A 241844-nucleotide genomic window follows, 5' to 3' on the forward strand; every position below is an offset into this window, starting at 1 on the left:
AGCGTCTTTAGTGGGGCAAATTGAAACTCCGCTCACCATTTTGGCAGTGCTATCTGGCATTTCATGATCCACATTTTCATTCCTTGGTTCTTGCTCAGTAGTTGTTATCGCTTTTGAAAGCTTAGGTTTGAAAAAATTACATATATCCATCTTGCCTCTTTGGTCCTCGGGTGGTTTTGGCTAAGCAAAACAAATGATCATCTAAGGTGCTAGTCCCATGATCTGTTCAAAAAATAATTTCAACCCATTATAAAAATCTTTTTGTTTTTGTTCATTTCATTAATTTTTGTTGTTTGTTTTATTGCTTTACAGCTTCTATGGACAATATTTTACCAGAAAACTCTTAATTTTAAAATTATAAAGGAAAGTCAATTACATGTAATGACACTTTTCGGCCACTGGGGAGGGGGGTCAGCGACAGCGTATACCATTGACAGTTACAGTATAGATTTTCAATCCATTTGAAGTAGGAGGTCTGCTCCCAGTTCAAGTGGTTTGGACGACTACTAGTGATAAACCCATTGAATTTTTCAGCAGAAGGATGAAAAGCGCTACATGATTGGATACTGGTTGTCACTGCCAGTGAAAGAGTTAATGTACCGTTTTTTCATTGATACCCACAGTGATCATTTGTTAAATTTTTATGTGAAAGCCTGTTTGCGGCATTTAAAAAAATATATTTTTAGACAATTTTTCTTTATCAATTCAAATTTTTTGAGTGGGTATGAAAGCATTCTTATGACCTCTAAAAAGGATTCCCCCCCCCAGTTTTTTCATTCTTTGTACAAACTTGTTTGTGCTCTTTCAAAATGATTACAAACCTTAAAAAAATTGAATGCATGTAAAAGCTTGCTTATGGCCTTTCAATAAATAAAGTTTAAAACATGTATTTGTTACTTCCTGTGAAAATTTGTGTATGACCTTTCAGAAATAGATTTAGATTATACAGTGGGGCAAATAAGTATTTAGTCAACCAGTAATTGTGCAAGTTCTCCCACTTGAAAATATTAGAGAGGCCTGTAATTGTCAACATGGGTAAACCTCAACCATGAGCGACAGAATGTGGAGAAAAAACCCAGAAAACCACATTGTTTGATTTTTAAAGAATTTATTTGCAAATAATGTTGGAAAATAAATATTTGGTCAATACCAAAAGTTCATCTCAATACCTTTATGTACCCTTTGTTGGCAATAACGGAGGCCAAACATTTTCTGTAACTCTTCACAAGCTTTTCACACACTGTTTCTGGTATTTTGGCCCATTCCTCCATGCAGATCTCCTCTTGAGCAGTGATGTTTTTGGGCTGTCGTTGGGCAACACGGACTTTCAACTCCCTCGACAGATTTTCTATGGGGTTGAAATCTGGAAACTGGCTAGGCCACTCCAGGACCTTGAAATGCTTCTTACGAAGCCACTCCTTTGTTGCCCTGGCTGTGTGTTTGGAATCATTGTCATGCTGAAAGACCCAGCCACGTCTCATCTTCAATGCCCTTTCTGATGGAAGGAGACTTTCACTCAAAATCTCTTGATACATCCTTTGCACAGATCAGTTGTCCCGATCCCTTTGCAGAAAAACAGCCCCAAAGCATGATGTTTCCACTCCCATGCTTCACAGTGGGTATGATGTTCTTCGGATGCAATTCAGTATTCTTTCTCCTCCAAACACGAAAACCTGTGTTTCTACCAAAAAGTTCTATTTTGGTTTCATCTGACCATGACACATTCTCCCAGTCCTCTTCTGGATCATCCAAATGCTCTCTAGCGAACCGCAGACGGGCCTGGATGTGTACTGGCTTCAGCAGGGGGACACGTCTGGCAGGGCAGGATTTGTGTCCCTGGCGGCGCATTGTGTTACTGATAGTAGCCTTTGTTACTGTGGTCCCAGCTGTCTGTAGGTCATTCACTAGGTCCCCCCGTGTGGTTCTGGGATTTTTGTTCACCGTTCTTGTTATCATTTTGACGCCACGGGGTGAGATCTTGCATGGAACCCCAGATCGAGGGAGATTATCAGTGATCTTGTATGTCTTCCATTTTCTAATAATTGCTCCCACAGTTGATTTCTTTACACCAAGCGAAGAGTGAAGAGTTACAGAAAACATTTGGCCTCCGTTATTGCCAACAAAGGGTACATAACAAAGTATTGAGATGAACTTTTGGTATTGACCAAATACTTATTTTCCACCATGATTTGCAAATAAATTATTTAAAAATCAAACAATGTGATTTTCAGTTTTTTTCCCACATTCTGTCTCTCATGATTGAGGTTTACCCATGTTGAAAATTACAGGCCTCTCTAATCTTTTCAAGTAGGAGAACTTGCACAGTTGGTGGTTGACTAAATACTTATTTGCCCCACTGTATTTGATATTTTGGAAACAAGCACCAGTGTGCTCCAGCACACCATAGGTTGAAGGCTGTGTGCACATGCCCTCTACTGGCTAATGCAAAACTTATAGGCGACACAGGCACCAGTAAGTCCGCAATTAATTAACCCTTTCATTTTTCATAATCTTTATGAATTATTTGTTTAACCGTTATTTTACGTTCGTTCATTGTGATGAGCAATCACAGTCATCCCAGTTTAAATGAATTTGACGAGCTACCAAGTTTTAAGACGATTGATTCATGAATGACGGAGGAGTAACAAATACAACAGCTACTTCAATCGCGCCTTGACAAGCCTTAAGCCTGTAAAAAATCTTTAATCACAACAACTATTTCAAACTTGGTATATTTGGCATTGAGCAATGGGGTATCCCCAAATGGGAAAAGGAATCCCCCGAAGTGTTTTAAAGCCTTGCAGTGCCAGAACTTACCACAGAACAATCTTCCATTAAACCCGATCTGTTTGATTTCACCATCAAAATAAACCTGTTGAAAGTGTGGTACAAACTTGAATTTGGACTGTTTGGCAACACCATCGCTTCATGACATTGGATAGGAACTTGGGAAGTGGATTTTTTTGTACTACAGTCATTAAATCGTATGACTTCCTGGGCCACGCACCGACTGTCGTTGGTGTCCCGCTTTCTCCCCATGATTTAAAAAAAAAATTTTTTTTATTTGACAATTGACAGTCTTTTAGAATTATTTTCTTTTATCTGATTGGAAGTAGGCGGCACGGTGGCTGAGTGGTTAGCACGTCTGCCTCACAGTTCTGAGATCAAGGGTTCAATCCTGGGCTTCGGCCTTCCTGTGTGGAGTTTGCACGTTCTCCCCGTGCCTGCGTGGGTTTCCTCCGGGAACTCCGGTTTCCTCCCACATCCCAAAAACATGCATGGTAGGCTGATTGAACACTCTAAATTGTCCATAGGTGTGAGTGTGTGCGTGAATGGTTGTGTGTCTCCTTGTGCCCTGCGATTGGCTGGCAACCAATTCAGGGTGTCCCCTGCCTACTGCCCGAAGTTAGCTGGGATAGGCTCCAGCACCTCCGCGACCCTCGTGAGGAATAAGCGGCATGGAAAATGAATGAATGAATGAATGATTGGAAGTAGATAACAGGTTTTTACTTTTTATATTAAAACTTGGACATACAGTACAGGTGAACCTTCAACACAGTGTAGCTTTGTGAGGAAATGATGAATGTGATGTACTCGCCCAAATACCCGCTATATGGGCTTCGTCAAAGCAGAAGGGAAACATGGCAGCTGCCATGGTGGCACTCTGAAAAGTAAGAAGTGAGGAGCAAACACAAATGCGTAGGTTTGCATAGTGATGGTAGGGACATAACACTACCAACTTGTGTAGGTGGGGAACACACCACTAATTTTGCTACTTAAAGTCCGACCTGCATCACAGTTAGCATTACATTAATAGGTGTGAATTTCTCAAACTCAAGGAGGAAGCTGCTTTGAGAGAAATATCCTCCTGGAGGTTTTCTACTTTTAACGTTAATTAAACTGTAAAAAATGTAGCGAACGAAGTTTAACCCCTTCTCCCCAGTTTTCATTTTTATTTGATTTATTTAGTCTTAAAGCAGCCTAAGGAGCTTTCATTTTTGTTGAGTTTGGCTGTGCTTTTGGACAAAAGCAGTAGTGTTTTACCTGAAGGAGGGCTCCATTTTTATTTATTTATTTTTTATTCCCTGACTTAAAAGTTTTTTTTTGTTATATTTAATTTATTTAGACAAGTGTGTGGTATTAAGACAAATGTTTATTTATTCATGTATTTTGCATTCCTGGATACATAAGAGGTGATTAACAAGTTTGTATTTCTTATGTATGTTAATATAATTTGTCTTCACATAATGCAATTTAAATTTGCTAATAAAATCCCGACATTTATTCTGGAAGTTTTCAAAATATTTCTTTAGTAGTTTTTGAAAACAAAGGTTTGAATCGAACTAGGGCGGTCAAAATTATCGTGTTAACGGGCAGTAATTATTTTTTTAAAATTAATCACGTTAAAATATTTGACACATTTAACGCACATGCGTTAAAATGACAGTGTAATGTTCACTTGTTACTTGTGTTTTTTGGTGTTTTGTCGCCCTGTGCTGGCGCTAGGGTGCGACTGATTTTATGGGTTTCAGCACCATGAGCATTGTGTAATTATTGACATCAACAATGGCGAACTACTAGATTTTTTTTTTGATTGAAAATTTTACAAATTTTCTTAAAACGAAAACATTAAGAGGGGTTTTAATATAAAATTTCTATAACTTGTACTAACATTTATCTTTTAAGAACTACAAGTCTTTCTGTCCATGGATCGCTTTAACAGAATGTTAATAATGTTAATGCCATCTTGTTGAGTTATAATAAATAAATACAGTACTTATGTACCGTATGTTGAATGTGTATATTCATCTTGTGTCTTATCTTTCCATTCCAACAATAATTTACAGAAAAATATGGCATATTTTATAGATGGTTTGAATTGCGATTAATTACAATTAATTAATTTTTAAGCTGTACTTAGCTCGATTAAAAATTTTAATCGTTTGACAGCCCTAAATTGAACGGTATATTACCAGCACTGATACATATGCATTGCAAAAACCCACCTCCTTAAAACTGGAAAAATAAATAAATAAATAAATAAATTCCCTTGTTTTCAGTGTATATCTACTAGAAAAAGGTGAAATTATCTGTCAGTGCTTCATGTAAAATAGTTAACTGAAAATAAGCTTAATAGACTTATTTTAAGCAAAATGTTTGTACATTTAATCTTAAAAAACATGTTTGTCAGAAACGTTCTTAATTCAAGAATAGATATTGTTTAAAACAATATTTGAAAGCATTTTTTTCTTGATTTACGTGAAAAATAACCAACTTTTAGATGTATGCGCTTAATAAGAACAAATAATAATATTTACCAAAAGTAAGGGAATATTCTGATGCATTTATCTGTCAGCCTTTAACACTCAAAAAAAGATGAAGAAAATTTTTCGACTAGATTTAACAAAAATGATCAGATTGAGAAGTTATACTGTAAATTTTCAGTGTGAAAGTTAGTATCAGTCAATACAGATTTATTTTGCATTAATCATTTGGCCTTTCAATTAGATAGGTTCTTATTGGCGAGAAATGTACCCCTGACCGCCGTTCACCCAATCTGATTGGTCTTATTAATGTCCTGTCCCCAACAAAAAAGTTTACATGGAAGTTAAGCTGTTATATCGTCCCTACCAATATTGAGACCAAACCTTGAGCAAATGGATAGCTGCCAATATTATGGGTTCGTCCAGTTCTGTTTTACAGTCGATGGTATTGAGAAACAGCCCTTGACTCCGTCCTGATCTGGACTGCAGTCAACCATTTGAAACTATTTGTATTACTGATTGTGCAAGTGAAAATAATGATGTGTCCTGTGAGTACGCTCTATGAGGACTTTGAGAAAATCGAACTTTTCTTTTATTTCAATGTATACACTTCCATCATTTAGGGGGGTATTTATGATTTCAAGGTTGCCATGTGTTTCCCTCGCCCTCAACAGGAACATGCTGCATCATCTCCCTCTGCACTTGCGTGGCGGGAATCAACTTTGAACTGTCACGTTACCCTCGTTACATGTTCGGAATACCGGAAGACATCAGTCACGGCTACGGGTGGTCCATGTTCTGCGCGTGGGGCGGGCTAGGACTGACTCTGCTGGCCGGGTTCCTGTGCACGTTGGCCCCCTCCCTCTACCCGCCGCACACACCTGTGGCCCACAAGCCACGACAGGAGAACGGTTGCGTGTGAAAGGCCCGCTTTAACCTGAGACGGACTACGCCGTCGCCTACATGCGGGACAGAATTCTGCACCATGTTGCAAAGAAAGCACAACAACACAATGGGTTGATATTGGACTAAAAATGATCCAGTTGCTTGAACTGATCAGTGTTGAAGGGACAGAACTGTTGTTCAGCACATTTGTAAACAAACACTCCCTCCCATCTGACTAGACCAAAGGTGTCAAACTCACGGCCTTGGGCCAGATCCACTCCACCACATACTTTTGTGTGGCCTGTGAAAGCAAATCATTTTGCATCGACTTTATATTTCGTGCCTAAATGCCAAAACCAGTGTTCCTTCAGGAACCCTAGAATGAAAATTAATATTTTTAAAGAACAAAATTTATCAGATAGAATTTCATGCAATTAGAGAAATTTAAAAGAAACTTTATCAAGATTAAAATCTTTTAAGAATTTTTCACTCTTGGGCTGCCTTTGACAGTGCTAGACATCCAATCTGTTTTGACTGGGAGGTTTGACAGCGATCATTCAGACCAAATCCTCACAGTCAGCCTTCCCAGTCAAAATGGATTGGATGTCTAGCACCATCAATTTTACTAACTACCACAATACATATTCTGTGAATACCATACATACAGTATACTACCTGGGCTGGCAGTGAATGGGCTAAGGCCCCACAGGAACTCAGAAAACTACATATTGTCACTATTAAAAACATTGAGATATCTCAAGATTTTTTTTTTTTTAATAGCTGCCTTCTGATTTCAAAAGCAGATATCACTCATTTTTTTGCGTATGTAATAATTTGAGGCAGTTATACAGTACATACAGTATATATAGGTTATGGGCCCCTTTACAAAAATGAGTCTGACACCTCTGGACTACACAAAGAGAATAGCACAACCTTGAAACTGTATTAAATATGAACTCATATGGATGTGTACTGTCACATTTGAAAGGGCAACTGTGTACCATTCTGTATCATTCAGCATAAGTTATGTACATGTATCTTTTGAACTGTATGTATGCAGATGCATTTGTGTTTATTCAAGGGAAAAATATGGAACGTGAAGTCCAAAGTGTTCTGTTGTTCTTGAGGTCGTCTAACCTGTCGGAATATTTTCTAAAAATAAAACAGCCATGCAAAACATTCTGTATTTGGCACATATTGACGCACAAACACAGCCACAGGTATATTATTATGAACTGAGCATTTTTATTTATTTATTTTTTTAACCCCAAATGGCTCCTCTTCACAACTTTGTTGCTTGAAGATTTCAAATCTTTTGCAGCTGTGACCATAAAACAAACTCCTCATGTACATTGAAACCATATTATCATTAAGTATGCAGTCATGTTGTGGGAGGCCAATATAAATTGCATGTTCAAATGATTTACTCTGATATATGATGTTTTTGGATTACGGCTGTTGCCAGCAGATTTTCTTGTTTGCAGTAGTAAATCCTAAAAATTATGAGGACCCTCAAACAGCCTCTGGGGTTTTAGTATTTTTTGCGGGATTGTGGAATTCCTGAATATTTACATTTCTCGAGCAACTTAATCATATTACTTTACAGTCATATTCTAATTAATGTTACTATAAAACAATATTTGAGCAACACTATTTTTGTTGAGTTAAATATGACAGCTTTTTTAACCCTAGGATACATAAGTGGGTCAAAAATCACCCGGTGTGGTTGTTTTCTTGAAATATCTTCAGTATAAATTTTTTTTTAAATCAATTCATATTCCAGGTACTCCTCAAAAAACATGTTTTTGATATAATGCCATTCAAATTTTTGATTAACTTTTTATACATTTGAAGAAATTGTCATTTTTGTATTATTACCCTAAACTTCCACAAGTGGGTCAAAAATGACCCTCATGCATTTTCTATGTAATTCAATGGGAATCTTTCATTCTTATCAACTTTGGCTGTCAGGAATAAATTTACCGTGGACCACACAGACTAGGTATGTATAAAGATACATCCCTTAAGATTATTTTACACAGCAATGTCCATATAGTGTTTTGTGTGTGTGTCTTTCATGACTCTTTATTATTATTTATCAACAAATTAACCTACTTCATAACTAGCTAGCTAACTATGGCTAGGTTCATACCGCAGGTTCTAATGCACAATACCGATTTTTTTTCATATCTGTTTTTTAGGCGTACCCATACAGACCACCTTTGTCCATTGAGTCTGTTCAAGTATCACACATGCGCTCTAATTCGCAGTCAGAGATGCGCTGAGCAAACTGGCCCGCATGCGCAGGAGCATTGGAGCAGAGAGAAAACCGAGCATTGTAGGGCTTATCCTCAACTCATTTTATTTTTTTATGACTATTGTCAAGCCTGTTCCTTCCCCAAAAGCCGCATTCAAGCTAGGCGCTAATGCTAATGCACAGCTGCACTGCTACAGTAGCACCCTGTCTCTCTCGCTCTTTGCTGATGTTAATTGCTGCATGAATTCCAATTTGGGGGACTTGACAGTTCGGACCGCAGCCACATTCTGGAAAAATGCAACCCGGATAAAAGGAAGGATAAAGTCTATTGCTGTTCCGTTTCCCCCCCCCCCCCAAAAAATGTTAATTGAATCATAAAGATATTTCAAGCATGAAATCATTCCTGTGTGGCCCTAAATCTCATACTAATTAATATACAAGTGATTATTCTTGGCATAAAAACACATTGGTTCTAATATGGGCCATTTTTGACCCACCTATGGAAGAGTGTAGGGTCCAGTAACTTGTTCATCTAAGGGTTAAAGTAATTTTTGGGGCATTTTCTTAGAAGGTATGGGAAACACTCACCATTTGAGCTGGGCAATATCATCGATATGGTGGTATGTACCGATTTGAAGTGATTTATTGCTATATGATGTTCAATTTCCAATATAGTGTGTAGATTTCAGTTTGACAAATACATAATTATACATTTATTTTCTTTGTTATTTTTATTCACAGAAGCTATCTTAACATGTGACATCAGAGATTAAGGCAGTAATTCTTAAATAGTGCGGCGCAGAGTGACGCCAGGAGTGGTGCATGTGACCTCGCCTCGGGGAACATACTTTTTTTGTCGTACTAGAATGAAGTGTAATTGCTCATCCACTCAGTGGGTGGCAGTAGCGTTTCCATTTTCAGAGTGTGCGGTGTATTTTTGAACCAAACAAGAGCACACAGCAAAGAGCACTGGAAATATGAAGAGCTAAGACGAGGAAATATGACGAAGTGTATGTAGTGTTTGGCTTTGACTTTTAATACAGTGGGAGACGAGGAAAGACCAGTCTGTTTACTGTGTCTAAAAATGTTTGCAGCGGACAGCAGGGAGCCAATTCAACTAAAGTCTGAGTTATGCTCCCGCGTAGCGGTGACGGCGCAGCGACTACGGCGTCATTCGACATTCGATGGTTCTCCGGCCAGGTGACGCGTTGCTCTGTAATTCACTGCCAAGCCACTAGATAGGTGTTGTGTTATGTTTGTACGGTTTTGGGGCATGCTTGTTGACTTCCTCTTGTCTAGTTTAACGGAGAAAAAATATACAATGCAAGAAGGATCGCTTGAATGTGGATCTTCAGCTCATCAACATTGAATAAATGTTGATCATACAAATGTTGAGGCGCAGGCGACACAGAAGACGATTTTGAGGCGGTCTTTCCAACTTTTGATACCGCATAGAGTTATTCTAGCCTCGAGTGAAAACCAGCTAGCTGTGGCGGCTAGCTTCAAACTGGCGTCGAGCACTGCGTCCAGTGTTTTGTCCGAGGTCTGCAAAGCCCTCCAGCCCGATTTGTTTGCTGTGTCCTACAACCAGTCAGTGGGAAGCCATAGCAGATTTCTGGCGTCTATGGAACTTCCCAAACTGCATTGGAAGCCTTGATGTTAACGTTATCATAAAAAGCACCGAGGCACTCTTAATCAGTGATGATGTATTGCGTGTGAACTGTCTGTTATTGAAAATTAAAGCTCAAAACAACTCTTTTGACACCAAACCTGTGCTTTATTCTTCATATACTTGAAGTGTGACAAGTAAATAAGTCACAGACTCACAGCAAACATATGTACAAAATAAATGATGAAAAACCAAACCAAAAATATGACATAAAGTGATAAAAAGCTGGTAGTTTTTGGTGGACTGGGTCACCGCTTCGTGTGGCCACTTGATTCCGAACACACACGTCTCGGTGGTTCTTCCATTTTTTTTATTCAATCGCTGACCTTGCCATTTGGCAAAATTTATGATGTCTTGACGAGACTTGCTCTTCGATGATACTCCCTTCGGGTTGGTCCATTTTTGTGTCTAGAAAAATAATGTTTTACAATGGCGGTGATTTAGCGCTGAACCGGAAGCAACAGTCTGAGCGAACCAATCACACTCCAATTCCACGACGTCATATGAGTTGACGTGACGCTAGGGTTTGAAAAATCAATAGGATCGCGTTAGTCTACGGCGCAGGGTCGTAAATCGGGTCTTCCTTGACGGCGTAGGTCTGACGTGGAAGTATAACTCGGCCTTAAGACGCCACTTAAAAACATTAGATCCCAATCACATTGATAAGCCGCTTGATTGTTTTTCAGCAAAACGTGCCGAATATTGCCAGCAATTAGTGGTGTCAACAATAATCGATGGGGCGATGCATCCCGATGCGGGGCATGGACGATTCGATTCGATGCGGGCAACAAGCCGAATCGATTCAGCGCATTTTAAAATATGTAAGTACGTTCAAAAATCTTCCCTGCGCAATTCCGGTAATGCAATGGATTTGGTTTCCCCATTTGTATTATTATTGTCATGTTTCATTTTTTACACACTGCGTAACTCTGGTCAAGTTTCCCACCAACCTCATAGAAGCCAAAATGTCTCCAGATGTCAGCTTTCACTGTCTTAGGTGCATCAAGAATCTTTCTTGCTCTCTCTTTCTCCGCTTCAGCCATTGTTATGTTATGTCCTATCTCTTAGAGGTTAGATCTTGTGCCCGAACCCGAATGGGTCGGGCCCAAAATATCAAGCATTCACTAATTATAAAAAAAATTTTTTTTAAAAAATGGGATAAAACCGAGAGCAGGCTCTCTGTATTGTTCATTTGCTTGTGCACTCACATGAAGCAGTGGCGCCGCCCGTTTTTTCTTCTTCTCCTCCGCTGTGGCACTTGTGATTCGTTACGAAAGACACTTTTATTTATGCACACAAAGGCAACACAAATGTAATCCTTTTAAATCTTCTCCTCTGCGTGTCTGCAAACTCGTTTTTTTTTTTTTTTTATATTAAACTTTCCCAACGTTATTTCGTTGTGAAAATGATTTTATAATTATCACAAAAATATGTAGACTATTTAAACATTAAGAAAACTTGCGTTTTTTTTCTGCCAACTGAGAATCCGTTAAGAAAGACTTTTATTTATGCACACAAAGGCAACACAAATGTGATCCTTTTGAATCCTCTCCTCTGTGTGTCTGCAAACTCGTTTTTTTTTTATTTTTTATTTTATATTAAACTTTCCCAACGTTATTTCGTTGTGTAAATGATTTTATAATTATCACAAAAATATGTAGACTATTTAAACATTAAGAAAACTTGCGTTTTTTTTTCTGCCAACTGAGAATTCGTTACGAAAGACACTTTTTTTATGCACACAAAGGCAACACAAATGTGATCCTTTTGAATCCTCTCCTCTGTGTGTTTGCAAAATCGGATGTTTTTTTTTTAAATATTAAACTTTCCCAGCGTTATTTCGTTAATGCGTTGCTTCTATAATGATCACAAAAATATGTAGACTATTTAAACATTAAGAAACATGCGTTTTTTCTGCCATCTCGAAGAAATGAAAATAAATTGCTGCTGCTGCGTTTTTTTTTTCTTTTTCGCGTCACTCCAAGCCGGGTCGGGCTTCAATACCAGCGGGCCGTGTCGGGTCGGGCTGGATTTTTTAGGCCCCATCTCACCTCTACTATCTCTCTGCTCTCTCAATTGCAAAAAAAATGATATTTCCTCATGTTGAAACAGATTGTTATGGCTGCTAAAATGCTGCTGCACTTCATTTTAATTCATTATTTTTTATTGTTATGTGGTACTTACTAATTGCATTTCTAAGTTGATAGCACATATATAGTGGGCTAGGCCTACATTTTACTTTTGTTCTACATTGCAATTTAGTTGGATGTTTTGTTTGCAACTGAACTGATCCCTGGATCGATATTGCGATAAAGATGCTGCTGCACTACAATATTTTCTTTGTCGCTTTTTTAAATATTTACTGGAACATTTTTATCGATGGGTTGTTGTGACTAAAATACAGTGACTGTTATTACTGATTTTGCACAGGAGTTCAGATGTTGCGCTGTGTGAAAGGCTGCTACTGTGTGTAAAAAAAAGAGAAAGCCCTGGTCTCATTCAAAGCACCAATTAAATGCTATGATCTGTTTTTTGTTTTTTTTAAAAGAAATATATATCTAAAAGTATTTTCATTTGACTTCAACCAGGAGTGACACAAGAGCCAATAAAAAGTTGTTTAATGTCTGACCGCTTGTGTTGCCTCATGATTCACGAAAAATATGCTTTGCTTTAGAATTTTAATGCATCCCAGGCTTTAAGACATCGCAATGCATTGCCGAATCGAACCGAATCGAATCGTGACCCTCTTAATCGAATCGAATCGAATTGAATCGAATCATGGCCCTCCGAATCGTAATCGAATCGAATCGTGAGGGCAGTACCGATGCACACCTCTACCAGCAATCGTCCCGCTTTGTCAGTGTTACATCAGTAAACCAGCGAGCACTTAGCGTCATTTAAGGTGGCATACCAAGTTGCTCAGTGCAAAATAGCTACACGTCATTTGCCTGGCACAGCCAGACTATTCCCCCTGTGTTTTTCAAATACTGTGTGAAATAGTCTGGGACCCAGCCCATTAACGGCCTCTCGAGCAAGGTACAAAATCAACCGTCCAATCAGATTCGTTTATTTGCGTGACGTGTTCTCAACCAGTAGCGTCACTCTTGCGAGCCGAAAGTCGTCACTACAACAACACCGATGGCGAACGGGAGAGCCGAGAATATGTTCCAATCCGCGGTAAAACCAGTTTTAAATGACCAAAACCACATTGAAAAAAGTCATTGACAACAGTCAACATGGCTCGCGCTAGCCATGTTGAATAAACTTCCCCATTCTCCGCTCACGCTAATTACATGTTGCTTTAATAACGTCACATTTGTCCCTTGGCTGATTGGTCCACTCCGCTGTCTGTTTGCTGTGGCTTGCTCCGCCCTCGGAATTTGATACGGCGGACGGTCGCCAGACTCAATCGCTGGAACAGCGGTGAGTCTGGTATACCAGGCAAACATGTCATAGCAAAGGACCTGATACTGCCTGCAGCAAAAATTAAAAGTGTCCCTCCAATGACACTGTCGTTTTGGTTCTATTAGATTTTGTTTTTTTTTGTCAAATTGTTTGGAATATTGTCCTTATTACCGTAATTTTCGCACTATAAGGCGCACCTGACTATAAACCGCCACCCACAAAATTTGACACAAAAACGACATTTGTTCATAGATAAGCCGCACTGGACTGTAAGCCTTAGCTATCCTCACTGTATTATAGGATATTTACACCAAAAGATATCAACCAGTAACACTTTATTTGACAGCGGCATCAGAAGACTAACATAGCTCCAAAACTTCATTGCTTCAAGAAGCTTCATTTGGCCATCATTGTTCTCTTGGGGGAGACAGTAAACCTCTGCTGCCAGCTGCTGTCAACACTGTTGTCATCCAACATGTCTCCTAGCATGCATTGTAGCGCTACAGATGTAAATAACAAAACAAAATTCATGTTCTGTACTAATTATTTCTTTAGTTACTATTCTAGTTGTTTCATTAATTGCTAATTATGGAATTTATTAACACTTTATTTGAAGGTGCCGCCATCAGACTGTCATAAGACCATCATAATTATGACATGACACCCCCATGAGCATTAAATAATGCGCTAATTATCCCCCTTTTGGATGGTTATAAAAGATCCGAGCTGGACACAAATGGAGTTGGTGACATAATTTGCCGGATGACACTTAATGACACCTGTCACAAGCATTCATTAATGCCCATAATAATGTCATGTCTAGGGATGGGAATTGATACGATTTTTACGATTCCGATTCCATTATCGATATTGCTTAACGATTCGATTCTTTATCGATTCTCTTATCGATTCTAATTTCGGGAAAAAGAAGAACAAACATTTTGATTGGCATCAAGTTTGTTTAATCAGAAGTCACAACCTTACAAACTCACAACGAGGTCAAAAGAGGCCCAAAGCCTCAATGTTAACTGTGGCAATAAGTGGCAAATGCACAAGAATGTGTAACATTTTACTGAAACATTTTTCTAATAGAAATAAAAAATATTGGTATATTTTGGCATATAGGTCGTTGTTCTGCCTTTGGCAATGTCCCCAAACTTTTTCCTGTGAGGGCCAAATAACTTTTCCCTTCTCTGATGAGAGGCCGGGATCAGTTTGTAACAGAAAAAGTGTGATGATTGCAGGAGTGCGAAATGTAAAAAAATGATTGTTTTTCAGAAAGCCACAATCAAATAACCCTCTGTGGATTCTTCACGGAACAAAAGTAAATAAAATAAAAATAATAATATAATATAATAATAATAAATAATAATAGCACTATTAATTAAATAGATAATAACCAAATAACCCTCTCTGAGTTATTCACTGAAAAAGGCCAGGAAATAAATAACACTACTGAGGGAGAAAAAAACAAAAAAAAATTCAAAATGCTCTCTGGAATTGTTCAGGGGGCCGGACCAAATATGGAGCCGCGGGCCGTAGATTGGGGACCCCTGTTTTTATTTACCAGTACATTGAAATGCATGCCTTTTAGTTTTTATGGCGCTTTCACGCTCAAGTGGTGGCGCCCTTGCGCTTCCTCACGCGAAGAAGAGCGCGAAGAAGAAGAAATACCGCATCCAAGCCAGTGAGCGAGTTAGTGAGAAAGGGAAACACTGCCACGAGCCTACGTTCTTTGTTAATGTTTGTAAAATATCCACAGAGCCAACGCCTGTATGTATCATCTTCTGTGTTGTTGTTGTGTGTTTCCACTCGCGATCGGAAACTTAAATCCAGTTGTGTAGTTGTTTAAACGATGTGCTAATGCTAGCGAACGCATGCTAACTGTTTGTTATGACTGTGTTAGCAGCTAATCATCGCTGATTTACGTTGATGCGAACCTGTTTGTTATTGGGGACGAAATTGATTTGTTTCATTTCTATTTTTAGTTTCAAGTGATGGTTGAATAAAGTCAGCAAATTATACCAACGTCTTCTGCATCGTCATTTGGGAGTTTAGCTAGCTGTATAGCCAGGACTGAGCCTTAGCGTCTCGGTGAGGACAGTGCAGTCTATTCCCTCCCGATGCAGTTATTTCCATCTCGCAATGACTGCAAGTCGCTTTGTTGTAATTTTTCCTCGTGAAGTGAAGACACACTTTCGAGCGTTCGAACCTACGTCATTGTTATGTTTACGGCGGCAACGCTCGTGCTAAACTATCGTAACCTTTCATTTTCACCCTTTTTCCTGGTGAAGTGTAGCCAAACTTTGGAGCGAGTGGTTCTTGGCGCCATGCTAGTTTGATGCATCTGGACAACAAGACACGTCACGACGCAATATGCGTCTTTAGGGATCGTTAAAGGGATCGTTAAGGCTTTTTCATTGTGATGTCGAGGCCTCGAAACACTCAGAACCGGTTCTGAATTGGAATCAGATTTCGATTCCCATCCCTAGTCATGTCATATTTATGACGTTCTCATGGCAGTCTTATGACGCCGCTGTCAAAAAACTGTTACCTATTAACCCAAATAAATCAACAAATAAGCCGCACTGGACTATAAGCCGCAGGATTCAAAATGAGGGAAAAAAGTAGCGGCTTATAGTCCGAAAATTATGGTAGTTAGTGTTGCTAATCAATTTGAATTTATTATTATTCATGTTATTAATTTTCATTTTTTTACTATCAAATGGTCAAAAAATGTACCTTGAGTGTATTTTTAAAGTTTGTATGTGAATTGTTTTATTTATTTATTTTTAACTCAGGCAAATTGATGCGCTTCAAGTCTTTTCTGTTACAAGCAAACAAATTTGAATAAAGGTATTCTTTATTGTAAGTTGATCGATATTACTTTTTTTTATACTAAAAAGGACACAATGTTATGCAGAGGTGTACTTATAATTTTATAGACAATTGATACTATTTATATTGGCGACAGAGATTTGGGGTGTGTGTGAAACCTTTATGTCTTCCTTTGGGGGGGGCGTAACAGATAATAACTGAGAAGCAAATACGCCAGTCTAGCTATATATGTAGCTTTAACGCCTGAAAATAGTTTGAAATAATATGTAGTAGACAGAATTAGTCAAACACTGTGTTCTGTTTTTCATTCATCTGTAAACATGAAAAACATCTTTGACAAGCAATTAAACATTGCGCAATATATTGCTATGCATATTGCAAAATGCCTTTGTCGAATTGGATGTCCGCAATCTGTTTCAAGCCGCAGTACACAGCCCTACTTATCATAGTAAGTGTTTGTTTCATTAAAAATTCTAATATTGACATAAAATTAGATATGAAAGAATAACTGCAATGTTTATTTAACACTGTTATGTGCTTTAAAAGGATATTACTAATTATGTGCTAGCAGTAACAACATAGGGAGAATGTAAGCTATAGAAAAAACATGACATTGTGGGGAAAAAACACCTGATGCGACTTTCTGAATCAGCAAGCCAGTTTTAATTTTGATTGACATAAAAATCGAATCCCAGTGTTATTGTCGCATGAAACCGAACTGTTCTTAGTTACAAATCCTCAGTAGACTGATCATTATCACGTCGTAAATACCGTCTGCTGTCTAATCACTTCATTTACAGCTCGCTAGTCAGAATTACTAATTTTATTGGCTCACAGCTTATTAAAAAAAAGCCTGTTGTGCAAAACTGCAGTTAGCAGGCAGATAAAGGTGCTAGTGTAAAAATCACCATTCAAAATAGTAGCGTTGAAGCACTTTTTGTTAGGTCCTCTTCCCCTTCCTTCTGAGACATGCCCACCTCCAGCAGGTGTGCATGTTTTTAATGATTACAGGTCAGACGAGTGGAGCGGCCACACCTGAGGGCAATTAACATCAGCCAGCTTTAAAAGCCAAGCAGACGCTCCACCTCGTCGCCCGATCAACTTGTCTGGTTTCGCCGTCAGTTGCTTCTCGCATTCTTTATATGATATCATTGATTCCCGGCTCACGATTACTTTGCTCTCGCCCCAGGTCCTGTCTTCTGCGCGCTCCTTGTCGGATTCTACGCCTGCCTCCTTCCGAGCTTCCACGCCTGCCTCCTTCCGAGCTCCCACGCCTGTCTCCTCCCAAGCTCCCACGTCTCACGCCGGCTCACGAAGCAACCCCCATCCGCCACGTTATCTCTGGTGTCTGTAAATAAATATTACTCACCGCAACCACCGTGTGTCTGCACTTAGATCCCTCCTCGTCGCACACCCTAACAGTTTGATCGGGCCATAATGGATCTCGCAGACAAACCCACCGGCTCACCCACGTCACTCCGAGACCACCACCAAGCCATTGACTTCCTCTTCCATAAGGTAACGGACATTTCCCACTCACTCCAGGCCATACAAGCACAACTCTCCCCGCCTCCCCTTCGCCGCGCCGCCGCCTCGCCAAGCCACGTTCCCGTAACTAACCTGGTGTCATCAGCTGCAGACCGGGAGCCGCACGTTCCCGCACCGGCACCTTACGATGGAAACCTCGGTACGTGTCGGGCTTTTTTGGTCCAATGCAGCCTTGTTTTCGAACTACAGCCGTCCATGTATCAAGGGGACCGTACAAAGATTGCTTACCTCATCGGCTGCCTTCGCGGAGCGGCTTTGGAATGGGCCTCTTCAATATGGGAGCAGAGTTCTTCCGTGTGTGTGTCGTACTCCCGCTTCACGAAGGAAATGCGCAAGATCTTCGATCATCCAGTCCGTGGCAAAGAGGCAGCCAAGCGGCTAATGTCCATTCGCCAGGGGCCTCGGAGCGTCGCCGAATTCTCGGTTGAGTTCCGGACGTTGGCCGCGGAAAGCCGGTTTAATGACGCGGCTCTCCAGGAAGTGTTCACCCGCGCCTTGAACGAATCCCTCAAGGATGAATTGGCCACACGGGACGAGCCCAGTTCCTTGGAAAACCTGGTTCTTTTGGCAATAAATATTGACAATCGCTTACGCGAGCGAGAAAGGCAACGCAGAGAAGAGCTGGACGCCACACGCAAAATCTTCCCTGCCCTTCCACTACTACCGCCACTTCCTGCCCAGGCAGCTGACACTGTGCAGGCGAAGTCGCCCCCTTCTGACAAGACTGAGCCAATGCAGTTGGGCCGCACAAGGCTGTCCCTGGAGGAGCGCACACGCAGGTATAAGGCTCAGTTATGCATTTACTGCGGTGAGGGAGGGCACTTTATTCGTGGCTGTCCGGTGCGTCCGGGAAATGGCTCGCCAATAGAGGAAGGACTATTGGTGAGCCACATGTCTCACAATTCTTCACGCAGACTCCAGCTCACAGCCACCCTCTCCAGGAAGGGCCAGTCTCACACAGTCACCGCCCTAGTCGATTGTGGTTCGGACGAAAATTTTATTGATGAAGGCCTGGCAAACCAGTTGGGGCTGTGCACGCACCCACTTCCTGCCCCGTTAAGGACCACAGCACTGGACGGACAGCCCCTGTTTAACGTGAACCGACGGACTGAGGCCGTCGACGTCATCCTGTCAGGCAACCACCGAGAGGTGAGCTCCTTTTTGGTTTTTAGTAGTCCTCGAACACCGCTCGTCCTTGGTCTCCCATGGCTTAAAACTCATAACCCCTCCATAGACTGGACACACCCTAAGGTAACTGCATGGAGTGACTACTGCCATACTCACTGTCTTAAATCTGCTCTAGTGCTGTCTGGTCCGGTCCGGGAATTGGGGCCGCCCGACCTGTCTGCGGTGCCGGAGTGCTACCATGACCTTGGGCAGGTATTTAGTAAGGATCACGCGCTGTCGCTTCCTCCCCACCGTCCTTACGACTGCGCCATCAACCTTCTTCCTGGAGCGACTCTCCCCAAGGGTCGTCTTTATAACATCTCGCTTCCAGAGAGGGAGGCGATGAAGTCGTACATCACCGAGTCCTTAGCCTCGGGTATTATTCGCCCGTCCTCCTCCCCCGTTGGTGCGGGGTTCTTTTTTGTGGGTAAAAAAGATGGAGGCCTAAGACCCTGCATAGACTTCCGTGGCCTGAATGAGATCACCGTTAAAAACAAATACCCTCTTCCGCTGATGGATTCTGCGTTCACCCCCCTCCAGGGCGCTACGATTTTCACGAAGCTAGACCTACGTAGTGCCTACCACCTCGTCCGTGTTAAGGAGGGCGATGAGTGGAAGACTGCCTTCAACACACCCATCGGTCATTATGAATATTTGGTTATGCCATTTGGGCTCACAAATGCCCCTGCTGTCTTCCAGAATTTGGTTAATGATGTACTCGGTGACATGATTAATAAGTTTGTGGTGGTCTACTTGGACGATATTCTGGTGTTCTCTCCCACACCACACGAGCATGAGAACCATGTTCGTCTAGTGCTCCAGCGGCTCCTCGAGAACAGACTGTATGTAAAGGCTGAAAAATGTGAGTTTCATGTTCCAGAAACTGCCTTCCTTGGCTACATTGTGGGGCGTGGGAAGCTGCGGATGGACCCGGCAAAAGTGACTGCTGTTCTGGACTGGCCTCGCCCCTCTGACAGGAAGCAACTACAACGCTTTCTCGGTTTCGCCAACTTTTATAGGAGATTCATTCGCAATTACAGCCGGATCGCAGCACCCCTCACGGCCCTCACCTCCACCGCAAAACCGTTCCTCTGGTCCGACGTTGCAGACGCCGCTTTCAGCGAACTCAAGAGTCGTTTCACCTCAGACCCCGTGCTGGTCCACCCCGACCCGTCACTCCAGTTCATTGTGGAGGTTGATGCCTCGGAGTCGGGCGTGGGTGCGGTGCTCTCCCAACGCCAGCCCACTGATGGCAAAATCCACCCATGTGCCTTTTTCTCCCGCAGGCTCTCACCCGCTGAACGCAATTACAGTATCGGGGACAGAGAGCTCCTAGCAGTAAAATTGGCTCTGGAAGAATGGCGTCACCACCTGGAAGGCACACCACAGCCATTCCTCGTGCTCACGGACCATAAGAACCTAGAGTACCTCAAGGCGGCTAGGAGACTGAATCCACGACAGGCCAGGTGGGCTTTGTTTTTCTGCCGTTTTGACTTTGCTCTTTCTTACATCCCAGGCTCCAAAAACACAAAGCCCGACGCCCTGTCTCGTCAGTTCCAAAGCATTGAACCTAAGGAGGAACCCGCGCCGATTATTCCTCAAACCCGCTTCCTGGCCTCCGTGGAATGGGAGATCGAACGCAAAGTAAAGGATTCCCATGGTGAGCACCCAGATCCTCGAGCCGGTCCCCAGTCTAGCCTGTTTGTGCCCCAGGGTCTCCGTTCCCAGGTCTTGGAGTGGGCTCACTCATCCCGGCTGTTCTGCCACCCCGGCATCCGTAGGACATTGGCTGTACTACGCCAGCGGTTCTGGTGGCCCTCCATGCCAGAAGATACTAGATCCTATGTCCTAGCCTGTACGGTATGTGCGCGCAGCAAAACATCAACCAAGCCCAGCTCTGGACTCCTTCGCCCACTACCTGTCCCAAGCCGACCCTGGTCCCACATAGCCCTGGATTTCGTCACTGGTTTGCCCCCTTCCAAAGGAAACACTGTAATCCTCACTATAGTGGATAGATTCTCCAAAGCCGCTCATTTCATTCCCCTTCGTAAACTTCCGTCAGCCACGGAAACTACAACCCTGCTCACTAACCATGTCTTCCGTTTGCATGGCATCCCGACAGATATAGTCTCCGACAGGGGACCCCAGTTTACTTCCCAGGTCTGGAGGGCTTTCTGTGCGGCCCTGGGCGTTGGCGTGAGCCTCTCCTCCGGTTACCACCCCCAGACGAATGGACAGTGTGAGCGTACCAACCAACAGCTCGAAGCAGCCCTCCGCTGCACCACTCAAGCTCACCCCAACACCTGGAGCGATCAACTGCCCTGGATTGAATATGCGCACAACTCCCTGCCGAATGCCTCTTCAGGTATGTCACCATTCCTGTGCTCCTTGGGGTACCAGCCCCCATTATTCCCATCCCAGGAAAGTGACATCGCCGTCCCGTCTGTCCAAGACCATATCGACCGTTGCTCCGGAATCTGGGAACAGGCACGCGCAGCGCTCCTCCGTGCCTCCGGGAGATCCCGTGCCCAGTCTGACCGTCACCGTTCGCCCGCGCCGGCTTACACTGTCGGCCAAAAGGTATGGCTCTCGTCAAAGTCCTTGCCTTTGAAGACTGAGTCGGTGAAGCTTTCCCCGCGGTTCGTTGGGCCCTTCGAAATCACGAAGATAGTGAACCCCGCCGCTGTGCGTCTCCGGCTCCCGGCGCATTACAGGGTCCACCCCACGTTCCACGTCTCCCTCATCAAACCGGTGTCCTCTAGTCCTTTGGCCCCCCCTGTTCCGCCCCCTCCGCCGCCTCTGTCGGTCGACGGGGATCCGGCCTACCGGGTGGAGCGGCTTCTGGATGTCCGCCGCCGTGGCCGTGGGCTCCAGTACCTTGTTGACTGGGAGGGCTATGGCCCGGAGGAGCGGTCCTGGATCCCTGCCCGGTGGGTGCTGTCGCGGGCGCTCATCCGGGACTTCCACCGCACCCATCCGGGGCGTCTCCGTCGGGCGCCTGGTGGCGCCCGTAGGGGGGGAGGTCCTGTTAGGTCCTCTTCCCCTTCCTTCTGAGACATGCCCACCTCCAGCAGGTGTGCATGTTTTTAATGATTACAGGTCAGACGAGTGGAGCGGCCACACCTGAGGGCAATTAACATCAGCCAGCTTTAAAAGCCAAGCAGACGCTCCACCTCGTCGCCCGATCAACTTGTCTGGTTTCGCCGTCAGTTGCTTCTCGCATTCTTTATATGATATCATTGATTCCCGGCTCACGATTACTTTGCTCTCGCCCCAGGTCCTGTCTTCTGCGCGCTCCTTGTCGGATTCTACGCCTGCCTCCTTCCGAGCTTCCACGCCTGCCTCCTTCCGAGCTCCCACGCCTGTCTCCTCCCAAGCTCCCACGTCTCACGCCGGCTCACGAAGCAACCCCCATCCGCCACGTTATCTCTGGTGTCTGTAAATAAATATTACTCACCGCAACCACCGTGTGTCTGCACTTAGATCCCTCCTCGTCGCACACCCTAACACTTTTATATGTTGTAGTCAGAGCAAGTCATCAGATTTGTCTAATCTATGCGTTCCATGCACATCCTAGTTAAGTGCTTAGCAGAGACATTTTAACAGTTATATAGACTAGCAGAGCTCCACACATCATCATACGTTATTTTGAGAACCTACCCTCGCCCACTCTGGCCTCCTTTATGAGCAAAAACCTTGGCCTGACAGGTCCTCCCTAAATTCAACCCCCGTTTCTGCAACTCCTTAATCTGCAGCTGAAGCAGCATCTTACTTAACACTGGTGATAATACAGTGGTACCTCGACATACGATCGTTTCAGTGTAGATCTTTTTCGAGCTCTGATGTAAAATTTGACCCGCCATTTGTTTCTACATCCGAAGACAATGCTCGAAATACGATGATTTATGACAGTGCGGCAGTGTCTTTGTTTTCCTGCTAGAGGTTGGATTTTCTTGTGAGAGAAATCAACATGGATTCCAAGAATGTTAGTGCAGGTGGTGAATAAAAGGAAAAAGTGACGCTTACCATTGAAATGAAGCTGAAACTGATTGAAAAATATGAGCGTGGTGTGCACATCCATGAACTGGCTCGACAGTAAGGCCGTAGAATTCTACGATCTCGACAGTCCTCCTCCGACCTCCGTTCGCCAGTCTTTATAAGTTAAGGGGACAATTATTATGATTGTGGTAACATCACCCAAAAAATCGCCAGATTCGTTTTTTATCATTTATTTCAGAACTTGTGCAACACAACATGCTTACTGTGCGCCGCAGTTGAACATGAAAAGTGAAAGTAAAAAGTAGGGCTGTCAAAATTATCGCGTTAACGGGCGTTAATTAGTTAATTAATCACGTTAAAATATTTGACGCAATTAACGCAGATGCCCCGCTCAGATAGATTTAAATGACGGTACAGTGAAACGCTCACTTGTTAATTGTGTTTTATGGAGTTTTGCCGCCCTCTGCCGGCGCTTGGGTGCGACTGATTTTATAGGCTTCAGCACCCATGAGCATTGCGTAAGTAATTATTGACATCAACAACGGCGGGCCACTAGTTTATTTTTCGATTGAAAATTTCACAAATTTTATTAAAACGAAAACATTAAGAGGTGTTTTAATATAAAATGTCTTTAACTTGTACTAACATTTTTCTTTTAAGAACTACAAGTCTTTCCATCCATGGATCGCTTTAACAGAATGTTAATAATGCTAATGCCATCTTGTTGATTTAGTGTTATACAGTAATAAACAAATACAGTCCTTATGTACCGTATGTTGAATGTATATATCCATCTTGTGTCTTATCTTTCCATTCTAACAATAATTTACAGAAAAATATGGCATATTTTATAGATGGTTTGAATTGCGATTAACTGCGATTAATTACAATTAATTAATTTTTAAGCTGTAATTAACTCGATTAAAAATTTTAATCTGTCATATCTGTATGCCTTCTCAGTTCTTTTTTCATTCCAGCATCTGATTGAGCTGGATGGGCGGGGCCGTTGCAACACACCTGTGGCGCATTTGGAGCGCTCATTATTTAAGGACTCCGGCCACAGTCTGCGAGTGTCGGACTATTGCTTGTTTGCTTGCTACTTGCCTTGCTTACCGCCTGTGTGTTCATCGTCAGCCTTCGAGTTTCCCGACGTTCTACGGTCGTATTTTGGTTTGGTCATCTTTACACTAGTGCTCTTTTGGGCTTGGTAGTTAGATTCTTGTACTGTTATATTCATGCATTTTTCGCGTGCTCCCTTTGTTGTACTGTATTATTATACTCGCGTTTATTGGCGTGCTCTCTCAGTTTGTTATATCCGCATTTTTCGCGTGCTCCCTTTGTTGTACTTTATTATTACACTCGCGTTTATTGGCGTGCTCTCTCAGTTTGTTAAACCCGCATTTTTGGCGTGCTCCTTTTGTTGTACTTATTAAATACAAACGTTCTCTATTTCTGTTTCTTGGTCTGTGATTTGGATCCGCCTCAACGGCTTGCCGTTCACAACATAATCGTTTGACAGCCCTAGTAAAAAGTCCTCTCTCACTCTGTCAAGTCAGCCATGCGGTGCATTCAGGTACACCACGCAAAACACATCCGCCACATTAGAACCCGATTCGTTACATTTTTACAGGTATCATCATTATTATTATTACCGTATTGGCCCGAATATAAGATGGCCCTGATTATAAGACGACCCCCTCTTTTTCAGGACTCAAGTTTGACAAAAGAGTTTTTGAACACTAAATTAATTTTTATACAGAAAATAATTACAGTACATCCGGAAAAAATGATTATAACAATATATTTGAGAGAAAAAGCATGTTATTTTGCCTCATTCAAATCTTAATATCTGAACATTTAAATATGTAAACTAAAGTGCAATCACATTTGTAAATGAATGGCTTCTGGTTTTTGAAATGTAAATAAACCAATCTATTGTGATAAAACAACAAAATTGCAATAACTGCATTAACCATTAAAGTGAAGTCTAACTGTAACTGTAGTCTTGAAACAAATCTGAGTAAGGAAAAACATTGCAATAAAATAATGCAAACTGGTTAAACTTCAGAGTAGCTGAGATCTGTCATGACAGAACATCGCTTCAATGATATCTGGCGCCATCTAGCGTCGTGAATGGAGAGAGTAGCTGAGATCTGTCATGACAGAACATCGCTTCAATGATATCTGGCGTCATCTAGCGTTGTAAATGGGTATAATGTCTAGACCGGGAATATAAAATGACCCCCTCTTTTTCAGTGTTATTTCAATGCAAAAAAACACTGTCTTATATTCGGGCCAATACAGTACGATTATTATATTATTACTCCGATTTCTATTCATAATTTATTTGTTTCGCCCTGTCTAAATGCTATTTGCAATAGTACCAGCAGCATTTATTAAGGATTTAGTGTAGGTATTCTTACGGGAAAATTCCGCTCGACATACGACCATTTCGACTTACAAACAAGGTCCTAGAACGAATTAACTTTGTATTTAGAGGTACCATTGTATTAACAAATTGCCTGGAACTCCTGACCTAACGCTGTTCCAGCAATAGAGTGTCAACCGTGACAACCGTTCCGTGAAACAAATTTCCAGGGCTGGACAAGCCACAGCAAACGGAGAGCGGAGTGGACCAATCAGCGACAGGCGGACGTTACGTTAGTAAAGCAACAAGAAACTCTAGCGCTAGGAAGTAAACATATGAGGAGAGCGAAGAACGGAGCAGTTTATTCAACATGGCTAGCGTGAGACAATTGCTGGGGTTTTAGCGACTTGATGTGTTTATGGTCATTTAAAACTGAATTTGCTACAGATTTGAACATATTCTCGGCTCTCCCGTTCGCCATCTGTGTTGTTGTGGAGATGACTTCCGACGCGCAAGAGTGACGTTGCTCATTAAGAACACGTCACGCAAATAAACAAATCTGGTTGCACTCATTATTTCGTTCTGGCTCGAGAGGCCAATGGGGTCGTCAGACTCTGGAACAGCGGTGAGCCTGGAGTTCCAGGCAAAATTCACAAGTGCTACAATTTCAAACCTTTGTGGTAACACTAGGGTTGTTCCGATCATGTTTTTTTGATCCCGATCCGATCCCGATCGTTTTAGTTTGAGTATCTGCCGATCCCGATATTTCCCAATCCGATTGCTTTTTTTTGCTCCCGATTCAATTCCAATCATTCCCGATAATTTTCCCCGATCATATACATTTTGGCAATGCATTAAGAAAAAAATGAATAAAACTCGGACGAATATATACATTCAACATACAGTACATAAGTACTGTATTTGTTTATTATGACAATAAATCCTCAAGATGGCATTTACATTATTAACATTCTTTCTGTGAGAGGGATCCACGGATAGAAAGACTTGTGATTTTGTCTATTGTGACTAAATATTGCCATCTAGTGTATTTGTTGAACTTTCAGTAAATGATACTGCAGCCCTGCCCCAATGCATGATGGGAAATGCAACCATGATGGGAAGTAAAACCATGACTGTGCGTCGTGCTACCAATGGATATATCTTCTCTGCTTTGGGAAACAATTAAGGTGTTAAGACAAAGATCAATTGCCACCTTGCTTCCCCACATTGCTTCCCATGATATTTCTAATCATAGGGAGGGAGATTGCAAGGTTATTGCCAATTGAAGGAAGGCTCCAAAGGCTGCCAAAATTCTCTCTAATCATGTAGCGCTGCCTTTTATCTCTCTATATCGGTAGAACAGCATTATTGCAGATTGAGCGCGACAATGAGTGAGAGGGTCGTGTAGCGCACATATTTATAGCATTAAATATTTTACTGTGACACATTTTTTAATAAATTGCCGCCATTATCGGGATATTTTTGATAACCTTACCTTAAGCCTAATTTAAAGACTCTGGATGAGTGTAACATATTATGTCTGTAACGTTAAATACAACCAGAAAACGGTTTAATTAAACTATATATATATTTTAAAAAGGCATGGCCGATATTGTTTTGCCGATTCCGATACTTTGAAAATGACGTGATCGGACCCGATCAGCATCCCGATTCAATCGGGACATCTCTAGGTAACACACTTGAAAAATTTAGCAAATCTCCTTCAGCGTTATGTCATCTTGCAGCGTTAAATGTTTCCTACTACAAAATATCGGATAAAGCCTTGTCGACCATTTGTTCCGTTCATTTTTGACACACATAAACAAAAAAAAGAAGTAGGCTCATTTTCCGTTTTTCTTTTTCCAAAATCAGGAGGAAAAAAACGGATGGCCGAAAGGTTCACGGACCCACAATGTCTTCTTTGTAAGAACTCCTATTATCATTGAAGTTTCGATAAAACATGTAAAGACAACTTTGGTTTCGACTGGACAATCCATTGTTCATGAAAATTGCAAAAACAGCCCTTCCCCGTTCAAATGGTTTGGACGTCGATCGCTGTCAATTACACTGAAACATGATCATTTGTCACTGAGAGAAAGTTGAGTGTTTCACGTCAGATCCGAATCACATTCCTGGCCAGTCTTTATTTGCGCTTTAAATACGGCGATGAGGCCAACGCATTCTTCTAACAGCAGGCCACCTCTCTTCAAACCGCGACACAAAAATGTATGCTTCTGTCGGAAGAATTAATGACGGGGGCCTGAAAAAGAGTCGTGCTGAGAGCTTTGGTGAGCATCTATAGGTTTAACATACACAGTGGATTTTTTCCTGCCATTTTTCAGTCAAAAGTGCTCCTCTTGAATTTCCAAAGCCTTGAAACATATAAGGTTTCTGCGCTCCCGCCTTTTCGGACTGCTGTTTTAAACAGAGCTGTTTTGAAAAAGGGGTCCCAGAGGGGAAGCTGGAGTGTGAGGGAAACCAGACAGAGGAAATCACACCCAGTTGAGCCCACTGCAGGCCGCACATGTGGCCCCCCCAAAACATTCACAGGCAGTAAGGGTGCATGAATCCCACATTAGTTTGATACTTTTAACTATTCATATTTTTTCCCCTGAATGTGAAATGTCATGTTGTGTTAGCAGTCTCAATAAAAATATACCGACTCGACTCCGTAACACCACAAAGGAAATGGATGGAGCTTTTGGAATTGTTTTCATGTATTTTCAGTCTAGTATGAACCAAATATACATACAAATCATCATTAGGCATTTCAAGCAAAGCCCAAATTGTTACAAATTGAGTCCATAGAGTAGCGATTCATTGGATAAACATATTTTATAGTTAAAGTAAAATGCTTTCAGATGGTGGGCAGTGACACTACCCAGATGCCAGTTAAGAAAGGACACTCATGTCTGCCACTTCTTTCCACAAAGAAACAACAGAAAATAAACTTTTAGAGCTTTGCGGGTTCATGCAAAAGAAGAGAAACGATCGAGTATATATATATATATATATTAACTCACTGGCTGCCATCGACTGTGATAGATGTCCAATCCATTTGCAGTGGGACGGCTGGCAACAATGAGCAAACTCTCACTGGCAATCACTTCAAATGGATCGGACGTCTTCTAGTGATTAACTGATGGAATGATCGCTGCCATCCCTCCCACTTCAAATTGATTGGACGTCTATCGCTATCAATGGCACAAAAAGTGTCATCATTTACCAAAAGATCTACAGACTTAAGTCTAGAATCCCGGATTGAGATATTGCGTTTTTAGGCGACTTAGTCTGCTCCCGTGGCTGCGAACGATGAGAGACAGTAGCTCTTGTTTGTCCCTCAGCCCCAGAGAGATGTCCTTGGTGGCCCTCAGGCTGTCTCTGACGTCTCCAACTTGTTTGAGCACGAAGCCGCTAAGCTGTTGCTCCTCTCTCAGCTCACTCTCCTGGCTCTGTTTGAACTTGACCTCCAGCTCCTCCAGTGACTTGTCCACGCCGGAGAAAGCCTCAGCGATCTGAGATATCTCCCTTAGGAGGAAGCGGCCGTACGTGTCCTCCCCGTCCAGGTCATTGGCCACGGCCCGCCCGATACTCTCCAGAAGACGTGCCGAGTCCTCCGCCTGAAGTCGCGTGAGGATCAGATCCTCCCGCACCAGCGCGTCGCTCTCCTCCTCAGCCAGTGAGCAAGGGGAACCATCGGAGAATCGGAAGACCATCTGGCACTTTTCCGGGTCTTCCGTATCTTCGTAGTCACCGTCAGGGACATAGAAGTGATGGAAAGTGCCGTTGGAGATCTCAGCTTGCAGGGGGCCGCTGTAGACAGCCGAGACGATGGGTAGACACGCCAGCGCAATGAGCACCAGAGGATCCATCGTGCGCCTACTCACTGCGAGCCAGCATGTGTGCTGTGAATCGGACCAGGCGCACACTTTTCATCCAGAGTCATGTTACAAAGCCTCCCCCTGCTCCCCCCTTGCTTGAAGGCAAAACGGAGCTGGGGCCCCTCTCGTGGGCTCTGGCCATCATGCTGACCAAACAAAGCTGCTACTCACTGACATGACCAAGAAAGAATTGTTGATTCAGTTCTCGTTGCAGTGGCGCCACCAGAGGGTGGCCAGGGGTGGCCACGGCCCCCCTATAAATTTGTTGACCAACCCACTGACCAACCCGCTTTTGTTAACTGTTCACTTTATGCTTAATATATACATAATAAAAAAAAAAAAAGTCTTGTGGAACTCCAAAATGTTGACTGGACTGTTATGGACTATGCACATGAAATCATTAGTAACATTAAATTAGGGCTGCAGTTATCGATTATTTTGCTAGTCGATTAATCGATGAACTAGTAAGTTCGAATAATCGAGTAATCGGATAAGGAACATAAAAAATTAAAATAACTGAAACGGTTTGAAAAAAATAAATAAATGAGGATCTAAGTACAACAAAAGAACAACTAGCTAACTTACATAGCAAAAGTCTGCTAGCTTCAATGCTATAAAAGGCTCACTTTTTTTTTTTTTTTTACAGTGCTCTTAACAAATGGTTCAAACACGTATTCCCACAAAAATGGTTAAATATACCTATTAACTAAATTATGAATGGATTAAAAAAACATTAGCTCAAACAAAAACTTAGCTCATGTTGGTCTTAACAGGGAGCAGCTGGATTCAGCCATGTGAAATGAGTTATGTCATATTCACTGTTGCCACTAGAGGGTAATGTATCCACCCAAATCAATAAAACTAAATGCAAACACTTTACTCACGAATACTCGAAGCAGCAAAATTTAATTTGAATCGATCAATTAATCAATTAACTCGAGTAATTGTTGCAGCACTACATTAAATATAACACAATACACCAAAGTATATCAGTAGGCGTGTCCTTAAGTCTTTCTGATAATTTTCTTCCGGCCTTTTTACTGCAACAACATAATAAAAACCTGAAATTATGGCTTTTAGTTTTGGTGTGCCACCCCAAGATTTTAAGTGGCACTATCTGGCCACCCCTATGAAACATTTCTGGAGGTGCCATTGTCTTGTTGAAAATCACTAAATTGGAGCTAAAGGGGGCTTGAATGAGCATGGATCACTAATGAACCCTGTCAGGACTGTGGTCTCCACACTGGACGGCTATTCAAAAGTTGACACTTAGGACTTATAACCCGTTATAGAGCAAGTGACTATTTTGGGTCATTTAACTCGCAACCTGAATCACTTGTTAGCAATTATTATTATATATATTCTTAATTATTAATGGTTATTGCATTTTTTAATATAATATTGAATATTTTTTAATATGTATGACTGGCGTAAACATTTTCTGGCAAAAATTATTGTGAATAAATGCTTAAAACCCCGAAATCTTCATAGATATGTACATAAAACAATCTCAATTCTTTGTTAAAAGCAAAGAAACTGTGCAGTTACCATTTATTTTACGTATATTGTCGAAGTACAATGCTACTCTGTTAGCGAATGACGCTAGCGGCTGCCTGGCGTAAACAGAATTTTTCTGGTGAAAATTTTTGTGAATAAATGCTTAAATCCCTGAATTTTTTACATATATATGGACATAAAACGGTCTCAATTCTTGGTTAAAAGCAAAAGAAACCGTGCGGGTAGCATGTATTTTACACAAATATGGCGAATGTGCGGCTCGTCTTTAAGCCGCTTCCATGAGTAAACAAAGAAGAAAATTATTTAGAATAAACGCTTCAATCACTGAATTCTTTATAGATATGGACGTAAAACTGTCTCGATTCTTTGTTGAAAGAGCTAAAAATCAGGCAGTTACGCATCTATTTTACGTATTTATGTCGAAGAATGACGGCAATGCCGTAGTGGTTCTCATTCTCCCATTGTTTTTTTTCACAACATTTCAAAATACATGCATGGTACGAAAAATATAATAGCTTAAACCCGGCTTTGACATGACCGTGTGCAGCCTTCGACTGACTATTACTAAATGAAGATTCAAGCTCGGCCACGTACGGTAAGGCGTCGCGCAAAGAAATGTCAAGTCAATAGTAATGAAGCCTATGATAAATGCATTAATATATTTATGGATTAATACAATAAGTAGCCTATGGTGTAGTGGGACATTCGCCTGATTTTGGTGCAGGCAGCGGTGGATCAATTCCCACTCAGTGGTGATGTGAATGTGAGTACGAATAGTTGTCTTTGTCTGTGCGTGCCCTATGACTGGTATAGGATGTAGTCCGCCTTTCCCCTGAAGTCAGCTGGGATAGGCTCCAGCACCCTACAACCCTGACAAGGATAAGAGGTGTTGAAAATGGATGGAAAAACTAAATGAAAGTAAAATAAATAAAAACTAGTGTTGAACCGATACCAATACTAGTACTGATACAGCACTAAAATTATGTAATCGATAGAGGGGAGTACCAAGAAATAACATGTCAGTGGTGCACAATTTATGTTGTACGAGATCTAATTTCCAACAGCTGGTCACCCTACCCAAGAATAATGTTTATTCGCTGCCACCTTTCCACTTAAATGGATTGGACGTCTACTAGTGATAAATTTATTTAAAGCAGAAGGATGATTGGACGCCACGGGATTAGACGTATATCATCATCTTGGGAAGGGCGACAAGTGCACTTTTTTTTAATGGTGGTGTGCGTAGATGGCACCCATATTGGGTAGGGAGACCAGCGGTTGAAAACTAGATCTTAAAAAAAAAATCGATTTTGCGCTGCATTGACACATGATTTCTTGGTACTCTCCGATAACGATTGAATTGAATGCTTTTATTGTCATCATACACAATGCACAATGAGATTTGAAGACAACTCCGGTGGTGCAAAAGTCAAAAGAAAGAAAGCAAAAGTAACAAGTGCAGAGTAAAATTTAGATCAGAAAAAGTAGATTATAAAATATATTTTAAAATAATATTTAAAAGTGAGTCCCTTAATGTATGCATGTGTAGAGGGCAACAAAGCAACAATTGAGTATAACATATATAATGATATAACAATTTTATTATTTTAGTGCTGTATTGTTTCCAGTACTATCAGTATCAGTGCAACACTAATGTTGATGTAAAAAATTGCTCACACACAAACTCATTGGAGTTGTTATAAAACAAATAAATATGATTTTAATATTGCCAGATTAGAAATGATTTATTTGTAATTGCTATGCTTGCTGTAGTCTAAATGGCGTACCGCAACCAACACGTCACTTCCATTCATTAAGATTCATGACGTTAGCTACTGTTGCTAAGGGAGGACATTACACCGTTTGTCCCCAATAGGAAATGAATGGAAATCGTGTACGAAGGAGATGTTTACAGAGCTAAACCTACCAATTCAGACGGAAAATGATGTCCCTGGTGCCAAATTCACTTGCAAAGAAGAACATAAAATGTTCAGTAAAACAGATGGCTTGAGTGTCGAAGGCAGAAAAAGACGAAAAAAATGAACCAACCTTAGCATAGCCTTAGCTTTTTTATCGACACCTTTTTCTTACGCGACTGACAATGACATTCTCCTGTTTCAACAAGCTATCCTTTACCACCAGCCCTGTCTTTCTTATATATTATATCCTCTGGTTGTCCTATGTCTCTGACCGTTCGAGGGGGTAATTTATATTGCTAGTTTTGTGTAGCGATCGTAAACGCTACTCAATGACAGCCAACGAACACTTAAAATTTTTTCATTAATAAAAAAATCTTAATTCTATAATTTATTTACACTTCCCCCTTACTAAAGTATTTTTTACAACAGAAAAGGTAACAGGGACAGTCAGAAACCATTTTAATTCATTTCGGGTCATTCATTGTCAGACAAGCAGCACGGCACAACGTCACGTTAAAAAATAAGTTAAAAATATCAAAATGGCTTACCTCTTTGTCCTGTGAAAGACCACGCCAGCCAACAAAATGTTTACTGCATATGAAATGTGAATGGATTCACCGAGCTGTCGTTAAAAGTCCGCACAAGTTGATTCATTCTTCACATTCTTCACGAGTTTTTGATTTCGGGAAACGTATGACGAAAACATCCTTCATACGTCGTAATGTCTAGAGTCGTTTCTACAAGATCCAAAAAAGCAATGTGTAATCGGCATGTTCGTTTTTGAAAGATTACCGGAGAAAAGAATTAACATTGTTTCAATGCGAGGGCGGGTCTATAATGTCCCACTGCTGCTTTACTTCCGCTTTACAATGCGACGTCACGGTCTAAAAATACCATGCGTGCGGTACGCCATTCGCGTAGAAGGAAAAAACGATATCCAGCATGAAGTTTTCTGTCATTGCCTTGTCTCCATTAAGCTAATGCACCCAGCTTTACTTTTACTTTCAAAGTTTCGTCTGGAATTGTAAAATTACTACATGCTCTAACGGTAGAATGAAAAAAAAAAAGACTCAAGGACTTTCATCCTCTTCTGACCCAGTTTCAACTTCGTATTTCAACTCGTCGCACGATGATATCAACGAGTCTCGATTGTAATTCGCAACCCAAAACTCAATCTTAAGTCATATGGATGTATCTTGCCGGCCGGGGTCCGCCTTACATGTGAAATCATCTCTGCTGAAGCAAAACGATAATAAATTGATTTAAAATCACGATTCCAATAGTTATGAATCTTTGTGGGTCTTTAAAATTGCTTTTTGAATACCTCTTAACCAGATTCAATTGTTTAATTAGTATTAAAAAATAATGACTTTGGGAATTTAAGAGTTGCGCCCTGGCCCTCATATTATGCACACATCCCAGGGCGACGATCCAATCTGGTGCATATCCTGGCCTGGATAATTACATCATCACAGGGTGGTCTCTATACATGTCAGCAGCAAACTGGAAACATATGGTCAGCTGTAAACACAAGGCTGGAAATAATCGTCGGTGTTGTCGGCTTTAAGCTGCTATCAGTCTTGCGTGCAGCGTTTGACTGGTGAAGCAGGAAAGTCCAACAGCATTCCATTGCAGGATTTAGTCGTGCTGTAACTGAAGATTGGTTTTCTTTTGGTCTCAGACTGGCAAATGATCCCTGCTAATCTTCCCAGTTCAAATGCCATGGATGTCTATCACCATCAATGTTCATTCACTGCCACCCCTACGGGCTCAAACGGATTGGGCGTCTATAGCTGTCAATGGCAGTGAAAACCTTGTGAAGTCAGCGTCTTAACACAAAACAAAATCTTCAAAATTTGATTCAGTCTAAACATTTCATACAGTTCAAACGGTTTCAAAGTTCGATTTCAAAGCTATGACAAGCAAAAGACTTATTGGCCCCAAAAGTACCTCTCTGCTCTACTAAACTTTATTTTTTCAAGCTTATTGCTTTTGAACTCTGGCCGACCAAGTTGCTATTTTTTGCTGCTCACTTGGGTGCTTTTACCGGTGCTTGTTTTCAGACCCCCCCAAAAAACAAGCCGAGCAGACAAAACTATCTGTTTAAAGACTATAGTAAACGGAGGATTGTTGTCACTCCCTAGCTTTTTACAACCTGCCTTTACGCAGAGTGACTAAAAGGGCAAAAAAACATGGCTCTATTCCATGACGTAATTGAACACATGTGAAGGAATGACTCGGCCTACTGACACGCTGACATGAAACACTCTCACTCTTCACTTCCTGCCAAGTTCAAATGCGGTGAAAACCAACTATCGACAAGTTCATCAGCTGCTTTATGTCAAGTAATTGCCTGTTTAGCCTTTGTTTCCTGACCGGCTTGCTCTTTTCATCCACTTCCTGTTTGAGTCTTTAATCCTTCGCTTTTTTCCAACTGCTTGGACAAATGAAATCATTGCCGTTCTCAAGGGTTATTTAGTCATCCTTTTGATTTTTGACCTATTTATTTGGTATCGTCACACACGGAAAACACAAAAGTAAGTGAAGTTTCCGCCCTCTCTGGCTTCTCAGTAATGGGGGGAAAAAAGTTGAAACTTTTTGTCGGTGAGAAATATGTTTGACATTTTGGAGGCCCAGGAGGAAGTACATCAAAGAAAACATTTCATTGAGGAAAGTCAGATTTTTCTCAGAAGCAGTGTGAATTTTGTTGTAAATGGATGTTTCATTTAGGGCTGTCAAAATTATCGCGTTAACGGGCGGTAATTAATTTTTTAAATTAATCACGTTAAAATATTTGACGCGATTAACACACATGCTCGCTCAAACAGATTAAAATGACAGCACAGTGTCATGTGCACTTGTATAGTGTTAAATCAAGGCCAAAAGTTTTGTAATCTGAAAAAAGGAAACAATTGAAAAATGTTTTTTTTAAACTGAATGTTAAAGTTTTATTCTTGAAACTTTCAAAAGCGAAAAAAAAAAACATTTTATTTTACCAGTTACAAAGTTAGTATTTTCAGGTTAAAAGATTTTTTTTTCACTTTCAGATCTTATTTTTTCTGTTTCAATTTTTTTTTTCACTTTCAGATCGATTTTTTTCAGTTTCAATTTTTTTTTTCACATTCAAATCTTTTTTTCGCTTTCAAATCTTTTTTTCGCTTTCAGATCTTTTTTTTTTCAGTTTCAAAACTTTTGGCCGTGTATTAGCGCGGAGGGGCGCGGCCTCCACGAGAGGCGTGTTGACTTGTGAGAGACAGCCTATCAAAGCAACCCCGAATGATGATGCCTTCAGGTAACGTGGGTACTTTGATGAATTATGACTCCCCACTCTCCCCACTTAATTTTCTTGATACCTGTAGCTAAAGTAATGCTAAGGGCGGGAGGGAACTTTTGTAAGTCATTCTAGACAACTCTTGATCAGTTTTGATTAATGAAAATTGGAAAATATGCCAGGTTGTTGACCTTTACCTAAAGAAACGATGTGTCCGAAATCCGAGCGAGAACGCAAACGCAGCGCAGCAGCGCTATTGTGAGGATTCAAGTTCTCAAACTGGCGTTGCAAAAAGATTTGAAAGCGAAAAAAAGATTTGAATTTTTTAAAAAAAAATTGTAACCCAAAAAATAAGATCTGAAAGTGAAAAGAAAATCTTTGAACCTGAAAATACCAACTTTGTAACTGGAAAAAAATAAAACGTTTTTTTTTTTCGCTTTTGAAAGTTTCAAGAATAACACTTTAACATTCAGTTTCAAAAAAAATTTTTTTCAGTCGTTTCCTTTTTTCAGATTACAAAACTTTTGGCCTTGATTTAACACCATACACTTGTTACTTGTGTTTTTTGGAGTTTTGTCGCCCTCTGCTGGCGCTTGGGTGCGACTGATTTTACCACATGAGCATTGTGTAATTATTGACATCAACAATGGCGAGCTACTAGTTTATTTTTTGATTGAAAATTTTACAAATTTTATTAAAACGAAAACATTAAGAGGGGGTTTAATACAAAATTTCTATAACTTGTACTAACATTTATCCTTTAAGTCTTTCTATCCATGGATGGCTTTAACAGAATGTTAATAATGTTAATGCCATCTTGTTGATTTATTGTTATGATAAACAAATACAGTACTTATGTCCCGTATGTTGAATGTATATATCCGTCATGTGTCTTATCTTTCCATTCTAACAATTATTTACAGAAAAATATGGCATATTTTATTTATGGTTTGAATTGTGATTAATTACGATTCATTAATTTTTAAGCTGTTATTAACTTGATTAAAAATTTTAATCGTTTGACAGCCCTAGTTTCATTACATTACTTGTAAACAGTTGTTGTAGTAAACCTCATTGGGTGCCATTGATGACAATACACATCTGATCCATTTGTACAAATGGATTGGAGGTCCATTTCCGTCAATGGCAATAATTTATTCATAATATTTCCATCATGATATCATCTTTTTTCCCCCTCAAGAATCAATACTTCTACTTATCTAGTTTTACCTCTTCTTGGATTTGCTGTCTTAATGTTACATTCTTAAAACTTTCTTTTTTTTTTTTCATTAACGTCTCTAAATTTTCCATAGTGTAAATGTGAGTTGTGTTCTGTTGTTTTTATGGTTAGAGAGGCAGTACAGTTGTTGAGTAGTTAGCTCGTTTGCCTCACAGTACTAAGATCAGCGGTTCAATCCCGAACGCCTTTCTGTATCGACTTTGCATGTTCTCCCTATGGCTGTGGGGCTTTTGTACAGGTTTTCTGCCCCCCCCCCGAAATCCCAAAATCATGCATAGTAGGCTGATTGTCCACTTCAAAATTGTCGATCGGTATGAGTGGGCCTGGAGGTGGGGCTCGAAGGCAAGCTTCTGGTGGCCGGGCCTGTTCCCATGGGGCCCGGCTAGGCACAGCCCGAAAAGGCAACGTGGGTTCCCCTTCCCATGAGACACTTAGAGTGTTTGTTGCCAAAAAGCTCAATCTTGGTCTCACACAAAAATACACACGGTCCCAGGCATCAACTGGGACCGTGTGTATTTTTGGTCAGATGAGACCAAGATTGAGCTTTTTGGCAACAAACACTCTAAGTGGGTCTTGCGTGCCACAAAAGATGCGCATGCTGAAAAGCACCTCATACCCACTGTGAAGTATGGGGGTGGGTCAGTGATGCTATGGGGCTGTTTCGCTTCCAAAGGCCCTGGGAACCTTGTTAGAGTGCATGGCATCATGAATGCTTTGAAATACCAGGACATTTTAAATCAAAATCTGTTGCCCTCTGCCCGAAAGCTGAAGATGAGTCGTCACTGGGTCTTTCAGCAAGACAATGACCCTAAACATATGGCCAAATCTACACAGAAATGGTTCACCAGACACAAAATCAAGCACCTCCCATGGCCATCTCGGTCCCCAGACCTTGTTTTTTTTGGCAAAAGGGGGTTGTACAAAGTATTAACACCAGGGGTGCTAATAATTGTGACACACATTATTTGATGTCAAATATTTTTTTCCTTTATGTGGGATTTTTTCCCCACTGAATGAATGCACTTGTATTGAAGGTTGGATTTTTCTCTTTTTTTCCATTAAGGTCCCATATTATTTGAAAAAAAAAAAAAAAAAAAATTAGAGGCTAAAAAACACATCTTTTTCAGGGGTGCCAATAATTATGGAGGGCACTGTACTTGATATCATTTTAAAGTAATGCTACTCATACTTGAGTAAAATTTCTAGCTACTCTACCCACCTCTGGTCCTCAGGTGGTTTTGGCAAAGCAAAGCAAATGAACGTCTCTAAGGTGCTAGTCACATGATCCGTTCGAAAAATAATTTTGACCCATTATCAATTCTTTTTTTCATTTCATTCATTTTTGTTGTGTGTTTCATTGCTTTACGGCTTTTATAGACAACATTTTACCCGGAAAGTTTTAATTTCAACTTCACAAATAGCAAAGTCAATTCCATGGAATGACATTTTTGGCCACTAGGTGAGGGGGCTATGCCCCCCAGGTCCCCCTAAATCTCTGCGTATGGTTCGGTACCTTTAGCAAGGTTAATAACCACTGTTCTAAGCCAAGCACTGACAATATATACAGTACATATGTGTGAAATTTTTATATTTCTGCAGAGTTGGTACAAATTAGTGTTGAATGTGTGAAAATTTTTTATTTCTGCAGAGTTGGTGTCATATCTGTATGCCTTCTCAGTTGTTTTCTCTTTCCAGCATCTGATTCAGCTGGATGGGCGGGGCCGTGGCCGCACACCTGTGGCGCATTAGGAGCGCTCATTATTTAAGGACTCCTGTCACCGTCTGCGAGTGTCGGACTATTGCATTTGCTTGTTACGGCTTTGCTTACTTCTGTGTGCTCATCGTCACCCTTGGTGCTTCCCGACATTCTTCGATCGTGTTCTGGTTTGATCTCATTTACTTTTGTGTTTTATTGGGATTTTGTAATTGTAATTTTGTACTGTTGTATTCACGCCGTTTTAGCGTGCTCTCTCAGTCGTATTTTCTTACCCGCGTTACTTAGCGTGCTCTCTCAGTTGTATTTTCTTACTCGCGTTTTAGCGTGCTCTCTCAGTTGTATTTTCTTACCCGCGTTACTTAGCGTGCTCTCTCAGTTGTATTTTCTTACCCGCGTTACTTAGCGTGCTCTCTCAGTTGTATTTTCTTACTCGCGTTACTTAGCGTGCTCCCTTTGTTGTACTCATTAAATACTAAATTCGCTCTCTGATCTCCTGGTCTGTGTTTTGGATCCACATTAACGGCTTGCCGTTCGTAACAGAATAGTCCGACCATGGATCCCACAGACTCCGAGGCTATTCGCCATGCGCTTGCCGGTCATGGCCATATGATCAGCAAGCATGAACAATCATTAAATGAATTACTGACCGTGATCACCGCGCTAACCACTAGAATCGAAAATATGGTCCCACCTGCTCAGTCCGGTGGTGTTGATAACGCAGCCGCGGCGCCCGATCACTCCGCCCCGCCTCCGGTTGTTCCACCGTCTTCTTTTCGGGAGCCGGTGTTGCCACACCCAGATCGTTATGAGGGAGAACCCGGCGCTTGCCAACAATTTTTGCACAAGTGTTCCCTTGTATTTGACCAACAGCCGTATACATTCGCGAGTGACAGGTCCCGTGTAGCGTATACTATGAGTCTCCTCGCCGGTAAAGCGGCAACTTGGGCAATGGCGGTAAGCAACGCTAATCCCGCAATCCGTCAGTCATTCGAGACTTTTAAAACAGAGTTTGTGAGGGTTTTTGATCACCCGGTTAGAGGCAAGGAGGCAGGCAGCCGCCTGCTGGATTTTTTTCAAGGCGATCTTAGCGTGGCGGACTACTCCATTCGTTTTCGAATTTTGGCCGCGGAGTGCGGTTACGACGAGGCTGCGCTGTGTGGAATTTTTCGACGGGGGCTGTCGTCTGCGGTGAAAGACGAGCTGGCGGCCCGGGAGGATTCTTCGGGCTTGGAAGAACTGATTTCTTTGTCCGTGAAATTGGACAATCGACTGAAGGAGCGCGAGCGGGAACGAGCCTTGGAGCAGCGGGGTCGTCGTGGGTCGTCGTTGCGGAACGGCCCAGCAGCGCTGCGTGCGGACGGCTTCGTCGGATCACCATCTGCCTCTACGCCGACGTGGAGCCCGGTCCTGACGGCGGAGGAGCCAATGCAACTCTGTGGCGGTCGTCTTTCTGCGGAGGAGCGACGGAGACGGATGAAGGCAGGCTTATGTCTTTACTGCGGCTTGCCGGGGCACCACGTCGCCACCTGTGACGCGATCCCTTCACGTCGTCCTGGATCTTCGGCTCCTGGGGTTCCCCTCGCCCGAGGGGGGACCAGGTTCGTACATAATGGCAATCAGTCGAATGAATTGCCTCGCAGCGAGTTGAATGAACTAAAACAAACTCGAGCTGAAATGAGACTGCAATTGCCGGGAGAAGTTTCGCATGGTGGGGTTCAAGTTAAGTTTACTGCTCTAATTGATTCGGGGGCAGATGACTGTTTTATGGACCAGAGTGTTGTTGACGCTCTTAAATGTCCATTAATAAGACTTGCTAGACCTAAAAGGGTTTTAGATCTCGATGGGCGACCCCTGGCGGACGTGAAATTTATTACGCCCCCGCTCAAAATAAAGTTGTCCGGGAATCATTTTGAGGCCCGTAGCTTTTTGGTTATGCTGTGCAAATCTGCTCCCGTCGTGCTGGGGATCTCTTGGTTAAAAGTGCATAATCCTAATATCGATTGGGCAAAGACTCAAATAATTGCTTGGAGTACGTTTTGTTATGCACATTGTTTACGTTCGGCGTGTGTACTTCCCGGTGAAGCAAAAATGGCTACCGAGCCAGTTAATTTGAAGAATGTTCCCGTCGAGTATCATGACCTCCAGCGTGTATTTAGTAAAGAGCATGCTAGTACCCTGCCACCGCACCGACCTTACGACTGTGCCATTGAATTGCTGCCCAATGCCCCACTACCCAGCTCGCGCTTATACCAAGTCTCTAAACCGGAGCAGGAAGCTATGAGGGAATACATCTCCTCTTCCTTGGCTTCAGGCCTCATTCGCCCTTCGTCTTCTCCTTTGGGGGCGGGGTTTTTCTTCATTGGCAAGAAGGATGGGGGTCTTAGACCGTGCATCGACTATCGGGGTCTCAACGATATTACTGTTAAAAATAAATACCCGCTACCGTTGTTGGATTCGGCTTTCGCGCCGTTAAAGTCAGCCACCATTTTCACCAAATTAGACTTGCGTAGCGCTTACCACTTGGTCAGGATTCGTGAAGGAGACGAGTGGAAAACCGCTTTTAAAACCCCGCTTGGGCATTTTGAATACTTGGTCATGCCTTTCGGTCTAACAAATTCACCTGCAGTGTTCCAAAGCCTCATCAATGATGTATTGCGTGACATGCTAAATGTGTTCTGTTTTGTTTATTTGGACGACATCTTAATTTTCTCCAGAAGCTTGCAGGAACATTGCCAACATGTCCGCATAGTTCTGCAAAGACTTTTGGAAAACCGGTTGTTCGTTAAGGCCGAGAAATGTGAGTTTCACTGTGAGTCAATGCAGTTTCTTGGCTTTATCGTGGAGAAAGGGCAGCTAAGGCCTGATCCGGCAAAAATTCAGGCGGTGGCAGAGTGGCCCACCCCCACTTCACGTAAGCACTTACAACGTTTCCTCGGGTTTGCTAACTTTTACAGACGTTTTATCCGCAATTATAGTATGAGGGCCGAGCCCCTCACCAGGTTAACCTCTAACAAGCGGCCATTTGTTTGGTCCTCGGCGGCAGAGGCCGCATTTTTAAGCCTTAAACGAGCGTTTACGAGCTCACCTGTCCTTGTTCATGCCGACTCCGATCTTCCTTTTGTTGTCGAGGTAGATGCGTCGAGTTCCGGAGTGGGGGCCATCCTGTCCCAGAGGTCTACAGTCGACCAGAGGCTGCACCCCTGTGCTTTCTACTCCCGCCGCCTCAGCCCTGCCGAGGCAAATTATGATGTCGGCAACCGGGAGCTGCTCGCTATAGTCCAGGCATTGCAGGAATGGAGGCACTGGTTGGAGGGCACCGAGGTACCGTTCCAGATACTAACAGACCATAAGAACTTGGAATACCTTCGTGCTGCCAAGCGCCTCAACTCACGCCAGGCCCGCTGGGCATTGTTCCTGACCCGTTTCAACTTCCTGATTACTTACCGTCCAGGGTCAAGGAACGGGAAGCCCGATGCGCTGTCAAGGATCCATGAGCCGGTTGAGGAGGGGCCATCAGAGGAGTCTGTTGTTCCTGGGAATCTGATCGTTGGCGCCCTACTATGGGAAGTTGAACGTCTTGTGGAGGAAGCCCTACGAGGTGTTAGGGTGCCTGGGGGCTGCCCTGCCAGCAAGTTATTCGTCCCAGTTGCTCAACGTGCAGGAGTGCTGAAGTGGGGCCACTCCTCAAAGTTTGCCTGCCACCCGGGGGTGTCCCGCACATTCTTCCTCGTGTCCCAGAGGTTTTGGTGGCCAGGCATGCGCAAGGACGTCATGGACTATGTCTCCGCTTGTTCCATCTGCGCTCGGGGCAAGCCAGTCCATCGTGCTCCAGCGGGCTTACTCCATCCATTGCCTGTTCCAGCTCGCCCCTGGTCACATGTGGCGCTCGATTTTGTCACTGGTCTTCCACGATCCAGGGGTTATTCGGTCATCTTGACGGTGGTGGACCGGTTCTCCAAGATGGCACATTTCATCGCACTCCCCAAGTTGCCTTCAGCCCTGGAAACCGCCGACCTGCTGGTAACCCATGTATTTCGTGCTCATGGCATCCCGTGTGACCTTGTCTCAGATAGAGGGCCCCAGTTTGTCTCACGAGTCTGGGGAGCGTTCTGCAAAGCTTTGGGGGCCACGTCAAGCAAGTCTTCAGGTTACCACCCACAATCCAATGGACAGACGGAACGGGCCAACCAGGAGCTGGAGGCCGCCCTCCGTTGTGTTTGTGAACTGCATCCGGCTTCCTGGTCGTCACACCTCCCTTGGGTGGAGTATGCACATAACACCCTCGTTTGCTCTGCCACTGGGAGGTCACCATTCATGACTGCATACGGGTTCCAGCCTCCACTGTTTCCTTCCCAAGAAGCCGAGGTCGTCGTGCCGTCTGTACAGGTGCACCTGCGGAGGGCGCATAGGGTCTGGAGAGACGCAAGGGCTGCACTAGTCCGAACGGCGGCCCGCAACCGGCGGATAGCTGATCGCCACCGACGGCCCGCTCCAGTCTATCGCCCAGGCCAGATGGTCTGGCTTTCGACGCGGGATTTGCACCTGGCTGGGACTTCAAGAAAACTGGGCCCTCGGTTCGTGGGTCCTTTTGCGGTTGACGCGGTGGTGAACCCTGTGACTGTCAGGCTGAAGCTTCCCGGCTCGATGAAGGTTCATCCAGTTTTCCACGTCTCTCTGCTCAAGCCGGTCTCCACCTGTCCCCTGAACCCTCCATCAGTGCCTCCTCCTGCTCCTCGCGTGATCGACGGTGGGCCGGTGTACACGGTGCGTGCCATTCTTGATTCTAGGAGGAGGGGTAGGGGGGTGCAGTACCTGGTAGACTGGGAAGGTTATGGCCCTGAGGAGCGCCAATGGGTCCCCCGCTCCTGGATCCTCGATCCGTCGCTTCTGCGGGATTTCCACTCCCTTCATCCCTCGAAACCAGGTGGTCCGCCAGGGGGCGTCCGTTGAGGGGGGGGTTCTGTCATATCTGTATGCCTTCTCAGTTGTTTTCTTTCCAGCATCTGATTCAGCTGGATGGGCGGGGCCGTGGCCGCACACCTGTGGCGCATTAGGAGCGCTCATTATTTAAGGACTCCTGTCACCGTCTGCGAGTGTCGGACTATTGCATTTGCTTGTTACGGCTTTGCTTACTTCTGTGTGCTCATCGTCACCCTTGGTGCTTCCCGACATTCTTCGATCGTGTTCTGGTTTGATCTCATTTACTTTTGTGTTTTATTGGGATTTTGTAATTGTAATTTTGTACTGTTGTATTCACGCCGTTTTAGCGTGCTCTCTCAGTCGTATTTTCTTACCCGCGTTACTTAGCGTGCTCTCTCAGTTGTATTTTCTTACTCGCGTTACTTAGCGTGCTCTCTCAGTTGTATTTTCTTACCCGCGTTACTTAGCGTGCTCTCTCAGTTGTATTTTCTTACCCGCGTTACTTAGCGTGCTCTCTCAGTTGTATTTTCTTACTCGCGTTACTTAGCGTGCTCCCTTTGTTGTACTCATTAAATACTAAATTCGCTCTCTGATCTCCTGGTCTGTGTTTTGGATCCACATTAACGGCTTGCCGTTCGTAACAGTTGGTACAAATTAGTGTTGATAGGTCAGATGCTAAATCTGACTATTTGCACTTGCCAATCACATAAGCGAGCAATTAGCTACGGCGGGGGAGTACTAAGAATAAATAAGAACAGCCGGGAATGTATTGTTGTATCTACTCTACAATGGGAATGGAAGTATTAACAGTGCAAATTTCATGGGGGTGTTTTTGCCGACTATCTAATGTCTGATCTTGTGGGTGTGTTTACAGTTCAGTTGAAAAAATACCTTTTAGCTGGCAGCGGAGGGTTTTCCTATTGTGTGGATCCTCGGGAGGTGAAGGCCTGTGAATCTGCAGGCTGCGTGGGAGTCACACTGCTGACTCACAGTGATGACCTAACGCTTATTACATGTCAACAAAGATTTTATTTGGACGGAATACACAATATCTCACCACACAGTCTGCTTACTGTCTATTCCGTCTTTTCGCAGAGCACTTGACTGTCTTACCTGTGCAATGTATTTCAGAAAATACTTAGTGCTTGCTGATACAAATCTGATATTAGTCTGCATAGGCGGAGTTTGACTTTTGGGGCAGGGGGGCACAACATGTTGATGACCCCAAAACGCAGTGTCAGCAATAAAATTTACTTAAAGAATATTTAAAATAATAAGTTGACAAAGGGCGTTTTTTGTTGTTGTTTCCCATCATTTTTTAGGGGAATTCTAAATCAGGCAGCTTAGGTAATACTTTTCGCCACGATCGTCATCAATTGAATTTGGTCCGCCCGCCGGTGTCGTAGTTACCCGAGTCAAAAATTGTATCCCCTGGACGGAGCCATATGGAGGTAGATTTGCGTCTTTATTATTCAATCAAAAAAAGTTGCTTCCATAAAAAAAGTTGCTTCAATCAAAATATATATTTTCAACCCAAAAAAAAGTCGCTTCAATCAAAAAAATGAATGCAAAAATAAATTTGAAACTCAAAAATTTCCAAAAAAAAAAAAAAATATATATATATTTTTTTGGATTGACTTCAAGTTCTTTTTTTGATTGAAGCAACTTTTTGATTGAAGTAATGTTGATTTTTCTTTGGACCACATTTTGGCTAGGACATTTTTCACTATTATTCATTCAAAAAATAAGTTGCTTCAAAAAAAATATATAGATTAAGTTGCTTCAAAAAAATATAGATTCTCAAAAAGAAAAATTTCAATCATAAAACAGTTTTTGAATGCGAAAAAATATTATAGATTGAAAAATTTGCATATGAACACTTAATTTTTCATTGAAAAAGTTTTCTTTGATTGAAGAAAATCTTTTTGTGTTTGGGCCATATTATGATTAGGACCTTTGTATCTAAATCATTCAATCCCCCAAAAAGTTGCTTCAATCAAAAAAAAAAAAAAATTCAATCAAAGAAAAAATCATTTGAAAAAATATTTTTTCTCTATTTTATATATATATATATATATATATATATACATATATTGTAATTGATACACTGCCAATGGGAAAACCCAATGGCAGTGTATCAAATACTTGTTATCCCCACTGTGTATATATATATATATATATATATATATATATATATATATACACATACATATATATATTAGGGCTGTCAAACGATTAACATTTTTAATCGAGTTAATTACAGCTTAAAAATTAATTAATTGTAATTAATCGCAATTCAAACCATCTATGAAATATGCCATATTTTTCTGTAAATTATTGTTGGAATGGAAATATAAGACACAAGATGGATATATACATTCAACATACGGTACATAAGGACTATTTGTTTATTATAACAATAAATCAACAAGATGGCATTAACATTATTAACATTCTGTTAAAGCGATCCATGGATAGAAAGACTTGTAGTTCTTAAAAGAAAAATGTTAGTACAAGTACAAGCGCCAGCAGAGTGCGGCAAAACTCCATAAAACACAACAAGTGAGCGTTTCACTGTGTACTGTCATTTAAATTTCTCTGAGCGGGGCATCTGTGTTAATTGCGTCAAATATTTTAACGTGATTAATTTAAAAAATTAATTAACGCCCGTTAACGCGATAATTTTGACAGCCCTAATATATATATATATATATATATATATATATACATATACATATACATATAAAATATATATAAATATATATACGTTTCGGAAAGTCATTTACATGCAATGACACTTTTCGACCACCAGGGGTGCCGCCCCCCCCTTAAAATCCGCTTATGTTATTCTGCATAAATAACTGCGCACCTGAAATAATCTTTATCTCAGACCTTTTGCTGAGGTTTTGATTTAACGTGCACTCTAAAAACAGCTGTCTTATTGCATAGGGTCTGCATAGGGACTGACTATATAACATTCGATAAATTCTTTGCTCACACGCACCAAATGACCTTTCTATATCCTTCATGTTCCTCAAAGCAAGGAACAACTCGTCCATTGACGCAGGTTTTCACTTCTTTTTTACTTAGCACAGCATTTTTCCATCAAGACTAAACCACAGAGCTGCTGCGCAAAAATATTCATGCGAAAAATGTACAGTGTACGGAATAATTTATTGGTGCTGGTTGGGGTGTCTGGTCGGTGTGAAAATAATGTGCTTCCAAAATTGGTCTGGGAAAGGCCGATTAGAAACTCTTTGGAGAAAGAGCACTTCAAAATAAAGTCAACAGAGGCCATTCAGAAAATAAGGGAAGAGATGGTGCCTTTTTTGTCCTCTGTGCTTCAGCTGGATTTATAGTTACGATCACAGTAGGCTTCATGATTACCTGGCTAAACTGCACTTTATTTCCGTGCTGTGTGAGCGACATCAATCCTGCGAGGCTGCTCGAGGAGACCATGACCTAATAAGTGCTCTGTGCATCGTCCCCATCAAGAAAAGCCCGCAGTGTTGCTCTTTGCTTGACTTTTAATGAAGAAATATTGGCCGGCCCCAGTTTCTGGTCTTTCAGTGCAAACTTCTCAACAATCTTTCACCACATTTATATAGACACCCTAAGTAACATATAAAATTGCAATCTAAATGAAAACTACATCTTCTGGAAATGTTTAAAATCAAGAGGTGTCAAATACGGGCAATATTTTTTTGTCTGTTGACAATATCAGCATATCAAATTTTAAAAGTATTCCCGGGAGGGATTTTTTTTTTTTTTTTTCTAAACTTAATTAAATTTCACTCATGTTCAGTTGTTGATCAACACACTGAACGTCAATAGCAGCCAATACCAAATCTTCTCAAATATTGTACATAGGGTTGTTATTCCTCAATAAATTAATATAAAAATCTTTAAGTAAAAAAGTAAGATTACCAACACTGGTCATTGGCAGCCAACGAGTTCTAAAGCACTCCATGGAACATCAACTGCTGATGATCTATAACTGTGACTCTCTTGCCACCCCATATAGGTTATTCCTACCATCTTATCCTGTTCACATGTGTTTAACTGGATTTATAGCCGTGCCCACTCCATAATTTCTCCACTAAGCCGCTCTCCTTATGTGTTCTTAGTGCGTACAGTAGCATCAATCATGTCACTTCCCTTTACAGTGTCCGTGACCTAATAACTTTGCGATGCATGAAAGGAAAGTGGTGTGTGACACTGCGGTTACCGCCTAAGAAAAATGAGAAAAATTCAGACAATTTACAGTTCTGTTGGTGGGGAAAACATGTGTTTCACATATAAAGTACATTTTTAGCAGTGCAGTAAATTACAAGCTGGTGGAAAATGAACTCAACGCTCACTTCAAAAGGTAAAATGCAATACGTAGCTGTTTGAAAACCTGTGCTTTGAGAGAAAATACAGCATTTGGGTAATATACACTGTTTCTTTTCATGGTGTGACCCTGGACGCATTTCAGCTTTGCAGTTCCTAGTGCAAAGAGGCATCAAACACACTTAAAGACATCACGCATCATTTTCCGATTGAGCAGTCAAGCCCTAAATTTTGTTCGAGTCTAATGGACATGTAGGAGATTATTTGGGATTTTGTAGTAAGACAGCGGGCTTAAATTCTTCATATCTGTCTTTACTATTCTGCTTTTTAAAATTCAAGTTGTCATTTTCAAATGGAAAAGGGTTTAACGTATTAAAGTTTTCCCGTGCCACACAACTTTTACCGCATTGGAGGAGTGAGAGGATAACATTTCATTAACTCATTAGCTGCCACTGACAGCAATAAACGTCTTTTAGATCTTTACCGTTTCTGATGTGTCCTTTTTGTGCCAGCTTAGCACTTCTCAAAAGCTGAAAAGAAATAACAGCAGATTTCCCCTTGAGGACGTTCAAACAAAGCAGAGAGTGTTGATGCCAAGTGCAGGAAAGCTGTTATTCCTCCACTAGATAGAAAAACATTATTTCAGCATAGGCATGCATCGGGAGAAAAATGGAATCTTGGTTTGTAATTGCAGAGGGAGCAAAGAAATAAATCAGTTTGCTCCATAAACAGAATCCACCAAACTTTTGTGCAGACGTAGCACTTACTCGAATGTCCCCCAGTTGAGCGTAGAACTCAGCTGAGGTCGAATTGCCATTATTTTGATCGACAACGCTTTGTACATCTCCATGAAAGCGCACCTTTTTCATATGCAACAGCTTTGTGATTGGAATTCAGGCATTGAATGGCCTTGTGAGAAAATAGCGAGAAATAAACAGGGAAGAATTAAATTGAAAAGTACAATCCATGGTTTATTACAGAAAAGTGTGATATCCAAATTATCTTATGTTACATTGTTTTATACATTTCTTTTTTAATTTTTTTTTTTTATACATGTAAACAAAGAACGAAGTAAACCATGTTGCATACTGTCGCTCATTCAATTGCATGACCTAAGACTTCCATGTATGTGCATCAACTTGCTCATCAAGTAAATTCCACTTCATATTTTTACCGAGTGCAATGACATGCTGTTGTTACTTGTTTTAATGATACCCAAATTGTGCTATTGCCAAAAGCAGTATGAGATGTTAGGAACACTTTCACTACATAGATTCAATGTGTGATATTTTCACACTTTCAATTTTTCTCTAGACTTGTTGAGTTCTCATAGTATTTTCATTCTTTTTTTTTTTTTTTTTTTTCAAATCTTGAAACTATATTGATGCTGTATAAAATTCAGTTCCTTCACCAAACATACAGTAAATCTTTTCTGAGTTTCCTAAAAAAGATGTGTTTTTGATATGTTTAAGACAAACTTATTGACGTCGGCGCTGCTCAAAGGAGGCACTAAACTCATGCAAACTGGACTGTACAAGGATTACAGCATGCATAGATTTTCAATTTTCACATAGCAGGGAACCCGGACTGCTTCCTAATGACTGCTAGAGTCTCTTCCCACTGAATAAAAAAAAAAAAAAATCAATAAATGGAACTGATAGAAGGATAGCATGAAAGCTATGTTAGTTGTTGTTGTTGTTTTTTTCCCCCCCAGAGTAGACATTAAATGTCCAAAGGAATCTGAACCAAAAAAAACCCCAAAAAAAAACAAACATGCATTTTATGGGTGCATCATTTGATTGAACAAAATGTGATTGAAAATGTTTGATCACCAGCAAACATTCAGAGGACACCTGAGAAATGCAGACGGGACATCTGAATGTGAGTAAAAGCAGCAAAAACTCAATAACAAAACAAATATACTGTAGTCAGTCTACTTTACGATTATTCATACATAAAATGGCAACATGATTTGAATTAACACTAAAAAAGGAAGATTAAAAAAAAAAAAAATTCCCAACGGTATTGATAAAGCATCAATGATTTACTTTGTATTCCTAGTTAGGTTTGTTTTAATGTGACATTTATACATTTTTTTCTTCTAAATATCTAGAATCATCTGTTCTTAACACTATAGGGCAAGTCACTATTTTTGGTAATTAAAAGCAAATAAACCAACAAACAAACAACAAATAAAAAAAACTGACCTCATAAAGACCCAGTATTCACAAATGTAGACATCACATTTTAGCCCTTTTCACACACGCCGAAACACTGGGAAAATCGCGGAATTTAAACGTGCAGCCCTTGTATGTGAACACAATTCCGGGGTCGACTGAAACGGAGATGACGCGGAGATTTCACTGGTCGCGTCTTAGTATAATTTAAGGGACTTTCCCGGGAAGAGATATGCGTGAAAGCTGGCGTTAAATTCCCGGGTCACAGCACGATGGCTGATGACATAAATATCATGGCTGGGCGATCGTCACTTTCCCTTTCTTTACAGTAAGACAAAAAGCAGTAAACAAACATCGCAATTATCAACATAGCAAGATGGAAATAGCTAAATTAAACTGAAAACATAACAATATTAAATGCTACGGGATAGCAGTGCCGAGGAAGTGAGTCCGTCGTCTATCTTTGGAAATGTGTGGTTTATTTTGTTGCCAGTGTAAGGGTCCGCTACTGCAGAAACAAGGTTTTACCCCATAGCAGAAAACAACGGAGGGATGCGTTAAGGGGTGTATTAAATACAAACATAAATACACGCGATCGAAGTAAAAGGGGGAATAACACAATGGGTCCGTAACAGTAGGTTGACGGGGATTCATGTGGGCCGCACTTTTACTCTCCCAAATGTTAATATTGTACCATAGACTTCACAAATTATGAAGTCTATGATTGTACTATTGCACACTTGTACAACAAAGTATACCAAATGTTAATAATGTGGCCTACATGACACATAATGTGATGCCGACATATGTAAACGCTAGGTCTCAATAATCTAATTTACAAAAAAAAATATTTTTTTTAAAATATTTTTTTTCCAGAATAAATTCTAAATTAATCATCTTAAAACAAAATTATGAGAAAACAGAAAGACACTAATCATAGCCTGGAATGACATTCTGATGAGAAATAATAAATACCATTATTAATAAATAACATTTTTTAAAATTCCTTTTTGTTTTTAAAATAAACAAAATCAATTTTAAAAAACACCTATTCTATTTAACCTATTAATTTAAAAAATACAACAAGAGAACAGGTTTTTCCCTATTTTAGATTTTTTTAATTTGAAAAAAAAAAAAAAAAGTTGCTAAAAAAAAAAAAAAAAGAATTCACAAGAAAATAATTACTACAGTGATCCCTCGTTTTTCGCGGTTAATGGAGACGAGGACCCGCCGTGATAAGTAAACAACCGCAAAGTAGTGCAGCCCCCCAAAAGTATTTTCAAGTATATTTATTTTGCTTGTGTTCAATGTATGTATCCAGATTTAGCATAGAAAAGGGAGTCGTATAAGACATGTTTTTTTTCACTTTTTCCCCAAAGTATAATTAAAAATAAGTATATATACATTTTAATCACTGGTTTTTAAGCTTTCAAATGTAATAATTATGATAAGTTTCAAACATGTTACTGTGCCACCGAATTATTTTTAAACAAGAATAAAGTATTAGAAGAATGCTTGGCTTTGTTAAATGCTTTATTAAACGAGTCCACTCAAATCCGCTCAAGCGTCTCACTTACTTACAATGAGTTGCCACAGCAACTGTTTAACAAACGATGATTGATGCATGCGGTGCTTTGGCTTACAACCATCAGTGGCAAGATCAAACCCAAACATCCGTCAACATCGTTAACTTTGATATGCAAATCCAGTGCACGGCCTGATGAACAAAGAGAAGGGAGAGCAAGAGAGGAAGCGAGAGTGAGTCTACGCTATTGGCTCAGGACAGCTCATCTGTATTTTTTTTTTTTTTTTTTAATTGAAAGAAAAAAAGAATCCGCGATGGACGCAGGGTGCTAAGTTTGAAGCGCGAATTAGCGAGGGATCACTGTATCAACTCATTGCCTGCCAATGACAACGCTAGATTACTTGTCCAATTCATTTAAACTGGGAGGATGGCTGTGAATGCTAATGTTTTAGCGCTAGTGATGGCGTTTTGACTGGAAGGGGCGAGTAAACATTCGTTCATTGGCCCCCTCCCAGTCAAAACAGATTGGACATTTTGCGATCTCAATGACAGCCAAAGAGTTAAAAAGTCTTACATGTGCTAATCTTGATCAAGTATATTTAAAGGTGAATAATCGCTGTCAGCCCTCAGTCAAAATGAATTGGACATCTAACACCTTCAGTGGTAACCAGTAAGTTACTTACTAAAAATGAACACCGTATAACGGATTAACTGTTTCAACATAGCTGTCATTAAACACTGTGAAGTAAAAAAAAAAAAAAAACAAACAAAAAAAAAAACTAATCTATTCCTGTCTCTTGGCCAGTCAAAATGGAAATATTTTACCCATAACACCAGAAATAACAAAACAGAAAAGTCTTTAAAGTAGCAAAAATATTGTTTGACTGGCCGGGTGATCGTGATTGAATCTTTGATAATATTACGAGTGTATCTTTTGTTATGCTTCACTGCTTTAAATGGAACAAGGCCATCGACGTTCAGTTTTACTGAGATAGAATATATTAACAATTAAAAGTTTTGGAGTGGAATAGAGACTAAGTTCTTTGTAAGGTAGTAGTTAACATAATTGTACAATCAGAGGCCGCCAGATCTTAGCTCTCTCGAGATCATATCCCATATCAGTCACGGCCAATCAAAGCAACTCCTCTCATTCCCTTTAAGTAATGATTTCCGGCAATGACAACCTACTCATGAGAGATATTGTTATGTCCATATTTTCCAAATCAGAAATGGGGCGTCAAAGCGCCCACAATTGGTTTGTACTTCCAGCGGACTTTCACAACTTGATTGTAAACTTGGCTTGGGAGGAGAATCAATCTTAGACAATCCCCGCCCAACCTTGAAAACCTGACATACTATAGTTACTGAGTTATTTCTTACTCTTTTGACTGTCTTGTATTTTGACTCATGAGCATATTAACATATTCTGACTGGAAATTGGACGGTATATTCTTGTTTGTAACGAGCACTTGTGGTTTTGCCTCCAAATGTGTCAGTCCATGACCAACAGCTTTCCTTTGAAGCGCTTGAATTTCGAAACTTTAAAACAATTACGAACACAGCGGAGCTCAAACCGCAGCTGGCTGATGTTCTTTACTGGAGAATGAATGTGTAAGTGCTTTTTTTTTGTGAGTGAGCAAGAGCGAATCGGCGTTCTCTGCGCAGTGAACATCCAAGCCACAGGTATGTCCAAACGATCCAACTTTTAACCATACTTCAGCCCTTCCAATAACAAATGAAAAACAGGCCATGAGCGTAGAAAGGGGGAAAAGCAGCTAAACGTCGATCATAATGGGAGTTACATTACAACAAACGCTGTTGTTTTAGAGCCATTAGACCACAGTGGGTACCTAAGTGTGTCTGACTAAAGTCCAAAACAAACCCACTCAGGAGAGTCTACAAAGTTCTTGGGCAGAAGAGTTAAGAGAGAGAGGACTCGTTGCACTTGAAAGCACACGTGCAGCACAAACAGGCACACGTGATGTCGGCGCACAACTGTAGGCACAATCATATCGCGAAAAAGTTCACATCGCACCAACTCGAGGCAGTCCAGCTTAGCAGTAACACAAGAAACACACAGGCAGCTCACGCTGACACGCAAACCAGGCACCAAGAAGGGACGTGACAACTACACCATGCACTTTCTGGGCTGCCTTTGCTAAATCTTCATGATAAGTGCTGTTGTTTTACAAAGTACTGTACATTTTGCAACAAAAAGGATTCAGCATGCTCCAAGGGCGAGGTAGGCTACGTTTACACGGCAGGGGATGTTGCTCAACTCATTGACTGCCATTCACGGTAATAGATGTCCAATCCATTTTAAGTGGTGGAAGTAAATAATCTGTTATTATTAGATATTCACAGAGTTTGTGTTGTGGCATTTAGTAAAAAAATCATATTATAAACACCTATGATAGACATCCAATCCATTTTGACTGGGAGGGGCTGGCTGCGAATTAGCCAACCAGCCCCCCCCAGTCAAAATGGATTGGACTTCCATTGCCATCAATTGCAGCCAATGCGTTATTTTGGATTTTTTTTTGGTTTCTGCTAAAAATGATTTTCATAATTTGCGGCACAACAAAAACAAATGCGATTCATAACATGCACAAAATTGTGTCCAGCTAAATGATACAATTTATAGAAACTGGGAGGACTGGCTGGCAGCGAATGATCACCGCGAGCACTCCCAGTCAAAATGGATTGGACCTCTAGCGCCATCAATGGCAGCCGATTAGTATGCGGCTCGGAAAATGAATGAATGAATTAATCTTTTCTCCATTGCCAAATTTGGATCGATGGTCCACTTTTGCTTTTGGTGTGTTTTGTCGAACAATTGGAAAATATGTTGCTTTCTGATGATTTATCGGTCGAATGTGCGCAAGGCTAGCATCCACACGGACCTCTCAGCTAATAAATACCCAAATTACATCCACACACGAACAAAAAACATGAATACATTGTAATTGTACATTTTAAAAAAATTCAGATGTGCCACATTTTGAAACAGAACAAAACAAAGAAATCATAATCCAGTGTGAACGTAGCCCATAGTTACTTTGCAAAAACGTCTTCCGTTCAACTTGTGATCACGATCACAAAATGAGCGGGAACCAGCATGGTTCTGAAAACTGAACACATGCAGATAGAGCAGGGGTCCCCAACCTTTTTTGCACCACGGACCAGTGTGATTTGGGTCTTTTTTTCACGGACGGGTGTTCTGTCAAATTTTGCAAAATAAATGAATAAAATTTTGCTCCCAAAGCTTTTGTGGCGGTCAAAAAAGCCCTCTTTTATATTCAGTTGGACTCTGTGTTATCCAACGCTGCAAAAAAACTATTTACATCATAGACATACATGTGCAACACAAAAATGGCGTGAATTAATGCTTAACGACACGATGAAGTCCTTATGTGACAGAGCTGCGTGCAGTTGTTGTCTGCAGCTAACATGGCAAACTTAAGTAAATATTCCTTTCTTTAAAGAAAGTTTGTAGTGTGTACTTTTGAATCGCTGCATTCGCGGTCATTTTTAACATTACGCGCATACCAAATTTGTCAGAACACTGGCAATGTGCGGCAGAAAATACAGCAAATATAAAATAACATTTGTTTTCAGACCTGTCGTGTTAAGTGCAGGGAAAATACAACTCACCCGCTGAATCAGTGGGAGGCTTGAGCTTGTTTCGTTTGTTTCAGTGCTCTCCTAGCGATGTCAGGATATTCCGAAATGACTTTAATCCAGAACCTCGGTAGAGTTGTTGTCTCATATGTACGGTTAAGGTCGCCGTGATTTGCAATCTCTACAAGCTGATGCACAGACATGCACGAATCACTCGGTTTATTCACATACGGGTCACAAATCCACTGCTTCGCAGTTCGTGGGTCTTTAGTGATTGGGAAGTAGCATAGATTTTGTTTTCTTCGAGGTTCTAGGCTAATCTTCTGGCTCGTGAGGTTCCCTTTTCCCCGTAAAAAAATCTCTCCAAAGATGTCTGTTTTTCAGTCATTCTAGTGTGGGGGCTAATTATTACCGGGAACAAATGTGATGCGCGACGACCTACGTCATACGTTATTATCGAGGCCAAGCGCACATAGATATACAAAACAAGATGTACTGCTAACATTCCAATCAATGCATTTCTATGACGACCTCCCCTTCTGTAGTTGTATATCTAGAGTAGACAAGGATATTGGTGTGTTAAGCGGCACAGGCCAAAGTCAATCGGCCAGAACGCAGTTGTTAATAAATTATTTATTATTTCTGCGCGGCCCGGTACCAAATGCGCCACGGACCAGTACCGGTCCGCAGCCCGGTCGTTGGGGACCCCTGAGATAGAGTGCTAGCTGCCACACAGAAGGAGAGAGAGAGTGCAAGATGGCTGACCAAGTGAAACCGCTGCAGCCCTTCATCTGCATAGTAAACATTACAGTGAGGCCATGACACACAGCAGGGATGGGGGGCAGACGGCGGATCGCGGAGGGAATCGGAACACAAGAGCGGCGCCAATTCTGCAACAGATGGCGAGGGAGGGAGTGTTCACGGTGAAGCAGCTTTTGTATGTGTGTGTATAAGGGGCGGGGGGTTGTCGTATGTGAAGTCTTTGGTGAATCTGCTAAATGTTAAACCCCAGAAAAAAGCAGGCAAGCGGTAGTGGAGGGCTGCACGGCATTTGGCGGAAACATGAAGGGTAAAAAGTTTAAGGCCACTCGTGGTGATACCGCAGTCCGTTCTTCTTGCGCTCCTTCTGAAGGTGCTCCAGCTCCGCCTCGTACATCATCTCCTGCATGAGGTACTTCTCCCTGCGCATTCGGTCACACAGGTCCTTGGGCATGTCCGGAATGAGGTACGCGATGAAGGATTTGATGCCAAACACCAGGTGCTGAGGAAAGCAGTCATTGATTTAAAAGCATCGGAAAGGTTGTCAGATTTGGAAGAGGAGTCAACATACCTCAAAGACGATAATGAAGGCCAGTCTGGCAGCCAGAACGTGCCAGAACTGCAGAGTGAACTCGTAGGGTACCGTGCTCCAAGGTGGCGCTCTGTAGTCCCGGTACCTGCAGTACTCTGGCTCGCTGCTGTTCTTTAGTACGCTCATGTCAAACACAGACAGGCTGCTGTTCATGTAGCCTCGCAAACACCTGCAGGGTGAATTCAAACGTTTAGCACAACTCAAGCAGAGTCTGTGCACGCAAGACTCACACTTGAATTTTTTTTAACTCTTACTCATCATCGTGACGGTACGCTCTGTCCATGCAGGGCCCGTATTTGAAGGCATACACGAAGCGAGGGATGTAGTCCGAGGTGATAGCAATAACGAAGGCGTTGGTGATGACGGCGAGGACCCCAATGCCTTCAAGGATTCCGTGCCAGATACCTGTCAAGCACGCCAGCAATATTTTAAATGCCTTGGAAAAACCGGGACGACTTTTGCCCTATCCTTTTGTTCGGACTAAAATGACACATTTTACAATGTTTAAAAGTTTCCGAAAAGTACTAACATCTTCCGTATTTACAAATATTCCAGAGTAACAGTGTCAGTGCAAACACATTCAACTCTTTCATTTGCTCCAATGTGGAACACTATCAAATACGATCAGTAAATGAGAGGAATTTCAGAAAGGTTTTAAGATGTGCTTGCGCTTTAATGATTGCAATTCAAATAAAGTGATGGTAAAACAACAGATAGTGGAGCTGGCTGCATATTGAGTTATACTGTAGTTAGATGAATGCTAATAAATGTCACTGGCTACCTTCACATGCAGCCAATAACCCTTTCATAACAGTTATTGGCCGAAACCCAGTCATGCAAGGCCTTGTAAACACGTCCCATCCAAAATAAATAAATAAAAAATAGATAAAAACCTGAATATGGTCATATTTGGGTGTTTTAAATCTTGATCACAACCTTTTTCAAACCTGAATATCTGGCCAATGTGAAATACTTTTGGTGTGAGAAGAAAAATCATGACTTCATTGTGACTTCAACATTATGATTCTTATTGGCGGTGGAATGTTTGCGGTGTCCGGTTATTTGCATGATGATGTTGCAGTACAACAGGAATATGACAGTGGCCAAAAAGGGTCAGGCGAAATGCCAAGTCCAAACACTTTGCAAAAAGAAAAAGTAAAAATTATTGTGTTAACGGGCGGTAATTAATTTTTTAAAAATTAATCACGTTAAAATATTTAACGCATTTAATGCATGCGCAGAAAGTCCCACTCACACACTGCCACGAACAGACTACAATGGCGCCGTTTATTGTATATTGAGAGCTAAGAGGCAGCGTCAAGGGAGTGGAGTGGATACAGGCTTTCATTGGAGCCGCTCTATTTATTGTTATAAGCTTTGGCATCTCTTGGCAAGCGATGTCGGGAAGAATGACGGGAGATGGTCTTTTTCTTCACACCCTGTGTTGAACACAACTCAGAGAAGATGTACCATTTGCAGCCACCACTGACAGTCATGGTTGTCCAACTTCCCATCATACATTTGGGCAGTTAAAAACAATTAAGTCGCTACAGAATCATTAAGTGAAAGCACAACAAAAAACAATATTCCCATCTCTCTCAAAGAAAAAAGTTCTCAAAAAGAAAAGCGCTCAATGCAAAGACAACTGGCATTCCCAATCAAAATACAGTAGCTATGCAAAATAATACTTGGTCAAACTCTATTCAAACATTTCGTTTAGCTGAACAAATACACTAAATGGCAATATTTAGTCACAATATACAAACTATCAAAATTACTATAATTGTACTCACATTTATCTTTTAAGAATTACAAGTCTTTCTATCTGTGGATCCCTTTCACAGAAAGAATGTTTATAATGTTAATGCCATCTTGTGGATTTATTGTTATGATAAACAAATACAGTACTTGTATACAATAGTATGTTGAATGTATACATCCGTCTTGTCAGGAATGCGGGCAGGCAGGTGGTGTGTGGACCCAAGTGCAGGGAAAGGGAAGCATGGCAAAAAGGCGGTGTAAAAGTGATTTAATTAAAGCCAAGAGAAAAACAAAGTACAAACCAAAACTGAGGTGATCCCAAAAAACACAGTAGCAAACAAAACTCAGGTTACTAACAAAAGGCTGGGTATCAAAGACTTACTGAGGCAGAGGAACACGAGGGCTGTGAGTAGGAACGGGCAAGAATTGATGCTGGCATGAATGAAGACATTGGCATAGACTTTGACGCTGACAATGACACAACAAGGAGTGAAAAGAAACTGGGAGCCTATATACACACAGAGACAAGGGGTAACAAGACAACGAGGAACAGATGGGTGACACAGAAGGATGCAGGTTGGCGGATACACTAGGAGCAGGCAAAACAGGTGAAATCAATGGGTAATCACAGGAACACACTAGGAGGGAACCAAGTCAAAACCTAATTATTTTTTAAGCTGTGATTAACTCGATTAAAAATGTTAATCGTTTGACAGCCCTAAGAAAAAATCATGAATGCAAATTGCCACAACACAAACACCAATTGCAAATGCTTTGCAAAAGAAAAAAAAAAGCACAAATGCCATAACATGATCTCCAATTACCAAAGCATGACTGCAAAATTGCCTAAAGCAAAAACCCCAATTGCCACAACACGAATTAAAGTGGCACGCAACACAAATGCAAAAGAAAAACGCTCAAATACGATCCCCAATTGCCAAAGCTTGTTTGAAAACTGGCAATAGCACAAACCCCATTTGCCACAAGCCACGGCAAAGATGCAAGAGGACGACGGAAGTTGACTAAATTTCACGGAGGTAGACACGAGGACTACCACTCCTGCTGCAGCGTAACCAGAAATTTTCATGTCACATCTCCACATGTGCAGAGCTTGAAAATGGAAGTTACAGAAATTCACTCGCAAACTTTGGAATATTATTGCTTTGTGACCATTTCTATGGTGGCAGCAGCATTTCTGTGAAATTTAGTCTACTTCTGGGTCATCCTTTTACAGTTGTGTTGTGGCTTTTTCCAGTCGTGTTGTGAGCCATTTGAATTTGTGTTGCGAATCATTTGCATTCGTGTTGCAGGCAATTGGGTTTCGTGCATTTGTGCTTTGGTCAAGACGCATTCGTGCTTTTTTCTTTTGCAAAGCGTTTGCAATTGGCGTTTGTGTTGTTCCAATTTGCATTTGTGCTTTTTTCTTTTTGGAAAGTGTTTGGACTTCGTAGTTCTTCTGACACTTCAAATATCACTATTGAATTAGAACCTTGTATCATCCATTTTGACTCCGAGTCAAAATGAATTGGACATCGAGCTATATCAATGGCAGCCAATGAGTGCCTTAGAAAGGGTTAAAACACGGTTAAAAGAAGAATATCTAACTTAACCCGAATATTTGCCGCATGTCAACATTGCCTCTGCGGCGAAATTGAAAGAGCGAGAAAGGAGCTCGGGCTCACCAATGTCTGTGGCCCTGGCAGGCATGGGTCTTCGCCACTGGGTGACAAACTTGTACGCATCCAGACGGATCTCGATGATGTTGTTGAGCAGAGCCAAAAGCGGAGCCAGTGGGAACGCGGCTACGAAGATAGTGGTAAAGCCAAACTGGAGGACTGAGAGGAGACAAGATTTTGTTTCATGATGTTTACAGACTCTCTCAAGTTACATATTTGTGCAAGTACAAAACCCAAAATGATTCACCCATTTCAAGGTACTCATCTACTAGCCCGTGTGCGTTCATGGGCTGCAGATTCCAGTCTTTATCCCACTGAGGTAGCTGACTTTTAGTCTCCACATTGGGCCCTCCAGCACTGCCTCCTTTCTTCATCTTCCTACGAGACCACCAGTTCTGCAGCAACCTAAGATAACAACAAGTACACTAGCCTACTCACCTCAACAATAATTAAATCAGCAAACGCTGACAAAAGCAAAAGAATAATGAAATATGACTTACGGATAACCGAGCTCCATGAAGTTATTCCAGATTTGTTTGAAAAACATGATGACACCCATTTGCAGGCACAGATCGATCAAGCAGCCACTTGGGTGACACTTAAACCAGAAATTCACATTTTTACGCTAATATTTCACGCACTGTGTTGAAAATCGATTCAATTATTCAGGAAAAGGCCCTTTGATTTCAATAATAGCTTGTTGAAAGATGAATGATCCTATTAGTCAACGCAAATTAAAGTCATTGCAATGATATGTTAAGAAAAAAAGGGTCTGAGTCACAGCTGAAATGATCGCCCACTTAGGCTGATGCACGCTTGCACTTACCTCCTCCAGTCGCCACCGATTAAACAGTTTATTGTATTTTCCAGGTCTGCCAGCAAACCTAAAAAAATTGACAACAATGAGCTATCATAATCAATTGGAGGAACTCTGGGTTTACATTAAATACATTTGTACAGTGGGGAGAACAAGTATTTTGGCAGTGTATCAAATACTTGTTCTCCCCACTCTAGGCACATCCTAGAATTGGAGGACATTTTGGCTTCTCTATTTTTGAAAAAATATAGGCCTCAACTTCTCTGGTTTTCGGTCACGTATTCATTAATAATAGGTGACTATCAAAGGTTTTTATCAAAGGTCATTTTACCGATCCATGGTTACATTTTATTACATGAGTTATTTTATATTTACAATTCTTGGCATAATCACAGTAACAGAGTGGCAGATAAACGAGTTAAAAATCCACATGAATGTTATTTTTTTCTCAGGAGTAGACGCTAACCTAGCTTTCTAACTGGCTTGTCGGCACCAAGAGGACAAAGTTACTTAAAAAAAAAAAATCATGTCATTGTTCGAGGTATTGTCGCTTGCCATGATGATAACGGAAGACAACATACAGTGGGGCAAATAAGTATTTAGTCAACCACTAATTGTGCAAGTTCTCCCACTTGAAAATATTACAGAGGCCTGTACTTGTCAACATGGGTAAACCTCAACCATGAGAGATAGAATGTGGGAAAAAAAACAGTCACATTGTTTGATTTTTAAAGAATTTATTTGCAAATCATGGTGGAAAATAATTATTTGGTCAATACCAAAAGTTCATCTCAATACTTTGTTATGTACCCTTTGTTGGTAATAACGGAGGCCAAACATTTTCTGTAACTCTTCACAAGCTTTTCACACACTGTTGCTGGTATTTTGGCCCATTCCTCCATGCAGATCTCCTCTAGAGCAGTAATGTTTTGGGGCTGTCGTTGGGCAACACGGACTTTCAACCCCTTCCACAGATTTTCTATTGGGTTGAGATCTGGAGACTGGCTAGACCACTCCAGGACCTTCAAATGCTTCTTACTTTGTTGCCCTGGCTGTGTGTTTGGTATCATTGTCATGCTGAAAGACCCAGCCACGTCTCATCTTCAATGACCTTGCCGATGAAAGGAAATTTTCACTCAAAATCTCTTGATACATGGCTCCATTCATCCTTTCCTTTACACAGATCAGTCGTCCTGGTCCCTTAGCAGCAAAAAAGACCCAAAGCATGATGTTTCCACCCCCATGCTTCACAGTGGGTATGGTGTTCTTCGGATGCAATTCAGTATTCTTTATCCTCCAAACACGAGAACCTGTGTTTCTACCAAACAGTTTGATTTTGGTTTCATCTGACCATAACACATTCTCCCAGTCCTCTTCTGGATCATCCAAATGCTCTCTAGCGAACCGCACACGGGCCTGGACGTGTACTGGCGTTAGCAGGGGGACACGTCTGGCAGTGCAGAATTTGAGTCCCTGACAGCGCATTGTGTTACTGATAGTAGCCTTTGTTACTGTGGTCCCAGCTCTCTGTAGGTCATTCAATAGGTCCCCCCGTGTGGTTCTGGGATTTTTCCTCACCGTTCTTGTTATCATTTTGACGACATGGAGTGAGATCTTGGATGGAGTCTCAGATCGAGGGAGATTATCAGTGGTCTTGCATGTCTTCCATTTTCTAATAATTGCTCCCACAGTTGATTTCTTTACACCAAGCATTTTACCTATTGCAGATTCAGTCTTCCCAGCCTGGTGCAGGTAGACAATTTTGTCTCTGGTGTCCTTCGACAGCTCTTTGGTCTTGGCCAGAGTGGAGTTTGGAGTGTGACTGACTGAGGTTGTGGACAGGTGTCTTTTATACTGATAATGAGTTAAAACAGGTGCCATTAATACAGGTAATGAGTGGAGCCTCGTTAGACCTCGTTAGAAGAAGTTAGACCTCTTTGACAGCCAGAAATCTTGCTTGTTTGTAGGTGACCAAATATTTATTTTCCACTCTAATTTGGAAATAAATTCTTTAAAAATCAAACAATGTGATTTCTGTTTCCCCCCCCCCACATTCTGTCTCTCATGGTTGAGGTTTACCCATGTTGACAATTACAGGCCTCCGTAATCTTTTCAAGTAGGAGAACTTGCACAATTGGTTGTTGACTAAATACTTATTTGCCCCACTATAAGAATGTGGGAGATAAAAGGTTTGAGTGAAGCTTGAGTAAAAAGGATTTCAAAATGATGATCATTTGTTTTTTTGTTGTTCTTTTCTGTGTACTTTATTTTCACTTAGTGTATTACATGGAGATAGAATAGTGCCAAAAAAAGTAAAGTTGTAAAATGGAAAAAAAATCCTGTAAAATGACAAATTTAAACTTGTAATAAATTGTTCTACTGGTTCTACAAGTGAGTGGTTAGAATTTTGGCACCCAGGCGTTTTGTTATGACCCTGTGGGTCAATTGTTCTTTTTTAACTGCTTTTTTGTTTTTTTCCACTGTGTGTGTGTGTGTGTGTGTGCATGAGTTGGGTGGCTGATTGTTGAATTAGGTGCAGGTGTTGCTGATTCAGCCACTCCTGATTGGTGCCCCCTGACTGGCCAAGGTTTGGACTTCCTGGCCTACTTAACAAGCTTGCCACAAGCACTCTGCCTCCTCGCCAGCCAGACCAGCATTCAGAAACGCCAGTTCGTGTGTTCGGTTTCCAGCAGTGATTCCTGTTTAATATAACCTTTGTATATAGTGTAAATAGTTGAGCAGTAATGTAGGAGGGAGATGCCTTTGTGTTTTGCAGTTTTCTCCTGTTTTTTGTTGATAGGAGTTGGGTAAAAGAAATGTCTTTAATTTGACCTTTTTTCTTTTTGTTAGGGAAGACCGGGTTTTCATAGATTGTTTTGTTTGTTATTTTGGCGACTGTCTCCCTCTGAGCCAAATAAAGAAACTGCTCTGGACTTTTTTTGTTTTCACTGGCTTTTCTGGATGAGGATTTGACGGGAGGAGCACACCCCATGTTGCGTCCTGAAACCCCTAGACTGGGGCGTAACAGTTTCAACCAGAAATCCATTTGCACGTGCTTAAACACTTGTAGATAACTTAAAAAAACACCCAAAGAACTATTCATTTTGTTTTTAATGTCTGTTTTTTTCAACCAAGACTTGTATTTTTGTGATTGTGTTTTACAACAGATTATTTGGATTCGAAATCAGATTCCAATTCCGAACCGGTTCCGAGTGTTTCGAGGCCTCAACATCACAATGAAAAAGCCTTAACGATCCCTTTAACGATTCCTAAAGACGCATATTGCGTCGTGACGTGTCTTGTTGTCCAGACGCATCAAACTAGCATGGCGCCAAGAACCACTCGCTCCAAAGTTTGGCTACACTTCACCAGGAAAGAGGGTGAAAATGAAAGGTTACGACGGGTAAGCACGAGCATTGCAGCCATAAACATAACAATGACAGCACGTAGGTTCAAACGCTCGAAAGTGTGTCTTCACTTCACGAGGAAAAATTACAACAAAGCGACTTGCAGTCATTGCAAGGTGGAGATAACTGCATCGGGAGGGCATAGACTGCACTGTCCTCATAGAGACGCTTAGGCTCAGTCCTGGCTATACAGCTAGCTAAACTCCCAAATGAAGATGCAGAAGACGTTGGTATAATTTGCTGACTTTATTCAACCATCACTTGAAGAGTGAAACTAAAAATAGAAATGAAACAAATCAATTTCGTCTCCAATAACAAACAGGTTTGCATCAACGTAAATCAGCGATGATTAGCTGCTAATACATTAATAACATACAGTTAGCATGCGTTCGCTAGCATTAGCACATCGTTAAACCACTACACAACCGGATTTAAGTGTCCGATCGCGAGTGGAAACACACAACAACAACACAAAAGATGATACATACAGGCGTTGCCTCTGTAGATATTTTACAAACATTAACAAAGAACGTAGGCTCGTGGCAGTGTTTACCTTTCTCACTAATTTGCTCACTCGCTTGGATGCGGGACTTCTTCTTAGCGTGAGAAAGCGCAAGGGCGCCCCCACTTGAGCGTGAAAGCGCCATAAAAACTAAAAGGCATGCATTTCAATATAATGGTAAATAATAAACTTTAACACAGGGGTCCCCAAACTACGGCCCACGGCTCCACATTTGGTCCGGCCCCCTGAACAATACCAGAGAGCATTTTGATTTTTTTTTTTTTTTCTCTCTCAGTAGTGTTATTTATTTCCTGGCCTTTTTCTGTGAATAACTCAGAGAGGGTTATTTGGTTGTTATCTATTTAATTAATAGTGCAGTTATTATTTATTATTATTATTATTATATTATTATTTTTATTTTATTTACTTTTGTTCAGTGAAGAATCCACAGAGGGTTATTTAATTGTGGCTTTCAGAAAAACAATACTTTTTTTACATTTACGAACTCCTGCAATCGTCACACTTTTTCTGTTACAAACTGACCCCGGCCTCTCATCAGAGAAGGGAAAAGTTATGTGGCCCTCACAGGAAAAAGTTTGGGGACCCCTGCTTGAACACCTATTGCCAAAGGCAGAACAGCCACCTATATGCCAATATATACCAATATTTTTTATTTCTATTAGAAAAATGTTTCAGTAAAATGTTACACATTCTTGTGCATTTGCCACTTATTGCCACAGTTAACATTGAGCCTTGGACCTCTTTTGACCTCGTTGTGAGTTTGTAAGGTTGTGACTTCTGATTAAACAAACTCGATGCCAATCAAAATGTTTGTTCTTCTTTTTCACGAAATTAGAATCGATAAGAGAATCAATAAAGAATCGAATCGTTAAGCAATATCAATAATGGAATTGGAATCGTAAAAATCGTATCAATTCCCATCCCTAGATGCACCATGTTTCATCAGTGGTAACAAGTCTATTGTCTCTAAAAATGCGACAAGATGGAGACAAAACTCGTGCATTTGTTTGGTCATTTTTAACCCGCAGGATAGAAAAAACACCTGTAGAACAAAAAAACCCCCCACGCAAACAGGAAAAAAAACAACTTGCAGAACAATTTACTAAATTGTGTTCTTTTCATGCTTATATCATAAAGCAATATTTGGGAATTGAAGTTTTTGCTTTACAAGTTAAAATTTGTCATTTTACAGGGATTTTTTTTTTTTAAAATTTTACAACTAGGTTACAAGTAACTTTTTGGCAAGAATGTGACAAAACTTGCGAAAATGTTATTGCTCAGGGGACTTTAAATGCACCTAAGTTGTTAAAAAAGTTTACCTCAAAGCTGATGTTTGCACTTAAGAAAACAACAACAAAAAACGCCAAAAATACACACACAAAAAAGGTAGGACCTTATGGGTTAAATTATACAGTTTTTAAATTTAAGCAGGACAAATGTCAATTATATTCCAGTATTTTTGTTTGAAAATAAATTGCTGATCATTATTGTTTTTCCGTGTGCTTATATCACTCAAAAATGTATTTCAAAATTACTTTTCATGTACAAAAAAAAATTAAGGGTGATGGATATCAGGTCGGTCGGCTCTATCAATTAATTGTCCCTTTTTTTTTTCAGGGAGGGCAACCCTAATGTCAAATCCACCGTATTAAGTGATTCACTGTATTAACCTTCTTCTACAGTGATAAAAGGTTGTGGTAACAGGGTCGTGTGCATGTTGTGCCACACAAGATACACAAATAATATCTCTATCTATCCATCTATCGTGGTATGAAAAAGTATCGGAACCTTTTGGAGTTTCTCACATTCCTGCATAAAATCATTATCAAATGTGATCTGATCTTTGTCAAAATCAAACAGATGAACATACAGCGTCTGCTTTAACTAAAACCACCCAAACATTTATAGGTTTTCATATTTTAATGAGGATAGCATGCAAAAAATTATAGAAAGGGGAAAAATAAGTGAACCCTTTGCCTAAGGAGACTTAAAGAGCAATTGAAACCAATTTTGACCAAACATTTAAGTCATGTGTGTGTTAAGTGTGTGCCCAATCACTGATGAGTGATTTTAAGCTGCCCTGCCCACTATAAAACGCGCACCTGGTAAGAAATGTCTTGAAGAGAAGCATTGTCTAATGTGCAACATGGCTCGGTCAAAAGAGCTCTCTGAAGACATGCGATCAAGGATTGTTGATTTGTATAAAGCTGGAAGGATACAAAACCATCTCTAAAAGTCTGGATGTTTATCACTCGACAGTCAGGGAAGTTGTCTACAAATGGAGAGAGTTTGGCACTGTTGCTTCTCTCCCAAGGAATGGCCGTCCACCAAAGATGGTGCCAAGAGTTCAGCGCAGAATACTTAGAATGGTAAAAAAGAACCCTAGAGTGTCTGCTTAAGACCTACAGAAATCACTGGCACAGTCCAATATCTCTGTGCACACATCAACTATATGTAAAACTATGGCCAAGAATGGTGTCCATGGGAGGACTCCACAGAGGAAGCCTCTGCTGTCTAAAAAAACATTGTACCTCGTTAAAAGTCCGCAAAAAAGGCAATTGGACTTTGTCGACTGATGAAACCAAAGTTAAATTGTTTGGGAGCAACACACAAAGTCATATGTGGAGGAAATATAAAACAAAATATCAACACCTCTTCCCCACCGTGAACCACGGTGGAGGGAGCATCATTATTTGGGGCTGTTTTGCTGCCTTAGGGCCTGGACAGCTTTAATAATTAGTGGAAGAATGAATTCAAATGTTTATCAGGATGTTTTGCAGGAAAACCTGAGACCGTCTGTCAGACAGTTGAAGCTCAAGAGTATGGATGCTGCAGCAAGACAATGATCCAAAACACAGAAGTAAATCAACTTCAGAATGGTTTTAGAAGACCAGAATACACATTCTGGAGTGGCAAAGTCAAAGTCCAGACTTGAACCCCATTGAGATGCTGTGGCAAGACAGTGATTCATGCTAGACATCCCAGGAATCTGACTGAACTACATCAGTTTTTTTTTAAGAGAAGAATGGGCCAAGATTAGTCCTGATTGATTTGCCAGACTGATCTGCAGCTACAGGAAGCATCTGGTTGAAGTTATTGCTGCCAAAGGGGGGCCACAAAATATTAAATGTGATGGTTCACTTACTTATTTTTCGCCCTTCCGTCATTTTTTGCATACTGTCCTCATTAAAATATGAAAACCTATAAATGTTTGGGTGGTTTTTGTTAAAGCATGCACTGTTTTTACATCTGTGTGATTTTGACAAAGATCAGATCACGATTGATGGTGATTTTATGCAGAAATGTGAGAAATTCCAAAAGGTTCAGATACTTTTTCATACCACTCTGTATAAAATAATAATGAAATATTTTACAGTATTTTAAATAATACAAATCATTTGTCTGTCTGTCCTGTCCTGTCCTGGTCTGTCTCTCTGTCTCCCTCTGGAATGACCGGTATGCATGATATTGTATTAACTTGAATGATCATGTATTGCTGTTATTATTTATTGTTTTTTTCCCCCCTCACATGGCTATACATTGAGCGGGGAAAGGAAGGGTGTTTCAGTAGATTTACTGACAAGGCATTTGGAAAGTAAACACTTTGCACCAGCCAACATTTTTTCACTGTAAAAACACGAAATGTGATTCATGACAACTGGCCTACCTTCCCAGGAAGAATGCAATGTAGAAGGTGGAGCTGTTCAAGTTTACAAACTGGAAGAGGAACATCTTGAGAGCAAAACTATTCTCCCACTCAGACTCTGTCCTTGGGTGCTCTGTAGGGGTAGGAAAAGGCTTTTCAACAATCTGGGACAAAAACTAAAACAATGTGGAAGAGTGTGTCGCGCTCACCAAGATTTGTTAACAGATAGGCCACCTTTTCATACACCTGACAAGAAACAGCAAGGAGAGAATCAGTGACCCAAAAAATGGCTGGCCATGAAAATTACATTTCCTGGAATAAACCTGTAAAATAAACATTTGTCGGAACATTGGCTGGCCTTTATTATGCTAACATAGCAGATGATGGCTTGGGTCCAGACACCTACCACGTTGAGAGACATGATGATCATGAAATTGATGCAGACGCCTGTGCCAGAGGTGGCAAATTGCCAGTTCTTTTTCACAAAATGCCAGTTGAACGACGCAAACTTCTCCATGGCGATGAGACGGAAAACCACCACGGCAAACACGGCGGTCAGGACCAGGGAAATCTAAGTGGGGAGCATTTGATTAGGCTGTGTGAAAAGAGAATACTATTAGAACACTATTATGATTTTTAAAAATGGTTTTATTTTTTATTAAGCTGGGGCATGGGGTCAGACAAGACTCTACAGAAGGGGTGGGCAAACCGGTCCTCGAGGGCCACAGTGGGTCCTGGTCTTTGTTCAAACTGACCCAGCACAGACAGTTTAACCAATGCGGTTTCACCAGAAATGCGAAGCACCTTAAAGCAATCAACTGATTGCAACAAAAACCCGTACACAATGCGGCCCTTTGTGGAATAGTTTGCCCACCCCTGCTCTACAGTTTTGTGCTCGTCTGTCATGTCCAGTGTTGTTAATCTTACTTTAAAAAAAGTAATTAATTACAGTTACAAATTATTTCTCCCAAAAAAGTAATTTAGTTGGTATGTAAGAGTAATTAGTTACTTGGCAAAGTAACTGGTGTTACTTTTCATGTCCCCTGCCCCCCCCCCATTCATTCAATTAAAAAAAAAAAAAAAAAAAAAAAAAAAAACATTGGTCACACTATTTGAAGTTCAAAGAGTTTTTGGGACAATTGACCCTGCCCAATTCTTTACCCTAAACTTGACTAGACACAGGGGTATTGCGGATATTGCGATAACGAGATAGTAACCTTTGTGAATCAACCGTTAGAGTTGTTAAAATTGCTCCCGTTACTCCATTAGTTCCCTTCTGTCTACTTTTGACATGTGAAAGTTTTAAAACTGTTTCATCATTTAAAAATAGATTCAAGTCAAAATTTTGCTGATTTAAGAGTATTTTAGATAAAAAGTTACTCAGGTTCGCTAGGATGTTTCTGTTTACTAACGCCGCTGAGTCTGTCATTTCTCATCTAGTTCTATATACATGTGATATTTACCATAGCATCATGTAGACGTAGTTTGGAGGCTATCGGCTACAGTCAGGTATTATTGGAGCCACCTAGCATCGCGTTTGCAACGGCGTCACAACTCCCTTCCCGACGAGAGAGCTCTCGTCCCTGTGAGTCTGTGTCTCTCGGACCTTTCTCGCATCATTCAACCAACGTAGTAACGCACGCCTTTACATCCACAGTAACGGTAATGGCGTTACCAAGCTGAGAAAAGTAATTAGTAAGTAGATTGCTCACTACTGAAAAAAATAACGCTGTTAGGAACGCCATTATACTCTAACGCCGTTATTAACAAAACTGGTCTTGACTCATGTCCATTAGAAATTGTTGGAAACCTTTTATTTATTTATTCATGGACTAAAACTTTTGAAGTTTATAGACGAAAACATTTGGAGAATTGTCGACTAAAACTAGACGAAATTTGTCTGAGTTTTCGTTGACTAAAACCAGACGAAGACGAACACATTTTGAAATGACTAAAATATGGCTAAGACAAGTAAGTATTTTCGTCCAAATGACTAAGACGAAATTAAAATGGCTGCCAAGAACAACACTGGCGAGTGGCAATTAAAAACAAAGAAGAAGAAAAGTTTTAAATAAAATTAATTAATTAATTAAGTATAGGATACATTTTGAAAAACATATGGTGGAAAACACAGACAAGATCGAAAAAGCAGTTTCTGCTCTTGCACGCCTCTTTAAAAGAAATTGCTGTATTTCAAGCCAAAATAACTGTTGTGTTTCATAGAACAATATGTCTATACGCTGCCATAGCAGATGGATGGCACATTAAGCCCCCGAACTATTTTTAATTTCTCCGTTTTACCCTGGAAACCCCCGTTTACAGACGTCGCGCAACCGCTTTGGTTTAAACCCAGTCATAAAACGAAGGTAATTAATTATATTTATTATTCAAAACGTCTGTCATTTTTAGCTTATAATCATTAATTGATGTCTAATATTTAGTTAAAAAAAAAAAACACTTTAAAAAATTCTTCTCTCGCATATTTTAAACTTTTAAACAAATTACGTCACAATGAAAAAAAAGGCGTCTGTAAAAAAGTCCCAGACATCTACCTCATAACTATCGCTAAATTGTTTTTTTTTTTTTTTTTTTGTTACTGTCGGATTTTCTCCGATACTTTAGATGATAAATAATCGATCCAAACAAAGAAAAATTGAAAAGAAACGTTTAAAAGGATAAATATATGAAAAAGAAAATCTCGACCACTCCTTGATGTCCGAGATTTCTGCATCGAGACCCTTGTTGTATGACCATGTTTCACCCATAAAATGCCCCAAAAATCAAGCTTTGGCCATTCACAGTTGTGTCTTGACACTCAGTGATACACGCTACATGGAGTTTTCGAAAAGAGGTAAGTACGCGTTAATATCTCGTTTAAGTCATGGTGTCTGTAATTCTGCTCTCGTGTGCTCTCACCACCAGATTGTAAGGGTGTAACGGTACATGTATTTGTATTGAACCGTTTCGGTACGTGGTCCTCGGTTGGAAACGGAGGCGTACCGAATGAGTTTCTGACGTAATGTAAACCTTACTTTTCGAGGCTGTGAGTCAATCAGGTTAGTTTCTTTGTGTAGATTATATTTACTCAGTCTTCTCTACTATAATGAGGACCAACACGATACGACAGTATATCCCAGAAACGTCAACGGCGCGACAACGTGGCCGCTGCGAGAACGCAGTGAAACGTGGGCGTTAAAGTCAACCAGCCAATGCACGCCAGTCGCAGTGCGGCCGCATGTTAGACACGTCCCAGAAGCGGCTCAACACGACGCACGCGAAAAGAACGGCATAGTTTATTATTTGATGCGAGACGCGACCCTCCTGCGTCAATACTACTACCGGTAGCTAGAATCGGGCAGACCGGAAGTCACACGTGTGAAAAATACGGTGGATCTGGTCGATTTTCAAACTAATACGCAATCGTAACCCACTTTTTGAGTCCACACAGTTGACTTGTATTTGTTGATTTACTGTTGTCTTCTCTGCTATAATAATAACCAACCCGGCCCCGTGTTCAATACAAAACCCTCCTACCACAACAAAACAAGTAGGAACTACTATTCACATAGGAACTAAAGTCATACAACATAAAATATACAATATAAATGAATACTACATCACATTTGTAAAATATAGACACATAATAAAATAAATAATAGCCCATTTAAATAAAATAAATTCAAATGAGCTAAAACACCTGTAATTAAATAATAAGAATAATACAAAGATCCTGCCTACACAATTGAATTTATTGATTTCTGTGTGGCGCTTTAACTTGAGAAAATCCACCAATAGAGCTTTTGAAAACTGTTCATAAGAAAAACAAAAGATTCAAAGTATAACAAAGTATAACCTTATTAACATTGTTTTGTTTGTAACAGAGAAGACTTGACACGCATCAATTAGCCTGAATTTTAAAAAAAGTCACATCCAAACTAAAAAATACACTCAAGGTACATTTTTGACCATTTGATACAGAAAAATAAAATGTAATAAAATCAGTAAATAATAAAAAATTAAAATTGATTAGAAACATTCACTCATGAGGACAATATGCCAAAAAATTTGACCGAAAAACCAAAACTGAATAAAAGAAAAAAAGAGTGTCCTTGGACAGAAGGACAGTTTTTATTTTTGCTGCTCACAGTATTTACCTTCTTTGAAATGGTGTGGAGTTATTTTGTAATGAGCATGCTAACAATGCTCACTGGTTTACTGATATAACACTGACAAAGCAGGACGATTGTTGGCAATATTCGGCACGTTCTAAAAGGCAAACGGCACGAAAAAAGCGCATTCTCGGCGGCCGAGGTAGAACCGTAGGTGAGGGCGGTTGTCGTGACGATCCCAAGCCGAAAATGGCACTTCTTGGGCGGCGACGTGAGAACCGGACAAGACAGTGGGTCGCTGCGTGAGTGAGTCCGGACGGAAAACGGCTTTCGAAAACGGCGGCGGGACACTGCTCTTCATACCTGTTTTCTGTGTGTGCTTAGTGCTCTTCCTTAGTTCAAAAATACTGCGTGCACTCTGAAAATGAGAGCGCCACTGCCACCCACTGAGTGGATGTGCAAGTACACTTTATTCCAGTACGGCAAAAAAAAAAAAAAAAAGCATGTTCCCCGAGGTCACATGCGCCCCCCCTGGCATCGCTCTGCGCCCCCCCAGGGGGGCGCGCCCCACTATTTGAGAAGTACTGGTATAGGCTAATGTTCCTATTGTTGAAAGCACAAAGGTGTGTAATAAACAACTAGCACATTTATATTTTGCATTTTGTTTTCTTACTGTACCGAAAATAAACCGAACCATGACCTCAAAACCGAGGTATGTACCGAATCGAGATTTTTGTGTACCGTTACACCCCTACCGGATAGGGTTTTGCTGTTTAATTTTTTAAAAAATACCCTCCTGTTCAAAATTTTTCTTCCCCCAGAAAAATGAGATCTTAAGGTTTCCAATGATGTATCACACATGCATATCGGACAGTTTTGAAATTTGGCCAAATTTGGGGTCTCAGAGCGGAACCTCAAGTCACCTGAGTGTTTTCTGCCATATACAAATACATTAAAAATAACGAAGACAAATTAAAAAAAAAAAAAAAAAACATAAGTAACAAAAATATAAATCATTTTAAATAAAATAAATTTTTAAAATTTAAAATACCCCCCCCCCAAAAATGACAACAAATTGTAATAAATTGAAAAAAAGAAGAAAGTTATAAATTCAAATAAGTGTGGCCCGTGTGTTTGCCTGTGAATTATTTTTTTGTTTCGTTTTAAAAATCTCTTGTGACCTCACATAGCTTAATTCTTTGGCTGCCATTGACGACGCAACATACTATTTTCTCGCGTTATTTAGTTTGAGAGTGCTGGCAGTGTACTACATAAATCTAGATACATGGTATGGTATAATGTGTTTTAAAAAATAATAATTTGTATCAACTAATTGCACATACTTACATACAGTATAAGAATTTGCTAATATTTTGGACAGAAATAAAACCAGTATTATGACAATGAGTGTGTACTGTAAATGTTGATCTTACGCAAATTGGTGGAAACCTTTATTTATTGTTTTTTAGACTAAAACTTTGGAATTTTTACTGACTAAAAACCTTTGAGTATTCGTCGACTAAGACTAACATATTTAAAAATGACTAAAGTAAAAGATGACAAATAATAATTATTTTCATCCCCCCAAAAATTAAGACTAATAAAATTAAAAGGAATTTACAAAACCATATTCTAATGTGTCATGCAATTTTGACCAGCAGATGGTGATGTAATGCAACAACTGGCACATCAGATCACTCCAGTCATATTCTCGCTGTTAGAGGGGGAAAAAACCCCTGGGCAGATTATTTAGTGATCAAAAGGTTTACCATGAAGAATATTCCGGACACAGACACCATGAGCCGGCTGAGTTTGTCTGAGAAGGGCTGGAAAGGCTCAGGCTTGCCAGATATGGGATTGACTCTCTCCTTTCTAGAATATTTGGCTTCAAACTGCGGCCGCAGCTCTTCCTGAAGAAAAGCACACATTCTGGTTATGAACTATTGAACTGCAGATGCTTTGAGCAGAACACAATAGAAGAGTTGTATTTAAAAGACGCGCAGCACGAAATGAAGGGTCTCGCTGACCGACCTCCTCCTCCTCCCAGTCGATGAGATCCCAGTCGTAGGTCAATTCTGCCCTCCTTCTCTTCCAGAACTCCAGGAAGACAGTGGCTGTGTAGATTCAACACAATATTGATCAGTCTTAAAGAGCAACAAATGCCAATATGCTAATTGGGGGTTGGGGTGGGGGGATCAAATGCAGCATCTAATTCTTTACATGTATATTAGGGCTGTTCGATTAAAAATTTTAATCGAGTTAATCACAGCTTAAAAATCCATTATTCGTAATTAATTGCAATTCAAACCATCTCTAAAATATGCCAAATATTTGCCTAACTTATTGTTGGAATGGAAAGATAAAACACAAGACGGATATATACATTCAACATACTGTACATAAGTACTGTATTTGTTTATAACAATAAATCCACAAGATGGCATTAACATTATTAACATTCTTTCTGTTAAACGGATCCACGGATAGAAATACTTCTAGTTCTTAAAAGATAAACGTTAGTACAAGTTATAGTACCGTATTGGTGTGAATATAAGACGGCCCTGATTATAAGACGACCCACTGTTTTTCAAGACTCAATTTTGAAAAAAGACTTGTTGAACACCATATTAATTTTTATACAGAAAATGATTACAGTACATCCGAAACAAATGATTATAACAATATATTTGAGAGAAAAAGCATGTTATTTTGCCTCATTCAAATCTTAATATCTGAATATTTAAATATATAAACTAAAGTGCAATCACATTTGTAAATGAATGGCTTCTGGTTTTTGAAATGTAAATAAACCAATCTATTGTGATAAAACCATAAAATTGCAATAACTGCATTAACCATCAAAGTGAAGTCTAACTGTAACTGTAGTCTTCAAACAAATCTGTATAAGGAAAACATTGCAATAAAGTAATGCAAACTGGTTAAACTAAAAAGAGTAGCTGAGATCTGTCATGACATAACATTGCTTCAATGATATCTGGCGCCATCTTGCGTCGTGAATGGGTTTAATGTCTAGACCGCGAATATAAGACGACCCCCTCTATTTCAGTTTTATTTCAAAGCAAAAATCACCGTCTTATATTCGGGCCAATACGGTAATTTCATATTAAAACCCCTCTTAACGTTTTCGTTTGATTAAAATTTGTAAAATTTTCAATCAAAAAAATAAACTAGTAGCTCGCCATTGTTGACGTGGCCGAGTGGTGACGTCACATGGGCTCCCTGCCGTTCTACAACAGTGTCTTTAACTACGTAAGGTAGTGATTGAAGTACACCACAAGGTGGCAATGGCAAGTTTTAAATTACTTAGAAATCAAGCCAATGATTGTGTTTTGTCCCTCGACAGACGCCTTAGTTCCCTGTTTACTGGTACTTCACGGTCATTTGAGTGCTGGCTGCACAACGTATGAGATCTCTGATAGTTTGTATATTGTGACTAAATATTGCTATCGAGTGTATTTGTCGAGCTAAACGAAATGTTTGAATAGTTTGAACAAAGTCGGAGTAATTTCTATGTGTATTTTACATAGCTTATTTCTTCTATATATATATATATATATATATGTATATACTGTATATATATATATACAGTGGGGCAAATAAGTATTTAGTTAACCACTAATTGTGCAAGTTCTCCCACTTGAAAATATTAGAGAGGTCTGTAATTGTCAACATGGGTAAACCACAACCATGAGAGACAGAATGTGGAAAACCCCCAGAAAATCACATTGTTTGATTTTTAAAGAATTTATTTGCAAATCATGGTGGAAAATAAGTATTTGGTCAATACCAAAAGTTCATCTCAATACTTTTTTATGTACCCTTTGTTGGCAACAACGGAGGCCAAACGTTTTCTGTAACTCTTCACAAGCTTTTCACACACTGTTGCTGGTATTTTGGCTCATTCCTCCATGCAGATCTCCAATAGAGCAGTGATGTTTTGGAACTGTCGTTTGGCAACACGGACTTTCAACTCCCTCCACAGATTTTCTATGGGGTTGAGACCTGGAGACTGGCTAGGCGACTCCAGGACCTTGAAATGCTTCTTGCGAAGCCACTCCTTTGTTGCCCTGGCTGTGTGTTTGGGATCATTGTCATGCTGAAAGATCCAGCCACGTCTCATCTTCAATGCCCTTGCTGATGGAAAGAGATTTTCACTCAAAATCTCTCGATACATGGCCCCATTAATTCTTGCCTTTACACAGATCAGTCGTCCTGGTCCCTTTGCAGAAAAACAGCCCCAAAGTATGATGTTTCGACCCCCATGCTTCAAAGTGGGTATGGTGTTCTTTGGATGCAATTCAGTATTCTTTCTCCTCCAAACACAAGAACCTGTGTTTCTACCAAAAAGTTCTATTTTGGTTTCATCTGACCATAACACATTCTCCCAGTCCTCTTCTGGATCATCCAAATGCTCTCTAGCGAACCGCAGACTGGCCTGGATGTGTACTGACTTCAGCAGGGGGACACGTCTGGCAGTGCAGGATTTGAGTCCCTGGCGGCGCATTGCGTTACTGATAGTAGCCTTTGTTACTGTGGTCCAAGCTCTCTGTAGGTCATTCACTAGGTCCCCCGTGTGGTTCTGAGATTTTTGCTCATCGTTCTTGTTATCATTTTGACGCCACGGGGTGAGATCTTGCATGGAGCCCCAGATCAAGGGAGATTATCAGTGGTCTTGTATGTCTTCCATTTTCTAATAATTGCTCCCACAGTTGATTTCTTTACACCAAGCGTTTTACCTATTGCAGATTCAGTCTTCCCAGCCTGGTGCAGATCTACAATTTTGTCTCTGGTGTCCTTCGACAGCTCTTTAGTCTTGGCCATAGTGGAGTTTGGAGTGTGAATGACTGAGATTGTGGACGGGTGTCTTTTATACCGATAATGAGTTAAAACAGGTGCCATTAGCACAGGTAACGGGCGGAGCCTCGTTAGACCTCGTTAGACCACGTTAGAAGAAGTTAGACCTCTTTGACAGCCAGAAACCTTGCTTGTTTGTAGGTGACCAAGTACTTATTTTCCACACTAATTTGGAAATACATTCTTTACAAATCAAACAATGTCATTTTCTGTTTTTTTTCCCACATTCTGTCTCTCATGGTTGAGGTTTACCCATGTTGACAATTACAGGCCTCTCTAATCTTTTCAAGTAGGAGAACTTGCACAATTGGTGGTTGACTAAATACTTATTTGCCCCACTGTATATATATATATATATATATATATATATATATATATATATATATATATATATATATATATATATACAATCAGCTCATTACAGCTTCAATCTCTTCTGTTTGTGGCCTAAGAAAGCATCCAATGCGCTTGTTTCATCGTAAAACTCCTTTGATGGAATAAAACCCATTTTTATGTTCACACCTTCTATGAGTACAATTCTGTCTGGAGGCATTGTTGTTTTTGTTGCCAGGCTCTATTGTGATATGAGGAGCTCACTACAACAGTGATGATATCTATTTCTCTGTCAGGAACGTTTGTGTATTGTGGATTAGTCAAGATACATCAAACGCTTTATCATCATCAAATTTGACAGTGAAGGAGAATGAACAAATCGAAAATGAAGATGTCCCTGACCCAATCACGTGATTGGGCCTGAGTTCTAATCACGAGATCACATTTTCAGAGGATTGGAATCGGGTAAAAAAGATTGAGTTTTATTTATTTTCTTTTTTAAAGGAGAGTTAAGCACTTCTATATTACTTGATTTCTTTATTGTTTCTGTAATTAGTGGAATTTCATTTTTTTTTTTAAATTCAAGACAGACTATTAAAATTTTTGAAAAAATTGCTCCAATGACAATGTGGAAAAAAAAAAAAAAAAAAAAAATAGTATACATATATTTTTTTCTTGGTTTAAACGACAACTGCACAAACCTTTTTATATGTTTATCATGTTAGTGCAAACAAATCAGTTGCCTATTAATTGGCAACAGCAGTCTGTGAGTAAATATGACCCACTTTTAAAAAGACAACAAATCAAAACCGTTTCCCCTGTGAAAACAATGTTTAAAACACATATACATCGGGCATCGAGTGCACTCAGTGATGAAGTACTGCCTGGGTTGGTCTACTCTGCCAAAAGCCTAATGCGGAATTCTGAGCTACAGACCACAGTCAGCAAGCCTGAACCTCTCTAGGCTCTCCAGCTCTCCATCGCCTTCATTTAGTCCAAACATAGAACACTTTGTGCCGAGTGTTCCCTCAGGGCACGAGTTATTATTTTCTACTTTGGCACAAAGATGGATGAGAGCTAGAAGCAGCAGTAAAAATGAGGATATAACTATTAAAGCATCAGTATACTATCATTATACATATACAGTATATGCATTAGATTTGAAGTCCAAAAAGTCAAAGCATGGGCTTACCCCAAATAGCCATGAAGATAGCGAAGAAAACGGTCCCACCGTTGTCAAAAAGATGGGTCACCTTGACACACAACAGATGTTTACATGAAATCAATGTTTTTTTCATCTTTTGTTCATCAGTGTATATTATATGATGGCATATGTCATCGTATAAAAATTACCAGTTAAAAAAAGAATGATAACAACAACAAAACAAACAACCACGTTAAATAAATAATAATAATAATGAATAGGCTCGAGATTGTTTAGTACGACAATTTTTTTTTTGCTTTTTTTGTCTTTTTCTTGGCCAGATCGCCTGTCCCTACTGTAGCATAACACAACGTGGGGAGAGCGGTGTCCAGAGGCGGACTGTAATCTGTAGCTTCTGGAGGATCACAGAACGGCCGGTGCTCTGGACGGCGGTGTTGTGCCGAAAAATAGCCGCCCCGCGTGAAATGTCCCCCCTGACGGGAGCGCCCACAAGTCACTCATACAAACAGCTTTTTCTTACCAATCGATGGACACGGAAACGACTTTCTTGTACCGTGAATATGTATTATTTTACTCTGCTTGAACTAATAAATCTTGCACTGTAAATATATATTATTTTCCTCTGCTTGAACTAATGAATCTTGTACTGTGAATATGTATTATTTTACTCTGCTTGAACTAATAAATGTCATACCTGTGTGATTGTCATCGGGATATGGTCGTGAAAACCTGTAGACTAATACCGTATTGGCCCGAATATAAGACGGCCCTGATTATACGACCCCCTCTTTTTCAAGACTCAAGTTTGAAAAAAGACTTTTTGAACACCAAATTAATTTTTATACAGAAAATAATTACATTACATCCGAAACAAATGATTATAACAATATATTTGAGAGAAAAAGCATGTTATTTTGCCTAATTCAAATCTTAATATCTGAACATTTAAATATGTAAACTAAAGTGTAATCACATTCGTATATGAATGGCTTCTGGTTTTTGAAATGTAAATAAACCAATCTATTGTGATAAAACAACAAAATTGCAATAACTGCATTAACCATCAAAGTGAAGTCTAACTGTAACTGTAGTCTTGAAACAAATCTGAACAAGGAAAAACATTGCAAGAAAGTAACGCAAACTGGTTAAACTTGATAGTAGCTGAGATCTGTCATGACAGAAAATCGCTTCAATGATATCTGACGCCATCTAGCGTCGTGAATGGGGAGAGTAGCTGAGATCTGTCATGACCGAACATCGCTTCAATTATATCTGGCGCCATCTAGCGCCGCGAATGGGGAGAGTAGCTGAGATCTGTCATGACAGAACATCGCTTCAATGATATCTGGCGCCATCTAGCGCCGTGAAAGGGCAAATGTCTAGACCGCTAATAAAGGACGACCCTCTCTTTTTCATTCTTATTGCAATGCAAAAAACACCATCTTGTATTCGGGCCAATACGGTACATTTCTGTTCAAAGATGGTTATGTGGCCCAGTCCACGATTTGTTACTAAAATACAGTACCAGTATTTTGTGTAATTTATTTATTTATTTAAAACGGATTTTACAGCTGTAAATCCATTACTGAAATGCGTCCATGAAAACATTTGATGTTTTCACCTCAATAAAGCGTTATAAATAAGCGCTCCCGTCAGGGGGGACATTTCACGCGGGGCGGCTATTTTTCGGCACAACACCGGCAGCCGCCATACATACATAACTGTTTTTATCCCCCCTATCCTCTATGTTTATCTAGAGTTCGCATCCAATCCAACAGGTGGCAGCAATGCGCCTGGTTGTTAACTGGAAGTTCCCCAGACCAGCGCAGGGCAAGTAAGTAGGGATGAAGAGGGTTACTTGCTAGGTATATCGGCAATTGTTATTAACCAAGTATCTACATTTTAAATGAAATAAATGGCAATTAAAGGGTTAGTGCCAGCTAGTCCATGTCCCCGTTTGCAATCGTGTCAAGTTACATTATGCTAGTCTTATTATAGAGGCAGTCGGAGATCCGAGCATTAATTACGTCACCAGCCACAACAAAGCGTCGCCATATTGAAAACGGGGAAAAGACGAATCACAAGCAGTTGCTCTGTCATGCATTGTAATACAAACGCGTTGAACTTTCATCTTATTCGCGGTCTTTTTTCGGTCAGTATGACTAAAAGTTGCTGTGTGGCGGGTTGTCACACAAGGAAGAGTTCGGAGCCGCATTTGAAGTTCTTCATTCTTCCTCGTGAGAAGAAAAGGAAAAACAAATGGCTGATGGCAATTAATCGAGGAACAGTAAAAGAAGACGGTTCCGTGGACTATTCTCGCCTGTGGGAACCTAAATCCAAGCACACTTACGTTTGCAGCCGACATTTTATTACTTAACTGTATAACTTTAATCGATTTTTTTTTTTGCCCCAACTAGCTGCTAGGATTCAATAGACTAGGCAGTGGTTATAATTACCGTAACCGGCAACTCGTTATGAACAACACTGGTTGTAGATATTTCCGAACTCCACTGCAGGCCATTCCTTTGGATTGTTCATCTAGCTATCAGCTGTGACTTTGTATGGGCAGAATTGCAAGCCAATACACGGTAATTTTATATCGCCTCCTCGCGTCTGTCGGCAGTGACTCGTGATAATAGTAAGCCATAAGACGTTTTTATGAAAAAAGACGCAAAACACACCTGAAATATATGAATTTCAGATGTTTGTCTATGGAACGTTTAGCTGTGCGTACCCCCTTCACAAAATGGCGACACATTGCTAAGCGAGGTGACGTCATCGTGACAATTCAGAAGAAATATAGTCTCCTGCCTTTTTCTGGTTCTACATAAAGATCCTGTGAGTGTTCTGTTTATTTCTCAGTGAGTATTCAAGTTAAAATGTATAATTACAGCCTCTTTTCATTGTGATTTATCATAAATCATACCATGTTTTCTTTGTGCTTCAGGCAGTCTCCTGCTTTTTCTGGTTCTACATTAAGACCTGGACTGTGCTGTTAATTTCTCAGTGAGTATTCAAGTTAAAATGTATAATAATGCAATGTGTAGTTCTTCATAGCCGCTTCAAAGTGCACGAAATTGATGAATTTAACAATAAAATGTAAAAAAAAAATTCTGACTTCCGGTCGGGACACCGAAGTGATGGCAGCGTGTTAAGAGAAGCGCCCATTTGAACCGGAGAAATTTGGATCAAACCCCGAAATAAGATGAGTGAACATACCGATGAGAACATCTATAAAGACGGGGTAAGAAGACTGCACACTTACCAAAATTAAAAGAGTTGTGCGAAACAGCGGTTGAGGGGTAGACGCCACGCAAGAACACGGAAATTGACAACTTAGGCGGGCAGACGACTACTTCCCTCTCAATGGCAAATACAAGCAAAGGAAAGACCGACATGGATCCTATCCTCCGGGAGATAAGGGAATTCCGTCTCGAAAACAGAAAACAATTTGACGTGCTCAAAGAAGATATCTTGAAAGTAAACGTGAGGCTAGATGAAGCAGAAAATAGAATTGAAAGGACAGAGGAACGAGTTGGCAACGCCGAAACCGCTATAGCCGAGATGCTAAAGCTAAACACTGAACTGCTGAATAAATTGCTAGACCTGGATTGCCGATCTCGACGTGAGAACATCAGAATTTATGGCGTTCCGGAGGGCGCCGAAAATGATTCGCCTTCGATGAAGCAGTTCGTGGAACAAGTACTTCATAGCGGTCTCGGTTTGGCTGATAAGGAACTTGATTTGAACATCGAAAGGGCACATAGATCGCTGGGTCCGACACCACCGAAAGGAGTGCCCCCACGTTCAATCCTAGTCAAGTTTAAGAATTTCCTTACAAAAGAGACATTACTGCGCAGGGCTTGGCAAGGGAAGGGCTTTGTATGGAACAAAAATCACATCAACGTGGACCACGATTACCCACCAATGATTTTGAAGAAACGAAAAGAATATGCCGAGGTGCGCAAAGTTCTGAAGGAAGATCGCATCCCCTTTCAAACACTTTTTCCTGCGAGATTACGGGTGAGATTCAAGGAGGAGACCAAGATCTACGACACCATTGAAGAAGCGACTGACGACATGGCGAAGAGAGGTTACAATATCACAACAATCAGACCGCCGGGGACTACGTTGGAGCAGATTCAGCGGTTGCAGTGGACAAAAGCAGAGAGATTGACGACGAGGGATAACATCAATACAGGACGGGCGACGAGCTACAAGGAAAGACTTAGAGCATTTAGGAGAACACCATCGCCTTCATCTGAGAAATAACTCGTCGGAGGATTCTGTTTCGTTGGAACGGTCAAGATGGAAGGCGGGGAGGAGGAAAGAGCAAGTAGACATTAAAGAACTTCAAACCATGACACGATGGAACCCTCCCACCATACGCACGGGATCACATGCACACGTTCTTCAGGTACGCACGGGCACGCGACAGTATGGATGCACGCAAACGCCTAATATATAACCAGGGTGTGGGTGTAAAATTTAAAAATTAAAAAAAAAAAAAAAAAAAAAAAAAATTAAAAAATTAAATAAAACGTGTGTGTGTGGGTGTGTGATGTAACCGTCTTTATATGCATTTATGTATGTGAGTATATGTATGCACATATATATGTGTGTACGTATATATGCATGTATGTGTGTGTATGTATTTATATGAATATGCATGTAGTGGGGAGGGCAGGTATTTGACACGCTGCCAATGGGTTTTCCCATTGGCGGTGTGTCCGGTGCTTGTTCTCCCCACTGTAAGTGTGTGTGATTGTGTATATGTATGTATAGATATATTAGAATAGTAGTGGTATTAAATAATTAAGGTTCACCGTGGGATACTACTTAAGGGACACGTTGCCGTTGCAAGAAAGGGCTTCTCCCTCCAGTCAAGGAGGTGAGACCGTTCCCTTCGAGCCTATGGTAGAGGCTCATCAGGGTCAAGTTCAAAGACCCCTACATAGGAAGCCACAAAACTTGATTTGGGTTAAATTGTTAGATAGTTTGAGTTTGTTTACTGTTATGTTTGTTTGTTTTTCTCTCCCCTATGTTTTCAAGGGGAAATGGGAGCACACCAGGATGTTGAAGTGGTTTAGAGAAACAATTATAGATGCAAGGTAATCTAATGAAAATTGCGTCATTTAATATAAACGGAGTACTCAACCCTATTAAAAGAGGGAAAATTTTGACAAAACTTAGAAAAGACAAAATACAAATAGCCTTTTTACAAGAAACACATCTTAGTGATCTAGAACATACTAAATTGAAAAAATCAGGCTATAAATATGTCTACTTTTCTTCTCATGAGTCAGGAAGGCGAAGGGGAGTAGCAATTCTTATTTCGGGAGCAATAAACTATGAACATGTGTCAGAAATAAAAGATAAAGAAGGGAGATATATTATGATAACAGGAAAAATAGAGGGTAAATTAACAAGTCTCTTTAATGTATATGTTCCCCCTGGCAGTGATTGGTCATTATACAAACATGTATTTGAATTGATGATAACAAAAAGTCAAGGGTCTATGATATGTGGAGGGGATTTCAACATAAGATTAAATCCAAAATTAGACACCTCAAATGGTAAATCGGACACAAAACATATTACAAAAAAACTTACAATCTACATGACAGAAATGGGAATAATGGATGTATGGAGAGAACTGAATCCGGCAGGCAGAGACTATTCACACTATTCGTCAGCACATAGGGTTTACTCTCGGATTGACTATTTTTTCGTGTTTAAAGAAGATCTACAGAGAGTAAAAGATTGTATAATTGGCCCATGCACAATATCAGATCACGGGCATATCTACATGTCGATCCAGTTAAGTAACAGGTTTAAAACAACATCATGGAGACTAAATTCTAACATTTTGAATAACATAAATATTAAACAAAAATTGAAAAATGAAATCGAACGATATATCGAACAAAATGATAACGGCGAGGTAACACCACCCATAATGTGGGACGCGTTAAAGGCTGTCATTCGGGGTCAGATAATAGCCATCTCTACCTATGAGGAAAAACTCAGACAACAAAAACTTAAAACCTTGGAGGAAAAGTTGAAAGATCTCCAAAAAGCACATTCAAGAACAATAAAAGATGAAACTGCATCAGAAATCAAAACCGTAAACAAAGAACTAGATGAATTGAACACACAAGAAACTCAGAAAAAAATCCTCTTTACAAAGCAACAGCATTATGTGGTGGGAGGGAAGTCAACGAAACTCTTATCATACCTACTTAGAAAACAGCAAGCTGAGAGAACTATTTATAAAATAAAAAACCCCAAAACCAACGAAATAGAAAGTAACCTGGGAAAAATACAAAGATGTTTTCGGAAATACTATGAAGAACTATATTCTCAACCACAATTAAATAATAATACACAGATCAAAGAACTTCTAGCTCACCTTCAACTACCACAACTAACAGAGGAACAAAATGACAAAATAATAGCTAAAATAACAAAAGATGAATTAAGACTAGCGATCGGGAAACTAAAGACAGCTAAATCACCAGGGGCTGATGGTTTCAGTTCAGAGTGGTATAAAACAATGCAGGAACAATTAATTCCACCATTACTGAAAACATATAATTGGGTTCTAGAAAGGAAAATAGCCCCACCCTCCTGGAAAGATGCAATAATCACAATAATACCAAAAGAGGGAAAAGATAGCCTCGAATGTGGTAATTACCGACCGATTAGCCTCCTAAATGTTGATTATAAATTATTCACCTCCATAATCTCTAACAGATTAAAATCAGTACTACCAGATCTGATACACATGGATCAAACGGGCTTCATAAGACAAAGACAAACACAGGATAACATTAGGAAGATAATACACGTGATAAAACAAGTAATGGGAGAAAAAGAGGAGATGTTGATGTTAAGCCTAGACGCTGAAAAGGCATTTGATTCGGTGAGATGGACATTCCTCTATGAAGTACTCGGAAAATTTGGCTTCCACCCATCAGTGATAGAAATTTTGGCAGCGTTGTATAAAAACCCACTAGCAAGAATTAAACTTAATGGGGAACTGAGTGAGCCTTTTAAACTGGAAAGGGGAACAAGACAGGGCTGCTGCCTGTCACCACTCCTTTTCGCCATATTCATAGAACCCTTGGGCCAATTGATCAGACAAAGGCTAGACATAAAGGGTATAATCATGAGACCAGGGGAACAAAAATTGGCATTATTTGCAGATGACCTATTGCTGACCATAGCACAACCAACACAGACATTACCCAAATTAATGAATATGTTAGAGGAATATGGCAGGCTATCGGGATATAAAATTAACATACATAAAACACAAGCCCTGACATTCAACTATGATCCTCCACCACAGATCAGGACAACGTACGAATGGAACTGGGAGGCGGGTTCAATTAAGTATCTTGGGGTTCAGATACCTAAAGATTTGACAAAGTTATTCGAATTTAACTATAATCCTTTAAATTTAAAATTAAAAGCAGATCTGCAAAGATGGAATGTTATACCCTCCCTTAGTCTGAGTTCTAAGATTGAATCAATTAAGATGAACATACTTCCACGACTGCTTTACCTCTTCCAATGTCTACCTGTTAAGATACCATCGAAACAATTTTTGGAATGGGAGAGATTAATTTTGAGATATATCTGGCAAGGAAAACGGGCTAGAATTAAATTCAAAACACTGCAACTGAGCAAAAACAAGGGTGGAATGGGACTTCCAAACCTACAAGAATATTACTACGCAGCCCAGCTAAGACCTTTGATTTGTTTATGTTCCTCAACATACAGTGCGGGTTGGAAAAAAATTGAATGTTCTAATCTCCAGGGAATGCCAATGTCTGCTTTGATGGCTGATAATGTACTGTGGCATCGTTTGAACATTGCAGATGGCAACATAACTCATCACTTGTTGCAGGTCTGGCAGGAGGTATGCAAAAAACTTAAAATTGAGAACTCACTCAAAAGGTTGAGATGGTGTGCCCTCGACACAGAATTCACACCAAACAAAACAGATAATAGGTTTAAAAAGTGGATTTCAAAAGGCCTGACCTCATATCAATCATTCACACAAGACAGTAAATTTCAGGACTTTGAAACCCTGATATCTAAAAATGGCCTAGAAAAAGACGATTTTTATAGATACCTGCAAGTTAGACACTATTTTCACCATAACATATTAAAAAATATAAATAGACATGAAAATTTGGTCCTACAAGAAATTGTAAACCTTCTTGAGTCCGAAACCTGCAATAAAATTATTTCCAAATTGCATAAAATTATTAGACTAACCAAGATGGAGAACACTCAGTATATAAAACAAAAATGGGAAGGGGAGGGAAATATGCGACTAGACGAAAAAAGCTGGGAGAACATGTGCCAACTGCAATGGACTATAACGAGCTCAAATATATGGCGTGAATTCTGCTGGAAAAACATCATGAGGTACTTTATAACCCCGATCCAAAAACGACACCTGGGTAAAGGAGATGCCTGCTGGAGAGACTGTGGAACAAATGGAGCGGACCATTCACACATATTTTGGAAATGCAATGTTATTAAACCATACTGGACTGAGATTCACACACACTTGGAGAATATTTTCGGGCAACATATCCCTTTTAAATGTGAATATCTGTATTTGGGTGATTTGAAACTGAATAAGCTGAAAGTCAATGATAAAAAACTGTTCAATATTTTATTAGCAGCCACCAAGAAATATATTACCAGGAAATGGCTCAAGAAACAATCACCAACCATTGAGGAATGGATAGATATTATACATGAAATTTACATTATGGAGAAGCTGTCATTTTCACTTACATTGCAGATGGATAGATTTTACTTGATATGGTCCAAATGGACTGAGTACGTGAAACCAGTTAGAATGGATTTCAATTGACGCTCAAACAAAAAAGTACATCCCTATCTTGCTGGGTAAGAAAACAATTCCTGATGTGCTCCCAAATTCTTTATTTATTAATTAATTAATTTTTTTCTGTTTTTTTTTTTTTTTTTTTTTTTTTGTTGTTGTTGTTTTTTTTTCAAGTTATTGTGTTATTTTTTTCTCGTTTCCTTTAAGAGGAAAAGCAATGAATCGAGAAATGGACGATCTTTATTCACTATTGTAAGTACAAAGTACTGTGTATTATTTGTGAGTCGGAAAAAAAATAAAAACTTAAATTATAAAAAAAAAAAAAATTCTCCCAGGGGGGCATGCCCCCGGACCCCTCCAGAGGGTCTGTGTTTCCTTTCGTACAGCGATTCTTGTGGGCTGGGCTGAGTCAAAGTCCAGGGCTGCTTTTTAGTCCCAGTCCACCCCTGGCGGCGTCAATACTTTTCATATTAACTGTCAGTGCCAGTTCACCATTACTGTAATGTAGTTGTGTAGGCATTATTTTGCTATTGTCACTGAACGACAGACAAAGACAAAAATGGCCCACCTTTGCATAGACACAGCTGTCACTCAGCTTCCACGGCTTGCACGTCTCCTCACACATTGGACACATTGTTGTGTTTGCTTCACAAATTTCTTTGCTGAAGGAACAAGCAGACTTTAGAAACTGAATTAATTCTGTTGCCATTGAAAATGAATGATCTATTTCAGTGCCATTGACAGCAATAGATGTCCTATGCATTTGGACAGGAACAACCTGGCAGCAATCATCTGCTTTTACATTTATCATTTGCTATCAACTCTACCAGTCAAAATACAGGGTGACCCAAAAAAAAGTTTACACTGCCATAATACAACTTAAATACCATGTTTATTCATCTTAGAATTAGAATTTAATCACAAATTATACATTATTGTAAAGAACATGTACAGTACACTCTATTTTTCAATGTGTCCTCCCTTAAGTGTCACAACAGCCTCCAGGCGCCTGCGGATCGCTCGACAGGTCTTCTTTATGTAGGATGCTGTCATCTTTTCCCAAGATCTAACAATGGACCTCTCCAAGGCTGCCACAGAAGTTTGTGGCTTCTTACAGGCACTGTCCTCCACAGTTGCACATATGCTATAATCCAGGGGATTGAGATCTGGACTCTGGGGTGGCCACATATCACCTTGTCAATCAACTTTTTGGTCCGCACAGATCGGCACTTCCAGACCCAGGTTTTCGTGAGGCTGTTCCAGTATCTTTCAGCTTCTTTTTAACTTTGTAGACTGCACATTTGGATATTCTCAGATTTGCTGCAATCTCAGTAGGTGTCAGACCGGCACGCAGCAATTCAGGTACAGCTAAAGTTTTCTTCATTTTCAGCAGAAGCACAAGAATTGTAGAGACGAGAGATTACCAGCTGCATTGAGTGACCTTAATGAATCACTTAAGCATGACAACCTATTTAGATATGTTTCAATGGCTTTTAAACAAGCAGTCAACTGAGTGTAAACTTTTTTTTGGATCACCCTGTAGACTGGACGTCTTTTTCTATCAATGGCAGTCAGTGAGTTTATGTCTGACCTGACTTGGCTGGAGTCCATGGTGAAGAGTCCATAGAGGAAGACAAAGACGCCGACCAGAGCAGCGGGGATCAACATGCCAGTATACCAACCCAACCATGCAAAGTAAAGACCGATTTTCTCTCCAAAGTAGCGCCTGACAGTGACATAAAGACAAGCACATTCATTTGAGTGAACTTTTGGCTAATTTTAGAAATGTGAACAAGTGACTGACATTTTGAGTGGTTAATGAAAACATTTTGAGTTCACTCTCATCTCACTTTACAGGAGTTTACTCTAGGGCTTTTCACATAACTGATTAAGCTCTACAAGACAAACTAGGTTACTCTTTGTCTCTTGCTTCTTCTTGTACTTACAGCCAAGCCCATAATTAGGCCACACTAGCACATCTTCTTTTACTTTTGGGTCGCTAGCTAGCTCGAATATTCTGCATCCACTCACTCCCCTCATGAATGGTGGCCATTTCCACAACACCAAAAAGGAGGACACTTTGTGGTATTTAGTGAGAAAAGAAAAACCGCAAAATCCAATTTATGTGTATGTATTCAATATAATAAAACAGTTTTCTGTATGTTAACAATATTATCATAATACAATGATTCTAAAACTAAGGCACATTTAAAAAAAAAAAAAATTATTGCGAGACAATTTATCAATGATATATCTTAACATGACAGGCCTATGTGTAACAAAATAGGAACAAATAGGTTTTGGAGAAGCCAGATTATTTGTTCACAGAATCTTTATTTTGTCGTCTATGCATCAATCTTGCAAAGAGCAGCAGTACCATAAAGCGCATTAATGGATTAAATGCGCAAACTAAATTTCCATGCAAATACATAAATGCAAAAATACAAATAACAGTTCTTCATAGAACTTTTATAGGCAAACAACAGTTAGGGAAAGAAACATGTTCAAGAGAAAAATGTAAAAAATACAGAATGGCAATGCATGGCTCTGATGTGGCAAAAGTTTTTTTTTTTTTTAATTTAATATTGCACATTAAAATATTTTAAGGTATTTACAATAGTTCCAAAAGAGTCCATCATCAACAACTACTGCCCAATCTAATGGTAAGCGGTTAACTGTCTGCACGCTAACACAAAGATTTCTTTATTAATTTTTTAATCTAATATTGCGCATTAAAATATTTTAAGGTATTTACAATAGTTCCAAAAGAGTCCATCATCAACAACTACTGCCCAATCTAATGGTAAGCGGCTAACTGTCTGCATGCTACCACAAAAAACTAGAGCTGTCCCGACTAGTCGACGTTGTCGACGTCATCGATGACGTAAATGTGTCGACGGGCAAAACATACTGTCGACGGGTAATGACGGGTTAAAAAAAAAAAAATTACATGCGGATAAAGTTAAGAATGGCGGGCGCTCGCGATGCAAGCGGTTGTTACTGGCACCCCCAAGGGGGCCGCTGTTATTTCAATGTGACCGGCATTGTCAGATTGAGCAAAGAGGAAGAAAGTGGGCGAGCGAGAGAGAGGGAGCGAGATTGGTGAGTTGGGAAAGTGCGCGGGTAGCGCGGAGTTCAGTGGCTGCATCCCCCACGTTTTTGTTTTGGTCAATAAAAGTATCCATACAGAGCCATCCGACGCCTCTCGGTGTTTTTATGCATGCCGCCGCCTTCCTGCGGAGGAAATCGGACGAACCGACGACAACGAGGTAAGTGAATCGCTGGTTCACTTGAAAACACCGCCAATTACCAAAAAGGGCAGAATTGGTGACACGTGAAAGTGGCATAAAGCCAAAAAAGCGGACCAAAATAGCCAGAGCCTGGAATTATTTCTAGGAAAATATGGAGGGTGCCACTGTGTGTACTCTTTACTAAGCGGAGCTCGCATACCACGGTAGCACGTCGGCTATGAACGAACACTTGAAGCGCCGTCACCAAAGTATAATTTTCGAAGACAACAAGAAACAACAAGCTAGCGGATTGTAAGTACATACAACTTTCTGACGATTTTTAAAAAATGGAAGTTACCTTTATGTGCGTCGTATCAATGTGCATTTTTATTTAATAAAATAATGAATATATATACAGTATATATACATTTTTAAAAAATTATTATTAAATTTATTAGGATCATGTAAGCTCCTACTTAGGGAAAATCTATACATACTGTATATCCTGTATATACATAATATAATAAAAATATATATGGAAACAGCACTGGCCTGCTTACTGTAATCCATGACTGCACTAATGTTAGTTACTTTATATTATAAAGTATCATTGTGTACAGTATATACATATAGTAGTATACTATCAAATTAATACTATATATTTATTTTTTGTTACTGTGAGTATGTGGGCCTCTCATTCAAAATAATTGTGGTAATATTTCAATGTGCCCTCTACTTTATCTATTTTCAGGTTAAAACAAACAAAAGTTGAACAGTTTTTCCCCTCCCCCAAAAATGCGGAATGCACACCAAAAAAAACATCTGAACGCACACAAAGTATTCTGAAAATGGTTGTCCGGGACATTGCAATTCATTTTAACATTTAGAACAAGATAGACAATGACATACCACAAAAAGAGTAAGAATTGTTTTGACTCCTTGTTAAAGAGATGACGTCTCAGTGTTTCCGTTTACATTTTTTTTGCACTAGTTGATGCCAGCAGCATTTGACCTCATTGTTTGTTATTTATTATTGATATTTATGTTATTTATTTATACGTTAATAAAGAATTTAGGTGTTCCAAAATGTTTTTTTGTGAATTAATAAGCTTCAACAAAAATGTCATTATTAAAGTAGTAAAAAAAAAAAAAAAAAAAATTAGATTAGTCGACTAATCGTAAAATTAGTCAGCTGACTAATCGGGAGGAAATTAGTCGTTTGGGACAGCCCTACAAAAAACAATTACATACCAATTCCCTCTTTTTTTTAAAGTAAAAACTGACTCATTTGTGGCAGTGCCATCTGCAAGTTTAGTTAAAGGCATATCAGAATTTGAGGTAAAATAGCACTTTCATAAATGTTTAACACTGCCTATCTGTAGCTGCTTTTAATACAATGAGCAATTTTGAGTGTGTTAGCATGCAAGAACAACTCCAAAACAGCGAACAAATAAGCAGTGTTGTGCATGAAAACATTAAATGAGTGATCGTTCATGAACACGTTCATATTTCGGCAAACGTGAATTGAACGGATCATATTTCTGTCTCATGAATGTTACTGTGAACGCGTTCATTATGGCGGTTGTGAGCAGTGTTCAGAATTAGAGCTTGTCCAACAAAACTGCAGATAGGGCCAAAGGCTAAAAACACACAACAAAAAACAAACCTTCATAACGAAAACCTATCCAACCTGGCAACCCAAGCTGCGTGTCACGGCTGTGTTGTTTTAGCAAATACGGCAGCTTTTGGTCCCGAAGTTTTTATGGCAGCAAATAAGCATTCTTTTACATTCAGGTGGACCCTCAATATTAACTAAAGGTGCTAAATAAACAAGTTACATCACAAACATACAGTACATGTACAACATGAATTTGGTTTAAATAAATGCTTAACGGTGAGAGAGCGGTGTGTAGTTGAGTTGAACACAGCCACATAGTATCCCTCGTGTGCGTCCATGACCAAACGTAAGTACATACTATTCCTTTCTTCACACAAAGATTTTGGGGTTTGCTTTGAAATCGCTGCATTCGCAGCCGTTTGTAATGTGACGCGCATGCGCAGAACCGCAAAGTTGCAATTTCTAACGGGTGCAAAATCTCACAGAACACCGGCCCAGTACCAACATTTAAGCGAGTTTTACGACGAACAGGTCAGTACCAACGCGGATATTACAGGGTTTCCCCTAGGATTTTTTAAGCCTCTCCATGTCGTGCCACAGCAAGATTGCGTCATACAGTAGCATGACAAATTAGATTTTTTTTCCCACATTTTTTTCCCAAGAAGAACCATAACAAAGATCTATTTGAAATATTTCATTGGCCAGGATAATGTCTTAGCTCTCAGCCACGGTACATGTACGTAAAATGCGTAGCTGATTACAGCTACAGTGCCCTCCATAATTATTGGCACCCCTGGTTAAGATGTGTTTTTTAGCTTCTAATATTTTTTTTTAATTCAAATAATATGGGACCTTAATGGAAAAAAAGAGAAAAATCCAACCTTCAATACTAGTGCATTTATTCAGTGGGGGAAAAATCCCACATAAAGAAAAAATTGTTTGACATCAAATATTGTGTGTCACAATTATTAGCACCCCTGGTGTTAATACTTTGTACAACCCCCTTTTGCCAACAAAACAAGGTCTGGGGACTGAGTTGGCCATAGGAGGAGCTTGATTTTGTGTCTGGTGAACCATTTCTGTGTAGATTTGGCCATATGTTTAGGGTCATTGTCTTGCTGAAAGACCCAGTGACGACCCATCTTCAACTTTCGGGCAGAGGGCAACAGATTTTGATTAAAGCCCTACAGCATCACTGACCCACCCCCATACTTCACAGTGGGTATGAGGTGCTTTTCAGCATGCGCATCTTTTGTGGTACGCCAGACCCACTTAGAGTGTTTGTTGCCAAAAAGCTCAATCTTGGTCTCATCCGACCAAAGCACACGGTCCCAGTCTTCAACTTCAACCTTCTTGCTTCCTTCTACGTCACAGCTCGTCTCTTAAAGACAATCCCAGGCTTCAACTGGGACCGTGTGATTTGGTCAGATGAGACCAAGGTTGAGCTTTTTGGAACCAAACACTCTAAGTGGGTCTGGCGTGCCACGAAAGATGCGCATGCTGAAAAGCACCTCATACCCACTGTGAAGTATGGAGGTGGGTCAGTGATGCTGTGGGGCTGTTTCGCTTCCAAAGGCCCTGGGAACACCTCTCCTCTTCAGGTGTCCATAGCTACACCTGAAAGCTATGGACAAATGAAATCAGGTTTTGCTAAGAAATTGCTGCTGAAAGCAGATGCGGCGCCCCCATACACGCCAAGCCACCTAAATGTCCCGAGATATCAAGAAAGAGGACGATGACTGGCACTAATGTGACCACCCCACCACCCCAGGCAAAGCAAAGGAGGGGAGCAGCCAAGCTCAAAATGGCCAGAGTGAGTACTCTTTTATAATAAAAAACATATCATGCATTAGATATAGGACTGGACAAATGTATATATTATCGCTCGTAAAATATATACAACAAATCCTTTAATTCCATTCATGTTTGTGTCCTATTATAACACAATAAATGATAATTATTCTATATATTACTTTATTTTGCAGTCACGGTGTATCAGCTTCACAAAAAGAAATGCAAAACAAACCATTCGGTGTTTCCCACACGATCTGTTGCCGGTGTTTCATCAGTGTCATTGCTCCCCTCAATGATCATTGAATTAGGCTGCATTGGCTTTCGTTTGGGCTCAAATTGATAACCCAAAACACCAAAGAAAGGTTCATAACTCTCCTCGTCACTATAAGAAGAACGTTCGTTACGTCGGATTCGTCGCTGCAACTAGAAACAAAATTGTCCAGCATCATCGCCGCCATTCAGTGCTTTGTCAGGACCCAAGCACTGAGCCGGGTGTTTCCTAGTTGTGACGTCACGCACACAATATGCTAGTTTCGGGGATCTCGGGCGCCAGTCGTTTTAGCTTGACAATCGATCCAAATTTCTATCATTTTCTTGGTGTTGCGATGTGTGTAATTACACAAAGTGGCATGATATGAATCCAAAAGGCATGCGTTTATGGATAAATGATGGAATATTACCATTTCCCCAGGTGTTGTAATACTCTTTAAAGGGCCGCACATAGTTATGGACATTAAAATACACAATGAATTGGTTGCCGCTGAACCCTCCACACTGGGTTGCTACTAGTTTTAAATGGCCTTAAAATTTTTTTAAAAACATCTCTTTTGCAAGGCGTGGCGGCTTTTATTTTGGTGTGGCGGTGCGCCACAATATTTTATATGTAGAGGCAACCCTGGAATATAAAGATAACTCTTACACAGTTTCAGTGTTAACGTGGATAAAATAATTGTTGTCTGTGGTTCTATATCGACCGTCAATAATAGCTTGCAGCAATTTTTGGGGAGAAGAAAGAACAGAATTACAAAAGTTTTTTTTTTTTGTTTTTTTTTAACCATGAACTTTAGTTCAATATTTTGAATTATGAACTGAACATTTCATTTTTAAAATTTGTGAACTGCAATTTGAACTAGTTCATGTTGAAAATGACCTTTCCCAATACTGCAAATTAGTGTCCTGCTCGATGCTGCGCAGGATGGGGTGAGGCGTTTAAATAAAGGAAGGTCCTGTATAAATCAAAACCTATGGCACTGGCCGCCCAACTTGTTAGCACGTCATCCTATGCATCCACTTACTGCCCTCTTCTCTCCCCTTACGCCATCTATCAAGCATCTCTTCCTCAATCTCGCTTGCCAGCAACTCCATCATCATTATCCTTCTGCCAATGCATTCACTATCTCCAAAAGCAGAGTACCTGATGAGGTCCAGAGGCTGGTACTTGTACCACATCCCCCAACGGGCCCACCGCTCATAAAGCAGGTGCCTGTGGTTCTGGGCACCATGCGTCTTAATAGGATGCCTGCTCTTGTATCCTCCCTAATGAAAAAACAGAAGGAAGCAAAATAGATTAGCTGCAGTTTCTAACAGTTTCCGCACACATTCTAAACTTCTTACCTCATGTGGAGGAAAGGCCGCCTCGTACGTGTTGTTGCCCAGTAACCGGTTGATACCTGCAGTGTAATAAAGTGTGCCTTTTAGTTTTAAATCAGTCAAGAACTGCGCCTCTGCAGTGAAGGGCCCATTCCAATAAAGCTACCCTACCGTAACAATTATCAGCATATGCGAGCCTTAGACAAATGAGAAGCGTTAAAACATTATGATTTTAAATAGCTGCGTCCACTAGAAAAAAAAAAAAAACCTGCTTACCAACGGTTTTATTTGAACTGGCACAATTATTTATGCTCCTTGTAAAATCCAGCAATGAACACCATGTTACCAACAGTAAGACAGAGTACAGCACTGCATGAATCACAATAAAGATCTACGGTAGGTTTTGTTTAGTATTTTCATTGGTGCTTGGTCATTGTTTTCCTGACACAATTTGCGCAAAGACAGTCACTTCACTCTTAGAAAATGTATATCGCATAGTTACTGCGTTAAATCTCATTGGCAAGCCATCATATATTTTTTTTACCGATTTTGCTTATTTTAAGCTATTTGTTTCTGTAGCAATCACTCATCCAAAATTTAAAGTTACTTTAATTAACCGGGACCGGTTGGTAATGGAGAGGGAAACAATTATTTGTGTCTGACATATATATTTTCTATTGATTTTTAGGACATTTTTGACAAAATTGCTTGAAATGTATAAGAATGTTCTTCCTCGCCTCAAGTTTGTCGACCGTCCAATTGAGTCTCCAAATGAAGTCGCACAGATGGATGGACGGACAGACAGGCAAATAGACAGACGGACTAATTCTGGGGGATTAGAGTATGATCGTTAATTCTTTGGCTGCCATCAACAGTGATAGATGATCCATTTTGATTGGGACTGTCAGTCCCTTCTAGTTCAAATGGATTGGACTTCTATAAGCATCAATGGCAACCAGTGAATTAATTACACATCTAAACAAAGTGGACGTCAAGGCAGAATATTACTGGCACACTCTAATGTGTCCAATGAGTGCACAACTAATAAGTTCAGAGCGGAAAAACTACCAGAAGGCACTTGATGTTGATTGGTCTTGAATAGGTTCATAAAACTGACACTACTATCTTTTTTCATTTATTTATTTATTTAACCTGCCCTGCTCAGCTGCTTAGCCACTGAGAATAGGAATCTGAGTGTCCTTATGGTCTGAACAGTTTTAATGGATCTGAGTTTGACATACTCCCATTGTGGATGTTCATTATGTTTTATTTATTAGGAGAAGGCGGCAAGTAGAAGGGAATATGGGGGGACAAAAAGGAAAGAAGCAGACAGAAGAGAAAAACAAACAACAACAAGAAATACATTATTACACGCCTATGCTACCTTTGAACATAGTGGTGCTCTTGTTAGCTAATTATATATACCAGTGGACACCATGTGGGGGGCCTGATAACCGAGGAGAAAGATGAAGAGAGGTAAGTCAGAAGGAGATGTGATTACTGTATTTTTCGGACTGTAAGTCGCAGTATTGTTTTCATCTTTTGGCTCGGGGTGCGACTTGTACTCTGGAGCGACTTATGTGTGAAATTATTAAAACATTATTATATCATTACATATGTTATTTTGGTGTTTTGGAGTGACACTAATGGTTTGGTAAACTTGTTAGCATGTTCTTTATGCTATAGTTATCTAAATAACCTAATAGCTATGTTATGTTAACATACCGACCATGTTCGCATTTCGTTGTTCATGCATCATGTAACATTATTATTCTGTACACTTATTCAGCATGTTGTTCTCTATTGTATTTTTATTTTAAATTGCCTTTTAAGATGATATATCTGTTCTATGTGTTGGATTTGATCAAGTAAATTTCCCCCAAAAATGCGACTAATACTCAGGTGCGACTTATATATGTTTTTTTCCCTCTTTGTTAGGCATTTTATGGCTGGTGCGACTTATACTCAGGTGCGACGGTAGGTGGGGTGAAGCATACTCAAATCTAACCTAACCCTAGACCATAAACCAAGGTAGAAAAGAAGAAGAGGAAGGCAGAAGCAGGAAAACGTTGAGAGGAGGGAGCGGAACCCACCGCCATCCCTCTAACCGACAGCCCAGACGAAGAGGAGACCCCGCCCCGTGAGCCCAGCCACCGACACTACTTTTTTTCAACATGCTAATGAGAAAATACATTGACTAAATATTAGAGGAGGAAATACTCAGCTTTTTTTTTAGTGGTCTTGTAATTAAGGCTGGGCAAACATTACAGTCCCATTTCTCGCTGGCGCATTACAATCAAGGTTTTATTAAGTGTTAATAGCACTCAGTAGTTGTGTTATGGTTTTGGTGAGTTAAGCACAGGCAGAATAAACATCAATAATTAAGTGAGAAGTGAATACATTTACTACAACAATGTAAATTCATGTCAGCGCCATACCCATTTTTAACTTTCCATCCTCATATTTTGTGCGCTGCAGGACATGGTGGACTATTCTGCTTCTGGTCGAGTTGGAGAAGAAGGTCGCTCTGTTGTTTATAGTGAAGCTAGATGGAAATGAATGACGCAATCTGTTAAATACTGATCATGTGAAACGATATCTGATCATGTCACACTGCAAAATGTGATGGTCAATTTCAAATTTATGTCTTACTGATGCATGCGTGCTCGACTGAAGGGGGCAGTGTAGCAGTCCGTCTCCTCCAGGTCAGGCAATGCCTCTTTGTCCAGCTTCATGGGATTTCTGGGAAACCAGCTCTTGATCTGACGACATCTCAGATGGAAGCGGCTGCACAGATGGAGCGCAGCAGGATGAGATTAACAGCACGGATTAACATGAAGATTGTCTGCTTTGACATTATAAAGTGGATCATTAACTTTCACTCTCGCACATTGCAACTTAATCCACACTACGTATACACCGTGACTTGAGAAGCCAACCTTTCAGTGCCTTGACAGTGATAGACGTCAAATACAGTGTATCACAAAAGTGAGTACACCCCTCGCATTTCTACAGATATTTAAGTATAACTTTACATGGGACAACGCTGACAAAATGACACTTTGACACAATGAAAAGTAGTCTGTGTGCAGCTTATATAGTAGAGTTAATTTATTTTCCCCTCAAAATAACTCAAAATATAGCCATTAATATCTAAACCCCTGGCAAAAAAGTGAGTACACCCCTTTGAAAAAACATACATCCCTAAATGTCCAAATTGAGTACTGCTTGTCATTTTCCCTCCAAAATGTCATATGACTTGTTACAGGAGTGTTGTCAGCATTGCTGCAGAGATTGAAGAGGTGGGGGGTCAGCCTGTTAGTACTCACACCATACGCCACACTCTACATCAAATTGGTGTGCATGGCTGTCACCCCAGGAGGAAGCCTCTTCTGAAGACGGTACACAAGAAAGCCCGCTCGTCTCATCAGACCATAGGACATGGTTCCAGTAATCCATGTGCTTTATTGACATGTCTTCAGCAAACTGTTTGCAGGCTTTCTTGTCCCTCTATGATAAAAGCTGCACACAGACTACTTTTCATTGTGTCAAAGTGTCATTTTGTCAGTGCTGTCCCATGAAAAGATATACTTAAATATCTGCCGAAATGCGAGGAGTGTACTCACTTTTGTGATACACTGTACATTTGTACCGGTGGACGCTGGCAGTAAACATTTGCTGCTAAACCTCCCAGTTCAAATGGATTGGACGTCGAATGTCGTTAATGACTACTGATTAGTTAAATGATTGTACTGGATTTTATCTGTTACTCCACTACTAGTAAACACAAGAATAGATAAAATAACATTTGATAGAGGCATTTGTTTTTTCGGAACCTTCTTATGGAAGTCTTTATCAATAAGTAGTCATATCAGGTCATTTGGGAACAATTTAGGGGGCGTGGCCTGATCATATCATGTCATTTGGGAACATTTAGGGGGCGTCGCCTGATCATATAAGGTCATTTGGGAACATTTGGGGGCGTGGCCTGATCATATCAGGTCATTTGGGGGCGTGTCCTATTGATATCTGGTTATTTCCTGTTGATTTGGGGACATTGGTTTTTTTGCCATTGAAAATGAATGGGAAAAAATTTGGGCGTTCATAGCCGTCAATGGCATCCAAGTACATTGGTATCTATAGAATGGACGAACATGCTTGTCAATGGCATTAAACAAAGGAAATGCCATTGGAAATGAATGGAAAATTTGGACGTCCATGTCCGTCAATGACAGCACCCCCTATAAGCGTCAATGGAATCGGGGACGTTTGGGGGACACGTCTTATTGATATCTGGTCATTTTTTGTTGATTTGGGGAAATTTTGTTTTTTCCCCATTGAAAATGAATGGGAAAAATTTTGGACGTCCATGGCTGTTAATGGCATCGACTTACATAGGCGTCAATGGAAAGCAAGTACATTGGCATCAATATAAATATGCCTTCAAGGGGCTGTTCTATCATCAATTTTGACACCGTGATATTCATCCCTCCATAACTCAAACACATTTCTTTTATTTTATTTCATTTCATATTGCAATCCTTTGAGCTACCTCGCATTCAACTCGAGGCGCTGTAGAATGACTTAATGGTGCTGCCACCCTAGTATTGATTAGAGGAATATAAATGGAAACTGTGACAACGCAAGGTTTATATCTGTTATAAGGTATACAGGTACAAATATTGGTGTAGATGCAGCAAGCTGCACATGATTTATTTGTTCAGCTGGGGACGTGGGTTAGTGACAGACCATTAGTAAACACTGCCAGCATATTTACGTCTGTGAGTTTTCATATAAGTACAACCGCTTTGGAAAAGTCTGTGAGCTAAAAATAATGGTCATCATTCCTCAAGATGGAAAGTCTATACAGCAGAAAATAAATTGGACTATTTTCCTGCAACATGAGAATGACAAAATATATATGTAATACGCTTCAGTTCAACTATAATGTCAGATAATTTTTATTAACTCTTTATGGGCAGAGTGACTGATATGTGTTATTCATTTTTTCATTCATTTTCCGAGCCACTTATCCTTACGAGGGCCATCCGGGTGCTGGAGCCAATCCCAGCTTACTATGGGCAGTATGCAACCCTGAATTGGTTTCCAGGCAATCGCAGGGCACAAGGAGACCAACAACCATTAGTGCACACACTCATACCTAGTGACAATTTAGAGCAGTGGGTCTTAAATGGGTCTAGAGCAGGGGTAATGAATTAAAAATCCTCTAGGTCCGAAATTAAAAAATTACAACAATCTCGGGTCCGGAAATATTTTTAATGCTTCTTTTTTTCCAAAAATACCAACGTATCTTTACGTGACCATGCTGATAATTACAACATTCAAAAATGTGAATAAAATATAAAAAAATTAATTTATAGTAAGTAATAAATAATACTTAATAATAATTAATTAGTAATAAATAATAAAGCGATCATATTGAGCCTTTAATTCCGCTATTTTTTGAGAACAGATGGCAGAGTTCATAGGGAAACTTTGCGAAAAAGCTGCGTGCTTCGTTTCATAGTGCCTTTTCAAATGGCTGCTTTTTACAAGCGCTTCCGTTGTTCGGCCATTCCTTACTACGCGGCGAAACGTCTAAACAACGCTCAGTGCGCTTGCGTAAGCATGCGCACATCGGTTAGAAGCGGCGAGTACTCACTATTTTTGTTTTTATTTAGTTTTTTAGAACCTTTTCATTGCCTGAAAAATACTTTTTGCATGTATTACCCTCTCATACTTAGTTTTAACCATTGTGGTTTTTTCTTAAGGCATTTTTTAGTACGTTCTGCCTGTATGCATCCAAACAAAACAAGTTTAGAACGCACGGTAGTACTTTGGGTGTCAAGTTCGAATAATGTTTCGCCGATGTAGCAGATTTTGGCAGAACACCGTCTCTGAACAGATGAGGCATAGCGGTCTTGTGCTGCCGCCAGGTAAAATAAACAAAAATGTGTTGGTCTTCTCCTCCTTAAAAACTCTGTTTTCTGCATCAATCTTGCGTAGTTTTGAGCACGCCATTTGCCGTACCTTTTCGCCTCTTCCTCCAACTTCATTCGGCTCAGTTTTTGGCTGTCACTCCACGGAGTCTGGAAAGCGAGTGTGAGACATGCTTTTCTAAAAATAATTTTCAAATGCTTCACTCCCATTGGCTGGCTCACGCCCGTCACCGCTAAGGTTTTTGTTTGTTGCCCACCTCCGCTCTGCAAACCCGAAGAAAAAAATTATTTTTGTTGTTGCAACGTGTATTAGTCCCGACAGCTTGAAATCCGGTCCAGATGGCTTGGGGGTCTGGAACTGGACCGAGGTCCGCGGTTTCGTGACCTCTGGTCTAGAGGTTCAGTGAGTAAGCCTCAGGGGTTCAGTGAAGGTTAAAAAACACAGACCCCTATTTTGTAAACTTACAAAATCTAAGGAAAAAGCGTTTTAGACCAGCTTTTGGACTGATTTGCACTCAATTTGCAGACTTTATTCCATTTCTAGATAATGTTAGATAATAGATAATTATTTAGATTAAAAAAAAAAAAAAATGTGTCGTTTTACGTCATTAAAATAGTATGTGATGCAAGGACGTGACACTAAAATAAGAATGTAGACATGAAATAAAAAAAGGAACACTGTGAAATGAAATTAATTTCATGTCATTTACTAATGTGAAAGTCAACAGCAAAAGGCAAATTATTTGTCGTAAATTTAAAATCTGGAAGAAATTTGAACAGGAATTAACTTAGATGTTAGCTTGCTAGGTTTTGGATTTGTGAAAAAATGGCTTTATAATGAAATTCCGTAGGGTTCGGTGAATGCACCTGTGAAACTTGTTGGGTTCGGTACCTTTAGCAAGGTTAAGAACCATTGATTTAGAGCAGGGGTGTCCAAACGTTTTGCAAATGGGGCCAGATTTGGTGTAGTGAAAATGTGGGGGGCCGACCTTGGATGACATCCTTTACGTAGAAGAATATATTTAAGCAAATTTTAGCAAGCCATTCTGTGTGTCACATTTGGTTTATTTATTTATTTTTTATTCTTGATTTCAACAATCTCGTAACTAGTAGGCCTGAACGATATTGGAAAAAACTATTGTTGCGATTTCTGGGGGGTTTGCGATATATTGCGATATTATATTGCAATATGATTTTGTGTGTGTGTGTGTGTGTGTGTGTGCTCAATGTATTTATTCAGATTTAGCATTGGAAAGAGATACATATAAGACATGTTTTTTTTCTCACTTTTTTCCCCAAAGTATGATTTTAAAAAATTATATATACATATTTATATATATAATTAATAAATGGTTTTTAAGCACTTCAAATGTAATAATTATGATCAGTTTTAAACATAACTGTCCAACCAAATAATTTTTGAACAAGAATAAAGTACTGTAGTTTATCTACCTTAGCTGTGACTCTTGGAGTGACATGTAGAAATTACAAACTCCTCAAGATCACTTCTGGCATTTATTTTATATGTCTCGAACGTCTCCACATACACACACATTCATTCCAGCGCGGCTTCCTTGCAGAAACTGTTTAACAAGTTAAACGATGATTGACACATTGCTGCTCTGTGAAGTCCACTTCTTTGGAAGATCAAAGAAAACCAGCATCGTTAACTTTAATAAGCAAGTGCTGCAGTGACTGCAGGGAACAAAGAGCTGGGAGAGGGAGGGTGTGAGGCTGTGCGCAGAGCAAAAAGAAAGGCGTACGTGGATTAAAAAAAAAAAAAAACAAAAAAAACTATCGCACGTCCTTGCGATGGGACTATCGCGCACTCGCACATCGCGATGGCGATGTTTAAACGATACATCGTTCCAGCTTAGTAACTAGCCTTTGTAGCGTTCTCTTTTGACTCTCGGGCTCTTGAGAAATACTGCTGCTGTGAAATTAAACTGGCTTCAAGTTGCTTCAATTTCTCGCTGCATATCTTCCCTGTAATCTTGTCGTACATGTCAGTGTGTCTTGTTTGGTAATATCACCTCACATTGAACTCTTTACTAATAGCGACTGTCTCTTTGCAAATGAGGCAGACACAGATGTTGCGTATTTTAGTAAGGAAATAGTCCCATTTCCGTCTATCCTTGAAGCGTTGGCCGTCGCAGTCAACTTAGTTTTTTTTGTCTATTTTATGACAGAGGCTGGAAGCCGGATGAAATTTGACCACGGGCTGCATTTGGCCCATGGGCCGGACTTTGGATTTGTCTGATTTAGAGTGTTCGATCAGTCATGCATGTTTTTGGGATGTAGGGGGAAACCGGAGTACCTGGATAAAACCCACCCAGGCACGAGGAGAACATGCAAACTCCACGCAGGAAGGCTGGAGCCCGGGATTGAACCCTTGATCTCTTAACTGTGATACGGACGTGCTAAACACTCGGCCAACGTGATTTATTAATTGGAACAAAACCTAACCCTCTAAAGAATTGCCATCCACATACGTGGACATTGCATTTTGGGTCATGTTTGCCACAATGTTAACATTTGGTATACAGGTGGGCCTATATGGCCTAAAAAGTCCATAGGTTAACTGAGAGGACTGGCTCTGAAAGCACATCTTTTAATGCCTCTGATTGTGCTAGACGTCCAATCCATTTTAACTGAAAGGGCTGACATCCAATGAGTTAAATAAGTGCTCTAAAAAGTGTTGAGATGAAACTTTCATGTGAAAATATTTTTGCAAAATCAATGAATCCAATTCTGCTTTGTTGGTGATTTTTGATTTGTCACTGTACTGCTGCAGCTGTCTGCTTATGGAGATAAGACAGAAATGTTGGAGTCCTGTGCAGAGCTTGGACATAGCTTGAACATCACTTCAAAGCATGACTGCATCTTTCTTAAAATAGTATGCAAATAAGCCTGTGCCACTCTTGTTGTATGACTGAAACATTATAGATAGTTAAATGGGGATGAATGACAGTATTGTTCAATGAAAAGGGTCTTTGACATGTTCATTCTGGTGATGTTTGACATGATTGGACAGTTTAATTAACTATCATTGTTGAGACAAAATAACAATGCCTCTCGTAGCAGATTTTCAATTGCACGTTCAAAGGCTTACGTCTATGGAGACTTGCCGCAGCCTTGGATCTATTTAGTTCCATTTAACCGTCCAGCTTTCCCTCAGACAAAAATCACAAAGCAAAAAAGACTTACCTGCCCAAGGTTTTGCTTTTCCAGTCTGTAAAGTGGGATTTTTTCCTTCCGCAGGAAAATAGAGACACATTAGAGAAGCTCCCAGTCAAAGAAAGAAAATATGCAGTGCATTGGAATCCTATTTTGTGTTACCTAAAAGGCATCCGGATGTTCATCTGCTCTGCATATTTACAAAGTGTGTCCCAGGGAGTGTGGACTTTGACAAACATGATGTCATTGTTTGTCAAGGAAGGCTTTGAGAATCACAGAAAATACAAAATTGTTGGATTTATATACACACACACATTAAATTAACTGTTTAGCCCTAAAATATATACATAAATTGTCATTTTTCTCCTATGCAGCAAATAAAAATATCAAACAGAAAAAAACAATGGGTCTTTTTCCCCTTTTTTTAATGTTTGAGAACGTTATCACCTCCTTTTCCAGCATTAAGCCCTGAGCACGTAAATTCTTCTCGAACGTGCACCTCTTCTCCACCAGTGGACTGGACTTCTTGTAAACCAGGATGTAGTCGATGCGCTTTTTACCATCGCGGAAAAAGAGCCCAGATTCATCTGATGGGTTTCTTCCCTGCAGGAGCAAAGAAGGAGGAGATAGTCAACACGAGACGGGAAAGCTAAAAGCAATGCACCAGTTGTGTTCTTTGCTGATCGTGGTGATGAGAACTCTTTGGGTGCGTTACCCTGAGGGAATCGATGCGGGCCTCAAGCCTGGCCCGTGTGCTAGGTTTTCGGGGCAGAAGTGAGCCGTCTATTCTGGTTTCACATGCGGTTGCCTCAGACTCCTCCGTGTAGTCATCCTTGCCATCCTCTGAGAAACACACCAAGTGCGATGATTGACACAACTAAATTATCTAATACAGGGATACCTGATACAACTTTTCAGAATGCTTACATTCAAATAATTACCTAAACAAGTTCTGTTAAAGTCAATTTAAAAACTAATGTTTTTCTTGAACAAGGTTTTTGTTTTTTTACTCGTATACAGTGGGGCAAATAAGTATTTAGTCAACCACCAATTGTGCAAGTCCTCCTACTTGAAAAGATTAGAGAGGCCTGGAATTGTCAACATGGGTAAACCTCAACCATGAGAGACAGAATGTGGAAAAAAAACAGAAATCACATTGTTTGAATTTTAAAGATTTTTTTCCCAAATTAGAGTGGAAAAAGGGTATTTGGTCACCTACAAGTAAGCAAGATTTCTGGCTGTCAAAGAGGTCTAACTTCTTCTAACAAGGTCTGACGAGGCTCCACTCATTACCTGTATTAATGGCACCTGTTTTAACTTATTATCGGTATAAAAGACATCTGTCCACAACCTCAGTCAGTCACACTCCAAACTCCACTATGACCAAGACCAAAGAGCTGTCGAAGGACACCAGAGACAAAATTGTAGACCTGCACCAGGCTGGGAAGACTGAATCTGCAATACGTAAAACGCTTGGTGAAAAGAAATCAACTGTGGGAGCAATTATTAGAAAATGGAAGACATACAAGACCACTGATAATCTCCCTCGATCTGGGGCTCCATGCAAGGTCTCACCCCGTGGCGTCAAAATGATAACAAGAACGGTGAGCAAAAATCCCAGAACCACACGGGGGGACGTAGTGAATGACCTACAGAGAGCTGGAACCACAGTAACAAAGGCTGCTATCAATAACACAATGCGCCACCAGGGACTCAAATCCTGCACTGCCAGATGCGTCCCCCTGCTGAAGAAAGTACACGTACAGGCCCGTCTGCGGTTCTCTAGAGAGCATTTGGATGATCCAGAAGCGGACTGGGAGAATGTGTTATGGTCAGATGAAACTAAAATAGAACTTTTTGGTAGAAACACAGGTTCTCGTGTTTGGAGGAGAAAGAATACTGCATTGAATCCGAAGAACACCAAACGCACTGTGAAGCATAGGGGTGGAAACATCATGCTTTGGGGCTGTTTTTCTGCAAAGGGACCAGGACGACTGATCTGTGTAAAGGAAAGAATGAATGGGGCCATGTATCTAGAGATTTTAAGTGAGAATCTCCTTCTATCAGCAAGGGCATTGAAGATGAGACGTGGCTGGGTCTTTCAGCATGACAATGATCCCAAACACACAGCCAGGGCAACATAGGAGTGGCTTCGTAAGAAGCATTTCAAGGTCCTGGAGTGGCCTAGCCAGTCTCCAGATCTCAACCCCATAGAAAATCTGTGGAGGGAGTTGAAAGTCCGTGTTACCCAACGACAGCCCCAAAACATCACTGCTCTAGAGGAGACTTGCATGGAGGAATGGGCCAAAATACCAGCAACAGTGTGTGAAAAGCTTGTGAAGAGTTACAGAAAACGTTTGGCCTCCGTTATTGCCAACAAAGGGTACATAACAAAGTATTGAGATGAACTTTTGGTATTGACCAAATACTTATTTTCCACCATGATTTGCATTTCTTTAAAAATCAAACAATGTGATTTTCTGGTATTTTTTCCCACATTTACATTTGACAATTACAGGCCTCTCTAATTTTTCAAGTGGGAGAACTTGCACAATTAGTGGTTGACTAAATACTTATTTGCCCCACTGAATATTGAATTTGAGACCCCTGTTATAAAGCAAATATGAATGTCTAAATCTGACAAAACATCAGGAAGAGTGTTGTGAACAACCTGCTAGATTTCAATGACTAAAAATAATAGTCCTGTCAACTTTTTAACAGTGGAGCTGAATTTAAAGCTTTAATTTTGACAATATTTAATAAACTCTCTATATATAGTGTATAAAATTAGACCTACAATTATTTTCTGGGGTAATGTTTAGACAACAACACAACAACAACAACACATTCATTTTGAAATATTAGGAACAATAAATGCAAGTACAGCACAGAGAACAGCAAAAATTATTTTGTTAACTTTTTTTCCTCCCAAGGAAAATGTCTATACACGATCCCAGATAAGCAGTGCGCAATGCAGACAATTTATGTTAAACAGTTTTGCGTGCACCAGCAAGTATCTTCTTGTAAGTTTTTTTTTTTTCTAATGTACTTTCGCAATGCTGTGACCTCATACTGAAATAAATGAAAGACTCCTTCACTGAGAAAAATGTCGATACAGTGATGCAGTCTAGCAGTACACCAGACGGAATAGACTGCACTGGACTGGACATCTGGAACATCAAATCTACTATTACTTTTAAACAAAACCAGGATGGATGGAATGTAAAAATCAATCACGTTTAATTAACGTATATTTGTCGCTGACTTCATAACAGAGAACCAATCAATTACTGGTGGCAGAGGTCAACAATTTTAAAAGGATACATCACAGACTCCTTAAAAAAGGTTTCATTGTCATGGATGAAGTATTTGCATACCAATCAGGCCATCAGTTTGGGGGGGAAAAAAAAAGAAAGAAAGAAACCACATTATCATAGATGGTGGAAATTCTGCTTAATAGCCTGTAACATAATCTTGTTATAATCCTGTAAACATATCTTTTGGTGCTAATACTACAACCCCTACGGCAAACTTTAATAGCACACTTATTCACAAACAGAAGCGTGACGCAAATGCGTGATATAACGTGTCTGCGGTGCTACCGACCTGTCTGTGGAGGCAGGAGGCTGCAGGAGGTGCTGATGCTCTGACTCAGAACCTCCACTCGGGCTTTGGGCTCCGGGCTCAGAGGTACGGACAAAAAGTGGTTGAGGTTGAGGGGATGGGTTTGACTTTGGGCCAGGCAGGGCAGACTGCGGCGGGATGGCTTTAGGCTCTTCTCCTTCAGGATCTCGCTGATGCTGGTGTGCATGCCTAGAAAGTGTACAGAAGAAAATAAATGACATGACAGATTTACTATACTAGCTGTATTGATGGCAAAACAGTTCAATCCATTTTGACTGAGAGGGATGGCAGCTATCATTTACTGTTAGCCCTCCCAGGCAAAATGGATGGAACGTCTAAAGCCGTCAATGGCACTGTTATGGATTATGGATTGTACATCTATCGTCATCAATGACAGCCAGTGAGTCAACTACGAAGTTCAAATATTTGCATTTAAAGGGACAGAAAACAGCAAGTATAAATTACCTCAACATGAAAGATGGTTTCTCAAAGTATTTAAAATACACAAATAGCAAAATTCTTTCTGCTATTGTGCCCAACGCAGAGAAGATATAGCATTTGCAGCCACCACACACAGTCATGGTTGCACCACTTCCCATCATGCATTTGGGCAGAACAGTTAAGTCGCTACAGTATCATTTACTGAAAGCTCAACAAATACACTAGATGGCAATATTTAGTCACAATATACAAACTCACATTTATCCTTTAAGAATTACAAGTCTTTCTATCCGTGGATCAATTTCACAGAAAGAATGTTAATAATGTTAATGCCATCTTGTGGATTTATTGTTATAATAAACAAATACAGTACTTATATACAGTATGTTGAATGTATATATCCGTCTTGTCTTATTTTTCCATTCCAACAATAATTTACAGAAAAATATGGCATATTTTAGAGATGGTCTGAATTGTGATTAATTACGATTAATTAATTTTTAAGCTGTGATTAACTCGATTAAAAATTTTAATCGTTTGACAGCCCTAATATTAAACAACATTCTTTCGACTGGGATGCACTTGATAAAAGTGTTGTATGTCCCTTTAACCTTTAAGCGCAGTTAAAACAATGAACATTTTGGTCCAAGAGAAATGTGGGTGGTGTACTGTATGTCTACTCCAAGAAAGTGGGTCAAGTATTGTGGAAAAAGGCTCTACTTTTTGAGTACTCAAACAATCTCAGTGCAGGATTATTTGGAGGAACGATCTCACTAAACAAATATGGACTGTAAAATCTTTGCTATATGATCATTTACGATTATTATTATTGTCTTAAATATTGTTGCTGTTATCTCAAGTATTATAATTGGTTTGTCTGATTTTTTTCCCCTCATGTCCAAAATAAAGCATTCTCATTCATTCATTCATTCATTCATTCATTCATAAATCAAAAATAAGAGTGCATTAGTCAGTAGGAAAATTTAAGGCTTGGCAACCGCTAACTGCTCTTATTCCAAGTTGCGATGAATAAAAACAGAGGTCATTTGATTCTTCACCTTTTGTACTCAGCTTGAACAATCTTATGCCATTTCTCCATTTGAATAAAATAAAAAATGTCACCTTTAGGTTTAGACTGAAATAGCGTTTAACTGTATAACACTGGCTTCGTGGCATGAATTTCGCACGCTCCTTACTCATACGATTTATAACAATACTTAAAATGCTTTGCAACATAATTCATTTCAGTATTGCAAGTACAACCCAAGTAGGAAATAGGAACCAGCCTGATGACTTTCTGACAAAGTTAACGAGCATTGAAAATTAAAGAGGTCATAAAAAAAAGAGAATTGCAGGTTGACCTGTTATACGGGGTTGTGCTACATTACACATAGCTATGTCTAATAGCCACTGAAGGTGTGGGGTTTGATGCTTGAAAGAGCTTAATCAGCAAATGAAGGCATGGCTTAAGGTGGCATATACAGTGTATCACAAAAGTGAGTAAAGCCCTTGCACTTCTGCAGATATTTAAGTATATCTTTTCATGGGACAACAGTGACAAAATGACACTTTGAACACAAGAAAGCCCGCCTGTCTCATCAGACCATAGGACATGGTTCCAGTAATCCATGTGCTTTGTTGACATGTCTTCAGCAAACTGTTTGGGGCTTTCTTGTGTACCGTCTTCAGAGGAGACTTCCTCCTGGGGTGACAGCCATGCACACCAATTTGATGTAGAGTGCAGCGTATGGTCTGAGCACTAACAGGCTGACCCCCCCCCTCCTCAATCTCTGCAGCAATGCTGACAGCACTCCTGTAACGAGTCACATGACATTTTGTAGTGAAAATGACAAGCAGTACTCAATTTGGACATTTAGGGACGTACAGTGGGGTAAAAAAGTATTTAGACAACCACTAATTGTGCAAGTTCTCCCACTTGAAATGATTAGAGACGCCTGTAATTGTCAACATGGGTAAACCTCAACCATGAGAGAATGTGGGAAAAAAAACCCGGAATATCACGTTTTTTATTTTTAAAGAATTTATTTGCAAATCATGGTGGAAAATAAGTATTTTGTCAATACCAAAAGTTCATCTCAATACTTTGTTATGTACCCTTTGTTGGCAATAACGGAGGCCAAACGTTTTCTGTAACTCTTCACAAGCTTTTCACACACTGTTGCTGGTATTTTGGCCCATTCCTCCATGCAGATCTCCTCTAGAGCAGTAATGTTTTGGGGCTATCATTGGGCAACACGGACTTTCAACTCCCTCCTCACCCCGTGGCGTCAAAATGATAACAAAAACGGTGAGCAAAAATTCCAGAACCACACGGGGGCACCTAGTGAATGACCTACAGAGAGCTGGGACCACAGTAACAAAGGCTACTATCAGTAACACAATGCGCCGCCAGGGACTCAAATCCTCCGCTGCCAGACGTGTCCCCCTGCTGAACAAAGTACACGTCCAGGCCCGTCTGCGGTTCCCTAGAGAGCATTTGGAGGATCCAGAAGAGAACTGGGAGAATGTGTTATGGTCAGATGAAACCAAAATAGAACTTTTCAGTAGAAACACAGGTTCTCGAGTTTGGAGGAAAAAGAATACTGAATTGCACCATACCCACTGTGAAGCATGGGGGTGGAAACATCATGCTTTGGGGCTGTTTTTCTGCAAAGGGACCAGGACGACTGATCGGTGTAAAGGAAAGAATGAAAGGGGCCATGTATCGAGAGATTTTGAGTGAAAATCTCCTTCCATCAGCAAGGGCATTGAAGATGAGACACGGCCGGGTCTTTCAGCATGACAATGATCCCAAACACACAGCCAGGGCAACAAAGGAGTGGCTTCGTAAGAAGCATTTCAAGGTCCTGGAGTGGCCTAGCCAGTCTCCAGATATCAACCCAATAGAAAATCTGTGGAGGGAGTTGAAAGTCCGTGTTGCCCAACGACAACCCCAAAACATCACTGCTCTAGAGGAGATCTGCATGGAGGAATGGGCAAAAATACCAGCAACAGTGTGTGAAAAGCTTGTGAAGAGTTACAGAAAATGTTTGGCCTCCGTTATTGCCAACAAAGGGTACAAAACAAAGTATTGAGATGAACTTTTGGTATTGACCAAATACTTATTTTCCACCATGATTTGCAAATAAATTCTTTAAAAATCAACCAATGTGATTTTCTGGGTTTTTTCCCACATTCTGTCTCTCATGGTTGAGGTTTACCCATGTTGACATTTACAGGTCTCTCTAATATTTTCAAGTGGGAGAACTTGCACAATTAGCGGTTGACTAAATACTTATTTGCCCCACTGTACGTTTTTTCACAGGCATGTACTCAATGGCTAGATTTTGAGTTATTTTGAGGGGAAAATAAATTAACTCTATTATATTAGCTGCACACAGACTACTTTTCATTGTGTCAAAGTGTCATTTTGTCAGTGTTGTCCCATGAAAAGATATACTTAAATATCTGCAGAAATGTGAGGGGTGTACTCACTTTTGTGATGCACTGTAATAAATCATACAGACAGCTATACATATAAGTACATTGACATTTACCTATTGAGGCAGGGAATTTTAACATAATACAAACATTTTAAAAATAAATCATCCCTTTAGTCATTCAAACTAAAGATTTTAAGTAGACATAAATCAAATTCTTCACTCTTCTTCATACTTCTTTTGGGAAGAGCTGGCAGCGAGACCTCACAGTCAAAATGGATTGGACGTTTATAATCGTCTGTGCCATAGAATGGATAAAGAAAAGCATGGATGATGGACGAATAACCTCCATCCGTTTAATGTGCTACTGCAATGATGATGATGATGATTCCGTCCTTCACAGAGGAGGTAGATTCAAAGCGTCAGCACTCCTCTTCCATCCAATCACTCAGCTCAATAATTGAAAACAACAGAGACGGACCCTCACAAAAATTAACTCCACACTAACATTTAATGCTTCTGAGACCAACTTAACAAAAATAAAATAACAGTAATGCCAGTGAGGTTATTTTCAAGGTCAGTGTGCCTGCAAAAGTGCACCAGTGTAATAGCGCAAATGTGAAAGGTTAATAACGACAATGGAAGCAGATCACTGTGTAACCATGAAGGCAGTATGGCTCCTGACATATATATTCATGAGAGCAATCTCCCTCTTCATAATGGGAACACAGAGTTCTTTCACTTTCAGTGAGGAATTGTCTCAGCGACCTTGACGGCATATAGGCTTGTACAGATACTCTCCGCACCCCCAGGCGCGTTGCCACAGCCACTGGCTATGTGATAACTCATTCCCTTGGTGCTGATCTCAGTGGGATTCCCCAGCCTCAGTTCAGGATGTGAGCATAGGTACCCAGGGGTCCACTGATCATACTGATTAATTTCTCTGCTGCGCTAATGTGGAAGGAGTAAAGCAGGGAGTTTCTGACCAAAAGCTTCATGATGAACATGAAAAAAAACCTGTAAAATTAGTCCTGTACGCTTTTGACCACATACTGAGGAATTCTTCTATTGAACATCTATCCTAAATATCCTAATATTTCAGACATCAGTAGTTCAAGAGCAGTGGTTCTCAAAGTGTGGATCATTAGTGGTACACGGGCTTCTTCTAGTGGTACGCTAAAGATTGACTGAATTAAATGTTCAAACGATCCCACCCCCCCATCTCCTACATTTTATTGTATTGAGTACAGTTCAGTTGATTACTTACAAAAGTAATTTAATTACTGATTACACCTCAAAAAAGTAATCTAGTTATGTTACTGATTGCTTTATTATCAAACAAACTACTTTATAAGTCACTTATCTGTTACTGCTTACCAATTTTTCTCATTTTGCTGCCTGAACATAAAAATGACAACAGAAAAATGTTCATTCAAAAAATTCATCGCATTAAACTGAATTTTTCACATAAGGCCTAATATTTGAGTTAGCAGGGGTTTAATTAGTCGATGGAGTTGATTTCAACCACCATTGACTCGCGCTAGCTTAGCCACTCCGGAGCCCTGAAACTAACAAATAACTGACTAACTGCTCGGAATTTGTTGAAATCAACTCCAACGACTAATTTAACCCTTTAACACCTAAGCCTATTTTGGCTGAATTTGCATGCATTTGATGTTGCCTTTATATTTCAAAGAAAAAATTGTTTACAATGGCCAAGTTGGGTCCCTTTTTTCAGGACACCTTGAACTTCACGTCCAAACTGTTGTTTTCTTCACTGACCAATTTAAATCCACATTTTGGAGCCAAAAAGACAAAAAATTCCCAAAATCTTTTTTCAAAATTTGTAATGTTGATGTCCCATTGACAACCAAACATGCTCGACCAACCGTTCTGAAGCTTGATAATATTTATTCAACTTGTTAGGATAAACATTCAATAGAAAAAAATAAGATTGAATAGTTTTATGTTTGATAATTCAACACAAACAGCAGGTATGGTCATAGGCGTTTTTGGCCTTTAGACATACTATGGTCAAAACAGGTTATATACAGTGCATAATAGTGAGAAAAAAAAATTATAAATATCATCTAACACAGAAAGGGTTTGGAGGATATCTCTTTGTGAAGTTAGATGTTGTACCCATCACCTTATCAAAAGTATATACGTACATGCAATCAAGCTTCTCGAACATAAAAATTCAAAAGATTATAGTGAAGAAAAAATATATCTAATATTGAAAAAAAGTATTTTTTAAAATATTGACAAGTAGTTCAGTTCAATTCAAAATTTTCAGGCATGCGACCCAATAAAGTTTTTTTTTTTTTTTTTTTGCACACTCAACAAAGCTTCTTCTTGAACAGGTCACGGAGCTGCGTCATACACAAGGTCACATAGCCTACTCTTTCGCCGTTTGTGCGCTGCTGTCACTTCTACTCGCCGAGACGCCGACTCATCCAAAGAAAACAACGACAAATACGGCTCATCTTCTTCCTTGAGTTAATGAAATAATGCATTAGCTTGCGCTAAATGTAGTTTTAGATTCATTCTGCACGTTTCAAAGTCGCTCGCTCAAACCAACCGGGCGTTGCTTGCTTCGCATGCCTCCCTTTCATTAGTTGGCACCTCGCTCGGAATTTTTTTTTAAATGATCACATTCGATTAGTCTTTCTTGACATCACAACGGCTCTTGGGATATGTAGTCTTGTCCTGCTTTCGGTTTTGAAAAAGGACAAGAAATGATGGAAACATGGAGATAGATACATGGTCCGTGCAGCATTTTAATGCATATTTATGAGTGCAATAAAACTATAAAACTCAAATGACATTATCTCCCGTTTTTCTTGGTCGATTGACTTCAAATAAAAACTGGTGTGGAAATCAACTTCCGCACTTTCAAATGATACCAACCAACGGCACGCGGGTGACGTAATTACAGCGTGATGAAGCTTCAAAGACGATATGCGTAAACGCGTCGCTGCCGACACGTTCGGTGTTAAAGGGTTAAACCCCGCTAACTCCAAGAGCCTAATGTCAAAAATTCTGAACTTCTCCTTTAAAATAAAGACCTAGCAGTTAAAATGTTGTCTATAAAAGTAGTAAAGCAATAAAACAAACAACAACAAAATAATGAAATGAACAAGAATCCTACAACGTATTTCATAACGGCTCAAAATAATCTTTCGAACAGAACATGTGACTAGCACCTTAGAGACTGTCCTTTGCTTTGCCAAAACTACACCAGAGGAGGCAAGAAGAATGTAGAACATGAAACCTGTTTTCAATAATTTCACAATTTTTTTTTTTGCCATTCCACATGTTCGTTCATAGTTTTGATGTCTTCAGTGAGAATTTACGATAGTAGTGAAAATATATAAAACACAAAAATGATTAAGTGTGTCCAAACTTTTGAATTTGTTTCAGAGTCATCAACATGTTTTGCCCCCAGTCCCACTAAAGTAAAACTCCACCTATGATTACAAACTCTAACTATAAAATGTACATAAAGGTTGGTTACAAAATATAGTGCTGGCTGTCTCGATACCTGTGGGCTTTGTTTCAAGTTTTGTCACGTTGTGCTGTAATTCCAAGTGCTTTCTTGTTGAATTGGATGTCAAGTTTTAAGCGGTCGACAATCTTTTTGAGCCAGCGCTAAGTTCGCAATGCACGGAGATATTTTTGTCACCTTTACTGGACAGAAATGTGAAGTAATGGCTGTATTTCTAGTGAGCAAATGCGGCCGTTCGTGGTATATCTCCTGCCTTTCACTGGTAGCATTCTGATGAGGCAGCGAGGCTATGATGTTGACCGCCATGGCAGACAGTGAGCAAACAGGCATGGTAATACACGTGACCTGTTTTTTTTTTCGATGAGAAAACGTGAGATGTGATGTCACTCCTAAACTCAAGAGCAATATTTTCTATTCAAATGCTCTTCGTACATGACTACAGTGTTCTACATACTGAAGGAGAAACGATATCGTCATCGCACACACCATATAATTGTTTGCATTAGTCTAACACATATATAGTCTAACATATACATATGGTACAGGTTTTCGTAGGCACCGTCTAACTGTTTGCATTAGTCTAACACACGTAATATAATTAATCAGGAAATCATCATCATTCATCATTTTCATATTTACGGTAGGACTACACTACTAATATAAAATAAATAGCACACCATAGTTTAATGAGAAGAAATAGAAGAGATATACAATGCCGTCTTATCACAAGAGTGACGCACCAACTCGGGTAATCTGCTCTCCCAGCAAACTCCAAGGACAAAGCGCTTTGTCCTAAAACAAGTACAACCAGCCTGGGCAGCAAAGTTGATAGCGGGCGTCCCAATCCGCGCACGAACCTAAGCCGTCCAAAACCGGCCACAGCGGGGGCGGCCCAAAAGCAACGCCCAGAAACGCCTTCGACAAGACCCGCGTCAGCAAAGACTTCAAAAAGACTGGACACTGAGATAAGACAGATTTCTTCTGCTCGGAAACATGTAGCCTTGCTTTGGATCCAGAATTGTCCCTCCGTCGTCTGTTTTTGCCTTGTTTTTTACCATTGTCGACGAATAAATTGTCAACCTGTTTTCGGTGAGTGTTCTTCAAGCTTTTGAAACATGGAGTCAGTGTGCAAAGGGTTAACACAGGAACGCGCGGAGTTTGGCTTCCTCCTGGCCTGGCTCTTCGGGGGCGTCGAGCGGCGGAGCACATTTCCGTTCTGTTGCCGGCCTCCCCGTGGGGTTTGGGCTGGGAGGACTAAATTCCTTCAATACATTATGAGGCAACAACAAAATAGTAACGCACAGGCACTAAGGAAACTAACTTTAATCAGATTACTGGTTTAGAAAACAGAACGCGTTAGATTGCTCGTTACTGAAAGAAAGTAATCAGATTACAGTAAAGCGGTACTGACAACACTGAGTTGTATTAAATCTAAACTACAAAAGATTGACATTCAATGTTTTTAAAATGATTTCCTCTCAGATATTTAGGAACATCACCCACAGTGTTGTTTTTGGTAGTTCTTTAAATTTTCGTCTTTTGGACAAAAATACTTATTAGTCTTAGTCATATTTTAGTCATTTCAAAATGTGTTCGTCGTCGTCTAGGTTTTGTTGACGAAATTTTAGACAAATTTCGTCTAGTTTTAGTCAACGATTACTCAAAAGATATATATATATATATATATATATATATATATATATATATTTTTTTTTTTTAATTATTATTATTTTTTTTTCCGTTTCAAAATGCTGTTAACCAGCGATTTTTCATGTTTGAAGTGTCACCTTTTAACCGCTAGTTTGCATTTTGGAGAAGACTGCCAATGTTTTAAAGCAGGCTAAAGTAGGTTGTCTTTTTTCCCAATTAGCCTCAATGTAGCAATGCTAACATTTACAGTGTTTAATATAGATGTGTTTCCTTATGTTGTATGTATGAACTTTAATTCTACGGCGTGTTAATGACCAATAAACATCTGTGAAAGGAACTGGTCAAATATGCCATCAACACGCACGCACAAATGTATGCATGAGGCGATTAAACGCAGCCGTGAAAATTACCGCCCTCATTTTTATTTACCGTGCAATAAATGGACTCATTGCTTATCACGACAGGCTTAGCAACTTCAATAGAACATTTCGTTAGTTAGTTAGATGGACTTACGATCTGCCAGCTTATTGTCTCCAGTCGTCTTCCAAAATTAGAACTGGGTGACGGCTCTTTAGGCATTCATTCAAAACCCACGCCTGGTATGCAAGCTTGGCATTGAAGAGACAGGACACAACAGCGTACTCTCCTTTGTTTCGTTGAAATAAGTCAATGTTTTGGCCACTCTGGTGTGCTTTTTTGGCTTTGTGCCTCTCTCCCCGCTTGCATGCAGAGCGTCCGACATTCTCAACTTTCCACACATATTTTTTTTAACCCTTCATTAACCGTCGACGGGATGTTGTGTTCGTCGACGCATTTACATCATCGATGAGGTCGACTGCGTCAACTAGTCAGGACAGATTTAACTCGAAGCGTCAAGTACTTCTTGAGGTGGTACTTGCTGTACAATGTTTGAGATCCACTCTAGATCAATCACCAAAAGTCACTGGTGTTTGTAAAATTACATACACATATGACTCCTACCTGCCGAAATTTACAACTAGAAGTTATATTTTCTACAAGTACAAGTTCATTTTGCTACGAGTACAACTGTATTGTGTGTACAACTATCAATAAGATTTTCTTGCTGCAACTGCAAATGTATTGAGTGTACAACTAATTATAAGATCTGCTATCTAAAACCGATTTCCTTTTTTTGTATAGCTTCTCTACAACTGAGTGCAAAAATACCATCAGTGCCGATAAATGCAATGTTGCATCTTATTAGCACATTTTAATTCTAAATGCTTTAACCGGTTCTCAATTTTCATTCTCTGCCCTATTTAAAACGACTAGTCAGTTTGGGGTTGTTACTCTCATTCGATAAAGACTCATATTGTGCCAATTATATCAGCAATTACTGTGCATGTTCAATGGGCTGTTGAGAAAAAAAACAGATGCAGCAATAACCTGCTTTATGACCACCTGGTGTCTGAATAGAGGATGTAAAAAAGATCCAGATTATAAGGGCCTCTGGATTGGTTTGAAGATTTAAAGCGTGCATGTCAGACATGCTATTCTGCAATACAGGATTGTGCTCACTTTCCTCCAAAGCAACTCCCACACAATAAACAAATACATATTCCCAGAAGGCTGCAGTGAAATGTGCTCCAGGTGGTGGAATATTCTGCAAGGCTCTCCATGACTTAAAAGAGCTGATTTAATGGACCTGCAGAGGTCAGGCGAGGCTCAGCGATCCCCCCCAAAATTCTAAAAGTCTAAAACAGGTACAAAATTGGACCGTTTTGGTGTTGTGTGAAATTGACTCCATAGATATTTGAGAACTTGCAGAAATAACATCGATATCTATGACAGCTTCTAACAGTGCAGAACAGTAATTTTGTTTAACTATAGTGTGAGTTTAACATGTTCAGTTACAATATGAGGATATTGAAGATAAATAAATAAATAAATAAATAATGGTCTAAGAAGCCATGCGACGTGCTTGCTCGCCCACGTCCTTAGCAACCAATTTTTAATCAAATAAGCATAAGTATATCTGCCCTAATTCTGATTTTTATTGAAAATTGTCATTGGTACCGATCACTCTCAAAAATCTTTATTTAGCTCTATTGTCAATTCTTATGATGGGCTTACTTACAAATCAGTCTTAAGCTTTAGTCTTAAAGTGATTGTTTCTGAGGTGAGGAATAAACAAAATTGCATTCATGGGTGTCATTCTGACACTGCAAGAATCGTCTTGTGCGCCTTCTGGTGCATACACCTTGGCCACCAGGGAGCACGCTACTACAGATATATTATTCACGAAGTTTAAAATTATTGTTATTCAAATTATTCACGATGTTTCAAAGCTCAAAACTCATAACAAAAAAATCATCCAGTCAATGGCTCGTACATTAAACAACTCGTCATGACACTAGTTAGTACCACTGTGTCCTTTGTGGTTAATTTGATGTTGCTGTTTGGATAATTTTAGTTGCACAAAAAGTCCCCAGCATGTTTTCTGCTATTTATTTCAGAATTAAATTAACAAAAAAAGGATCTGTACACTTCAGGGAGATGTCTTTGTTTGACCTTTAGCGTTGTTTATAAATATACTGGACTGTCTCAGAAAATTAGAATACACAATATTCTAATTTTTTGAGACAGTCCTGTGTATATATACAGGACTGTCTCAGGAAATTAGAATACACAATATTCTAATTTCCTGAGACAGTCAGGAAATTAGAATATTGTGTATTCTAATTTCCTGAGACAGTCCTGTATATATACACAGGACTGTCTCAAAAAATTAGAATATTGTGTATTCTAATTTCCTGAGACAGTCCAGTATATGGCAGAAAACACTCAGGTGACTTTAAGTTCCGCTCTAAGACCCCTCATTTGGCCAAATTTAAAAAATGTTCTATATGCATGTGTGCTACATCATTGGAAAGCTTAAAATTTCAATTTAATTGGGGAAGAAAAATTTTGAACAGGAGGGCATTTTTACAATAAAAAAAAACAAAAAAAATCTAAACCCTAACTCCAGGTGGGAGCATGAGAGAGCATAATTAAAGACACCGTGATTTTAACGAGACATTATCGCATACTTACCCTTTTTCGATCCAAAAACCCCATGTAGCATGTATCCCTGAGTGTCAAGACACAGCTGCGAATGGCCACGGCCGGACTTTTGGGGGATTTTATGGGTGAAATACGTTAATGTAACAAGGGTAGCGATGTAGAAATCGCAGACATCAAAGAGTGGTCGAGATTTTCTTTTTCAAATATTTACCCTTTTAAAAGTCTTTTTTTTTTCCAATTTTTCTTTGTTTGGATGAATTATTTATCATCTAAAATATCGGGGAAAATGCGACAGTAACAAAAAAAAAAAAAACACAATTAGGTGATAGTTATGAGGTAGATATCCGTGACCTATTCACAGACACTATTTTTTTTCATCGTGAGATAATTTGTTTAAAAGTTTAAAAAATACGAGTGAATAATTTTTTAAAGTCATTCCTTAAAATCTAAGTAGTAGACACCAATTAATGATTCCAAGCTAAAAATGAAAGACATTTTAAATAATAAATATAATTACTTACCTTCTTTTTATGGCTTTTTATGGGTTGAAACAAAAGCGGTTGCGCGGTGTCTGTAAACGGGGGTCTTCAGGGTAAACCGACAAATTAAAAATAGTTTGGGGGCTTAATGCACCATGAAACTGCTATGGCAGCATATAGACCCTACCCACCGACGTCACAAAACCACGTGCTCGCTGTATGGTTCCGCCCACTTGTCCGTCATTTTGTCTCTGTATTAGAATTGGTTTCAATTGATCGAGGAATTTAAAATGCATTTCATGGAAGACCCGGTGCTTTCTGATGCCGTAAACTCACTGGATGTGTTGCATAAAAGGCGTTATGTGGAAAAGCTTCGTTCTATACAGTCGCCAGATCCATATTTGATGCCCAAATCGATGTTTTTCGACCCACTGTCTTCGCCCTGTCTGCCTGACATCTGCTACGCTGATATTTACAATTATCTTGTCCACACAAAATCAGCCTATTCTCACGAAAATTTGAAAAACTTCAAGAGCTTGGAGGCTTATAAATACTTCGTTGCTGGTTGGGTGACACAGGTCCTCGTCCACGAAAATTCGGCAGGAATCTATCTTGTGCTTGGAAAGGTGAGTTACGAAATTTTCAATTCAAAATCTTTTGTTATTGCTAACATCCACTGTCAAGTCTAATGTATTTCATGTCGTTTGTCAATGGAGTTAAGGCTTTTAATGTTTATATGGTTTAGCGATAGCACTCTCACTACATACATACGTGTATGTTGTCGGCGATTAGCCTAGCAATGATCTTAATTGTGGTTATTTGTCAGCCCAAAACCCTCTAAGTATATCTTAAATGCATCTTACCGGATATAAAATGACTACTACATAGTCTGTGGTGATTTTTTGGTGCCCAGTTTTCACGTCGAATTGCAGCCGTCCATTTCGCTCTCCTCTTTGGATCCCTCGGAATACAGTAAAACTTCAAGTCTCTCCTTCCATCTTCTCTGTTAGTGCAACCAACAGCCACACACGCCTTCACCATTTTGATTATTAATGTTAAGGAGCAAAAAAACACGCCGTAAATAGGAGGAATGTACGTAGCCGTAACAGGTTAACACTATGTTTTGACGGACAACTGGGCGGTACCATTCAGGAGAGCGGAGTTGTGACGTCACGTGGGTAGGGTCTATAGACATACTTTTCTATCAAACACAATAGTTCTTTTGGCTTAAAATACAGCTTTTTATTTTAAACAGTGGTGCAAGAGCAGAAACTGCTTCTTCAGCCTGGTGTTTCCGACATATATATATATATATATATACATATATGTACGTTTGGCGGCAAACACAGACAAGACTGAAAAAGCAGTTTCTGCTCTTGCGCTCCTTATTATTTATTTTAAGGTTTATTTTTAAGAGGGGTGCAAGAGCAGAAACTGCTTCTTCAGCCTGGTGTTTCCGACATACATATATATACATATATATATGTACGTTTGGCGGCAAACACAGAGAAGACTGAAAAAGCAGTTTCTGCTCTTGCGCTCCTCTTTAAAAGAAACTGCTGTATTTTAAACCAAAAGAACTATTGTGTTTGATAGAAAAGTATGTCTATATGCTGCCATAGCAGTTTCATGGTGCATTAAGCCCCCAAACTATTTTTAATTTGTCCGTTTACCCTGAAGACCCCCGTTTACAGACACCCCGCAACCGCTTCTGTTTCAACCCATAAAAAGCCATAAAAAGAAGGTAAGTAATTATATTCATTATTTAAAATGTCTTTCATTTTTAGCTTGGAATCATTAATTGGTGTCTACTATTTAGTTTTTAAAAAATGACTTTAAAAAATTATTCACTCGTATTTTTTAAACTTTTAAACAAATTATCTCACAATGAAAAAAATAGTGTCTGTGAATAGGTCACAGATATCTACCTCATAACTATCATCTAATTGTGTTTTTTTTTTTTTTGTTACTGTCGCATTTTCCCTGATATTTTAGATGATAAATAATTGATCCAAACAAAGAAAAATTGGGGGGAAAAAAAGACTTTTAAAAGGGTAAATATTTGAAAAAGAAAATCTCGACCACTCTTTGATGTCTGCGATTTCTTAAAATACAGCTGTTTATTTTAAAGAGGGGTGCAAAAGCAGAAACTGCTCCTTCAGCCTGGTTTTTCCGTCATACATATATATATATATATATATATATATATATATATATATATATATATATATATATATATATATATATATATATATATATATATATGTATATATATATATACATATATGTACATATGGCGGCAAACACAGAAAAGCCATACATATATATATATATATATATATATATATATGTACGTATGGCAGCAAACACAGACAAGACTGAAAAAGCAGTTTCTGCTCTTGCACTCCTCTTTAAAAGAAACTGCTGTATTTTAAGCCAAAACAACTGTTGTGTTTGATAGAACAATATGTCTTTTTGCTGCCATTGCAGATTCATGGCGCATTAAGCCCCCAAACTATTTTTAATTTAACCGTTTTACCCTGGAAACCCCCGTTTACAGACATCGCGCAACCGTGTTTGTTTCAACCCAGCCATGAAAACAAGGTAAGTAATTATATTTATTATTAAAAATGTCTGTCATTTGTAGCTTAGAATCATTAATTGATGTGTAATATTTTGTTTATATAAAAAAAAAACGACTTTAGAAAATTATTCACTCGCACATTTTTAACTTTTGAACAAATTTTGTCTCAATGAAAAAAATGGTGTCTGTAAAAAAGTCACGGATATCTACCTCATAACTATCGCTTAATAGTATTTTTTTGGTTACTGTCGCATTTTCTCCAATATGTTAAATGATAAATAATCAATCCAAACAAAGAAAAATTGAAAAAAAAGTTTAAAAGGGTGAATAATGAAAAACAAAATCTCAACCACTCCTTTATGTCTGCGATTTCTGCATCGCGACCCTTGTTATATGACCATGTTTCACCCATAAAATCCCCCCAAAATCCAGCTGTGGCCATTCACAGTTGTTTCTTGACACTCGGTGATACATGCTACATGAAGTTTGTGAATCGAAACAAGGTACACCATAATATCTCGTTAAAGTCATGGCGTCTGTAATTCTGTTGTTGTTTATAAAACATGTAACATCCAAGCTAGGTGCATGGCTCCAACAGATACCATATACAGTATATACTATATATATACTGTATATATTTATATTTATATTGTTGTTGTTTTATAAATATGACAATTAAAGTGCCTGACATTTCGAAAGAATTCTGCCACGTGTAGTATAGTGTGTACATACAGTATGTACAGTGTGCCTCCTGTATTTTTCGTTTGTTTTTCATCTATCTTTTTTTTTGTTTCTTTGACTGTAATGCAGTTTGCTTTTTTTGCAGTTTTTTTGTTGTTGTTGTTATTGTTTGAATAAAAAAGGTACTGCTGTGCAAAGAGTATGTCAAAATAAATATAGAAAAAGGTTCATGAAACGTGAAATCCCAATGTAATCCCACTGTGGGCAGGCTGAATTAATCCTGTGTGTGCTTTGACTGTGTTTGTGTTTACGGAGAACAGTAGCAGAAGGAGAAGAATCTAAAAAATGCAGGAATAATAAAACATAAATAAAGAGATTAGATAGTGAGTTAATGTTGGAAGAAACACCTCATAATCAGGGTACGGTGGTAGATTTGTGTGCTGCACTTAAAAAATTAATAAATAAAAATATCCCAAAAAATCCACTCATACTCAACCAAGTGAGGGGCTGGACGAAGGTCATGATCCGGGATTTGGATCTTCTCTGTGCAGCTTGCGCATGTCAGTCTTGTGATGTGAGATTAAAAGGATTAATATTTTGGCAGGGGGATGACAATGTATATAAGCATTGTGAATAATAGGCATGGCTCTTGTGAAGAAGCATCATTAAAAAAGTTAAACCGCAAACTGCCTTGTATTTGCTCTCATTGATCTGAAAGAAATTCAGCTCTATTTTAATCATCCCTCAATTTTATAGTCAAATTGCAATCATTCAGTAAGCAAACAGAAAGCAGCTCAAGCTCCCCAGAAGTCTAAAACTCTCCGTTTTATTACGTTGCGGCATTAAGCATCATGCTGTTATCTCTACAGATAAAGTAGAAACAGAGAATTCAGGTCAGTGGGATGCTTTCCCATCATGCCTCTGTGGCTATACCTTTAATTATTCATCAGGGTTGAGCTCAAAGCACTTTTAGCATCTCAGCTTTCAACTAAGCCTGAATCATATAACATTAGGTAGACAGCTCTGCCTGAGTGCAATTTAGAGTTACTGAGAAGATCCTTTACTCTCACGTGTCGTTTATCGTGTAAAAAAAAAAAACTAGGGGTACATCAAAGCACCAATTGTTCTGATGGCAGATTTCAGAATGAGTGACATCACTCAAAGGACATTAGCTTCAGAATGGAAAAATCGTCAGGATTTTCTACTCGTTGTGATTAAAAAAATATTTTAAAGTGGCGCCAAGTCTTAGCTTCCAATGAGCCAGTGGATAAGTCTACACACTCTTGTTCAAATGCCAGGATTAATAAGGAGGACAATAATGTCTTTTTTAATACCAACATCCACTGCTGCTATTACACTGAGGAGCACTACAACTCTACCATTTAAATGAACAATAAATTATCCATACTACATCTCAATAGCAGAAGTATGTATGCTAACTTCAGTAATATAATACCCCTTTCCCACTGAAACTAGTGGGTCAACGCACGTTTTTCCAAGCCGATGCATCCCACTAGCAATTGGCATTTGGCACCTTTCCCACTGACGAAAAAAGCTGTGTCTTTTTTTTTTTTTTTTCACCCGTCTAAACCCCACCCCTCCTCAGCCGTGCGTAAGGTGCGTGACGTCACCACGCTAAGATGCGCTTCGACAAGTGCGACCGAATTCATTCAGTTCAAGGAAGTTAACAATGCAAAGCAACATGGAAGCCTCCTTTCCGTTTGTGTTCTCTGTTTTAATGCTCTTTACTGCCCGCAAAATGGTCGAAATGTAGCAAAGGACAACACTGTGCTTGTGCTGAGGCAACGTAGGCGACGTAAATTTTGGTTTGAAATTGAAAGGAGTCGTGTAGGAGGAGAAGAGCTTTTGTTTCGTCTGTTATGGCTATTGCTAACGCTGCTACACCGACTGTTCGCCGTATGTGGATCCGGGCTAGAGCACATGGTTTTTTTTTTTTGTTATGACGCATCACGTACTAGCCTACGTCACCACGTAGATTAGGGTGTTGACTGTTGACCCGGGGTTTTGCTTTCACACTGCATGGCGATCAGAGCCGAGGTGATTTTAACGCAGGTCGCTTGGCGGGTTGATTGACACGGGTCGAGGCGGGTCGCTGCACCTTTCCCACTGCCACCAAAAGCCGATTGTTAGCGGGTTGACACGGGTTTTTTGGCTAGTGGGAAAGGGAAAAGAATATCTGAGTCAATTTATAAAACCATTCAAAATAATTGCCATATCCGAAACATGGCTCAAAGCAGAAAAAGGAATGGATTTTCAACTGGATGGTTATGAATTTAACTGTTTAAATCGAAAGAATAAGAGTGGAGGAGGCAGGGCTGTCAACAGTCCGCAGTAGTTTTAATGCTTTGCAAGCAATGACAGTGTACATTTTCGAATTCCTTAATTTGAGATGGAAGGTTAAATTTAACAGAGCGTAATTTGATGTGACACAATATAAATAAACAATTACCATCTATTGTCCCATTAAGGCTACAATACAATACTACTGAGTGTGTTATGCCTGCCTGCTAAGCAACAAAACAGTATAACTAAACATCCTGTGCCTGCCCCCTCCACATCCCCGGGGTTATCAAGCCCTCAAACAGTGATGCGCCTAGATTTTTTTTACAGCAAAGTCATTTATAACATCAGTGAAATCCAGTTTTTGAGCAAGCTCACGCTCAATGGAGAGCATGGCTAGGTTGTTCAGCCTGCCCTGTGATATAGTGGAGCATAGGTAGTTTTTTATTATTCTCATTTTACTGAAGGTTCGCTCTCCTCCAGCTACAGTCACTGGCAAAGACAAGAAAATGCGTAGCTGCTGCTCGTTTGAGCTGTTTCGGTGATGGATTCGTATTAGCGTTTGCTATAATACACAGTGGGTTGTAAACCCAGGATAAATCCAGCCGCCGGACCCAAGTCTGTTCAGCCTCGTGCACCTTCTCCCCACAGACTAACATATATCCCATCTTCATCTCTTTTTCTTTACTTTTCTGCGCATCCGATTTATGACGACTTGCCATGTTTAGAGTTTATAATAATGACAGATTTTAATTTCCCGCTTCAGGGCACGTACGTAGTGTAGCCTTGAGTGCGCCAGAGCGGGATCAAACCATTCTCTGCTAAAAAAGAGGGGGTGGGGTGGGGCGCTGTGCAAAAAAAGAAAAAAAATATGTATTTGTAATATTTAACATTTTAAAGTTTTTAAGTAAATATCGAGTAGAACATAACATTTAATCAGATAATGATTCAAATTTAAAAAAATATGTGAACGTAAAGTTAATAAATTAAGGGTCATTCAGGGGCCCCTATGGTCCTAAGCAGAGGCATCGCGTCCCATTAGGCAAACCAGGCAATTGCCTAGGGCACCCAGAGGGCCAACAGATTTAGCCCACGCAGCCTTACTGCACTGTCGCAGCGACAAGTGCGACAGTGCCAGGAAAGCCTTGTGTCTGAGTTCCCTGAAGGCGCTCCTTCACTCGCTCTGCTACCCCTCCGTGACTCTGAGAGTTAGAGTGAGCAGCGATTTGGCTTTTTTTTAATTAACGTACAGTATATCCAAAATGAAGAAAAGTTATCCTTCTGGAAGCGACAAAAGAAAGGGAAAAAAAGCAGAAGAGGAGAAAAGGAAGCAAGACAGCGGTGAGTGTACTATGTTACTGTAGTTTTATGTCCTAATGTAGTAGAAGCCGGCACTTTGAGTGTCCTAAAAAGCGCTCTATGAGACCGAGGCGTTAATATACTTTTATTAAATATGCTATTGCTCCAAGTCCAACTGTCCCCCTTACTTGCACATGCTCAAAGTGCCCCATATTGCTTTTTGCCTGGGGCCCCCGGGGACCCTTGGTACGCCTCTGGTCCTAAGGCCCGGGACAATATACACCCCCCAATTCGACAGGCTTGGGAGGAGGTGTCGCTTTGTATGTGGATAAAAAATTGATTTGCAAAGTTGTGGAGAGTATGACAACTGTGGTTGATAACCCGTTGGAATGTATTACAATTAATTAAATACAATGAATTAGATAATGAAAAAAGCAAAAATGTACGAGGGGCATTCAAAAAGTAATGCACTCAAGTGCATTACTCGTACAGGATTTTACCAATCTCGTTTATATTTGGCACAAACATGATAGGACACACCTTTTTGTGATTGTTATATGTGTTTTTCTTATTTTCACATTTTTAAAGCTTAAACTAGCTTCCAAAATGGCTGCCCCTCTTGAAGGTCGTCAGAAACAAAGAGCTGTAATCGAATTCCTTGTTGCAGAGGGAGAAACCCCTCTGACCCCTGATCCCTCATTACTGGAGATGAAACATGGGTATACCATTTTGAACCTGAATCTAAAAGGAGATCAGTAGAATGGGGTCACCCAAATTCACCACGGACCAAAAAGTTCAAGGCCCAAAAGTCAGCTGGCAAAATTATGCCCACCGTTTTTTGGGATTCTCAAGGTGTAATCCTTATGGATTTTTTGCTGAAGGCGGAAATCATTAACTCTGAGGTATACATTGAGATCTTAGGAAGCTCAAAGCAAGAATTCGACATGTTTGGCCCAACTTGGACATGGCAAATGTGCTCCTCCAGCATGACAATGCATGTCCTCACACAAGCATCAGGACCATGGTGGTCATCACTCATTTGGATGGACTGTGATACCACATCCGCCATATTCTCCTGATTTGGCACCGTCAGACTACCTCCTCTTTGGTCCAATGAAAGAAGGACTCCGGGGCAACCGATATGGCAATGACAATGAAGTCAAAACTGCTGTCAAGAATTGGCTTAGAGATCAACCGGCTGAGTTCTACAACACTGGTATACATGCCCTTGGTCATAGGTGGACTGTAGCTCTTGAGAGAGGTGGAGACTATGTGGAGAAGTAAAATGTAATCCTCACACTTGTACCTTTCTTTTGATGTATAATACATGTTCCTATTGTAATTTGTTTGTACAAAATAAAGTTGGGTGCATTACGTTTTGAATACCCCTTGTATTAATCAGATGCATATATAGAGCACCAGGCTCTAGTATTGAAACAAACAGGGACTGGATAGGAGAAACGTTTTTAAAAAGCAATTCAAAAAGTTGTGTTAATTTGTGGTGATTTCAATGTTGATTTGCTCAATCCGAACAAGCAGCAAGCGGTTGATGAATTTATCAATACCATGTACAGTATGAGTTTGTATCCAAAAACTGTTAATTAATGATATTAGTGTCCACCTACCAGTTTTTACAGTTTATAACGGCACCCAGCTAAGGAATATGCCAGAGGGAAGTGTCAAATACAGGCAAGTGAGGACAGAGGAAACTCTGAACTCTTTTAAAAGGATTTACTTGCACAAAATTGGGAAAATGTATGTAATGGAAGTGACATTGACTGTGTATATGAAACGTTTGAATATATTCACATCATTATATGATAAAAACTGTCCAATACAACAGTACAGCAGAAAACAAAAGTACAAAGATCGACCATGGTTCACGAAGGGATTACAAAACGCTTGTAAGAAGAAAAATATACTGTATAGAGAATTCATAAAACAAAGAACTACAGAGGCAGAAAAAAAAATAAAAATAAACTGACCAATATCATAAGGGTATGTAGGATAGAATACGATAGCAAAATATTGTATAACAACAAAAACAATATTAAAGGATTATGGGATACACTGAATAGTATTATTAAAAATCGTGTGAAACAACAGGGCTATCCTCAATACTTTGTGGAAAATGATATGAAGAAGGATGATATGAATGACATCGTCAGCAGCTTCAATGCGTTCTTTGTAAACATTGGACCAAATCTGGCAAAAACAATTTCCAAATTCAAGTTTATCTGAGGAGTGGAATGAAAACCTAATTGAAAGGAATCCAAGCTCAATGTTCCTTACAGCAGTAGTGGAAGAAGAACTAATTGATACTGTAAATACATGTAATTGCAAAACATCCACTAATTCAAATGACATTGACATGACAGTTGTGAAAAGGTCATTGAGGGGATTTCAAAACCAGTAACATATCTCTGTAACTTATCGTTTTCAACTGGAAGATTTCCAAACAAAATGAAAATAGCTAAAGTAGTACCATTATATAAGACTGGGAATAGACACCACTTCACAAATTACAGGCCTGCTTCGCTACTTCCACAATTTTTCAAAATTCTAGAAAAATGATTCAACAACAGGTTCGATAAATTTATAGGTAAATATAACTTACTTTTCGACAGTCAGTATGGATTTAGAGCAGACATGTCCAAAGTCCGGCACGGGGGCCAAATGCGACCCTTGGTCAAATTTCATCCGGCCCCCAGCTTCTGTCATAAAATCAATAACGTCTGGCCCTCACACAGACTTAATAAATTGGTCAGCAGTACTGCTACCAGCATATGAAGTAGCTTACACACTAAATGCTGCTCCTCATTTACCCACTAAAAGGCAGCAGCACTCTAAGCAACATTACCCCGTGTGACCCTTTATTCCCAATGTTCTAAAATGGCGACAATTAACACAAAAAGAAAGTTGACTGCGATGGCCAACACGTCAACGATAGGTGGAAATTGGACTACTTCTTTACTGAAATACGCAACAACTGTGTCTGCCTCATTTGCATAGGGACGGTCCCTGTTTTTAAAGAGTTCAATGTGAGGCGATATTAACATACAAGACACGCTGACATGTACGACAAGATTACAGGAATGATCCGCAGCGAGAAATTGAAGCAATTTGAAGCTAGTTTAATTTTACAGCAGCAGTATTTCACAACTAATTCATTCATCTTCTGTGCCACTTATCCTCAGGGGGGTCCCGTGAGCCTAAAACTCCAATTAAAAATGGGAGGCCGTGGTGCAGTTGTTAGCTCGAGTTATCCTTGGACCAAAGGGTTAGCACTTCAATTCCCGGCAACGACTGCCCACTGTTAAAATGCCCTTGGGCAATGCACTGAACCCTAATTTACCCTCAGTGGATGGGCAGCGCCTTGCATGGCAGCAGCACAATTGGTGTGTGAATGTGTGCGGGAAAGGGTAAATGTGTACTACTGTAAAGCGCTTTGGGCATGGTAAACAAGTAGATAAATGCACTATTGAAGCGGGATGCTTTGCTAAAGAGTCTTTATTGCTCAAGTGCTGTGTCCAGCTATGTAACTCTCGTGCATGCTCTCTCTGTGAACTCTCGTGTACTCTCTCTCGAGCCGGAACGCGCGCAGCTCTTTATAATGTCTGTCACGTGACTGTGACGCAGCCGGTAACGCGCTCGGCCAAACAGACAAGTACAGTGGGTGAATTGTGTCCAACTAAGGGTCACCACACAGGTCCCCCCAGAATTCACCCACACAGGACGCCAGGCGCAACCCGAATCAACAGTACGGAACGGAAGGGTTGCGCGGCTGGGACGTCAGTGGAAGACGACCGAACGGACAGTCAGGCGGCCGACCAGGATGCCAGACGCGAGACGCCCAAGCAGAACAGTCAGGAGGACGCCCAGGATGCCAGGCGGCGGGCGACGGAACGCGACGATCAGGCGGCCGTCCAGAACGCCAGATGCGGGACGTCCGAGCAGAACGGTCTGGAGGACGCCCATGACGAGGAGCGCGCCGTGCAGCACCCCCCAGGCGAGGCCGGAGAAGTGGACGTCGAGAGAGGCGGCACGCGTTGCTCAGCGGCGGTCGAGACGAGCGATGAGCAGCACCACCCGGTCGAGGCTGCAGACGAGGGCGACGGGCGCGGCGGCCGGAGTTGACTGGTCGAGGCCGGAGACGAGGGCGACCGGCGTGGCGGTCGGAGTCGCCCGGCCGTGGACAAGGGCGACAGGCGAGACGAACCATGTCGACCGGTCGTAGCAGGAGCAGTGGAAACGCCGAAACCAGAGACGAAGCGACGCCATCGCTGTCCACAAGCGGAGGACGAGGAGAGACGTCGGCGGCGGCGTTCGCAGGCGCTGGCCGAGGTGCAACCACGGAGACTTCCGGAGGCGCTGGCACAGCAGCGAGGTCAGCGGCAGAGGCCAGCGGTGCTGGCAGAGGACTGACCTCGGAGACTCCCGGAGGCGCAGGAGCGAGGACAGTGGCGGCGGCGTCCAGCGGCGCCGGAAGAGTGGCGACCTCGGAGACTTCCAGAGGCGCAGGTGCTGGAGCGACGTCAGCAGCGGCCAGAGACGCAGGCACAGGAATGACGTCGTGAGGAAGGCCAAGAGCAGGTGCAGTGTCGTCGAGTAGACCAGGGCCGGACGGGACGCCGTCGAGTAGACCAGGGCCGGACGGGACGCCGTCGAGTAGGCCCGAGGCGGACGGGACGCCGTCGAGTAGGCCCGAGGCGGACGGGCGTCGTCGAGTAGGCCCGAGGCGGACGGGGCGACGTCGAGTAGGCCGCAGGCGGACGGGGCGTCGTCGAGTAGGCCGCAGGCGGACGGGGCGTCGTCGAGTAGGCCGCAGGCGGGCGCACCGTCGTCGAGTAGGCCGCAGGCGGGCGCAACGGCGCCGTAGCCGGGAAAGGCAGGGACGGGCGCAGCGGCGTCGACGGAGAGCGGCGACGGAGCCGAGGCGAGCGAGAGCGGGGCCGGAGGCGAGACAGCAACTTCGGCGTCGGGAAGAGCCAGAGCAGAAGCGCGCGGCGGTGGCGCGGGTACCGGGACAGCAGTACGGCTGCGAGGAACCGGGGCGGAAGTGCCGCCATCTATGGCGGGTACCACGGGCAGCAAGGTTCGCGAGGCGGGCACCTTGGGCGCCTCTGAAGTCGATTTGTACGACGGTTCATAAAGTCTGAGGAGGTGCGCCTTGAGCCCCGTGTACTTGCCCACCTTCGGCGGATAGACCACGAAGCGCTGTGCTCTAGCCGCCGTCGAGTACCCGAGCGCGGCCACCACGTGGTAGAAGCGCATGGTGTCGTCTGAAACACCACGGAGGACGAACTGCTCCTCCGCGTTAGCGAACCACGCGGCCGCAGAAGACTCGTTGAATGTCGCCAGCTCGAAAAAGCAAGAGTCCGCCATTGCAATAGTGTTCGAAATGCCTCTGAGACTTCAGCGAGGCTCGTCGGGGTCACCAGTGAAGCGGGATGCTTTGCTAAAGAGTCTTTATTGCTCAAGTGCTGTGTCCAGCTATGTAACTCTCATGCATGCTCTCTCTGTGAACTCTCGTGTACTCTCTCTCGAGCCGGAACGCGCGCAGCTCTTTATAATGTCTGTCACGTGACTGTGACGCAGCCGGTAACGCGCTCGGCCAAACAGACAAGTACAGTGGGTGAATTGTGTCCAACTAAGGGTCACCACACTATATACTGTAAGTACTCTCCATTTACCCCCCAAAAATCCCAAGGCAAAAGTTAATATATTATTCACATACCCACACACAAGCAATAAACAAAGAGAGTGACTGCTGTCTGGACATGTGGGATTTTCACTTTTTCACATTCCCTGTCTCAACTCCCAAGGTAGTGGCATAGTGTCATGAAAAGTGCGTGCAACATGTCAGTGGCACAAAAACGGTCAGTTTTCTGTGTTTTACTTCATTTGACACCCACGCTCGTACTTACTACATACTTGCATGTGTTCTGTTGTTTGATGCTGGTTGGTGATGATTGTTGGATGCGTCGCATGTGTTTTGACCCGTGCAAAAATCAGACCTGACTTGCTTATATGTTCAGTGGGGCAAATAAGTATTTAGTCAACCACTAATTGTGCAAGTTCTCCCACTTGAAAATATTAGAGAAGCCTGTAATTGTCAACATAGGTAAACCTCAACTGTGAGAGACAGAATGTGGAAAAAAAAACAGAAAATCACATTGTTTGATTTTTAAAGAATTTATTTGCAAATCATGGTGGAAAATAAGTATTTGGTCAATACCAAAAGTTCATCTCAATACTTTGTTATGTACCCTTTGTTGGCAATAACGGAGGCCAAACATTTTCTGTAACTCTTCACAAGCTTTTCACACTCTGTTGCTGGTATTTTGGCCCATTCCTCCATTCAGATCTCCTCTAGAGCAGTGATGTTTTGGGGCTGCCGTCGGGCAACACGGACTTTCAACTCCCTCCACAGATTTTCTATGGGGTTGAGATCTGGAGACTGGCTAGGCCACTCCTTTGTTGCCCTGGCTGTGTGTTTGGGATCATTGTCATGCTGAAAGACCCAGCCACGTCGCATCTTTTATGCCCTTGCTGATGGAAGATTTTCACTCAAAATCTCTTGATACATGGCCCCATTCATTCTTTCCTTTATACAGATCAGTCGTCCTGGTCCCTTTGCAGAAAAACAGCCCCAAAGCAAGATGTTTCCACCCCCATGCTTCGCAGTGGGTATGGTGTTCTTCGAATGCAATTCAGTATTCTTTCTCCTCCAAACACGAGAACCTGTGTTTCTACCAAAAAGTTCTATTTTGGTTTCATCTGACCATAACACATTCCCCCAGTCCTCTTATGGATCATCCAAATGCTCTCTAGCGAACCACAGACGGGCCTGGACGTGTACTTTCTTCAGCAGACGGACACGTCTGGCAGTGCAGGATTTGAGTCCCTGGCGGCGCATTGTGTTACTGATAGTAGTCTTTTTTACTGTGGTCCCAGCTCTCTGTAGGTCATTCACTAGGTCCCCCCGTGTGGTTCTGGGATTTTTGCTCACCATTCTTGTTATCATTTTGACGCCACGGGGTGAGATCTTGCATGGAGCCCCAGATCGAGGGAGATTGTCAGTGGTCTTGTACAGTATGTCTTCCATTTTCTAATAATTGCTCCCACAGTTGCTTTCTTTACACCAAGTGTTTTACCTATTGCAGATTCAGTCTTCCCAGCCTGGTGCAGGTCTACAATTTTGTCTCTGGTGTCCTTCGACAACTCTTTGGTCTTGGCCATAGTGGAGTTTGGAGTGTGACTGACTGAGGTTATGGACAGGTGTCTTTTATACCGATAATGAGTTAAAACAGGTGCCATTAATACAGGTAACGAGTGGAGTCTCGTTAGACCTCGTTAGAAGTTAGACCTCTTTGACAGCCAGAAATCTTGCTTACTTGTAGGTGACCAAATACTTATTTTCCACTCTAATTTGAAAACCAATTCTTTAAAAATCAAACAATGTGATTTTCTGTTTTTTTTCCACATTCTGTCTCTCATGGTTGAGGGTTACCCATGTTGACAATTACAGGTCTCTCTATTCTTTTTAAGTAGGAGAACTTGCACAATTGGTGGTTGACTAAATACTTATTTGCCCCACTGTATGTCAAACAAAAACCAGACCCAGGCCGGGTGGTTAATAGGCTAAATCTTTATTTTGCTACTCCAGTTTGATTGGTTTACCTTTATGTTAATGCAAAGAAAAATCTAATTGCACAGAATAATGATAAAGTGAGATAGCTTTCTATCTGGATATTTTATTATTATTTTATTTTTTATCTGGACTAACTATCAATCTATCTCACAAAGATCTGGCATTCGAACAACGGTTTGCAGACTTTGGATATCCAGTTTTTGGTGCATTTAAGGAGAAAATATCCTTAAAACAGCAAACGTCTGCCAAACAACCCTAAAAGTAGGTGGCAGAAAACTAAAACTACAGCTGGACTTCCACTAAACCAGGAGCAGAAACTTCCCAAGGCAAGCTATCAACCAAGGTGATTACCATATTACTGGCCTCATAAATACATCCAACCCGATAAACATCGTCCCAGCTGTAAACAGTAGCCAATAAAAGAGAAGGTGCATCTATCCAACTTGAGCCCAAGTGAGGCAACTTCACTTGACCCGTGGCTGCCACTGACAGCAATAGACGTCCATCACTGTTACTGACAATGAAACAAAATCATTCACTTCCAGCCTTCCAAGTTCAAATAAGTTAAAGGTGAAGTATCTTGTGTCACAGAGGTAACATTTTAGAGCCTCCCGAGTGAGCAGAGGCAATTTGCTCGGGTCCCCGATGGCAGATGTCGTCCGCCGTCCACGTGCAGGGTGACCGTGAGCGCACCTCAGAGCAGATGTCACTTTTTAGAACATCCTGGCACAAATGCTGGATTGCATCATTAGAGCTGATTTAAATGCCCTCCTTGCGTCTAAATCCCTACCATTTCATATTATCGTTTTACAACCAATGTTGATTGTAGCTTTTATGACGTCAGCTCGCATACATCTTAGCTGCTAGTGAGCAGTTGTGAGTTGTGGCTATTTAAAGCTGCAAAGTGTTATGGATGATCATTTGTAGACTTTTGTTTATGTGCCGCATTGTCGAGTCAGAATATTAAGGACCAGCTCTTATAATATCAACACAGACAGGCCAATATGCAAAAATCTGTCTTCAAACTGCCGTCGACCTCGATGAAAGCATCTGCTGCTTGTGTAAGTGCACAGGTGGCCTCTTCCAGATTGTGCAAAGGAACGGCTGGCAGTGAATGATCATGCCACAGTCACATTAAAAGCGATACATGTCCAAACCATTTAAAACCAGGGCGAATGATCACGTTTCGGTGTTATTGAAGAATTGGACGTCCATAGCTGTCAGTGGCAGCCAATGAGATAACCTTCACTGCTGACTTAAGGACATGCAATTGATTGTTTTGAGTCTTTGTGATTACAGTTGGGTTGCCACGATTAATCAATTAATCGACAATCAAATTAATCGTCGTCTATTTTGATGGTCGATAAATGATTTGGACATTAGACATATTGTTGACCTGGAATTTGTCCATGTCTTCTTTTTTGAGCCTCCTAATAGTACATATTCTCTTATGTTTTAGTTTTAGTTTAAAAAAAAAAAAAACTTTTAAATTAAAAAAGACTAACACAAAAAAGTAGATATTCATTTAGTTTTTTTTTTAAAGAAAAGACAAAAAATTAAAAATAGTCAATATACTTTTTCTTTCCTTGAAAGAAAGAAAGAAAATCACTAAATATTATTTCAGTAATGTTTGACCTTAAGTATCTTTTTTGGCATTGTAAAAGAAGGCAGGAAGCCATACATAGCTTCACATTTTAATGAACATTAAACTTCAAGTGAGGATAAGAATCCAACAGACCATATTTCTGCAGAATAATTGTCATCTAAAAGCATTTCAATGCCCTGGTGTGATGTTGTTTATGCTTCTACGTGAGCACAAGATGCTGTCGGATGACTACTTAGATGTGAGCTAAAATTATTTTGCCATCGATTTTAATCGGGCACTCAGTAGTCACTGAGAATCCAAGTCAGCTTGGCACATGCAGGACTAGCTTTCTAACAAGGAAATGTCCAAGTATAGTATCAGGTGACAAACCATGCTTTCCAAAACCTAACTGTACCTGTTAGTCATTTCACTATGGAGAATGATAAACAACGTCTTAGGGATTTTGCAAAGACTATTATGCAAGTATTTTGATCATGGAGTTTAAAATGTTTAAATTGCAATTTTCCCAGTGTTTCTCCAAAATGATAACTCGTTCCAAATAACAAAAGTGAGGCATTTAAAGTAAGGTATTTCATAGATTTCATAATGATATTGATCCACATCAAGAGGAGTTATTCTCAAACAGCAATCTAACGCCGGATTTAGGTTGAAAAAGTATGAAAGCTGTACTGTATACAAACAGGAAGGATTTTTTCAGGAGGGATTTGTTCGAGGATTCAAGGCAATTACCGTATTGGCCCAAATACTGTATAAGACGGTGTTTTTTGCATTGAAATAAGACTGAAAAAGAGGGGGTCGACTTATATTCACGGTCTAGACATCATACCCATTCACAGCGCTAGATGGCGCCAGATATCATTGAAGCGATGTTCTGTCATGGCAGATCTCAGCTACTTTCCCTATTCATGACGCTAGATGGCGCAAGATATAATTGAAGCGATGTTCTGTCATGACAGGTCTCAGCTACTCTCAAGTTTGACCAATTTTTAACCAGTTTGCATTATTTTATTGCAATGTTTTTCCTTATTCAGATTAGTTTCAATAATACAGTTACAGTTAGACTTCACCTTGATGGTTAATGCAGTTATTGCAATTTTGTTGTTTTATCACAATAGATTGGTTTATTTACATTTCAAAAACCAGAAGCCATTCATTTTACAAATGTGATTGCACTTTAGTTTACATATTTAAATGTTCAGATATTAAGATTTGAATGAGGCAAAATAACATTTTTTCTCTCAAATATATTGTTATAATCATTTGTTTCGGATGTACTGTACGGTAATTATTTTCTGTATAAAAATTAATTTGGAGTTCAAAAAGTCTTTTTTCAAACTTGAGTCTTGAAAAAGAAGGGGTCGTCTTATAATCAGGGCCGTCTTATATTCTTGCTAATACGGTATTACATTTTTTGTACCATGCATGCATTTTTAAACGTTGTGAAAAAAAAATCAATGGGAGAAATTAGCCGCTACGGCATTGGCATCGTAGTTTGCAATATTTACATAAAATAAATGCTTACTGCAGGATTTTTTAGATTTTAACCAAGAATCGAGTATAATATCTATAAAGAACTCAGGGATTTAAGGATTTGTTCACAAGAGTTTTCAACAGAAAAAGCTCTTTGTTTTCATAAGGCGGCCGCAGCACATTCGACATATTTACGTAAAATAAAATGCTAACTGCCCGTTTTTTGGGGGGCTTTTAGCCAAGAATCAAGACTGTTTTACGTGCATATCTATAAAGAATTGAGGGATTTAAGCATTTATTGACAAGAATTTCAACGTAAAAAGCTCTTTGTTGTGGTAAGGCGGCGCCACAGTGACTTAAAGACAAGCAGCACATTTGACATATTTACGTAAAATAAAATGCTAACTGCCTGTTTTTTTTTTTTTGCTTTTAACCAAGAATCAAGACTGTTTTACGTCCACATCTATAAAGAATTGAGGGATTTACGCATTTATTCACAGGAATTTTCTACGTAAAAAGCTCTTTGTGTTTCCACTCGGTCAGCTTTGACGGAGATAGGCCCCCTATTAATCTGCCCAGCACCCCGTCAATGTCAAAGTTGAAAGTCTAATGTTTATTTACACAATGCAAGTAAGGTTTTGTATGGCAAAGCATTTTACATTTGACTGCATGAGTGACTTTACCAGCCTGTGACAAAAGCTTTTTAAATGTCAAACTGCTTTTATATGACGGAAAGCAAAAAACTGACCGACCTTTAAGCACATTATGCCTTTAAGTGCTCTTCAGTTCAAACCTAACTTTAGAGTCATGGACGAAATTATTGGCACCCCTGGATTTTTTTTTTTTACAGAAAATACAGCATTACTCACAGATATTAATGCAATTACAAATGTTTTCAGTATGGATGTACATTGGAAAAACAAAAAAAGCTGAAGAGAAAAGCCAAAATGTACAAAATTTTATTAATTACAATAAAAAAATAAAATAAATAAAAAACGGCTGGACAAAATTGTTGGCACCCTCAACTCAGTATATGTAATAATACCAGTGCCCAGTGGCAGAAAAAAGAATGAGGCCTACAAAGTAAAGAACACAGTGCCTATAGTTAAACATGGTGGAGGTCCAATGATGTTTTGGGGTTGTTTTGCTGCCTTTGGCCCTGGGTACCTTAACAGTGTGCAAGGAGACATGAAATATGAAGACTATCCAAATGTTTTGGGCCGCAATGTAGGGTGTAGTGTCAGAAAATTGGGTCTGCGTCAGAGGTCATGCATGACCCAACAGGACAACGACCCAAATGACACCTGAAATAGCACCAAGAAATGGTTGGAGACAAAGCGCTGGAGAATTCTGAGGTGGCCATTGATGAGTCTTGATCTAAATCACATTGAACAGTATGGAAAGATCTCAAAATTCCTGTTGCAAGAAGGCACCCTTTAAATCTGAGACCTGGAACAGTTCGCAAAAGAAGAGTGATCCAAAATTCCATCTGAGAGGTGCACAAAAATTGTTGATGGTTATAGGAAGCGATTGCTTGCTTATTTCTTCTAAAGGATGCACAACCAAATATTGAGTTGAGGGTGCCAACATTTTTGTCCAGCCCATTTTTTGCATTCTGTGTAAAATTGTTTACATTTTGGCTTTTCTCTTCAGCTTTTTGTGTTTTTCCAATGCACATCCAAGAAATAAACACATTCTTACTGAAAACATTTGGAATTTCATTCATTTCTGTGAGAAATGCTGTATTTTCTGAAAAAATTGCCAATAATTTCGTTCATGACTGTATATGGGATCTGCGTTTAGGATTTTCTGTCATTCTTTACAGAATACTGTATCTCCAATGGAGATCCTTTTCAGATCATTTTCCCCTGAAATATTGTCCTTAAAGTTCACGAAGCATCAAAAATAAAGTAATTGCACTCTTAGAAGACTTTGTAATCAGGAAAATTAGGGTTGGCTACCGAAAACCAGGATCAATTTGGTAGTTTCCGAAGCAACCGGAGATAACCGGACTGAATAAAAGCAATCATTTTAGTGCCTGATTTAAAAAATAAATAAATACATTTTAACCCTGCTTCCTTGCTCTATAAATTACATTTTACATTACATTTGAACCCTTTCAGGGCGCGCTGTCACTACAGCGAACGGCTATTCTAAAGTAGACCATTAAGACCAGACATGTCCAAAGTCCGGCCCGGGGGCCATATGCGGCCCATGGTCAAATTTCATCTGGCCCCCAGCCTCTGTCATAAAATCAGTAACATCTGGCCTGCACACAGACTTAATAAATTGGTCAGCTGCACTGCTACCAGCATATGAATTAGCTTACACACTAAATACTGCTCCTCATTTACCAACTAAAAGGCAGCAGCACTCCAAGCAACATTACCCCATGTGACCCCTTACTTCCAATTTTCTAACATGGCGACTATCAACAAAAAAAAGAAAGTCCACTGCGACGACCGACGCTTGAAGGGTAGGTGGAAATTGGAGTATTTCTTCACTAAAATAGGCAACAACTGTGTCTGCCTCATTTGCAAAGAGACAGTCGTTGTTCTTAAAGAGTTCAATGTAAGGCAATATTACCAAACAAGAAACGCTGACATGTACGACAAGATTACAGGAATGATCCGCAGCGAGAAATTGAAGCAATTTGAAGCTAGTTTAATTTCACAGCAGCAGTATTTCGCATGAGCCCGAGTTAAAAGAGAACACCACAAAGGGTAGTTGCGAGATTGATGAAATTATTAATTTTATGAAAATAATACAGCAAGTGTGACACAAAAAATGGCTTGCTAAAATGTCCTTAAATATATTGTTCTACGTAAAAGACGTCAGCCAAGGTCGGCCCCCCACATTTTTTCCACACCACATCTGGCCCCCTTTGCAAAAGGTTTGGACACCCCTGATTAAGACCATTGACCCTTTATAGGGAGAGTGACTATATTTGGTCATTATAAAAATGAAAAAAAAAAAAAAAAAGAAAAATAAAAATGAACAATTATTATACACTTTTAAATTACTAGTCATTGTTTTGTTTTTTTTAAATTATTTATTTAGCTATAACTTTATAAATTAATACAATGTGTAAAAAATAGCTAATAATGAAATCAAAATGAATAAAAAAGAGACACATTCTGGTAACAGCCCAAAGTAACGATAGACGTCGAATTTAATCAAACTGGGAGGAATGGCTGTGAATACTCATCTTTCAGTGCCATTGACGGTGCTAGACTTCCAATTGATTTTCACTGGGAGCTGCTAATGAACCAATATTCTTTTACCGCTCTCAGTCAAAAAAGCTGGACGTCTACCACAGTCTATGGCAGTCAATGAGTTAAATAAGTGCCCTGTAAAAGTTTTTTTTTTTAAATTCACGTATTAATGTATAAAAAGTACCGAGGATTAACCGGTATCGGATAAACCCTAATGAAAATATCTTCGTGGGTTTAGAGTTGAAAACTAATGGGCAAATTTTAGCTTCCAGGTTTTTAGCACACTTTTGAAAAGCTTTTATTTTTACAGAAGCAAACTGTACAGCAGCATCCTGTAAAAATGAATTGGATAAGCATAGGACATGAAACATTAAAAAAAAAAAAAAAAAAAGTCATTTGTTCCTACGTAATTTACAGCGATGAGCTCAGGATTATGCTGTCCCACGGGCTTTTGTTGCACTGATTGGATTGTGCATAAAGGTCAGGCATTTTTTGAACACAGCATGCAAAATGTGCTCATACATCATGCAATCACATACTTTAAATGAAACTAACGTCCTATCCCAAGAGAGCCCAAAACCTCTAACCCTGCACAACCCTTCATGTTTGAGTTCAAGTTGATATGTTAAAAAAAAAAAAAAAAAAAAAGTACAAAGCAGCAGAAGAAAACTCTCAAGCAAAGAACGCGCACTGGCCACACTTGCAACCCACCTTTCTGCTGCTTGAAGGACTGGATGGAGCCTGAGTGGTGCACCATTGCGGCGATCTAGTGTTTTCCAGCGTGATGAAATTCCTCAAGTCGAATAGCAAATTGGCCGCGTGCGTGTCAAACTAAGATGGGGCGGTGTTAGGTGCTCTCTCGGGTTCCATCCTGTCTAAAGAGCCCCCGAGCTCGGACGATCCGCAAAGCGCAACGACACCTGTCTCAGCTCCGCATGTCCCCCCTCCCTCCCTCTCTCCCTCGGCTACAGGCGAACTATCCGCGGCTGTTGTCATGGTGACGCGAAGGGGGAGGAGGATAGAGGTGAAAGAGTGGTGGCAGGGTGGGGGTACGGGGATTTACACGTCGCCACCTCCGCTCCCCCAATAACAGACTCCGGATAAACTGCGGGAAACTCGTGCGAGTCGCAATTCTCAAATAAAGCAACAATTACAAGTATTGATCCACGCATCGATCGATCACAGACTTTTAGCCACACAGACAGAAGGCAGCTTGACCCTCACCGCAGACCTCAGAATAATGAACATAACAAAATTACAGATAAAAAGCGTCATGAAAATGGACCAATGAAAATCATACTGTACTTGTCATTTGAATTTTGCAGTTATTAAAAAAAAAAAAAAAAAAAAAAATAGTGAGTTTACTTTAAAAAAAAAAATTTTTTTTTTAAGTTGAAAATTTGAGTTTACCTAATTAGATTTACTTATTTTTTTGAGACTGCTTAAAGGGACGGGCTCAAGATCTCAATTGCTTTATGAATACTTCTCTGTAAAATTAAACTCACAAATCATTTTATCATTCATTGAGTAAATTCATCTTTTAATGATATATCATTAAAAGACAGAGTAAAGTTGACATACCTACTGATTTACAGAACTTGCTCTTAGATAAAAAAAAAAAAACAGCAACATCCGAACGACAAAAACGAAACGAAACGGGAAAAAAATCTAACCACTCATATATCAAGGCACAGAGGCAATGATAATAGGCCCTTGCACAAAAAATATCACACTGTCCTAAAGCTGCTGAGTCTTCACCGGTCTCAAAAAAACAAAACAAAAAAAACCCTTCTGTATTCCTAATGCAGTGTTTACAAGGATTGTCCAGACCAGAGGTGCCCAATCCCGGTCCTCGAGAGCCCCTATCCAGCATGTTTTCCATGTCTCTCTCCTCTAACACACCTGAATCAACTAATCAGGGTGTTATCAGGCTGCTGCAGAGCTTGCTGATGAGCTGATCATTTGATTCAGGTGTGTTAAAGGAGGGAGACATGGAAAACAAGCTGGATAGGGGCTCTCGAGGACCGGGATTGGGCACCCCTGGTCCAGACTAACCATCAAAGATGTAGGCGACTTTGTAAAACCTCATTTCGCGCTAGAGCAGCAATTCAGAGAAGATTTTAAAGATGTACACTTCCTCTTACCTACTCGGATATTATTACATATGCAGTATATTTTTTCTGAACGTTGTACTTACACTCGATATGGGATAACAACGATCCTGCTTGGTGATATGTTTGCTGTAATTATTGTACTAATGTGCTTAGAACATTTCCAGTTATTTAAAGGGACAGACAACACATAGTATATTTGACCTTCATGTAAAAGACAGTTGCTCAAATGATTCAATTATGTGACTGGTGAATGTTTTAGAACTATGAAAAGGGACAAACTATATTAAAAGGAAAAAAATGACTGCGCTTACAAGTGCAGCCATTTTTTGAGCTCCTTATACCCAGCACATACAAACTGAATGATCGAGCACAGGTGCATGAATTAATGGGTATTAATGATGTCACGAAGAAGGGCGGGCTATCTGGGATAATCGCATTTGATTGGCTAAAATAGTATAAGCATTGATAGCACATTTGCTCCCATGTCTGGTGGCCACGTCCTGGAAATACTGGCATGTATTTACTTTTTTTCTGTAGTATTACTCATTCGAAATAGAAATGATGTGTTTTATCATTAAATAAGATTTTTTTCTGCTGGGTTGTGCATGATAAAGGTGATGTGTGTGCCTTAAGTGAAACATACAGTATGTACAATTATATAATATGTGTAAGATATGTTTGGTTTCTGTGCCAAATGAACAGGTTATCAGCATCAGGTCCATAAAAAAAAAAAGAATGATAAAAAGATCAGTGTAAATTATGTAAATGCAGGGCATTTTCACATTACTGTAGTTTCATCCCCATTCTTTTTAATTTGGTTTCATAGGTGGGCGTTGTTTCTGAGCCAATATTTGCTATCCAAATAAGATTTGATGATGTTTATTTTCAGTTTTTGGGTTTCTTTCTTTATCTTGTCTTTCTTTAACTTGACTATTTGAGTTTTTAAGTTGATGTAATCATGCCCAATGGGGTACACATAAGCAGCTTATGTCACAGAGCAAACTAGTAGTGGAATGTAACAATGTAAAAGTACTTTGTTACTGTGCTTAAGTACATTTTTGTATATTTGTACTTTACTTGAGTACAAATATGAAGTGGTACTTTTTACTTTCACTTCACTATATTTTACAGCATGTATCTGTACTTTTACTCAACTACTTTTCAAATTTTCACCTGCTTTACACGTTACTTTTGTCCCCCCTTTATCAATTGATAGTTTCGTTGGTGCAATCGATAAGCCCTGTGCAACTCCACTGTAATTGAGCACGAGATGGCGGCAACACAAGTACAAGCAAGATAAGGCGGTTGAACTATTGACTAATAAAGCCCACCTCAATCTTGTACACTAGGTGGCGGTATGCACCTGATAGTTGCTTGCAATCTGCCATTAAGCTAAATTGTTTTCGTTTTTTATTACGCTTCTGTTTACGGTGCAGTCAATTTTGTTGTTTTTTCCATTCTGCAAAGTTTTTAAATAAAACTGAGCGGCCAATTAATATTCTGGTTGTTTCTTTGAATATTGACTCAGATCTCTGTATGTATGCGTATATACAGTGGGGAGAACAAGTATTTGATACACTCCCAATGGGTTTTCCCATTGTCAGTGTATCAAATATTTGTTCTCCCCACTGTATGTCATGCCTTGAGTTGAGTCTTGTTAGGATTTTTCCCTAGTGTTTCTTGTCCATGTGATTACCAATTGATTTCACCTGTTGTGGCCTGCTCCTTGGGTTTTGATCAATCCGCTGGCTCTTGTATCAACAACCTGTATCTTATTGTCTTGTTAATCCATGTCTGTATTTAAGTTCCCCATGTGCTGTCTGTTCTGGTTCTGTCACGACGCTTGGGCATGGTAGACCCAAAACCAGGGAAAACAACAAAGGAGGTGAACTCAGAAACGGTTTATTGTTAGTTAACCAAAAAACAAACTACACACAAAAGCAGGGGGGATTAAACAAGACCAGGAATTGTAATTTACTTGGGAATATCAACACGAGGGCTTTGACAGGACATCGATAACACTGGGGTAGACAATGACCAAACAAGAACAGACAGTTGGGCTCACACTAAGACGGCTAAAACGGTGACAAAATTAATCCCCTCCCCCCAAAAAAATTCTTGCCACGGAATTTTCCCTGTTGCCGGTAATGAAGACAAATAGATATCCAACAGATGCTCAACACTCGAACCCCAGTGATAAAGAAACACCAAGTGGTTCGATGTCATTCTGACCTGATTAATCTGCTTTGGCATTGCAAACTCCAGGCAAGAACACTAACAATCAATAGACACACTGCTGCAGGCCAGTCTTTCTCAGAGACTAATTGTTCTACATGTGTCACCAAAACAACTACTTATGTCCTCTAGTCAAGCTGCAAACCAGATATTTAAACTGACGCCTTAATTTTACCCTAATCCTCTAAAGGCAAGTTGGAGGACACAAGAGCGTGATTATTTCTGTGCTGATCGATGTGCTGCAATATGCAGAATATTATGATGATTAAACACGGTCATTACTTCTCAAATGTGCAGGACTGGGAAAAAAACATCCTTTTTTGAGTGTTCCACCTCTCCACAGTTAAATCTTCAGCAAGCAAGGTTAAACGGTCAGTCAAAACCCAAAAGCCTCAGACGCAGACAACGTGATCTTGACTATAGAACACAGTCAAACCATTAAGTTTTATTTAGCAGAAAAGGCAGACAGGTGCCATATGCAAATACCATCTGCTTTCCTCCCCACTCCACTAAAATGGAGGGATGGCGACTGAAGCACACGTTGCAACACTCATTGAAAACTTGAATACAACAGCGTTTCTTGTGCAGAGCTGCTTGATAAATAATCAAGGAGCTCTTAAAGGGTCAGCTCTATTTCAAATTTCATCGCTCGCTTCCCTGCATGTTGAGATGTAGGTCAGATGACAGCACTGCAGAGGCAGAAAGGGTTTAACACGGCTAAACACTGCCATCCTGAGGTTCATTTTGTGACTGCAACCTTTATGTACTAACTATACCGAATATAAAAAGTCTGAACACCCCTGTGAAAAAGTCTTGAGTTTTTTGTGACGTATAAAATGTCAATTTACCAGTGGTCTGGTTGCTTTGGGTGTCTCCTGAGTGAGTCTGGCCAGGCGATGAACTCCAAGAGGCTGAGTGGCTGAGAGGGGAGCTGATGGGAACGTTGCCGTGGGATGTGAAGGAGTGGCAGGCCCAGTTGCCCAGCAGGGGCACTGACATGCAACTGTATTGATGACATGATACTCCTGCAAGACAAGAACACGTTATTAACTCTTTGGCTGCCGTTGATGGCGATAGACATCCGATCCATTCTGACTGGGAGGTAGCTCTAACAGTCAGAATAGATTGGATGTCTATTTTCGTCAGTGGGTGTTTTTTATATAAATGTTGATGGGTGTAACAATTAACTGATCTGGATCAATATATCGATTGGTTAAGCACAATCAAATAAAAATCGATCCAAACGCACATTATACATGTTATTATGGCTAATGAAAGTTTTCAGTATCGTTTATCAAGTGAGCAGAAGAGATAATGAAGTGATACATAGTCTGTGAATACTACACATACCAGGGCTGTGGATGAGTAAACTCATTGGGCTGACCACTGCCAGCCCCACCATGTCAAAACGGATTGGACGGCAATGAAACATTACTATACTTTTCCACTAAGAAATTATATAAATTAGAAAATAAAATATATAGATAAAATAAATAAATTTATATATACAGTGGGGCAAATAAGTATTTAGTCAACCACTAATTGTGCAAGTTCTCCCACTTGAAAGTATTAGAGACGCCTGTAATTGTCAACATGGGTAAACCTCAACCATGAGAGACAGAATGTGGGGAAAAAGGAAACAGAAAATCACATTGTTTGATTTTTAAAGAATTTATTTGCAAATCATGGTGGAAAATAAGTATTTTGTCAATACCAAAAGTTCATCTCAATACTTTGTTATGTACCCTTTGTTGGCAATAACGGAGGCCAAACGTTTTCTGTAACTCTTCACAAGCTTTTCACACACTGTTGCTGGTATTTTGGCCCATTCCTCCATGCAGATCTCCTCTAGAGCAGTGATGTTTTGGGGCTGTTGTTGGGCAACACGGACTTTCAACTCCCTCCACAGATTTTCTATGGGGTTGAGATCTGGAGACTGGCTAGGCCACTCCAGGACCTTATGTATATGTTATGTATATATATATATATATATATATATATATATATATATATATATATATATATATATATATATATATATATATATACAGTGCCTTGCAAAAGTATTCGGCCCCCTTGAACCTTGCAACCTTTCGCCACATTTCAGTTTTCAAACATAAAGATATAAAATTCTAATTTTTTGTCAAGAATCAACAACAAGTGGGACACAATCGTGAAGCGGAACAAAATTTATTGGATAATTTAAACTTTTTTAACAAATAAAAAACTGAAAAGTGGGGCGTGCAATATTATTCGGCCCCCTTGCGTTAATACTTTGTAGCGCCACCTTTTGCTCCAATTACAGCTGCAAGTCGCTTGGGGTATGTTTCTAGCAGTTTTGCACATGGAGAGACTGACATTCTTGCCCATTCTTCCTTGCAAAACAGCTCGAGCTCAGTGAGGTTGGATGGAGAGTGTTTGTGAACAGCAGTCTTCAGCTCTTTCCACAGATTCTCAATTGGATTCAGGTCTGGACTTTGACTTGGCCATTCTAACACCTGGATACGTTTATTTTTGAACCATTCCATTGTAGATTTGGCTTTATGTTTTGGATCATTGTCCTGTTGGAAGATAAATCTCCGTCCCAGTCTCAGGTCTTGTGCAGATACCAACAGGTTTTCTTCGTGAATGTTCCTGTATTTGGCTGCATCCATCTTCCCGTCAATTTTAACCATCTTCCCTGTCCCTGCTGAAGAAAAGCAGGCCCAAACCATGATGCTGCCACAACCATGTTTGACAGTGGGGATGGTGTGTTCAGGGTGATGAGCTGTGTTGCTTTTACGCCAAACATATCGTTTTGCATTGTGGCCAAAAAGTTCAATTTTGGTTTCATCTGACCAGAGCACCTTCTTCCACATATTTGGTGTGTCTCCCAGGTGGCTTGTGGCAAACTTTAAACGATAATTTTTATGGATATCTTTGAGAAATGGCTTTCTTCTTGCCACTCTTCCATAAAGGCCAGATTTGTGCAGTGTACGACTGATTGTTGTCCTATGGACAGACTCTCCCACCTCAGCTGTAGATCTCTGCAGTTCATCCCGAGTCATCATAGGCCTCTTGGCTGCATCTCTGATCAGTTTTCTCCTTGTTTGAGAAGAAAGTTTGGAAGGACGGCCGGGTCTTGGTAGATTTGCAGTGGTCTGATGCTCCTTCCATTTCCATATGATGGCTTGCACAGTGCTCCTTGAGATGTTTAAAGCTTGGGAAATCTTTTTGTATCCAAATCCGGCTTTAAACTTCTCCACAACAGTATCTCGGACCTGCCTGGTGTGTTCCTTGGTTTTCATAATGCTCTCTGCACTTTAAACAGAACCCTGAGACTATCACAGAGCAGGTGCATTTATACGGAGACTATCACAGAGCAGGTGCATTTATACGGAGACTTGATTACACACAGGTGGATTCTATTTATCATCATCGGTCATTTAGGACAACATTGGATCATTCAGAGATCCTCACTGAACTTCTGGAGTGAGTTTGCTGCACTGAAAGTAAAGGGGCCGAATAACATTGCACGCCCCACTTTTCAGTTTTTTATTTGTTAAAAAAGTTGAAATTATCCAATAAATGTTGTTCCACTTCACGATTGTGTCCCACTTGTTGTTGATTCTTGACAAAAAAATTAAATTTCATATCTTCATGTTTGAAGCCTGAAATGTGGCGAAAGGTTGCAAGATTCAAGGGGGCCGAATACTTTTGCAAGGCACTGTATATATATATATATATATATATATATATATATATATATATATATATAGAGAGAGAGAGAGAGAGAGAGAGAGAGAGAGAGATAGATAGCACAAAACAACAAATTCTTATTTCAAATTTAATGGGTGCTTGAGCAAACCCAAAACCAAACGATAACCTAAAATATCATTTTTTTGTGGCATTTTAGCATGACAAGTGTGAGATTTACATTCAAAAAGATTTTATTACTACTTGGCTTCTTTGGGAAAAACAAAGAGTCCCGCAGGCTGCACTCAGTGTCCAAACATCCTGAATCAGTGATGAATCTCCATGCACATGTTGGACCGTGGCCCACATCATGTCACCTTGATGGAGCCCCATAAGAAAAGAATGGTCAGCCAGACAGGCTGGTGCATACCGTATGGGAATAGCCAATGGTGTTCGTGAAGCAGAAGCATCCCCCCGAATAAGCATATTTAGTCAACTCCCTTTGGGTTTCGGCTCCCATTAATGAAGATTATTGCACCAGCACTGATTGACAAAGTGCAATTAGACCTACTAGACATTTGAGTGAGTAGTCAGATAAGAGTGAATGTGTGTTGGTCTAATATGCCTGCACTCACCAAGTGAAAAACTGTCATTAAAAAATTAAAAAGGCATGGAGACATTAGATCAGATCGATACATGAGCAGGTACTTCCTGGATGAACTTCCTTCGTCACTGATTATTTATTCAAACAGTGTGAAGTCACTACATGGGTCTAGTAAAGGAAATCTGAGTGAGTTAAAAAAAATTGTGAAACATGTTGTAACCCTACAGAACAACACTGAACCAAATGTCATCATTCCAAATGCGCATACCAATTTTCAAATACCTGCTAATGAAGTAAACTGTGTTCAACATCATCTCATCCATAAATATTAGGTGAAAAAGGTATGTGTGTGTAGCCATTTTAATTGCACTATGTCTATTACTACATGGCCTCTCAGTGCCAATGAGCCTCAAAAGCTCTTAAACAGCCTGCATTAGTGATGACTAAAAGCTCAAAACATTTTCCATCAAATAGAAGACATATTTTAAAGTGAGCCAGCAGAATGTTGAGCTCTTATTGATTTTAAATATTGTGTGTGTGTCAGATGTCAGACTTCAAACTTGAAAGCTGGGGTGTCAAACTCAATCTTTTTCACGGGCCACATGGTAGTTATGCTTTGCTTCAGAGGGCCATTATGCCTTGCCAACTAAGGGTGCCATTACTAATTGACAAGTAATTGATTATCAAACAGGTTGACAACTAAGTTGAGGGTCGATGAGTGGTTTAGAGACATTGTTGACCTTAAAAAAATTGTACGAATCCTTTTATAGTTTTCTTTTTATTGTAAATTTTGTTAACACAAAAGGAGGAAAAAAAAGTAACTATTGTTTCTTTTCCTTTTTTCCCGTTTGAAAAATATTTACATTAGGTTATTGTTTGCATTTTTGTAATTAAAAACAAAAACATGAGAAAACTTAATATAACTACAGATATTTTATTTAATAATAGCAAAAAACATGGAATGATGTGTTGGGCTGGAATAGATTGGATGTCATTTAAATGGCAGTCAATAAGTAAATCGTAAAAAATACGAGGGTAGAATATATATGTATGTAGATACTGTATATACAAAGTGATACCAATTTTAAAAAGTTCACGCAAGATAATAGATTTTTACTATTTATTGTAATAAATGCCCTGTAAAGGGTTAACTCAGGTTTTGTTGACACGAGCAATTAAATTGAGCTTCAGGCTTTTCTCCACATATATGTAGACATTTTCTTATTAGCAGTCTGAAAATGGCCACCGTGTTTACATACCGTGTATGTATGCCTCAGGCTATGATGATATGTACAGTATCATAAGTTGCAGTACGTATGCATTCATGCATTTGAATGATGATCATTAAAGTGAGTGGCAGTCACGCTCAGTCTACATATCTCACCAATGATATTTATGTACACAGGATAAAATTATGTCCTCATTATTTGGCAAACATTTAATTTGATTTATTAGTATTTTTTACTTCACTGTTTATCAAGACAACCATTGGTTTCTTGAGTATGGAAAACCACATGATGACTTTGCATGTCTGCTGTATGTTGACTCCGTGCTTTACCAGCCAACATTCATCAAAGGTTCATTAATAAATCAATACTAAAAGTATCTGATTTCATCCATTGTTTTCTGGCCAGAGGTCCAGCAATTTAACAGCACAGTTTTAGGGACAGCAATGATTAATTATCTACCACATTTAGTGGTTTGCAATCAAATTAGGTTATTGCTGGTGACTGTTTTAAGATGTACTTCTGTCATTTGTCATTTGTGGTCGCCACATAAAATTAAGTTTACCTTGTTTTCGATGAACACTTACAGTTTTTCAACCATATATTACTATTACTGCAGATAATGCTGAATATCCAACTTAAGCGACATGTTTTCAAATATTAGACAAATTAAGAATAATACAACCATGATTTAATAGGAGACACAGTGATAGTCAGTAATACTTATGTTGATATACACAGTCTGCATAAAAAAAAAAAGAAAAAAGAAAAGTGCAATCAATATAACGAAGGATCTTACAAGATAAACACACAAAACTCACTTTCTTACACTTAAAACTATCCTGGTTTGAAGAACTCACCTGAGGAGCCATCAACATTCCGAGATACTCTCCCCTCCATGTGTCATCAATGTAAATCCTCCATCATTGACTTTGCGAGCGACATTTGTACACCTGTGAGAGCCACACCATCTCACCAGGCTGACATTTCCCCACAGTGCCGCACTTGAAGTTGTAAAGTAACCTGGAACGTTGCAGCCGGGTTGGAGGGGAGGAGTTTGACGTGTTTGTCGGGTGAAATCGGCTCCAGCATTAAACTGTCAAGCCTGAGAATACTGATTTGATGGAACTGCTTTATGGAGCATCACTCACCTTCTCAAAAGGCTTGGACGTCACTTTTCCGTCCCTTAACCAATTCCAAGAAGAGGACAATATATTTTCAAAAGTAGACTTGGGCAGAATTTCATGGAATAAATCAACGTATGTACAGGGGTCATAACTTTGTTTCATTAGATTAATGCAATTTTGTCTTATGGAGGTCCCGCTTTAGGTATTTCAGCAAAAAAATATTATGCAATCGTCATTTAGCCCGATACATTGTCTTTCTTGAAAAGAAAAATGGTTGTGTGGCGAATATATGACACGATCGAATTGAATTTATTGTGCCTGCCATGGCACGAGAGATTTTAAAAGGCAGTTAATCATAACAATAAAATCAGCTTGTCCTGCTGACAATTATGCACTTTTGCCACAAGATGACGCTACTTCACAGACTCTTGGGAAATTATTGTCATGTGACTCCATGTTGCGTTCAAAACAATCCCTACTAATGTTACAGAGCGGTTCTGCAAGTGATTCATGAACACACTTACATAAACTCGTTTAAAATTCATACTGAAAAATAACGAAAAATATATGAACAGCAGTATAACATTTTCATTTTACATCTCTGTTTTACTATCAATAGTGTGAATACGTTTATTCCACTGATCCTAAACATACCACAGTACAACTTACAGTAACGTTGGGTTCAACCATATATGTCAATGGGCTGTACTGTCACCGAAGCTTATTAAGACTTCAGATATTTGACGTTTAAAAGGTCACTTCCTAAATGCAAAGACGTTTTTAAAAAGGGTGCGCGGACAATATATATCCAATTTACCAGGTCGTTTCCGTTACTGTCATGGCTCTGCTTCGTACTTGGTGCTTTTTAGCTTAAATGCTAATGTTGGTCGAAGCCACTATCGTCGACGTCATGCACCAGCACGTAGCCTCTAAGAGGAGAAGCCGCTTCTTACTTTTCTTTTGACCACCGAGTTGAGAAACAGTTTCCCAGTTAGTAGTGAAGTACTTACTGCTTAACAGTTTCAGCAACAACCACACCCAGAAGATTGACACAAAAAACTAATTTTCAACGTTGCCTTTTCAAGTACAGAATGGGGATGTGCCTACCGTGCTTTGGTGGGGCAGTCGACGACGCTGTTGACACTCCAGATCCAGTATGTAATAAGAACAAGTTGTTGATTTTTTTTAACACTTCGTTTGTTCGCCTTCGATGCTAAAGAGTTTTGTTGCCTATCTAGGAGACGAGGAGGCGACAGTTAGCCGAGGCTGCAGAAAAAAGACAAAAAGAGGTAAAATGTTGCTTTGGGAAAGTCGTAAAATTCAGTCCTATGGCAGTAGTAAATAATCCAATTTTCATGAAAGTGTCATTTGATGTTCCAGCTTCAGGTTCTCGGTACTTCGGCCTTTATTGCTTTTTATTAAGCTAGAATTGTGTCGCAACATTGATTTGCTTCTTCAACCCATTATAGGTCACTCATTTAACACTTTGGCAGCTGGGAGGTCTGGCAGCGATCATTCGCAGTCAGCCTTTCCAGTCAAAATGGATTGGACATCCAGCACTGAAAATTATTATTCAGAGCTAGTCCTCCTAGTTTAACTGATCATGAAATACAAATAAAACATTCAGCTTTAGAATATTGGGTGCCATAACCAGTGTACAATATTTGTTTTAATTTATACTCATTTTATTTTTCGGTTTATTAACATTTTATCACCTAAAATTGATCAAAAATAAAAATTAATTTTTAAATATATATTTAGGGCTGTGTGATTTTTAGGCCACGCTTGTTTATCACATGCTAGTATTGTGACCCACATGACCCAAAATGTCTATGTCCGTGGACGCTCATTTTGGGCTTCAATTTTTTTAACATTACTAAAAATATTTTCTTGCCCTGTGAAATGTTAACTAATTGGCTGCTATTGACACAAGAGAAGTTCAATCTATTAGCTGATAACTCCCCCCAGTCGGAAAAAAAAATTGGACGTCCATTGCTGTCAGCAGCAGCCGAGTAAATCCGTATGAAGGGAAAATTAATTTAAATCTAAATTTACACATCAATGTTGAGAGTAACCATCCCTGCCAAATTTGAATGACTAAAATAATGTAAGGGGCTTTTGGATTGTGCAAAATCACACTCTTAGACAGGATGCACTGAAATCATGTTGTCAATCAAATACAGTGGAGCAAATATTGTCAACATGGGTAAACCTGGGTCAACATGAGTAAACCTCAACCATGAGAGACAGAATGTGGGAAAAAAAACAGATAATCACATTGTTTGATTTTTAAAGAATTTATTTCCAAATTAGAGTGCAAAATGAGTATTTGGTCACTTACAAACAAGCAAGATTTCTGGCTATCAAAGAGGTGTAACTTCTAACGAGGTCTAACGAGGCTCCACTCGTTACCTGTATTAATGGCACCTGTTTTAACTCATTATCGGTATAAAAGACACCTGTCCACAAACTCAGTCAGTCACACTCCAAACTCCACTATGGCCAAGACCAAAGAGATGTCAAAGGACACCAGAGATAAAATTGTAGACCTGTACCAGGCTGGGAAGACTGAATCTGCAATAGGTAAACTGTTTGGTGTAAAGAAATCAACTGTGGGGGCAATTATTAGAAAATGGAAGACATACAAGACCACTAATAATCTCCCTCGATCTGGGCTCCATGCAAGGTCTTACCCCGTGGCGTCAAAATGATAACAAGAATGGTGAGCAAAAATCCTAGAACCACACGGGGGGACCTAGAGAATGACCTACATAGAGCTGGGACCACAGTAACAAAGGCTACTATCAGTAACATAATGTGCCGCCAGAGGCTCAAATCCTGCACTGCCAGACGTGTCCCCCTGCTGAAGAAAGTACACGTCCAGGTCCGTCTGCGGTTCGTTAGAGAGCATTTGGATGATCCAGAAGAGGACTGGGAGAATGTGTTATGGTCAGATGAAACCAAAATAGAACTTTTTGGTAGAAACTTAGGTTCTCGTGTTTGGAGGAGAAAGAATACTGAATTGCATCCGAAGAACACCATACCCACTGTGAAGCATGGGGGTGGAAACATCATGCTTTCTGTGTAAAGGAAAGAATGAATGGGGCCATGTATCGAGAGAGTTTGAGTGAAAATCTCCTTCCATCAGCAAGGGCATTGAAGATGAGACGTGGCTGGGTCCTTCAGCATGACAATGATCCCAAACACACAGCCAGGGCAACAAAGGAGTGGCTTCGTAAGAAGCATTTGAAGGTCCTGGAGTGGCCTAGCCAGTCTCCAGATCTCAACCCCATAGAAAATCTGTGGAGGGAGTTGAAAGTCTGTGTTGCCCAACGACAGCCCCAAAACATCACTGCTCTAGAGGAGATCTGCATGGAGGAATGAGCCAAAAATACCAGCAACGCTGTGTGAAAAGCTTGTGAAGAGTTACAGAAAACGTTTGACCTCCATTATTGCCCACAAAGGGTACATAACAAAGTATTGAGATGAACTTTTGGTATTGACCAAATACCTATTTTCCACCATGGTTTGCAAATAAATTCTTTAAAAATCAAACAATGTGATTTTCTGTTTTTTTTTTCCCCACATTCTGTCTCTCATGGTTGAGGTTTACCCATGTTAACAATTACAGGCCTCTCTAATATTTTCAAGTGGGAGAACTTGCACAATTAGTGGTTGACTAAATACTTATTTGCCCCACTGTACTTCAATTGCTCCCTGAAAAACTGAAGGTGACTCCCTCTAGCATCTTATGCACCATTATGTTATTGAGGTGCAATCCTTATTATTTGCTCCAGGGTACACTAGGAGAAGAGGAGCACACTGTGGTTTAGAACAGAAACCACTATTTGTGGAATTTTATTGAAATATTTTTCTTAACTCATTGGCTGCTATTAAAGCAATCCATTTGAACTAAGAGGACTGACAGCGAATGGACGAATGTCCAGTTTTAATGGATTGGACGTTTGCTTGTGAAAAACTGCAATTTAAATTCACAGCAGAAGGATGAAGAAAGCCACATGATTTGATGTCCATCATAATCAGCGGCACTAATGTAAATTGTGACAAAAGGATGCGCAGCAGTTTGTACAGCTCTGTCATGTGTCCTTAAGCCATCTGATATATTTTTGTAAGAGCAATTAAGATGGTTTTTAGTGAGCAATGTTTCACTGTCCAGAGAAGCCACATGATCTCCCGTAAGCGCCACACAAAAGCTGCCACAAGGTAAGTGCACCCAAATAAGTGACTGTGATTGTCCCTTACCTCATCTACCACATCTTCCTTGGTCCCCCTTAAAAAAAAAAAAAAAAAAAAAGCTCACTCTGGCACTGTGCGGGATAAAAACTCCTACCCTCACTCTTACTACCACACACAAAAAAATACATGTCGGACCTTAACCTACCCCCACTCTGCAGCACATCTTTTGTGTACAGTGCCTCTGAATGTCATACTTTTCTGGCAGTTTTACTGTATGTCGCTTTGCTGGTTGTGATGCACCCTCATGTAAATTGTTGGCAAAAGAAAGCCCCCTTTTTGAACCTGTCCCTAGCTCTTTATGTATGCACTTGGTTTTTTAAAGCAACATCTGGAATGTAACATTCCTTTCTCTTTACCAGACAGCACACAGGGGTGTTAAAAACCCAGAAGCGGTTGAAAGGAAAAGAAAAAAGCAAGAAGAGATTGAAAAACAGACGATGAGTACATCTGTGTCTAGTGGTGGCGGGTTGAGGGTAAAGCCATTTTCTGCCTGTTTGCATTGAAGTTGAACAAGAGAAACATGTAGAAGTGCAATTGGATTATTGTGTTCTAACGCCACTTTTGTGTGTGCTATCAAAGTATTCCTACATATGAGTTTAAGATTATAAAAGGTAATAAATCATGTTTTTTTTGTTTCCTCCATAGTGGCAGGTGGGCTGAAAGAGAGGCTTGAAAAGGTCCAAAACCAAAGAGGGATCGCTACGAGATATTTTGAACAGCTGCCTGCATCTGTTTTTTTTTTTTTTTTTTTCCCCCTTCTTTCTTTTCTATTTAACAATAGTTTGAGATGAACAGCTCCAAGTTCTTAATCCGGTTAGATGTGATTAGAGCAAGAAAACACAGCTGCAGCCTTGTTGCCAAACCAGCTGGGACAACCCCAGAGGAACTTATTAGCAATCTAAACAATAACCAGAGGATCATTTGATGACATTTCCAAACATAATTTTGACCGATGACAGTTGTCACAATATTTTTTTTAATCACGTTTGGCTGCTGAATGAAGTGCATGCTTGGAGTTGAATATATTCCAGTTGATCACAGCTTTTGTGAATAACATAACCAAGTCACTCAAAACAAAAAGTTCATGTTCTGCGCTGTCGTTTAATGAAATCCAACACTACCTTTTTTTTTTTTTTTGAGCACAATTTCACTTTGCTGCAGTGAACCATGCCACATGTATAACCTGCTGAGTTTTTTTTTTTTATGAACTGCATTGCCATATGTAAGCTTTTTCTTTCGAGCACATTTGTATGTGTATACACTTGATTTATAAGGTAACAGCAATGTGAATGGAATATATAGTGGGAAACTGAAACACTAAGTTATTGAACTTTGAGCTACTAAGTGCATTTTTCTCTGCTTTGACTTGATGTAAACACTTTCGGCATTTGGTCGCAAAGATAATCAAGCCAATGTAATTTGCTACAATAAATCATATTTCTGATATGACTATGTATTTTGTTTGTACATATTCCCTTTACATGCGGAAGAAAAAATTAAAATACTCATTGACACAAATTGCAATGTGCCACTGTTGCAAGAACTGTTACTGAGGACTTGTGTTTTGTTTTTACGGTTAAAGTCAGACACTTATTTAAAATTGAAATTGGTAGTATACACTAAGAGGAATTTAAAGAAATGAACTCTAAAATTGGAATTTATTAATCGCTTACCATTTTATCACGCAACATTTGACAGTAAACGTATATCATAGTACACTTCGCCTTCAGGGGGCGGTAAAGTACAACAAATGACGATATTCCAACTGTTCCTAGCACCTAAATATGTTTGTGATGTTTTTGTAATGCTTTTATCATAATGTCACAGTGTCCAATTCCAGTTACTTTCAGTCCTCATACACCAGTAGTTTCCCGTAACGGCATTAGGCCTACGAAGTTTCCTGATATGGTCAAATTCGTATTTCTGCTAGTACAATGTATAACTAGATTTGAATTTAAAAAAAAAAAAAAAAAAAAAAAAAGTTGAAATATATTTTTGAGTTGATTACAACAAAAACATTTTTAAGACATTCAAAGACACCATTTAAATTCAACGGACATGTAGTTTGAGAATTGCATATAAAATGACAAATATATAAAATAAGACTGAATAGTAAACACAAATGGACTCCACCATAATATAATTGGAATGTAAAACAGTATGTTGTAGGAGTAACGCTGCAAGCACTGAGCTTTGATTTTTGTTAATATTCATTGCTGTGTCAAAATTTCATCATCAAAATGAACGAATACATACTTGATTCCAATGGTATGCGTACACTCACTAACCTAATGTACAGTGGGGCAAATAAGTATTTAGTCAACCACTAATTGTGCAAGTTCTCCCACTTGAAAATATTAGAGAGGCCTGTAATTGTCAACATGGGTAAACCTCAACCATGAGAGACAGAATGTGGGAAAAAAACAGAAAATCACATCGTTTGATTTTTAAAGAATTTATTTGCAAATCATGGTGGAAAATAAGTATTTGGTCAATACCAAAAGTTAATCTCAATACTTTGTTATGTACCCTTTGTTGGCAATAACGGAGGCCAAACGTTTTCTGTAACTCTTCACAAGCTTTTCACACACTGTTGCTGGTATTTTTGGTTCATTCCTCCATGCAGATCTCCTCTGGAGCAGTGATGTTTTGGGGCTGTCGTTGGGCAACACGGACTGTCAACTCCCTCCAAAGATTTTCTATGGGGTTGAGATCTGGAGACTGGCTAGGCCACTCCAGGACCTTGAAATGCTTCTTACGAAGCCACTCCTTTGTTGCCCTGGCTATGTGTTTGGGATCATTGTAATGCTGAAAGACCCAGCCACGTCTCATCTTCAATGCCCTTGCTGATGGAAGAAGATTTTCACTCAAAATCTCTCGATACATGGCCCCTATTCCTTCTTTCCTTTACACAGATCAGTCGTCCTGGTCCCTTTGCAGGAAAAACAGCCCCAAAGCATGATGTTTCTACCCCCATGCTTCACAGTGGGTATGGTGCTCTTCGGATGCAATTCAGTATTCTTTCTCCTCCAAACACGAGAACCTGTGTTTCTACCAAAAAGTTCTATTTTGGTTTCATCTGACCATAACACATTCTCCCAGTCCCCTTCTGGATCATCCAAATGCTCTCTGGCACGTCTGGCAGTCCAGGATTTGAGTCCTTGGCGGCGCATTGTGTTACTGATAGTAGCCTTTGTTACTGTGGTCCCAGCTCTCTGTAGGTCATTCACAAGGTCCCCCCGTATGGTTCTGGGATTTTTGCTCACCGTTCTTGTTATCATTTTGACGCCACGGGGTGAGATCTTTCATGGAGCCCCAGATCGAGGGAGATTATCAGTGGTCTTGTATGACTTCCATTTTCTAATAATTGCTCACCCAGTTGATTTCTTTACACCAAGCGTTTTACCTATTGCAGATTCAGTCTTCCCAGCCTGGTGCAGGTCTACAATTTTGTCTCTGGTGTCCTTCGACAGCTCTTTGGTCTTCGCCATAGTGGAGAGTGTGACTGACTGAGATTGTGGACAGGTGTCTTTATACCGATAATGAGTTAAAACAGGTGCCATTAATACAGGTAACAAATGGAGCCTCGTTAGACCTCGTTAGAAGAAGTTAGACCTCTTTGACAGCCAGAAATCTTGCCTGTTTGTAGGTGACCAAATACTTATTTTCCCCTCTAATTTGGAAATAAATTCTTAAAAAATCAAACAATGTGATTTTCTGTTTTTTTCCCCACATTCTGTCTCTCATGGTTGAGGTTTACCCATGTTGACAATTACAGGCCTCTCTAATCTTTTCAAGTAGGAGAACTTGCACAGTTGGTGGTTGACTAACTCACTGACAGCACTGGACATCCATTCCATATCATCCAAGTTGAAATGGATTAGATGAACTAAAATATAAAAACAATGCACAAAACAAAACTAATTTGGTTAAAATCTTATATAAGGAGATGTACACCATTTATAGCCAGTTGACTGAAATGTCTACATGAATGTCACACAGCTCCTGTCTTCATCACGGTGCGGTCTCCTGCCTTGACTTTCTGCTGCGGTAGTTGGCCGCCACCACCAGGTAGCTGTCAGGTGTCAGGTCCTTGATGTTGAGGCCTTTGCCGCCAATGGGGGATGTCTTCCCCTCCACACGGGACACTTGCAGGATTCGACATGGGTCGTGCTTGAGTAGGTAGCTCTCAAACGTCTCCCAGCCTCCTCCCACACGTACCATCACGTGCTTGTTGTGCAGCATCTGAACACATGTCGGCAAGATAAGAACGATTGCAATGACTGATCATGTTTCAATGCAATTCATGACAGTGGCCATTGAAAAGGCAGCGAATGAGCTAAACCTCAATACTCGAGAAGAGACTTGACAAAGATGTTTGACACCCATGTTATTGCCAAAGACTAGAATTTTAGTTGTAAATATTAGTTGCTGTCAGTTTAATTCATCATCATTTTCTACAGTCACAAAAACATAACATTTTGTGTGTGAAATCCTACTGATTTTCCCTTCAAGGAGTGCGACTCAGTCATCAGTATTTTCATTTGTTTTTTTCTAAATGCTGTGCCCGTCCTGCCATAATGGACAACATTTTCATGCTTGGCTACCATGGCAATGTCGCAGAGGCATTCTTCAAGGCCTTCAATTATTGTGCCTCACGAATAGAAGGCTTTCACCAACTAACTCATTAACACATTATTACACCAAACCGCATTGCAGAAGGTCCTTCTCGGAGTCACGATTAAGCAGGTTATTATGACTATTACATCTCTTCTGATGCTAAACTACTAAACTGGTTGTCAGCTCCAAAGTGATATTGTCACCTTACTGTGAGTTATGAGGCTTCCTGCCCCGCAGTGGCGCAACATGCAACATTTATAAGACTCTTTAAAGAATCAATCAAGAGGCCATCGGCAGGGCGGCGCTTCCAATCAGTCGTGGCAGGCCTTCGGGCTTTGTGACTGTGGCTTTAATGGAGGTGTGTGTCATCGAGGCGTTTCAATCATGCTGCTTTGGGACACGACCTGCACCTGAGTGACTGTTAGGGGCCCTCGGGCATATATTTGATAGCCCCTTTCACAAACACTAAAACTTGGCAGAACTACAGCCACCTCATTTACTCCTGCAGCTGAGAGGGTCTTGCAGGCATGGCCTCTACATCGAGGGCCGAAGTTTAACCAACACCAGAAAAATGCAAAGAGCAAACATTGTAATCATCATAGTCATAACAATACCATAAAGAACAATAGGATAAATTGGCATCTGTTAATGTAACATAACTAATTCTTTAAGCTATAGCCTAAACAATACAACATCACTTGTTTACTAAACATTTGATTTCCAAATCACTACCAATTCCATTACTCATTAGCCGTAAGTAAAGCATTCAAAGAATATATGATGTAGTAGTTAGTAAAATAATAAAATATCAATTTAAAACACCCATTGACAGCACTGTCAATGACAGTCAATGAATTAATTTCAACGGTACAAAGGTTGTTGATCGGTTTCTCGGGTTTTAGTGTTGTATGTAGTCATATGCCAAAGATACTGTGTCATGAATGTAAAAACAGTTCATTTTTAGATGAGAATTGGTTCATATGTAACTGTCAACAGCAGCCAATGAGTTCAATTCTTTATTTCAACTGTCACTTTTGAACAACTCCGCCAAATCTGGAAGTAACGGGCACACCTTGAGCGCCCCTCTTGGGACAGTCAGTGTGATGACAAAAAACCTATAACTGGCACCTGAGTGTAAGCCGCGGGCCCAGGCTAACTCTGAAAACATTTGCAACTTATGGTCTGGAAAACACGGTATATTATCCGCTCGTTAGGAAACGCAACTGCTGGCGGTTCAGCTGTCTGCAGAATTTTGATTAGACTTTTAATGTGTGAGACTGACACACCATAACTGGGAATATACTCATGCACCATAGCAGAAAAAATTGACACAAACCATACTGTAGTTGACATTTCTGTTTGGCCCTAACAGCATCCTCTGACAGATGACGCGAAGGCATGTTTGCTAAGCCCTTGGAGTCAAATTGATTCCAAGCTAAAAGAATAAAAATGACTTTTCATGTACACAAAGGCAGTGTAAGCTCTTCACCACCTGTCCTTGGTTGCTCAGCAACCGAGCGCCAAAGATTAAGGTATTCAGTCATCCAAAAGAAAATGATAAAAGAGTTTACACAATATGTTGAGCTCTTGCAGCTTTAAAGACCTTTATTAAATCAAGTGGGGTGAGCTTTTTAAAGCAGGACGAAACAGCATCTTTGGCACAATTCGATTTAGGAAGCTGTTATGTGATATACTGACAGTAGAGGACAGCCAAGAGTAAACCTTTGAGGTGTAATGCAGGTTGTGGGTTGCCAAGTAACCAACATCCCAAGAGGGACTGACAATACTCGAATCTAATCTCTACCAACTAGAGAATTGATCTCCTCTTTGTACACTCATGGAAAGTTGAGTAACATTTCCTGGACAAGTAGTCGATCCTGACTGTACCGGATCAAATATTTTGCAATGAATAACTCGGTCATCAGAGTGGTAATGAGTCACATTACGCTCGGCTGGGGATGGAAATTTGTGTCCAATAGCCTTTCCAGTCAATGACAACAGCAGACTCTTTGCACACAATGGATGATTTCCATTCCAGAGTGAGTCACACAGTAACATCATCGACTTAATGGTCACAATATTAGCCTGTAGAAATCTAAGACATGGGCTAAACCAGAAAACCCATCTGAATCAATGGCCTAAGTATACAAACTAAATCCAACATATAAAATTATTATTATTTATATAAAATTTATTCCCCAAAGTCTATTCTTTTCATTTTGTAGTTTTTCTACTTGGCTCCGCTACTTCCAGTTTATCCCTGTGGATGTTTAAGTTTTGCAATTCTATAAGATTTCAGCTTCTGTGTGCTGGCGTACTTATAGCTAGGTTCAAATCTGATTTCTTTGCCATATCCGATCTCTTGTTTGGCTGTTCAGACTGCCATTTTCATTTTCTGTACTCAACGGCCCTTAATAAGCAACACGTGTATAGAAAGTCAATAATAACAGAGAGAAAACTTCTGTCTAAGCAGCCAAATTCAAAGCATCGCCATATTTAGTAGAGTAGGCACTCTACCTTTGTCCTATTGCTCCAAAATGTTATCACTCTTTCTATTCTCATCATATCACCTATCCTGCAAACTTGAGTCAAATAGGCTAATCCGTTACCAAGAAGTTATCACAAAATTTCTTCTCTTACCTCTGTGACCTTTGACCTCATTACGCCAAGATTTAATCACCTCTTCAGTTTCATTCCACAAACAATGTCCTGTAATTTTGATAATAGTCATTTTATTTCTTCTTGAGTTATTTTTGAACAAACACATACAAAGGGACAACCAAACAGATATGCAGAACTGAATATATAACCTTGCCCGCCGTAGGTTCCATCTATGGGCAGAGGTAACAAACCATGACTGAACGTAGCTTATGTAACTTGAAATGTCACAAAAAGCGGTCTAAAAATGGTCTAAAATGGTTTAAATCGTACCTACAACATAGAACATTCTCGGTAATGATTGGGGAATTTTCCTCCTCACAAACTTGTCTGTCTTATGGGGTACCGCAAGGCTCTATTTTAGGGCCAGTTCTTTTTGCGCTTTATCTCCTACCTTTAGGATCACTCATAAAAAAAACATAATATCACGTTTCATTTTTATGCTAATGACCTGCAGCTTTATCTGCCCCTGAGACCTAACAAAAAAACTGCTCTTGCTAAATTGATGGAGTGCATTTCTGATGTGAAGCAGTGGCTTGCACCAAATTTTTTACATCTTAACGACAGCAAAACTGAATTTATGGGACACCTTCCATGATGAAAGACCTTGAGCCCAACTTTGGCGCTCCGGCTGACATTTTTAAGACACACCTTAAAAATCTCGGAGTGATATTCGATAGCAGGCTTAACTTTGAAAAACAGATTAGTTCTATTGTAAGAGCAAGTTTTTTCCAGCTCCGTCTCTTAGCCAAAGTCAAGAGTATTCTTAGTCGCCACGACCTTGAAAAAGCAATTCACGCTTTTATAAGCTCAAGGCTGGACTACTGCAATGCACTTTATGTTGGGCTCCCCAAGTCCTCGATTTCTCGGTTGCAACTTGTTCAAAATGCTGCTGCTCGATTTTTAACAGGTACACCTAGACATGAGCATGTTACCCCAGTGCTATCATCACTCCACAGGCTTCCAGTCCATTTTAGAATTGATTTCAAACTTTTACTGTTTGTTTTTAATTCTATTAATGGCCAGGCTCCATCTTATTTTTCGGAAATTTTAACTTTCCGTAACTCTGGCAGGACTCTTCGCTCGACCGGCCAGCTTCTTTTAGATGTTCCGAGGTCGAAACTTAAACAGTGGGGAGACCGATCCTTTGCGGTGTCTGCCCCCAGGCTGTGGAAAAGCCTTCCCCCCGAAATCCGCACCATCACGGATCTAGGTCTTTTTAAGTCTCGGCTAAAAACACACCTTTTTAGACTTGCCTTTTACACAGATTTGGATAGCCTGGTTTTATTTGCTTAAGGGTTTTTTAATGTCTTTGGATTTTATCGGTTTTATTGTTTTATTTGCTGGACTTTTATCGCGATGTGCTGTCTTTGTTTTTATTTATTTATTTATTTTTTATGTCATTGTATAATATTTTCCTGCCTTTTATTTATCTTGAGCCATTTTTTGTTGTAAAGCACTTTGAGGGCCTTTAGGGTTTTGTAAAGGGCTATATAAATAAATTTGATTGATTGATTGATTGATTGATTGATTGATTGATTGATTGATTGATTGATTGATTGAAAAAGTCAACACTTTTTCATCCTCTGTTTGGCAGGGCATAACATGCGACAACTCAGTTCAACAAGCAAAACAGGGCTGTGGTTTGTGTACTTGGAATGTGATGGCAGAAAATGTCTAAACTAGTAACCAAATGTTGTGTGCTAGCCTGGAGAGAGTTCACCCTATCGAGAAGTGTCTGTCTGTGGCTTGCAATATGCAGCACGTGAGATGGGGGGGGAGTGTTGCCTGGTCTATAGTTAACCTTATTCATAACCCTAAACTCAATCACGTCTCCGTCTTGCAAATCACACCCCCGACAGGTGTCGCAAGTCACGCAACTGCCCTTAACCTCAACCACCCCGCATCTTACGTGTTGCTTACGTGTTGTAAGACACGTCCCCATCTCACGTGACACCCCCGTCTTGCAGGCCGAAGATATACAACTGGCCACATCTGCCATCTATAATGCACCTGGAAGTTAGTAAAATATATTAATATATTATGGCCACTGGATGGCAGCAAAGTTACCGTAGTTTTACGACTATAAGCCGATACTTCCCCTCTCATTTAGAATCCTGCGGTTTAAAGTCCAGTGCGGCTTGTTTGTTGATTAATTTAGCTTAATAGGCAGGGGTCAAAGTGGCTAGAATGTCTTGCCAGAACTCCCTAACAAGGTTCAGCACGGAGCCCTTTTTTGGGGGAGACGGAGGGGTTAAATGGTAAATGGTGTTATACTTGTATAGCACCTTTCCACCGATTCAAGGCCCTCAAAGCATTTTACACTATCTCGCCATCCACCTACTGGTGAAGCAGCGCCAGGAGCAACGTGGGGTTCAGTACTTTGCTCAATGACACTTAGACGAGTTCATCCGGGCGGAGTATCAAACCCGCGACCTCTGGGTTAGGGGACAACTACTCTACCACTGAGCCACGCCACCCCTAAAACATACTAACACCACTGAAATGCTAAAACTGCTTTTGGCACAGTTATAAATATAACAATAAAACTAGGGCTGTCAAAATTATCGCGTTAATGGGCGTTAATTAATTTTTTTTTTTTTAATTAATCACGTTAAAATATTTGACGCATTTAACGCACATGCCCCGCTCAAACAGATTAACATGACAGCAAAGTGTCATTTCTACTTGTTACTTGTGTTTTTTGGTGTTTTGCCGGCACTTGGGTCTGCTGGCACTTGGGTCTGACTGATTTTTTGGGTTTCAGCACCATAATTATTATTGACATCAACAATGGCGAGCTACTAGTTCATTTTTTGATTGAAAATTTTACAAACTGTATCAAAACGAAAACATTAAGAGGGGTTTTAATATAAAATTTCTATAATAACATAGAAATAATATATATATTATTATATAATATACATATAATAATAATGGGTTTTCTCCTGGTACTCCCAAAAACATGCCTGTAGGCTGATCAAACACTCTAATTGTCCCTATGTATGACTGTGTGCGCCTCCTTGTGCCCTGCGATTGGCTGGCAACCAATTCAGGTTGTACCCCGTATACTGCCTATAGTTAGCTGGGATTGACTCCAGCGCCCCTGTGACCTTCATGAGAATAAGCTCCTCAGAAAATGAATGAATGAATTAGTAAGTTTCACACATGCATTAGGCTGCTGCATTACACTGGAAAAAGGCATAAATGAGAAACTGATTTCCATTAAAAATTGTATTTTTTCACTGATTTATAAAATTCTTCAGAATTCTAATTTTTATATTTCCTCAAATCTAAAAGAAAAACCTCCATTTTAACTATTCAAGAACATAGGATGTACTTAAAAATTGAAGATGATATAAAAACTGACTTTTTTTTAAATACCGTATTGGCCCGAATCTAAAATGGCCCTGATTATAAGACGACCCCCTCTTTTTCAAGACTCAAGTTTGAAAAAAGAGTTTTTGAACACCAAATTAATTTTTATACAGAAAAAAATTACAGTACATCCCAAACAAATGATTATAACAATATATTTGAGAGAAAAAGCATGTTATTTTGCCTCATTCAAATCTTAATATCTGAACATTTAAATATGTAAACTACAGTACAATCACATTCATTAATGAATGGCTTCTGGTTTTTGAAATGTAAATAAATCAATCTATTGTGATAAAACAACAAAACTGCAATAACTGCATTAACAATCAAAGTGAAGTATAACTGTACCTGTAGTTTTGAAACAAATCTGACTAAGGAAAAACATTGCAATAAAATAATGCAACCTGGTTAAACTTGAGAGTAGCTGAGATGTCATGACAGAGCATCGCTTCAAGGATATCTGGCGCCATCTAGCGTCGTGAATGTGTATAACGTCTGGACCGTGAATATACAGTGCCTTGCAAAAGTATTCGGCCCCCTTGAATCTTGCAACCTTTCGCCACATTTCAGGCTTCAAACATAAAGATATGAAATTTAATTTTTTTGTCAAGAATCAACAACAAGTGGGACACAATCGTGAAGTGGAACAACATTTATTGGATAATTTAAACTTTTTTAACAAATAAAAAACTGAAAAGTGGGGCGTGCAATATTATTCGGCCCCTTTACTTTCAGTGCAGCAAACTCACTCCAGAAGTTCAGTGAGGATCTCTGAATGATCCAATGTTGTCCTAAATGACCGATGATGATAAATAGAATCCACCTGTGTGTAATCAAGTCTCCGTATAAATGCACCTGCTCTGTGATAGTCTCAGGGTTCTGTTTAAAGTGCAGAGAGCATTATGAAAACCAAGGAACACACCAGGCAGGTCCGAGATACTGTTGTGGAGAAGTTTAAAGCTGGATTTGGATACAAAAAGATTTCCCAAGCTTTAAACATCTCAAGGAGCACTGTACAAGCCATCATATTGAAATGGAAGGAGCATCAGACCACTGCAAATCTACCAAGACCCGGCCGTCCTTCCAAACTTTCTTCTCAAACAAGGAGAAAACTGATCAGAGATGCAGCCAAGAGGCCCATGATCACTCTGGATGAACTGCAGAGATCTACAGCTGAGGTGGGAGAGTCTGTCCATAGGACAACAATCAGTCGTACACTGCACAAATCTGGCCTTTATGGAAGAGTGGCAAGAAGAAAGCCATTTCTCAAAGATATCCATAAAAAGTCTCGTTTAAAGTTTGCCACAAGCCACCTGGGAGACACACCAAACATGTGGAAGAAGGTGCTCTGGTCAGATGAAACCAAAATTGAACTTTTTGGCCACAATGCAAAACGATATGTTTGGCGTAAAAGCAACACAGCTCATCACCCTGAACACACCATCCCCACTGTCAAACATGGTGGTGGCAGCATCATGGTTTGGGCCTGCTTTTCTTCAGCAGGGACAGGGAAGATGGTTAAAATTGACGGGAAGATGGATGCAGCCAAATACAGGAACATTCTGGAAGAAAACCTGTTGGTATCTGCACAAGACCTGAGACTGGGACGGAGATTTATCTTCCAACAGGACAATGATCCAAAACATAAAGCCAAATCTACAATGGAATGGTTCAAAAATAAACGTATCCAGGTGTTAGAATGGCCAAGTCAAAGTCCAGACCTGAATCCAATCGAGAATCTGTGGAAAGAGCTGAAGACTGCTGTTCAGAAACACTCTCCATCCAACCTCACTGAGCTCGAGCTGTTTTGCAAGGAAGAATGGGCAAGAATGTCAGTCTCTCGATGTGCAAAACTGCTAGAAACATACCCCAAGCGACTTGCCGCTGTAATTGGAGCAAAAGGTGGCGCTACAAAGTATTAACGCAAGGGGGCCGAATAATATTGCACGCCCCACTTTTCAGTTTTTATTTGTTAAAAAAGTTTCAATTATCCAATAAATTTTGTTCCACTTCACGATTGTGTCCCACTTGTTGTTGATTCTTGACAAAAAATGAAAATTTTATATCTTTATGTTTGAAGCCTGAAATGTGGCGAAAGGTTGCAAGGTTCAAGGGGGCCGAATACTTTTGCAAGGCACTGTAAGACGACCCCCTCTTTTTCAGTCTTATTTCAATGCAAAAAACACCGTCTTATATTCGGGCCAATACGGTAATAAAGATATAAGTAACATACATTTTTAAAGAAGTACAAATGACTTACATTATGTACAGTGAAATGGAATATATTTTGAAGACAAAGCAAACATTGACTTTTTTTTTTTTTTTATAAGGAAATAAAGAAGTAACCTTACATAAATGAACAAAAATAAGTTCAAAGTGCACATTAACATGGAAGATGTTCTGACCTACCCAAATAAAATAAAATAAAATAAACCTCATTAAACTCTTTCCTTTCTCTTAAAGATCTAATCAATTTTCCATTGCATTCCCCCTTTAATTCAACAAGCCCCCCCACCCCCTATATTTGTTGTTCCCAAAAAAAAAACAAGGTGCATTTGAACCAATCACAGCTAACTAGTCATGCTGATCACATGTCAGTATGTCAGCCAATTGAAAGGACAGCAGGAAATAAAGAAGTAACCTTACATAAATGAACAAAAATAAGTTCAAAGTGCACATTAACATGGAAGATGTTCTGACCTACCCAAATAAAATAAAATAAAATAAAATAAACCTCATTAAACTCTTTCCTTTCTCTTAAAGATCTAATCAATTTTCCATTGCATTCCCCCTTTAATTCAACAAGCCCCTCCACCCACTATATTTGTTGTTCCAAAAAAAAACAAGGTGCATTTGAACCAATCACAGCTAACTAGTCATGCTGATCACATGTCAGTATGTCAGCCAATTGAAAGGACAGCAGCAGAGTCCTTTTTTTTTTCTGCCTGCCTGCCTGCCCTGTCGTACATCTGCGCTCACTGTGTGTGCAGCGCGACGCGACTTGTCAGATAGAGAGAGACGCCGGGAAGAGCTACGTAGAATAAATGAATAATAAATATCAGTGGAAACGGATGACGCCAAACAAGCTCTTTATTAGGCTTGTTGTTAACACTTGTGTATGTAAATCTGACGTTAGTAGATTGTTCTTATTGGAGATGCGTGTGTGACAGCATGGCAGGTTTTTTTTTTAAACATGGGGTTTGACAGTTGCCGTCATATTTTCGGGATCAAAGCACTATATGCTGGAACGGCGTATTTCATGGCGGAACACCGATCCGGCGCGTTCCGGCCCACTTTCACCCCTATTAATAGGTAACACTTATTTGACAGTGGCATCATTGGACTGTCATAAGACCGTCATAATTATGACATGATACTGTCATGGGCATTAATGAATGCCTATGACAGATCTCATTAAGTGTCATCCAACAAATTCAGTCACTAACTCCATTTATGTCCAGCTCGGATCTTTTACACCCATTCAAAAGTGAGATAATTTGCCTGATGACACAAAATGACATCTTTCATAAGCATTGATTAATGCTCATGACATTGTCATGTCGTATTTATGACAGTCTTATGACGCTATCAAATAAAAGTGTAACCGGTTAATATCTTTTGGTGTAAATCTCCCAAAATACAGTGAGGATAGCTGCGGCTTATAGTCCGGTGCGGCATATCTAGGAACAAATGCCGTTTTCGTGTCAAATTAGGTGGGTGGCGGCTTATAGTCAGGTGCTTCTGAAAATTTGGGTAGCTTTGGAGGCTTTCAGACTGAGCTTCACAAAACATAGGGATGTGCGGACTATGACAAAATGGTGCAGCTCTGTGAATCTAATAGTTTAAAAAAATTCTCATCTTTGAAGGGAAGATCTGTGGTGATTGATCTACTACTAACAAAGACAATATTATGTGGGACAACATGCCTGAAATCGACCCAGCTACCAAATGCAAGGCCTGCATTTGATCATACTGTCCTCTAAATTCTTTTAAAACTGAGCATTAGCTTTGTGGGTATATCTAATATTTTTTTAACTTTATTTCAGTTCTTGCGGTATATGACTTTTTTTTCCCAAATAGTACAACCATATACTATATTTGTATTGCTTATAATACACGTATCCATTCGTTTAAAACCCATTATCTTCTGTCTGATGATAAAATGACATGCACTCACTCGTATGAAGACCATTTTCTCCCCAACACGATATCGGCCTTGTGAGTGCCTCTCCACATGGAATTTATTGGAGCATCTGCAGGGGGGGTTCTCAGCAATATGTCTTACCTGTGAGATGCATAAAGTACACACACACAAAGTACACACACAGGTTATAGTCTTTCCGTCTGAGGCCACGAGCACACTTGCTGACTTACAGCATCATCCAGCACATTCCCTGTGCTCTTTCTGTTGGAGGTGACTTTGAAAGGGGTAGGCGATGGGGACGGAGAGAGGGAGGGTGACGATGAGGGGGAAGGCTGGAGGGGCTGGACTGGGGATACGGGTGACGGTGGAGGTAGAGGTGCTTTCTCTTCTTGTTCAATCTCTTTTTCCAGTTTTATAAGGCCCGGGGGTTCCACGTTGAGCCTGTGCCGCAAAGACTTCCGTATCAGTCATTGCAGATTCATGCACTCGACATTATATTTAGCGCAGAGTTATATGTGCAAATAACATTACTATACAGTAGTTTGTTAAAACTCATATAATGATGAGTGTAAAAGATAACAGCACCTGGATGCTATTCGGCCCAACTCTAAGAGACAGACGCAAACTTCTCGAGGCTGCTTGTGAAGAACTTTAGAAGAAAAACAGTGTTAGTTTGCACTAATCAGACAACAGATAATTTGTCAGATGAAAATAAGTGGTGAATGAAGAGGAATGAAAAGTGAGTACGAACACACAAACAACACTGTACAATGGCACCTAATATCAAATGCTTCCACTAGCATGCTAACATGCTCATAAGAATTGAGTTTTAAGTCTATATGTGCCAACATGCTAACAGCTTAGCACTTGCATACAGTCAAATGTTACTTATTTCTCCTGTAAATCAAGGATGTAACATCCATGCCAAAACAACCCTTGTCTTTAACACTGAATGTTGCAGTGAAGATTTAGTTTTGTTTTGCTGACAAGGTAGGTTTTTCTTGCAACCAACATAATTTGCTGGGGAGGGCGTATGCCACTCTATTTTCCTCACTGTATCTTTTCTGGACAAGATATTGAAACATTTTAGCCGCCCAAAAAATCCCAAACTACTTGGCCCTCCGTTTACCATGATATTGACCATTTTAAAAACCGGCCTTCAAATATCTTACTATTGATAATGTAAAACACATTGTATTAGGCTGCTTGTGCATGAAATGTGTCATATAAATAAACCTGCCAACCAATTAAAAACCCTGTAGTTTAAGTTAAATTGTAACACAGGTTGGCACAGGTTTTACTCCTAAAATATATTTTGAATTACATTGAAGATGTCTGTAGCACTAATTATGGTTGCAATATCAACTCTGCTTAAACATAGAAAATTAAAAATTGTACGTAATCAAACTGTATTCCACATAAATTAACGTAAATTGAGCTAAGTCAATGTTTTAATACAAAATTCAATGATTACTTGCAAATATATTGTAAATAAAGGTTACAAAAGTAATGTACTAATTGAAAATAAAGATGGAAAACCACTGTGACATTATGGAGACTTTGAGTAGATAGAGGTTTTATGTTTAATAATAGGGCTCCCAAAAATACCAAATGATGTATTTTGAATTAGCGAGAGTGGGGTGGAGTCTAAAGTTATGCCATTGAGTGACCTGCCAGTAGTCAAATTGGGGGCTTGTAACTCACACCACTACATACAGTACATATTTCACACACTACTGCATATCCATGGCACAGAGGCAAACCTGGTGTTGTTGAAATGACCAACTCCTTTGAGAGAAAGAAGGAAAACAAGAAAGAAAAACTGTCAGCTGCTTAGAGAGTGTTCACTGAGCGCATAGCTTTTTCAGTGTGAAACATTGCCTTCAAAGCAGATTTGCACCACTTGAATTGCTTATCTATCGGTGGTCCAGCAGCTAATTATGATATAAGTGAAAGTATTCTTGGTATTCAAGTTACTCCAAGGCTCACATGTTATGAATCTGAATGCATTTTATGCATTTGACACTGCATGTACTTGTAAGACATCAAAGAATTGCGAGATAACATGACACAGAGAAGAATTATGCCTACTGCCTACTCTTGGCTGAGGGAAAACATTTGCATAGTGTTGGCCTACTTTCTCAACACTCTTCTGCCTGTGCCTTCGTTTGTTCTGTGAATGCTGAGAGCCAAGTATTCACTCTAATGTTATTATAAATGCCAGAAAATAGTCCTTTAAAAACAGTATGAGTATTGTTCTAATTGTGAATTCATTTTGCATTGAGCAAGAGTATATTCCACAGGCAAAAAAAGGTAAGCAAGGAAAGAGAATTGATTAATTTATAAGTGTTTTAATGAAGAAGCATGTATATGTACATGTATTGCCACATTAGTTCTGTTCACCGCTTGCCCGTGTTGTTATTTACCACAAGAAGGCATCTTGAAGTGTACACTCACCTAAACTCTCAGACTCAAACAAACACGTTTCCCCAACTCCAATCTCACGACACCAAGACAGGAAGTTGGCTGTATTGTCCCGGGCAAAGAAAGACCCAGATGGTGCACTCTGCCGGCAAGGGATCTTTCTGTAAGATATAACCTGTTTGAGACATTAACAGGTTAGATTTTAAAATCTTTGTATAAATGATGATTAGTATGTATATTAAAACCATGGTGTAAAGAAGTACGTCATCCACCATAACCTTCGTCACCATCTCACCCATTTGCTGACAGGCTTATGTTTCAGAACCTTTCACGGATCAATACGGAGATGGTGGGTCAGAATAGTGGGACTACTTCACCAAGTTCACAATGATTAGAGATCAGATGACATGCTCAGAGCCCACCGCCCCCACAGAATATCTTCTGGGAGATTTATGCGCCTTACTGTGGTTTTTATACAGGATATGTGCGTCTGTACTATGAGAAAGGTGTGATGACCTCATGCTGGAAATATGCAGTCTTTGAGGGTATTTTTCTTTTCTTTCCTGGCTCTCCTTAGGCTGTTTTTGTCTGGGGTTCCTTACTGTGAAAGATCATGTTTCAGTGTCATTGACGGCGACAGATGTCCAAACCCTTCCAACTGAAAGGGCTGGCGGCGAAGGATCAGAGAACCTTTTCGTTCGCAATTGACTGTTTTGAGCCTTTGTGTTAACAGTAAGGCTGGCATAATTAATCGACAACCAAACTAATCTACAAGTATTTTCACAGTCAATCAATCGTTTGGAGAAATTGTTGACTTAAAATATGTCCAAATGTTTTGTTGATAAATATTCTCCTTTTTATGTAATTTTTACTATGAAAAATACAATTATGGTATTTCTTTTAGATTTTTTTTCTTCAAGAAAAGAAACAAACCAAAAAGAGAAAGAAACAATAGACATACCATTTATAATCTTATAATTAATAATAATAATTTAGAAAACAAAAAAGTATTTAATGTTTGAATACAAAAGCATGTATTTTTTTTGTATTTGTTTATTTTATTTCTTACATTTTTAATTGAAGAAAACAAAGGAAAAATCTATACATATTCTCTTTTTCCTATATTAATTATTATTTAAACATTTGATTTTTGTCTTTTGAAAAAAACTTTTAAAATTTTTTTACTTAAACATTTCATAAAGGTAAAAAAAGGAAATAAGAGCGATCAAACAACAATTCCTACTCTGGTGTTTTAATGCCCGCTGAAGATAGTAACTGCTGCACATTCCCAACACTTCTGCCTTCACATCTGTTCATACTCAACCTTCAGCCCCTGAGACATCAATAAAATTCACAAAATAATGATGTGGGTTGCATTGAGTGTACCCCATAGTGGTAATCTGACAAGAAAGACATATCATCCTCTTATTTCAGTATATGGAAGCAACACACATGGGGGAATGGCGAGACAGCAACCACACAAAAGTAGTTTATCATTTGTCTCTCCTGGAATCACTTAGCCCCACTTCACATTGGATTATAACGCAGCTTGAACCCAGATGGACATTCTCTTTATTGTGGTGAAGTATTACAGTAAGTACTGGTCCACGATAAGCTTAAAAAGTGTCATGTACACTGTTTCTAGCAGACTTAGCTGCTTCACTTAATGCTTAGATGCTAGCTTCGCATTGACTCTTCAGGCCTTATTGCACTGAAAAGCACCCCGTGTGACGCAGCATGTTCCTTGTGCAACCACAAAAAGCAAACTTTTGTTATCGACTTCTGACAGGATGAGAGAATGCTGCTGTCCCTTTCTGAATCTATGACATGATGAATAGCATCTTTATCTTCCTGTCTTCCCTGTCGTCCCACGCTCTTGACCTCAAACATTTCCTCACGTCTGTGCTGGGATCAGGAGACCCACTGCAAACATCAACAAGTCACACTGGCGTGCCAACAGAAGCGTCTTGTGCTTCCCATTTGCCCTCTAAAAGGAAACTCGAGCTGATTGTTTTTTTCCCCCTCTTTCAGACAGAAGCATGTAATCACTTTCAGCATGTCTGGTCAAACACCACAAATGACTTTTCAAATCATGTTTCAAACATTCTTTGATTAATTTTGTGTTGGTAAGCATCATGTTGTGTGGATGGACAAGTGGAAAAATAACATGATGTGAATGATGGGCACTTAACTCATTCGCTGCTAGTAATTCATTGGCTGCCATTGACGGGGATAAATATCCAATTCATTTGAGCTGGGAGGGAGGGCAGCGAATAAACATTTGTGAATTCGCTGGCAGCCCTTCAAGGATCACTACTACTAGAGACAATCAAGCTTAAAGTCACAGCAGAAGGATGAACAGAGTCACATGATTGGGTGTCCACATCATCAATGGCACTGAAACAGTTAATGGTGATAAATGCCGAACCCTGTAAATAAATATATATATGGCGCAAAACACAGACAAGACTGAAAAAGCAGTTTCTGCTCTTGCACTCCGCTTTGAAAGAAACTGCTATATTTTAAGCCAAAACAACTATTGTGTTTGATAGAAAAATATGTCTATATGCTGCGATAGCTGATTCATGGTGCATTAAGCCCCCGAACTATTTTTAATTTGCCCGTTATACCCTGGAAACCCCCGTTTACAGACGTCACGCAACCGTTTTTGTTTTAACCCAGCCATGAAAACAAGGTAATTAGGGCCCGAGCACTAAGCGTGCGAAGGCCCTATTGTTTTGCAAAGGATTTTTTTTTTTTTTTAAATTTTTTTTTTTTTTTCAGGGCAAATGAAAACGGCCAATTTGGAGGCCTGAACATGCACGAAAAGTCACCAAAATTTGCACATACGTGCGTAAAATTGTAAATTTCGATAATGTTGCAACGTTGCAAAAAAATCTAACAAAATGGCTCAGTGGCGCCCCCTTGAAATTTTAAAATTGGCCTATAACATTAGGGTCTGTCAGCGTAGAGCGATGAAATTTTGGGGAGTCTATACCTTGTCCAAAACCGCTCCAAAAAAGCATTTACACCCATATTCCAAACCCAACAGGAAATCGGTTATTTTGGATCGAATATGAAATTTTTATCGATTTACTGGGTGCACATTTGAGACCTTTTCACCGAGGGAGTTAGTTGGATCATCTTCAAAATTGGCAAGAATGTTCAGGAGACATATGAGAGCTTAAGTTTTCAAAATGGTGCGTTTTTATTCACGGGTCTGACCTGGGCGTGGTGCCAAAGTCGGCCATTTTTTCGGCAAAATGACAAGTTCAGTAAATGACAAGTAGTTCCTTGACACAACGTTCAATCTTTTTCATATCTGGTATGTATGTGCGGTATCCCACCCTTAACACGAGTGCATTGAAATATTACCCATTAGGCCTAGCGCCCCCTAGTGAGAACAGGAAATGCCTTTTTTTACGAGACAGGTTCCTCCTCCAAGGGAAAAAAATCTGTTGACCTCAAACCTGCATCAGGGGAGCCTTAAGACCTGTGTTCAGGTGCCTGATGAAAAATATTGAGGTTTTGTTGAAGCGGAGGGGTCCAAACAGGAAGTGAAAATGACCGTCAACAATTTGCCTCGCAAAAAACTTTGAACAGTCATAACTCAGCAGATATACAACATATCTGCGCCAAACTTCCCATGCTTGTTGAGAGTCATACCCTGAAGGGTCTTGTAATGGTCATTTGCATCAACTCTACAGTGCCAACTAGTGGCGACAGAAAGGAGTTTTAAAAAAGGCCTTTCCTATTGGTTTTTTTCAACGTAGAGCAATGAAATTTGGGGAGTCTATACCTTATGCAAAACTGTTCCAAAAAGTCTCTTGCACCCATTTTCCAAATCCAACAGAAAATCGGGTATTTTGGATCGAATGTGAAATTTTTATCCATTTGTAGTATAGTTTACATTTGGAGGCCTAAACATGCAGGAAAACTCACCAAATTTTGCACATACATGCGGCTTTGCGTGGATTTTGATAATCTTGCGACGTTACAAAAAAAATGTAACAAAATGGCTCAGTGGCGCCCCCTTGAATTTTTCAAAAAGGTGTTTCCATTAGGTTCTTTTAACGTAGAGCAATGAAATTTGGGGAGTCGATACCTTGTGCAAAACTGCTCCAAAAAGTCTCTTGAACCCATATTCCAAACCCAACAGGAAATCGGGTATTTTGGATCGAATATGAAATTTTTATCAATTAACAGTGTGCACATTTGAGACCTTGTCACAAAGGGAGTTTGTTGGATCATTTTCAAAATTGGTGAGACTATTCAGGAGACATAGGAGATCTAAAATTTTCAAAATGGTGCGTTTTCATTCATGGGTCTGACCTGGGCGTGGTGCCAAAGTCGGCCATTTTTTCGGCAAAATGACATTCAGTAAAAGACTAATAGCTCCATGACACAACGTTCAATCTTTTTCATATCTGGCATGTATGTGCGGAATCCCACCCTTAAAATGAGTGCATTGAAACATGACCCATTAGGCCTAGCGCCCCCTAGTGGGAACAGGAAATGCCTTTTTTTACTAAACAGGCTCCTCCTCCAAGCAAAAAAATATATTCACCTGAAACCTGCATCAGCGGAGCCATAAGACATGTGTTCAGGTGCCTGATGAAAAATACTGAGGTTTGGTTGAAGCAGAAGAGTCCAACAGGAGAAGTGAAAATGACTGAAGCCATTTCGTCTCACCACAAGTTTTGAACAGTCATAACTTCTACAACATATCTGTGCCAAACATCTCGTGCTTGTTGAGTCATACTCTGAAGGGTCCTGTAGGGGTCATTTGCATCAACCCTACAGCGCCAACTAGTGGCAATAGAAAGTCACTCATTTTTCTAATATATGTCCAGTTCTTTTCAGGTTGGTCATTGTAGTTTCAAGACCTTTTGAAATACTTATTTTACGGCCCATGTCCACATGTCTCTGTCTGTTGCTGTGACGACCCTTTATTCGCTCCTTTTTTGTAGTACTCTCACCAATAGGGGTTTTTATCTCTTAGGTGTGTGAATGTAAAGAGGTGACTTTGGAGCATGTTAGGTTCTAATGAGATGATTAGAGAGGAGGATCTGCCACCACCCTGACCTGCACACTGTCCGAGTTGCGTGACGTCCGAGTTGCGCTAGATTGCGAGGGCCCGTTCAGTCCTGCTTGCAGGCCTAGTTATATTTATTATTCAAAATGTCTGTCATTTTTAGCTTAGAATCATTAATTGATGTCTAATATTTTGTTTAAAAAAAAAAAAAAAGACTTTAAAAAAATTGTTCACTCGCATATTTTAAACTTTTAAACAAATTACATCACGATGAAAAAAAATGGCGTCTGTAAAAAAAGTCACGGATATCTACCTCATAACTATCGCTAAATTGTTTTTTTTTTTTTTTGTTACTGTCACATTGTCCCCGATATGTTAGATGATGAATAATCAATCCAAGCAAAGAAAAATTGAAAAAATAAATAAATAAACGTTTAAAAGGGTATATATATGAAAAAGAAAATCTCGACCACTCCTTGATGTCTGCGATTTCTGCATTACGACCCTTGTTATATTACCATGTTTCAACCATAAAATCCCCCCAAAATCCAGCTGTGGTCATTCACAGCTGTGCCTTGACACTCAGTGATACATACGACATTGAGTTTTTGGATCGAAACAAAGTAAGTACACGATAATATCTCGTTAAAGTCATGGCGTCTGTAATTATGCTCTCGTGTGCTCTCACCTCCAAATAGGGTTTTGCTGTTTAAAAAACATTTTTAAAAAAATATTTAAAAAAATGCCCTCCTGCCCCTAAATTTTTCTTCCATCAGAATTGAGATTTTAAGCTTTCCAATGATGTATCACACATGCATAGCGGACAATTTTGAAATTTGGCCAAATTGGGGATCTCAGAGCGGAACTTCAAGTCACCTGAGTGTTTTCCGCCATATACATATATTGCGATTGGTAGATCACCGCTCTAGCTCTAGGTACTATCTCAAACTACTCTTTTGATGATGGTAGTTTTTTTTTTGTTTTGTTTGGTGTCATGCACTGTTAACTCAGTCACTGCCAGCTTTGGAATATGTATAGTATTCAGAGTATATATTGTTGTAGTTACTAAAAGGAAAATAACATTTACATTAGAAAGACTCATTGATGCCGATAGATGTGAGAATGACTACAACACAGGTATCAAACTCAAGGCCTAGGGGCATGATCTGACCCACATCGTTATTTTCTGTGACCTGCAAAAATAAATATTGTGCATCGCTTCATGTTTTTTTCATCAAAATGAAATTTAAATAAAGGTTCGGTAGTCTTCAATGAAACATTTATGTTTAGAAACGAGCATCTACATTTTAAAATATTTTTGTTAATCCTGTTTTTTAATTTTCTGAATTAACCACCCTCACCCAATAAGAGATTTTTTTTTTTTTTAAAGGACCATTTTTAGTTTAACAACATCTCTATCAATCAATCGACTATCAAACAACTGTGGCAGTTGATTAATCATGGCACCCATATTTAGCAGGAAAAAAATGCCCCCCGCCCCGAAGAAAACCATTACTATGATGTGTATCACGACAAAGATTAGTTTGATACCCTGGAACAGAATATGACTGTATGACTAGAATGTGTTCCCACAAGGAATCTACCATATTAATTTAGGAGGCAACATTTTATTGATTGTATTGAGTGAAACCCCATAGTAGTGTATTTATATACATGTATGTCTTTGGACTTGGTGGGAATTCATAACACTTGACTACTTCTGTCCCAAAAGCAATCTGTATTTAATCAATTAGATTAGAAAAGGGACTCCTAACTCATGACATGTGTTCAGATAGTTGATTTGTCTGTTAAACTCTTGACGACAGGTTTGCAATATACAAAATGACTTGATTCAAAATTGATTGTAATCTCGCATTGCTGTTTCCTGTTGCAGTCTGGTCTTTGACCTCTCTTATCATGCTCATTCTCACACCAACGTAATACTGCCGGTCCCCAGTTTTTGTTGTTTTTTTAAATACCTTGGTGTTGTTGAGAATAGGCAGGTCTGCACTATTTTGCCTGAACTTTTCCTGCAGCGTCTCAGCCAGCTGACATAGGAGGAAACCGTTGTCTAAGCGTTCCATGAAGCTCTCAGCGGTGATTTCCAAGCCTGATCAGGGGACACATAAAGTAAAAATAGGGAGAATCCAGCACAGGAAATTCATCATAAAAATGTGACTAAAAATGAAATATTCTGTCCATTACATCCTTACAAAGGTTCTCCATTACTATAGTAAAGCAAAGTGGACATTTACACCTGCACAGTGAACCGCATTATTTCTTACACAAAAATGAGATATTGTAGATTGGCAATTAAAATGTGGTGTCAAATTGACTGACTTCTAGCAGTTGATTCTTTCTCAGTGAGATCATTGTGTAATAGAAGTTGGTGGCAAGGGGGTGTCTGTGGAAAGAAACCGGAGATTTTTTTTTTTCATCTTTCTGTTTCTTATAGCAGGAGGAGTCTGGGGGTTCACAGCATTTAATGAGTTCCAAATGTTGTATTGCACCCAGAAAAAGAGATTGCAATCTTGAAAAATACTCAGTTAGCTCCTGACTTACAGTGTAGGTACATGCTTGCAACAGCTTCTGCTGGGTGAAGACAATTTATTCGAGAGAAACTTTGAAAAGGTATTTTATTTTGCCTTCTTGGTCCGATGAATGTCTCTTCTTCCCATCGCCTGTGACTTGTCAATACAACCAAGTGTCCTCCTCCCTTTCAAACAGTAGAATTTTCCCAATACTTCTCTTACCTAAAGTCTGCTTAGCACAACAGCCCATTCAAATGCGCTCAACCTCAGGAATACAGCTTCAACTAACTGTACAAGTTATTTAATTGCGACACTAATGGCCACTTCTAATTCAGCTGCTTCTAAATGCACCTGCAGAAAACCCCAATGGCGATAAAACTTCACACGCATGCACATTCACAGGTTAAGAAGAGTATGTAAGTATGAAATTATTAATATGTTTTAGAGTTTTAAAGTAGAACACGCCTTAAATTAGTCCATTTTTAGTATACTACCTACATATTCAGGAAATTGAACCACTTGTGAAATTACATGATGTCAAAGGCTGTGTCGTGTAGATAAATATTTCCATTTATTCACACAAGATATATCTGGCCATTTTACATCGTCACTCATAATCATTTATTATCCCATAGTACTGCATTTTGTCTATTTTGTGAAGTCCGGGACAAGGAGTAGCCTTCTGTTATCGATTAGAGCAGTGCTTCTCAATTATTTTCTGTTACTCCCCCCCAAGGAAGACGTAAATGTTTCGCGCCCCCCCAAACTCTGCCGCCACAGTAAATAGCATCATTTGTCTATAATATTACTATTATAAGTACGCCTCTGCCTCACATTGTCATTTTTTTTCTATTACAGAAAATAACAGAGATCAACTTATAAAGTATAACTTTATCAACATTGTTTTGTTTTTAACAGAAAAGACAACGCGCATCAATTTGCCTGAATTTAATTTAAAAAAAAAAAAAAAAAGTCACATCCAAACTGTAAAAATACAGTCAAGGTACATTTTTAACATTTGATACTGAAAAATAAAATCAGTAAATAATAACAAATTCAAATTGATGAGAAACATTAACTCATGAGGACAATACGCCAAAAAATTTGACCGAAAAAACAAAACTGAATGGGGGGGGGGGGGGGGTGTCTTTGGACAAAAGGACTTTTTATTTTCGCTGCTCGATGCTCACAGCATCACCTCCAGTTTGCAATAGTGTGGGGTTATTTTCCACTGAGCATGCTAACAGTGCTCACTGGTTTACTGATATAACACTGACAAAGCGGGATGATTGTTGGCAATATTCGGCACGTTTTCGCTGAAAAACAACCAAGCGGCTTTTCAGTGAGATTGGGGTCTAATGTCTTTAAGTGGCGTCTTAATTGATTTGGCTTCCAGCTGTCCGCTATAATCATTTTTAGACACAGTAAACAGTGTTCTTTCCTCGCCTACCACCGTATTAAATGTCAAAGCCAAAAGGCAAACAGCCCGAAAAAAGCGCATTCTTGGCGGCCGAGGGAGAACCGTAGGTGACGGCGGTCGTCGTGACGATCCCAAGCCGAAAATGGCACGTCTCGGGCGGACACGTGAGAACCGGAGAAGACAGTGGGTCGCTGCGTGAGTCCGGTCGGAAAACGGCTTTCGAAAACGGCGCACAGCTCTTCATATCTCTCGTCTGTGTGCTCTTGCTTACTTCAAAAATACTGCGCGCACTTTGAAAATGAGAGCGCCACTGCCACCCACTGAGTGGATGCGCAAGTACACTTTATTCTAGTATGCCAAAAGAAAAAAAGAAAGCATCCCCGAGGTCACATGCGCCACCCCTGGCATCGCTCTGCGCCCCCATTTGAGAAGTACTGGATTAGAGGAACGAGATATTGCTCCCAGCCCTGTTCTTGATTTAGACGGTGTATATACTAGGCCTGTCGCGATTACAAATTTATGTGTGCGATAATTTATCTCATAAATTATTGCGATATGCGATATTATTGCGCCCCCCCTTATTGCGCCCCCCCCAATTTTTTAAAACCAATTTACAATAACACAGTGAGAATACAGTATATATTAATAGATCAAGTACACCCATTTAAACGCGTTAAGAAATCACAACTAAAAACAATAGACCATGCCTCTTAAGTAAAAGACAACAATATTAATACCGCACAGAAACACAGAATAAATAAAATGTGTTTTTCAAGAAAAATTAATACAATTGCAGTTAATAACTTAAGCATTTAGGCAAATGAAAACTTTTCCCCTCATAGCTTCTGCAATGGTGTTCCATAGGGATGCAAAGATTCAGTTAAGCCACGGTTCGGTATGATTTTCGATGCGGGGACACGATTTTCGATGTGATTCAATACATTTAATGCTCTGGAAAAAAAAAAAAAATCACAACTGTATTTTTTTTTTTTTTTTTTTTTTTTGCAAACGAGCAAAAATTAAATTGCCATCATATAAACATGCATTTTAGTGCATAATATCTGTGCGTTTACGTCTTACTGATCTGAAGAAATTTAGTTAAAAGTGCTGAGACCAATCCTTACTGTTTGTAAAGTGAGGCGGGGCACACTGTTGATTGCTACAGCTCTCTTAGCAACTAGGTTTACTACATGAGCAAGACATCCCATTTGTGGTCCAAATCCATCTGTGTCACGTACTGAATTAACAATATTTGCAGCATTATCTATAGTCACTAGTATGGATTGATTTGGCCTGCTTAACTTCCATTCAGTCATGGTGGTTTTTAATTCATCGATGTAGTATATGGACTACGTGTCCCATAATCACTCTGGGATCACGTAGCCAATGGCATGGGACGTAGCACATCTAGTTTGCTATTTCATGATATCTAGTGTGTGCGCGCATTAAAAAAGTTAGCAAACGCCATAGTCCCGTCTGTTCATTACTGCACAACACCAGCATATGACAACCGACTTTCATAAACAGGACAAGTTTGAAGCACAAGCGCTCTTAATTTGCCACTCAAATATCCCTTTTTGTGCCGAAAAATAGCCACCCCGCGTGAAATGTCACCCCTGACGGGAGCGCCCACACGTCAACAACACCGGCATGCCGGAGATGGTCCGCAGTCAATCCGGAGCACTGACGCGGCCGGTATACGTTGAACAATAGGATATAATGGGAACGATTGACTCCGGCGCTATATTTTTTGCCGGACCTGGAACGAAGATGCATTTTGCGCAGTTGGTAACGAGGAATCCGAACTTTTAACAACGTGTCTGCTGCAGCCGCGCATGCACGTGCACGCGAGGCGATAAATCGCAGTGGAAAAATTACCGCCTTCATTTTTATTTATCGTGCGAAAAATGCAAATATTGCATATTGCGACAGGCTTAGTATATACACTGTTTAAAGTTGAAGGTCGGTGGACTTTTTCTCTGGGAAGCGCCTCGTTGTGCTGGGGGAGATATGTCTCCTGGTTGATCAGCATTAATTTACGTTTGTCTTAATGAACGTATATATCTTAGGTGATTAATGCTTTCTTTTCGTTCCTGATTTGTGTGTCCTCATCTCCTGTTCGTTAAGAGAATAAAAGAACCTGTAAAAGAAAAAAAAATCTACTTTCTTTTCCTACAGTTACATAGTAATGTTACATAAATGCAACGGCAATTTAATATTTCGTATGTCTTGGAAAATGAAATTCCACCAAAACAAGACACTTGGATCAAAAATTGAAAATTTGATTTTCGGCTGTCCTTACTGTGCTTTTGGAAAGGATTCCTGTACAGCAAAAATATCATCTTTCAGTGCCATTGATGACACTGACGTCCATTCCATTTTGACTGGTAGGGCTAGCCTAGCAGCGATCTTTTACAGCCAGCCTCTTCCACTACAAATGGATTGTATATCTAGTGCCATATATGGCTACGTTTACATGGACACATTTATTCAGATTAAAAGCCTTTTCCGAAAAAAAAAATGCTTAATGTACATACCCAATTCAGAATATTCTGACCCGATCAAGCACATTCTTATCAATAAAAAAATCCAGAAAAATGGGGGTGGTTTATGTGATGTCAGTATACACATTTCTATTATTCCTGGTAGCTAGTAGAAGCAAAACGAGTGAAAGACATGGCGGGTGCAAGGCTGAAGTGGTCGGTATCAGAGAGAAACGTGTGGCAGGAGATATTAAAAGATCTTAAAATTTTTGTAAGAATGTGGTAGAAAAACAGGGAAAATACACAAAATAACGCTAACGTTTAATGTAGAAATGGACGGGGAAATGTTTTGTTAACACAGAAGACAGTACAGCTTCTTCTACTTCTACTACTATTTCTGGTATCTTTGGTCAATCTGCACATGAAAAATAATTTGTTAAGACTGAAAGTCCTAATCGGATCAATATTTTTAGTGTTAGTGAAAACAGTGCATCCGATCATAATTTTAATATGAAAATTCATCGGATTAAGGAAATTTTGTCCATGTAAACGTATCCAGTAGCAGCCAATAAGTTAAATTAGTGCCCTACAAAAACGTGCAAGCCGTTTTCTCAGTGCTCATAATGGCTCTTCTTCTATAAGCACACTCAAAAATAAATTTAGGATGTAAACCTGGAGGTGAAGAGCTCTGAGGTAAGAGTTTATTCATAAATCGTTTATTTAAAAAATAGAAAGAAAAAAAAACACTGCCTCCGGGAGACGTCATTTTGATTTCTGTGGAATGGTTTACATAAAGAAACTCAGTTGACTCAGTTTCTCTTGTATTACTTTCTATAACCACATTGCTGATTTAAATCATATTACTGCCACGGTTATTCATTCATTTGTTTTGTAAGTGCATTGTTGTTTAACAAGAGGACACACAGTGATTTATTAGACAATCATGAGCCTGCTGCTACTCTTCCACTCCTCCTAAACACTGGCACAGGATTATCCCGGAGCTGTAATGATACCCATTATTCAATTAAGGCAAATCTATAGGAGATTATGTAAAAACTGGTGGCTCAGCTTTACTTATAATCCTATTTAAACTGATCTCCTGCAGTGGGTTTACACAAGAGAAATACAACTAAGATGATTTGAAGGGTTTTGAGGGTGAGATATTTATAAGTCAGTGCACTTTCTATGCTAGAATTTTCACTTAGTAACTTGTTAGCACCCACCAAGCATATTGGTGAGCCAGAGGGCGAGGTCTTCTTTCATGGGCAACAAGCTGGCTTCATGTCGACTGGGCAGGCCCGGGCTGCTCCGATGCTTGGGACTCAGGGAGCTGCTCATTGTTCCCTATGGATAGCCTAAGGCAGTGAAAGACATAAGACAGGAAGAATCACCATCTGAAAAGGAAACATACATACTGTCCTCATGCATTGGATTATTTATGGGTAACACTTTACAATAAGGGTCCCTTAATTAACGTTAGTTAATGCATTTTTAGACAATAACTAATGTTTAAGTAACATTACAATAATTAATATAACTGCTTATCTAACATTTATTAATATATTAATCAACATGAGTTAAAGCATTAGTTAATGCATTAGTTAATGCATAACCAGACAGTAACTAATGGTTTGGTAAAATTAAAAATACATATAGGCCTATAAAGGGTTAGGGTTTAGTGTTAAAGTTTGTTAACTTAAGCAATTATAATTTCTTAGTTAAGGGACACATGTGCTACGCTTTACAATAAGGGTCCAAAAACCATTCAGTAATGGTTAATAAAGGTTAAGGGGGGGGCGGTACTTAAGCATTTATGATTTCTTAGTTAAGGGACACATGTGCTACACTTTTCCAATAAGGGTCCAAAAAGCATTCAGTAATGGTTAGTAAAGGTTAAGGGTGGGTAACTTAAGCATTTATAATTTCTTAGTTAAGGGACACATGTGCTACACTTTACAATAAGGGTCCAAAAAACATTCAGTAATGGTTAATTAAGGTTAAGTAATACTTATGAGGTACGTTATGGTATAATACCATAACGTACGTTCACGTGGAATAATGCCATACATTAAGTATGGTATTATTCCATAATGTACCTCATAAGTATTACTTATCCTTAATTAACCATTACTGAATGTTTTTTGGACCCTTATTGTAAAGTGTAGCACATGTGTCCCTTAACTAAGAAATTATAAATGCTTAAGTTACCCACCCTTTACCTTTACTAACCATTACTGAATGCTTTTTGGACCCTTATTGTAAAGTGTAGCACATGTGTCCCTTAACTAAGAAATTATACATGCTTAAGTTAACAAACCCTAACCCTATATAGGCCTATTTTTTATTTTCATTTTATCAAACTATTAGTTACTGTCTGGTTATGCAATAACTAATTAACTAATGTTAATTAATATATTACTAAATGTTAAATAAGGGATTATATGAATTATTGTAATGTTACTTAAACATTAGTTATTGTCTTCAAAATGCATTAATTAATGCATTAACTTAATGCAATATTTCATGTTAATTAATATATGAATAAATGTTAGATAAGGGATTAAATGAATAATTGTCATGTTACTTAAACATGAGTTATTGTCTAAAAATGCATTAACTAATGTTTATTAAAGGACCCTTATTGTAAAGTGTTACCCATTTATGTTGCGCAAATCTTGCATTTAAATGTCAATTTATTAAGTGAGTTGTTAGTGGCATGGGTGTTCACAACAACCACACCGTATTATAGTGTTTCACAGAGGTGTGGACTCGAATCATATGACTTGGACTCGAGACAGATTCGAGTCATGAATGTGATGACTTTAGACCCCGCTTGACAACATTTTAAAAGACTTGCAACTCAACTTAGACACTCGTGACTTCACTTGGACTTGAAGACACTTGCGTCTTCTACTAAACCAAAATGATCAAAATCTATGTTACCAATTAACACTCCCTCTCTCTCTGTATGTGTGTGTGCAAGCTGGCACAGGATCCAATCATATTGCAGAACATCCAGCGAAGTAGGCATGATAATCAAATCACCAGTCTGCATAAATGCTACTGAAGATATTGTCGTTTGGGTACAAAAAAAAAAAAACAATAACATGCGCTCATTTGCTGCTAGCCTTTCCCAGTCAAAATTAATTAGACGTCTAGCGCCATCAATGGCAGCCAATAAGTTAAATGAGTGCCCTATAAACAGTTAAAAAGTGTGTGTGTGTTTCTTATAGCTGACATTCCAGCTTGTTTTTTCCCCACAAGACACAGAACTGCTTTGAATAAAAACAAGAGATACAAATTTTGTCCATGAGCCAAATAGTGACATGATTTATAGTGCATCTGATGATATTAATGAATGACAAATACGAAAACAAAAGGTGTATTCCAGTCACTCCACCATGTGTAGTTTAAGTTACCTCAGCAGACTAAACAAGGCAGGAGGCCTCATTAATGCAACATGGCAAAGGACTGCACATGCCATCAATATTCAAAACCATACTTAACTGGTCCTCCGCGCCTGTAATGTGATTTTATTGACTGCACACAGCCTCCCATTATTCAACTACAGCAAGTGTTCACTTTAACGTGAAACCATTTTGGCATTCTACTCCACAATGTGGCTTCAAGTCGGGAATTCCACCTCTACGACTTCTGGCATAAAGGAGGAGGTAACACGGCAATGCAGACATGATGGCATTGCAAAGAATAGGAATTTTTAAAGTGAATAATCACACATCTAAGGATTTTGTGCTTGCGTTTGGCATAATATCCTAATTTCCCTATAACTACACTCACAAAAAGTCAACCTATTTCACTTGATTTTTTTTATTTTAAAAAAAACTTATAAAGTCAAGTTATCGCCAAAAACTCAAGAGTGTACTTATGTTTAGTATATTGAACTCAATATTTTATATAAATAGGTCTTAGGGTGAGTAAATTTATCTCAAGTTTTTAAATAAACGGGACTTCGGTTAAGTATATTTAACTTTAACTTTCAAGTTCACACAGTTTAGCATATCAAGTTCACACAAACTATCATTCAAGTCCACACAATTTCACATTTGAAGTTTACAAACTTCATAAATCAAGTAAATACAACTCATTTAATTAAAATAACAGTGTTAACTTATTAAAAATCAGAATTAAAACTCAAAATAAGTTACCTAAGAAAACTTTGAATAATTTGAGGTCTGTCTACTTAAAGTTAGCACCACTTATACGATGTGAAATTTTACAGAGTACTGTGTCAACAGATGCCATTAAGTGGTGTCCTTCTTATTTTTCTTACTTAATTACTTTAACAGATGAAATAATTCAAATATTGTATTGCATCAAAATCGTTCATTATGGTAATTTGATTTTGATTCATTTAATTTCAGGCAGCAAGTGACCATGCACAGAATAAGACACACTGTGAGAAATTGGTATAAGTTTAACAAATCAAATTTGTCTATTGCTGTGTCTTGGGTGATGACCATGCCACACTTCTTGTCTTAAATTTATACAGAAGAATTGAGTAATTTTAAACGGTTCACAAACCTTTTCTGTCCAGGACTTCATTTAATTTATGTAAAGTCTGAAAAACAATACATTACACTCTTTCAACTTGTTGTAGCAATATTTTCTGAACAAAGAAGGCTACTGTTCCCTCAAATACAACGCATAGAGCCTCGTGGCTCGCAAATGGCCCTGTGTGTGCTAAGTTCTTTAAGCAAGGAATGGGAGACTCCAGATAGGAAGTGTTTGAAGAATGTGTCCATTGATTCCTTCTGTAGTTGGATAAAACCGTACCATATTGTGGACATTGGGGTATTGGCCTAGAGCCAAGGTCATGTTTTCTTCCTTGATAAAACCGTAGCTTGACCTATCTTTACATCCTCAACTGAGGAGGCGGCCAGCAGCACCACACAGGTGCTACATTCCCACCTTTACTGAGGAGCAGGTCGCCAGACAGGAAGAGGGCTGTCAGACAAGCTCTTGTGTCTCGCAATATTATTCAAACTATTTTAGTACATACTGTAGGTTATCAAAGTGTGGTGCAAGTATCACCAGGGGTACACGGGCTCTCTCTGGTGGTACATGAAAGAATGCCTGAATTAAATGTTCAGATGGTCTTTTTTTAAAATTCGCTATAGTGCATTTATCAAGTACAGTTAAGATGTATTCAATTTACACAACCGTAGATTCACATATAATGTTTTAGAACTGTTTTGTTACAAATATGTTGGAAATGCTTTTGGGGGTAATACCATTTGGATCAATCACTGAGTACATTACTGCCCCACACCCCTGAATTTTCACTCTGTGTCTCAAAGGAATACACAAAACCTTTTCATTTTTCTTTTTTTCTTTTCAACATTTAGACCAGGGGTGCCCAAGTCCGGTCCTCGAGAGCCCCTATCCATCTTGTTTTCCATGTTGCCCTCCTCCAACACACCTGAATCAAATAATCCGGATCATTCTCAGGCTCCTGCAGCGCTTGCTGATGAGCTGATCATTTGATTCAGGTGTGTTAAAGGAGGGAGACATGGAAAACAAGCCGGATAGGGGCTCTCGAGGACCGGAATTGGGCACCCCTAATTTAGACCTACTACACTAGTGTATTGAAATGTTGGCCATAAAGTGGTACTTAGAGAGTCAAGTACTTTTAGCAGTTGTAGTTGCTATAAAATGTTTGAGGACTGTTGGTGTAGCATAAACTGTATCTTAAAGCACATTTATTTGATCTGATTCTCTGCTATTGACAACGACAAACATCTAATCCATTTGAAACGCAGCAAATGAGTTATGTAAGTAACCTACTATACCTCAATAGCTTCATCACTTGATATGCTTTGGTTGTTTGATTCGTCTACATTTTGCTCAAAAGGTGCTTTGTTCTCCCGAGATGTGACTCAAAATCATGTTGAGGTTTGAACCATATATTCCTCAAGAACTAGGTTTAAAAGAAACATCCAATTTTTGTTCTAGCTTGGCACCACACTGTTGCCTGACCTCCTCAAGTACAGGTCAAAAAACATACCCGACATTGCCTCCCTGTCAGACTTTTTTGGATGCATACATCCTACTAAACCTGCAAGCTAAGATTCCCAGCGTCGGAATCTGGATCCAGATGTTGACTCGGGATTAGGAACAGAGGACCTGCACAATGATGGTCAAATATACACATATATATAAAGGTAAACATTCCTCAGACCGATAGGCCTCATGACTGCCGTGTCAACACCATAACATACTGTGGCTACAGTTTGCTCCGGGTAAGCCAAATGGATGGGAATTCCAACAGCTGAATCACATCAATTAAAAAATATCAAGAGTAGCTCTGTTGTTCTAACCCTTTTTGCTTGTCATGCACTAGATCTACAACAAGATTTGTTCATTCCAACAGGAGCAAAGGTTCACTGTGTTTACATGTAAACATGCATGTTAAATTGTATCACCTGCTGTATTTAACTGTCAACACCACGTTGAACTTACAATGACAGTGTTTTCCTGGCGAGTCATAAAACCTCATGTGTGATCATGTGCCAGTTTCCCCTCGGTTCATTCATTTTGAAACAGGCTAGCTACAGTACATAAGGCCTTTATTCTGACATGTGCTTCGCATACACTGTCAATAAATACCGCTATGGTTAGTCATTCTGTTATAAAACATATGAATCCATTCATATTGAAATTCATGCACCACACATATGATTTGATGCTGTGGCTGAATTCTGTTTAATAAATATCCTCTTTAATCTGCTGCTACGTTTTACAACACCATTAGGCATTACATTAAAACCTTTGTTAATAAATATCAAAGTCACATCAGATAAACCACCAGTCAGGATATAGGCTTAAAGTTGATGAGCTATGAGACAAATCCCAAAAGTGCACTTCATAATTAAAACCATCCCCATGGCAAGACTGTAGAAGTAATCATTAGTATTAATCCAGCAGCAAATATTGGCTTTAATTGTCATGATGTAACAATGTATTTATACCTAACTATTACTCAAACTGATTGAACATTGAATTTAAAATAACAGGTAGGGATCAGAAGTTAAGTACAGTATTTACAGTACAGTATTTAAAAAAGAAAACAAAAAAAGCCATCAGTGCTCACCCTCAGGGTTCAGCTGCTGGCTGTGCACCTTCCTCTCACTTGTCCTCTGTGCTGCCCGATCCTACTTTTCATGCTTTTCACTGCCGTGCACCCACTTACAGGTTACTGCAGAAGTCTCAGCAACAGAGCGGACCGGGAATGTCTGGCAACACACAGGAATACACGCACTCACACAGTTGATGGGAGGGAAGTTTGATCTACCCACCTCCCTTCACTAATATGCTGCCGCGTTGACTCATTATGCCATATCTGGAGCACATCAAATAAAACTGCTCGATAAAGTCGCCAAAGCATACTGTGCTAAATCACATCTGTGTGATAACGGAAGAGGTAAAATGTGGAGGGCTTTTTTTCTTTTTTAAATATAAAAATAATAGTGTGGCTCACAAACATTTAGTATAATTTGTTTTATTAATATTTCAAAACCAAAAACGTATGCAGCAAAAAAAAAAAAAAAAAAAGAAATGCAAGTGAATTGAAATGTATCAATCTTTCCCTTTTTAGTTTAACAAAAAAATAACAATTTACCCATAGATATCACATATATAAGGCTAGATGTGTTATTGTCAGCGGTCTTGCGGCGGAGGACTTCCCTGGCGGACGCAACATGAGTAATTTTCTCCACTAAAATACTCTTAACTCGCCGAATTCATGGCGTGCTTACAAACGGTGTGTTTTATAACAAACCGTATTAACGCGGCTATGATTCAAGATGGCTGTTGAAATGTGGAGGGCTGTTGACATGTGGAGGGCTTTTGTTTTCTTTTTTTCAATAAATAAATATATGTAAAAATAATAGTAGGGCTCACAAACATTTAGTAGAATTTGTTTTATTAATATTTCAAAACCAAAAACGTATGCAGCAAAAAAAAAATGCAAGTGGATTGAAATTTATCAATCTTTCCCTTTTTAATTTAACAAGAAAATAACAATTTACCCATAGGTATCATATATAAAAGGCTAGATGTACATATGTCAGCGGTCTTGCGGCGGAGGACTTACCTGGCGGACGCAACATGAGTAATTTTCTCCACTAAAATACTCTTAACTCGCCAAATTCATGGCGTGCTTACAAACGATGTGTTTTATAACAAATCGTATCAACGTGGCTATGATTCAAGATGGCTGTTGAAAACATGAATATTCAAAAATGCAGTTAATTTACAGCAACAGTAACGTTTATTAAAAACCAAGCTTTTTAAAAATCGGTACAAAATTGAGCAATTCAATGTTATTTCAAAGTGTTTATCCCAATGTTATAGTTATTGACTAGCCCCGACGCAAAATGGCTAGCAAATGACAACGCTGGCTACTGTCCTATTAGCTTACAGAACGTATCATACCTCTCTAAATATGATATCTATAGTTGTACCAATCCTTTGACTGAAGTTTGCATACGTCATTCGCAGCTGTTATTACCAATACGCATGCGCCAAATTCCAAGCGGCACGTATAAAGCAAAGATAAAAGTGCCAAAAGGAACGTGAGTTTACACATTTATTAAGTCTTGCTCTGAAATAGCGATTTATATAGTTCAAAAACGTTTTTGTCCCGTAGCTGAACCGTTGTAAGTAATAAGTGAGGCAAATGTATCGACGAACTCACAATGCTATAACTTTAGCAAGCCCGTTCGAACGAGAAAGCGAGCGTGAAGCTTCGATGGCGCTGTGGTGGTGGTCGTTGTAGAGAGAACATATTGACTTAATTCTGCCGTCCTCCGTGGGAATTGGAGGTGGTCGAACTCCTGTGCCCGCCGAGAGCGCTGCATGGAGGCTGCGCTGAAGAATTTGTCGAGTACAGTCGAGCTGCTGGCTGTGGCGGCGCGGAGCGGTGACGTACGTCTCTGGGACCGACAGTATCTTACTCGGGCTTTTCACTGGGCCTGCTACTGCGAGCATCTTTTCTCCAAGTTCCACCAGAACCCCAAAATAAGAGGGCTCATGGAAATACAAGTACAGCATGCTAATAGCAATTTGAGAGCAGTCTACGGAGATTATACTGACCTCTCCTTTTTGGACCTGTCACAGTGCCAGCACCTATTGCTTACAGCACTCTTAAAGAACCCCAATCTCCCCATCTCCATTATGAAGATACTCTTTGACACCACAAAGCCAGCACACTGCAAACCAGGAGAGTATCAGGAAGTCACTGGGATTTGCGGTAACATCGTTCAATGCAAATCCGCTATTCAAATTTTAAGTCCCATCACGGGACACACAAGCGCCGGTGCCGAGGCCCAAGCCGCCTTGTTGACAGAGAGGCTTCACGCCCTGCTGAGCCCAGGCGGTGAAACTCGCCGGGCGCAGCAATTTCTTGACTCTGTTCTCCAGGGATGCAAAGAAGCAGAACATTTGTGTCTGGTCCTCACTGCTGTTCTGCTGACTGGAGAAAATGCACATGCACGAAGCGCTTCAGTGGATTTTCTCCTCGACTGGCTCCAGCAAAAACACAGCCTGCTGCAGCACATGTGCCTCACACTGCCTACATCTCGTCTTAAAGACTTGGCCAAAGAAAATGTTAAATTTAGGGACATGTACGGTGGTGTCCTCAAAAAATGGGCTGCTGATATGGAGTACTGCTTGGACGATGGCAAATGGGTGCAAAGCGGCACAAGACCAAAAGTGTCTTTTCAGGGAGTGGTTGAGCACTTTGTTGTTTTGTTTGAAGGGTGTCCCACTCTATGGACAACTGTAGAAAGAGAGCTGACTGATTTGAAGATATCAGATGGAGACTTCGATGTCAGAGGATTAAGTGTGTGGGGAGATCTCTTAGCAGAAATACAAAAGCGTCTTGATAAATAGGTTCAGAAATGCATGTTGCCACATATTTATTCTAAAATCTTAATGAAGTATTCAGCCGTTTTAAAGACTGCTGTTTCTACTCTGTCAAATGTTAATCAAATTAATGGTAAATGATGTGAGAATTAAACCAGTTTTTTTTAAGTTTGTCCTTTTCTGCATAAACTAATACACCACAATTGGTAAAGGCATTACTACACCTGCACATACAAAGTAAAACCTAGTAACCAAATTATTGTTACAAAAACAGTATCTAAGGTATGTTTATAGCGCAGGTCTTAATGCACAAATCTGATTTTTCTGGCGTGCCCGTTCTGTCTGCATTTTTCCGTTGAGACCGTAAATGTAGTACGCATGCACACTAACTCGCAGTCCGACATGCATTGAGAAAACTGAAAACAAATTACTACACATGCTGGCTCTATGCCATTCTAGGGCGATCATTTTTTTATTTCCAAAAAGAGGACACAAATGACAGACATAAATTATCCCCGTTTAGTCTCATATTCAAAGTATATTTTGATAGTACGCATGGACGCACTGTGCGTGCATGACACACACACATACTGTCAGTTTGTCCTGACTCTCCGCCATATAAGCAATATTGAAATACTGTACTACTCATTCGGCACACAGAAAGAAAACTGCATTCCCAGGCTTATCCCGCCCAATTTAATTTTTGATGACTGTTGTCAAGCCCGCCTCCTCCTAAAAGCCGAGTTCAAGCTAGGCCATGGACTTCATAATACTTGACAGGACACGGGATAATGGGCGATCCTTAGGGGGCCTATTTTCAGAAACTTCAAATATTTTCAAAACCAAAGCTGCTACTGACCTAAAACCAAAACAGGCACCTACCTTACCCATATATGGGTCTCCGTGAGCAGCGGCATAAAAAAATTCAAAGTCCTTCCCCTATAAAATCCCGATTAATTATATTTTTATATAAGTATAACAAAACCTAAAATGGCTATAAAATTCTCAGATTTTACACTAGATGCACAAAAATCACCAAATGCAGAGATAATCACCTATATTTTCTGGATCAATAGCAATATTAAACATATAAGTTTTTGCCCAAAATAGCAACTTAATTTTTTTTTTTTTTTTTTTTTTTACTGCAAGTTTTCAACAGAATCACTCGTTTTTCACATCAGACACTTAATACTTGAGGAAAACATGCAGAATAAACTATTAATAATATATAGATAGATTATTAATAGACTGTATACACAATCACAACTTATTATACAATATAATATAATAGAATCGCCCTTTATTGTATACAATTAAATTTTGGAGCATTTCCCTTTACTGTGCATTGTAAATAAAAATCTCAAAAGTGACTAGCAAGTATAAAATCTAAATAAATATAAAATGCGTATGAGATAGTCGTATGTTCAGGCAGTGCAAATAATCGATGTGAATGAGCAGCAATTTGAAAGTTAATGCTTTCAATATTTTAGGTGAGAAAGTATTCAACATAGAATATGCATGCAAATGAATATTGGATATGAATCTTGTGTTTTCCGGTCAGCTTCCTCGACTTGTACAAGTCTGTTCCTCGCCATCTCCTTTCTGCTGGTCTGCCACTCTAAGGCCTTGTACGTCCTCGCTTCGGAAGTCAAATCCTTGGAGAAGTTCGCACCAAAACACTTGAATAGGGACCTCCAGGAACTCCAGCAGGTGCTCTTGTGCTTCCTGCGCATCAGGGAGTCCCACAGCGACATTCTGAAGGACGCCATGTGGGCCATTCTCTGGAACATCTCCCTGTGTGTCCCTGTGTTCCTCCTTGCCCGTGCGACCGTGTTGGGGTCCACCATGATAAGCCCGACGCTCTGCTTCTCGATCGAAGAGCGCGCCAGCACCTTCTGGGTCAACTTGTAGCCGGCCATGACACTTTTAGTTCTCCCACCTGGCCAGCACTTTCCGGCTCGAGAATCGGGCCGGCCTCATTCTCTGAGGCTCCTAAAAAACATGTTTGTTTTAGAAAGATAGGTGTTTTGATGAATCTTTTTTATAAAGTGAATAATGCTGGCCACTTACCCCAGCCCCAGGACACCTGGGCAGCACCATACAGCCGTTGTTGTAGAAGCTGCTGTAGATCTTCTTCCAAAGGTGCATGGGGTCAAAGTCGATGAAGATCTGCTTGTTGCCATCGGTGTAGGGGTTAGTGTGGGACCATGGTGTTTTACTGAAAGTTATTAGATTGAAATATTACATAAAATAAAACACGTAAAAGCTGATTGTTTTTAAATATGGACGCAGAAATGTCTAAAATAAAATCTAGAGATACAAAATCCAACATGGCTGCCGTAGCAAAAAAAAAACATGTTTACGTTGAAATTCTTGTGAATAAATGCTTCAATCACTGAATTCTTTATAGATATGGACGTAAAACAGTCTCGATTCTTGGTTAAAAGCAAAAGAAACCGTGCAGGTAGCATGTATTTTACGTAAATATGGCGAAAGTGCAGCTCGATCTTTAAGTCTCCTCCGTGTGTAAACAAAGAAGACAATTATTGCAAATAAATGTTTCAATCACTGAATTCTTTATAGATATGGACGTAAAACAGTCTCGATTCTTGGTCTAAAGCAAAAGAAACCGTGCAGGAAGCATTTACTTCACGTAAAAATGGCTCGTCTTTTTCACTCTGGCACTGCCTTACCACAAGTCCATAGCAACGAGGTTTTTACGTTGAACCTCTTGTGAATAAATGCTTAAATCCCTGGATTCTTTATAAATATGGGCGTAAAACAGTCTCGATTCTTGGTTAAAAGCAAAACAAACCGGCAGTTTTTGTGAAGCTAGTGCGTTAGCTTTGTTATAATGAATGGCGTTTTCCATTCAAAATTCTTGTGAATAAATGCTTAAATCACTCAATTCTTTATAGATATGGACGTAAAACAGTCTCGATTCTTGGTTAAAAGCAAAAACCGGGCAGTTATTTTACATAAATTTGTCGAAGAATGAAGCCAATGGCTCCGATTGATTTTTTTTTTCACCACGTTTTAAAATGCATGCATTGTACGAAAAATATAATAATTACCTTGAATCCTCGAACAAATCACTCCTGAGACAATCCTTGTTGTTAGTATGCAGTCCAGATTTTGTACATTTTGAATGTAATTTCACCTGATTGTTCAAATGTATGTGTGAGAGTCATTCCCATCGACTTGAAATGAAGTTGACTCACACAGCCCCCCACGGGCCCGCCGGTGCGCGGGCCATACGGCAAATGTCCTGTCAATTATTACGAAGTCCGTGGCTAGGCGCTAACACCAATGTACAGCTCCATCGCTGCCGTCCTCCGTGCCTCCCACACTTTGCTGACGTAATTGGTGCATGAATTCTGATTTGGGAGACTTGACAGTTCAGACCACAGCCACATTCTGGAAAAATGTGGCCCAGATCAGTTTTTAACCACATGCAAACGTGACCTAGATCGGATTTGAAATGCTCCACTTTTATGTGAACTGTTCCGTTCAGATCGTCAAGTTAATGCCTCACATGAGTCGGAAAAACACGAAAAAATCGGATTTGTGCATTAAGGCCTGCGGTATGAACCTAGCCCAATAGACAAGTTAAATGTGGTTGTAGTGTACAATATAAAAGGACTCTGAATCATACTGTGCAATATTTATTATTCTCTTGAAATAATTTACCATGCAAAATATATGAATTTGTGTCACTCGCTCACACAGATCATTAATTCACCAACTATGTAACAACACATTTTGGGTCATGTACACCACAGTTCTTAATATTCGGGCCTGCATGACTCAGAATTTTACGTCTACGCATGTGGCTGCCAAATCTTTATGAGGTTAAACAAATTGTGATTTATGACCACTTTCAATAAAATATTATGTGCCACACAAACCTGTGTGGATGGAAGGAATTACAATTACCATCCAAATAAAGTCATTATTGAATCCGGGGTTCATTTGAACACCTCACCCCCGCCCGTCCTTAAACCTTGATGTGTGATTGCACGTTAGCTCCAGCGATAAAGAAAAGAGTGATTTTGAACATTCAGGTTAAAAGAATCATGTTGTCAACCTGTGTTCCAATTTGGTCACATGACATTTCATGAACCACAAGCATTGCTGGCTCTGTGCCAGTCAGGTGTCTTGAATACTAATTCACACATGGCTACCTATAGGCTAGAAAACCACTGTGGCAAGGGATCAATTAGCCACATCCTGTGTGTGTTCAATCAAAGACTGCACAATAGCTTGTGCACGCCACACCGAAGGATTAGAAGGCCCCGCCATGGCGTGCATGCAAACACCAACACGGCCACGGCTCGTTTAACACACCGTGAAAGCAATTCACACCGTGACAAGGGTCACAGAGTACTGGTCCATGTGTACACAAGCAATTTATTTCCGAGGCGGGAGGAACATATGTGGCTGACAAAAAAGCGAAGCGCCCATGATTAAATGGACCTCGTCTGCTCCTCTGTTGTAAAAACATGCCAATGATCTCAATTGGATTTTAGCACACCAAAACCAATTATTAATTCTGCAAGGCCAATTTCTACATTGCATAGTTAACATTCAGCCTTTGGGACTGGCAGTATTTTTCACAGCCTCGCACATCGGATTCACAGTGGAAATGTAACCAAGGTGATGATTATTACTGGCAACCGTAGTTAAAAAGCAGCACACTTTGACTGATGTGAAAATAGGTATGATCCTTTATTATCCATCACAATGTTTTAACATGTTCGCTCCCCTCAAATATGGGTTAAGATTACCTTTTTTCTTGTAATGTAGCAGGACTCTGGCAGGAACTTAAACCCCCCCCCCCCGGTGACAGATTGTGGCATTGGGATTTTTGTGTGTGTGGTAGCAAGATCATTTTAAACCATGATCGCCTGTGTCTTGTTGCTTTTAAAAAATTTTGTATCGAATGTAAGTATTTCTAAATAATACTGCTAGTAGGGCTGGGCGATATGGCGTTAAAGGGTATGACAACACCTGGGGAAATGCTAATATTCCATCATTTATCTATAAACGCATGCCTTTTGGATTCATATCATGCCACTTCGTGTAATTACACACATCGCAACACCAAGGAAATGATAGAAATTTGGATCGATTGTCAAGCTAAAAGGACCCGCCCACGAGATCCCGGAAATCTAGCATATTGTGGTCGTGACGTCACTACGAGGAAACAACCGGCTCAGTGCTTAGTACGGAATGGCGGCGATGATAGCGGACAATTTTGTTTCTAGTTGCAGCGACGAATCCGACGCAACGAACATTCTTCTAATGGTGACGAGGAGAGTTATGAACCTTTCTTTGGTGTTTTGGGTTATCAATTTCAGCCCAAACGAAAGCCAATGCAGCCTGATGAAAGGATTATTGAGAGGAGCAATCACACTGATGAAACACCGGCAACATCGGCTGGGAAACATCGAATGGTTTGTTTTGCATTTCTTTTTGTGAAGCTGATACACCGTGACCGCAACATAATGTAATTAGGCATGTGCCGGTTACCGGTTTCACGGTTCACCATGGTGTGAAAATGTCGCGGTTTCAAAACCACTAAAATTTTCCGTCAGACCGTAGTACGGTATTCGCTATTTTTCATGTGTCAAAAATGCAGCCAGAAGTGGCTTGGCGCGGCAGCGCTCACCCCCTCCCGTTTGTTGCTGTGTGTGAAAGTGATGCTATCGGCTAGACAGCCATTGAACCCAAAAACAAATACTCCAAACATTAGGCGTACTTTTCTTCAATTTATTGAGCTCTCAAATCATGGTAAGTGGAATATACAAAATGAATACATTGTACAATTGTATTTTTCCATGTGTGAGTAGCTTCAACAGATTAGCACCATGAAAAGTTCGCCAAAAACAAAACACACATTTTCCTTTCAAATTCAATAAACAAACTAACTAAAAGCTTACAAAGACGAATGTTAGCCTAGGCTTAGCTGGGAGAGCAACTTCGTCGAGTGTTACAGCCGCAGAGTGAGAAAACAAGCTTGATTCGCTTGAATGAAGGGAAAAAGGGAATAGCATCAAAGATCGCTAATTGCGAAAGATGCTCTTGCCCTAAGCACAAATTCACGTTCGCTGGATCAAGGAGATGTCTCACTCCCAATGTTTTTTTGTTTGTTTGTTTAGATGAAACCTTTCCACAACAATATTTACACTTTAAACTAACTTATACATTTTTAACTTATTAACTTATTAATTCTTTGTTTTTTAACACATAGGCATGACATCATGTAGACTAGAGCTGACACAGTGGTTGAAAATGGCGAAACTTCACTTGAGCTTTTCCACCCTCAAAAAAGTCATGCAGTAGATTTTAAAAAATTTTTTATTCAGAAGTGTTTTTACTTTTTCATGGAAATTATTTTGTTCTTGGCCTAATCTTGAGCAACTTGAGCTGTGGCTGTGGGTATAGTCTATAAGTTATATTTATTTTAATTTTATTGAAAATATTTATTTATTTATTTGTTTTTGATAATTTATTTTAAAAATATATTCATGTTCCAATTTGCAACTATGTTCTGAAAAATGTAAAAAAAAATCCTGTTCAATGTAAAAAAAATATATATTTTTTTAACCCATACATCTCAAAATAACACATTTTGGAGATATAATTGCAATACCGTGAAACCGCGGTATTTTTGCCCACGGTTATCGTACCGTCAAGATCTCATACCGGCACATGCCTAAATGTAATGTATAGAATAATTATCATTTATAGTGCTATCATAGGTTTTCGCTCTGCCAACAGACACAAATATGAATGGGATTCGAGGATTTGTTCTATATATTTTACGAGCGATAATTTATACACGTATCCAGTCCTATATCCAATGCGTGATATGTTTTTATTATAAAAGAGTACTCACTCTGGCCATTTTGAGCTTGGCTACTCCGCTCCTTTGGTTAGCCTGGGGTTGTCTCATCAGAGCCAGTCGTCCTCTTTTTTGATATCGCAGGACATTTAGGTGGTTGCGCGTGTATGGTGGCTGCTTTCATCAGCAATTTCTTAGCAAAACCTGATTTCATTTGTCCATAGTTCGAATAGCTTTCAGGTGTAAAATGCGCACCACACAAAACCGTGCCGGAGGCTGGGTCTGCAAAATTAGCCCTCTTAGCATGAACGAACTTTACTCATTGTCTGCGTAGTCCAGCTCTTTTTCTCGTGTTCGGGAACTCATGGGTACTCAATTGCGACAAATGGCTATTTGTAGACCACATAGCATGACAGGTTTGAACCATTTTAGCGATTTTTTGATAAAACACGAACGCAACTCTCTCGTCGATAAACAACGATGGCACCTGCCTCGACCTTTTGTTTCCTTGTTATGACGTCTCCGCCCCATTCGGCTGTTTCCGGAATACTTTCGGAAATGTTCGTAATTTTCGATCTATTTTCGATAATTGCTCATGAATGCGATTTATTTTTTTGTTAACATTATTAATATTTGTTATCTTGCCACATAGCGGTTCTATTGATATCTCACAGTCTCTTAGTGTTTTCATACCCTTTAAGTACGTATCACGATAGATTGAGCAGATTCACCTCGATAACGATAAATGACGATAAATTCGCCCAAGCGGACTGTTATATAATTTGAAAATTTGAATCAATATTTACCAGCTTTCAATTGAACAATTGCACATGCAGTCTAAACATTAAGTATTAAAAAAAAAATCTTGTAAACAATAAGAATTCTAGTGTGAACATTTATCACAGCTTGTATGACTTGAAAAATGTACAACATTATAAAAATCAATATGACGACTGTGCAAACATGTCATTCTAACACAAATGACTTGCAGCTTTAACAGTACACTTCAGACAACTTATTGGTAATGGCTGCTGTGACATAATTATTCAACACAAGTGTTTACGTCAAGGTTTCAGGGTTTTTTGTCCCATCCATCCATTATCTTCCGCTTGTTCCGGGGTCGGGTCGCGGGGGCAGCAGCTTTAAAAGGGAAGCCCAGACTTCCCTCTCCCCAGCCACTTCAACAAGCTCCTCCGGCGGGATCCCAAGGCGTTCCCAGGCCAGCCGAGAGACATAGTCTCTCCAGCGTGTCCTGGGTCGTCCCCGGGGCCTCCCGCCGGTTTTTTTTCCCCCGAAACATTTTTTAATACATGCCCCCCTCCACACAGACACAACCAGATTAAAGCTGTATTTCTCTGATGCCAATGAAACATTTAAGGTTTTATGATGGCAGAATAAAGCAAACACATACAGAAAAATAGCTGTGGCCATTAAACTGTCATATTATATATAGGCTTCACTGTTTGATTATACGTTATGCTGAGTGCTTTACCATCATGAAAGCTTTCAGAGAAATCACACAGAGATGCCAAGTAACGCGACATAATGATTGCTACATGAAGTCCGTGCCCAGTCCACTCATTAATTTCAGCCGTTTCGACAAGGTTAGAGCCGCTATCCAACTCTTTCACGTTCATTTGTAGCCGCTGTTAGCTGCTAGCGTTAGCCTGTGGCTTGGCTACCAGAAGAAAGCACTGAAAGCATCCTCTCCTGAAATCGTGAGAACCAGGGAGGACAGCGGGTGAAAGCCCGTCTGGAACCCGCCAAGAGTTTACTTAATGTCGGGTGAAAGTTTGGCGAAGCTAACTTAAGCGCGACTCCATCCCGTTCACTTGTAGCGTTAGCCTACCGGGCTTCTGTTTGTTTGGCCTCCTGAAAACCACGTGACTCCATACATAAGCACACTGTCTGCTTTCTTAAAGGGGAATGAACACAGCCGAACAACAGAGAGTCAAAGCGGGATGAAAAGACTATATTTTCTTGTTTTATTAAATTACCGAATTTGCCGACATGGTCAAAATTACGTCGGTCATCGTGAAGAATTTCGGTGACGGTAAATTTTCGGTTTACCCCCCTGCTCTAACTGCTACCCAATTTTTATCTGCAAATTTCCACAAAGTTCAAATCCAGGGGTGTGAAAATCATCTTTATCGCAGGCCATATCGTAGTTAGGGTTTCTCCGGGGGACTATTATGGCAGGGAAGTAGGGTTGCCACAGTGTAGAAAATAATTGACATCTGAGTGTTTATTAAATGAATTTTGATAGTCAACAAATCATTTAGCGGCAGTTTGTTGACCTAAATATGGTCCAAGTGGTCTTTTTTTTTTTAGCATTTTTATAGAAAATATGTTCTCACTTATTCTTTTGTTTTTGTATTTATTTACATTTATTTAATTAAATTATTATTATAATATTTTTAATTTTTTCCTCCTTGTTAATTAAAAAAAAAAAAAAAAGGTCTTTCAGGGATAGACAACACCTCAGTCTTTTGTGACAGAGCAGACAGAATCTTGTTTAATGACGTGAAAAGATAGCATTTCATTTTACTAACACGTAATGGCGGAAAAAACCAGAAATACAAGCCAATACATGTAGTCCCCGGGTTACGACATACCGGACTTTTATGATTTTGAATTTTTGGCACAAGTCCTACTTCGCCATTTTATCTCCAGTCGTTTTTTGTTTTTGTTTTGTTTTTAAGTTGCGTAACAGTGTCTTGTCCGCCATTTTTTTAACTTTTATTGATATGACATACATGTTTTGGATTGTTATTTTGAAATATAGGGCGCATTTAGGGGTACTTAAAGGGTTAATTTCCACTTGCGTTGAAATTCGTGTTACGTCGCGAGCGTAGGAACAGAACTCGTTCGTAACCCGGGGACTAACTGTAGTTCCTGAAAGTAGGCCAAATAGCTGTTGTTAGATATTTTTAAATACCAGTACTATTTAGCCGTTTAAATGCGGGTATCTCACTGTCCCTTATCCCACCTAAAAAAACGTATATATTCTTTCTTTTTAATTTTTTTTTTTCATTTTTAAATTTTTTTTTTTTACTAATAAAAAACATTTTCAACATTTTTTTTCATATTTTTTTCTGTTAATAAATGTTTTTTTTATATATACTGTATTTAGAAAAATGTTTATTTTTACATTCAGAAAAACGTTTATTTATTTATTTTATAAATGTTGAAAAACATGAAGTCATTGCACATTATTCACTTTTGTAGGCCACATAAAACGACGTGGCCTGGCCCACGGGCCAATTCCACATCTGTCGCCATTAGAGTATTTTGATTGTAATTTTACATTTCTGGAAGCAGTTTGACAACTTTGTTTGTGGACTAAAGTGACCTGGATGAGGGAAAAAAACGCACGCATGTCTCCATTTTCTTTAATCACAAAAATAGAAAAAATATTAGTTCTTATTCGATTACTCCAACTCAAGTGTACTCAGAGGAAATGTTACTACCCCCAGCTGCTGTGAGGTTTTGTGCCGGCGTGCTCTGTCTGTAGAGGTGGTGAGGGATAGCATTCATTAAAGGTCGGATCCAGCTCCCATCTGGTGGTTTGAATAGGGGTGCGTCGGATGGGGGTGTTGAGGGTTTAGAGCCCTCCCTTGGCACGTGCCTAAGCCGCTCCATCGCTGGCCTCGTCTGGCCCCAACAGTGACAGATCACAGAAGCAGGCTTTGAGGGGTGGTGTGAGTGCGGGCAGGGGGGCCACGCTTCACACCTGTGCCCCATATTGAAGCTCATCGAGCATGGAGGGGAGGGTACTGAGTCATTGGAGGTTGCACATGAAGCTTTTTTCAGGAACATTTACAAAACATGCCTAGTCAGACTCCCCTATGCTGTGCTTTCATCAACACACTTTGTGCACACATTAAACTGCAGTGCAATTTGAGCTGTTTCATTGTAGTTGGATGGAGTCCGCATTGGCTGCCATTGACAGTGCTAGACGTCAAATCGATTTCATCTGTGATTATTAACGGTCAGCCCTCCCATACAAAATGGACTGGACGTCTATCGCCGTCGATGGTAGCCAATGAGTTAATCTTTTTAGTCTAATGTAATTCTTTGTACTGTTTTAAAGGTCTATGATGAATGTAGAAGCATCTTCCGGAAGGTTAACTTTGGAGGGACTAAAAGGTAGGTCATGTTTCTTAGTCAACCAAAATAACACTTTATCGGGCAATCATTTAACTTATTGGCTGCCATTGGCGATGTGTGACGTCCGATTCATTTTTACTGGGAGAGGCTAGTAGTGAATGATCAGTGCCAGCCCTAAGTCAAAATGGATTAGACTCCTAATGCCGTCAATATCCGTGAAAAATAAGCATGTAGGTCCTCATGTTTTAAATGTGATGGATGTCTATTATTGTCACTGGCAGACAATAAATTAAATATTATCATATTAAATAATTTAAAAAAAATCTTTACAGGGTGATATAGGCTTATTTGTATCTCTATTAACATATTATTTATAATTTTATTTTCTAATTAAAAATTGGGTAAAAATGTTTTTAAAAATACAATAAAGATTGATAATAGCAAAAAAATATTATTAATTGGCCTATATATTTTTTTGTTACCAAAACTAATCACACACACTATAAAGGGTTGGATTTTTCAATATTTGTATTATGTCAGGCATACACAAATTATGTTTTTATGTGATAAAAAACTATTAGCCACACAGTTATGTTATGTCAATACAATTGCGCTCAAACGCAAATCATTTCTGAGTTCACATGTTGTCAAAAAATGTAGCTTTTCTGAATGTACGTTTTCTTATCAATGACTGCCACAAAAAATAGAAGTCAAACACAAGATTATGAATCCAAAATAACATTTTAAGTCAGGTCATATTATGAATGTATTTCACAAAAGTCACATTTGAAACATGTTTATTACAAATAAACCTCAGCATTATCTACACTTTTGATCCCCCAAGTGCTTCACCAGCAAATAGGTTATCTTGTAAAAATCTTATCAGCCTCTCATCTCTTTGTCTCTGTGTGTGATACCAATGTGAGCACACTGCAGAGAAGAGAGCTATGAAACTGTCATCCTAATGCCGTACAGGGGAGGGGGGCTGGATAGACTTGTGATAGATGATCTCACGTTCAAACTACAGGGCCAGTTCTGTGGAGGATGACTAAGAAATAACACGTTAGATGTCCTAATATCCGAGGGGAAATAATGTCATAAGCAGCTCTAAAAATGTAACCCTCATATAAAGATATTCATTAAAAACTCCCTGCTGCATTATAGGTACCCAGTTTGGTATCTATTAATCTTTCAGTAGGATGAAAAAGCAAGCGCAGATGAAAGAAAGCTTAAAATGAGCAACTTGCTGCTCTGAGCAAAGTCAGCTTTGCATATCGCACTCAAGAATCTCTTCTTGTAAGAACACTGTTAGGATCTTAGAATGACTCTTCAAGCCTGTGTCATTTACAAAATATTGACTACCGCATCCTTTTGGGTGTGTGTGTAAGACGTTAATATATGTAAAAGGGATTGATTTGGTCTCCAAGCATCTAGCCATTACTGTTTTATTAATGGAAGGACGCAATTCAATTACCCTGAGGTGGTTTAACACCACACGTGATAGGCTCATAAAGCACCGATTACTCCAATGTTTCGTTTGGAATTTGGGCTCCAATTACAGGCAGTGACTTGATGTGGATTATTAATAAATGAATGGCTACGCTGGCAGCATTGTGGTGAAGTGGCAGGGTACAATTTGGCAAAAGGAGCTAGACCAGCAGGATAATTGCATGCAGGCAGGCTCCCTGGAGAGGGATGCGAGCCTGTCATCAAACACTCATTCGGTCGGGGCCTCATCCCATTACAGTCCCCCAGGAGCCAAACTGCACCTGCCCCACATGCCGACAATAACCCATCCGCTTGCCCTCTCACTATTTCACAACAGCCACATGAACATGACGCCGCACAAAGTCCACAATGTGATTCCAGGCAGTGAAAACCCTGACTCCAGATTGAGTCCAATTACAGTGCATCTAATGGCTAACAAGCTTGTCATCGGGGCGACAGCCATGACTGCTCTGACTGGTGTGGCAGGAAGAGAAACACGTTCCACACCACTGCTGACTCAATTGGGTTTTCTGTCAAATTAACACAAGTTGAGGAGGAGGGCGGCAGTGAGTGCTGATGGCGTTTACACTCCACCACCCCCTCCTCAGTCGAAGAGGCGATTATCCGAGGAGAAACTGAGATTTACTGTAATTGCTTACTGTTTGCATAGAGCTGCTTCTTGTGATCAGACAGCACAGTAAACATGAACGTGATTTGAGCACTGCTTTCAAGCTCAGAGTAAGATATTGCACACCAAGCAACATTGTGATATCTAATAAAATGAGAGAACGGCTCCGAATCAGGTAGATTTATGATTTGTTATTAACTAATTCTCTATCATTGCCAGCCCTCTCAGTTGTGAATATTATATTCCCTATACTTTGCTCTTGTATTGAACATTTAATATTGTAATTGAGAAAAGTGATGTTCCATTCATAATGCCATCAAATCCTTGTTTGCGCAGGAAAGAGGGGGCAATGATTCACGGGAGTGGATAGAAGCCATTTTTGCTATGAATTATTTACCACCTCAATCGTTCTCCTGGGTCGGCTGTCGGGTTGGGCCGGGCACTAATATGGTGTTTGACTGAACACAAAAGACTTCCTTCCATTCATTTTTCCAAGCGCACAATAACAAAACTGTCAATTGATACATTTTCTGTTTACCAAACATTTGTCATATTTTGGGGATTCAAAGCAAAGAAATTGGATATGGCCCATAGAGAGTGATTCCTTTGCTTGTGCCCAAAAAATTCATCATAGCCATTTGGCTAATAATCATTCTATGTCGTGTGTATAGTCACATGCATAACACAGCCTATTAGGTGATACTGGAATAATGAAGTGGACAAAGCAATTTTGCAGCTTGCTGTAAGACTGTCCCAAAACTATATACCTAGCAATGGCTTATTATACTATACCAAGACAAAACCATGACAATATTGAAGCACTTTTACCGCATTGGCTGCCATTATAACAATAGATTCATTCGTTGGGAAAAGCTAACCGATGTAAATGTAAAATAAATTTTGAAGTAAAGCAAGCAATCATATTTCAGTACCATATACAGTCTATGTACACACACTGTTAGGAGTGCACAAAGTGTTCGGGAGTTTGCATGTCACACTATTCACGTTATATGATTGGCTGAGGAATGCCCTCATGCAGGGCCGTTCCTGACCAATTTGGTGCCCTAGGCAACACATTTGTTGCCCCCCCCCCCCCCCCCCCATTTTCACCACATATTTAAACACTCACACTGAAAAAGCACACTATCTCTTTGTAATTTATTATATAAAAAAGACAACGAACAAGTGCATAAATTAAAAGAAAAATGCTGTAATAACTATTCAAAAGCACCAATAAAAAACACTTTAAAAACAAATGCATTTAAAAAATTAAGAATTGTTATTACAATATGATTAACACACACCCACACAAACCTATATAAAAACACACAGAACACTTTAAAACCTTTTTGTTTCAGCTTGACCTATAACCTTACTCACCTTGGCTTCACTGATGCAAAAGCATCTATTGCACTTTTATATGACAGTTGTTTTGGAAGGTGCACTTCTTTCCTGGACTTGGTGGGCTTGGACTTGGTGCTGATGTGGATAAAATCGCTGTAAAAGATGGCTCAGGATGTACAGAGGTAGAAGGAAAATATTTCAGAAGAGCATCTACAAAGAGAAGAAAGTGGAATGTTACATTATATTAGTCAAATAGCTGTTGATTGTGAAACCAGCATGACATAACCATAATAGCGCCTAAATTCTTGCAGCCTACAGTACCTGTCTATTGGATCCGGCCACTATCAGCGTAGTGAAAAGAAAATAAATCCTTGAAGCACGTCAACTACACAGGACTATCCAATTATAATGAATTAAATAATATATGATAGAAAAAAATTAATAAATTGAATATGTTTTTACATGAATTTGATCTCCATTTTAATGAATTAATGACACATTTAATAACAAAGGTTTGCATTTAAATCCGTGGCACTTTTAGTTCCCCATACCACAGAACTTTGAAATTATTAATTCCATATTTAATGGTGTATTTATTTAATTAACCCTGGCACTTTTAGGCAAGGCAAATTTATTTGAAAAGCACAATTTAACACAAGGTAAAAGTTGTTCACATCACAAGAAAATAAGCAAGACAATTTTAGTCTCCCAAACACTTTGTTCAAGTTTCTCTAAAATTGGAGGGGGAGTAAATTTAACTGAAACTAATCCACAGCTGGCTGAATACTGGAAATATTTCTAAAACAACAGCCTGGCTAATGATACAGTATAATTTTGCTTTAGCACTAAGTCATATAAGCTCTATGTCAATAACCGCTAGCTTGCAGTTGCGCTAAATCTACGTGCTTATGCTGTTGAAAAAAATCATCACAACAAACCTCTGTTTTTCTTCACGTCTTTGCTGTCTTCTTTCTTTTTCTTCTCGGTCCTGGAGGGCTTTTGTCTTTTCATGAAGTTGACATGTCACCGTAATGTCGCTCAATTGCGGATGCTAAAAATAGCACCTCCAGGTAGCTCGCTGGTCTGCTGGGTGGTGAGAGGGACTAGGGTCCGTAGTGAAATTATCGCATCACAGGAAAAAGTGAAACGGGCAGAAAGCACACTAGAAAAATGATTTCATTATTATTTAAAGACATTATGAACGGTTTTGTTGTTCTTTTGTTTTATTGTTTTGTATAATTTTTTGAATACTGCTATCATCAAATATTATTTGAATATTTTTCTTGACGCCTTTTTGGATGCTGCGGCGCCCCTAGGCGGTTGCCTAAATTGCCTTATGGGCGGCACGGGTCTGCCCTCATGGAAAAATGCCTGATTAAAAAATTGTTGTAAAGGTATCTGACCACATCAACACATCTTTTACAATCTAATACATTTTTTACAGGCTGATGGTCTGTCAAGTCGACACTCAGGTGATGGTTGTTGTTGTTGTTGTTATTCTTGTGCACACTGACGTTTCAGTCCTACTCCTCCTTCATTCATGAACTGATCGTCTTGAAACTTGGTAGCTATGTAACATAGGTATAGATATGTAGTCTATTAATATAAGTCTATCTATCTATCTATCTATCTATCTATCTATCTATCTATCTATCTATCTATCTATCTATCTATCTATCTATCTATCTATCTATCTATCTATCTATCTATCTATCTATCTATCTATCTATCTATCTATCTATCTATCTATCTATCTATCTATCTATCTATCGCTACAGCCCGATTTTTGATCAGGGCCGATTAAATAATAACAGAATTATAGTCAGGAGTTAGCCAGTAACCTTCAGTAGGTTTGAAATTTGCTAGTCGAGGGCAGTGCATAAATATTGTTGCCTGTAGGTTATGATTTACCTGTCAGTGATGAGTTAGTGAGTGAGGACAGCCTTCAGCCAGTAGTAGCACACACATGCTTATTTTATTACAATTACATAGCAGGTTTAAACAGACTCTTTTAAACAAGGTCATTCGGACAAGCCAATCATATAGAGTGAGTAACGTAATTGGTATTAAGAAAAAGAAAAAAAAAAGTTTTAGATTCTTACTTGCCTGGCACGGCAAGACTGTTCTCCCTGTATTTTTTTAAACACTGTGAGAATAGTCTAGGACCCAGCCCATTAACGGCCTCTCCAGCAAGAACAAAATCAACCGTCCAATTTTTGCAGTTGGACATTCGGGCATTAATGACGTCTCCAGCCACAACAAAGCGTCGCCATATTGAAATGGGGGCAAAACACGAGTCACAAGCAGTTGCTCTGTCATGCATTGTAGTACAAACGCGTAAAACTTTTGTCTTATTTGCGGTCTTTTTTTCTGTCGGAATAACTAAAAATTGCCGTGTTGCGGGTTGTAACGCAAGGAAGAGTTCGGAGTCGCATTTGAAGTTCTTCATTCTTCCTCGTGAGAAGAAAAGGACAAGCAAATGGCTGAAAGCAATCAATCGAGGAACAGTAAAACGGTTCCGTGGACCATTCTCGCCAGTGGAAACCTAAATCCAGGCACATTTACGTTTGCACCCGACATTTTATTACTGGTGAGTAAACTTTAATCGATTTTTTTGTGTTGTTGCCCCAATTAGCTGCTAGGATTCAATACACTAGGCAGTGGTTATTATTACCGTAACCGACAACTCGCAAAGCGTTATTTTTCTTTTGCCATGACCTGCTCTGATCGGTCAATCGGTATATCATTGGCCTGGTGGGAATTGGTTATTTTGCCGTGACGTGTTCACGGCTAAATAACGCTTGGAGGCGAATTACCGGTTACGGCAGAGATAATCACTTCATATATACTACCAGTTTTCTTAGCTCCACACAGTACATATTCCACATAATTGATAAAGGTCAACTTACTGGGCGACTTTATGAGGTAGTTGTAGATGTTTCCGAACTCCACTGCAGGCAATTCCTTTGGATTGTTTATCCAGCTATCAGCTGCGACTTTGTATGGGCAGATTTGCAGGCCAATACATGCTAATTTTAAATTGTATCGCCTCCTTGCGTCTGTCGGCAGTGACTCGTGATAATAATAAGTCATGTTTAAGACGTTTTTATGAAAAAAAGACGCAAAACACAGCTGAAATACATGAATTTCAGACAAAGTTTGTCTACGGATGTTTACCTGTGCGTGCCCCATCTCAAAATGAGGTCATCGTGACATCACGCCGACTGCGAGAATCAGATTCGTTTATTTGCATGACGTGTTCTTAACGAGCAACACCACTCTTCCCCGTCGGAAGTCGTCTCCACAACAACACAGAGGGCGAACAGGAGAGCCTAGAATGTGTTCCAATCCACGGTAAAATCACTTTTATATTACCAAAAACACATCGACACAAGTCATTGACAACAGTCTGTCTCGCGCTAGCCATGTTGAATAAACTCCGCTCTCCTAGTATGTTTACTTCTGCACGCAAGTCCCTCGTCGCTTTTCTTACGTCACGTCCGCCCGTCGCTGATTGGTCCACTCCGCTGTCTGTTTTGCTGTGGCTTGCTCCGCCCTGGAAATTTTATCCACTGAATGGTAGCCAGACTCAATAGCTGGAACAGCGGTGAGTCTGGTGTACCAGGCTAGATTATTACAAGTTAACGTTACCAGCTATGGTTTCACATTTCATTTTTATCTTTCAAACAGTTCATGTCATCAACAAATCCTTTAATAAAAACATGTATTAGCATCAGGGTTGGTACGGGTCCTTGAAATCCTTGAAAACGCTGGTATTTTACTGTTGAGTTTTCAAGGTTTGAAAAATGCTTGAATTTTGCTTAAAGTCCTTAAATACTTAAATACATGTAGGCTTTAATAAACCACAATTGTTCTCTGACGACATGTTTGGAAAGCTAACGAATGACACGCTGGAATTTCGGCAACGGGACCGGTGACGTCACGCACTGCGACGTAACAAGAATGGCGACCTATCACTTAAAATAATTTTACAAACTTTATTAAAACAAAAACATTAAGAGGGGTTTTAATATCAAATTATTATAACTCATACTAACATTTATCTTTTAAGAATTACTTGTCTTAAAAATAGAGGATCCCTTTAAATACTTGGAAATGTTAGGTACACAGTATATTTAAATATATCATAAAAAATTATTAAATGAAGCAAAATACAACAAATTTGTTTCATCGCTGCTGCAGGATCGTTCTGAAGTTGCTTTCATTTGATGTGCCAAGTCACATCGTTGCTCCCAAGCTTACAGTGCATTTGAGTCCTTGCGTGAATAGTTTAGCGTTCAGTCAAGCATACATGTGCATTTGCTGTGGTTTAGTACAATACTTTTATCCCACGACTACTTCCTCTTTTTGTCACATTTTTTCATGACCTGCACATCCCCTTTTGCTAGTTGTAGTTTAATCTGGCTGAGAGCCACTTCCCTCGGTTTCGTCGCCGGTAGGACTCGGCCTACTCAACTGCCCCTCGATCGACTCCCTTTGTTGCACAAGAAAATAGCCACATATCTTATTCTAAGGAGTAGGAGAGATTGTAATAGCCTTGTAAAGCGATTTACTAGTTCGGCGAGAACGAAATAGCTTTTTGTTGTTGTTGTGAACTAGTTCCATTGAAACGTGCATCGGGATATTATTGAGCGTAGCAATTGGATGTGTAAGAGCCGTTTTTTGAGTGCCCAAAACTTCAAGAAAGCGCATTTATCATGGTTTCCTCCCCGTCCACCAAACAACATGCTATCACTATACTGGTGCCTCTGCTTTGCCACAGGTTTGAGTTTGCCACAAAATGCTCTCTGCCATTGGGAATGCACCCTCCTAGGGGGGGTTCTAGAATCAGCACCTTTGAAACTACATTTCTTGAGCTTCCAGGGTCATAGAACATTTTGGAAGATGTTTGCCTACTTGTGGCATCATATTTTATTTCTGCCTCATCGTAAAAAAAAAAGAAAAAGAAAAAATGGGACAACATTTAAAAGGTACTGGAAAATTGGTCTTGAAAGTCCTTAAAAAGCACTTGAATTTGAACATGAAAGGTGTAAGAACCCTGTCGGTTGTACAGGATGCGTTTAGGTGGTCAGATATGGTCATGATGCCTTTTTAACCAAGTACTTTTAAACGAGCGCATTATGACTCCCCTCCCAACGCAAGAGTCGTGATGATGATGATGATTCCAATCATATAGCGTGAACCATGACACATGCGCCACCCAAACACTTTACCTCAACTACTTTGTTTACTTAAAACGTCAATAATGGTCCATCCAGTTGGACTGGGAGAGGCTGGCAGCGTCTGTCGTCGTCAATGGTAGCGATGCAGTTAAAATGTACTGTTTTGTTTTTACTGCTAGTCATCTGAAACTGATAAATCATAACAGCAACATTATACTTGCCACCAACTTTCTTCCACCCCGACTGGCATGCCACCATGGGTTCCAGAGCATTTACCCACTCTGCCACCAGTTCAGTAACGCTTTACCCAATGACCTCTACACTCTAGCTTCCCTTCCAATTTTTAAATCCAAACTCAAAACATACCTGCAATTTTTCCTATCGATCTTAGTCTCACTGTTTACGGCAGGGGTGTCCAAACTTTTTGCAAAGGGGGCCAGATTTGGTGTGGTAAAAATGTGGGGGGCCGACCTTGGTTGACGTCCTTTTCGTAGAACAATATATTTAAGCAAATTTTAGCAAACCATTCTGTGTGTCACATTTGCTTTGATATTTTTTTTAATGAATAATTTCAACAATCTCGCAACTGGCCTTTGTGCCGTTCCCTTTCGACTCTCGGGCTCTTGCGAAATTCTGCTGCTGTGAAATTAAACTAGCTTCAAGTTGCTTCAATTTGTCGCTGCTTATCTTCCCTGAAATTTTGTCGTACGTGACAGTGTGTCTTGTTTGGTAATATCGCCTCAAATTGAAGTCTCTAATAACAGCAACTGTCTCTGCAAATGAGGCAGACACAGTCGTTATGTATTTTAGTGAAGAAATAGTCCAATTTCCACCTATCCTTGAAGCGTCGGTCATCGCAGTCAACTTTTTTTTTCTTGATTGTCGCCATTTTAGAAAATTGGAAGTAGAGGGTCACACTGGGTAATGTTGCTTACAGTGCTGCTGCCTTTTAGTGGGTAAATGAGGAGCATCATTTAGTGTGTAAGCTACTTCAAATGCTGGTCGCAGTACTGCTGACCAATTTATGAAGTCTGTGTGCGGGCCAGACGTTATTGATTTTATGACAGGCTGGGGGCCGGATGAAATTTGACCACGGGCCGCATTTGGCCCCCGGGCCGGACTTTGGACATGTCTGGTTTACGGTATTGATTGGTACTGGTATTGGTATTTTTGTTTTGTTGTATGACGTTTAAAGTGCATGTGACACGAAAAAGCATGTTTATTTCATAATACATGCGGTATTTTATGCTCCCGAATGATATGGACCGCTTGGATGTGTGTGGAAGTGATCGCTATATTTATTTAGTTTTTTTTAATCCCGCGCCATGAAAATGAGAGACTTCCGGCTTCGGTCTTGCATTGAGGAGGAGGGCGCTGTGACGTGTACGGATGAAGGCGTCCTCTTCACTATACAGCCGTACTGTTGTGTATGAGGACTAAAGATTCATCTGATTTTGCAGATTAATATGTTTATTTTTCGCATCACGCCAGCCAAACGGCTGCAGAAAAATCTTGAAGTATGAGGGAGAGGCGTGTGTGCCTTTTTGGAGTTTCAAAAGGTTCCCATTCACCATGGATATTGGCCAAAACAAGCCCTACTACTGTGGGACCATTGGACTTACGAGGAAGTGAGTAAACATCTTGTTTTGTATTATGGCAAATACGAATACAGCGATTACAAAGTAAACACTACAAACTTTCTTTAAATAAAGGACTAGTTACGTTTCATCATTGATAGGCATGTAAAAAGCTCTCCTCGTGCACATTAGCTGCACAACAACTGCAGCCGCCCTCCTCCGGGGAACGAACTGTATATTGCTCTCCCCCGGGCGATTTGCCGATCAGCGAAGACAATCGACAACCCAGTCGTCATGTCAAAAGTTCCGGGCTAGTTATGCGTGATTTTCCGCTTCGAAGACTTTGAAACATCACCCGGTTCGGGTTAGCATGTCGGCTAGCTGTCACGCCTCTTGGTTTGTTTACATTCTCCGAAGCCAGGGAAGGGAAATGACATATGTCCGATTTAGGTGTCATAAAATATCGTTCGGGAGGTGCGACAGTAAAGGTGAAGTCGACAGTTTTGACCATTATGGAGTAATTTTGCCATGTCGTCCTGAATAAGTGCATTTTTATTATTTCATATTCCATTTTGCACAAGACTGTTATTTGTCATGACCATGCCATGTATTTAGCAATTGGGGAAAATACTTGGATAAAAAGAATATCCTGTAAAAATATTGAAGTAAAGAGACAGAAACAATGACATTTTGCAGCTCTCTTCGTCGGGTTTTCCTCGTTGTGAATAATTCCCCCTCGACGGGCTGACTGGTCCTTCTCAAGCCATTTATTTAGCTATTGGGGAAAAATACTTGGATAAGACTGAAACAATGACATTTTGCGGCTCTCTTCATCGCGTTTTCCTCGTTCTGAATAATTCCCCCTCAATGGGCTGAATAGTAAAACCGATGAGCCCAGTCTCCCGCTGACGTCATCCACCTGTTGGGGACGCTAGAGCCCTATAATGGTAGGCGTGGCTAACCAGCAGATTAAAAGACTAATTTCTCGTCATCTGCGCTTTGCTAAATTCGTCTCAAAATATGATTCTAATTCTTATAATAACGCTATTTAAGACTTTTTTTTTTCTCCTGTCGTATGCTCTTTAAGTGTCAAGTAATTGTTATCACGTTTTTGTCAGTTTTAATTTTTCTTTTTTCTTCAGTGTTTGGAAAGGCGCTTTAAAATAAAATCAACAATTATTATTAACTCGATTTAAACTTTATTGACATGCAGTACTTGATTTCGTGTAATCCGCTATTGCACTCTGGAGATATTGATTTGTCTCTCCCATGCCTAGATTTAATTTTGGAGCCAGGTCAATATGTGCCACAAGTAGCACGACTCACCTCAGAGGTGTGGAGAAGGACATGCTGAGGTGTGTAAGGTGCCACACTGTAATGCCGCTGCACACATGCCGCGCCTCTATAATAGAATGCCCTCTATTGTCATTGAATCACTTTACTATAGCATGGTAAAATGTAGTTTCATAGATGCTTAGAATAGCAAAAGAAAGACATGTAATACCTCTTCTTTTCATTCAAATGCGTTTATGTGTAGCCTTCCTCGCAAATTTTACACCACGTGCATCCTTCTCAAGTCAAAGGATAATGATTCTTGTCGGGATGTAAACACCAGTCGTCCCATTAAAATGGATGTTCCTCCTCCATCTAGCAATTACCAAGCTACCGAGTCCAATACTTTACTTTGGACCCCAGAGATTTGTGCCATTGATTTACAAATGAGAAACGTGAAGAGAATGGGAGCTACAACAAACTGATTGCAGAAGGTTTTGACCTTGTTTGGTTGCTAAACACTTAAAGAATCTTTGAAAGATGATGACAAAGTATGACTTTTGAATTGTTTTTTATATAAAATGTTAGCGCTTTTCAACATCAACATACCTCTTTGTTAAACACAATATTAGGATCCATAAAATCACATTTATCTGTATACATATTCTTTAGGCACAATGCCATAATAACATCTTTTGGTCATCTTAAACATTCTTAAATATTCATATATTTTAAACATCCTTGTAGATTTCATACAGCAAATAGTGGAACAAAGTATAGTAAACAAATTCAAATGGAAGAGCCTTTTATGAATTATTGTGTTCCACTTGTGTGTCCATGAAATAGCTTGAGTGAGCACAAGCAAGAAACACCAAAGGAGTCGTCCACATACGGTACTGCATTCTTCACTGTCAAAAATCGGCACCATGAGCACTATAGCTGGATTCTCACGACAGCTCAAAACACGCGTCATTTCCTTAATTGTCATATGACTGCAAAACAAGAACGGTTTGATACAGCAAGCCAGTGTTACGTTATAAAAACAGAAGGTGGGTGATAGCAGCCGTTACGCAGAATTTATTACAGTGCACATCAAAAATTTCAATGAGCAGCAGACCTCTGAAAGGTTTTTGATTTGTCACACAACGCCATGTCATCAGTTTTTCGCATCTATCATGGAACAGGGACAATGCTGCATCTCAACATTGATTGGCGCAAAATCATGCAACAAACACACACTACAAACCTAAGGTTCACGCTTTCTATTTTTGCCTGTGAGAGTTTTACAGGTCTCGCTCATGTTAAAGGATACCTTTTTTGCAAGCCGACATCTCCCTGAAAAGGTACTGTCCATGAAAAATATGGCCTTTTATATCAACGTTAAACACAGATCAACGACCCAAATCCACAATAGTCTCACAGAAACAGTATACAGGTATATACAGTACATAAAACACAATATAATCTTTTTTTTTTTTAAACAAGAATTCGTGTGGTAATTTCAGTGCAATAGTAGAGAGACCATGTGTGACGGTCTGCTGCGGTCTGGCTCGTTTTGTTCAAGTAAACCGATGAGGTTTGGCTGCCTAAGTCTACAAGATTGGCCTGCAGACAGTAGATGTGATGATAAGTGTGTGAGAATCTTACATGGACTCCCCTTTATATTGGCGATTAAAAAAAAAAAAAAAAATGGAACAGCCGTACAACTAGAATGCACAGAATGGATGTGTCTATCTATGATGTTTGATTGTGCAATTCTAATCTGCTTTTAGGAGTATCCTCGCTCTGAGTAAATCTTTCCAGCTGGCTCTTGAACGTACTCTTCTGTTTTATCCCAGTCCTGTACCCATCCACCATTGAGCTGCGCTGTGGCCCCATAGCTTTTAGCAGGGCCGCCAACGGCGCCGTAACCCTGCGTGATGTCACCTGTCTCTTCAGCCAGCTCGTCCTCATCAATGAAGCCGCACTTCTCGTCGCTGGTCTCCTCTGGGTCGGCCCACGGCTGTTTTTCCCCGGAGGCAAAGATCCCGTAGAACACCACACCTCCGTAATGCACCAGGGAGGCAATCAAGAAGACATATTGCCATTCTTCCCGAGTCTGGGAATAGAAATAGTGGTTAGACCTTGTCACAATTCGAAAGCCTGCAAAAGTTATTTATTAACAGCACTTCAACACTTTAGTAGGATTTTGCATGCACAGTGGTAAACGGTTGCATTTTTACTTATTTGGAAGAGCTTTGTATGGACCTCTGCTCACTGCAAAATAACAAATTATTATACAGTATTTCGTTGGAAATTCTCTAGTAACTAAGGCAGAGGTTTTAAAGTAATCTTTGTTGCAGGCAACATCATAGATATGGTTTCCTTCAGAGACATTTGCTAAGGAATATCATAACGGGCAAAACACACAGGAGTCGATGAGCGATGGCGAAATGCGAAAGTCATCGCCTTGAGCTGAGAGCCAACACACGAGCTGCCACCGTGCAGAGCGCTGTTGGATATTTGTGTGCAATTCATTTTAGTGTTGTGAAAAGGGTGTGTTAAACTGAGGCCTATTGGACCTTTTAATTTTCAAATGTGTTCGTGTATCATTACGTCCTCTAGCCGCACTGATTTGTGTTAGAATACATGGGCATTATTATTTCCAATACAAAAACTCCAATACACACTATAGGTGAAACACTGTCTTTGTAGTAGCCTAGTAGTAGTACGTAAATTATCCAGCCTGTGCGTACTGTCCTTGTTTAGAGAAAACGCGTGTGCATGACAAATTTGGACCGAAACGGCTGGTTTTGGATGGCAAACACTAAAAAAAAAATCCTCAGCGTCCTCTGTTGTAAGAGACTTCCAGCGCCCCTGATCCTAACGACACTTTCTTTGTTAAAAACGACAGCGAAAAATCGAGCTTCTATTTCTGTTTTTTTTTTTTTTTTTTTTTTTCGTAGCAGCTTGTATTTGTAGACGGCGTTCTGTCACTCCAGTTCCTTTCCCTATCAAGCAGCGGAAATTGGAAAAGTGGAAAAAATATGGAAACCGGCTTGCAAAGTAAATATTGGTATTTCTTATTTTCAGTATGTCACTGATAAATACATTACATTAGTGGCTCAATCATGCATTAGTGTCTGCAAATTTTAAAAGCGAGCAGAAGTTTGTCAGCAAAGAAAAGAATTTAATAATAATTGCAAAAGTAGATGAATATTGACTTGCACTGTGTCAGACTTTGGTGGCCAAATGCCCCCTTTTAACAGCAGTCTGCAGACTTGATATACAGTGGGGCAAATAAGTATTTAGTCAACCACCAATTGTGCAAGTTCTCCTACTTGAAAATCAAGATTAGAGAGGCCTGTAATTGTCAACATGGGTAAACCTCAACCATGAGAGACAGAATGTGGAGAAAAAAAACAGAAAATGACATCGTTTGATTTTTAAAGAATGTATTTCCAAATTAGAGGGGAAAATAAGTATTTGGTCACCTACAAACAAGCAAGATTTCTGTCTGTCAAAGAGGTCTAACTTCTTCTAACGAGGTCAAACGAGGCTCCACTCGTTTCCTGTATTAATGGCACTTGTTTTAACTCATTATCAGTATAAAAGACACCTGTCCACAACCTCAGTCAGTCACACTCCAAACTCCATTATGGCCGAGACCAAAGAGCTATCGAAGGACACCAGAGACAAAATTGTCGACCTGCACCAGGCTGGGAAGACTGAATCTGCAATAGGTAAAACACTTGGTGTAAAGAAATCAACTGTGGGAGCAATTATTAGAAAATGGATGACATACAAGACCACTGATAATCTCCCTCGATCTGGGGCTCCATGCAAGATCTCACCCGTGGCGTCAAATGATAACAAGAACGGTGAGCAAAAATCCCAGAAACACACGGGGGACCTAGTGAATGACCTACAAAGAGCTGGGACCACAGTAACAAAGGCTACTATCAGTAACACAATACGCCGCCAGGGACTCAAATCCTGCACTGACCAGACCCTGCTGAAGAAAGTACACGTCCAGGCCCGTCTGCGGTTCGCTAGAGAGCATTTGGATGATCTAGAAGAGGACTAGGAGAATGTATTATGGTCAGATGAAACCAAAATACAACTTTTTGGTAGAAACACAGGTTCCCCTGTTTGGAGGAGAAAGAATACTGAATTGCATCCGAAGAACACCATACCCACTGTGAAGCATGGGGGTGGAAACATCATGCTTTAGGGCTGTTTTTCTGCAAAGGACGACTGATCTGTGTAAAGGAAAGAATGAATGGGGCCATGTATCGAAAGATTTTGAGTGAAAATCTCCTTTCATCAGCAAGGGCATTGAAGATGAGACGTGGCTGGGTCTTTCAGCATGACAATGATCCCAAACACACAGCGAGGGCAACAAAGGAGTGGCATCGTAACAAGCATTTCAAGGTCCTGGCCTACCCAGTCTCCAGATCTCAACCCCATAAAAAAATCTGTTGAGGGAGTTGAAAGTCCGTGTTGCTCAACGACAGCCCCAAAACATCACTTCTCTAGAGGAGATCTGCATGGAGGAATGGGCCAAAATACCAGCAACAGTGTGTGAAAAGCTTGTGAAGAGTTACAGAAAACGTTTGGCCTGTTATTGCCAACAAGAGGTACATAACAAAGTATTGAGATGAACTTTTGGTATTGACCAAATGCTTATTTTCACCATGATTTGCAAATAAATTCTTTAAAAATCAAACAATGTGATTTTCTGGGTTTTTTTCCACATTCTGTCTCTCATGGTTGAATTTTCCCCATGTTGACAATTACAGGCCTCTCTAATATTTTCAAGTGGGAGAACTTGCACAATTAGTGGTTGACTAAATACTTATTTGCCCCACTGTATGTTTAAAAAAGTCTTTATTTTCTAGCCTTTTTAAAAATTATCCTATTACCTGTTTTTGAAATTAGGAGCCTGTAGAAACTTGCTGGTAAACAAATATTCTATTTATTTTAAAAAGGAATTGGTAACAAAAATTGCTTGCAACATTGTTTTTTGTTGTTGTTTTTTTTTCTTAAGTGACGACAATCTAAAACAGCTTCTGATTCCAAAAGGCAAATTGCGATTAATAAATGCTCCTCACTTGCATTAGTATTAAAGAGAATTATAATACTAAGCAGCTGTGAGATAACAATAGAACCGTTATGTGGCAAGATAATAAATATTAATAATGTTAACAAAAAAATAAATCACATTCATGAGCAATTATCGAAAATAGACAGAAAATTCCGAACATTTCCGAATGTAGCCCGGAAAAAGCCGAATGGGGCTGTGATTTCACAGCCAGGAAACAAAATGTCGAGGCAGATGCCATCGTTGTTTATCGACGATAGAGTTGCGTTCGTGTTTTATCAAAAAAAATCGCTAAAATGGTTCAAACCTGTCGTGCTATGTGGTGTACAAATAGCCATTTGTCGCAATGTCGTACCCATGAGTTCCCGAACGTGAGAAAAAGAGCTGGACTACGCAGACAATGGGTAAAGTTTGTCCGTGCAAAGAGGGCTAATTTTGCAGACCCAGCCTCCGGCACAGTTTTGTTTGGTGCGCATTTTACACCTGAAAGCTATTCGAACTATGGACAAATGAAATCAGGTTTTGCTTAGAAATTGCTACTGAAAGCGGATGCGGTGCCCATCATACACGCGCAGCCACCTAAATGTCCCGAGATATGTAGAAAGAGGACGATGACTGGCACTGATGAGACCACCTCACTACCCCAGGAAAAGCAAAGGAGGGGAGCAGCCAAGTTCGAAATAGCCAGAGTGAGTACTCTTTTATAATAAAAAACATATCATGCATTGGATATAGGACTGGACACATGTATAAATTATCGCTCGTAAAATATATACAACAAATCCTTTAATCCCATTCATATTTGTGTCTGTTGGCAGAGCGAAAACCTATGATAGCACAATAAATGATAATTATTCTATATATTACTTTATTTTGCGGTCACGGTGTATCAACTTCACAAAAAGAAATACAAAACAAACCATTCGGTGTTTCCCACACGATCTGTTGCCGGTGTTTCATCAGTGTGATTGCTCCCCTCAATGATCCTTTCATTAGGCTGCATTGGCTTTTGTTTGGGCTCAAATTGATAACCCAAAACACCAAAGAAAGGTTCATAACTCTCCTCGTCACTATTAGAAGAACGTTCGTTACGTCGGATTCGTCGCTGCAACTAGAAACAAAATTGTCTGCCATCATCACCGCCATTCAGTACTAAGCACTGAGCCGGGTGTTTCCTTGTTGTGACGCCACGCACACAATATGCTAGATTTCCGGGATCTCGGGCGCCGGTCGTTTTAGCTTGACAATCGATCCAAATTTCTATCATTTTCTTGGTGTTGCGATGTGTGTAATTACATGAAGTGGCATGATATGAATCCAAAAGGCATGCGTTTATGGATAAATGATGGAATATTATCATTTCCCCAAATGTTGTACTAATCTTTAAGATTGTTGAACAGTAGGAGAAAAATAGCTCACTTTATTCTTTGTCATGGCTCCCACGATTAGAGGGCAGACCATTCCTGACAGGGTGCCCACGCCATTGGAGATACCCATAAGTATGCTAGCATAGCGCGGAGCAATGTCCAAATGGTTGACATTGAAACCTACGGAAGAAAACATAAGTTTGCATTGAGACTACAGTATGAGCCACCTGTAAGCAGTGATAAGAATCAACCAAGTCCAGATACTGTAAATCAGGGGTGCCCAAGTCCGGTTCTCGATAGCCCCTATCTAGCATGTTTTCCATGTCTCCCTCCTCCTACACACCTGAATCAAATAATCAGGATTGTTATCAGGCTTCTTCAGAGCTTGCTGATGAGCTGATCATTTGATTTAAGTGTGTTAAAGGAGGGAGACATGGAACACAAGCTGGATAGGGCTCTTGAGGTCAGGACTTTGGCACTTCTGCTGTAAATAGATTTTACTATTTTACGATTTTCTATCTCTGCCTGTAATTTTAAATCTGGTCTAGAGTTATTTTAATCCTCACCTGATATTGCAAATCCACTAAAGCCCACCGCCAGTACCAAGAAGGAGATGGCTATCCCCTTACTGTGAGAATAACCCACAACCAAGAGGAGGGTAGCTTCCATACCGAATCCTAGAAGAATTCACACACATACACACGAATAAAGCGATGCATCCTGTCATTACTTACTTTATACACCCGTACCCTAGCTCACCTCCACAGTTCATGATTTTGCGGACCGTCGTGGTGGACATGATGTTGTGCGTACGCAAGTAGTCTGCTAACTGGCCTCCTAATGGCACGATGATGGTCATGACCAAGTGAGGGAGTGCTGACACTATTCCAACCTGAGATGCACACGTGAAAGCAACAAAGATTAATCTTTCGGTGTGTGTGTGGACTGACTTGGGAGTTGGGGGGGGGTTTCTCATGTCTGGGTCGTATATCACCCTCAGCAATCACCCTCTCCTCCCGAGCTTGAATCACAACTGCCAGACAAGCTTGATTCATGATTCCCTCACATGAGGGAGGCAAGATTGTTATCATTGATTAGAACACGACAAATCTCCCTAGCATTTTACCTGCGAAATTTTGTTCTGTTTCAGTGCAGATGAGTGCCTCTTTAAGGGTAAAAATAGATCATTTGTTGTAGTTCTGGGATACCTTACCTTGCTTATTTCAAAGCCAAACACTTCTTCAAAGTACGCAGGCTGGCTGATGAGCAGCAGATAAAAAGTCCAGCTTCTGCAGAAGTTTGCCACAATAATTGCATAGACAGGCATAGAGGTGAAGAACTTTCTCCAGGGAGTCTTAAATTTCTGATTTGAAATGAAAAAAAAAAAAATACACATTAGTGCATGTTCTGCGTGTTTTCTGCAAATGTCTGGACTAAGCCTAAACGATATATCGTTTAAACATCGCCATTGCGATATGCGAATGCGCAATAGTCCCAATCCACGTGCGATAGTTTTTTTGTTTTGTTTTTTTTTTTATCCCACAAACTTCATGTGCTCGCACAGCCTCCCTCCCTCCCTCTCCCAGCTCTTTGTTCCTTAGTCACTGTGGCATTCGCTTATTAAAGTCAACAATGTGGACAGATGGCTGTCTTTGATCTTGCCAGAGAAGCACACTTCTCATGCACCTCATACGTTAATCATTGTTTTGCTTGTTAAATAGTTGCTGCACAAGGAAGCGCGAGCTAGAATGAATGTGTGTGTGTCGAGACGTTCAAGGCAGCTGGACATGTTATGTCCTGGCAATAAACGCTAGAAGGGATCTTTAGGAGTTTGTAATTTCTACATGTCACTCCAGGAGTCACAGCCAAGTTAGGTAAACAGAAACATTTAATAAAGCCAAGCATTTTTCTACTACAGTACTTTATTCTTGTTTTAAAATGATTTGGTGGGACAGTAATGTCTAAAACTGATCATAAATATTACATTTGAAGTGCTTAAAAACCATTTATTAAAATATATGATAATATAATATATATATACATTTTTTAAAATCATACTTTGGGGGGAAAAAAATGAAAAAACATGTCTTTTATGTATCTGTTTCCAATGCTAAATCTGAATAAATACAATGAACACACACCAAAAATAAAAAATGGGGGGGGTTCTGGTCCCCACTAACAGCGAAAAACGAGGGATCACTGTAAACTGTGGTCACCATGAATCATCCAAAGTCTTTCCAAACACCTATTCAAGTCATCTAGTGAAAATCTTTTTTAAAAAAAAATCAAAATTGTCCGATATGCATGTGTGATACATCATTGGAAAGCTTAAAATGTCCATTTTCTGGGGGAAGAAAATTTTTGAACAGGAGGGCATTTTTCTAAAAAAAAAAAAAATTTTTAAACAGCAAAACCCTATCTGGAGGCGAGAGCATGCGAGAGCAGAATTACAGACGCCATGACTTTAACGAGATATTATCGCGTACTTACCTTGTTTCGATCCAAAAACTCGATGTAGCATGTATCACTGAGTGTCAAGACACAGTTGTGAATGCCCACAGCTGGATTTTTGGGGGATTTTATGGGTGAAACATGGCAATATAACAAGGGTCGCGATGTAGAAATCGCAGACATCATGGAGTGGTCGAGATTTTTCTTTTTCATATATTCACCCCTTTAAACGTTGTTTTTCAATTTTTCTTAGTTTGGATCGATTATCATCTAACATATCGGAGAATATGCGACAGTAACAAAAAAAAAATACAGTTAAGTGATAGTTATGAGGTAGATATCCGTGACTTTTTAGAGACGCCATTTTTTTCATTGTGACGTCATTTGTTTAAAAGTTTAAAATATGCGAGTGAATAATTTTTTAAAGTCGTCTTTTTTTTTTCTTTAAACGAAATATTAGACATCAATTAATGATTCTAAGCCAAAAATGACAGACATTTTGAATAATAAATATAATTAATTACCTTAGTTTTATGGCTGGGTTAAAACAAAAGTGGTTGCGCGATGTCTGTAAACGGGGGTTTCCAGGGTAAAACAGACAAATTAAAAATAGTTTGGGGGCTTAATCCGCTGAAATCCGACTAAAAAAGCAGTTTCTGCTCTTGCTCTCCTCTTTAAAAGAAACTGTGTTTTAAGCCAAAACAACTGTTATGTTTAATAGAACAATATGTCTATATGCTGCTATAGCAGATTCATGGAGCATTAAGCCCCCGAACTATTTTTAATTTGCCCATTTTACCCTGGAAACCCCCGTTTACAGATGTCACGCAACCCTTTTCTTTTCAACCTAGCCATAAAAAGAAGGTAATTAATTATATTTATTATTCAAAATGTCTGTCATTTTTAGCTTAGAATCATTAATTGATGTCTAATATTTAGTTTAAAAAAAAAAGAAAATGACTTTAAAAAATTATTCACTCGCATATTTTAAACTTTTAAACAAATGACGTCACAATGAAAAATTTGGCGTCTGTAAAAAAGTCGCGAATATCTACCTCATAACTATCGCTTGATTGTATTTTTTTTTTGTGATTGTCGCATTTTCCCCGATATGTTAGATGATAAATAATTGATCCAGACAAAGAAAATTTGAAAAATAACGTATAAAAGGGTAACTATATGAAAAAGAAAATCTCAACCACTCCTTGTTGTCTGCGATTTCTGCATCGCGACCCTTGTTATATCACCATGTTTCACCCATAAAAGCCCCCAAAAATCTGGCTGTGGCCATTCACAGCTGTGTCTTGACACTCAGTGATACATGCTACATGGATTTTTTTTGATTCAGACAAGGTAAATACGCGATAATATCTCGTTAAAATCGTGGCGTCTTTAATTCTGCTCTCGCGTGCTCTCGCCTCCAGTTTAGGGTTTTGCTGTTTTAAATTTTTTTTTTTTTTTTTTTTTTTGCAAAAATGCCCTCCTGTTCAAAATTTTTCTTCCCCCAGAAAATTGAGGTTTTTAAGCTTTCCAATGATGTATCACACATGCATATCGGACAATTTTGAAATCTGGCCAAATTGGGGGTCTCAGAGCGGAATTTCAAGTCACCTGAGTGTTTTCCGCCAAATATATTTGTTTGTTTGTTTTTTGTATAATATCGCAATATATCGCAACCCCCCCAAAAATCGCAACAATAGCTTTTTCCAATATCGTTCAGGCCTTGTCCGGACTCAGATAAAGAAGTGACCTCCATGGCACCCATTAGCTGGGCGCTTTCACCAATGCTCTCCTCAATGTAGCGGCGCTCCTCTTCCGAGATCGTTGGGTGCTCGGCTGGGCTCTCGTAGGACACCAAGATCCAGAACATGTACCAGATTAGGCCAAAGGAGCCTGTGAGGATTGCAAAGTGAAGTGGAGAGCCACAAACTAAATTTGCAAACAAGCCTATTTCGCAATGTGTTATAAACCCTGATATTTTCCAGTGAACAAAATTAAGGCTGTCACTATCAATATTAGTATCACTTATCCTCTGTTATTTCATTAAATAATTAAAACAAAAATCATTATTCTTGTTATAATGTCAAGCAAATTCTCAAAGGTTTCTTAAAGGGGGAGGAAGCTCATGATGACAGGGTGGACTGCAAGTTCAGTATGGTTATGGAAATAAAGCATTGTTAGTCTAATAGCATCGTTACCTTTTTCATATTACGTATGTCCAAATTGTAATATATGCCTAACTTTACTAACATTGCTGCATCATCAATCCTATTGTATTGCCTTTGTCCCCAGACTATCATTCTATAAATATGTTACTTTTACAGTCAATATAAAAACACTCATGAACTTGCTGAAAAATTTGAGTGTTTATTTTCCTATTTTACAAAATTTGCACTGTTCTCTTGATATTTGAAAGAGTCCATTTTTCAGCAGTGCCGTTAGTATTGTACTCTATCACAAATACTACAGTAGAACCACATTTCCTGTTTGCATAAATTCACAATTTTTTAAGCAGTTCAGCCAAATGACTGCCCCACACTGAATATGATTTATTAATTGTTCAGCCATTGACGGCGATAGATGTCCAATCTGTTTTAATTGGGAATGCTGACAGCTGGTTGTCCCCTGTGGAAACTTGAAAGAGTACTGACAGTGCTACTCTAGCTAAGGTGTTCAATGAGGAGATGACAGATTGACTGACCATACACGTAGAAGACTGAAGACCACCCAGTGTACTGAACCAAGATTCCAGCCAGAGGCATGGCTATAACCGCACCAGCATAGGATCCTACACAGAACAAAAGCTATCAGCAAGCAGGATATCATCCCTGGCTGCGATAATCACAAGCACGCTTGAATTATGTTATGGACTGAAGACATGCAAATTTGTGCTAGGTTAAGTACCACAGAAAGAGATGGTTGCCAGACGACTTCTTTCCAGTGGAGGAGCCCATTTACTCCAGATGCCGTGACAGGCTGGATAAGTCACTCCCTGAAAATACAACGTCAACATGATCAGTTTTGTAAATGGAAAAGCTGGCAGCAAATGTTCATGTTTCAGCACCAGTGACAGTGATAGACGTCCAATTTATTCGAACTGGGCGTGATGACTTCACTGCCATGAAATAGTGTTTTTGGTTTGTTTTTTTTCCCAAATTGTCGTTTGTAATGTTTTTTTTGTTTTTTTCACATTTTTAAAAAAAAACTTTTTTCGGGCAAATGACTTTTTTTGATCATTTAAAAAGCAACGATATACAGACCTGGTGTCCACCTACACTCAAATAAATAACTCCAGTAGGTTGTAAAGATTTAGACAATGTGCATCTTCAGCAAGAACACATCATGTTTCCAAGGTGAGCATGATTAAATCATGCAGTCCATACATAAACGTGAACATTGAATGAGTAGCTAGATTAGATCATGTTGATACAACATAATGTTAACGTGCCTTTCCAACCAATTGCAATAGTCTCGTCATTTCTCGCAAGATTTAAAAGTAGGGTTGCCAACTCCCTGATTAAAATAAGTAACACCTCATTGGCAGAGCCGGCCGGCCCAATAACCGTAACCATTTAATTATTATTTTGTTTGTGAAAAGTGATTTTTTTTTTTAATTAGATGGGGCTTTGCAAGGCACAGGCTCAGCTAATAAAATTCCTCAACTTTATTTTTATTTCTTTCTTTCATAATCTTATTATCCACGTTTTTTCGGCGCACTGGAGACTCCAAACCGTTTGACCGACCGGCACCATTTAAATATCAAAATGACCGGAATTCCATTCATTTTTAATGGCAAACATTTTCCCTTCATTTTCCATGACAGGAAAACATAGGTGGTTGTGATTTTTGACCACTTACCATTACAGCCCATTGACATTGAAGTGGCGCCTAAGTAAGTCAATACCACTGACAGCTATGTACGTCCATGCCATTGACTATCATGAATGTCGCTACTATTAATGCCAATGTACTGGATTCCATTGAGGCATATACAGTGCCTTGCAAAAGTATTCGGCCCCCTTGAACCTTGCAACCTTTCGCCACATTTCAGGTTTCAAACATAAAGATATAAAGTTTTAATTTTTTGTCAAGAATCAACAACAAGTGGGACACAATTGTGAAGTGGAACAAAATTTATTGGATAATTTAAACTTTTTTAACAAACAAAAAACTGAAAAGTGGGGCGTGCAATATTATTCGGCCCCCTTGCGTTAATACTTTGTAGCGCCACCTTTTGCTCCAATTACAGCTGCAAGTCGCTAGGGGTATGTTTCTATCAGTTTTGCACATCGAGAGACTGACATTCTTGCCCATTCTTCCTTGCAAAACAGCTCGAGCTCAGTGAGGTTGGATGGAGAGTGCTTGTGAACAGCAGTCTTCAGCTCTTTCCACAGATTCTCGATTGGATTCAAGTCTGGACTTTGACTTGGCCATTCTAACACCTGGATACGTTTATTTTTGAACCATTCCATTGTAGATTTGGCTTTATGTTTTGGATCATTGTCCTGTTGGAAGATAAATCTCCGTCCCAGTCTCAGGTCTTGTGCAGATACCAACAGGTTTTCTTCCAGAATGTTCCTGTATTTGGCTGCATCCATCTTCCCGTCAATTTTAACCATCTTCCCTGTCCCTGCTGAAGAAAAGCAGCCCCAAACCATGATGCTGCCACCACCATGTTTGACAGTGGGGATGGTGTGTTCAGGGTGATGAGCTGTGTTGCTTTTACGCCAAACATATCGTTTTGCATTGTGGCCAAAAAGTTCAATTTTGGTTTCATCTGACCAGAGCACCTTCTTCCACATGTTTGGTGTGTCTCCCAGGTGGCTTGTGGCAAACTTTAAACGAGACTTTTTATGGATATCTTTGAGAAATGGCTTTCTTCTTGCCACTCTTCCATAAAGGCCAGATTTGTGCAGCGTACGACTGATTGTTGTCCTATGGACAGACTCTCCCACCTCAGCTGTAGATCTCTGCAGTTCATCCAGAGTGATCATGGGCCTCTTGGCTGCATCTCTGATCAGTTTTCTCCTTGTTTGAGAAGAAAGTTTGGAAGGACGGCCGGGTCATGGTAGATTTGCAGTGGTCTGATGCTCCTTCCATTTCAATATGATGGCTTGCTCTAAAGTATGCCATATTTTTCTGTAAATTATTGTTGGAATGGAAAGATAAGACAAGACGGATATATACATTCAACATACTGTACATAAGTACTGTATTTGTTTATTATAACAATAAATCCACAAAATGTCATTAACATTATTAACATTCTTTCTGTGAAAGGGATCCACGGATAGATTCTTAAAGGATAAATGTGAGTTTGTACATTGTGACTAAATATTGCCATCTTGTGTATTTGTTGAGCTTTCAGTAAATGATAATGTAATGACAAAACTGTTCTGCCCAAATGCATGATGGGAAGTGGGTAACCATGACTGTGTATGGTGGCTGCAAATACTATATCTTCTCTGTGTTGTGTACAATGCAGGGTTCTAAGAAAAAGATCAACTCCTGTCATTCATCCCCACGGTGCTCGCCTCAATAGTTATAATTGTTGTGGAAGAGATGTCAAAGCTTTAGGCAGTTAAAAGCATGGTCCAAATGAATGCCTGTATCCACTCCACTCACTTGTCACTGCCTCTTAGCTCTGTATATACGTAGAACGGCGCCATTGTAGTCTGTTTGCGGCAATGCGTGAGTGGGTCGTTCCATGCATGCGTTAAATATTTTAACGTGATTAAATAAAAAAATTAATTACCGCCCATTAACGCGCTATATTTGACAGCACTAGTTGTGCCTTATGTTGGCTCAACATGTGTGCTTTATGTTAAAAGAACACAATTGAAAAATACTGAAGGAAAGCAATTTAATCAGGTGCAAATTATGTATTTCTTTAATGTCGGTTCAACATGTATTTTGGGGTGAACATGAGTGCCTTATGTTGGCTCAACAAGAGTGCATTATGTTCGCGCAACATGAGTGCCTAATGTTGGCTAGACATGTGTGCTTTGTGTTAAAAGGACACACTTGCTAAATGCTGAAGGAAAGCAATATTATCAGGTTCAAATTCTTTCCATAATTTTTTTATGTCAGTTCAACACCCCGTTTTTTTGAGTGTATATGTCGACATCACATTTTAGGTCATGCAAGCCACAATATTAACCCAGTAGTTGGCATATGTCCAACCGGTAATGTTGTGCATTCTAGAAAACATCTCAGTTCAAGACCTTATTTTGAAAGTCTTGATCTTGACTTAGTCTCATGCATTTCTTGGCAAGTGTTATGCCGTTGAGCACAACCCTTCAACGAGCTGCCCTAAAGTAGTCATGCCAGCACGAAGCCCTTGTGAACTCATTGACTGTCACATCTGCCTTTTTTCCATTCATTACAAGAGTTTCCATTTGATTAGCACACTTTAGCTTAGATTTATGACAATGACGTTTCTAAATTTGGCATGAATGAACATTATTACATTTGTTCTGCATTTATAGGACATTACATGGCATTTGCTGAACATGCAAAGATGCTCTATCAGTCACCTGGTACATGTCCCCGTGATGAAGTGGAATTGATAGCAAAGAGTGCGATGTGGTCGTCGCTAACATCCCTAATGGAGACTAATAGGTGAGGTGTAAGTCTGTTCAAATTCAAACAGACTGCTATTTGATGGAGAGAATAAAAAAAACATCATTAAATCTTCATTAGCTTCTAAGTGGCATACAATCAACTATTGATAGACACAAATTGCTTGGGCTTGTGTAGGGACACGAGCCCAAATGCTCATGCTTAATTGGCAGTAACAAGTGGATGCTCTGCTCTCTCTCATGGTCATGAAGCAATAATATATAGCCTAACAAAAGAACGTAACCTTCAGGAATATAATAGCATCTGAATCTTCCCATTGAGCCACGTACATTAAGTGTTTTTTTTGTCCACAGCCCTTTTGTTCTGTGTGAACATTCAGAGGAGGACACCGCATTAGCCCCGCTATTCACTCTTTGTTGACCACTTGGACAACGGCGTGCTCTAACCATGACAGGATTCATCCATAACGGATACAAAAGATGATTAAACAGAGAATGTCAGTATACTCTCATCAAGGGTGGCGCCCGACTGTAGGTCTGATAATGAGGCTTCGTTTTGGAGCCGTGCTTAAGGTCAATGCAGAACCGTACCTCCACCAAGCCTTGTAATATCCTCACAAAGATGACGCATCCGTAGTGCGCGCGGGCCGCTGTGGGGATGAACATGTTCAGGGTGGATGTCAGAACAATGGCAGCCCCGAAAACTCTGCATGGACAAAGCAGTTGCATTTTAACAAACAGAACGTCAGAATGAGTACAGAAATGACAGCCATAAGCATTGCACATTTATGAATTCAAATAATTTTAACCCTTATGTTCTGTCAACAGAATTCTCCCTGCCTTCTGAATTTTAAAAAATGGTACTGAAGCATAAATCAATCTTAATTGGATTCTACATAAGATGTTTGGAGCAGAAGGTGTCTGTAGGCTCAGCTGACTTGTCAACATGACACCACTCAAACGTTTGCTCCTCCACTATGCAAAAATAGCTGTCTTTTGATCTTAAGTCATTGGCTCCTATGGAGACCGACCGACATCCAATCCATTTTGCCTGAGAGGGCTGGCAGCGATCTTCCGATCATTGCTGTTATGCCACTTAAACATGAACATTAATTTAACCATTTGAAAAAAAAATATGTGGCACAGATTGGAGCCGTCCCACAATTATTAGTCGCAGCCACCTTTCACACAAGGCCTCGGCTGGTGCGGTCCCCATGCCTACATGTGAACAGAAAGGATTAGACACGGTGACTCCCGCGGGAGCTCATTAACATGGTGGGAGGGTGGAGGCACGCCTGGCGGGCGTCAGCAAAGTCCGCACTTTGATCAACCGGGAGCTCAGGCTTCCTTCAAGACACAAAGGCTCACGTGCCTATCGTTGCTATTGTTTCCAAAAGGAAATGTGAATATTTTGGAGCATGGCTGCAACATTTAAGGGGGCCAAAGATTAAAGTGTTCATTAAAATTCTGTCTGGGAAATATTTAGTCAGCACTATGTATTTAATATATATCCTGTACATATGTTAGGGTGTAAAAAACAAATTTAATGACGATACAATACCGATTCTGTGACAACGATTCAATATTTCCCAATATTACAAAGTTTGCTAAGATTTGATTCAATTCAATCCGAGGGCCTTCAATCAATTTAATACATTTTTCTGTAGTTTAACGCAATTAGTGCAAGTAATCAAAATACTATGTCATTTTAAAATTTCTTTTTTACTAATTTGTTACTGAAACATTTCAGAAATGTTAATAAAAACATTTTTTAAAACTAAATGGCACATCATAAATGACGATATTGGCTGGCAACCAGTTCAGGGTGTGCCCCGCCTACTGCCCATAGTTAGCTGGCTCCAGCACCCCCGTGACTCTAGTGAGAATAAGTGGCTCGGGAAAGGAATGAATAATTGGAACTTTGCATTTCTGGACATATAACACATTGATATGTCTATCTAGATCATTTAATTTTTATGGTGATATTTTAAAATCTTAATCGTTATTCCAGCAAAACAATAATGTAACTCAGGGCTGGCCCAGGCCATTTGGGGGCCCTGAGCAAAATTATGCAAAGGGGCCCATATTTTTGGCCCACCATTTCGTCACAGTGTACTGTGAAACCCATACATGCAATCCAACCCATACGTCCATATTTTGTATACTAATCAGATTTTGTTGCACTGCATACTTCAAACTTCTCACTCCAAATGATTGTCAGTACTTACAGTAGATAGCGCCAAACCTTTTTTTAAAAGAGGAAAGAAAGAAGTTAAGGAAGAACTTTTATTTTTTTTAAAGCTTGTAATCAAGTATCAAAACTCACAAAAGTCAAATAAAGCAAACTGTAGTAAACAAAATAAAATATAAGTTAAACAATTGCCAGATTGATAGCCCCCTAGTGGTCAGGGGCCCTAAGCAACTGCATAGTCTGCGTATAGGCTGGGCCGGCCCTGATGTAACTCATTTGTTGCCAGTGACAATGATATGACGTCTACTTCACGTCTAATCCTTTTTTTTTTTTTCTGTTCTAATGGATTTGGGTGTCTTTCATCGATGGCACTGAAACATGATCATTCTCTGCCATTCTCTCCAAATTAGAATTAAACGGATGGTGCCATCAATGACAGCCAGCGCATTATTGGAAGCCCTTTTTGGAAAGTGTTTTCGTCTTCTGCATTTGTATTACAGTATGGTATTTATAGTGACGTAACGATGAATCGATGTAAATCAATATCGATTGGTTAAGCAATGAACCAATCAAATTGATCGTAATGCAAAACATCGATCAACATCATATTCCGACTCATATTTAAGTTATGCCGTATTGTTAAAAAGAATGGTTTTTATTCAAATATCTAAAATGTTGTAATAATCTTGTATTAAAGAAGACTATAAGGACCTAGAGTCGAAAATTGAGGCATACTTATTGGTGTCATATTTTCATGAAATTTGTGGTTTACACACCTTACTATTTGTTCTCTTTATTAATGTTTAACATTTTCAAAAAACTGATTTTGAATGATCTCTTTAAGGTAATTGCACTGGATTGAGTGTTCAGTGTATATATAAAGAATATCACAAATTTATAATAACTGCATTAATTAGAGGTCATTTCAGAATGTTTATTTGGAAAAACTGTGTATGCTAACCCTTTGTGTGATTAATTGGTTAAGATTCATGAGCCTTAAAAATGTCCCTTATCAAGACTAAAGTAAAAAATAATCCCTAAACTTTGAACTTTATAGTATAAGCATTTTATGTGATTATATAATTAAGTGTATGCATGTGTACACACACATTATGTATTGAGACTTATACATACTATTTATTTATTGTTATGTATTTATTACATAGTTCGACATTTAATATGGTCTACTTAATGTTATATTAATCGTGCGAATGATTGACCTGTTGGCAGCCAGCCTGGAGGAAATATATCCCCCCGGGATTTGGGTGACGATGTAACCCCAGAAGAAAGAGCCATGGATCATCCCCACTGTCTCGGGGTCCCAATTAAATTTCGCTTTCTGTCAAAAACAAAAGAAAACGAACATGTCTCGGCAGCTGAGACGAGTGAAATAAAGCGTGGCTCGAACTTTTGCACCTCTTTTATAATGATCTTGCCGTTCTGATGGACTGTGCTGTTGTTGACCATGCTGACGATGGCCACGCCCAGGTTGCAGCGGATGCCGAAGGAGATGCAGAAGCCCAGGCCGCTCAGCATGGCGATGATGTACCTGCGCGGAAGCCCGAAGCACGTGCAGTCGCACAGGGGCCCCCTGCGGCCCTGCTCGGCGCGGGGTCGCCCATCCTCGGTCAGCTCGATGGCCTCGCCCGTTTGCTGCCGCTTCTCCAACCTCCTGCGGGGGCGGTTCGAAAGCACTTCAAGCCCCTCGTCATTTGCATTCGCATTGCAGGTAAATCCAAAGTGCTCTCCAAAATTTATATTCATTGAATTTTTGTTTCGATAAAATGCTGGACCCCCCCAAAAAAAACAGCGTTTTTCGTTTGATCAAAATTTGAATTTATTTCCCCCGAAAGAAGGCAATGACCTTCATACCGCATTGCAGCAACAACAGCCTCACTGCAATTATTTTATTTATCGTATTCAGGGGGGAAGTATTTAAAAATAGCTCTTTTAAACATGATGTCTTAAGTGTGGCTGCCTTCCTCTAAAAAATCGCCAAATTATTTGAAAAAAAGCTTAGATTTGTAATTGTACAGGCCTCTGGGAAAAGTGGGCCTATGCAGCTGATTTTTTTTTTCACACCTGTAAGTCACGTTTCTTTCTTTCTGCAACTATAACCAAATTGCTTGATATGAAATCCGTTTTTTGTCTTTCAAAAATGTCCATCACGGTTAATCTCACAAAAAGAAACAATCATGACCAAATTAAATTAAAATGGCTCCAAATTTTTATTTTATACCCTTTCTTTGCAGCTTTGAGACTCAATTGATAATTATCAATTAATATGACAAGCATCGGCTTCGTACAGATCCGAACACTAATAGATATCATGGCAGACTTTGTGTCACGACTGTTTGCTTTTCATTATTAATTTAAAAAAGACGCACAGCTGCTGGTCTTGGGGAGGGAGGGGTGATCCTCATGGGAAATATGTGAGCCTTAAATATTCTTGTGCTTTACATCCGCAAATTCCTCCTATAAATGATAATTTCTCATGGAATAAACTGACAAATTGTACTTGGGTTTTTTTTTTGTTTTTTGTTTTTGATAAACTAAACAAGAAATATTTTTGGTAATTTACGACGTGCAAAAATAATAATGAATTGTCTTACCTGTACAGACTTCCAAGGGCCTTTCCTGCTATTTGTTTCAGTCCCTCTTTAGTGTTTGGAAAAGCTCCTTGGTTGCTTTCAGGCTCCATTTCTGCCTCCCCCTAAATTCACTTCACGACTGTTCTAATAGAAGAAACGCAAGCGGTATATGTGCATTATGCTTGTATAATCCTCAATATTCGATTTTTCGTTGATTCCCCCGCAATAAAACCGTCTCAGAGATCCAAAAGAGCTGCAAGGAGGAGATTGTGCAAAGACAGCTTTCCCAGTCACAAAGCGGCGTTCCAATCGGTCCGATTTTGCCTCTTGTACTCACTTAATCGGCGCACGGCCATTTTTGCAAAATCCACTGCCAGCCGATGTAGAAAGATGAGCGTGTCGAGATGCCAGGGAGGCAAAGCTAGTGGAGGGTAGTGGAAAGGGTCCGGAGTGAGAGAAGCTTTCAGGACCGAGGACAGAGAACGAGTGCGCCACCTGTGTGCGGCCACGGCCCCGCCCCCTCACGTCGACTTAGCCCCCCTGGGCAGGAGGAAGGTGGTCCCAAGATGAAATGGACAATAGATCAGAATATCTTCTTTTTACATTGCCTTGGACCATAGGTTCAAATGTCATCTACAGTGGGGCAAATAAGTATTTAGTCAACCACTAATTGTGAAAGTTCTCCCACTTGAAAATATTAAAGAGGCCTGTAATTGTCAACATGGGTAAACCGATACCACGAGAAACAGAATGTGGGGGGGAAAAAAACAAAATCACATTGTTTGATTTTTAAAGAATTTATTTGCAAATCATGGTGGAAAATAAGTATTTTGTCAATACCAAAAGTTCATCTCAATACTTTGTTATGTACCCTTTGTTGGCAATAACGGAGGCCAAACGTTTTCTGTAACTCTTCACAAGCATTTCACACACTGTTGCTGGTATTTTGGCCCATTCCTCCATGCAGATCTCCTCTAGAGAAGTGATGTTTTGGGCCTGTCGTTGGGCAACACGGACTTTCAATTCCCTTCACAGATTTTCTATGGGGTTGAGATCCGGAGACTGGCTTGGCCACTCCAGGACTTTGAAATGCTTCTTACGAAGCCACTCCTTTGTTGCCGTGGCTGTGTGTTTGGGATCATTGTCGTGCTGAGAGACCCAGCCACGTCTCATCTTCAATGCCCTTGCTGATGGAAGGAGATTTTCTCTCAAAGTCTCTTGATTCATGGCCCCATTCATTCTGTCTTTTACACAGATCAGTCGTTCTGGTTCCTTTGCAGAAAAACAGCCCCAAAGCATGATGTTTCCACCCCCATGCTTCACAGTGGGTACGGTGCAATTCAGTATTCTTTCTCCTCCAAACACGAGAACCTGTGTTTCTACCAAAAAGTTCTATTTTGGTTTCATCTGACCATAACATTCTCCCAGTCCTCTTCTGGATCATCCAAATGCTCTAGCAAACCGCAGACAGGCCTGGACGTGTACTTTCTTCAACAAAGGGACACGTCTGGCAGTGCAGGATTTGAGTCCCTGGCAGCGCATTGTATTCCTGATAGTAGCCTTTGTTACTGTGGTCCCAGCTCTCTGTAGGTCATTCACTAGGTCCCCCCGTGTGTTTCTGGGATTTTTGCTCACCGTTCTTGTTATCATTTTGATGCCAAGGGGTGAGGAGGGCGTTGAAAGTCCGTGTTGCCAAACGACACCCCCAAAACATCACTGCTCTCGAGGAGATCTGCATGGAGGATAATACCAAATACCAGCACCGGTGTGTGAAAAGCTTGTGAAAAGTTACAGAAAACGTTTGGCCTCCGTTATTGCCGACAAAGTGTACATAACAAAGTATTGAGATTAACTTTTGTTATTGACCAAATACTTATTTTCCACCAAGATTTGCAAATAAATTCTTTAAAAATCAAACAATGTGATTTTCTGTTTTTTTTTTCTCCCACATTCTGTCTCTCATGGTTGAGGTTTATCCATGTTGACAATTACAGGCTTCTCTAATATTTTCAAGTGGGAGAACTTGCGCAATTAGTGGTTGACTAAATACTTATTTGCCCCACTGTATATACTGGTCCTAATCTCTGGAACTCTCCAAAAGCATAAATGCTAACATCGTCTGCCATGGACGACAATAGACGTCCAATCCAGGAGAGGCTGGCAGCGAGACAATAACTTAACCTAGTCTACAAACTTGGAATTCACAGTAAAGCAGCTTTAACATTATTACAGCCCTCCAAATGGAGAAAAAAAAAACGGACTGAATGAGTTAACATTGTCTGCCATAGACTGTGATAGACTTTTAATCCTTTTTTGACTGGCGGTAAAAAGGGCTAAAAATCGTCCTGACAAGGGCGCAGGTTTGGTCTCAACATTGGTAGGGACTAGTGCTTAATTTGTAAATCATAAGGTGCCAGAATACAAAGTACAAATGACAGCGCAGGGATGACGAGACGGGCACAGGTCCCAGAACATACGCAGAAAATGGTCATGGTAATTTCAAGTTTTTGTTTTTATTATGTTAGGGGCGTGATTTGTTGGTCCAGCTTTTCAATGCATCAACAAATCTCCGACTCTTTCAAATGACATTAGATTTTTATGAACAACATGCAATTCTTGGGATTTGTTCTGTAAATGAATTTATGCATATTATTATTTTATTTTATACTGTAATGTCCGTAACTATGTGTAATGTTCTGATATAATGTTTTCTGAGGCACCCTGAAGTGCACGCAACATTACTGTTGTTTAGGTCACGTGATGCGGGAGTGAAATAGAGAGGCACAGCCTGCCGAGAGCCACAAGTTCTGTTCGTGCTGTTAGCTCCACGTGTTAATGAAGAAATAAAGTTGTCAGCACGTTGTGTGTTCGTTACCTTTGTCAACAAAAAGCTCAAAACAAGACACTATGCACGGTCCCTTTAAGAGACGCT

The 241844-nt window shown here is 39.8% G+C and overlaps 8 protein-coding genes across 10 annotated transcripts in view; 4 read left to right on the forward strand and 4 right to left on the reverse strand.

The window, feature by feature from the left end:
• Window positions 1-7328, forward strand: part of tmem276a (transmembrane protein 276a) — an 11550-nt gene extending 4222 nt beyond the window's left edge. Inside the window, exon 5 of the mRNA XM_057835711.1 lies at window positions 5939-7328. Within this exon, the coding sequence (XP_057691694.1) occupies window positions 5939-6186 (248 nt within the window). The 3' untranslated portion in view covers window positions 6187-7328. The remainder of the gene's footprint in view (window positions 1-5938) is intronic.
• A 19113-nt stretch (window positions 7329-26441) lies between these two features.
• On the reverse strand, window positions 26442-29351 carry fibina (fin bud initiation factor a). The gene has a single exon (XM_057837244.1). The coding sequence runs from the start codon at window positions 29270-29272 to the stop codon at window positions 28649-28651; it is 624 nt and encodes a 207-aa protein (XP_057693227.1). The 5' UTR covers window positions 29273-29351; the 3' UTR covers window positions 26442-28648.
• A 20182-nt stretch (window positions 29352-49533) lies between these two features.
• Window positions 49534-153226, reverse strand: ano3 (anoctamin 3). Its single transcript, XM_057836987.1, has 26 exons — window positions 153095-153226; window positions 147578-147754; window positions 109011-109217; window positions 106120-106247; window positions 105852-106007; window positions 105567-105667; window positions 105435-105479; window positions 98941-99075; window positions 98727-98833; window positions 96313-96368; window positions 96113-96234; window positions 89648-89782; window positions 88625-88718; window positions 79212-79272; window positions 74843-74925; window positions 74581-74721; window positions 69109-69273; window positions 68912-68948; window positions 68724-68835; window positions 61136-61193; window positions 60810-60907; window positions 60557-60714; window positions 60316-60468; window positions 57127-57277; window positions 56852-57041; window positions 49534-56782 (listed from the first exon to the last, which is right to left on the reverse strand). Exons 1-26 carry the CDS (start codon window positions 153132-153134, stop codon window positions 56600-56602), a joined length of 3093 nt encoding a protein of 1030 aa, XP_057692970.1. The 5' UTR covers window positions 153135-153226; the 3' UTR covers window positions 49534-56599.
• On the forward strand, window positions 82161-91662 carry LOC130916340 (uncharacterized). Its single transcript, XM_057836997.1, has 2 exons — window positions 82161-83601; window positions 89600-91662. The coding sequence occupies exon 1, from the start codon at window positions 82551-82553 to the stop codon at window positions 83454-83456; it is 906 nt and encodes a 301-aa protein (XP_057692980.1). The 5' UTR covers window positions 82161-82550; the 3' UTR covers window positions 83457-83601; window positions 89600-91662.
• A 783-nt stretch (window positions 153227-154009) lies between the features above and the next one.
• On the forward strand, window positions 154010-159139 carry svip (small VCP interacting protein). 2 transcript variants are annotated; one of them, XM_057836998.1, is made up of 5 exons: window positions 154010-154515; window positions 154600-154650; window positions 157539-157585; window positions 157978-158091; window positions 158264-158290. In XM_057836998.1, the coding sequence occupies exons 1-4, from the start codon at window positions 154453-154455 to the stop codon at window positions 158057-158059; spliced, it is 243 nt and encodes an 80-aa protein (XP_057692981.1). In that variant the 5' UTR covers window positions 154010-154452; the 3' UTR covers window positions 158060-158091; window positions 158264-158290. The 2 variants fall into 2 exon arrangements, with proteins under 2 accessions (XP_057692981.1, XP_057692982.1); XM_057836999.1 differs by lacking the exon at window positions 157539-157585 and having other exon boundaries at window positions 154011-154351; window positions 154447-154515; window positions 158264-159139.
• Window positions 159140-161388: 2249 nt separating this feature from the next.
• Window positions 161389-203146, reverse strand: LOC130916339 (growth arrest-specific protein 2). Of its 2 annotated transcripts, none has more exons than XM_057836996.1 (9): window positions 203101-203146; window positions 193426-193567; window positions 187538-187669; window positions 181860-181990; window positions 174879-175020; window positions 173007-173070; window positions 172652-172862; window positions 172455-172562; window positions 161389-161863 (listed from the first exon to the last, which is right to left on the reverse strand). In XM_057836996.1, exons 3-9 carry the CDS (start codon window positions 187650-187652, stop codon window positions 161633-161635), a joined length of 1002 nt encoding a protein of 333 aa, XP_057692979.1. In that variant the 5' UTR covers window positions 187653-187669; window positions 193426-193567; window positions 203101-203146; the 3' UTR covers window positions 161389-161632. The 2 variants fall into 2 exon arrangements, with proteins under 2 accessions (XP_057692979.1, XP_057692978.1); XM_057836995.1 differs by lacking the exon at window positions 203101-203146 and adding an exon at window positions 195031-195222.
• Window positions 194841-199875, forward strand: fancf (FA complementation group F). The gene has a single exon (XM_057836994.1). The coding sequence runs from the start codon at window positions 195192-195194 to the stop codon at window positions 196224-196226; it is 1035 nt and encodes a 344-aa protein (XP_057692977.1). The 5' UTR covers window positions 194841-195191; the 3' UTR covers window positions 196227-199875.
• A 15613-nt stretch (window positions 203147-218759) lies between the features above and the next one.
• Window positions 218760-239422, reverse strand: slc17a6a (solute carrier family 17 member 6a). Its single transcript, XM_057836992.1, has 12 exons — window positions 238934-239422; window positions 237738-237993; window positions 237542-237660; window positions 234722-234836; window positions 230454-230541; window positions 230251-230337; window positions 229300-229442; window positions 226312-226461; window positions 225858-225990; window positions 225665-225775; window positions 225151-225278; window positions 218760-220746 (listed from the first exon to the last, which is right to left on the reverse strand). The coding sequence occupies exons 1-12, from the start codon at window positions 239020-239022 to the stop codon at window positions 220417-220419; spliced, it is 1749 nt and encodes a 582-aa protein (XP_057692975.1). The 5' UTR covers window positions 239023-239422; the 3' UTR covers window positions 218760-220416.
• Window positions 239423-241844: the final 2422 nt, after the last annotated feature.

The sequence above is a fragment of the Corythoichthys intestinalis genome, chromosome 5 (assembly GCF_030265065.1).
Source record: "Corythoichthys intestinalis isolate RoL2023-P3 chromosome 5, ASM3026506v1, whole genome shotgun sequence".
Classification (NCBI taxonomy): domain Eukaryota; kingdom Metazoa; phylum Chordata; class Actinopteri; order Syngnathiformes; family Syngnathidae; genus Corythoichthys; species Corythoichthys intestinalis.

What these genes read in the sequence shown, in the direction of transcription:
- LOC130916340 (XM_057836997.1), top strand. Translation starts at nt 82,551, where the DNA reads ATGGCAAATACAAGCAAAGGAAAGACCGACATGGATCCTATCCTCCGG.
- slc17a6a (XM_057836992.1), bottom strand. Translation starts at nt 239,022, where the DNA reads ATGGAGCCTGAAAGCAACCAAGGAGCTTTTCCAAACACTAAAGAGGGA. An exon ending in TTGGCTTTGAAATAAGCAAG is followed by an intron (nt 225,991 to 226,311) that starts GTAAGGTATCCC and finishes TGTGCATCTCAG; the next exon opens with GTTGGAATAGTGTCAGCACT. An exon ending in CAAAATCATGAACTGTGGAG is followed by an intron (nt 225,776 to 225,857) that starts GTGAGCTAGGGT and finishes GAATTCTTCTAG; the next exon opens with GATTCGGTATGGAAGCTACC.
- fibina (XM_057837244.1), bottom strand. Translation starts at nt 29,272, where the DNA reads ATGGATCCTCTGGTGCTCATTGCGCTGGCGTGTCTACCCATCGTCTCG.
- svip (XM_057836998.1), top strand. Translation starts at nt 154,453, where the DNA reads ATGGGGATGTGCCTACCGTGCTTTGGTGGGGCAGTCGACGACGCTGTT. An exon ending in CAGAAAAAAGACAAAAAGAG is followed by an intron (nt 154,651 to 157,538) that starts GTAAAATGTTGC and finishes TTCACTGTCCAG; the next exon opens with AGAAGCCACATGATCTCCCG. An exon ending in CACACAAAAGCTGCCACAAG is followed by an intron (nt 157,586 to 157,977) that starts GTAAGTGCACCC and finishes TCTCTTTACCAG; the next exon opens with ACAGCACACAGGGGTGTTAA.
- ano3 (XM_057836987.1), bottom strand. Translation starts at nt 153,134, where the DNA reads ATGGAGGGGAGAGTATCTCGGAATGTTGATGGCTCCTCAG. An exon ending in ACAGCTGTGTCTATGCAAAG is followed by an intron (nt 79,273 to 88,624) that starts GTGGGCCATTTT and finishes TTGTGTGTCAAG; the next exon opens with GTGACCCATCTTTTTGACAA. An exon ending in ATCGGTGGCGACTGGAGGAG is followed by an intron (nt 60,908 to 61,135) that starts GTAAGTGCAAGC and finishes TTCTGGTTTAAG; the next exon opens with TGTCACCCAAGTGGCTGCTT.
- fancf (XM_057836994.1), top strand. Translation starts at nt 195,192, where the DNA reads ATGGAGGCTGCGCTGAAGAATTTGTCGAGTACAGTCGAGCTGCTGGCT.
- LOC130916339 (XM_057836996.1), bottom strand. Translation starts at nt 187,652, where the DNA reads ATGAGCAGCTCCCTGAGTCCCAAGCATCGGAGCAGCCCGGGCCTGCCC. An exon ending in CTATTCTCAACAACACCAAG is followed by an intron (nt 175,021 to 181,859) that starts GTATTTAAAAAA and finishes TGTCTCAAACAG; the next exon opens with GTTATATCTTACAGAAAGAT. An exon ending in GTTTGAGTCTGAGAGTTTAG is followed by an intron (nt 173,071 to 174,878) that starts GTGAGTGTACAC and finishes TTTCTTCTAAAG; the next exon opens with TTCTTCACAAGCAGCCTCGA.